The sequence below is a fragment of the Lipophrys pholis genome (assembly GCF_963383615.2).
Source record: "Lipophrys pholis genome assembly, chromosome: 15".
NCBI lineage: Eukaryota > Metazoa > Chordata > Actinopteri > Blenniiformes > Blenniidae > Lipophrys > Lipophrys pholis.
In genome coordinates, this window is record NC_137642.1 from 9,557,054 (window position 1) to 9,842,297 (window position 285,244).

The 285,244-nt window shown below is 42.4% G+C and overlaps 15 protein-coding genes across 21 annotated transcripts; 6 read left to right on the plus strand and 9 right to left on the minus strand.

Moving 5' to 3' along the window:
• Positions 1-699: 699 nt before the first annotated feature.
• Positions 700-29,810, plus strand: LOC308120468 (E3 ubiquitin-protein ligase NEURL1-like). Its single transcript, XM_080481083.1, has 6 exons — positions 700-987; positions 5,620-5,858; positions 7,551-7,872; positions 20,757-21,470; positions 25,871-26,038; positions 28,219-29,810. The coding sequence occupies exons 1-6, from the start codon at positions 954-956 to the stop codon at positions 28,461-28,463; spliced, it is 1,722 nt and encodes a 573-aa protein (XP_080337209.1). The 5' UTR covers positions 700-953; the 3' UTR covers positions 28,464-29,810.
• A 3,973-nt stretch (positions 29,811-33,783) lies between these two features.
• LOC308120719 (SH3 and PX domain-containing protein 2A-like) lies at positions 33,784-90,134 on the minus strand. 2 transcript variants are annotated; one of them, XM_080481498.1, is made up of 14 exons: positions 89,876-90,134; positions 81,203-81,283; positions 75,491-75,566; positions 74,693-74,769; positions 73,451-73,542; positions 64,622-64,653; positions 56,461-56,589; positions 44,709-44,822; positions 41,957-42,040; positions 38,536-38,653; positions 38,117-38,445; positions 37,957-38,006; positions 37,443-37,562; positions 33,784-37,334 (listed from the first exon to the last, which is right to left on the minus strand). In XM_080481498.1, exons 1-14 carry the CDS (start codon positions 89,945-89,947, stop codon positions 35,412-35,414), a joined length of 3,297 nt encoding a protein of 1,098 aa, XP_080337624.1. In that variant the 5' UTR covers positions 89,948-90,134; the 3' UTR covers positions 33,784-35,411. The 2 variants fall into 2 exon arrangements, with proteins under 2 accessions (XP_080337624.1, XP_080337625.1); XM_080481499.1 differs by lacking the exon at positions 41,957-42,040.
• LOC308120512 (N-acetyllactosaminide beta-1,3-N-acetylglucosaminyltransferase 3-like) lies at positions 85,000-88,088 on the plus strand. 2 transcript variants are annotated; one of them, XM_080481150.1, is made up of 2 exons: positions 85,000-85,191; positions 86,389-88,088. In XM_080481150.1, the coding sequence occupies exons 1-2, from the start codon at positions 85,184-85,186 to the stop codon at positions 87,500-87,502; spliced, it is 1,122 nt and encodes a 373-aa protein (XP_080337276.1). In that variant the 5' UTR covers positions 85,000-85,183; the 3' UTR covers positions 87,503-88,088. The 2 variants fall into 2 exon arrangements, with proteins under 2 accessions (XP_080337276.1, XP_080337277.1); XM_080481151.1 differs by having other exon boundaries at positions 85,069-85,191; positions 86,612-87,720.
• Positions 90,135-93,708: 3,574 nt separating the features above from the next.
• On the plus strand, positions 93,709-115,359 carry slka (STE20-like kinase a). 3 transcript variants are annotated; one of them, XM_080481229.1, is made up of 19 exons: positions 93,709-95,525; positions 98,068-98,232; positions 100,372-100,420; positions 100,945-101,094; positions 101,721-101,793; positions 102,103-102,297; positions 102,423-102,504; positions 103,129-103,260; positions 103,672-104,874; positions 104,993-105,123; positions 105,607-105,730; positions 106,064-106,243; positions 107,570-107,662; positions 109,687-109,816; positions 110,548-110,672; positions 110,789-110,983; positions 111,397-111,522; positions 113,020-113,133; positions 113,257-115,359. In XM_080481229.1, exons 1-19 carry the CDS (start codon positions 95,376-95,378, stop codon positions 113,401-113,403), a joined length of 3,564 nt encoding a protein of 1,187 aa, XP_080337355.1. In that variant the 5' UTR covers positions 93,709-95,375; the 3' UTR covers positions 113,404-115,359. The 3 variants fall into 3 exon arrangements, with proteins under 3 accessions (XP_080337355.1, XP_080337356.1, XP_080337357.1); XM_080481230.1 differs by lacking the exon at positions 107,570-107,662 and adding an exon at positions 108,580-108,651; XM_080481231.1 differs by lacking the exon at positions 107,570-107,662.
• A 367-nt stretch (positions 115,360-115,726) lies between these two features.
• col17a1b (collagen, type XVII, alpha 1b) lies at positions 115,727-139,869 on the minus strand. Of its 2 annotated transcripts, XM_080481227.1 has the most exons (53): positions 139,335-139,869; positions 138,023-138,075; positions 135,299-135,349; positions 135,045-135,155; positions 132,628-133,008; positions 132,427-132,483; positions 132,280-132,315; positions 132,088-132,138; positions 129,435-129,566; positions 128,298-128,774; positions 127,559-127,642; positions 127,407-127,469; positions 127,149-127,331; positions 126,600-126,692; positions 126,471-126,518; positions 126,056-126,199; positions 123,918-124,349; positions 123,754-123,804; positions 123,632-123,658; positions 123,488-123,550; positions 123,309-123,404; positions 123,140-123,193; positions 122,448-122,480; positions 122,255-122,299; positions 122,133-122,168; positions 121,999-122,034; positions 121,862-121,915; positions 121,592-121,627; positions 121,365-121,436; positions 121,225-121,251; positions 121,075-121,110; positions 120,390-120,425; positions 120,228-120,308; positions 120,111-120,146; positions 119,930-120,022; positions 119,775-119,855; positions 119,603-119,653; positions 119,349-119,408; positions 119,191-119,259; positions 119,086-119,112; positions 118,939-118,980; positions 118,730-118,849; positions 118,533-118,652; positions 118,334-118,447; positions 118,108-118,251; positions 117,911-118,030; positions 117,620-117,799; positions 117,390-117,533; positions 117,084-117,299; positions 116,773-116,937; positions 116,595-116,675; positions 116,426-116,506; positions 115,727-116,350 (listed from the first exon to the last, which is right to left on the minus strand). In XM_080481227.1, exons 2-53 carry the CDS (start codon positions 138,063-138,065, stop codon positions 116,295-116,297), a joined length of 5,169 nt encoding a protein of 1,722 aa, XP_080337353.1. In that variant the 5' UTR covers positions 138,066-138,075; positions 139,335-139,869; the 3' UTR covers positions 115,727-116,294. The 2 variants fall into 2 exon arrangements, with proteins under 2 accessions (XP_080337353.1, XP_080337354.1); XM_080481228.1 differs by lacking the exon at positions 138,023-138,075 and having other exon boundaries at positions 139,335-139,439.
• A 5,878-nt stretch (positions 139,870-145,747) lies between these two features.
• sfr1 (SWI5-dependent homologous recombination repair protein 1) lies at positions 145,748-148,905 on the plus strand. Its single transcript, XM_080482217.1, has 3 exons — positions 145,748-146,077; positions 148,027-148,368; positions 148,565-148,905. The coding sequence occupies exons 1-3, from the start codon at positions 145,982-145,984 to the stop codon at positions 148,757-148,759; spliced, it is 633 nt and encodes a 210-aa protein (XP_080338343.1). The 5' UTR covers positions 145,748-145,981; the 3' UTR covers positions 148,760-148,905.
• Positions 148,906-148,907: 2 nt separating this feature from the next.
• cfap43 (cilia and flagella associated protein 43) lies at positions 148,908-161,620 on the minus strand (the record flags this gene model as incomplete). Its single annotated transcript, XM_080481016.1, is given in 27 exon segments — positions 148,908-149,083; positions 149,172-149,325; positions 149,405-149,485; positions 149,662-149,726; positions 150,192-150,231; positions 150,370-150,540; positions 150,650-150,809; positions 150,969-151,081; positions 151,264-151,474; positions 151,578-151,666; positions 151,758-151,844; positions 152,029-152,136; positions 152,299-152,418; positions 152,512-152,625; positions 153,459-153,536; positions 153,630-153,836; positions 154,144-154,323; positions 154,761-154,874; positions 154,960-155,064; positions 155,209-155,316; positions 159,435-159,474; positions 159,476-159,584; positions 159,673-159,720; positions 159,723-159,824; positions 160,872-160,995; positions 161,273-161,417; positions 161,529-161,620. Coding segments are annotated over 27 exon segments (3,141 nt in total), but the record flags the coding sequence as incomplete, so codon positions are not given.
• Positions 161,621-164,866: 3,246 nt separating this feature from the next.
• Positions 164,867-167,561, plus strand: LOC308120651 (glutathione S-transferase omega-1-like). The gene is made up of 6 exons (XM_080481397.1): positions 164,867-165,025; positions 166,008-166,116; positions 166,214-166,436; positions 166,520-166,621; positions 166,718-166,824; positions 167,282-167,561. The coding sequence occupies exons 1-6, from the start codon at positions 164,998-165,000 to the stop codon at positions 167,430-167,432; spliced, it is 720 nt and encodes a 239-aa protein (XP_080337523.1). The 5' UTR covers positions 164,867-164,997; the 3' UTR covers positions 167,433-167,561.
• An 81-nt stretch (positions 167,562-167,642) lies between these two features.
• itprip (inositol 1,4,5-trisphosphate receptor interacting protein) lies at positions 167,643-172,447 on the minus strand. Its single transcript, XM_080481396.1, has 2 exons — positions 172,346-172,447; positions 167,643-170,182 (listed from the first exon to the last, which is right to left on the minus strand). The coding sequence occupies exon 2, from the start codon at positions 170,113-170,115 to the stop codon at positions 168,502-168,504; it is 1,614 nt and encodes a 537-aa protein (XP_080337522.1). The 5' UTR covers positions 170,116-170,182; positions 172,346-172,447; the 3' UTR covers positions 167,643-168,501.
• Positions 172,448-174,142: 1,695 nt separating this feature from the next.
• On the minus strand, positions 174,143-178,981 carry LOC308121182 (tumor necrosis factor receptor superfamily member 6-like). Its single transcript, XM_080482289.1, has 9 exons — positions 178,871-178,981; positions 178,331-178,464; positions 177,766-177,900; positions 177,480-177,597; positions 177,299-177,363; positions 176,353-176,451; positions 176,181-176,236; positions 175,889-175,907; positions 174,143-175,760 (listed from the first exon to the last, which is right to left on the minus strand). Exons 1-9 carry the CDS (start codon positions 178,936-178,938, stop codon positions 175,480-175,482), a joined length of 975 nt encoding a protein of 324 aa, XP_080338415.1. The 5' UTR covers positions 178,939-178,981; the 3' UTR covers positions 174,143-175,479.
• A 19,307-nt stretch (positions 178,982-198,288) lies between these two features.
• Positions 198,289-211,227, minus strand: LOC308120720 (phosphatidylinositol 3,4,5-trisphosphate 3-phosphatase and dual-specificity protein phosphatase PTEN). Of its 2 annotated transcripts, XM_080481500.1 has the most exons (10): positions 210,274-211,227; positions 204,863-204,947; positions 204,706-204,750; positions 204,566-204,609; positions 204,144-204,382; positions 203,543-203,684; positions 200,910-200,978; positions 200,218-200,384; positions 199,334-199,675; positions 198,289-198,824 (listed from the first exon to the last, which is right to left on the minus strand). In XM_080481500.1, exons 1-10 carry the CDS (start codon positions 210,350-210,352, stop codon positions 198,639-198,641), a joined length of 1,398 nt encoding a protein of 465 aa, XP_080337626.1. In that variant the 5' UTR covers positions 210,353-211,227; the 3' UTR covers positions 198,289-198,638. The 2 variants fall into 2 exon arrangements, with proteins under 2 accessions (XP_080337626.1, XP_080337627.1); XM_080481501.1 differs by lacking the exon at positions 200,910-200,978 and having other exon boundaries at positions 210,274-211,013.
• A 3,350-nt stretch (positions 211,228-214,577) lies between these two features.
• LOC308121091 (bifunctional 3'-phosphoadenosine 5'-phosphosulfate synthase 2-like) lies at positions 214,578-227,295 on the minus strand. The gene is made up of 12 exons (XM_080482159.1): positions 227,023-227,295; positions 223,729-223,843; positions 223,264-223,499; positions 222,945-223,083; positions 222,653-222,771; positions 220,182-220,295; positions 219,671-219,782; positions 218,534-218,739; positions 218,209-218,344; positions 216,489-216,757; positions 216,168-216,397; positions 214,578-215,885 (listed from the first exon to the last, which is right to left on the minus strand). The coding sequence occupies exons 1-12, from the start codon at positions 227,047-227,049 to the stop codon at positions 215,744-215,746; spliced, it is 1,845 nt and encodes a 614-aa protein (XP_080338285.1). The 5' UTR covers positions 227,050-227,295; the 3' UTR covers positions 214,578-215,743.
• Positions 227,296-232,089: 4,794 nt separating this feature from the next.
• LOC308121142 (multiple inositol polyphosphate phosphatase 1-like) lies at positions 232,090-240,802 on the minus strand. Its single transcript, XM_080482238.1, has 5 exons — positions 240,162-240,802; positions 238,698-238,892; positions 236,310-236,407; positions 234,869-234,999; positions 232,090-233,176 (listed from the first exon to the last, which is right to left on the minus strand). Exons 1-5 carry the CDS (start codon positions 240,739-240,741, stop codon positions 232,792-232,794), a joined length of 1,389 nt encoding a protein of 462 aa, XP_080338364.1. The 5' UTR covers positions 240,742-240,802; the 3' UTR covers positions 232,090-232,791.
• A 1,199-nt stretch (positions 240,803-242,001) lies between these two features.
• Positions 242,002-246,001, minus strand: LOC308121141 (multiple inositol polyphosphate phosphatase 1-like). The gene is made up of 5 exons (XM_080482237.1): positions 245,369-246,001; positions 245,087-245,281; positions 244,619-244,716; positions 243,606-243,736; positions 242,002-242,953 (listed from the first exon to the last, which is right to left on the minus strand). Exons 1-5 carry the CDS (start codon positions 245,991-245,993, stop codon positions 242,569-242,571), a joined length of 1,434 nt encoding a protein of 477 aa, XP_080338363.1. The 5' UTR covers positions 245,994-246,001; the 3' UTR covers positions 242,002-242,568.
• A 2,684-nt stretch (positions 246,002-248,685) lies between these two features.
• LOC308121143 (phosphatidylcholine:ceramide cholinephosphotransferase 1-like) lies at positions 248,686-269,748 on the plus strand. The gene is made up of 6 exons (XM_080482239.1): positions 248,686-248,803; positions 264,375-265,237; positions 265,348-265,465; positions 266,865-267,018; positions 267,807-267,973; positions 268,734-269,748. The coding sequence occupies exons 2-6, from the start codon at positions 264,624-264,626 to the stop codon at positions 268,908-268,910; spliced, it is 1,230 nt and encodes a 409-aa protein (XP_080338365.1). The 5' UTR covers positions 248,686-248,803; positions 264,375-264,623; the 3' UTR covers positions 268,911-269,748.
• The last annotated feature ends 15,496 nt before the right edge of the window (positions 269,749-285,244 follow it).

Below are 285,244 nucleotides of genomic sequence, written 5' to 3' on the forward strand. Positions count from 1 at the left end.
TCGTGGCTCTTGCAGTCTCGGTTTGTGTGTGGGTCTCTCCATTACATACATCTCCTCCACAGTGCACACCCACTACTCCTCGGTCAGGGTGTTAGTTTGTTCCACAGTTTTGTGATTGACTTTTCACTTGCAGATAGAAGTATTTTAATTAGATACTGATCGTCTTTTTGCACTACATCACCGGTCAAATGTCCCAAGTATAACAGTTACAAGTACAAGTCAAAAAAATATTTTTTTTCAAGGTTTGTCATATTTTGTCCCAATATTATGTTTTGGCAAGTCAAAGATATGTGTGTGGTCTACATCCACCAGTCCACGTGATCTCCAGCAGGGCTGCCCGATTGATGCTCTCTCCTGATTTTAGGAGTAAATCTTCATGTAATTTCAAGAGAGATTTTATATAAAAAAAAAAATTTTAAAGTTTGACCTGAGGTTGTAGAGGCAGCAAACAGGTTAGTCAACAGGTTGGATGGAAATACCCAGAATCCCAGGAGCGACTGGAACTGTATCAAGTAGCAGTCTGTTCCAGCAGTGAATGGAGATTATCTAATAAGTGGACAAAAGATCCAAAAATATAGATATTTTATTAAATGTGCAATACGTGCACGTAGGGGTCTTTTATTGCTGCCGAAGTGCTCTCTTTGGTGAGCACAGCGTTAATAGTCCCGGGAAGCCCCACCTCCTCCACCACCACCTTTTATGTTAATTTCAGCGTGATCCGCGCGCGGACCGGAGAGACAGCCGCTGCGCTGTGGATCTGTGGATCTGTGTATCTGCCGTCCTCTGCTTCATGTCGGCCCAGCCTTCCCAGAGAGAAAGACGTCTGAGAATCACTGTCGGGACTCTAGGATCGTGATCGGCGTCGCGTCCGACCCGATGACGACGCGCAGCTGAATGTTGAGTGTCGCGGATCAGGCGCAGAAGAAGAGGCGAAGCCCACCTTGCATCCAACCATGGGAGGTCAGATCACCAGGACTACCTTCTACGGTAAGGGCGGCTGACATCATTGGGGGGGTGCTCAGCATCGATCCTTTATTACCCATGAATACACTGAGATTGTGATAAATACAAAAAAAAAAAAAAAAAAAAAACACCTAACAAGCGAGATAACGGAGTTGTTGGGGCGATTGTGCAGCTGAAGCCAGTGAGCATGAAAGTGTAGGCGTTTAGATGCTTAAAATAAATCACAAGTGAGAGTGCTGGTTGCTTTGTGCAAGTTTCTACAAAACTCTCTTAGAATTAAAAAAAAAAAAAAAAAAATTAAGAAGAAGAAATATTAAAGTGCGGTCATCCTTGAAGACATGTCAGAGAGTTTGATCTTGTTCTGCAGGTTGAAATAAAAAACAAAAACTAAGTCAAGTCATAACTTTTTTTGGTTTCACCATCGGACTCATTGCTTTTACGTCCGCGCCTCAACAACATTTACAGTAAATGTTTTGGTTTGTTTTTTTCCCTTCACTCTGGCAGGATGATAGCCAACAGGTGCATCACGTTCAAACGTGTTATTAGTTGTTATTTACTCTCTGATTTCTTCAAGCAAGACATAAAGTCATTTCGCAAAAAAACACGGTGTTTATTGACACTTTTGAGTTCTGAACAACGTAATAAATCCGTTTTATCACGAAAAAAACTTTATTTATTTTTTAAATGCGATTCATAATTTGGTCCAATCCTAAACAAGTATGCAAAACCTGGATTTATCTTTGCAAGTGTGTTGATCTGCTGTTTCATTTTTGTGGACTCAACTCAAATTGAGAAGTCCTCTTCAGTGGGAAATGTGTACATTTTTGCTCTTTTGTAAGATTTCATAGATAAGTGATGAACTGGTTTGATAGGATTGATGGTGGTTTTGGTCTGCATTGATCTGGTGATGTTGTCTTCCAGCTTCCAAGTTGTTGTTATGACAAAAACAAACAAAGGTAGACAAACATGGATGAATTACAAAATCTTTTTAGCCAATTTTAAACAACAATACAGCTGCTGGAATTTGTTGGCCCTTTGACAGGACTTGGTTGGAGAAATGTGAACATCTATAATCCCTGTCTTGATGCAATCCTCCCCCACCCACCCCCCCACCCACCTCCAGAGCAGGGGCTTGATGAATCATTCAGCTTTGCCCTTTGGCCTAAACCTGCATGATTGTTTCACAGATGCTTAAGTATAATGTGCTGTTAGCAGAGAGGTGAAGCATTGTCCAGTTTGCAAAGTTTATCCCAAAATAGATATTTTGGGGAGGGGCAATTAAACAAGGTTTTGTTTAATTGCAGCATGCATTTAAGTTTTCCTTTGAGTCATTAGAAAAACAACAATAGAATGAGCAGATTTAACCCATTACCAGCAATAATCAGATGACTTATGGTTATTATAAATGTATTTTGTTGATTGAAAGAACATGTTTTCTCTCATTAAGAAAAGTTTTGGATAGCTGATTGGACGACACACGGCAAAATGTCAGTCCTGGCTTTTTTCGCACGTGAGAGCCAACCTACCGACTGCAAAAGTAACATATATTAAACCGAACTTTTAGTGGAAATCCAAACTTTACACACGCTCACATGTCGACATACAGTATCATAACTGTATCTGCAACTTGTAAAGGTTTTATCCACGCCAGGGTTATAGGGGGGTGAAGTTAGTCCCAGCTGACTGTGAGAGAGGCAGGATACACCTTGGACCATCAAGCCCATCAAAGGGCACACACACACACACACATACACACATACACACACACACACACACACACACACACACACACACACACACACACACACACACACACACACACACACACACACACACACACACACACACACACACACACACACACACACTTCAAGGGCAATTTAGAGGCAGCAATTAACTCCCAAGTCCTTGTTTTGGACCACTGTACCAATGCACAGGGCAGACATGAAAGTCAAAAAAAATCTTCAACAGATCCCTCCTTGTCTGCTCAATTTGTACCCTTAAGAACAAATTAAAAGTGTTTTTATTTTGAGGTTTATGTCCACCAATTTTGCAACACTGACTGCGAACATAACAACTGGAGGAGTCACATTTGTTTACCTCTGATCGACACAGCTGATGTATCTGCAAGAGAAAAAAAAACCCCAACAACATAAAAGAGCACTTTGAGCACTCTACCATGCAGTCGTGAGTGTTTCGTGAGAGAGGGCCAGCGAGCCTCATCAGCCTCAGGAGAGAACGCCAGTGTAACCCATGAGGCCAGGTGACAGTGGCCAGGGACACTCCTCGTCTCTGTTTGTCTGTTCCTGATCACGACAGCAAAGGCGGCACTCGCATTGTGTGCGGTGCTGCATCGAGTAACATTATCCTTCCTTAAGTTGCTCATCTGATGTTCCTCACGGACCCCCCCCCCTCCTTCATCACCGTGGAGCTCTGGTCTCTGTTTGCGGCGACGTGTCTGTGAGGTCGCGTGACTTTTTAAAAACACACTGTATCATCAGCACTTTTGGCACTAACCAGCTGTCATTTCTAGTAAATCAAATGCTACATTTTCATTTATTCTTTTATTTACTTATTTGACTTTCACAGAATGTGTAGTCCTCTGAAAGCTGTAAATTTATTCCCCCGTTTCCTGGGATGAGGAAATAAAGCCCCCCCCCCCCCCTAAAAAAATAGAAGTCTGGGGAATTTGATTTCACAGCAGCAGAAACAATATTAATACAGTGAGAATGAAAGAATATATTGGATTCTCCAGTTAGACGGTAAAGCATGCGACAGGCTGCGCCGTCTGCGGCAGGCTGTGAGGTGTTGCTTCTGTTTTCAGATCTCACAGGAAATACTGTATTCAGTGTTTGGCCGGGTCACCCAGCAGAGTACAATGCAGTCCTGTTTTGGGTTGCTGAAGACATCACGTCTGACATGACATCATGGATGCAATATGGTTGAAGGATTTGTTATGACTTCATTTAAAACTGTTGTGCACTGAGCACAATTCAGCATTGTTCTCCAATGACAAGAGCATGCAAAGAGCTTAACAAACACACTGCACTGAGCCCAGAACACTTGGCAGAGATTCTCCAATTGTGATTCGAAGACGGAAGACTGCAACAATATGGGACAAGATGCCCAGTTGTGAAGATGTGAATTAGCATTCCTGTTTGGGTTGACGAGAACAAAATGTGGGTTTTAATAGCGTTCACGCTGCCAATTAAACATCTTCGGCTCGAACTTTCCGTCATGTGAAGTGAAGTCACGTAATTCACATTTCCTAATGGATATGTTTCCAGGTTACACGAAGGACTTTTTGATCCTTCAAGGTCAATCATGGAGACCAAGAATATCTGTCTTTCATCACTGGCTCATATACTCAGACAAACACAAGCAGCTCCCACACATTGTCCTCCACATTTAGGTGTGAAAACACAACCAAGTCTCAGGAAGTGTTAATATGAGCCTCGGTTGCTTAGCTGCCTTCAAGCTTTGGCAGAATGACTTTAGGCTTTGCAGGACGGGAACCTACATTCTATCCGTAATATTCCTGCTTTAGATTTAATGGACCACGGAAGTCTGTGTGAGAAAACACCTCTTCCACTAAACCACAGTGACCTTGGTGTTGTACTTTTAACAGGAATGTGAAAACACGGATGAGGAGTGCTGATCCATTTGAAAGGGAGTCGGCCTGAAACTGGGCACATGATGACTGTCTTTTCGGGCTTTTCACTGATAAAGGATTCACAGACATTTTCACATGGGGGGGAAAAACAAAACTGCAAACTTGGTTTTGTCCTGTGACTCACTTCATACCTTCGTCTATTCCCTCCGATCAGCAGACCACAGTAAATACTTTGCTTTCTTCTGGAGCAATTTGGATGCTGTATATTTGTTTAAGCATTGTGATTAAAAGCAAGTGTGTTCGTGACTTGAATGCGTAAAGATTATGATTGATATGCCCTCATTAAAGCACGAGCAACCCGCAAATAAGATGTTAATCGCTATGCCTCGCTATTATTAGAGGAGTTTCGAATTTAACGTATCAGCCAGCTGAACATACACACATCAGGAACTTCTGCACAATCCTAAAGGTCATTTGCTGCTGGGACGATTGTGGTCTTGTTGTACCACGCATGTTAGCTCATCTTTGCTTTTCTCTTCATTCAAGTTCTTCTACCTAATTTTTTTATTGGACGGATGTGTTTCCATCACAGAGCAAGAAAATAAAAAAACAAACAAAGAGCAAATCATTTTCAAACCTGGCAAGATGTTGAATAACAAAACGGAGACTGTCATGAAAGGAAATCAGCATTTACTATAACGAGATGATTTTGGATGAACTTCTCAGAGCTGTATTGTTCTCATTAACCGAGGGGAGAATTCTGACCTTGTCTTGTTTTGTCCTTCAAGGACATTTTGCATTTTATGTGCCTTATATAGTATGTGAGTGGGATTACAGTGCTACATTGGCATGCAGAAAGTATTTCATCATCGAACTGTATTCATATCAAACGGGATGTTCCAGGAGAAGATAAGAGATAAAAGGAAATGTCAGAGTTCACATTGGGGAGCATTTTATTAAAGTGGAAATCTGCCATGACATGGAAAAAAATGTGATTCTTTTTTTCTTTTTTTTTTTAATAAAACAATTTTCTTTCTACACAGATTCTCTGAACGGGCCGTTTCCTGCGACATCCCACCGATGCCACCACAAGCCCAAGCGCCTACCCATCCAGCCCTGTGGGAGCTTGTCCTCGTTCCCTCTGCTTTTCCACCCCAGCACTAAGGGCTCACAGATTGTCATGGACACGTCCCAGAGGACGGTCAAGAGACAGGCCAGCTTCTGCAATGCCATCACCTTCAGTAACAGGCCCATTGCGGTGTATGAACAAGTCCGACTGAAGGTAAACTGTCTGTGTCTGAGAATGCCGCTGGGAAAATGAATACCAGAAAGACACTCCAATATGATCCACTGGGTTGCGCTTACCAATACAGTGCAATGAGAAATAATTCTACTACAAACAGGATTAAATTGAAAAAGATATTTGTCGGTCCTCTGTTTGTGACTATTTGAAATGTTTGGGGAAGCAGTGATTAATGAGATTCTGCTTCTGTCTGTGGAAGTGGGAAGCTGTGATGAAATATTGAAACCAAACAAAAGTCTTTATTTCTGTTTAAAAGGAAGTAAGATATGACTGAATCTGTGTTTTGATGAGTTGGTGCAAATTTTTTCTGACCTTTACTTTGTCACAATTTAACCATGCCACAAGTATTCATGTTGGGGACATATTAACATATATTTGTATATAGAGTCAAGCGGTGAGAAGATAAATTAGTGACAAGAATAAGAAGTGATGTAAAGTACCCATTCCTCCATCTCTCCCACTCATTCTGTCAGTATGTTTTTATTTTCCTTCCTCCCTGTCTCCCTGCTCTTCACCCTCTTATTTGCTCTCTCTCTCTCTCTCTCTCTCTCTCTCTCTCTCTCCCCCCTGTGTTTCTGCTCCTGTGCGGGCCAAGGCAGCGGCAGCTCAGAACAAGTTTCCACTTCACCTATCAGGCCATCTATGTCTCGAAAGTGAGAGAGCAGGGCAAGTGCTGCCATGTGAGGAATACTGTTATCTTTCACAGCAAATGCAAAGTAAATAGAGGTACGAAATAAGACAAAAATCGTTTGCAGGTGATAAACATACCAGGATAACAAGTCTGCGTGTGCCTGAAGCAGATATGTTGTTTTTAGCCCCGCTTATAGCTTGACATCTGTCTGGAGGTCCAGACCAAAATACCTCAACAACTATTGTATTGCGTGCAATGCAATGAAGTCCAGTCATCACTCGATCGAAATTCTGTTCAGTTCATTGTTTGCATTGTATTTAGGTTTAATGACGGGAAACCTGCAAACCTATCAACAACCTCTGCGGTAGTGAAAATACAAAGGTGACAAATGTGAAAGCGAAAGTTGGTAAGATAAGCTTGTTTTGATTCTGCTGCATCCGTTCCTCTGTAGGTTGTTATCTTACTGGTAAAAACAACGAGGTTTTGACTTTATTTTCACACCAGAGGTCACAGTAAGGAAACGTTTTCCCGGGACAGAACGATTTGTTTTGAACAAAGACAGGACATATTAAAATGCTGCCCGTCATTTCGACAGAATAGAATTATGAGCGCAGCTCCTTTACAGTGACTCTGTCCGTCAAGATGACAGACAACGAAAAAGTGTAGCACAGCCTTTTGTTTCATACAGAAGTCAAATTTCACCTTGGATCCAAGAATTTACCTCTCATTCCGAAGCTTTACGGCACTGTAACCAACAAAGTTGTAACTCCAGACAGGAGTGATGTCAGGAGGAGACGGATGGAACCGGTGGGTAATTGCGGCTGTAATTATTACTGGGGTGGCGGTGAAAAATGACCCACGTACAAGTTCTGGATGAGATGAATTAATCACAGATCAGCACCAGTAATGTTAACAATACCCGTCCTTCACAGAGATAAATGCAGTACAACGTGGGCTCCCTTCTCTTTAGGTTATGTTCCACACCAGGAGGGAAAACGTCAAGACCATCTGTTTTGATTAAAAAAATCTGCTCTCTTTAGATCACTAAAAAGCAGTGCTGCTGGAGCGGAGCTCTACGTCTTGGTTTCACATCCAAAGACCCATCGAGGATCAATCCGGACACCTTACCAAAGTATGCCTGTCCCGACCTGGTCTCCCAGAGCGGCTTCTGGGCAAAAGCCCTGCCGGAGGAACTCTCCAATGAGGGGAACGTGATCTCCTTCTGGGTGGATAAGAAGGGCCGGGTGTTCTACCGGATCAACAACTCCAGCCCCATGCTGTTCTTCAGTGGGGTGCACGTCGCCGAACCTCTGTGGGCTCTCATAGACGTGTACGGCCTCACCAGGGGGGTCCAGCTGCTCGGTGAGTCATGAATCCAGAGAAACATCTTGAGGAATAATAACTTGCATGCATTTTTTATTTTTTTTTTGCGATACCGAGGTCAACAATTTAATCTTGCGACACCTTCAAAAGATGATCACATTCCCAACAGTTTCCATCTCTGCTTTACTCTATGTTTAGAGAACACAATAAAATGTGAGATTGAAACACATTAAAGTAGATAACGTCGGCTGCAATTGACCTCAGCTCACCTCTATGTTTAACACCCTCACAAAGCACACAGTGCGCTTTTGAACTCTCTGACATGTTGCTCCACCAGTGGAAGGCATTCAGCGACTCGTGTTTTTCTTTTTCAGTGTGAGTGATTAAAAAGTGATGTTACATACAGCTGTGCCGGTTTTCCCACACCAAATCGCTCAGTGGAAAAAGATGGTGGAAGATTAGGTGCATTTTGTAGTTACCGTGATTGTTCACGTTCGAAGAAATTCCCCCCTAAAGGGAGGATTTCAAAATGAAAAGTCTGAAAGGTTTTTCAACGTGCTGTTTAAAAAGTCATTAAATCAAAGAAATTAAAAGCAAACAAGCCCTTTCCAATTATTAGCGGCAATTTTGAAACCAACTAAACCATCTGAAGTGTGTTTGGATTGGAGTTTGAGATCATTTAAAAACCCTCATCTTTTAAAAATAAAAGTCCCCATTTTTGAAAACCTTATTAAAACAATGCTAAACAGATAAATAGGAATCCTTGTGCATGCCTCAGCACGTATTTATAACCATTTCCAAGAATTGCACTGCCTCTCTCCAATGAATAGAAGCTGTCAGCACTGCTAATAAAAATAGAAGAGGCTCCCATATTGTGCAGATAGTGCCATTTAACCTCATTTCTTGTGGTGTGGTTGACAGCGAGAAGTGTGCTATCTCATGATGGGCTGTTTGGTATCCAGCGCCAGAGTGCGACTATCTGGGGTTCACTGGCCTTGTGGTGCTGACCAGCACATAGCGCTTGTCGGAGAACGAGAGTGGTGTTTTGGTCATCCCGAGTAGACAGACAGGAGGAGGGATGATGTCAGCCGTTGACATGCTGGGGGTATTGTTCCAAGGCCATGAATGTATTACTCTTTTGGTCAGAATCTTTCTGATTCACACTAATATGTTTCAATGAGAGTCATGCTCAGCAGATTGTGTGGCGTAGTAACAGGTTTGTCACTATGCCATAATTAAAAAAGCTGGATTTTTCTAGATTGGGTAGAATGGTTGTTTTTTCCCCCCAGTCTTCTCCTGTGAAAAAGGCCAGCAGCTATAAATCCCACTGTTTCTTCTAGGGTTTTCCCACATCGATCACTTTTATCCCTACATTGACGACTTAAACTGAAAAGCCTCTGCCCTCAGTCAGCTGAAGGATCACTTAGCTATCAGCTTTCGTCCGCAGCCTGAGAGCGTCACTACTCAAGACCACAGTATATCTCAAAGGCCCCGTATTGTCTCAGGAGTTGGCTGCGGCTCAACAAACACTTGAGTCTCTGAAAAATGGGCGGGCACATCAAAGTCCGGTTTTGCCTCTGGCAGACATTTCTCTATAACAGAGGGCTGCATTTTTATTCTTAATGAGGCTTACATTCAGGTTTAAATTAAAGCTACACCAGCTGATAAACTGAGCCACATTTCACCTGTTATGGGCTTTTCTATCACACTATCTGGCCAGGTGGGAATTGTAGATTTCCAGCAGTTTTCCTTGTTTTTTTTTTTTTTTTTTACGAAGTCAAATGGAGCGCAGATCTGGGAATAGACTCTGTGGAGTGTGGAGAATGGCTTGGTTAGGTGACCTTGATTTGGCTTTCGATATAAATGTGCAGCACAGTAAAAATATAAGACTTGAGTTGCGATAAACATGTTGTGTAACTGAAGCAAATCATTTTAAGGACATCAAATTCATTAAAAGGTGTACTCCACCCCACTTTCAAGATGAGTGTACTAATCAGTAAATCCTTCGTGGCTTTAGAGAGCGCATGTGTTCGCCACTGACTGACAGAGTTAAAAAGGAAACAAAAGCGCCACGGCACTACAAAACAACTTGGCCCCACACAGCTAAGAGATTGGAGTAAATTAGCTTCGGGCTACTACCCTCCAGAAGGTTGGTGTTTGTTTTTTTGTTTTTTTAAATTTAAAGAAGTCCTCAGACTCAACCAACACTAATTTAAGTGAAGTTCCAGGCAGTTTGTCAAATTCCACACAGCTCATGGAGAGCCACTCATGCTTTTCACAGTCACACTTCCAAAGACCTGTGAACAGGCTGATGTGTGAATTGGTGAGGTTACCTGGTTGCAGGGGCCATTCCATACATTCAGCCTTTCTGACCCATCATCTGGATTGAAAGTCAAGATATTGTCGCTTCGTCTGCTGCTTCCATTTTGACCACTTTTTTTTTGTTTTTTTTTGTTTTGTTTTGTTTTTTTCACATCTCCTCCAAATTTCCCTTTGAGCTCATTTTCAGAAAATATACGAGTCATGATAGAAGATTTCCACTTGGCCTCAGCATTTAACTGCTGTTCCTGTAAGCCGAACCATTCTCGTGTTATGACCTCATTTCCCTGCTGACACAGCCGACACTTCAGGTCAAACCAGCCTTTTCTTGTTCTTTTATATTTCGAGGCACATGTTGGGAGCATAACGGTGTCTGATCTCATCCTATTTGTGAAAAGTGTCCTCTTGTTTAATCTTTTATGGAATACCTATTAAAGTGTCCTTTCTCATGTATCGCCACACAACTGTCAGTGTTTGCGGTGGGTCACTTATAATTATTCAGCTTGAGCTGATGGCTTCTGTGACCCGTCCTTGGGTTTCAATTCAATTTGGGCCTCTTAAATTAAATGTGATGAAATTTCACCACTGTCTGAACATTTGATTTTCTTTATATTTGTTTATGCTGAACACATTGGCCTTTTTTTGAAGATACTCTTCATTCAATGGTAGGGACTTACTCTGCAGGGCTACGCTCGAATGTCTGTTGTTTTTAGCCCGTGGATTATCAAACACATTCTCCACAGGATTCTCATGCCGTTATGTGTGTTTGATCTTTTACAACCGTACATGCTGTATTCGGGGATTCATCAAAGCTGCTATCCGTCACCACCTTTTCACTTGTGCCGTCGCTTAGTGAAGCCTACTGCCAAACAGTTTTTGCTGCTATCAGGTCTTATTCTGATGTTTAAGGATCTTTTCAAGTGCGGTGTTGTTCCCTCTCCTAAGCTGTTATCAAGGGAGTGCAGTTCAGTAGCTAGCCACCCATGCAACAAGTCAAAGGTGATCCCGAGATCAGTGCGGCTGCCTGAAAGCTGAGATGGTGTTGCGTAAGAGAGGAAGCTAAATTAATCTGCTGAAATCAAACTGAGCCTTAGGGGTTGTCCAGACCAACAATGCTGCTCATGCAATTTAAGAAAGACCTGTTACATCACCGCACTTGTCCTACTCACGCTGCTATCAATAAAGACCAAAGTGCCGGTCTTGGGTTTTGCACAGAACGGACTGTTCTGTTGAGGATGTACGGAGCTACACCGGGATACATTAGCCCTCAGGACTGACAAAAGGTTTCTTCAAGTGAATAATGTGTCTGAAGCAACATAATTATTTTCAAAGCTTAATTTTTCAAGCGCATTTTTCACAGAAGTCTCTCCTTATAATGTACAACTTGAGTTGGAAAGGTGGATTTTATTTTTAGTTAACTTTTCTGTATTTTTATCAACTTCTTGCTCCAAGTTCTTAATATGTTGTGTTTTCTCTTTCATTTCCCTGAAGCAAAACACATATGGGAATGGTATACCTTTGTGCAGTCAAAACACATAATGGGGACTGGGAATGCTGCCTTGATACATGTATGGCTGCGGTCTCAACAGAATGTGTTTGTTTATGGGATGGATCCCAAGAGACCACACGGCATCCTCCGTTTTGTACAGGTATGATGGATTCCTTCCAAGTTAGATAAGCCGAGCGAGTCAAAGGCATCTTTTGATGGATGCAAGATGCTCCACTGGGGGGTTTGTTTACTAGAGGTAGATGAGTCACTTAATCACTGACAGAATGGTAGTGATCCGTGAGACCGGCATCAGCTAACATCATCTGCAACCTGCCTCTCCAATCATTAGAGAAGAATCCAAAATGGCTGCCAGACTGTCAAGAGGCTGCGTACCTCTCAGGTGATTAAGAGGAGGATGCTGACATCAATCTTCCGTGAACGCGGGATTGCAGGCACCAGGCATGTAGAGCGCCACGGCGGGGAAAACCTCCTGCTGTATGCTTTTCAAGCTTATTAACATCCCGAGAGACATCACAAACACTTTTACATCGAGGGGCAGACGGATGTAGGCGCACTCCCATCAAACCTAACATGTCAGCAAAAGGTATAGTCAGCAACTGCTTTATCAAATGGTATTTTTTATCTAAGCAGCTTGTAAAACTCGTAATAAAAGCAAAATGTGAAGAAAGAGACCAAGATCTGCTGCAAGAATACAGCCCATTGCATCCGTGTTTGCTTCATCTGTGGTGTGTGTTATATTTTAGTAAAACTACTGGACTGCGACCTGCTGCTCAGAAGGTCTGAACCATGTTCATATGTTTGAATTAATCCCCGTAGCAAACAGTCTACTTAAGTCAAATCAAACCCCGTATGGACCATTAAAACACTCTAGACTTGTATTGATTGCCAGTGAGACAGTCAAAGAAAGAAAACAGAGGGACTGACAGACGTGTTTTGTCTTCCTCAGTTTGAAGGAACCAGTTTTCACTCCCTTATCAATGGCCAGTCCAGACAAGTATGCCCTGCAAAACCTGATGGGTTTCGCAGGAACATGAAATCATCTTACATGCACTAAACTCCCATTTCCTCCCACGAGATGTGGTTGGCCTAGTGATTGACAAAGCAAGTTGGAGTATGGTGGTTTGAATCCTACTGCCAGCATCCCCGAGCAACGCCCTTAACCTCCAACTGCTCAGGTGGTTTGAGGAAGTGCATGTAGCATAAAATTTCTTCCGAAACTGATCTGCTATGGTGACCTTGAGAGGGAACAATCAAAATGGAATCTCTCTCTCGTCTCTTCCTCTCACTCACTCTGGCTTCCTCTGACAACCTGTAGACAGGACTTTGAGGTTAATTGGTGCCTGTAAATAAACTAAAGGTGTGAATGTGTGTGTCTGTCTCTTAGTGTCAGTGGATGGATGGACACCTAATGATTGTTTTTATATGTTTGCACTTTGTGGAGAAAAATACCATTGCAATTGCTTAAATGTGATATTGACAAATTCATTGATTTCCCGATTAACTCAGTTTACAATGTAATAGATAATATTAAAGCAGAACTGTACTGTAAAATTGGAACTAATAAACTTAAAAACTAAAGCCTTAGTTTTACTTTCGTTCATTGGTTGGAACATTTAGTGTGAACCCACAGCAAATATTTGAAATGGTGTGACTCCCACATTACTTGAATTGAAAGCAAAACTGTCCGCAAATTAAATTCCCCTTAAATTCCCCTTTGACTCAGGTAGGTGAAAATGAAAAGCGTGCTGCTGCAAAAACATGTTCGGTTACCTCAACCTGATTGTTTACTTCCCGTTCTTTGTGTCTATTTTCATCTGAGTTTACTGACACACACATACTTCTGCTCACGTGCTGCACAGTTCACAAATTGTTTCACACGGTTTGATTTGTGCATTAATTGGCGTTAAAAATAGAGGCAGAGCAGTAAGGTGCAGTGGTCAGATATACATAACCGATAAAAGTGGCCGAGTATAAAAGGACAAACGAAGTGGATGATGTAGACGTAAAAAACCTTCAATTTAATTTCATAGTATATCTTAAATTGTGTTGAAGTTGCTACGCCGTGTAGATGTGTCTCACCTGTTCCTGCAGGGCTCCATAAAGGGAACAGAACCAAACCATTATTTTAATTCTGATTGATGAAGATGTACCACGGGCCTGAGGGGTCTGATTACCGTGATGTACCACAAAATGGATGTTGTACTAATACGTTCAATTTCTGGTCAGCTGCTGAAAGCCAAATCCTCGAAAAACAATAAGCTGGAAATTCAGCATGAATAATAACAAAATGGAAAGTCATCTATCAAAAGTGTGTTGCCAGCCAAAGGCAAACGCCAGGCAATGAGAGAGGAAAGGCAAAGAGATATGCTAAATATCTCCATATTATAAACATCTAGTTATTTCCTTTAGCTGAATTCTTTTGGCGGAATTAAACAAAAATTATGAATCATGCGACAGCCTCTCATTTGTTTTCCTCTGTGTTCTTCAGCCTTTCCCATCTGCATCACGATAATGAATCATATGTAAAGTGATTGTTTTTAAAACAACTGGACTTTCAAACCAGATCACAGCAGGATTGCGATTTCTGAAAGATATCCAAAGTTCTCCTCTTATGGAAATTACTGAGGCATGCAGGTTCTGTTATGGTCTAAATGACTGTGAAGACCCAGAAGGATACCTTTTTTGGGTAAAAAAATTGTAAGAACAGAGATGATTGTAGTGAGGCTGTTGTAATCCTGTTCATCTCTGTGTTGGTAAAGTGTCCTTTTTACCTTCTATGTCATAAGTTTTAATCCAATATTTGGCAAATCATAAGTTCCTAAAACCTCACCTGCTACTTTTGTGTGATAAAAATCAACATTTATCATATGAAGTGCTCAGAAATAGCATATGTGACTTACAATTGTTAGAAGAGTTTTTTTTTTTTACTCTGCAGTTTGGTATAATATACTGTATTGATTATACTAATACAAAATTGTGGAGCATACGTGTTTTTTTTTTTTTTTACATAATAGCTATCACAGCAGGAATAAGTGTAATATTTGCAAAAAAGAAAATGTGTTGAATTACAATATAGATAACCCGGAAAAAACCTCAATTATTATGCAAATGTAACTATCCTAATCATATAGTTTTATCTTTTTGAATCTATTTACAACGTGCAGGCCAGATTCATTCTTGTAGGGGCTTTCTTGAAAATAGAGTCTGAAGTGCATCAGCTGTAATCAACATGAGAGGGGAAAAAAATGATGCAGGCAACCATGGCAACAGTGTTTAAGGCTAATGTGAGTGAGGAGGACACGAAGACGGCAAGAACTGAAACAAAACAGAAAAGTAGATTTACATACATCAAATATGTATATATATATATATATATTTATTTTTTTTGCTTTGCATCCTGGCTAAAAATGCAATCAAGCAAAAGATGTTTGTGCTTGATGTGATTGGATATAGACCAGATGGTCTGAGGATCCACAGTCAAGAGTCACCACAGAGACACAAGTTCACTGTTGTCAAGACACTGAAAAACACTCCCAAATGACCTTACGTGACTTAATCAACTCAACAGAGAATGTGGAAACAAGTTCTGGCATCAGCTCAAGGAAATATTGTGATCCAGGGCATCCGTCAAACTTATCAGGCAAACCACTGGCACTTGGACGTCTTAGGACACACGCGATAATGTGGTGAACCTTTAGAATGCCTTGAAGCTCAACAAGGGAGAGAAAACAACAGCAAGCGCATACACCTAGTTAGTATCAATGTATTTGATAAAATGAAACCTCTTTGCGAGGCAACATCATCAATGCAACTTGCTCCCAGCAAGAAACCACGAGCAGCGTTTAAAAGTAGAAACACACAAGTCTTCATTGCTTTCACTACTTAAAAAAGTTGCTGACAAGTAAAGGAATTGCATTTGTTGTTGCTGTTTTTTTATTGTGCAACATGATTACAATAGTTTGGCAAGTTGAGTTAGTTTATCATCATACCAAAGTCACTGGAATCAGGTTCACATAGAAACCAGCAACATAGAAAACCCAAGGGCCCCACATGAAAACGACATCATTTTCCACTTTTCAGCTGTTTCAGTGTAAACGGATCATCGTTTTCAAAATGTCGTCATCTAAACGCAAAGCCTTCCTGAAACAAAAACAGAAAAACAATGCGTTTTCACTTGCAACGTTGTATAAAGGAGGCCTTAGACTTGCCAGCCTAGTCACTTTGTCTAAGAAATGTGTTTGGATTTTCCATAGGTATCATTTTAATTAGCTGTGTAAGCAAGGGATGTGCAAACAGATGCTAAAATGCATGTACAGACCGATATTTCATGGTACTCATCAAGCTATGTGTGAGTTGAACTGATTCTGTTGGCTGCAATGAAACGAAAGGCCGAGTCAGGAAATAAAATATTGCGCGACTGTGGTTTGACCGGACAGCTGCCCTTATGTATGCATCAGAATTACAGTCACTATATTTATGAGAGCTCTCATTTCTAGTGATCTCAGAGCTTGGAATTTATTTGATTTGTTGAACCAAAATAAATGCTGCTGGACAGGCTATTGTGCCTCAGCTGGGATTTAATCGGTCCAGATGGAATTTAACAGATTTGCAGGAAATCAAAACAGAAATCGTAATGGAGCCTGTCAGGGTTGGATCTTCGGAGCTGGGCTTGTACTGGGGAAAGCCTTCGTCGTGGGGGCTAATCACTTTCAGATGACTGTAGTTTCGTCCCAATAAAGACTCAAAACGTGCACTTTCTCCTTTGTGCACAAGTGGGTCCAACTGCAGGGTTTTCACAGAGGGTTACAGAACAATGAGAGGAACCTATAATTGAAGAATTGTGTTTCAGATGGAGAGTCATCATCAACCAATAGAGGCTTATACACTCTGGAGACAGATGGGGTTGTGTAAAAAGTGCATGGAGAGACACTTTAGTTAAGTCGAGTTCAGATGTGCTTTTTAAACGGCCTTGGAGAAACTGTGCCCTTGAAGTGTCGAGTTTCACTTTCACTGTTGCCATTCATCACCTCAGAGTTCCTTTTCCTTGCCACGATTACAGTGATACAGCTAAAAAACTCCTGCCGGTATAGCAGAAACTCGACTTAATCTCTTAAAAACGCCACATATGCGGCTCCGGTTGCACATGGCATCACAGATATTTTAAACCGTTGACTTCTCCCACGTATTGATATCATAGCATTCTCCTTTAAGGCCTTCTCGTTTCACACTCCTATGCTTTTCCCCAGAGCTCATTCTCCCTTGATTTTTTATTTTTTTTCCCTTCTTCGATAAGCGAAAGCCCATCCCTCTCCTTTAAGGGACAGACATACCCCCCCCACCCCCCCACCCCCTTAACTGCCTCTCTCATGACAGATGACTTCACTCACTCACTGCAGACAGGGCCGTGTATAGCCCCGCTGCACATGCATACTTTAGGCAAATCCCCAAACACAGGCGTATGCACAGGCGCACAAATCTGTACAGCTGACCTTGTACAGAGGTTGTACTGCTATTAAAACCCCTGAAATGCCTCTTAATCCTGTTCCACCGGGCCAAGGAATGAAGGGAAACCTCCCTTGTCTATTTAGTGCCCTGTCATTGTCTGGGAGCTGTTGAAGACTATAAAAGGCACAGGATGGATAAAGAATGATTTAGATCCTAACACAGTTAGTATTGTGATCCACGCATGTCTTTTGAGCATGTATTCCATGGTGATGAAAAGCCAGGCTGTTTGTTTTGGCGTTGTGGTAATAGCAACTCATTTGCTTGGCGAACCGACCAGCGCAATAGCTTTTTGTGGCGTGCGTCCAGAGTAAAGCAGGATTCTTGTTTTCTCTTGGTACCCGGACATCCTCCCCGCAGTACATTTGATTTGAAGAAACTGGTTATTGCAGACATCGTTGGGAGTTTCTGTCTCAGACGGCTGGAACTTGTTTGAATGAATAAACTTGCAACAGGTAGAGGGATGTTTACCCCTCTGAATTGTTTGCAGCAGGTGTATGTTTTGGCAAGTTTGCGCTCCTGGTTCAATGAGGCCAAGAAATTCCTCCATGTGATCAAACAAAAGTTCGAGTCTTGATTACTGATTTGTTTTTTTGTTTTTTTTTCCACAAAGCCGCAATGGTAATATCAAGAGCCAAAGCCAAGGGGTCAGCCATTGACCCTGCACTGTCAGTCTGGCATGTGTTTCTTTGTTTAAATATATTTTTCTCCTGAGACAGAGTAGCTGAAGCCGTCCAACGACCACTTAAATGTTACTGGGGCAATTTCAGCCACGCACCTAATCACATAAGTGTTGTTTCAGTGCTTGAGAAAAGGTGATTCAGACTTACTTTGAGGACGTGAACTCCGACATTTCCAAGTATAACATAATTACCACGTTTAGTACATGCTTTTGGAAAAGGCACTGGAGCTTTTCCAAATGGTAAGACTGTAGAAAGGGTGCAGCACTAATCCACATTGAGTATTCATCGAGGACTATGCTGCATTTTCCTACCGTAATTAGAATACTATATCGGCGAAGGCACGAGTACACCTGTGTGTGTTTAAGTGACATTTTAATGAGAGAAGATTAAAGGGTTGACTCTTTACCAAAAGTAACAACACAATGTTTACAACAGCTATAAAAATGAATAAATAAATAAATATCTTGTGATAACCGTTAAATCAGCTCTTCTACCCTTGTTCTCAGAAGTGTTATGACATTTATTTAGCAGTTCAGAGTATTTATAGTCAAAAGATGTAACCATTTTTCCCTTACTTACTTACTTACTTACTTACTTACTGCTAAATGCTTTAAAATGTACGCAGCAGTTTGACCACCGGTAACTGATATTGTTTCAATATGTATACAGAGCTTTGGTCTGATGATTTTAACTGTGCCTCTAACTTTGCCTGTTTCGTAACCCTCTCATTTTGATTAATGAGCTCTTTATTATATAATATATTCGTAATCTATAACAATTTCAAGCACTTTCATCCTTTAATTTATTTCATTCAACCACTCGTTAATTATTTCTCATACTTATTTGACAAATATAGCAATGGCTAAATTGATATTAGCCTTCAACCGTATTTCTAATACAATTACATTGTTGGATATTTCTTGCCGACTCTCTCGATCTCCAACAACTTGTATATTGCAACAGTGGTAGCCCCACTACTCGGACTACAATCATGGCATGAATGTCAGTGTATACACATCTTAAGGTACAAAAAAATACTAATATATTGAGTGCAGTGCTTCACACTCTATAATCGCGCCGTGTGACTGGAGTATTTTCATTTTTTGTCAGAAGAGTGAAACTCTTCCCCAGACTCCTCCGAGAATAAAACTCAGGAAGAGGTCATACATATTTATTTGGCTCACGTCTGTATCCGTCTTTGTTTGGTCGTCTTTTATCTGTTGTATACCTTTTTCTTCTGCATAGGTTGAAACATCTTTGTAATGTTACTATTCCCCTCACAGCTTGTTCTGACGGCCGCGCCGCTCTCAAAACCAGAAACTGTGAACTGCAGGACGCCATAATGGCAAGAATAGAAATTATCTCTTGTATTCCTGAAGTCGGTTAACTTTGCCTTGAAGATGATAAGGCTGCTAATAATAAGAGCCTCATGCCTGGTTGTGGACTCTCTTGACTGAGGAAGTAATTAAGTTGAAGCGGTTTATCGGCAGCTGGCCGGAGATGTGCTGTGTCTCCGCGTGATAAAGAGGAGCTGGTGAAGTATGTCGCTTTCTCTCAAGTGTCCACCCCGCCCGATTTTTCACCCCATCTTCCCCCTGTTGCAGTCTCCCTCTCTATCCACCTCTCAAAGGGGAAGCCCAAAGCAGGCCGTGGCTGAAAGCCATCACGTCACTCATCCCTCATCCTGCCGCTGCCCGCTCTCCTCAGATGTCCAATCAGGCTAATTTTAGCCTGTTTTAGAGGACTGTGTTAAATTTGGCAGCGTGTCCCGAAGCGTGGCATGATGCAGATCTGTTCATAGCGCATGGCGGGAGCCTCCGCTTGTTTTCCCTTTTTTCAATGACGTTCCCATGCGGTTTCCATCTTTCAGTGACCAGAATTAGCATAGGGAGGGCTATTTGTGAGGAGGTTAAGCAGTGCAGAGCAACACTCAATGCCTTTACCCTTCAATGATTGGAGTGAGCAGATTTTAGCATCCAGAAGGCCGGTCATGTTCAGCCTGTAAAGACACATAGTCAATACTGCTGCTGGGATGTTATGTAAACATCTTGCCATGTCTCACTACAGCTGTGTGTATACTGTACATGTGCAGTAATAATGAATGACAGACTGTTCTTTTTAAATGTTCCCATCTTTGAATTTGATAGCGGGTAGTACTTGTGGCAGGCATAGAAGTTGAAATAAGGATAGGGAGTGAGTTATCACAGGACCCTGCACTGCAGACCTCAGGAGCAGGGCTCAAACACGGGACCTCTTATTCCTTCAATGTTACATAAAGCTCTTATGTCTTTTTACTGTGATGTAGCCAGTGGCCTGCAGCGACAGCATGCCCCCACTTAAACTCCTGATATGTTTCTAAATATGTAAACATTGATGTATTTGCTCACATTGTTGCTGCAAACCCTGAGTACAGAGAGTGCATGATAATTAATATGTTATAAAGCAGACAAGCCGGAAGCTACCATTTGTTTACGGTGGCAGGTATGATGAATGAACAGCGTACAAACTGAGAATATAAAACAAAGCAGTCTTGTTCGTGGGAATATGCAGAATACGAAGTGGATACGTAATTTAGATTTGGTTCTTTGTACATTTTCTTTTCCCCCCCGAAGGCTTGAAAATTAAGATCAGGGAATGTATTAACCACACTGCAAATATAGTTGTTATCCAAATAGATATCATTAGAGCTCCAAAACAGGCTGTGTGTGTTTGTTCAGATTGAAATGTTCACTTTAAACACATCATAAACAAGTGATTACATAACGCTGGTGTGTGTGTGCGTGTGTGTGTGTGTGTGCGTGTGCGTGCGTGTGTGTGTGCGTCTGTGTGTGTGTGTGTGTGTGTGTGTGTGTGTGTGTGTGTGTGTGTGTGTGTGTGTGTGTGTGTTTTGTTTTTTTTCTCCTCCACAGACAGCGAGATGGTCCCCCTGGACTGCCTGCGTCCTCATTCCTTCACTGCCGCCCACCGGGCGTCTATTCAGCGGAACAGCGATGACCCTCGTCTCTCCATCAGCCTGTGCAGCCTGAACCTGCCGCAGCAAGAGATGCATCTGGAAGAGGATGATGAGGATGAAGAAAGACTACATACTTTAAGCTCCAACTCCTGCCACGTGCCCCAAAACTCTCAGAACTCTCAACAGTGCTCCCTCTTGCCCAGCCTGGACACCGATTTGCATTTCCACTCTGTACACGGCGTCCACGTCACGGTGCTGGACAAGCACACGATGGCGCGGCTGGATCACCGCGGCGATGAGAGGACCCTGGTGTTCACCAGCCGGCCGATGCGCTGCTCAGAGACCGTGTTCGTGAAGGTGAAGGCGGGCGTCACACGGCCAGGGTCTCTCTCTTACGGCGTGACATCCTGTGATCCGGCCACCCTGAGGCCCAGTGATCTCCCGTCAAATCCAGAGTCCCTGGTCGATCGCAAGGAGTTCTGGGCCGTGTGTCGGGTGACTGTGCCCCTCCACAGCGGAGATATCTTGGGCTTTGTGGTAAACCCAGAGGGGGAGGTTATGATGAGCCATAATGCTGTCAGTGCCGGGATGCAGCTGTGTGTGGATAACTCCAGGCCTCTCTGGATGTTCTTCGGTCTGCACGGCAACGTCACACAACTCAGGATTTTAGGTACATTCAATTTTCTACTTCTCATCTTTGTACTGTCGTGTTGGATGTTTGAAAAATGCAGATATTCTCCACATTTCAATAATCTGAAAATATTGAGATTAAGATGAAAAAGCTTGTAATGAAAAATAAAATGAGGAAGAAAGAAGTAGTTTTTTTTAACCGAATTTCAAGGTTTTATTTGCTCAGTATTTCCAATTTACCTTCAAAGTATCAAAATGCCCCCAAATCGTCCTATGCTCAATGTGACTGTAATATTCCTCTTTAAGAATTTAAACAAAGTTGAGTGCTATGTCATTGCTCCTCAGATGCAGAAGTGATGCATATGCTCTTGAATAAAACAATTCATGGTTTAACGCCATACTGCCTCCTCCCCTATTCGTTTTAATGAATGTTCTAAAGCCCAGAAATTACATTTGTTCTATTTCATTTAAGTCCAAGTGGGTTGTTTCTCATTAGAAGTGGCGTGAGCACCGGCATGTTTGAATATTTAATGACATTCATCGCTCCTGGAACTCTGTCATGTTCCACAGATTTGTAAAGGATTTGTTGCTTTCCATTCAGGACGTTAATGCCGTCTGTGATCCTTGAAAGACCTTTGGAGGCTCAAGTCCCAAATCAAATAGTTTCCCTTTCCTTTTGCATGTCTCGGCCGCTCCGTTTGACTTTTTATCAACTCATATATCGCTTTAGGAATTTGCATTCCGGCCCCCACGAATTGCATATGAATGCTAACGTTGTACCATCAGATGAACAGAATTTCTAGCAGCTTGCACTTGTTCCAGCAGATTTCACAATGACAACGCAACATTACCCAACATTCAGTGTGCTGGACGTGGAAATTTAGGCCAGATAGTTGTCGAATTTCAGGCACAATTCATATACAAACATGAAGAAAGGATGATGCATATTAGCCACTATTTTCCGATAATTTAGAATATGATAACAAGCAGTCGTTGTAATACAAATGTCTGGTCACAGTTTTAATTCGGAATATTTCATGGGTTATTTTACTGTATTATGATGCTCTTATCAAACATTGGAGTTCTGCTCAAGTCTGTCTTTTTGTTTATCATTGCAGATTAAAAACATCCGTTTAATTTTTGGGGGAAATTATCTTCCTTTGACTCAGATAAAACCTAGAATCAGTTGAAATTTGCAGACGGTCCGCCATCATTTCTTCTCATTTTGCTTCTGCGATTCATTTCTGTGGTTTCTGCTCTCCTCTCTTTCATGTACTCAGTCAGACCAGGAACTGAGGAGGTTATTTCTGTCTTGCGTGGGCTCCCGGCAGCCAGCATTATGTATCAGGAGGCGGCCCGTGATAGCTCCTTATGATGCCCTCAATATGCATTATTAAAATGTAATTGCACGGAGATTTGAGTCGCTGGGTTTTCCACCCACAGCCTGGAACGCCGGTCCTCCAGCCGTCTCCGCACTTCCTCGTCTCCGTGTCCATTTCCCTCCTCTTTCTCAACCCCGTCTCGATTCTTTTGGGGTCTGAGTATTCTCCGAGTCATTACCCACTCCAGCTGTGGGGAGCGCATTTGTGACGTCTCCGCTCAACCCACTCGCTGCTGCCGCACGCCACGAGTTGCCATGGAAACATCTAGCCACCGAAGCAAGTGACAGTTTGTCATGGCTGGGTGTTGTCAAGCCTGTGAGGTGGAACAGATGGGAGTCTGTCGCTCTCACATGGTCATTTTGTCCGCGTTATCTTCGAGACGTAAACTTTTATCGTCGCATGTTGGATCTTTAATATCAATAACGGGCCGCAGTAATCAGTCTCACTGCGGGTCGACACTGTTTGTTTTCATGTGCTGAGCTGTGTGTTTTCTATAATAATGGATCAGATATGCCAGTACTGTCAAAATCTGTGTGCAAATATTGCCACAGGTTGCTCTGAATTCTTTCAACAGTAAGGTAGAGTATCTTGTTTGTAGCCTGAGATATTGGGGGGGGAAAAAAACTTGTCACTTCACCACTTGCTGCTGCTCTTAAAGCTCATTGATCCGGGTTCACAGTAATAACTGAGGTTATCTCTGCGCTCTACTGGGATTATATCATTATTTCAGGCCTTCTGTCAGTTGTTGGCAGGACTCACAAGGATCTCGCTGAGGAATTCAATGTGAAAAATATTTTTAAAATGACAAGGAAGGAGGATCATTTTGCTCTGTAACACAAATATCTGTACTTTCGTCCTCAAATTTTCCACACAAGCTCGCCATTTTATGTAGTATTAAGAAAGTGATCATATTACTAACTTAGCTGCTGAGCTTAGAAATATAGCTGCTATAGCGTTCAAGAAATACGATTGCATCATTGGATGAAACAGTGAATCTGTATATGAACTTTTGAGGCTTGAAGTACCACAATTTCCGTCAACAAAACCTCTGGGTCAGAATATACTTTTCAGTGAGTACACTACAAAGGATAAAGTCTACGTTTTACATTTATTTACAACATTTTGTGTTCTCTCAGCATCACTGCAACTTTCACACTGAATCTTAGCAACATTTTGGTGGACAGTTCAATCAAAAGACAAAGAACTGCAGAAAAGATGCTCACACTGTCGATGGAGCAGATTAGATTGAGAAGGCACCTATTGAGAGGACAGCTGACTGAGCTAGAGCTTGTAGACACATGGCTGAAAGTCGACCAAATCACTCTGAAGACAAAGCCGAGTGTAGAAGCATGACATTCTCCATCTATGGCCTTATTTACGAGATAGGTCTGAAGTATTCGTCTCCTAGCAGAGCAAGAGAAAACTGTTAACTTTTTATATCTTGAGTAGATTTCAGATCCCAGATTTAATTTTTTTTAATGCAAGCACTCATTCACCGGAGTGTTGTTTTCCAAAGATGTGTGTATGCTGGAGAGCAACGAGCAACTCTCGTCTCTCCGGGAGTTGCAGGGGGCAAAACCGGGCTAAAAGTGGAGCGGCTTGCATTTGGCGGATGAAAACTCATATTGCCTCATAAATGCTGGACGTAAACTGCTTGCCATATCAACTTGGGAGGCGATGCATCATCATATTTCATAATTAGGTGTTGAAAGCCACCAAATGCATGCTCAACCCCAAATAAGTCTCCTGCACTGCCAGCACAACTGAGGACAAACACAGGGTGGCATCGAAGGCAGTAAATTCATAATGGAAGAGAAAATGAAAAGTACCCTTGATGAAAGGGTTCACGAATGACTTCAACAAACCACACAGGTCAGTTTAAGTAGGTAATGGAGGGCTGCCTAAATGCATACTAAACGCATGCACTCTAAACTATATAATACAAAGAAATAAACAGATGACTCTAAAAACAGTGCATATCAGCACAAGAGATAGTCGTAGCGCCGAGCTAAATGGTGGACAAATTATGAAGGTTTAAATGTCTGGCTCACAAACAGAACCACTTGTATTCATGCAGACTGCATGACTAAAAATCTACTAGGATTTGTTTATGTAGACTGAAACTGAAACTGCAGTGGTTGAAGTGGTCCAAGAAACAAAAACAGCATCACAATCCCGAACAGTGGATCGGAGCACGTAGCTCCATTTATGCAATACGCTGTATACATTTCTGTTCTGACACGAGACCGCGTTTTGTTTTTTGGAGTTTTACAGTAATTTTGCTTTTTTTTTTTTTTTTTTCTGCAATTTCTCACCATCTGCGGTTCCTTTTGTTTTCTGCTATTTCTCCACTCCACAATGTCAGGGTAGGAAAATGTGGCATAGGATGCAAACCACTAATATTTGATAATTTGATACATGGGGGAGGTGGCAGTGCCAGACGAGCGGCAGGCTCGGCTGTCTAACCGTATTCCTGCCATGGTCAGTTGAAGGACGATGCGTAAACAACAACGATGAGTGCCTGCCAGGCTAACTGGATCAGGGTCTGTCTGTGTGTGGAATTCGGGGTCGGTGTTTTCGTCTGGGAGGAGAGATGAACTGCCAATATGAGAAGCGATGCCAGAGCCGGTGGTTGTGGGACGCGGATGGGGACGGATCATACGGGACAGAGAAAAGATAGTCTGTGGAAAATGTTTTGTACCCTACCCAGAGGGAAGCTGGACTGATGAAGGGGGGGGGGGGGGGGGTCTCCAACTCATAGGCTCTTGACTCACTTACAAACACCCACACACAGACGCTGTAGACTCACAAGTCATCTGCTTGGTGTTAGAACAGATTTAATGTGTGTGCGTGTGTTTGAGAGAGACCGAGAGATAAAACAGGACATCTATTCTCCTGCAGTTGCTAATTATCAGCTTTGATTAACTTCTACTGGGAAGTGAAGGATGGAAACGTTTGATATGCAGACACAGAGACATTTTGAATGTTGTTACTATCACAGACTTGTGTTTTTCCAGTGACTCTGTGGTGTGACCCATGTGTCCTCTGTGTTCCAAAGGCTCATCTCTGCATTCAGACCCCCGAGGCCCGTCCGCGCCCGGCTCCCCATCTTGTACGCCCAACACCCCCACAATGCTTTGCAGCGGCAACTCTGAGTCCAACCTCAACACTCAGCTGAATATCAACCTCAACTCCAACTACCACGCGCTGTTTTCTTCATCCACAGGTTTGTCCGGACTGCTACCCACATTCCCGTGGAGTGTTTCCATTTTTTTTTTCTCCTGAACATATTATTTTACGACGGGTTGTTTTTGACCTGGCAAACAAATCCAAGTTTTTTATTTTTCGGAATGAACTCCGTTTTTATAGCGCTTCACACCATGAATAAATGCATGAAGCTATCATATTGAGCGAGACAGATGTGACCTCACAACAGCAGTGGCAGACCTGTGGACCTGCCACCTAGGATGAGGCAGAAGGTTGTCAAACTGTCCCAGAGACGTCCTAAACTTTTCTGGCAGGGGAAAGCCTCTTTTACTTCCAGCTTGTAAATTGTAATGTACCAAAAATATCTGCTTTCCAGTGATGGAGGTCAAAATCACTATAGCTGAGATGGTATGAATCATTTTTTCTTGTGGTGGAATGAGATACTACAAATACCTTCAAAGAAATAGTTTAAATATCAACAGCAAGAATTTCATGTCTTCATTTTGGTTTATCCAGGTGAATGATGCCATTTACTCATTCATTTTTCTGAGCATCCCTAGTATATTATTTCACTTTGTCATCATGTTTGAAGAAGATAATTGAGGAATGTGAAAATTATGGGATTAAAAACTATTCAAGAAGAGATTTTAAAAAGAAGACATATTGGTAAAAATCTGATCAAATAAAAAAAAAATACATCCATGCAACGAGCACACATTTAATTACAGTACATTGATGAAATTTATTGAAAGCACATTTTTAAACATTCACCCCCCAAAAAAATTCAAGTCCACAAAAGCAATATGCTAAAAATAACATTTCTTCGATACCTTTAAAAAACAAATATTCGAATATAATGTACTGTAGTTGTATAAATTGTGATAGTGAAAATGAGTCAGATCCTCATCAGTAACTAATTTGTGAGTGTTTTAGAGAGCAAGTGTATCTGAAAAGTATACCTGCGTCATCTTTCTCAACAAAAACTGTTAAAATGCTGAAACAATTTCAAGAATATGTTTCATATAGATAAAATCACAAAGACACAAAACAAAGCAAATTGTAAAAATATCTAAGAAAACATAGATTTTTTTAACAGATTTCTTAAGAGTAGTGGACACAACACAACACAACACAACACAACACAACACAACACTGAGATCCACCCAGCAATATAAATATATATATACAGCAGATATTTCACTGCATTTTACATCAGAATGTTTCATGAGGATTTGCTTTATGTTGAGACTGTAGGAATTCTTCATAGTAATTGTTTAGATTTATGTAAATATTGACGTTTTTCATCACATATACTCTGCACCACAACCAAGAAAAACTTAAAAGTTCAAATTTAAAGGGTTATGATGGCGCTATTTTACCAGTCTGGCCCACTCAAGACTGTATGTGGCCCCTGAACCAACATGTGTTTGACACTCCTAATCTATGTAAAATCATGTCCAAATCTGTGATCAATTCATTACGATTGTGCACGTTTCGCTTTGATTTACCATTCGACTTGATTTACCACGTCCCAAAAAAAACCAAATCCATCAATTTTACAAGCGCCAAAGAAAGAGTACTGCAGGGTCTTAAAACACATGTTTCTACGGTAAGATTCTGGCAAACACGGCTGCCAGTTTTCTGCTGAAAATTACACTGATTTAATTTTTTTTTCTTTTTTTTTTTTTTATTCTGTGTTGAAATCAACCATTTCTACATGTGCCAAGTTCTGTGTCCGGTTTTTCCCTCAGTGTTTATACATTTCAGACATGCAGGAGTGCAATAAAACACTGAGAGGTACACAAACACTGACTGGCAATCTGCATGTAAGCGCATGAAGCAAATATTTACCTTGGCGACGTGAAGCAGTGATCCCTGACACCGCTGCAGTCCTCCGTGCCGCCTGACAGAATGACAGGAGCGCTCCTGACAGATGATGGCAGCGGTGGGAGAGATGATTGAAGCGCAAACACAATTATTCTTGCATGAAGTCATCGTGAAGCTTCATTAGCGAAAAAACTTAGGGAAAAACAGTGGGCGGGATATTGACAGCTTCGGTAGAATGTGCATCGGCTATATGTTGCGTCAAGTTTTTTTTCCTGCCTGGACGACGTGGCAGATTTTCTTACTCTTGACAGTTTTTCATTTTGGTTTTCCTCTCGCTCACCCCTCGCCGGGCCTCTTTTCTCCTCCCCCCAGGTACGACCCCGAGCTCGCCGTTCTCCAGCCACCCGGAGTCGCCCACCTTTCCGTCCTGCTCCTCCTCGTGGAGCGACGAGTGCACCATTTGCTACGAGAACGTGGTGGACACCGTGCTCTATGCCTGCGGACACATGTGTCTCTGCTACACCTGCGGCCTCAAGCTCAAGAAGATGGCCAACGCCTGCTGCCCCATCTGCAGGAGGACAATCAAAGACATCATCAAGACCTACCGGAGCACGTAGGCTCCCGACCAGGAACGTCAAGCCATGTAGAGACTTTGTAAATACACAGCACAAGTAAAAGCCCTGCTTGTTTGTGTGTGTAGTCCGGCTCAGGTACTCTACGACGGGACTTCAAACTCCCGACGGTAAAGCATTTTGGAATAGCTTACGTTTAAAGCACAACCATCACGGAGCACTCGGTGGGTTTCCAGTGTGAACAACAGGAAGAAGATGTGTGCTGCTGCATTCACAGCACATCATTGTACCTTGACCCAATTCTGTGAGAGAAGAAGAGAAAAATGATCAGACATCTGCCCCACTTCCTGCAAAGTGTACGCGATAACATCACTGCTGGGGTTTTGTTTTAAAGTACAATTGTCCAGAGCTAAGGAAAATCAAACAACGAGGATAAATCTGTGGTTTTTCGCCAGCTGCTCCCCCACTCGCTTGTAGGGGGGAAAGGCAGATTTAAGTATTGTTTAGAAGAAGACTCAATTCTCTTCTAAATCCAAGAGAAAATTGAGCCAAGACAAGTTTTATTTTAGATTTCCCGAAAGCTGTCAGATGCCGGTGAGGAATTAATAGCAAGATAAGGGAAACAGTCTTTGTGTTGAAATGCTTCTTTAGCAATAATATACACTGAAATGACTTCAAGTAAATGGGTTAAGAAATACTTAAGGGGGTGGGGGCTGTGTTGTGTAATGAATGAAGTGCTTTGCTGAATATTTCACCACCTGCTGTGCTTCTGTGAATCTCAGGCAGGGAGCGACTGTGCAAAAGGGTAAAAAAAAAAAAAAGAAGAAAAAGAAAGGTGTGAATACTGTCACCGTGGAAGGTCATGCTTGTGGTGAGCAAGGATGTAAATCAGTGAAGAGGCAGCGACGGAGGAAGGAGCCGAGAGGATGTTGTATGTTTGGGAGAAGAGACAGGAGGAGGAAGGGACGCCTTTTCGCTGTGTGTCTGTTTTGGTGTAACGAAAGTCTTTGATCCCTCAGACGGACCCGATACATCAAAAGTTTGTATGAAAGCCTGGAAAATGTGGGACTTGCACGGGCCTTTTGGCAGCCCCCCCACCACCACCACCACCACCACCTCCACCATCTCTGGCTGCTCGGTGAAGCCGACTAGATGCTGTAATTGCACAAAGTCGTCCATATAAACACCGGTTGGCAGGGAAATATTCTTTAAATGCGGGAAAATAAATGTGTCTGATGAATCACCTTCTTTATTCCTGCGAGAAGAACCCATGAAAGCCCAGACAAGTTGGAGATGGCTCCGTTCACGTCAGGTTACACACTTTTTCGTATATCAAACTGAAAAACGCGAGTATTTGCTTGTATTGGTGACGTGTTTTGTCTTTCAAGTGGTAAAAAAAAAAAAATGAAAATAAAAAAAAATCATTCACAAGTGGTGCAGTCAGTGACAAGGATGTCGCTTGTTATTGTGGGATATTTAATTTGCATATCAGTTGCTGAGTGCTGCTCGCCGTCGGTAAAAGCTAAAACTCCAAGGACATTTTCACTTGACTAATCTCCTGCATTACGTGCTGCTTTCAATTGTTAGGAAATGCAAGATATTTACACGTGCTATTTCAGCCTCGGTGAAGCGTTACGATTAGTTTTAAAGTAGTAAGTGCTGACTTGTTCTCAAGGCCCGTCATCTCGTCACTCTTTTGGGGGCTATATTAGCGGTCGTGTCGTGTAACGTTTGAACGATGGTGAAGTTTTTTCTAGTGTGCCTTTAAAAAGACAAGTCAGGACAAGTGCTGGCCTTTTACCCGAGAGGAACGCTCGGTTTTCACGTTCGCCGTAAAGACCTCGTTGTGACGCGCACAGGTACGACGATAACAGTTTACCGAGACGACACCCGCCTTGTCCAGCGAGAGAGCGAAACACCTCGGCGTGCTAAATATTATTGTGTGTATTTAATCACTGAGGATAACAGGTTCAAATATCACCTCATCCCCTCCGTCACTTGATTGCATAATACTGGAATTTTGTTGTGAGTGTTGAGAGATTTTCAGCTTTTACATTTCTACCTGATTTTCTTTTTATCTTTTTTTTTTTTTTTTTGTTTCTTCCTTCCTGACCAAATATGACCAAGCAGAAATAAAACAACGTTTCTAATAGAGGAAGATGCTATTGAGGAGTGTAATATTAAATGTACATTATGAGGTTTATTTATTTTTAAATGCTACTCTGAGGAATTATCACTGTTTGTTTCATATGTCTGGCTATATTATCCAAAATGTACATATATATATATATATATATATATATATATATATATATATTTTATGGTTAAATAGTCAAAGATTATTGAAAACCGAATTTCCCTGAAAGGTTTCATGGTCGCGATCAGCTGATCTTTAATGAAGTAAATCATTTGGCATTTTGGGAAATACATCATTTCTTTTGGAGGGTGAGATGAGAGACTGGATATGGCAGTTAAATACATTCTTGACATGACTCTTGTAGTGTTAATTGAGGATTTCTGATTTGTATTTCTTGATATTCTCCTGGCATAATTCACAAGTGTAGTTGCTCCCTATTTTGGGCAGATTTAGATTTTCTAGGAATACATATATATATATATATATTTTTTTTAGATCTAGTAAATTAAATCCTGCCCTCACCCATAGCTTGCTGGGATTGGCTCCAGCGCACCGCAAACCTTGAACAGGATTAAGCTGCATGGATGGATGGATGGACGGATGGATGGATAACAGAAATGATAATAAATCTACATTTTTAGTTATTGAGTGAATAAAACCAGTCCACTTTACCATTAGTGTGTATTTCTATAGATCATCTCAGGGAAAGCATCACCCACGCTTCTTTCAATCAAAAGATAAATATGACATTTAAAAACAGTTTATGTGGTTTTCTAATTTTGCCTTATTAATGTCAACATATTAGAGAAGTTGTTTCTGCCAAACATCATAATATTGTGCTCCGGATGGATGTTTTATTTCACTGCTGACAGGCCAGCTGTGTTTCCTTCATTTAGTCAAGTGAAGTTAAAGAAAGAACATGGTATCTCTCTACGATTTCCCAAAGTGCCAAATATAATTAGCTTCAAAAGCCATTTAGAAAACACCATATTACTACTAGAGAACCAAAGGTGTAATGTTTGGCTGTATCCGGTTGTCCAGCTCGAGAGTGTTGTACAGCATATATATAATTTCTCTTGTTTGCCACATATTTTCAGTCCAAACAACAAAACCAGCAAGTGAGAGAAGGTGGGCATTGTATATCCTGGGAAAGACATTTGTCTCATATTTACGGTTTGTTGGGGATTTCTATTAGTCATTAAAACATTCTTTGTGGTTTATGAATTTGACAATTATGTTCTGTTTGTTAAATAAAACTCAAGTCTGAACCACTGGCTTCACTTTGCGTCTGTTATTGTTTCTTACTTAGAACTTCAAAAAAAAAAGAAAAGAATATTTTCAGCTCTTCTTCACACATAGTAGAAAGTACTTTCGTCCAGGCATTTGACTTAAATTGCAATGAAATGTGAAAAGTGACAATTTCCATTTCACCGCCGCAGCTCTTTTATGTTTTATGCACAGCAGGAAGCCGAAGTCAATCCGGCCCAGATGGAGAATGAGCGAGCATTAGTGCCATTACCTTCTCCCAAAATATACATGACACAAATGGCCGATGATGGATTTGCTTCTTATGCAAGAATATTCAAATTGGGCAACAGTTGGAGAATAAAAAGGCAGTGGTACTCCCAGAGGCCCAACACCAGTAGTATACATGACTAACATCCCACCATCGACCATAAGAAATAACAAAGCCAAGGGCTTTTAGTAAACGTCCATAACTCACGGGGGAAACTGTTTAGAGTGGAGGTATGTAGACCTAGCCAGAATGAACATCGTCGGTTATTTACTACCCTGCAGGCCTGGCTCTAATGCCGCGCTGCTTTATGCACCTATCCGAGAGGCACAAACACAGCCTGTGACGTCCGGACATGAAACAGGCAGCGGTAGGCGGTCGTTCATGGCCAAGTGTTCTCAGAGGTGAGAGGGAAATACGGCACCGGGGTCTGTGAAAGTGACATGAATACCGTACATCTCGCGGTGTCTTTGTACATGCAGACTTTCCACTCAGACCTCTGAGTGAACCTGGATGCTGGTCTGGCAAAAGCTTTGGGTCTTGGCGGATTTGTTTGGGCCGCGTCGTGGTCTCTCCTCGAGACAGCTGTTTAGTCAAACACACACACGCACACGCACACACGCACACACGCACACACACACACACCAACTAATGCTGGTGTCAGATTTGTATTCCACAGAAGCACGGCACCATTGATTTTGAATTTTAACAAGACATCAGACAGTTTGAGTTTGAGTTTGTTCTTCTGTTGTAGCTAAGGCTTTAAGCTTTTGGTGTTCGGTCTGATGTAAAATCTTTCCCTCAGTCAGATTTGCAGCATCAAGGGACCGACTGTGAATGCAGTGAAAGAAAAAGTACAACTTTGTTCATAGTCCAAAATATCAAGTGAGGGGGTTTCACCCTCACACACTCTCTCTAATTACTGAACTGAGGAAGAGACAGGTGAAGGTGACTGGATGCTGTGATCTCATACTTTGATGCTGATTGCTGCTGCCCTCCAGTGGCCAGAAACACAAGTAGCACTTTGAGAGTAGGTCAGAAAACCCTTCCGCCCACATGGCGTGATGTTAATACATTTTTTTTTTTCTTTCATATCCTTACAATGTGGAATCAGCGTTGTAGTTAAATCGCTCGATGTCTCAATTTCTCATATTTTTGCTCATAGTAGAACATGTTGTCTTTTGTGTTTGAAAAATCGGTTAATAGCAACAACTGAAAAAATGTTCAAAAGGCATGCTATAATCTGATATGATGGATTCAAACAAAGGGTCTATGTTTCTATCCATTTAGAGTTGTTGTAACTTGTCCACCGATTGTGTTGGTTGGATTAAAAACAACAACAACAAAAACAAAAGTGAAAGGGCAGAGTAAGAAGTGGCTCATAGACATGGCTCCTTCATGGCAGTAAAATCTAACTTAGTTTATAGAAGAAAATAAAGGAACATTTTATATTTAAGCTTTTGTTTAATACCTTTATTTGATTCTCCATTACTTAAATACATACATTTGATTGAATGCTTTGTTTCCTTGGTTATAAATAATGAATTACTCGAACACTTTCTCACCTCAGTCAGATGTGAAACTGTGAAATTCAAGGTCACCGTTCAAATCTTTGAATAAAATATTGATCTCACAAGAGGATGTTTGACACAGTAAACAACACATTACCCTCTGGGCCATGTTTTTTTGTTTCGTTTTTTGTTTTTGTTGGGTGTCATGATAAGACCAGTAATAGTGGAACCGTTTATAGCGTCACAGTGAGAACATCTCTGGTTCAAATCTGTCTTGGTGCTAATTCTGCATGTATTTTGTTTGCATGTTTATGACTTCTCTGGGTATTAAGAGCTTTTAGCCACATGATATTACCAGTAATTATTGCATCTGGTGAATTTTCAATATATCGTTTATTACACGCCACATTAATTTGCAATTAATTCAGATGATAATCATTCCCCTTTCGCGATGTTTTCATGCACAGTAGACAAAACTGTTTCTTAACACTCTTACATAATTGAAGGAATTAGACAAAATTCATTTTACGGCTTTTAAAATCACGACTCAATTCTAAGTGTGTGTCCGTGAAGAAGTAGAGGCAATTATTTTATCTCCGGCTCTTGCTTTTCTGCCGTGGGCTGACAACTCGCTCCAAAAAGAGACCAAATCTATAAATAAATATAAAAAAAAGTTTCAACGTATCATTTCCACACTTAACACAATCAATATTCTAAATAATCTGAGTTTTGTAGCCTGATATTAAGGAACTTCATGAGCAATCAAAAAAGATAGTGAACTTTGTTCAAAAGTGCATTTATTAAAGTCATTCTTTTGGCTTTTCACTTATCAATGATCACACAGTTAATAGAAAACAACAGTGAGCATCGCATCAGAAAAACAAAGCGTCATGTCAAATTTGCTGCCCAGCAGAAATTCAAAATGTTATTGTTGTTTACAGAGCAGTTCAGCTTAGAAATGTTTAAGCAGTGGTGATTTTATTTTCAATAAAAACAGCAATAATAATAATAAAACCAGTATTAATATAAACTTTAAGTAATGAATAAATATAATTTTCACTGAGGGGAGTTTTCATTTTACACAATTGTAGCTATAAGCAATTGCTTTTAACTTTTGGTGGTCAGAAAAATACTGTGATGGTCTGAGATGCTCACAAATTGTTTCATCGAGACAATATTAAACAGGTAAATGGTTAAAATAATTCACATACAGGTGACATACAGTATAAAGAGATATCAAAAAAAAAAAAAAATCATGCAGCACCGAGATAAGACTAACAGAAAGCAGCTTTGGCAACAACTGAGAATTTCTTCAAGGAAATGAAAAGAAAAAAAAAGGTTTAATTTCAACAACTCAAGGCATCGTCAGTATAATGAATCATTTCAAACATGCAGTAAGCTTTAAAATCTTTTTTTTTTTTTTAAGTGTTTAAAAATTACAATATAAACTTACATAAAAGGGTTGAAGGAGAAGAGACAAAACGACATCTTATTTCAAGTTAAAGGCAACTGCTGGAGGATGTCTTTCAATCATTCTTCCACTCTCTGCTGTTCTCTTTGGCCATGCCACTAAGTCCCGATATATTGCTCCTAATAATAAAGTCTCAGGCACCATATGATGTGGACTCGATTTACCAGATGAGTTGTGTCATTCCAAAGTAAAAATTTGATCTGGCTGCTTTTTTGGGGGGGGGGGGGGGGGGGGGGGGGGGGGGTTTGGCAAGGGTACCAGGTACGATTTCAATTTTTATGGTTTCTCACAACATAAATGTCATTTCTTTAGAGTAGTCTTTACACGCTGTCCAGAGTCCTGCCGGCTCTACACGTGAGTGCTAGTGCTTTTTCTCGAGGTAATTTGAGGGAACCCATCCTTTTCGTGGTCGGCCATTGTCCAGAACTTTGCAGTACCACCAGCCGTTGGGGTTTCGATCGAGAACCTCCAGACTCGTCCCCTCAGGAAAACCCATGGTCTCCTCATCGCCATGGTAATCTGCTATCGAAACGTACACCTCTCTGAGGTTGTTATGGATGATGTGGGGCTTGGGCTTCACTGTGGACACAGGGAGGAAGTTTTTCTGAGAGCCCAGTCCGAGGGACTCCGAGCTGCCTGTACCGGATCTGTTCATTTTGGGGAGTGCTATGTTGTTTGGGGCAAGGCTGCGCGGCACGGTCCCAAAGGAGGCATTGCGTCTCACCGTCGGGCTCGAACGTGGGTGGTCCGTTGAGTTGAGAGACTCGTTCCTCCTGAGAGAGCCAACTGGGCTCGCGCCGTCTCTGATTGGGGCTGAGATAAAGACAGACTGAGGTCTGACCACCTGCTGCTGTTTGGTGCTGTTCTGCTTGAGCGAGCCGAACAGGCTACTGGGTTTGGAGAGGCCGCCTGGTGGCTTGGAAGGGATTGGTGGAGTGACTTTCTTCAGGTTTTGGTTGATGTTGTTCAATGCCCGCACCCTCTGTTCGTTCTTTTCCAGGCTGTTGGACTTGCTAAGGCTTCCAGGTTTGGTCGGGGTGCCGTCAGATTCGGACCCCGCTGTGTCATCTTGTTGCCGGACTGGCTCCAGGAAGTAAGTCGGAGCCCAGCCTTCGACGTCTCCCCAACGTACATACCACCAGCCGCTCTCCTGCTTCTCCAGAACTTCAACCTCCACTCCGGCAGGAAAGGTGAGCTCCGACTCCTGAACCTTCTCATAGGGGTCTGTTGTGCGATACAAGCTGCAGCCTTCCATGTCCGAGTCGCCACGGCTGCCTTTAGAGTAAATGGAGGAAAGATCGGACGTGCTCTGAGAGGAGAAAGAGTCCTCAGAGGAAATTACTGACGCTGTCTCCGAGTCCTCGCCTTTAGTTTTGGTGCCATTCTTCAGTTGCCCCGTTGGCCGCAGCTGTCTCCTCAAAGTGCTGATGTCCATCTTCTCTGCACTGGACGTCTTTGCAAGCTGCGGTTTGGGCCTCACCACTGGCCTGAGCTTTGAGGAGGACTTAGTGGAGGAGGATGCCTTGTTTTCTTCTTCCTCTTTCTTTGGTCTGGACAAATCTGGCGTGGACTCATTGGATGCAGATTTAGGACTAGAAGACTCCTCGGGTTTGGTTAAAAATGAGCTTCCATTCAAGTCGATCTTGAGCTTGTTGCCTGCAGGTTTCCATCCACCCGGTGCTGGGTTTGCAGTCTTGCCCGTTTCGGACAAAACATTTGTCTTGGAGGTATTTGAGTCCCTGCTGCACTGCCTGTCCGGAGTCTCCCTGAAGAGACGGAAGCCGTCGTTCTCGTAAATACATTCTTCTTCTGCCTCCCCTTCTGCCTCGTGGCCATCTTCAAATGACTCGCCCATCTTGAAGGAGGCGCTGTGGAGCGACGACGCTGGGGAAGGCTTGGAGGACAGATGAGATCCCCTCTCAGAAGACGTGTCCTCGTGCTTCACATCCACCAGAGAACCCTCTCCTCTCAGAAACTCAAATTCAGACTCCAAGTCCAGGTCTCCAATGGCAGGGACATCATACTCTGGCTCTTCGTACACTGGTCTCCCAGCAGAGACGGGAGATTCAGGAGCCTCGGATCCAGGGCTACTGGGAGGCGCCGTCTCAACTGAGTCTTGCTTTTTCACAGGGGGAGCCGGAGGTGGAATTTTTGGGCGGCAGAGGGTGCTTGTCCTACGGTTGAGGTTGGGCTTTTTGCGTTTATCAATGTAGGAGCAGGGAGCCCAGCCCTCTTTCTCCCCAATCTGGACGTACCACCAGCCCCCGGAGTTCTTCTCAAGGACCTAAGAAGAAGTCAAGTCATTATCAGAAGGAATTTTTGCACTGTTTGACTCTCAGGAGTCTATTTGTAGGAGGCAACAGCAATGACATAGCCAAACAATTGAACTTACCTCTGCTTTCTGTCCTCCATTAAAACTGATGCCATCAGATATACATGACTGAAATTCTGCAATGGTGTAATACTCTGCCTCAACTGTAGGGGGCTCTGGTGGGGATGGCAACTGAAATCCCTTAACACAAAAGAGAAAAACTTAATATCAAGAATGGAAGTTTTCCAAAAGGCATTTACTGTGGCACTGTGTTTATACCTAGTTACATAGATAAATGGAAAGGAAAAACAAGCACAGAAATATACAGAAACACACTCTATAATCTCTGAATCTGCTGCCCCTTTTGGAAAAATTGCAATAGTTAGAGAAAATACCATAATGCACTAACAACCCTTTTTTTCTCTCTTTTTAACATCAAATATCATCTCACTGTTGGTTCCAATTAGAGGTAAAGTCAATGCACATTTATTTTTTACTCATATTTACCAGATCCACTTTTTGTGTTCACACTAATTATCAACAAATAAAGCAATTCAATGAATGGAGGAATAGATGTAACAACGTTCAGTCTTACCAAGGTGGCATCTCTCCGAGGAGGAGGTTTTTGCCTGAGCACAGGGGAACCTATTAAAATAAAAACACATATATGGTTGTCAGGATACTATTAAAAATACATTAGACGGACTACAAACCTTTTTTAAACAATTAATATAAGTCAAGGAGGCACAACTTACCAATTTCAACTCGATGAGGGGCAATTCGTGCGATAGCTGGCGAAGCAGGCTCTGCTTTGTTTTTTCCATCCTGAGGAGCTTGAACAGGACTGGAGTCGTTGCAGGGAATCGGCGAGCTGATCTCTTTTCTGGCGACCTGGGGACTCTCTGGGACGCCTTCAGTCTGCATGTCCTTCTCACTCGAAGCTTTCTTGTTGAGCAGGTTGCTGATCTCCATGATGTTACCAATGATCTCCACCGGACCCGTGACGTTCTTCTTACGGGGAGAGAGGTCGTCCTTCGCCTTCTTGAGGTAAGAGGCCGGAGCCCAGCCCTCCTTATCCTGGTACCTTTGTGGTGAATTGGAGAAGAAACTCATTAACTATTTCAGACAAAGCAGTGAGAAAACGGCTCGTCGTGCGAGTGAGCGGAGGGGTTACCTGATGAACCACCAGCCTTCCAAGTTCTTCTGAATGACCTCCACAATGACTCCTTTCTCAAAAGCAATTTCATCTTTGCCCTGGCTCGTGTAAGGCTGCACTGTTACGTACTTCTCCTCTGTAAAGGAAGAAAATGACAACAAAGCTAAGCTATGGGGAGCTGTGAGACCTCTGGATATGAACAAATAAGAGAAAAGAAAAGAAAAGAAAAGAAAAGAAAAGAAAAGAAAAGAAAAGAAAAGAAAAGAAAAGAAAAGAAAAGTAAAGAAAAGAAAGTTATGGATGTTGTATAAATCATCTTTCCAGATTGTATATATTGTTATAATTCGCCTGCGGTGATAGGAGATACGCGAGAGCAAATAACCATGGTTACGCTTTGCAGCAATATAAAATGATACATCTTCTCGTTACACAAAATTTAATAATACACACTGCATATGTTTCCTAGAAGTTGTTTGACATGTAAATATCATGTGTGTTCAAATGTCATTTCGATAATCAGAGAGAAATATTGTAAATAACTAGTAAATAAACTATTTGAAGTCAAGTCAAAAGTCAAAACTGATAACTTCCTGCCCCGCGACCCTGAACAGGATAACCGGTGTTAAAAATGGATGGATGGATTCCTTTAGAATTCTACTTTGCAATGGTAACAGAATTAGTTTTACATTCATAGGATGCACTATATACAATTGTTTGTAGTGGATTATAGCCTCCCAAAAAAAACAAAACACATTGTAGCTTAAGTTAACGATGCATGGGCAGTATTGTATGGAAATGTATGATTTGTTTCAAATATAAAACTGGGCTGCATCATGGTGCGGAGAGTTTCATGCAATTTCAAGTTTAAATCCATGTTTTTATTAAAATAATATCAATGCATCAGTATGTAAATCGAACGAAACAAGGTAATACAATTTGGATTTTGTTTTGTTTTATTAGCATCCTAACACCACAACATGGCAAAAAAAATAAAATAAAATAAATCTTTTGAAATAAATGTGACAGGATAACAGCACGTGAGCATTGTTTTCATCATACACTGTCTGGCTGCCCACATTTCCTGGTAGAATCTTGCAGGTCAGATATAATCTTGTACGGTTTCCAAATTTATATGTTGAGTATTAACTTTTTTTTTTCTTTTTAAAAAGCTTGTTTGTTTTTTCTAGCTGGATAGTGAGTGCAATTCAGGGTGACTAAATTAAAGACTTTTTGTTTTGTCACTGCTGGAGACATTTTGATTGGATGACCCGCATTGCCTGGTGGTATGTTGTTTCTTCTCTCACACTGCATTGCTGTAATATTTGTGTTTGCAGATCCCTGGCTGTACTATACTGTAATTTTGTCTCGGAGACAAACATTTTTTCAACTGTTTCCGGCCAGCCAAACCAGTATCAGGAAATATTACCGAAGGTGTGACTCCACAAAGTGTGCAGTGTAGTCTGTCAACTGTGGTGGCAAAAACCTATTCTTCAATCAGTCATACTGAAGTTTGAGTTAGAAAATATTGATTCAGCTTCTTTACTAAAGTGGAATTGAGAAAATGATCAACTCTTAGATGTAAGCAATAATTGCCCTTTGAGGGACTATCATTTCAGATCTTTCTATAAAAAAAAAAAAAAGGCTGTGGGTGAGAAATGTTCACTTCAAATCATATGTCCAACAGGTTGTTTTTTTTCCACCACAGATATCACATTCTCCTGCATGTTCAGTTTCTACATCATTCACAAGATTCCTTTTTCTTGTAAATTGTATTGTCCCAACCAGTTAAGTTGATTTCAGTTTTTGAGTTAATGAAGCAAAAAATGAAACACCTTCTCAAATAAGGCCAAATGTTATGCTTTTATCAATGTAAAGTGAAAAATATTTGTGATAATTACCAGGGGGAAAAAACACATAAGTATCTTAAAAACTGTCTAGCAACACATTGTTTGTGACTTGTCACCTTTGAGTATCAAAATACATCATTCCAAAACTCAAAGGGCAGCAGCCAATGGAAACTGCAGCTCGTGGGTCACACCAATGTCCTCACTATGTCCTTGGCCTTGTGCACAGAGCATCTCCTAACTCAGCACATAATGAAGACCACAGGCACCACACTGATTTATGCATTCCCATGAGGCCAAGGGGCAGAGCAAAGTCATCATTTCCTGTCATTATGGCAATTCCTGTCTAAACACAGGGAGAGCAGTGAGAGGTGTGTTAAAAAAAGGCGACCAGCACATGAAAAGTGCTGCTCTGTGTGCTGCCCTAAAGATTCAACACTGTGGTGGCAAAATTATTCCATTTTCCTTTTCTCCACCCATTTCCATGCTTGTGTAGGCGCTGAATGGTTGCGGAATAGTGAGTTCCTTCATTTTGCACAAACTCCACGGGTGAAAGGATATTTCTGGTGTGCTTTTTTTAACCCCCCCCCCCCTTTTTTTTTTTTTTGCCAACTTCTTCCGGTCTCTTCGCGTTGGAGCCGGTATATCGGTTTCCTTTCACCAACCTTCTTCAAATAACATCCAGCAGCGCAAAGGAGGGAAATTCTGAATTGGACGGTATGTCAAGCCACAACATGCATCGCCTGCATCAGTGTTATAAATTATTTGTGTGGCGTAAGCAGAATCTCTATGTTTCTTTTCTTGCTCTCCCTCCACTCCCGAGAGCAGTGCAGACTGCCAAGTCCAAGGTTTGGGCTGAACTCAAAAGCCGATCTTCACTTCTCTGTCAGTCATCCAAATGTATCCCTCGTGAAAAACCTTTGGCCTTGAAAAGAGGAACATGTGCATGCTTGTGACTGTGAAAGTGATTTTCTTTAAAAAAAAAAAAAAAAAAGATATAAAAAAGTAGAGATTAGGTCTTTGTTTATCTCAATGCTGGTTGCCAACTGCACCACAGCAGAAAACATGTCTATAAACCCGAAATTCATTGGTGATCTGCATATGCGCTTCACTTGCTCATAAAAAGCAAGATAGGTCTCCAAAATGCATCGTAAGATATTCCAGAGTGCATTATGCAACTCATTTGAGATGAGTGGGTATTTTTTTTTTTGTTTGTTTTTTGTTTGTTTTTTTTATGATTCTGAGAAAATTGGATTTGGCACACGGTGTATAATTAGAACCAAAACGCTTGCATGCAACAATTCTCTGACATAATTTGAGCTTAGCATCAATAATTGCTGTATATAAAGCTGCTGATTTCACCTTTGCTTTTTTCCTATTAAACAACGGTTAGTGGTTAGTTGTGGAGGATAATGGCTCATGATAAATTGATTTTCTGGAAGACAACACGAGACGCAAGACTGAACAAATATATGCACATGAAGAGGGATGCGTCAGGTCAAGTGATACAAAGGAGGTTGAGGAGAATCAAAACAAAGGGAGCAAGAGACGGGAGGAGGAGAGGGGAGGTGATGCAGCATCTATCTTGAGTTCACCTCGGCTCTGCTGCCGGCTGATGACACCCCCCAACGTCCATCTCCGGTCCAGTCTCTTCAGATGAGCCTTTTGTCGCTTAGTAACTGACACGAACACGCACACACGCACACACACACGCACGCACACACAAGCATAAGGTGACCGCACGACAACAAATATACACGGGGACATAAAGACCAAGCACGAAATGTTACACAAACACACAGCAGACAAGTGGCATGACTCCAACAGGGCGAGGCCCATCATGAGCTACAGGAAGGAACATATAAACATATAACAAAACCACAAAGCGAAAACACGGTGGATGGTTATGAGTGAATGGAAGGACGTGACAAAGGATTAGTTCGACCGAGACTCCGTGGCTTGTAATTAGCATGTTGTTAGCATGGTTTTCGTATCCTGTTGTGTCGAGAGCATCTGGGACGCACATTGCAGACGCCGTCGGGTTAATAGAGCAGCCGAGAACACCGCTGGCTGGAGATGGGTGCCACACATGGTCTATACTTATTAGTATTTTGTTGGTAAAACAGCAAGACTTTATTGCCACATTTTGTGTGGATTGCTAAAGTGGAACACAAAATCGCTTTCATCACTTTGTATTTTGTAATTTCCAGGGATGGAAACACCAGACAGAATCTGACAGACATTTTAAAAAAAGAACGCACCCAAGGGGACAATAATCCCACCATACGCAACCCTGACAAAGCTCAGGAAATGTAAAAGAATAGTTTGGCATTTGGGAAATAGCTTTTCAGAGAGAGAAGATCTCAAGCCTTCACAATGAATATAAAGCTACGATCAGCAACTTGTTAGTTCAGCGAGATATATAGTGATTTACCATCTTATTAAATAAACACGTTTTACAACATTTGCCTCAATGGTACAAAAACAAAGTGTAAAAACCACTGATAGCTGTTTTGCAGAGGGATATGTGCTGATCTCTCTGCCAGTTGCCTGGCAACCGGTCGGAGACAGGAAGTAGTCTAACCCACAATCCCTCAAGAGGTGACAAATTGTCATTTTACACTTCAGTTTTTGTGCAGATCAAACAAACTGATGCGAGGGGTTTGAGGATGCAGCCTGATCTGTTGGAGGCCGAGGCGAGATGTTTCCACACTCCTTCCAGTCTATGTGCTGAGCTAACAAGCTCATCGCAATGACATCAGATTCATCACGCAGGCATTATGTGTTGCCTCATCCTGATTCCCTGCCAGTCAGCAAACAAACACATTTTCAGGCAACACATGTTTTATAAAATATGACTGGGGCACAAAGGAGGAGAAAGTATGGAGTTTAGAAGCTTTCTAAGCTTTCAATATGACTAACAGATTTCAGCTTTCAGCAAAAATCTGTGCTCACATTGTATGACAATGGGATGGCACTGAAGAGCGAAGCACTGACAAAAAGGATGTTTTATGAGTTTCATGCCATTCCCATGACTGTGGAGACACATAAAGACTAATTACACGGACAGTCTGTCCTTCTCAAAACCCCCTGGCGGCTCTCCAAGAATGTCAGGCTCGTCTGTGTGTGGCCAGTCATTTGCTGAATGATCACATGTGGAATTCTTTTGTTGATAAAAAATGTATTCCGAGCACAAATGAGGAAATAGGGGCATTTTACGTATTGTAAAACAGTAATGGTGTTTATCCTCATCTACTCTCGAGCTCCCTCCATCCTTAACTCAGAAGATATACAACTCCGTCGATTCCATTGTTACAGAATTATACAGCAAAAGATGTTTGGCCGGAGTGCTGGAAAAACTTGATGTTTGTTTGGAAGTGTAATATGCAACTTAATTATTTCCGTGCCTCCAGTTTCTTGGCTTTTCACGGTCACATTGTTGCATACAGCTTTATAAAATGCAGTAGTCATGGCACAACCTGACACTCGAAGTCAGAGTATATGACATGAATTGAACTCTATTGGTTTGATATTAAAACGTTTTCTCCACTGAAGAAGATCGAGCCGACCCCGAGCTTCTCCTAGAAGGCTTGATAACTGCATTTGACAGCTCTGTTCAAATCACTGGACGGCGTTGCAACTTTGCGCATGAGCTTTATATTTTGGCAAACTTCACACAGCATAGGTGTGTTTTCAATCAGGGTTTTGGATCCGGCCCTCACTTTAGCAATCTCACATAATATAACATCAAGTTCAATTAGCAATCTTCATTGATAAGCACTAGTTGGAACACTGTAAGTCATGTCAGAGCTCACTTTCTTTTAACGATAACCGTGATTTGAATGAGCAGGACTCGTGAAGTATTCTGTTTTATTCAGTGCTGCTGCGAACACATGCCTCTTTCATGAGCTCATTCCACGTGGTGGTCATATCACTTAATGCCGCACTGTTTCTGTCCTGTACAGTGCATTACTGTACGGGACGTCACTTGAGAGGTTGTGGTCTGGTTTCTCATAGCGACTCGGCCTGCTATTTGCCCAGGTCTGAATCTACGCTCTGTCAAAGCCTGCTTATGATGGCAGGCAGACACAGAGAGGTGTTCACGGCAAAGTGGTCTCAGCCGTATGCGTAGGCCGGCAGCGGCGAGGCAGGGCCGAGTTTTCCCGTCTGTGTCACAGATCAAACACTGACGACTGAGGGCAGTGGAGGTGTGTGTGTGTGTGTGTGTGTGTGTGTGTGTGTGTGTGTGTGTGTGTGTGTGGGTACACAAAAGAGTGTGTGAGGCTGCATTTGTGTGCGGTTGCGGCGTGTGGGTGGGCAGAGACAGGAACATTTGCAGTGACTTACCTTCTCCAGTTTTCGAGGCGCCCACCTCCGAGTCGTCCCTCGTGCCACTGTTGGAGTTGAGGTAAGTGGCGGGGACCCAGCCCTGTTCTTCTGAGGTGCTGACAAACCACCAACCTATGGAAACATACAGAGGATGGACGTCACATGTGTACAGCAAATGTGTTGCACAATGTACCACATAGCAAAGTGCACCATAAAGTTTGAGTTTGTGAAAAGTCAAACATGCGGGTCATGCATGAAAGATGATTATAGATGTAGGATATTCATTTCTGTAGAGGTGCTTTGGAGGTCTAGAAGTTAGGCCTTCTGTTACCAAAGGTTTCCAGATCCTACTATCTAATATCTTTGCCACCTTCAGCTGCTCAATTTGCATCAAGAAGGAACTTGTACCAAATCAAACAACTGGCAACCCCAGAATATACAATTCACTGTTAAATACCTGGATCATCAAGACATCTATATACACGTCACAAAAGCGAAGCAGTGCGCTTGTTTGCACAAGCGCTGTCACTGCATTATTTTTTACAATTGAATTATTCGAATATGACGACATGATGTCCTCAATATTGACAACACACAAATGTGCCGATTCCTAAAGAGAAGAGATCAATGATTGGACCAAATTGCCTAAAACAACTCTTTGATTGATTTTTACGACGAGCATGAACTCATTGACTCATAAAGTGTTCCTGGGAAACAAATGATTCAGAGTTTTAAAATGTATTCTTTAAAACAGGACCTAATAGGACCTCTGAGATATGTAGTATTTGCTGACATTTTGCAGATGAAAACAGGCCCGTGATAAGAATCCCAGCCCAAAAAGTACATCGAATAAATCTCATCGAAAGACAGAAAAAAAAAAACCTGACTAATAACGTCCACTGATGTGACCTCCCTCCATCAAATCAGTTGATTTTGTTACACTGAGCCGTTGTTTGATGAAACATCTGAAATCACGAAGAACCTCATTGTGTTGCCAAGAGAAATCTATAAGCACGGCCAGAGCCAAACACATCAGAGGAAACACCGCCTGGCTGTGGTTTTGCTTGTGACGAGATCTTCTTTGACCCGCATTTCATCGAGATCAGCCATCATGTCAGTGAGTTGAGCTGCTGCTACTTGCCAAAATATCACTTTGCAGCATTGAAGCTGGCCTCACTCGACTGTTCGGGGAGTGACACCATTAATTCAGCAACAGAGGTATGCCTCAGCAGGAAAGGAGCGTGTGTAAGGTCAGGTTTCATCTGAAAATTGCAATAAGCTGTAAAACTCGGAAAAAGTCTGCTTTTTTTTTTTCTTTATTCTTTTGATACCTTCTCTTAAAACCCTTTTACAAAGGCAGAATGAACAAGTAGCTAAATGAGGTGGCAATTGATATTTTGAGTGTAGTTTGGCTTCATGTCAACTTTGACAGAGAAGTCACATCACTGTGGTTCAGCTTGTTTTCAGCTTTTGTGAGAAATCACTGAAGTAACATTCAGAGTTTCGAACTAAACCTAATATTTACACCACTGCTTAGCATTGCAGCTTTATATTAGGTCAGTGATATAGTATAAATGTTTGATTGTACTTATAAGAAATCAATGTCTCTTTCTCTTAAAACACTGAGAAAGCAAATTGCTTGTGTCCTGACATGAGGGACAAAGCTGGTTGAAAAACTATCCTCCGTGTGGAATGCCACACACACAAACATAGACACAAACACACACGCACGCTATTTGTTGTGGTAACGCTCACACAATATGGCTGACAGCTGTCCGAACAAACCATAAAGAGGATGGGAGCGTTCCATGACACCTTCACAGCTGGCCCAAACCTCCAGAGAACATCTTTCTATAAAAATGGAGTGTCACCCGCTAGTTTAGAAAACAATTAATAAAAAGAAGCGGGGTACTTTGCGATAGGAACAGAAGGAGGTTGTACAGTCAATTACCGATATGGCAGAGGATAAGACATAATTATAAGAGGTGTAATGTGGTATTACACATGAGGATATTTATTGATTGTTCCTTTGACATGTATAGTCATGTATCACAATTAGACGAGAAGCAATTATAGGCCTCTCAAGGCTATCAATTCAAACCCAACATGACAATACATAAGGATATTATTAAATTCTTGAAAGGCATCGATTATTATGTGAGGTCTGAGTAATAATGTATGAAAAATAGACCTGCTGGATCATTGCTGCAACTAATCTCCAATCAAAACAAACCACAGTTACAAGTCTCTGTCAGTGCTGAGTCACTCCTCGGCCAGCTGCTCAAAAACATCACGGCTTTCACAACAGTTTACTTATTTCTGCAGAGCTGACGACAGGAGTTGGAGCGTAGTCGTTTTTGTTCGACAGAATCCTCTTTTGCTTATAAAAACTGATTAATTGCTTTCAAGTCTAAATTCCAGTGACCAACCAAACTGTCGCCAGTGGATTTCCTGGCAATGTGACCATCTGGACATCAAATGGAAGCATAATAATCGGGGAGACCTAAAGATGTCCTGCTGACAGTTTAATGCGTGACTTTTTTAGTGGAAACAACCACAAAAGAAAACTGTTTAAGATCTTCTTCAGTGTCTCACATGCAAAGTCTGTGATTCATGTAAAAGGATGATTTATTCAATTGACCAACTTCCTGAGCGTACAATGAAACACATAATCATTTGCAGTTTAGGGCGGGTTCAGATAAGAGGACGTTGTTTGGCCTCGGCGCTGGCCGGGGCTCGGGGACATATCTAACCATGTAATGTGCTTTCTCTTTGCACCAAAGCTCTGGCTTGAGCCCGACACCAATGAATCAGATAGAGACAGCGAGCCACAAAAAACACTAAACTGTATCAACAACATTCAGGAGGAAAAGGAGACTGATTTTCCTTTTCATTCCTCAGTGGCCATGATTGCTTGTGAGAAATCTCAAGTGTAAAACTTCATTTAATTTGATTTTAATTAAAACGACATCCTCATTTCAAATTCAGTTTGGGCTGATGGTTGCAGGGTGCTGGAGATAATCCCAGCCGACGAAGGGTGAAGGCAGAGCAACGCCTCGACAGGGCGCCGGTGCATCGCGGTGAGACGGTCTCACACACACACCCTCACATTCACACAGTCAAAGCTGTATTAAATTAAATCAGCCATTATACAGAGAATTGAGCTCGAGTCAAGAGTCTGAAGCCTCTCCAGCCCCATCAAAAACTTTTACATTTGCAACTCGCTGTTTTTACGCGGACTTTGTAGCTCAGTAAATATGTCATATTCACCTTAGCAAAGTGACACGTTATAAAAGTGAATGCAACTATAAAAATAAAGTGTGCTTTAATTGTGCGCACTTGGCTGGAGGTCAGAAAACACATGAAGCAAAGCCGCGCTGCACAAATATATGCTGTTAGTGATGGCAGGGCCGGCTTTGCCTGTATTTTTCAAGTATTCTCCCCATATGGCAGGTGCTTAGGCTGAGAGCACTGAACCTCAAAAGAAGCAATAAAAGTGCCAGAAAAATGCACACACATCACGCAAGTGCTGATTTCCTGGCCACTGCAGTTTTATATCAGACAGGTTGCAATTATATGGAACGCGGGGAAAGGAAGCACTGCCTTACATCTTTCACCGCCTGCTTTCATTCATTCTTTCAATCACAGACTGACAGCTCCGTTCCTGATGTCTAAAGACAACAATGAAAAAAGAAAATACAGATTTCAAAAACAAGCATTCCCCTGGAATCACTGCATCTCACGCCTCGCATTATGACAATCCTTCTGGGCTATTTCTCCACGAGGGCTGGGACTGGGAGAGGAACATGAATCTTAACTTTTGGATAAAGTCAACTCTATATGCAACGGGGGTTATCATTAGTGAATTCTTCACAATGATACAAATCTGCAACTGAGGTCATTACAAAAGAAACAGCTGTTTTGTGAGTCTCCTGGTGCCAGGCCAGCAATTTTGTAGAGTTACATAATGCCTAACATTTCGATGAAATCATGGGTCTCTAAAATGTGCAAACCTGCAGTTTACTGCTGTACGACTTAGAGGGCTTCAACGTTGCACTGTTGGGTATTAAAATCTCCGTCACTACAGATTTTTTAATACCTAACATGTGTTTAGTTTGTAGGATTGCATGTAAAATCACAAATATGGAATACATTACCAAAGCTCAAGGTAAAACTCCTGGGAGCTTAGTGGATGAGGTGCTGCTGAAAAGTGATATAGCAGGTAATGGAAATGAGATTAAGAGAGTTCCATGCTCTCTCGTTCTTGCTGTCAATTATCTGTAGAATTAAATTATGTCTGTACGAGTATACTCACAATTGCTTTTGTTGAATCTGATCTGAAGACAAATGTTACAAAGCTAAAGCTCCATCTTTAAATGTGCTTGTGGGTCGTCTCTTGCTTTCGATCACTTCATATTGTGACCTGCGTTTCTTTGTGTCTCACTGCCACGTTACAAAAAAGCCCTAAAAAAAAATCTGCTGCAGCATTTAAACCACAGAGGAAAAAGAAGAACACGGCCAACTGCTGACTGGCAGTACACTTTTCCTAAATGATATTAGCTATTACGATTATAGCTACTTAGTCGACATCCCGAGTAAATCAAAAAAGATTTTAAAGCATTTGAGCAGAGTGTAGTTTTGTAAGCCCCCCCGACATTTTTCGGTCCGTGTTTGCACAAGACAAAAAGCAAAACCCACAACCCTCTAGTGGAGATCTCGCATAACACCATCACACTGAAGGATCAAAACCGCAGACGTCAGCTTTAAATGTGACAGCCTTGGAAAGGAGGAAGCCAAACAGTTTTCTCTTGACAAGAGCGCTGCTGCACAAGGACAACCTTGAAAAAGTGGATGTTTTGGGGGGGTTTCCACCAGCGGAAATCATATCGCAACCCTGATTAACAATTTACACTGATATATGTTTCAGGTGATCACTTGTTTTCTTTTACGAACTATACCTATGAGCCTAATATTGAGCACATCTCTTTTGTTCCCCCATATGCAACAAGCTGTGATTAAATGTGTATTCTGACAGATTCGAACCAGCATTAACCTTTGCAGCAGTTTTGAGTTACAAGTAGCCAGTCTGTTGCATCCAGATTTCACTCTCCATGTTGCGTCAATGAGCCTTGACAGCCCTTGACCCTGTCACCAGTTCACCACTTTTCTCTCCTTGTACCACCATTGAAAGACACTCAGCAATGCGGACCGGGAAAACACCTCAGAAGAGCTGCAGCTCCGGAGATGCTCTGATACAGTCGTCTCGCCGTGATATTTTGGCCTTCGTGAAATCCCTCAAATCCTCATCATGTACAGGACATAATGCTCATTCGATGCCTAATAGATACCACCAATTAACAAGTGTTTGAAAAAGATATATCATACAGATCGTATCACGCAGCAGTTTCTCACAGATGTAAAAAGACAAAAAAAAAAAGAAAAAGACAGACTCAGAATGTAGCAGACAAATGAGGTTTGAGGAAGGATGAAAGGCGCCTACTGAATGTGATGCTCCAGTGATCAGATATTACAATGATCAGATGTGACTGTGATCACATTGAGGAGTTGGACTGAATAATAGAAAAGTTTCACAAGTATCTGCATTTCTACTTCAGTGAAGATTGTGAATGTTATTCCACCTCTTCTGCATAATCAAGTTTATACCCCAGCGGCCGGCTATGAGGTGAGTGATCATATGAAATGGAATTAAGGACTGCAGTGCGTATTAACCTTTTGCTGGCATAGATCTTTACTGAAGAAAGAGATAAATGAGAGCAGCATCAGCTATGTCATTTTAACCTTCAGCCATTTCCACATTAACATACGTTCATAAATAACGCATTTGAAATAACTCTGATCAAATCTTATAATTCAACTGATTGTAGGATAAAAATTTGAAATTCTATCTCCATTGCTCTATTTTCTAAACGGATCCTAATTCAGGACGTTTATGGGGCCGTCCTCATAGTCTCACTTAGTCTACTGTATATTCTAACCGTGCGTGCTGATGCATCCAGCAGACAGACATATAGTCACAGGAGACAGTATTTCTGAGCTCTATTTGCCCCTCATACAGTACATGCCATCTGGAATCGCTATCGCTTTCAAGACCCATGCTTCATTTTTACTGTAATCAACAACAGACTCTCAGCTGCAACAAAGTCACTCAGTTTATGCAACTTTACTCGTTTCCTGTTGCTCGAGGGGAAAATCTATAAAACAAAATTGTAAATCTATGGATGCAATCAATCGAGTCTGACACCTAGGAAAATGGCACACAAGTTAGACTCTATAATCCTCCTTAGGATCCGACTCGTAAAGTCACCACTGACATTTAAGCTTTAGATTGTAATTAAAAAAAAATTATTATTATCAGTTATCTGCTTTGGAGGAACTTCTCACAAAAGATTTCTAGATACAGTACATAGCATGAATATGAGAAACACAGATTCAGCAGCAGGAGGCAGCCTTTTTTTTATTTTTTTTATAACCTGAGATGATGAGGAATGCAGGAGCTCAGCAGTCCTGCAGACATCTGACACCACTGTTGAGCAGAGCAGGAGAGAACCCCATTCATTTCCAGCTTCTGTATTTATTAACAGTAGATCCTGTATCAAAGCACAAGGGGGAAGGTCTCCCGCCCCAATACACACACTTCCAGTTTTCATAAAACACTGGGTTTCAATTACCTGGGTGGTACAAGCAGGAGTGGGGGTCGGTAAATACGGCACAAAACGACTTTCAAGAGCTAATGTTGACCTAAGGAATAACCTTCACTCCCTCCCGGTCTCTGAAAGAAACCCCTCATGGGCTAAACGACACTGTAGCCCACGGCTTGTGTGCTCTCCAGACTCCACTGATTCGGAGACACAGCAGTCCTTGAGCCTCTGAAGGCCCACCCCCTTCAAATCCTGCTTTAACTCAATGGTCAATTCTTGACTGAGAGAAAGAAAGGACCCTTTTTGGCTCCACAGACTGACGTCTGTACACGATTATTACCGCCATTGCTGCTGCTCAAATACTGTTATCACTCATCTATTTCATTTTTCCTCTTCGACGGGATGCAAGTAAGTAAAGCAGTAGAAGATGACACTGAAGTATTGAAAACCTCCCATTTGAGTTTCCATATCAGAAAATAAAGATATACGATTTAATTGCTCGAGATGGTGATTAGTACCTTCTTATGTTAGGTTCAAAGAATGTAAGGGATGGGGATTTCTCTGAGTGGATAATGGCTCTTCCATCTGCTGCTGCAAGTTCTGCTTTAAAAAAAAAAAAAAAGACATTTAACACTTGGCAAGTTTTCCTGCATGGTGTCTTTGGTTGGTTCATTGACAAGAATTATAGGGTTTTTCCTCTATTATACAAGCAAACACAGTCTTGCTGATGCTGCACATACCAAACTGGGAACATGAAGGTTTGAGGATTCTCAGCATTTAAAAGACCTTAAATTGTCCTGCATATCAGAGATTGAAAAAATGTAATGATACTGTGCTTGCAGTTAAAGGAACCCCGGCTGCAAAATAATGCAAAGTATTAGCAGTTCTTTCATTGAATTATTGTGTATTATGACACCTTTTTTTTTTTTTTTATCCTTCAGAAGAAAATCATCTTCAGTCTGCACAGGATGGATAAGACATCATATGAGTACATCCAAGAGGGAAACAATAAACAGTGTAAGAATGCTGGCTTGAAATACATTGATCACGTATGCAAATGTCATGTTCACTTTGTTGTTGTTTTTTGTGTGTATTATATATTTACACCTGAAATTTTTTTTTTCTCTCACAATTTGAGTCCATGAATTTTTGTTCTTCAGGGTCCCCAACACAAACTTCAAGTACTTTTTTTAATCTTATTCTTGCTAAGTCTTTTAGGTTTTATAATAAATCTTCTGAACAAAGTTCATCGTTTTCAAAATATATCTGTAAAGTATTTCACTCTAAATATCCCTTTTTCTATAATTTGTGAAATGATTGCAATTGAAATGTAATCAGCCTGATCATGAGACTTTACGCTGAAATCACTTGACAATGATACATGAGACAATGATTTCAATCGCAACACATATTTTCAAAATAAATGAAAATGGAAAAGCTCACCAAACCAACCAATGCATCTCTACAGCTTCCACAAACAAGCAGAAAAAAAATTGGGTCAAACTGATGGGCTCACCAAGAGACCAGTGTTGCCATATTTTCAGCCACTTTTTTTACCACTTTGGTAATTTGAATAACACAGTATGACTTAAAGTCATTACAGAGTTACTGATAAATCGTTTAAAAGTAACATGAAGCATGTGCTCTTGCTGTGACCTCCAGCAGAAGAAGAAACAGCTTCTCTGAACATCAAGCTCCTGCTGAGCCGAAGGCTGAGCTCATCTTGCTTCCAGCTTGAAAAGAGCGGGCAACAGACATTATTCTATAACTGCATTTTTTTCGTGTGAAAATAAAACAGACATCCTGCTCATCCATCATGCCATGCTGAGGGCCAAACCTGTTTAATCTGCCAGCAGTGAGTCTTCACGGGCTTTCAGCCCAGCAATTGAACATCACCTGCAGGAATACCCCTGCTAAACTTCTCTACAAAGAATTGCACTGAGTCCAAAAAGGATAACTTTTTTGACGACTTTATAAAGACTCACTGTCATAGCAGGCAAGGATGTTAGAAATTTCACTAACTCCAGTCTGTTTTTGTCAGCTGGTTGAGTAAGGGAAGTAAGACATACTGTAGATACATCATGACTTACATAATGACAGAGGGAAATTAGAGGGGGCAGTGTTCCTGAGAGTTTGTGCATCATTTGACAAGCAGTGTGTCGTAGATGTGGTCGCGAAGTGGACATACTGAACTGATTCCATAAAAAGACATTCTCATCTGTGAGCGAAGCACATGATGTCTAACACTGCCCCTGAGGTGGAGGCGAGCTGTCTGCAATAAATGCAATATTTCCACGAAAGTGCCTGCAATTTATAATTTTTTTTCCTTCCATACGTACGACATTGAGGGGCAAAGTTTAAACCGCTGCGTACAAAGCATCTATACTGACCAACAAGGATGCTAGCTTAGCTTCGGTTAACATCTCTCCAATATAGTGTAAACTGAGGCGGCATCCTGGAGGATCCATTAAGCCGTTATAATGAACCAACCTCTCTGAACCACTAACTTTGGCAGGAAATTGCTTTTTCCATTTATTTTTTTTCCCCGAGTTTCTCCATGCACTTCTTTCTCCTCTTGAGCCAGCATCCAACCCCCCACCCCACCCCGGCAATCTCGCATAAAATAGACAAATAAAATAGCTGCAGAAGAAGTGAAGCCAAAGTTAGTAATTAAAAAAAAGTATTTTTGATATTATTCAGCTGTGCTTCCAAGGTTTTCATAATGCTCTGTTAAAAATAAATAAATAAGTAAAAAAATCTTATTTTGGGGGATTGTGGTGAACTTCCGTCTTGTAGGACTGAAAGCTACCACAGAACAAGAAAGCACACATTGCCGATGCACCACATAAAGTGGTATAAACTACTGTACCCGCTGAAACAAAGACCACGACACACAACTGGCCAGTGCAATGGAAAATACTTGCTTGGCTTGGGAGAGCCGGCTGGAAAAGTGGAGAAAGCTGAGCCTGCTTATAGGTCTGACCTAGATTCACTGCCCTGTCAAAGGCATATATTACCTAATCCAAGGTAAGGAAAAGTCGATAACAGCACTGGGCGGCAGCCACAGTCGACATCAATGGTACAGTAGCTTTAACAGCGTGGAAGACTTCTGGAGAATAGCAAGAAGTATATGGTGTTGTGGTTTTCCATTTCGAGATCTGCTACGCTTTTCATGCAAAACTCTCACACAAACTGGTCCCACACACAACAGTGTGATATAAACTTTGATGACAGTATGATAAAATGCTAATACTTTCCACTCTGTGCATCCAGAGACTCTACAGTGGGACACGTGGTGGTTTAAATCTGCACTGCTTGAAAATCCATACTGCCCTTTTATCATAACAAATGCAGCAGACACTTTTAGTAGCTCTAACTCAGCACATTTGCTGCGCAGCTCTGTGATACACAGATCAATCTGTCAGAGGCCATTAAAGAGTTTGTACTTATCCTGCAAGAGAATGGATGCGAAATTAAATGAGGGCTGAAATCGTCTTTGCTCACACCTGGTGTTGTTAGTATTGGCAGAGGGATATTGAGTGATGTCACCCACTCAAATGGAGCAGTTTTAGCTGACTTCCATTGCAGGAGGTGTTGAGATGTCGGCTAAAAGCAGGCCGGGCTGCTGGAAACAGTCTCCATAGCAAAATGCAAGACGGAGAGGGGATATTTACTGTAAAAGTGTCAGTGTATAATAATAAAAGTGTCAAATGGCCCTAGGTTGCATTTTAAATAGTGTGCAGTCCGCTGCCTTGCTTTCTGGACACCTAGGAGGAGCCAATGCAGGACTGAATGAATCAGCTGCAGGATGATTGGTGAAAGCGGTTCAAAAGGAGAATAGATCAAAGCAACAACAACATTCAGAAACATGAATGTCATAAGTCTGCAATGAGGCCGGCGTGAGTTCCTCATACATCTCACACATTAACATCTTGAACTTTGCACAGTGGTCAGCTAAAACACCAGGAGAGGAAGGGGGCCTCTACTTGAAAGCACAGGGACCATGCAGCTAAAATTCATGGAGGAGAAAGCTCATATAAGGCCCCTGATAAAAGGACTTCAAGGTGTCGGAATATCCGCCCCACCGACTCCCCATCAAGCCGAAATCCTACTGGAGCAGGGAGAGAAAACAAATACACGGACCCGAAGGCAGGACACGTGACACTTCAAAGCGATTCCTACCCCACAGACCTTCCTCGAGGCTAGTGTGGCACTCACGCCCATCGTGAAACATAAGTCCCAACTGCCTTCCTGGTCACCGTTTCCTCCTCCATCTCCCTCTGCCCGTCTTCCCTCTAAAGAACACATGAGTCCCATTACTGTTTTACTGTCTCAGCACACCATTAAAGCTGAGCGTCAGGCCTTATTAATGGGCCTTTACCTTCGCGGGCACTCTTGTCCATCATATGATGAATTTCCTAGAAGAAGAGTGAATCAGGCAGATGCTCACACCTGAGTGTCGGTGATATGGGTCTTATTAACCGAGACAGATACTTCTTTTTCTTTTGTTTCATTAGTGTTGCCTATCTGCAAAACCAATTCTTATTTGTGTCTTTTTCTAAACATTATGGAAACGAGACCCTGAAATCGGTTCTATCAGATTCCTTGAATAACCTCAAGCTGTGCTTTACATCACTCATTAAACAGTCACTGTTGTTAAACAGAATCACATACACACTAAACACAATCTTGGCCCTGTCTGCGAGCTCTTTCCAGAGGTTAAACAGCTGACTAAGGACTCTCTGCAGCTGGCATTTGTAAATCCGGCATGTCTTGCTGGCTTTCCATTAAAGTGAGGTGGAATAATTAATACGAGTCTGGAAGACATTCCTCTTGCTAGAGGCAACATTCTGGCCCGAAGCCTAAACCAACAGTGGGAAAAAAACAAATCTGACTGCAGGCCAAAGTGAGCCTCCAGATGGGGCTGAGCAACAACCAGAAAGCTTTGGACAATGGAGGTGAAAGGGTTGAGTTAAGGAAAAGGGCAGAGAGTTTGAGGAGTCTTTTTAGGGACACACACACACACACACACACACACAGACACACACAACATGCAGGCCACTGATTCTCACTTTGCTCGTCTTTGTTCTGGATTTGTTTTGGTTACTCACCGCTTTCACTCTTTTCAATGACGTCCACCACCTCTCCCGCTTGAAGGCTGATTTCGGCCGGCTCTTGCTTCTCGTAATTGGCCACAACCACATACTGCTCCAGGAGCATGGGGTCCGAAGCATCCAGACCTGGAGTTGATGGGAAAAAACATGCAGTCAGCCAGCTGCCGGCCATAGGTCCACGAGGACGACTGGTGGGCACTCGCTGTGCCATCGGTCTGGAGAGCTCAGCCAATCGCAATATTCACAGGGTTCAGTGCATCTTCGCCAGAGTCTAGCCATAGAGCTGCATCCCCCTCCAGCCCAACATCAAGGGCGACGGAGATGCTGACAGTCTAGGAAAAGAACCTCCCTCCAAACAGTGAAGGCTCAAGCAGTCATATGCAGAAAATCCATTCTGTGACACTGGAGGGACCTCATCCTTATTGTCCGACACAGCTGAATCCAGGTCAACACAGGCAAGTAGACACATGAACACAGTTCAAAGGTGGAGCAGCAAATGCAAAAGAAAAGGAAACTGGGGAGTGACAGAAAAGTGAGCTAAAGCCAGCTGAGGACAGGACACTAGAGTGGGAGAAAGAAATGGTTTCCCTTGGAAAATAAACCATCTGCTAAAAAGCCTCCCTCTCCTCAGTTGGGGCTGGAGCTGGAGGAAGAGTAGGGGGTTGTGTACGCCAATCATAAGAGTCGGCACTAGGGGCCTTAAATAGAACCAGATGAAGGGGCTGGAGCAGCGCTCAGAGGGATGGCCCTCTGTCTCCATGAAACACTAGAGCTCTGACTGCAGCATGCAGGGCAGCCAATGGAAATCTTTCTTTCTCTACTTTACTGAGTTTAACCATTTGAGCACCAGCAGTGGCTTAGTTTTCACACTTTATTTGTGCTCGCTTTTTTTTTTTACAGATTCATCTCCCGGTTTTACCAGATTTCAGTTGATTACCTAATTCCATGAATGTGAAAACAGATGTTTTTAATTGTGAAGGTCATTGTTGTCTCACCAACAACCACACACATTTTTCCACTCCGCTAAAGTATCGCCGCGTAAACCGAAGCCGACTGAAGCCGTAATCATGAAAAAACTCTCTAAACAAGCATAGCTGAAGGAAGTAAAGCAGATCTAACAAGTGTCAGCTGGAAACCAGACACATACCAGCCCGCATGTAGTTCACACATTACAAAGAGCTTCTGCTGACCGTCGAGTTCAAAGCAGCAAATAGGATTTCTGTCTGCACACTGCAGATTGTATCAGTTTAAGTATGTGCTTTTATGGAGTGTTTGGACAACAAGGAACGATCTGCAAACGCTGGTTGAGTTTCCAAGTCTCTTTTCATGATAGAAACACATGCTGCTTTATGTTTACTGCGGGCTGAAGTTAAATATGTGAGCTTTTGAATCTCAGTCAGCAAATAGTTGCAGTGCAATACTGACAATACTGAAGTTCTTTTTTTTATTTTTTTTTAATATCTGGCAAAAACAGTTTATGGAAAGAACGACCCTGTTTGGAAAATGAGAATTATCTTGTCCAATAAATTGTAGGGTTGAGGCTTAGATAAGGAATATTTGTGACGCTTCGGATTAAACTGCCATTTCTGAAAAAGCTTAACTGGCAACACGTCGTAAGACTAAAGATTCCTATTAATCCAAAATGGGGGAAAAAAAAAAAAAAAAAAAATGTTTAGAATTCAGGTCGGTAACTCCATTTCAAATGTCAAGGAGCTAATAACTCACAAAGATGAACTCAGCGCCATTAGCATAAACTGCCAAAGAGTCTGACACCAGATTACTGTGGTCAGGCTGCGGTTCATGAAACGTCGCGTTATTCGTGTAAAATGTTTCAACTGACCACAAAGTTAAGTGTTGTAACAATTGAAAGGACATGATTCAGATATTGACCTCTTGTTCGTCAATGTAGAACATGACAGTGAGATTCTTTACAGCAAACCAAATCATTACTCTGGCAATGTGTTGATTTAGTAGCGTATATCATTTGTAAACTAAAATATCAACAATAAATCTGGTATTTGTTTCACTTTTCTACAGCTACTTTATATCAAATACCACGGGTTTTGTAGGCAGCAGAGTCGGTTATAATGTCAGAAAAACACAGAATCCTTTGTTTCCAGCCATAACTGTCCACATTTTACAGATTATTATGTCTTAACTTTATTATGAGTAATTTAAATGTACCTCGCTCAGTATTAACTCATATCCTCAATATTTATTCTACTGCTTTGCCAACAAAAATCACATGTTGAGGACACAGTTTAAATAAATAAAATGTTTTATCGGGATAGAAAAAAGGACACACATACACACCCATGCACACACACGCACATCATTAATATATTATCAAGATTTTGGACATATAACTCAGCAGATCACGATCGTAAAAACCCATAATCCATTTTGAATGATGTAAACGTGCCTTTATAAAACACAAAATTAACTACTGCTGTGAGAGAGCAGTAAATCTGAGCACTGAGGTGAGTAAAGACTTTGTCAGCAGAGTCAATAGGCCTGAAAAACAAAAGCTAATATTTCAGCCGCCTTCAGGAAATGAAATGTTTTGCAACAGCAGGAAGACAGGACCTGAATAAGGAGAACATGTGTGAGAAACATGAGGTGAAACAGCCATGGATGGGTCTAATTTCAAAAAGACTGTGTAATGACAGATGACTTTAGAGTGAGCCATAAATAACTGTGTTCCAATCAAAGTTTGTGTCTCAGTGAAGTTCCAGTCCTTAATTCAGTCAAACAAAATATGTGGTATTTCTATTTAGACATGAGGAGATTAAGCATATTAAAAAAAAAGGATCACTCAAATAATAAATGCATGCATGCAACATCCAGAGTGTGTCATGTTAAATCAACAGGCACTTTATTTTTTTTTAAAGGTATAACGGAAACAAAATAATATCATAAAGGAAGCTTGAATGCGAAAACATTTGCACACATAACAACTTACAGGCTGTATATGAATGCCACCGTGATTTGTAATATAGACGTTGTAACTGGTATGAGACAATGTATACTCTTTATTGCCCGTGGATCCCAGCTGCCATTAAGAGTTGGGTGCTTCCTCTCAAAGTTGGAGAAGTTCTGTTGTAAAAGATTGTTTCCTGAATGCAAACAAGACAATATTGCCTTTTAAAATGGCCACTTTCATATATTTTTCATGGCCACTTTGGTTACACTTTATAAAAGCTCAACAAGGGGCTACAAGATTCCATACGTGATATCATATACATAAAATGAGCTTGCGTGTAATTTTGTTTGTATCTGAAAAGCCATGCCCGAGAGCATTTATCAGCTTCGAAAAGTATTTTCTTCTTGGCTCCCGTCAGACAGTGCTATTAGCCACTTTCTATGTTTACCTCTCCTCAACTCAGATTTATACATGTGCTTCCTGCTCCCACCCTTTGCACTCCCAAACGACCTAACTCATCCATCCCCCGACCCCAGCCCCCCACCCCCACCCCCTCCACCCTACACTCACCCATCATCGGCTCCATCCAAAGATGATGACAGTAGGGGAACTGTGCAATAATTCATGACCAGGAGGAGAAAGTAAAAGCAGGGACTTGAGGTCTACTAGTTTACACCAAATACGTTTTTCAGGATGAAACTTTTCTTTTTTTTAGTTTGTAGATAGCGTTGTTGGCACTGGCCGTTGTGTTTCAATGCCACATTCTGAACCCCGGGGTAACTTTATGAGAGCAGAACTGCATCGCGAGGAGTAGAATTTGGCAAAGTGCAATGCCTTTGTTTGGCTCATCAGCAGCAGATGTGCAGTTGGATTAGAAAGGGACACAGAAGTGCTGTTCAATGTACTACAGATGTACTCATGTCACTGAATCAGTATGTGGCCCTCAGGGAGAAGGGGCAGACCCCAAATAAATAGTACAGAAACATTCCCTCAAATTACCTTACAGCGAGGGAACCTTAACACTGCATTAAAAAAACAACAACAAAAACCAACTGCTGAATATCTTCATCATCTTTTCATGTACTGTGTATCCCAGAGTAATAAAGAACTACAAAAACAAGTTTATGTCCTTTGAAAAAGTTCCAATAAAGTTGCTTCAAACATATAAATGTCTACCATCGACAAATTAAAGTTTTGTCTGGATGATCCTTTTCTTACTGAAATGGGTCTTTTCTTCCTAAAAACATTTGAAGAGCTGACGTCTAAAGGTTTTTTTTTACATTATTTCCATACATACACTGTTGCTTTTCTGCATTTCTTGATCATTAGTCAATCACTGGGAAGCATGAAACTGTGCCTTCTGTAACCTGAACGTGTGTGTGCATGTGGCCAGTGAAGTGTGGCCCACTGAGAGGCTTTGACAGGGGCAGGTCACTCGACACAGCACCTTCAACTTCAGCAGACACCAAAGCAGCTTCTGATATAGTAGGCTTCCAAAAAAAGACTGGAATCAGATTCAAGCCACTAATTTAATGAGCGAGACTTCAAACCAATCCTCCACTTCATCAGGTTTTCCAGCAGAAACTCTGACGCCTTCACTGCGCTATAATTTGTAGAAAAAGGAACATAAGTTGCCTGAATTCACTTTTTACAAAATCCCAAATAAAAAAAAGATCAATGATATTTATCTGTTGTCTCTTTGCTATACTGAACTATTCGGGCTTGAACATTTGTCGTGTTATGGGGGCGAAACCTCGGCTTTGCCTCCAGGCTGGGAGTCCACTGTGACAAATGGTCACTTATGAGAAACAGAGCGGCTTGTATTGGATCTGCTCTGGGCTGGAGGGGGTGGAGCATCAACACAGCCAGCGTTCAGTGGCAACTAAGAGGAAAAAAAAAAAAACCCTCTATACTGATGCGAGTGCCCTGTACATGAAGTCCTGTATAAAAGAAAAGGTAAATGCAATATCTGATTGATGCTTGGGCTCATCTATCATGTAAATCTTTAGGGTGCAGTGAGACTCGTCACTGCGCAGCGCTCTGGAGGGAGAAGGAGTGTGTGAAAAGGCTCAATAGCTGTTCATTGAGAAAGAAGCCGCTCAAACGGCGTACGGTTGTTGGAGTGATTTGGCAGAGCTCATTTGCTCTAATGACTTCCGATGCCAGTTTAAAATCGTATCCATCTGCAAATGCAAACAAACACAAAGACATCTTGACCCACCCACCAGCAGAGCTCGTTAACAGTTTAACCCCTTTCCTTCCAATGAGCGCACGCACACGCTGTATACAAACACCAGCATAGGCCCCGCGCTTGCTTCTCCGCACGCACACAAGCACACACCCTTTCGGCCCCCAGAGACCTGCAGCTCAAGCGAAGACAGCAAGTCTGTGCACATAAACACACACTCCCTGGGCCTGCACACAACACTGACATGGTTTCCACTTGCCACGTAAACCTCTTCTCCTCTCCAGCTGCTTTTCACATGCATTACACCCCCGAGCGCTCCATTACTTCCTCTCTCCTACTCAATTTCTGACTTCATCTAAAGTTTCTTTCTTCTTTTTTTTTTTTTTTTTTTTTGAATGCATACTATTACAGCACTCATGCTTTGAAGGCAATCTGGAGATCCTGAACTTTAGCATTCAAAATCATGAGCAGCAGTCGATCCTGTTTCCTTTAGGGGTTCACTTATGACAGCGTGTCCCTTCGCCAACCACAGCCACCTGACAGAGATTTACACTGACAAATCAAATATCAGCTTGATTAGATATTAGACAGACAACTCTCTTTGAACCATATGTACAGAGCAGCCCGGCTATAATGCAGAGTCAATCATGTAAACTGCTTCAACCTCACAGGGCTCTCAAAGTATTACAAACTAAATGGCATATGGTTCTGTGTCTTACTGAAAACATATTATAGATAAAATCCCCCACTTTATATGAAGCACATTGCTTCTATTTTTCACGAAAAAGCGAAATAACACAAAGACTACAAAAACACGGTAATAATAAAACCAAAAATGAATGTTCATCTGTGAGAGTGTAGACGTAACAATGTTGCCAGGTAAACAGAGCTCCTAATCGAACCTCTAACTGCCTGTAGTTTTGTGGTCAGGAGCCACATTCTCTTATTTGAGGGCCGGGGCTCAGTAAACTCTTATGGGAGACCCACACCATGTAATTATAGAGCCCATAAGCTGCAACTACAGCACAAATTTACCACAGAATCACTGCACTTTTTTTTCTTTCCTTCATTTTAAATAGGAAGATTAATCTTTGACCACTAATGTCCAGCATGAGGGGACGGTGATTCGCTAAGAACCGGCATAAAGCATGCTAGATTGCATTCGTTTTCGTTTTGCAGGGTGATTTAGTAAGAATAACATCACATGCAAACATAAATATTCGTATCGTTAGGCCTTGTTTACATGATCACAATCTGCTGGAAACACTTATATTTGTCTGTTTGAGTTCACTCCGGAGTGATCAGATGGAACAATGGGCCCCCACAAGGACAACATGAAATGTGATAGTATGGACTTTGCCATGTGGGTGGAGGAAGTTATCACACATATCAGAGCGTTACAGCAAATATATTAGAATTTGAGATGAGGAGAAAAAAACTGAAAAAGGTAACGATGGTAAAACATAATAAAGTCTGCAAATAAAAGTTGCGGTGAGCCAGATGAGGAGATTTCTAGGACTGAGCCAGTTTACACAACCTTTTCCAAATAATAATTCAAAAAAAGGAGAAAAAAAACCCAGTCATAATCAATGCAAGAATTGCTCCCATTGGACGTTGTACATTAATCTCTTAGCATAAACCCCCCCCCCCCCCCCAGCGTTTTGTGCAATCTGGAGTGTGTTTGGTTGCGCCCGACAGACGTGATCCTCAAAGCGCCCCGTCAGTAGAATAGCTTTCACGCCATGCGTGATGCGTGCAATATCAAGTTTGCACAAATCTTCAGTAGATCAGGCCCGATGAATCGCCAGATTATAGTGACACTCATGTCACATGAGTGCTGGACGATAAGTGTAATATTATGGTTTTCATTTAAGACTAAGCTTTAGAATTGATAACCTGTTCAATACCAAATGTAATCATGAAGAAAAGCTAAGGAGAGGCTCCATATACAACTGAATCTTAGCAACCAAAATTAATAAAACTGGGAGAAAATCTATTATCGACCGAATAAGGCCACTCAACACACACACACACACACACACACACACACACACACACACACACAGCTGAAATAACAACATTTTTCCATTTCACTATGTCGCAGGAATTCCCTCTTACATAAAGGCTCAATACCGTGGAACATATAATGAAATTAGGTTGGAGTCTTATTTCGTTTGGTGGCAGCTCCAGCACAGCTTTCCCTCCGAGCAGATCGCCCACAGCAAATTTTCACTTTCGGGTCACTTACAGAGACTTCCATAAGCCAGCTAATGTCACACGTCACTGCTTCAGGTCGCAGGAGCGACGACCACCGCAGCGCCGCATCTGATTGCAGGACTCAACGTGTAATTCAGTAATGTGTGTATTCCGAGAGCACACGCACAACAGCACAGCTGTTTGCTAAATCCCTCTCATACTTTTCCCGCTGCCTCCTACGCTTGTATCCCCATGCTCAGCTGAGTCACTCTATCACAGACACTCCAACACTGATCCTCCAGCCAACGCTGGCCCATACGCAAGGCCTAAACAGGTGGTCAGTTCCACCTAACATTGTTTTCTAAACCAAAACATAATACATGGGGTCAGGGTCAGGGTGTGAGTCTGAAAAGCAAGTGCTCTTGGAAAGGTATACGACTTTAGTTTAAAACATCATTCGCAAAAAATAATAATCGAAGGACAAACAAAAAAAGACAAATTCAGTGGAATTCAGTGGAAACGAGGTCTCCAGTGAACATCTTTCTTCATTATTATTTCATTTGCTGAGGATTTCCTCCAATTAATTACAATTTATTTAATAGAGTCGATCAAAATGTTTGGCAATTCTGCTGTGAAAAACTGAAACGTAAGAGCTGTTCAATTATAAAAACAGGTGTAATTTTCAGTTGTGTTCTTAAGAGGCTATAAGCCTCCCCAAGAATTGCAAACAGACTATGATGAGAAAACTGTTTGAAAAAAATGTAATTATTACCAAAGTAAACATGAAAACACAGCACAGATTGAGAGACGTACTACATCAAACAGTAACTGGGGTTGAAAGGTTTCCTTACCTGACTTACGTTTGCCCGAGCCGCCACAGTCTCTGCGAAGGAAACAACACCAGAGCAACATGGTCAGAAATCACAGCATTGATACGACTCTGATACGACTCGATCAGTCCCCCCTAACTGCAGCTGAATCTCTACTTGGGACCATCCAGAAGCAGTTGGCACACGAGTATCAGCCAAGCCCTCGTGGAGAATGTTTCCAGAACTTGACCCACTACCAGAGGGAGGGAGACGGGTGGGACACATATGGGTGAGTCCCACTGTAACTATGTCAAGGACAGTAACACAGCAAAGCATCAGCTCTTTTTCTCACCGATATACCACTATGTGTGTGTATGTAAGTGTATGTAAGTGTGTGTCCCTTCCAGTGGTGGACGTAGTGCGTTTAATGCAGCTGCCTCCATTTAACAGAACTGCATCTATTTACTTGACAACAGTATCATATCTCCCTGCTGAGTCCCATTCATGTTGAGACGTGAAAGAGTTTTTCTGTTCCTCCGTTGAAAAAACTGAAAGGGAGAGAGTAAAAGTGGGAATGAATCCGGTCATGGCGGTCACAGAGCGGCGATTTCGCCGTTCGCTGGCCACGTCGTCGACCTCCATCGGCCGGGAAAAGATATTCAGGTTTGTTTCTCACCAGGAGAAAGAATCTTAGAATATTATTTGATATTTTTGGGGTTAAACCATATTAATGCAGTGGCCTCGGGGGCTCAACACACTCAAACCTGAGAAAACACAAGAGAGTCCAGAAGAATTACTCCGAATACAAAAACATCACATAATACTGAAATGAGATGTTTTAAAGTTTGTCCTACAAACTAATGGGCAGAACAGTGGCTGTGACACAAAGTTACAATCTGTCATTGAAAATCCATGTCTGCTGTTTATTAGGTGTCATTGATATAAAATAGATGTTGTCAGTAATAATACATCTGTTTCTTTTTTCTCTTTTTCCCTTTTTTTTCATAAATACAGCCACTGTTTTGTCAGATTGGTTTGGATGTTTTGTTATCTGCTTGTGATTTATCGTTGGTTTTCTATGTGTTAATAGAAAAGCTGCCATCATTTATACAGGATCATGGGTATGGGTATAGAGGTGGCAATATCGTGCTTAGCAAGATCATCAGTTTGATTGGGCTTTTCCGCGTGAAGTTTACATGCATGGAATTTCTCCAGATGCCAGGGTTTCTTCTCACAGTCTAAAATAAGGCATTTCAAGCTAATTTGTGATTTTAGGTTTGAGCCTGTGTGAGTGAATGTGACTGTTATGCTGTTGTTTGTCATGTTTGACCTCCCTGCACCCAGTCGGCTGAATTATCATTATTTTCTTTTTAACAAATTGTCCTTCATTTAATGAAATGCAGGCTCGTTCATGGTGACGTCTCAATTCTCAATCAAGTTTGACGGTAGCCTGTTTTAAAGTTATTAGCTATTGAAACTCGACTGTTTTAGGAGGTGTGTGCAGACCGCATGTCCTCGTCGACTTAAGCCGAGCCGTGGAGTGAGCGCTGAGAAGAAACTGAAGTTTGACACAGATGCAAACAGACACCTGGCTCTCTAGAGAGGCCGGCAGCAGGACTGGAGCCACGGCTAGTTATGGATATGAGCACATGTTTGGATAAACCTTGTCCAACATTTGCCAGGTTACAGTCTGTTCATGAGCTCTCCGCGTTTCACTGACTCCAACTAACAAGAAGCATTTTATACTCGTGTTGCAATATCCCCGAGTCGAATACGGTCACGTTTGGTTTGGCTTTTTTTTTGAGGACAATATCAAAAAGTTGAAATTCCACTGAAACGACAAAAATGAGGCAAGTCACTCACTGACATTACATCAGTTTCACCCTTCAAATGGATGGTTTAGTATTGTATTAGTTCCTTCCAAGCAACCGATGGTAACTTTATGATGGCCACAAAATACATGAGAAAACCATGCACCGTTCTTGCACATTAAAACCAGCATATATAATGATAACTCAAATGTTTTTGTAACATTCCCCAACTATTTTAGCAATTTAGATTGCAGAACAATGGCACTCAACACTTGATAGATTCATTTTACAACATAGAAATGACTGATTTTGCTTAATTTGACATTTTTCCAAATATTTTACTGTCAGAAAATGGGATACGAATATATTTATAAAGTTCCTCACATGAGTTACCTTGAAAAAACAACTTGATTCTGCGAAATATTTCTTTTTACTGAGAACCATGTCCTTTTGTAACATTTGTGTTTGCACAAGGCTTCACTGTTTCCACATGCATGAGCACATAAGAGACAGATCACTCGTAAGACAATCCTAATTATGCATGTGATTAGCTTCCCACCAAATAGCTCTGTTAATAGTATAAATTAATGAGCTCTCAAACGGGTCTGTGACAAAGCATGGACTGTATTTATGTTGGATCGTCAAGCAACTTTGATATTGTGCACAATCAAAAATCTGGCTGCAGTGGAGTGTCATAACTCTCCATGTAATAGGAAGAGCTAGAAAACACCACTAAAACCTTCACAAAGCCAACCGACATAGTATGGTTGTAAATTTCTATTAGAAAAACATAACAGACAACTTTGAAAGCATAACGTTACGGAGGAAATCCAAATGTATGCGATGGGTTTTTCTTATCAAAACAACACACACGACATAAATGATGGTAATAGATCTGCTCAGGATGGGAATCCCATTCTAAGGTGGCTGGTAATGTAGCAGAAACCTGAAATATATGGACTATGTTAAGGTAATGGTCTCTGAAGCTGCTTGGCGTTGAAAATATGCAGGATTGGATTTAGAAAAAAAAAAAGAAAACAAAAGATGCGTTTTGTGGTTATTTTTTTCCCCAAAAAAAATCTGGTCGGTTGGAGATGAAACTGAGGGAAGCACTAAAGAGGGTTGGGAAGGAAAGACGGGGATAAAGTAGATGCTTGACCTGCCCTGCTTGAGCATGACCCTGAGCACAGAGGTGGAGTAAAATTCCTCCCAGGAGGAGCCTGAGCACACAGCTCTAGCTATGCACACCAACCGATCACGAAAGGGGAAAAATAGTTTTTTTTTCTGGGCGGACTTTCTTTTAATCAACCTTAGAAAGGCAGAGACAGTTGGAAGGCAGCCTTTACATTTCTAACTGTTTAGGTTTCATCGTGTGGACGCCCATGCCAGGACCTGCGCATACTGTACACACGCACAACAACTCAACACATCATTAAAAATGCAAACTCCTGAGAATTCATCCTGAGCTGGAGTTGAGAGTAACCATCTGTTTGCTGATAGCTGCAGCGCTGTCTTTGTAGGCGGGCCTATTTGAGTGAGAATGTGTGAGATATTAGTGCTTTTCTCACATTTTCTTTCAGCCCGGCCAACAGACTGAAGTATCAGCCCTGCTCTTTGTATACATTATACAGACACTCCTGCGTAACCTCAGATTAACCTCTGCAGGAGTAACTTTCAGCTCCGCGGGTCAACAGTTCGACGTCAATAAACAGCAAATCATCGTGATAAGAGTAAAAACCCAATATGCGCAAAGAGAGCCTGCAATAGAAGGTAGCTTTTTTGGCTCATAATGATGCTGCACTTTCATATCTACACAAAAGCGCACACACTAGAACAGTAAACTCAGGCACACCGCCCCAAAGCTCCTGCAAAGCTTGGCTGTGATTACACTCTGATGTCAGGTTAAAAGAATGTTAGTTCGACCACATATCAAGCACTAATAGCTTCCCTTGTGGTGAAGCACTGATGTCAAATTAGGCTTCAGACTGCAAAAAAAAAAGAAAAGAAAAAAAGACTTGCATACAAATGCTGCAGCTCTCACACATATAAGGAAAAACATTATTGAGTAGTAGGTTCATTAATTTGTGTTCTCACAATCACAACATGGGCCCTCACCTTCTAATTGGAAATGAAAAGAAGGTTTCTGAATGAAACTGCAAGGCTTTACACATAAGATAAACTACGTTTTGGTTGGACATTAATCAGAAGAAGGTTTCTTGAGGTACACAAAGGACAAAAAAACTCACAAGATCATGAATGTCCATACTTAAATGACATAAACCCATCTTTTTTTTTTTTTTTTTTTTTTTTTTTTTTCTTCGCCCTTGTCCTGTTCGGCAGCTTGGGCCAACAATATGATGTGATTGAGAGCCTTCGGAGTCAGAACAGTTTTTGGTCTTGCAACAGGGAGAGACCTGGAGTCTCCTCCTGTTGCCTTCTCCGTCAGAAGCTGGCATGGCTGCCGTACACGACCGGGGGGGAACGCACAAAGAGAGAGAGAAGAGAAGAGAGAGAAGAAAGTCGAGGGGGGTGGGGGGAAGGGGATAACATACAATGTCCTTGTTGTGCTACATATATTATTTGCAATAATCACACTCATCCAAATACTTTCCAACTGTTATTAGATTGAACCAGCCTGAGCAGCTCTATCTAGACAGTAAGATGATTTCTTAGATTAACCATCCTGAGCAGCTCTATCTAGACAGTAACGTGAAGCAGGAACATGAAATAACAAAGAGGCAACAACAAAAGAGGAACATGATTTTTAAAGTTTGAGCAAATGATGACAGACAACAAGCAACTTCAGAAGCACCTTTCGTGAGGAGTGAAAGTGTGTGTGTGTGTGTGTGCGTGTATGTGAGTGTGTGTGGCTTGTCCACTGGGTGTGGCCGGAACTGTTGTGGGGGGACCCGTGGTGACACCCCGGGGTCCGAGGCCACCGCGCCCGGACACCGCCACCCCGGCAGACAGAAGCCCCCCAGGCCCGGGGAGACCCCAGCGAACCACCCCAGAGAGCCCCGCCCCCGCCCAAAAAGCACCCGACGGAGAATGCAGAGAGGAATCCCCCCCAGGCAAGAGGGGCCCACAAGAGAAGGACAAAGGGCACAGGGCCCCAGGCCCCGACCCAAGCCGCCAAGCCGAGAAAAGGCCGGAGCAGGGCCCCCGGGCCGAGCGGGCCGAGAGCCCCCCCAACCCCGGCGGCGAGTCCCACCGCACCCCCGGGAACAGGCCCACCCACCGCCCCCCCCAACCCGGTAAGGCAGAGACGGCCCCAGCCGCCGCGCCCCGGACCAGCCCCGCCCCCAGACCCAGGAAAGCGAAGCGAAACCCATCTGATGAAACACATTCAGCATCAAACAAACATGAACAAATGTTTCAAAAGAGGTATGACACCATGGAAATTCAACTTTCAGAGACACAAATATCATCATGTGCTTGTGACAAATTATTCTTTTACAAGATATTGCCTGAGCTCTCATATAACAATGTATATTGTTTTACCTACAAACTGTTTGAGCTTTCTGGTTTCTAGCTGTCAACATCACGACACTGTCTTAAAATGATTGTTTATCAATTCATGCATAGTTTACACTTTAAGAGGAGAAACCACAAATCCTAAAGAATACGTAGCAGGGCGCTGTAGTGGTTAACTCTCACTTCTCATAATGAGGATTTCACCAGTTCAAATCTGGATTTTGTGCCTTTCTTGTGTGAGGTTTGCATGTTCTTTGCAGGTGCTCGCAGGAGTTTCCTCCTCCCACAGTACTAAAAAATACCTGCATTTGAGGCTAAGCGGGATAGCTGTGTTTGTCCTGTGATGGTCTGGCTACCTGTCCAGGGTGTACCCAGCATTCACCCCTGAAATCAGCTCAAGTGTCCTGCGACCCTGAATGGAGAAGAACTGATGAACAAACTTGGTACAGAAATTGATTAAAGACACAGCTCAGAATTCCCTTATTGCCAATTCACTGAAAGGCTTTTTTCATATTTTATCATTTGTATTGGCAGCTTTCAGTATAGAAACTCATAAAGTTTCGGGTTTAGTGGTGTAACATCCTTGCTGCAGGCTATAATCTTGTCCAATGGCCCTGTAACTTTCAGGATATTTAACATCAGTCAAGGATAACTTCACTTTAGAAGGAACATTTATAGTTTCCAGCATAATTTTGAACTTGCTTGTTGACGTCCTCTCTTTCCCAGCAGTTGTTGTTTCCTCTCTGTCCTCTCTCTCCTTCCTGCAGGTATATTTGCAAGTGTTTGATCTTCAGTTAATGGCCCCATCAACCTGCTCAGTGTTTATTATTTGTTGTTTCTCCGTGCTGTACGTTTCTCCCGCCACCATCCTTCCACCCCACATAAAGATAAATGTAAATGACTGCTGACCACAAAAAGAGAAGAGCGTGTAGGCCGGTATATATCTTCTGCTGACTGAAGTCTTAACGAGTGACTTTCTGACTTCATACTTTCTGCCAAGTAACATGGGCTTATTATATCCCCCAATCTAAATACAGTAATGCTCAAGTCTGCAGTTATGCCAGCAAATTACCCAAACAAACTGTTTCAAAGTGAAGAGGAGAAATTCACATACAGACTAATCAGCAAAATGTAAACACAAAAAGGTTTGGATGCTTCAATTTGACATCTGAATGCAATAAAAGCAACAGAAGAAGATACTGTATACATACGAAAGACATTTTTCATGCTATCTGAAGATGCCTGCTGTCAAATATGCAGGCCTCAGTTGTGGAGGTTGTCCGCAAACTGTTTCGAATCATTTGAACGGATCACATGTGGAGGACACATTTCCCCCGTGGGGATTAATAAAGTGTGACTTCCAGTATTGTCACCAGTCTAAAAATACAGCACAAAGCAAAGTCACATTGAAAGATATGGCAGAAAAAGATACTTTACATTAGGCAGGCATAACTGTGCAATGAGAGCACATACTGTATTATCACTGGAAAAACACCCTGAAGCTAAAACTGAGAGGAAAAACACAAACCCTGCATGCGTGCTATACTTACTACGGAAACACTCATTTAATTTTATATCTAGCCTCTGGCATTCATCAGTATAAAGAAAATCTGTATCATAATGTCTGAATGTCAACGTGAAATTATTTGTAAAGTCTGAATTCCGATGTGAAATATTCAGATATGAGACTTCTGAAACTAATCTGATCTGTGATGTTGTCAGTTTATCATGTTTCAGTGAGAAGACCACTCACTGCAGTGATGGCCTTCAAATCATTCAGATCTGTGTAATCAAAGAAATACTAAGATATCATAATTACATTTAAAATGCATGTTATTAAACTTGAGACTTCAAAGGAGAAGATGTTTTTGAGTCTGATGCTCTGAATGCACAATTAAAAATAGCACCAGCTTGATGAACTGATAAAAGGGTTTTAACTATGTCTGATCATGTTGAAACACTATCTTTCATTGAACAGACATGGGCAGCAAGTGGCCCACGGTTCACATCTTACCATATTCTTGTTAGTGGCCCTCACAATGCTCAAAGTTAGCCATCCACTACTGTAGTAGGAACATTTTCCACTTCCAAGACTATTTCATGGCTCCCTCTTCTGACAGAGCAACATCACAGCCATTAGTGTTTTATTTGGTGCAGTGACATCTGTTGGCCTTTAGATGGCAGCATCAGATGAGGACTCGACAACAGGGCAGCAACGCTCCCATGTGGATATTAGTCGCAACTAGACAGTGAAATATGTCTGAGCTGTGTATTATTACAAAGACGAACAGTCTTTGTTTCATTTCTAGGGGGAGCAGTAAACTAAAATATATCTTCAAGACAATTTGGATTTGTCACAAAAGGTGTGGCAGGAAAAAAATGATTATATGTTTACAGGCTGCATATAGGTGTAGTTGTAAGAACTCTTGCCTAACAGCAAGAATATTCTAGTTTAGGGAGCTTCCTGTGCAGAGTTTCAAAGTTCTCCCTGTGGGTAACCTGGCTTCATCCAAAGGTTTAAAAGAAAACTGTATGTAAGGTAATTAGAGACTATAAATTGGCTGTTTGGGTTTGACTGTCTCTGCGTTTCCACATTAATGGACGTGCAACCTGTATATGGCCTTAATCCATAATCAGATGTGATTGACTCCAGAGCCCCTAAGTTGGATAAGGTGGTATAGAATGTGAATGAATGGATAGAGGTCTTCAGATAAAACCCACTTTTTATGTAATCTATGGTTTTATGTGACAGAGATATTAAAAGTTAGACATTTGGGTTCTGATCATTTCCCCCTTTTAAAGTAACATACACAACAATGGCCTGTTTCTCTGTAATAACACATATATTTAGAGCTTGTGGAAATAAAAGAGTGCTTTAAGTCACTTTTGAAATGGTCCAGAGACCCTTATAGTGAAGATAGCACTTGGGTGGTATTGCGTTCAGATCCCACCATCTCAGTTTAAGCTGGTCTGGACTGTCTCTGAGATTTCACTTTGAAGTGGGATTAACATGGATGGGGGGGGGGGGGGGGGGGGGGGGGGGGGCAGTGGGAAGACCAATTACAAGGTTGTTCTTCTAATAAATAACAATAGATGAAAATGCCATGTTGGAGACATACATTAAGGATGGTACAAAGAGAAAGAATAGATTTAAACAGAAAGTCCTCTTACAGCCGCCCTGCTTATATTGTGATGTGAGTATGACGAATGACTCGCCTGAGAGCTTTATCTGCCCTGATACTTGAACTCAGCCGTGCTCTCATGACACCGCTGATCCTCCTCCATTTGTTCTGGCATCAGGTGTCACCTCCCAGAAATCATTATTAATAAAACACAGCGCCTCTTAGCCAGCATCAATCAATCATCTCCAACGCAGCAAAGCCCCGGGATCAAGATGGGTCAGCAGGAATAAAAGGCATGGGTACCCACTGCTGAACCACAAACACGCTCACTGGCAGTCTGCTGCTGTATCAAGTGTTTACAACCCACCAGAGGGCAATGTTTAGTATCGAAGAGTTGTGTAACGGACAGGATGTAAACGCTAAATAACAGCGTATGATTTCCAGTGCATAGTGAAGTTACTCACTCTGTGGGAGGGTTGAGGTCCTCCGCATTTGTCTCAAAGAACTTGAGGACCTCGTCACTCTGAGAAATGTGGGAGGGAAGCTTCATCAGCGCCTGTGAGATGGAAGGCGAGAGAGAGGGTGGTTACTGGTTTCTGAGAAAAGACACATACATAAGTCGCACATATGCTACAAAATGCATCCGTTTGAGTAACGATGAGTAACCACATTACAACACTGAGTTACTGTAGTGGGATGTGAAGACCAGGCGGTGACGTGAAGGGCGTGGAGGGGAAGGAAAAAGGCCTCCAGCCCCATGTGAGGGTTAAAACAAAGGGAAACGCACAGGGGTGATAAAGTGTCAGCTTGATTGACATTTAGCTCCAGCCAGCTGTAGCTGAGTCAGAAAAGGCACGAACACTATCAGACAGGGAGCTTCCTTGACTGCACACAACAACTCATGTGTGCCCCACTCTTTGAAACCTGCTGCCACACTTGGCAGCACACCTGACCCACATTTCTGAGGGTCAGGTGGTGTTCTGTTCCATTCAAGTCTGCTGATTCACTCTCAGTCCCTGTGTTACCCCCTGTGTGCACTCGTTTCCCTCGTTTCCTTCATGTGCTGCCTATTTACATTGGTGACAGGAAATGACCAGTGCAGATTGACCGGCTGCCTTCCTGTTGAAGGGTGGTGGGTGGAGATAAATGCTGAGGCCTGTCGTGAGAATAACGTCAGTATTGGTATGAGCAGTTATTATGAACACGACACAAGTAAATCCCAATAAAGTGTCAGAACACAAGGAGTTGATGAACTTAAATTCTTATAAGAGAATTTAAATATTTGGAGTACTCTCTACACCGTTCCTCAGCCAATTCTCCCTAATAATTGTAGTGTAATTTACTTCTATTTTATTACATGTTATTACACTAGATGTTTGCATGTGTGTACGCATGTGCAGTCATATACATGTGTACAAAGAAAATCCTTTTTTACCGTTGTGTCAACATTTCAGTTTCATATTATTCTCTCAAACATGATAAGTAATTGTTGGAAAATCAAGACTGATTGATCACATTGTTCAAAATGATGACATTTTTCAAGTTCATTAAAGTTGTAATGGTAAGCACCTGAACTTCAGCTTCAATCCCAAATTTGTCTTCTTAACAATCAATCTCTTGATTCTCTCACTACACACAAAAATGAAAACAATCCAGCACATACAGATTTTTAAGTGGCATTGATTTGTTTGAATCCCACATCTTACTTTGCAGTAATTATCCAGATGCTTCAGCCTTTTGACGGCCACGTCTCTTATGTGACTGCGGCGAAACAAGACTTTACCTGAAAGAAAAAGGAGCATTGGCCATTTACATTGAAACCATTATAATCTAAAGCAAATAAAATCCCATTTGATTGCTTTTATTAGAAAATCGGTTCAACATTTATAAAAACCACCAACCACATCCATTTCCTGCTGGGTGGATTCATTACTACTGAGGATGGGGCGTAATCTTCATACTAATGTATGGAAACTTCTCTTCAGTCGGTTGTCATCGGGGACCATAAATGAGAGCCAAATGGACCAGCTTTTCCACTTTCCCCTCATTTTAATCTCCACTTTTAAATTCCTAGGAGACTGACTCCTAATATCAAAGTCTCATAACATGAATCCCACTAAACAAGCTGAGCAAGCTGTTTAATGTGTGTGTGAGAATAAAAATACAGCTCGCAGCGTGTTGGGCTTACTAAAAGATCAAAACAGCCCTGACTGCAGTCGAGCAGCACAGCTTGTCTAACAAAGGATCTCTTCACTGCTCTCCTCTGCTCTGGCCCACAATGAGTTTATCAGATTAGACCAAATCCCTCTCTGGTTGCCTCCTACTGACACGGCTGACCACAAATTGATTTGGCCTGGATGGACTGAGAAGCTTCATCAAATAATGCAAAGTTAAAAGGCCCTGCTATGGAGTGCGTAGGAGCAGCAACAAACAGCTGCTGTGTATGAAAATGTGTTACAGCTTCTGATTGTGCTACCAGATTGTTGTGCCTCGAGTTTCATCACCTGGCAAAAAAGGAATAATCCTCTTTTTCGGGTCCTTCTGCCCTCCATCGATTGGGAATTTGTCAAGGATTCGCATCTGCAAACGTGGGAGAGAGAGTGACACAAAAGACAAGCTGAAGTCAAACACATCCTTGTTTCATCATCACAAAAAGAACCCCACTGAAATAAACAGCAAGCACTCAATACATTGTAGGGGGAAAAAAAATAAAAATAAAAAATGGATGCCAATACCACATCAAGAGTCTTATCTGCCACAGTTTTATCAGTTTGAGTTTAAAGTGGAGTAATCTTCCATGAGAGGAGGAAAAGACATAAGGTCGTGAAAAACTCTCCACTGACTGGCGACCTCGAGTGTATGAGTTCAGCACGGGCGTAATTATATATCTTCTGAAGAGCTACTGTGTCATGCAGCTAAAGACGGTTTGACTTTGATCGTCGGGGCAGCAGACGAGGTTACGTCACCCACACTCGTCTGGGGGGGGGGAGCCTTGAAAAGCAAGCCACTTAAGGAGCCTTAAAAGCCATATGGCTAAGATAATTATCACTTTGATGTTAACACTTGATACATCGGCCCATTTACAGGATCGATCCCTAGAGAGATTAGGTCTAAGGATAAATGGGCGGCAAAAACAGATGCAAAGTGTGTTGTGTCAAACATTTTTACAACGTCAACAAATTTCACTTGGACTGTAGCGTTCTGCAGCCTTTTCAGTGTGTGTCAGCTCAGACATGAGAGCATCCGCCCTGCGTATATGAGAAACACATGCTGCCTGTTTTGCATGATGTATGAGGGATGCTTTGCTGAGTGCCAGAAAATAAAACACGCATTGCAAATGTGATAAGTATGTGTCGGTATCATTGACAAGGATTTCTGGTTTCCTCTTTTCATAAATTACGCCCATACCGCGAATGCACATGAGAGCATCCAGAGCCCCGCCTTTCTTCATTTTGACATGCCTCATTCCAGATGTGCTCCGTTAAGACTGTGAGCGTGGAGCTGGAGCACTCTCAATTGGGAGGAGCAGAGCAGGAGACCAGTCGCACTCTAAACTGAGCCAAAAAGAACCAGGTGGACAAACAGAGTCGGACTGGGATGGTGAAGCTGGATCCAGGATGTCTGCGACTGTAGGAGTTGTTTGGAGAACTTCTCCTGTAAGGGGTGGTTTGGTTTCCCATGTTGTGGTTCTCCATTCTCCACTCTTTGCTGAAGTTGAAAATGTTTCACGGGGCGTAGTGTTCACCCCCACCTTCCTCGCTATGCACAGCCAACAAGAAATGGTTTCCTTTGAAGGAGACAGTCGTCATTATTGTGTGTTCAGGGCGAAGCAAAGGGCTGAGTCTGAGGAACCGTGCTGGTTAACCACACCTGCGCACATGACACAATGACATTCCACATCTCAGTCAGATTACAGTCCTATGTTCCCAAAACTGAGAAGGCAAGACATCAAAAATGTATATAAAACCAGACTGGGGTTTTTTTTTTTCTTTTTCAGAGTACTATAGCAATAACACCATTTCACAGACGACGCTGTAATTTCCAAAAGCCCCAGTTGTTCTAAAAGTGAATTGGCAACTGTAAATGTTTGTCTGACACACAAAGCTGCACCCTCTCCATGTTATCAGCCTCACTGCTGGATGTGGCTGTTCACTGCTTTTATGAAACCGCCACTTCTTACACAACGGCTTCTCCTCCAGGAGCGAGCGTGATCTCATTCCGGTGACCTCCCTGCGTACGCTCGCAACTCCAGCAGGTGCGAAAGCTGCTCCTGCGGCAACAGCTGCACAACTTGGAACAAAACTTTGGAAATTATATTTATATATTCAGAGATAATAGAAATGCCTTTCTTAAATTCTGTCCACAGTTTCAGTTTGTTAACCCGCAGTGCTCCATTCTTCCATTCATCTTCTATACCTGCTGACTGAGTTGCTGGGAGCTGATCCTCGGGCAAATGTAAAGGACACCCTGCGCATTTCGCCACAGCAATTAACCTTGGAAGCATGTCAGGCAACACAGAGAAAACAGACTCATACAGAGAACATGTAAATCCCACCCAGGACAGCTTGAGAGCCCTGAATGGAACTTGTAGATTTTCCACTTGAGTTTCATTGTTCTCACTGGGAAAACCTGCATGCGTACACATCAACAGGAGCTGTGATCTCATCAAATTTCCGTTTGACCATAAATGCCAGAGGAAGGAGTAGCAGTAAACAGTCAGTCATCACACCGCCCTGCAATTCACCACAAATATATTGCGGTCATCAATTATAATGACAGCAGATGCTGAACCGGCCTCTGTAAACTGTCCTTCGAAACATTTGGACTTCACTACTTTTGGGAGAAACTCACAAAATGAAACCGGAATGAAAGCTGCTTTGAGAGGAGTTTCAGACGGTGGGAGTTTGGATGAATGTTGGACATTATTCAATCTCGTAGTTGTGTTTGGGCATCTGGTTAATAGTTGTTTACTGCAGAAATACTGTGGCGCAACCGTCCTCCGGAAAATGCCTCAGATTTACTTGAAGAGACTGAAATTTCATTATACAAGTTACAAAAGCTACACTGTCACCATAAATAAGTGATGCAAATGGCATGTACTGTTTGAGGTCCTTTCAGTTCATCTGTAGTGAGGAGCAAAATGTCTTTGTGCCAATGTTTGGGATAACGTAAACCCGACAATCACCAGAAAACACTATTCAGACAACATTTCACATGCAAAGTTGGATCAACCCTTGTTTAGTTGAGTTTATTTGTTTGTTTGTCAGGGACCACGTACAAAATATATTAATCTCAAAGAAAAGATGAGTTGTTCCATCAGCAGTCCCCGAGCAGGAACGCATTACAAATATAGCCTACAGTAGCATTAGTAACACTCATATTACATTATATTAACATTAGCAATGTATTAATAGTGATACTAATGCTACTTAAGAACCACCCATTGGATTATCCGGCCAATCTCTACACTTGATTTATCCAAGTTATTTAGCCCAAATTATGGGTGGCAGGAGCCTATTTCAGTAAAAAGGAACACAACACAACTTTACATTGTTGGGCTAGTCATGCATAAAGTTGTTATAAATAACCTACGAATAATAATTCAAAGGTTCTGTGAAATTTCCTCCACTTAAGTTAATAGTTTGATTCTTTCTATGTTAAAAACATGTTTCTATCTTGATTAATTCGATTAAAAAGGGAGATGGCCCAGTTTTGCTGGCGAGATCTTTCATCTAAGCTTAAAATTGTCTTCTGCCTGGGGTTGGCAAAACTACACCGGCACTGCAGCGGAACAATAGTTTGCAGACTCCCAAAGAGGCAAAGTGCTGGACTAAATTCATATCTGTCATATACAACTAGAAAAACTGCTTCATTATAGCTTTGCCTTGTGTATTTGTTTCCTAACAGCCTTAGCGGTGCACTTTTGGGGCATGATAACGTTGGTTTTATTGTGTACTGACATCCAATTGAAAGGAGAGCAACATGGTGAGGTCACACGCGCAGGTTTACAGGACGTCACACAGTGTGGTCAGGAAGAAACATATAAGAACGGTAACATTTCACAATGTGGAGGCCTTCTTCTTTCAAGTATCTGTATTTCTACTAATGGAAAGCATCTTTTTGAGGGGAAAAAAATCGAACTCTTTAAGGTCAAGAATGTAGGCCAGCCAAATCATAATGCAGACGGAGTACAACTGACCCCAATCCAACTTCACAATCCAAGAACAATGATGACTAAGGGATTTTTGGAAACGTCTCTTTCTAGAAGAAAACCAGGCCAGGTTGCACACTCCACAATCCCCCTGAGGAATGCTGTGACCCGTGGAGTAACTCTGCTGTGGTCGAAAGGTGTGTGGTGGAGGGGGGGGGACCAAATCTGCTCACGTCAAACATGTGCGGGTCAAAAACATTTCCCTTTGACACCAGAAATGGAGCTTGATGAAAATTCGGGCTCAGCACTATTTTAAAATGAAAACAAATTATTGTAAACCAAGGAATCAATGTGCTAAACTCTGCGCACACATTGCAAAGAGGACGTTTCACTGCAGGTCAGCAGAAAGAGTAGGGGGGTAAAAAAAAAAAAAAAAAGAGAGATATATTCTTGGTAATTTATGGTAATTGCTTCCCCGAGGAGCAGTTATGAATGATGTTTAGTGCACTGAAGAGGCTTTAAACATTAGCAGTGAGTGCATTTTTGGACGTCCGTTTGGTGATAAAAAATACTCCAACTTTGAAAGTCAAACAGCAAGGCCTGTTGATGAGGATTTCTTTTAATTTCTATTTTCAAAGACACTGTTTAAAAAAAATTGCTCTTTGTTCTGTGACCTTACTTAGCCTTTCATGCTGAATTAATGATTATCAGATGAGCTCATGGTCACACTTGTTGGGCCAGTGGCATAGAAATGCATTTTTTTTTTCTCCCCCTCATTATATTTCAATCCGATTCTTGTGAAGATAAAACATGCAATTGTGTTCCAGAGTTTGGAAAAAAAACAACCCGTAGGAGTCCGGAGGCACAAACACACAAAGAAAAGCTCAGTTGTGGTCTGGACTGAAGGCAAACATTTGCATACTGGCAGAGTTGCAGATATTCCTCCACATTCCTAATCTTAAAAGACGTCATGGTACGGTCAATCCAGTATCTGTCTGCTTGAACCTTTCAAGAGGAGAATGTTTTTATCTGGAACTGCAACGGTGCAGAACCGTCTGTATCCCAACCTGTTTTCCCAGATTAATTTCAAGTGCATTGTGTTTGTGATGGAGATGTATTGCGAAATGGTGTCTAAAAACAATAGTTTCCTTTATGACAGAGACTTTTGCAGAAGCGCAACCTATCTAATGCCTTATATTCTTTGGTAAAATGCTTTAATCTAATCACCTATATACCCACGTGTAGGAATAAATAATACACACTATTCCCGGCTGTTTTGTGTGGACAGCTGCAGACTGTTGTTCTTCACGGTTTAGCGTGGCCAGACAAACACACCCAGCAGCAGGGACCTATGGACAAGACTAATGTTTCCAGAGGCGGGAGAGAAGCTCTGTTTCGATCAAGCAGAGCAGGGCAGAATTTCCCTGACTATTAACAGGAGACCGGAGAACAAAGGGTTTCCTATAGCCAGTCCACCAGAGCCACAGCCCTGCAGAGTGCAGGCAGACTGAGAGGTTATCAGAGAGGGGCCACGGACAGCCTTTTACAAGAAAAGAGCACGATAAGGTATTCGCCCATTTAGAATTAAACCCTTTTACTGCACCGTTTAAGCTACTTAGACGGTTGGCCTCTTTCCCCGCTGAACAAACAAGGCTCGGTCGGTCAAACAGTGGCAAAGTAATAAAGTAAACAGAGTAGAGAACTGCAGGTATTTCGCTGGACTCCACTGGATCAAATATCCTGAAGACTTTGCTCCAAGCTCCATTTTGACTGAGGTCATGTTTTTTCCTGCATCTGCTGACTGGATTTCCCCCATTTCCCCATTTCTAAGCAGGCGTCCTAAATGAGACCTTTCACTAAGCACGCCGCAGTGCAACAGCTGAGCAGAAAGACGTGATCTAAAGGTCAAGCTCTCCACAATGAGCGTGAGAAGGCAACACAGTGAAACAACATTAATGCTATTTTGAATAGAGCGTGTAATGCCGCAGAGCTTTCGGGCTTCTTCCACTAACCCTGTTGGATTAAAACTCTAAAAGTACGTCATTATTCTTCGAAAGTGACCTACCTGTAGGTCGAAGAAATTGCTGTATCTCCTGTAGATGACGTGGGAGGTGGAGTCTGAGTAAGTGACGTTGATGAGGTACACCTATCAAGAGAAGCACAAACAAAAGTGGCCCATTAAGAACAAAGTAACTTTGTCCAAGACACAACGGCACCACTTTAACCATACAGACTTAACTTCAAGAGGTTAAAGGTCAAACATACTCATTATGTTCCTCAGGCAGCATCAGTCACACATCAGAGAACCATCAGGGCAACATTGAGAAATGCCAGTCGATTTCAAGTAATATGTCATTGAAGTCATTTAAAAGTATTAGATTGTGCACTCAATTTGAGTGATTAGAGACAAATACATTTCTTTGGCCTTCCTTCGTTGGCTTCTCACAACCTTTTTTATTTTTGCTGCATTTCAACACCTTGCTTTCAACAGGGTCAGATTTTGGTATTTCACTTTCAGTGTTTATCTGTATTCACCATTAAAGGGGGAAAAAAAAAAATGATGCTCCCACTATGTATGTCGACAAGTACGAGCTGCTCTCGAACCACAATAATAACAGAGAACTAGTGCCGCTTAGTTCTACTGGAGCTCGCACGGGACTATCATTTCCTTGGCAGACACTAGTCATTAATGGAACAAACACTGTCAGTGGAAGTTTTCCAAAATAAATCCCCAACTTACCTTGGCGATATAGACCTCATAAAAAAACTGTGTACACCCTCCGGTTGTGGAAACATAGCTGTAGCAACTGTGTGTCGCTCTTAGGCATGGCACGGTTTGCATTCCAAAGCACCAGTCACTAGTTTGAAATGCAGCCTTGCTTGTGCAAACATTTTATCAAAGAAAACATGTGCAGAGAGGCTGAACGAGCCGTGATTAGGCCGAGATGGCCTGTCCAAACACTGAAATGATGGTACCTGAGGTCAAGATACAGGCCAGGAGAACCATACATGGTATTCAAAGTTTGAACATGACAAAATCCCCTCCATTCATCAATATTCTAAGACTTCTTCCATCCGACCTAAGGTCACAGAGGGAGGCACGAGTAAACACCAGCAAACAATGTGCGAGGCAGAGTACACCCTGAACAGGTGTCTAATTCATCACATAAAGACAAACAGCCATGCACATTCACACCTATGACCTAAAGACACCAACCTAAGAGGCCTTTGGATTGTGGAAGGAAGACGGTGTAGTATTGAATATGGAATATGGACCCCACCACCAACACCACCACCACCACCCCTATAGAATATGGACTTAGAAATGGATCATTAGTATATGTCTGATAAAAATGCATTTAGAAACCTTTTATTGGATTCATTTGAAATGAAATGTTCTTGAACCCTATATACCGGCATAAACCCTCTCGTGCACAGGGAGAACCTCACATAAAGAAAAAACACAAAGCAGGGTTTTCTTATTGTGAGGCGAGATTTCTAACCAATACCCCACCATGCGTCCCTCAATAAACCCTAAACAACAAAAACAATATTGTGAAATTAAGAGATTATCACAAATGTTTCAGTGTGTGAGCTTGACATGCGCATAATTAACTGTTTGTAAATTAAAGCAGAGGGCTTCCCTTGAATCTCACTTGTGCAGAAGCGATCCCCCTCAGGCAATGTATGTGAAAGCCTTCCCAAATACTTTCTGACTGCAGAGCTATAAGTTTCTAGAATGAAGTCACACTTGAACGATAGGGACAAAAGACAAAGGGCTGCTTCTTTCCTCTCTCCAACCGGACAAGCATTTCCACTTGCTTAGCTCATAGATAATGAGATTTTCTTTTTTTCCTTCCACGTTCTTCCCTTGTGGGGACTTCCCAGTCAAACCTCACCTCCGGCTCTAGTCCCAAGAGGGATGGTGTATGCCCTACGTCTAGTGGCCCCTAAGCAGGAGATGGATGAGGCAATTGATCCTGGCGCTCTCTTTAATTAATCCAATGGAAGCTGATGGACTAATTGATTTTTGCTCTCCCACTGAGACGTACATGTCTCAAGGCTCATCAGATTTGGTTACTCAAGTCAGTATACTGCAAACTATTAGTATATCAGTGGGTTTTTTTTCAGTAGTTTCTCATCGAAAAATTGGAGGAAACTTTTAATAATAACCTTACAGTTTTAAGTTCAATGTTGATTTGTTTTGGGATTTTTGTGTTACTTTTTCACTTGTTCCTTTACCGGAGTCAAACTTATTACCAGCACTGCAAAGTGAACTACTAACCTTATTTTAAGATAGAAGGTCAAAAGGTCAATACTCCAATACTTGAGCTGCTAGTTCAAACCCATTTTTGGTACATAAAATCCTGAACCAGGAACTAAATTTAGTTCAAGGTTAATATTTTACCCCCATGGAAATCCCAGGTCAGGATGGTGGGTGAGAAACTTTGGGGGTGGGTTCTGCAGTGCTGAACATATCTGATTGGATGACTACTCATTGCATCATATTACAAAATAAAAACTTGCAGCTGTGCGCTGACTGTTTTTCTTCATTTATCACCATTCACATTCATTATGTTGCTTTAATTGTACCCATTTACAAATAAAGTGGGTGGTTTTCACCTACTGTCTTTAACAGACTTGAAAGCTTTCGTCAAGAAACATCTAAACATCCACAACACCAAACACGTTGAATGAAATCACCTGTCCAACAATAATCTATAGGAACAGTTTCAGTTTGCTTTCTGTCCTCATCACAGCGAAGAAACAACCCTTATCAAAATCACCAACAACTTCCTGATTGCAGTTGAATCTGGACTTCTATAGCTCTACATGCAGCCTCCCCTGTCTAATACGGTGTTCCCCAGGGCTCCGTCCTAGGCCCTATTCTCATTATGCATCTCCTAAACTCCGTGATGTCTTGGGTTTTTTTTTCTGGTTTTGTTATGCTATTTTACAGGTTTTTAACTGTCTATTAACATTTATTATGTACATCCCTTGAGTGTCTTGAAGGGCACTTATAAAAATTGTTTTATTATTGTTGTTGTGATTATTGTTATTAAAAGTGGTTTGATAACTTCCTGTTAAAAAATTAAAATTAAAAAAATAATGGCCACAAAAGTGCAGATCAAAGAAGTTTTAATAGTAACAAACCTTTTTTGGCACGTACATAGTACATGATGTGACTACATAATTAAAGGTTTGTATTTCTTATTTGTTACTCCCGCCTCTGTCTGCACAAAAGTCCACGCAATAACAAGACAGATCATGACCCACTCTTTACTCATGCCCAGCTGTGGGAGTTCCCAGGGCAGGAATTAAATGCCGACAAAACGCTGTCGGCAAAGTGCAGCCAGTCCTGCCATGCAACAATCAGAGTCTGTATCACAAATATATAGAAATATGTACTACACTACAGTGTCACAAAATACTTGATAAATTAAACATTTTAGTGTTTGATCTACTTTTTTGTGAAACTATCTCAACTGGACTGCCAATCAGTTCTCCAAGATTACTCACATTACACATTATTTCCTGCTGTGCAATAAAGAGGTCTGCTTGCAGATTCGATGCTTGATAGCAAAGGTATGCGTGTTACTAAATTAAACAACGTCAATGATCACAGTCACCATTAAACGCTCCTCATATCACTATGTTTTCTTTATTTTTACCCTTTGAAACCAAAATGCATATTGTTGTTTTTCTTAAATACCATTCATGGGAGCGATGTAGTCCCAGTTCATATGAAAGTGAAAGAGTTTACTTAACCAGGTGAGGCATGACCAAGTCCATGAGTCATGAACCAGGATATGTTGAATATACCAAGAACCGTGTAAGATGACAAAAATTCACATGCACGCCACCACAAGTTGTGGAACCGGTAGAACGTAGTTTTACATCACAAAGTGAGAGGCTCACCTGAACTCACCCACAACCGAAATGCAATCATAGGAGCGGTGTGTAGCTGTCAGACACATGACTAACATCTCCCAGGCTCTGACCTGTGAACGGGGAACTGACCATACACGCAAGTCAACATATCAAGATGTTCAGGTAAATATTGACAATTTAAGAGTTATTTCTATCGTGAGTCTATATTTCATTCACTTGTTTTGCATTTCAAGTTCAAAGAGTTCAGTGGAACACTTGTTAAATGATGTTTTTTTGGTTTATGTTAATGTGTTTTAAAAATTGGGGGGGTTGAATATAAACAAAAAAACATCAATGGGTTTTGACATGCGATGTACAAAGACAGTCATGCCTGTAAAAATTTCACGGAAATATTTTCCTTCCTGCAAAAAAAAAAAATCCAAAACCTTGCAAATATATGCGAACAACAGAACCATAGCCGCATGCTTTGTCGCATTTTTTAAACAGTTTTGGTCTCATCTAAGCCATGACGTCTGGAAATTAAATAAAGAATTACATTTAAAATAGTTTAAATGTGTTCCATTAAATCTGACCTGATGACAGGAAACATTCACGATTATTTCTATTGCAAAAATGGATGGGATTTTCTAGAAGGCGAACTAATCCACTACAGCGAGTAGTTTAAAAACAAGGTATATGTAATAATAATGCAAAGAAAGTAGGAAAACTAAGACAGCGTACGCCCCCTCCCTCTGTGAAGGATATTACAATGATTCACTCCAGCGCAAAGGAGATAACAGCAAAAACTTGCTGGCACATGTCACCTATTGTTCAGTTGGCCTCTGATAAAAATCTGCATGGAATTTCTCTTTGTTCATGATCTTACTTGCTGAACTGGCATGGTCACTCACCAAAGAAACTGACATATATTCATAGCTCTCATTCACATACAGATCTTACTTTATAGATCTATAACTTATATTTGCCAGTGTTTCAAACCCCTTAAAAATCGCATCTGTACATATTATGTTGTTACGGTTACCGGTTATTAAATTAATAATCGCCTAATTCTAACATAAATCTTTTTTTTAATCTCCTTCTTTAATAGATGTACTTCATTAAAAAGTGAAGCCAAGCCCTGTGAGCACTAATATCCCAGTGTTACAAACTTGTCCCTAAAACCTCGGAAGGAATTCAATCCCGGTTTCCGAATTCAGAACTAAATGATGCAAAGTCTTGTGACATGATTCAAGCCCATCTTTTCCTAATCAGTGTAATGCATTTAAAACACGTCGCTCAATTTGCTTCAAACGTAGTTTATCTAATTTGCTTCATCAACACTCCAGATGTCGGTTAAAAGAAATGTTCTTTTTCCCGCAGAGTTTCAAGGGCAGCAAACTTTGCAGCCAGAACTTTCGTAGTGTTGGGAGGCCTTCTCATGATTGCGTATCTCTACCCAGACTTAAATGAAGAGAAAACCGCCAATCTCACAAGAGTGGTTGAGATGAAAAACAGATCCTCCGTAATCTCATATCCAAGATGTCAACAAAACGTGTCTGCTGCCGAAATTCCAGGCTTCGGCTCTCTTTCTCGTCAAATTCAGGACTTTCTGTACTATCGTCACTGCCGCCACTTCCCCATGATACTGGACCTTCCTGACAAGTGTGGAGGAGATAACCCCGAAGACGTCTTCCTTCTGCTCGTCATTAAAAGCCCGCTGACAAACTATGAACGCAGAGAGGTGCTGCGGAAGACCTGGGCGAAAGAGAGGTTGCACAAGGGCATGTGGATCCGCAGTGTCTTCCTCTCCGGGACGCTGAGTGACGGCCCACACAAAGAGAGAATGAACAAACTCCTGGAAGTGGAGCACCGGGAACACAAGGACATCCTTCAGTGGGACTTCCACGAATCCTTTTTCAACCTCACGTTGAAGCAGATACTCTTCCTCGAATGGATGGAAAATAACTGCAACCACGCTCGCTTCTTGCTGAACGGCGACGACGACGTCCTGGCCAACACGGACAACATGATCGAATATCTCGAAGGCCTCGGCAACTACGACGGAAGGACGCACCTCTTTACAGGCCACCTGATCACCAATGCAAGTCCCATCAGATGGTCATTGAGCAAGTATTACATTCCTGTTCAGGTGTACAAGCCTAACTTTTACCCTCCCTACTGTGGAGGTGGAGGCTACCTCCTATCTGGCCACACAGCCTTAGCCATATACCATGCGTCTGAATTAATCCCTCTTCTTCCCATCGATGACGTGTACATGGCGATGTGCTTAGCCAAAGCAAACCTTAAACCTGCCTCTCATAGCGGTGTTAAAACACTCGGTTTCGGCAGTACGGTTGAAAAAGTACAATATGATCCTTGTATAATGAAAGAGCTCCTCTTGGTACACAATTTCCCTCCAGCTGATATTTATTTAATGTGGTACGAATTGCATGAACCAAGTCTGACATGTGGTCATCACACAGAGATTTCTTAAAACAATCAAACAGGAAGAAAAAAATGTTGCTTTATGCCTTATACTGTAGATCTTTTTGTTGTTGTTGTTGTTGTTGTTGTTGTTGTTGTTGTTGTTGTTGACATAAACGTTTAACTACCCTATGTGCATTTTATGCCAGGATCATTTTTTTTAAAATCTGTATGATATTTTAGTGTTCACCACTCACGTACGCTCCCATTAAAACAAACCCCAGAGGACTTGCAGCCTATTTGTCGAAGTGTAAAATCCATTAGAAAAAGCAGGTCTGCATCCACTCCCAAACTGGTTCAATTTAATTGGATTTCAAATCAAATTTGAAAGCAGACAAAGACGTCTGAATGGACCACACATGGAATATCACCACCTTCAGGCTCCACCTCCCTCCTACAAATCATAAATTATATGAACAACGGAGGCGATACAACACAAAAATGCATGTGAAGCAGAATGCAGCTGTTGTGAGTTACTGAGCGTCTTTAAAGGCTGGCACTATAATAAACTGCTGGATGGAGTTAGTTTTCAATCATAGAGGATTTTCCTTTCAAAAGAGGGTAAAGAGGCAGCTTTCATTAGTATTTAGAAGGAGAAAAAAAGAAAAGACACAGTTAAATCTGAAGTCATCTCAGGCAATAAATAAATAAACAAATAAATAAATAAATAAATAAATAAATAAATAAATAAATAAATAAATAAATAAATAAATAAATAAATAAATAAATAAATAAATAAAAATACAGTTTGTTGAATCAAACTTTAGAAAAAATATATGAATGGCAAAGTCACTTTTTGCACTACTATTTCATCTAATGATGAGAAATGATGAAGGAAGGGTTTTTTTTTATTATTGTTTTTTTTTTTTGTTTGTTTTGTTTTCTTAATAAAAGGGTCAGCTTAACAGACAATGTTGTGATTGAGACACCGAGACCAGGGGTCTGCAACCTTAATGACTGAAAGAGCCATTTTCTTGATTTCGCACTAAATCAAATTTGTCTGGAGCCACAAAACATGCTGACTATCAGAAATGAAGAAGGGAAAAAAACAATTGCTATAAAAAGTACGGTTGCGTAGTAAGGTCAAGTTTCATGGCTACAATTTAGATATATTGTATTGCATTTTTAGTTTTTATCTCATTTTTAGATATATTCTTTTCTTCTTTTACTTTCTGGCTCTTTTAGCCCGTGTTTCCTATAAAGAGCCGTTTTAGGTTAGCAGGCAATTTTGTAGGTTTTTTCCCCCTTTTATTTCCTCGTTTTCTACTTTCTTTTTTTTCTTTTCTTCTTTCTTCTGTTTTTTTTCTCCTTTCTTTCTTTTCCTTTTTCCTTTTTATTTCCATTTTACCCTTGTTTTGGCCTGAAAAGAAAAGCTGTAGAAGCAATTATTTCAGTTTGACTGTTTTTCCTGTACTATTTATTATTTCTATCCTTTTTCAGCCTTTCCAGTGGGCTGTTTTAGCTGTTTTTACATTATTTGTCTGTTTTGAGCCTGGAGATTATGCTATTTTTTTTTTTTAAATCAGTGTGGTTAGCAAATCAAACCAAAATAAAATCAGAATGTTTATCTACAAATAAGCGCTTCAGGGGTCTGCAACCTGGGGCTGAATCGCAACAGGTTGCAGACCCCTGGTGATGAATAAGACTTATTGCTTGATGAATAACACTGAATCCAGTTTTTTTTAAGATGCAAACGTGAAAGTGTATCTTGTCCTGTAGAACTTGGGAGGTGCAATACAAAAATATTTACTCTCAACAACGCCTGTATTGCTGATTTTACAAACTTGTAACAGCATGTTACGACACATATCTCGCAGCCCCTGCAGCTGACATGTTGGTATGAGAGCCCATGCACTTCACTGCTGCATTGCAAACTACAGCCCATCAGTTTGTTTACTTTCTATCTCTGCCAGGACTCATCCTGCAACACAAAGTACATGGCTATTCAGCCTGCTGACATAGGAGGACTACACCATTTGCCAATCTTCTGCACAACCGGATGCTGACATATTGGCATCGCAAACATGATGACAGACAGATGTTTATGTGTGATGTGGCATCCAAACACCTACTTCGGAGCAGTAACAGCAAACACGGACGTCGTCAGTTTGTTGGATTTGTAAGACAGTGATTGACAACAAACGTTTCAAATAGAAACGGACCGGGTGGTGGCGCCATGTGGACCTTTAAGCCATATAAACTGTAAATTAAAGCAACCAGGGTGCACAAATACACAAGTGGCAGTAAAACCAAACGACTCTGCTCTGTGGCTTTAAGTCCGTCTAAACACACAATAATAAAGGAGTCTCGGTGTTTGGAGTTGGCTCTGCACCATTCGGGACAACAGAGGGAGGGGAAAAGTGGGGGAAAGGGGAAAACTTACATAGTGTTTGGAGGGATTTCTTCTCTTCTGCACGTCCACGACATTCACGTCAAGAACTGTGCGAAACTGCATGTTGACAGACGGAAATAAATCTCCCCGAAAAGAAACAACACTACAAACAAAGAGTTGCGCCCATGAAAAAAAGAAGAAGAACAGAAGATGATTTCCTCAAGTTTGTGGGAAAACGACTCAGCCAGCGGGAGCATCCATAAAGGGACGGTAACGGGCGGTCTCGGAGCTTCTGACCTCCTTGTGAAACATGACAAGGCAGCAAAAGTGTGTTTTAATCAGACTTCTCCTCCCTCTGGAGGGGCTGCGCTCTGCAGCTGGACGGAGGGGGCCGAGCCCCAGCCGAGAAGAGCCGAGTGCAGCCGAGGAGAGCCGAGCCGAACCGAACCGAGCCGAGCCGAGTCCAGCCGCACAGACCACTGCACAAACCGTGTTATCGAGAGTTTTGGTGCTAATAAAAGACGCATTTTGGTCTTTCTAAAGTGTAGGAGGAGAGAAAGGCTGTAATGTTGCGTGCAAATGAGCAGGAAAAAAGAAAATCTTGTTTATCATCATGTAAGCACATCATCGTTCCAACTTTTTTTTTTTTCACATTCATTTTTCAATTCAGACAACACTTATCAGTGGTGTGTGTGTGTGTGTGTGTGTGTGTGTGTGTGTGTGTGTGTGTGTGTGTGTGTGTGTGTGTGTGTGTGTGTGTGTGTGTGTGTGTGTGTGTGTGTGTGTGTGTGTGTGTGTGTGTGTGTGTGTGTGTGTGTGTGTGTGTGATAGAACTGGATGAGGGTAAGATAAACCATCTCATGTAGTTTGTGGAGATTGTAAACAGAGCGGTGATATTCACTCCTGCACAGGCCTGGGACATTAATATGTCTTTTCAATATTTCACTGATAACCAGAGGAGATTAAAACAGAGGACAGCAATTGGGAGAAGACGATCTGATGTGGCAACGAAATGAGAGATTCATACTGATAATTTGACGGCTATATTCTTCAACCTTTGAAAATTAGTTTCATTTTATTTAGAACACATTAAGGTTTAACTCAAACAAAGGCACCAAAACAGTTCATATACACTCTCACTTCAATTCAACAGAGAAAAAACACAGTGAGAAGGCATTGGACATCATCATTTATATTATACTGTAATATGTTGAGGACACATATGTAACAAGAGAGTAAGATAAATGCTCACAGAAATGAGCATTTATCTTTTTCTCATCATCTATTTCTCATCCATCATTTGATCAGATTAAACATATTTAACAGCGACAGTAAGGCCTTTTTTTTTATTAGTCTTTGGTTCTTGGAACATCCAGCTGTGGGACTTATAGCATTGTTTTTTTTTTTACAGCATTGTTTTATGCTATTTGGTATCTGGAGGATCAGAATAATGTAGGAGTTGATTGTTGGTTAAATGTGTTGCGTAAAATTTAAAAGTGAATATGAGTAGCAACACATTTGTTACATTCCAGCGAAGACGAGGAGACAGCTGCCTTCAGCTTTGTGGTGCGCTATTGTTCAGTAACAGGCTTTACTTGATTTCTTTATCATAACAATCACATTTCTTCATTAAATGACTCTATGTGCTTGCTCGGTTCACTGTTTTGCCTTCCTTGTGCAGCTAAAAGTTTTTTAACTCCAAATTTAGACAACATTTAAGTTTAAATCTCCTCAGAGAATAAAAGTCTCAAGAGGGCAGAGATCACAGAATTGCAGCGCAATAATAAACTCTGATATTGTGAGCCTTAATATGTTTAATGTGAGAATGAGCGAGCTAGTTCATGATTTCTGTCCGGGTAGTTGTAGTTAGTATTAAATGCATGACACCAATCTGAAGTGTGGCTTTCATATAAGAATGTATTTAGACATTATATATTAAGTTCAAACAGACAGCCTACAAAACTTGCTTTGTACATTTGTGTTTCATGACTTTACAGAAGTGTAAAGACAATGTTTCTGTAAATCTGCTGGTAAATGTGACAAGAAAAATAAACTATGGTTAATATTATCATGTCCTTTTATTCTTGGAGGAATAATAGTCACCATTCAACCTCATTTTGTAAAGTCGGCTCTGCTTTAAATGACGATAGCTCGAGACAAATTAAGCCACCGTCTCTCCCTGAATTTGCCCTGACAATATACGAAACAAACATAAAGTACTTTCCCTCGGTGTTTATGGTATTTGAAATCCCATACAACAATCAGAGACATAACAATGTGTTCATTGACAGATGACATGATTGTAACTATGCTGTATGACTGAATATCAGCACAGCTGTGGTTTGGTTATAAGAACGAAGTCGTGCTGGTAATTAGTACAACTATACAGCCTTCAGTGTGATATTGCTTTCATTGAAGGATGGGCAATACAACATTTGGTGGCTCAAATTAAAGATATGGCTGATTGTGCATCTTTTTTTTTTAATTCTAGCTCTGACCGTGAGCTCCAGTGTGACATATCTGAGTGCCCTATGGCAACAGAAAACAGACTCAATCTGCAAAGGAAGGGTCAGACATCCTCTTCCTGTTGGAATCTTTATTGATTTATTATTGATTTTTTGGCAAGGCCACAGGACCCAAGTGAAAAGAAAGAGATAAAAAATGTATTGCTATTATTGCAGAGAAAACAACAACGAAAAATAAGTAAGTGTACTGTGGAGTGAGTGCGTGTGTGTGTAGGCTTGTCACCCTTTGGCTGGCACGGTGAACACATAACAACAGAGATAAACACCAGTCTGACCCAGAGGAGGAACCAGCAAAGGAAGCAGCCCCCAGAGGAGGGAAAATCTATAAACAGTCAGGAAGACCCCAGGCCAGAACCTCACCTACCGGAGGTTTGCCTAGACCACCTGATATCCCTGCCCCATCCCCCTTCAAGCCCTCGATGAGAAGGTTTCCATCTTGTGCTGCCCACCCCCCTCCAGCCGAGGACAGGAGGACCATCCTCTGGGACATGTCACTCAGTTAACAGCCCTCCATGAGATGATGTGTATGGGGTACTGTCTGCAAATGTAACTCACAACGGATTCAAAACTATGTCTCGTTTTGTCATTTGTATTACTTGTGACTATTTTTGATCGGATTTAAACCACCACGGAGAGTCAATGTTTCGGCCCTCAAAAACACGTTTTCTGATAATGAAAAAGAGTATAAGAGTTAATAATAATAATCTTTACAATTTCAATAAGGTCCTGAGGCACTTTCAGTGCTCGGACCTTAACTATCAGGACTTTGAAGTCAAAGTTAGAGTGCTCGCCTTAGCTCAGATTGTTACAATGGCGCCATCTAAAGGTTAAATAATATACTGACGCTTATTTTACATAAAAGAATATAGCAGCCTAGTACCAATGTATTTAGGTATGACATTAATATTATAGCAGAGTCTGGGGTTGTGTATGGTCAAGATGAATTTTATTTCCTTAATTTGCATTTCCTAATTTGTGTTTCAGTAAGATTTCACACAGTTTCACTCAAGGTATAATATACCAGTAGGTCTTTCCTGTGAATTAAATATGATTTATGTGTCTGTCCTCACAGCAGAGTGACTTTATCAGCTGGTCACTCAGCCTCCATCCCCTCTCTCATTAGTGATGTGAAACAGGCATAAACTACAACTTCTACTATTTTTGGCATCATGCGTGCTGGAGATGAACGGCTAGAGCCCGAAGGGGCCGAGCCGAGCCAAGCCGAGCCGAGCCGAGCCGAGCCGGACCGACCGGAGCCGAGTCGGGCCGCGGTGCACGTCCTGCCGAGGAGATCCAGGAAACAGGCGCCGCTGCACAACTGCGTCAAGTTCCCTGTTTACACCGCGAACGAGTCATGGTGACGCATTTTTATTCAATAATGAGAATAATAAGTAAAAAAAATATCATGAACAACAACAAAAATTAGGGTACACAAAAAGATTGAAGACACTAAAAGCAGTGGGGATAAAATTAGATTCAAAAAAATCTAATTTAGATCAACCACATTTGCATAAAATGTTGTTACTTAAATCTCATAAAGCAATATTGTTTCAACAATCTAACAGTTTAAAAACAAAAAGAACTATACAGAAGCATTCAGAGATGCGCCACATTAAAGGTTCGTCTCAAAATCTTCACTTCAGAAATACACTTCATTATCCAACTTGCACTGTTTCTTTTTCTGAGATCTATTTCTGTTTTATGCATGTTGAGAATTTGAGGATCAATATAGATAACTTTCTTTAATTATTTGTATTGAAGAATTACTCCATAAATGAAAATAATAATACAAGTAATACAATGGTTGCAAAGGGACACAAAACAACTTCATGTCCCAAATAGACAAAATTTACCTCACAGGAATGAGTAAAGACTTGAATAGAAGAGATCGGCCATAAAAATGAACCTTAAACTTAAATCATGTTACGTTACGTTACGTTACGTTACGTTTTGATGCATGTCACTTCATGTTATGTTATGTTATGTTGGCATATCGATTGTCTCTTAATGGTTATGTAGGTATTCACCCAAAAGGTCTCTGTGCATACATTTTCTATATCCCCATGTGAATAAATAAAATATAAAATGATTAAAAAATGTTTTTTCAAAAGGTAAAAATATCAGTTGTATCTACACTCATGGCATCGAGCAAGCACACAGAAAATATATACATTTTAGGTTAAACAAACGAACAAACAAACAAACAAATAAATATATAAAATTGTAAAGACGGAAACAAGGAAAATACTTCAAACACAATCATACCTGTTTATGTGCGGCTACATGAAAATATATTTGATAATTTTACACTTTACTAACTTTTACTCTCAAAGCAATAGATAGATAGATAGATAGATAGATAGATAGATAGATAGATAGATAGATAGATAGATAGATAGATAGATAGATAGATAGATAGATAGATAGATAGATAGATAGATAGATAGATAGATAGATAGATAGATAGATAGATAGATGCCAACGTGGATTATTGAGGGTGAGGAGTGTTGTGTTTTAAGTTGAAGGGTTTCACCGGAAGTGTACACCGCTGTGTGGCAGCGAGCTTGACGCGAGTCCGTTAACTTCTGTGCGGTCAGCCGACCGAGGCATGAGAACCGCTGGCTGGCCGATTATCCTCGTTATATCGTCTCGAGTGTGATGATCTGGAGGATATACGCGGTTTGCTTCTACCTCGGCAGCGTGGAACGATAAAACCCCGGGCTTTGGGCTTTTAAAGTCCCACCTCCCTCCTGCTGCCCGTGAAGGCAGCTAGCTGCGATGTGATTGTGGCTCATCGCCGTCGAGGGAAGTTGTAACTGACATTAATCGCAGCCGAATGGCCACAGCACCGCCGGCCCGTCCGCCTCCGTATACCGCCCGCATGCCCTCGCTCGTCCGGTAGCCCGCCGGAGCTCCGCGTCGGGGAGGAACCGCTACGTTTTGTCGAAGGCGGAAATAAGCGAAGAGAAGCCCGCATCCACTCCCGACACCGCCGCTCCTCATCGGAGGTGGAGAAGAAGAGATCGATGTCTTTCTTCAATTTTCGGAAGATCTTCAAGTTGGGGCCTGATAGGAAGAAGAAGCAGTACGAGCATGTGCACCGAGATGTCAACCCGGAGGAGATCTGGGAGGTCATAGGCGAGCTGGGGGATGGAGCTTTCGGGAAAGTGTACAAGGTAAGTTAATGTGACATGTTAAGACTTTATCCTTCAAACAACCCCACCTCTCCTCTAAAGGTGGCTGAAGATGTGACAGCCTTCGATCGAATCCCCACTGCCCCTTCTCATTTTGGAAGGTTTGCTACAGGAAATCTCACTTTGTCGTGTCATTGCCTCGGTTAAAAAAAAAAAAGAACAACTATTGAAGGTGTGGTTCTCTCTCAAGGAGTAAACATGGCCTCACACATGTCAAACTGTAGAGATCAGCTCAGTTAAGATCAGCCTTTAGTGAGAATATGACTGATCGGGTCTGTCAGTCTGACGTTGTGGTTTTGTCTTTTTGTACCACCAGCAACACACGCACACAGTAAATAACCCTGAGATCCAATATAGTAAGAATACCTCCTGATGAAATGCCTTTCCTCTTTATATTGATTAATAGATTTCTTAACAGGGTGCCATAAAGTCAGCAGCCTTGTTTACATGTGCAGACATCACTCCCATCAAACAATAACAAATGAGAGATCGCAGACAAAAGCTGACAGACCGACGATCATATATGGCCCTTTACAATCTGTAAGAAACTGAAAGAAGTTAAGTTAAGTGTCTAACGCTGTAGTTTCTATCGTTAGGTTGCACTACAGCTTAACTGTGTCTGTTTATTTTGGGTTTTAAAAGGCATAGCAGGTTTGTTTATATACACTACAGACCCAAACGAAGACGGAAAAACTTCAAGTCTATTTGTGATACAACCTGTTTAAAGCAGTTTTTCACAGGAAAAAAAGGGGGACTGAAGAATGTCCCACAATGTGAAAACAACTCTGAGAACTTGAAGTGAGCCTCCATGGAGGGTCATACAAAGCACTATTTTCTGTAATCCCCGTTAAACAGCTTTCTCTGTACGTGCCACTTCCTTCCTGGAACTGTTGTGATCAAATAATGCAGCTAATGGCCCATAAATCTTGCTTTGCCTTCAACTTGTTTCCTCGTCGTGTTAGCAGTGGGTTATCCTGTGACGGAGGCCAGGAACACACGAGAAGCCTTTCTTTTCCAGACCGAAGTCTTAAAGTCAGGCGTAAATACACCCGGCAGTGCTGCGAGTCCCTGTTCCCACACACAGAGGGGTGGGGTGGGGTGTGTGTGTGTGTGTGTGTTAGTTACCATCCATCTGGTCACGTTAAAATCAACGCGAACTATGACAATCAGTGGTTATTTGAAGACGGGGCGGGGTGGAAAAGCTGATTCATTAGTTTGCGAGTCCATGTGTTCTGCAATGAGGAATCCTCCTCCTCGGGTGTGCAGGTTGTATTGTAAGTTTTTTTTGTTTTTTTTTAATTAGCGAAGGGGTGTGTCGTGGACACTGGAGCTAATAGGAATGGCTTACATAATTGTGCTTGTGCACAGTGAGTCATCTCACATGACTGTGCTCAAGTGAAAGTCCTCTCCTAGCGTACACAAGTATTTTATTCACCCTGAGTGAGGCCACTATTGCCTCAGATTGTTGTCATCGCCGGAGTACGTAATCCCTCAGCGCTGAGGGCCACGCGATCGAGAAGACAGATTACCTGGAGGAAACTGGGGGAAACATGCAAACTACATTCATCCTGGACGAGAGCACGGGGACTTGTGAGGCCAAAGTGTGAACCGCCGCACCAAAGCTCCATATCTGGAGTCTAAAAGGAATTAAATGTCATGCCCGAAGGCCACAAGCTTCCCCTTGACATCCTCGGTGACAGACAGCTCTCCAGTGTGAAGTTAATATTGAATCTACATACATTTATATATATATATATACATATATATATGTGTGTGTGTGTTAGCGATGGCCTCTGCCGAGGCAGATGTCGGCCCACACAAAAGGGAAAAGAGACGAGGAACGTGTCGGGTCAGAAGGGTGTAAATATAGGAACTGACACACTCTCCAGCCGTTAACACTCCCTCCCTTCTCCTTTTCCCTAACTCCCTGAGATTGTGTCTGTATCCATAAACATTAAGACTTAAAATAACTTCCCGGCTACTTCGTCTCACATTCTCTCGGGTTTAAATTTCTTATTAGTCTCTCCAGCACAGACTAATCAATGAAACAGGAAAGATTGAGCCCAGTTACAAATATAGAAACCAATTTCAGAAACGGATGAATTTGCAGATTAATTTGGCCTAATCTCTCTTCACGTTCAGCCCATCAGTAGGCGTCGAAAAATGAAAGGAAGGAAAGTAGATAGGCGAGAGGAGGAAGAGGAAGAGGTGTGCGCAAGCTGCGTGATCAGCTTTTGTAAAATTAGGTTCAAAGAAGAAGGGCGGAAAGTGAAACTCTTTCCGGAGAGACCTCGGGGTGTCGCGTTGAAGCTGAACCTCAGTGCAATCCGAATGCATCCGAGCAGCTTTTGTCCTAAAAGCAGATGCTACGAGTGATGGATGTCTTCTAAGAAGAGTAAACCACAAACTATTACTCATCACGCTCGTCTGATATGATCCTCAAATTCTTTTTTTTTTTTTTTTTTTGTTTTTCCAAATGTTGTTAGAAGATTGTCCATAATTGACCTTCAAACATGTCTTTCAGGCCCAGAATAAACAGAATGGGACCCTCGCTGCCGCAAAGGTCATCGACACAAAGACGGAGGACGAGCTGGAGGACTACATGGTGGAGATCGACATCCTGGCCTCCTGCAACCACCATCACATCGTCAAGCTGCTGGACGCCTTCTATTTCGAGGGCAAACTTTGGGTAAGTGAGCTCACGTGTTGCTTTTGATCCGGAGACGAGGAGGCAGAAAACCAGCCGCACTCCTAAACTATTCATCCAGTATAGAAAGGGGAACGGTTCCATCGTCCATGCGTCAGATATTATGAGATCAAATGCTAAAAACTATCTTTGACCTCCGCGTATTCCTTTTATAAGTCAGTAGACTCTTTTATAATAACAAAATCTTTCTGAATGTGGTCCTATGTCTGCTTTTCTTTTTTTGTGAGCAGAGAGTGATCCACGGTCAGTAGATCCCATTCTGTGCGCAGTAAGAGGCCCCAAAGCAATTAGGTCCGGGCAGGTGGTGTCATGTGACCGTCCCTTGTTGACCGGCCACAACCATGGGAAGATAATGGAGTGGTTTTGGTGGCTGGAGAAAGTGCCTGTGAATAATTCAGAGCTGCGTGCAGGTCGTCCCTCCGGCCCCCGTCTTTACGCCGCGCGATGAAAGTACAACGCTCGCTACTTTGCATGTTCTGGGTGTTTAGTTAATGTGTAATTTGTTTTTTGTTTTTTTGGGGGGGGGGGTTACAGCTGCACGTCAGTGTAAATCCAAAAGTGAGACTCCCATGGCGTGACAAATTTGTATGCAGAACAGGAAGATCCACTTTGTTTCTTCCCTTTGTTTGAGGCCTTGAATAGTGGGTGGTGCTCGATCGTAGCTCCGATTGATTTTTTATTTTTTTTTTTGTGCATCATCTGAAACCCCGAAGCTGCCAAATAAGGATGCGAACGCAGTCAATACGGACACCCTGGCTGGGTACATTACATCTGCTCTTACAAGACAGGTCGGAGTTCACCCAGCTTTTCATCTCAATAACTGCGATAGAGAACAGTCCATGTAACGCACCCCGACCTCAGATCTTCTAGTGAAGCCATAGTCCCTTTTATTATTGCTCAGTTCAAACATAAATCGGTGCTGTGCTGCTGCATCGGGGATCAGACCCTCAAATCTCCAGCTTTAGCTTTAAGGAGATTATTCAGGGGATTTTCAGTCTGTCGTTTGTAAATATGTGACTAGCCCTGCACAATATCGATATCGGATAAACCGGCGATCGGAGATCACACGAGTGTTTTAGGAGTGACGCAGTTTTTCAATTGGTAGTTTTTTGTCATTTTCCTTCAGATCGATGTTCCAGCAATGTTGAAATACTGAAGTGAAATATGATCAGTTGCTATTACAGTAAAGTTCTCTCTGATATGTTGACATGTAGAGCATTTCTTTGCATAGTGCATGAAAATCTATAATTAATTGGCATGATTGAGGAAGGTAAAATAATGATTACATAAGAGCATCTCCTCCTATAATGTGTTCTTATATTCAGGATAGCGTCAAAATGTTGCGCATCAAACCTGTACTGCTGTGCCTTTATACTTGTACTGGCGTGTTAACGGGCCTCTAGCAGTCTCTAATGATATGTTGCACGTTTATGAGAAAAATCTGTTACCTATATTACATTTAATAGAGAGGCTGGCCGACGAACACGCGTGTGTCCAGTTGACAAACGTGGTATTTTTCTTAAAGAAACCTCAACAAATAAAAGTCAAAGTTGCACTAATAACGAGAAGGAAAACACCAGAGTTTGCATAATTGGTAAACAGTTCCTAATCCACTTGTGTCATACCAGGCGCCGATTCAGAACTTAAAAACTGCAAAGAAGAGTTGAGCAAATGGTATTTCAGCAGAATACGTGATGAAACATCCTGGATGAGTCATATGTAGACGTGGAGTCACGCGACGCGACGGGTCGAGAAAACGAGGTTATCGCTATTAGAGTAGAAATTGCAGTGGCTGGTCCCAACAATCCAATCACAGCCTGCCGTTTCCCTCCAACATGGACTCAGTCTTGGTGGTTTTCCGTGAGATGGGAAACACCAGCCGTGTGCGGGAGATGCTCGGGGCTGCCGTTCAGTTTTCTCGATTGATCGCTTTCTTGGAACGTGGCCGCAGCGTAATCAATTAGACCGAATGTGGATTCTCGTGTCTTTCCGATAAAAGGTTGTTTTTCCTTCGCTCAGGAGAAACACGGGTCCTTTGTCAAAGTGAGCGATGTGCATGTTAGAGCAGTTAGAGCGGGGCTTTATTGCATTATTTTTCCACATGTTGTTTTACCATTGCAGATCCTCATCGAGTTCTGCGCGGGTGGTGCAGTCGATGCCATCATGCTGGGTAAGTCCCTCATTCAAGTGAAGGAAACAGGGGGAAAAAAGAAACACTATAAAGTTCTGGAGCTCTTTCTTTGCTCCATCCTCGAGTGCCAGCTCTTTTTTTTTTTTATTCCATTCAGGATCCTCCACTGAGGGATTTTTTTTTTTTTTTTCCCCCTCTCCCCAGTTAAAGAGGCCATTTTCAACTGTATAATTATTGAAGCTCAGGTTTCAAGGACTGGATAGTCCACTTTGAGCACACGCACTTCTTTTCTGGTGTGTTCTGAAGCGGACACCTCTCCACTCTTTTGTTTTGCATTTGAAGTACGAAAGCAAAGAAAAAAGAAATGAGTTGCGTCGACTGTTAAGCGTTGATGCATCTTTTGCGTTGTGACTCACCTCGATCTGTCCAGTTCTACATGTTTACCGATGCATGGGTGGAGTTTTATGTTCGTGTTGCTTTGAGATACCATCAAAGTATCACATAGGGCCCAATTTGTCCCTGTTATTGTAGGAAAACAAACATGCTTGTATGTTTCGTCACAGAACTGGAACGACCCCTGACGGAGCCGCAGATCCGAGTGGTTTGTAAGCAGACTTTGGAGGCATTGATTTACCTTCACGAGAACAAGGTCATCCACAGAGACTTGAAAGCCGGAAATATTCTCCTGTCACTGGATGGAGACGTGAAACTTGGTAAATATCATCGTGCTCTTTTACTCATCTTTTCTCGTGACTCTTTACTGTGGAGTAAATAATCCCTCACTCGTGGCATCGATCAAGTGATAGGATACCAGAGCACTGGGTTGGAGTTCAGTAGATCCTCGTCTTTTCTTCATACATCCAATTATACAACCTTTAGCTCATCTAGATCACATTTAGATTGATGTCAATGGACGCATACGGCAAATATCACCACTGTGTGTGTGTTAATGTGAAATCCATTTACCTTTTTTCTAAATAAACTACCTGCCTTTGTCAAAGAAGACCTCAAATTAAGCCTCAAAAGCATGTTTTTGTAGTTGAAAGGCACCCGAACTAAGGTCCTTCTCACAATGAGGCGAGAATGCTCGATACGCTCTATTTTTCTTCACAAAAACACCACTTGTGTGCCTGACTTGGTGCTGCATTGAAATGGTTACGTAATGTTAGAGAAGTAAAAGTCTGAAATGCTGCCGCCTGGCATCCACCGCTGCTGGCTCCCCGATGATTCACGTTCCGTAGGCTGTCGAGGGTCATGACAGAGGCTGGCAAACAGTAATCATCCAGCCAGTCGCTGTGTTTGTTAATACAAAACAATCCTGTTTCATTTCTAATTCCAGCCGACTTTGGTGTGTCTGCTAAAAATACCAAGACGTTACAGAGAAGAGACTCTTTCATCGGCACTCCGTACTGGTGAGTCATCCTGCCTCAGCACAACGGGGGATTCACCCCTTTTCTTCTGACAGCTGTCCGAGCGTGTCCCGCAGCAAGATTGATAATTTACCACAAAAACGGCATTGAATGTGCTAGAACGGAAATGAAATCATTTATCAGTTTGAATGCTCCCTGACCTCAGCGTTAAATCCTCACGGGGGTTTTTATCTTTTAAGTTCCAAACTAAAATACGATTTGTTTGCCTCTTCTTCTTTTTTTTTGTGTGTAAAACGCAAACCCTCTCAGCCAGAATGTCAGCTTGAATGTGCACGTTCGCTTGTTTTTCAGGATGGCACCGGAGGTGGTGATGTGCGAAACGTCCAAAGACCGTCCGTACGACTACAAGGCAGACATCTGGTCCCTCGGCGTGACCCTCATCGAGCTGGCACAGGTCGAACCGCCCAACCACGAGATGAATCCCATGAGGGTGCTCCTGAAAATTGCCAAGTCCGAGCCGCCCACACTCATGCATCCCTCTCGCTGGTGAGATGGTGTGGCAGCATAATGAATCCTTAATGCTACTGGCGCTGCAAGGGGTTAATTTCATTTCACAAAGACAGGGCCCGGGAATGCTCGCTCACAAACCCGACTGTTTTCATTCTCAAAAGGTCGCCAGAATTCAGTGACTTCCTGCGGAAAGCTCTCGATAAGAACGTGGACAATAGATGGAACTCTTTACAACTCCTGCAGGTGAGCGCGCCACTTTCACAATATAATACAGTAACTGAAAGGAATCTGAATTTTTGAATTGGAATTTTTAGTTCGGTAATCTTCAGGAAAACAAAAACAGAACAAACAACTCTCAATTGTTCAACTAATCAGCCCAAAGGGTGTAGCTTGAAGCAAAGGCTTATACACACCTACCCCATCGCAAACAAAAACAAAGCAAGGCTCTTTAGATTACTAATATTACTACTACATTCAATATATACTATACACAAGTTTTATATATACAGTTTGTACATGCACATCAAACACGTATACATACTTACACATATATAAATACATATACATGAATGTACATGACATGTACATAATAATAATATTGAACAAGAACATTTACAAATACAAAATATAGTGTGGCAGTATATAAATTAATATTCTCTATCACAATATATACCTTATATTAAATGCCTGGCATAATTTAAAAGTGATGAAGCTTCCTGAGAACATAAACCATACTTTAGCATGTAATCTGTGTCATTTCTTTTCATAACAAAGCAAACTAAAATACTGCCGAAAATTATCTACTTGGAAATTAAGTACAATTTTCGGTGAACTATTCTAACTGTTGATCTCCTTGCTTCTATGCAGCACCCTTTTCTTACCAGCGTAACTGACAGTCGACCGCTCAGAGAGCTCATCGCTGAGGCCAAAGCTGAAGTCACAGAGGAGCTGGAGGACAGCAAAGAAGAGGAAGAGGAAGAAGACACGGACACATCTCACGTGCGTCTTGTTTGGTTGGGTTTACGTGCAAGTACAAGTACACATGTTTTATTGCTTCCCCGCTGTGAGAGCTGTGAGCACTGGTGTGTTTGGATGAAGAAAATTGTTTGAAAGTTGTGTGTATGGTGGGTTCCCCTTACGCCAGAATAAGCTGTGATAGTCGGAAGTCCCCTCCTGTTTGTTTAGTTTTAGTTTTGAACGTATTTGCTCACACTTCTGTCATATAAGCCTGCACAATGACTGTGAATTGGAACATTTCTTGCTCGAGGAGGCAGACAACCCAAAGGTGTCGGTCCTTGTTTACTTCCATAAGAAAGCAGTGGTTAATATCCTCACGCATAGTGTCGCTGTATTTAGTTGTTGCTCACTGATGACATTTTTTGATTATTTTTCTCCTCTCTGTTGGATCAGGCGGCTCCTGGGCACAAGCGAGCGCCATCCGACACCAGCGTGGCCAGCTCGGAGGATGATAAAGTCCCACCGACGCCCTCCACCCTGGAGTCTGTTACAGAAAAGACGGAGGTTGAGCCGGCTGAGGACCGCACCAGCGATAAGCTTTCTGATGAAGGACTCGGAACAAGTGAAGTAGACAAGATGGAGGAGGAGAAACTCAACGAGGTGTCCGATGCCAGTAATGAAGACCTGGCCTCCGGACTGACGGAATCCCGCAAGGGTTCCAAACCAGAAGTGGAACAAGCCGACCATATTCCCATTGAGCCGGAAGAACCTGCAGGTACAACACAACCCCAAGAACCTGTCACAAAGGATCAGGAAAGAGAAGAGGAAGTAAAAGTTACAGAAGAAAAGACATCAGAAGATGAACCTGTCCCAGTAGCAGAAGTGGAAGTGGAGCCACAGGAAGAGAAACGAGAGGAGGAGAAAGGGGCATTAGAATCCATAGAATCACAGGAAGTTGAACCAGACAAACCAGAATCCACATCAGAAGAAGTGGCACCAGTAGAAGAGGAAAACAAAGAACCTGATGTGGACACCCCACAACACGAAGCGTCAGAGGACAGAGCAGGAGACATGGCTAATGGCACAGAGGTCAATGTCGACACTGAACACCTTCAACCAAATACAGTGGACGCAAAGACTGATGAAGGCACGGACACAAGGTCAAGCGTGGAGGAGTCCTCTGCTGAGATTCTGCCAGAAGACAAGGCCCCAGAAATTCAGCCAGTAGAGAAACCAAAGGAGGAAACTCCTGAAGAGTCGGCGCAGCCGGAGCAGCAGAATCAGGCCAGAGAGGAGGCTGCACTGGACGAACAAGCACCAATTGAACATGTGAACGGAGTCTCCGGCGAAGCCAAAGATGCCGTCGAGGAGTCAGATCGAGTGGTCCCGCCTAAAGATGTCCCCGCCAAGGAAGATGAAGGAAAAGCACCCAGTGCAGATGAGATTACCTCCCAAGATGCCGTGTCTGTTCCAGAGAGTGAAACAGATTCTGAAACAAAAACGGATCAAGGCAGCCCCGCGGTGATCAAACCTGATGTGGAGAAGGACTCCGACTCTGGAAGCAGTTCTGCTGCAGATAGCAACAGCCTCGACCTCAATCTGTCCATCTCCAGCTTCCTCTCCAAGAGCAAAGAAGGGGGCTCGGTATCGTTGCAGGTAAAACGACGAGTCCGTCAGGTATTAAATCAACATTCTTTTGATAGATAATTCAAAAACCACAAACTGTTCCTGGTTTTTCTTTTCTTTTTTCTTTTGTCTTCTTTTTCTATATCAGGATTTAAAACGTCAGAAGAAAACTCTGAAGAAGACTCGGAAGTTCATGGTGGACGGTGTGGAAGTCAGCGTGACGACGTCGAAGATCGTGACGGATAACGACACCAAGAACGAAGAGATGAGGTTCCTGAGGTACGCCCGGACCCAATTTGCTTGACGTGTTGTCAGCTTAAATATGGGACGCGGCCTATTTTGCGCGGCTGCCTCAAATAGTTCCCCTTCTTTTCACAACTCCCACGGCTTTTTACAAACGCCAGATGGGTTATCTCCCGTGATGAATGCTGCGTTGTGTTACTGTCATCTCCCGCGTTGCCTTTTAAAGACACGAGACACACGGCTGGGACTGTTTATGCACGTGCTGTCGGGTTCATAACCTCACCTCACGTCAGTCACATAGACGCCAAACATGTATGAGATTAATGGAACGCAGGAAAACTATAGATATGTTAGACATGAATAAACCATTAATTAACCATTAATTATTAAAAATTAAAAAGAAAAAAAAACAACATGAAGTTTCATAGTTTTGTGAAAAGACATCTCAACAGAAGATGGAAGTTGTTTGTGAATCAGTACTGTTGCATCCTGACGACGCCATTGATGTGGTTTCCACAGACGGCAGGAGCTGCGAGAGCTCCGCCTCCTTCAGAAAGAGGAGCAGAGGGCTCAGCAGCAGCTGAGCAACAAGCTGCAGCAGCAGAGGGAGCAGATCTACCGGCGCTTTGAACAGGAAACTGCTGTGAGTCAGTTTGTTCATATCACAACAGCAGCGTTGGTGTTTTTCTTTTTTTTTCTTTCTTTCTTTCTTTTTATTGGCCAACTCCAAGAGAAACTGATGTAAATCTAATGCAGTCATTAAATGAAGCGTGTATCCAGACACCAGGCCTCACACATTCACTTAACATTTAGCAATTCTGCCGGGAGAAGCACTTCTCACAAACCACAGACTTTAATTTGAGTCTGGAAAACTGAATAGAGACGGGAGGTTATATGCAGTCGGACGACACCGTGTCACCCAGAAAACCCAAACGCTCTCTGTCACCTTGACCCAGCGTCCTCCTCCATTCCGCAGGCCAAGAAGCGTCAATATGACCAGGAAGTGGAAAACCTCGAGAAGAAGCAGAAGCAGACCATCGAGCGACTGGAACAGGATCACACCAGCAGACTCCGGGACGAGGCCAAACGCATCAAGGGCGATCAAGACAAGGAACTCTCCAAGTTCCAGAACATGCTGAAGAACCGGAAGAAAGAGGTATACTGCTTCAGGGGGGGTCGGGGTGCTGGATAGCTCACAACTTTGGTAGCTGCATATGATAATTAGGAATCCTTTAGAGGTGCATGCGATTGGCCGGTCAGCTGGTGGCTCTTTTGGCTGCGTCACACTCCTCCCATGGGGAAAAGCTCTGCTTCGCTGTTTTCTGCCTCAAAAGGAATGTGTGCAAAATGATGGCAACAGACGGGCTGCGTCTGTCTCTTTGATGCTGCCTGCTCCATGTTGTTGTATCCATTATTCATTCGCCTCAAGGCTTCTAGTTGCCTCCTATTTTGCTGCTTTGGGTCTTATTTGTTTTGTTTAGGAAACTGTTTAACGGTTCACGCCCAGGCTAAGCCGAATATCTTATGATTCCGTCCGGGGCTTGTTAGATATTCTTGCTCGGTGCTTACTAGTCATTTCTCGCAGTCTTCAGATGCTTTCTCGGGGAGCTTTGGGTGGACTTGTACCCTGAGTTTTGCTATATGCACTTTTTTTTTTTTTTAAATTGCAGTAGAGCTTGTTTGCATTCATTGTGCAGTATGATGTCTTGGTTGGTTTCTGGGCTGCTTATTCACACGATATTCGCGAGACACCGAGCTTGAAAAGCTTCGCTCCGATGCACAATTCCAACATGTGATGATAAAATGTGCTGTGTGTTGTATTGTTGACTTAAAATGTACTGAAACTGTTCTACCTAACCATGTCTCTTGTACGAGTGTGTGAGGTGGGTTTTGGTCCTGAGCTGGCCGACTTGGAAAAAATGATTTTTCTCCCAAGTGGTGCTTGGTTGTTTTGGGTGGAATAATAAACATTAAAAGCTTTCGCGTCAGAGTAACTGAGTTGATGATTGAACATTTGTTAAATTCAAAGCTAAAAAAAAAATAAATAAATAGTGACACAAAAACTTGGATTTGAAAGGATAAATATGAGCATGACGGCTCAAACAAGTACGGAATCTAATCATTCCAACTCGGTTACTCTGCTTTCTTCTATTCAAACAGTCCGAATAATCATCCTGGTGGCTTTGGGATTCAACAGAATGCAAAATAATTTAAGGTGGCCTGTTCTACAAACTAACATCCTCTTTTGCGACATGAACCTGACTTGTGGCGGTCCTCGCGGTGCTCTTGACAATCTGCTCAGATATTTTTTTTTTTCAAAAGAAAGGTGACAAGCAGGCGGCGGGAACTCGGGGATGCTGACGTATCGTTTCTCTCAAATCAAGCCGTGCATGTCTTCCGCTGTTGTCGGCCAGCTTTGTCATATTTTCAGAACACGCGACTTCAACGCTTTTGTTTTTTTTTTGAAACGCGCACATTTTAGGCCAAACAGGAAATCAGACAGTCGCCCAAATACTTGAGAAAAGAGCTCTTGAAACGTTTAAAGGAGGACCTAACGCACCACAAGACTGTAGAGGTAAAGCATCACTTTCCACCTCCTACTCTGTGAAAGACTTAGATTTCCTTTTCTATCCATACCTCCTTTTTTTTTCTCTCTCTCTCTCTCTCCCTCTGCCTATTGTGTCATTCATTCTCATGTATTCATATTTACTCAATGAGTAGCCCGGACTTCCCTCCATTGTTAGCTTAGTATTTCAATATATTTACTTTGTCTAAGGATTTGGTTTACTTCATGTGTTTATATTAGAATACACCTTATTAGACTACATTTTCTCATGGCTTTAGGTCAGTGAGGCATAAAGGCTTCATCAGTAACAATTCAATTGTTTTAGTGGAAAATAGGATCGACACACCAGACCATCCACCTTGTTTTTTTTTTTTTTATTGTGTGACTCAAACCTGTGATCTTACCTGCTTTGTGAGTTTGTTTTTAATGGCGAACCACACCCCTCATCAGGTTTCATTTCGTCTCACAATCCTTCCTCCTGAGTGAGTTCTGTGGGACGTAGTTCTAACGTGTGGTGATGATCAAGCCTCACAGTGTATAAGTTCTCCCAGAACGCGACGCGAAGGGGGAAAAACAGGCCTTCTGTCCTTTTTGCATCGTTTCCTTTCTCTCGGACTTTTAACGCTCCAGAGCCGGAGGCATGAAAAGTAACAAACGCCGCTCTTTGAACAGGCTGGATTCGAGCAAAATGCCGGAATGATGAGGCACTTATGAGCATGACAAGGCAATGAGAAGTGTCTTAATAACTCATTAATTGACTTCTTCCTAACCGAGCTGTGCACCTCAAACCGAGCAACATCCACCCAAAGTGGAAAAACCCATCTCTTCTGTTGAGGGGGAATGGGTGTGAGTGCGGGTGTTTTGTGTGAGAGATGCTGCTGTCTGTCGCTGATCAGGGCGAGTGCGTGGTGTGCTCTCCTCCGCAGGCAGTGGCCCAGGTTATGATACAGTCTTTTCAGTTGTCCTCATGTGCGCTCTTCAACGCTCAGATGCAGGATGTAAGTTGCCCCACCCCGTTCCTCTCCGCCTCTGGCCCATACTTAGGTGTGTGTGTGTGTGTGTGTGTGCGTGCGTGTGTGTGTGTGTGTAGAACACATGTAAGCATGGGCAGTGAAGGGCTCGTTGTTGATTTTTGAGTGTTGTCATCGCCGTGTTTGTGCAGTGTTTATTTTCCTCTTTTAGTGTCCTCTACATGGAGTCTGTGTACTTTCTATGGCGTTTCTGCTGCTCTACACTGTTTGCATTAGACTAGACTGAGCCCAGGATGTACGGCAGCGACGCCACGGCTCCTCCCCTTCTAATCCCTGCGAGCTCAGGTCCAAATGGAGGCAGTCTGGATAAAAAACAGTCACATGTGTTTGGATATTACATTTCAGCCTTTTCTTTCTTATTTTTTTTAAGTTTAATTATATAAAACTAATTTTTTTTGGTTTTGTTTGATTTATCATGATTTTGTGAAGCCTGCAATAAGATGTGATCAGCTTTACTTGATCATAGTTAAGTAGCGGCGAGGAAACCTGTGATTTGCCACCACCTAGCTATTACACATTTACAGTAAATGAAAGATAATCGCAACGTTTAAATGAGGCGAAACGAGATCACTGAACAGATAACTGAGACCTTTTTATATAAGAAGGTATTCACAGAGTAGACTGGGCTCAGGATGATGTAAATGTCCTTTGTAGATGTCGTCTTACGTAAAAACGTGAATCTCTACTGAACCGTTAAACTTCTTTCCTTTTCTCCTTCACTTCCATTGTGGATCGTTGCCATCCATGATCTCTGAGTGTCTCCTCTGCCGAGTCCGGTTCATGATGTGACAGTTTAGTTGCTCTGTATTGTACTGAATTTGCAGTGATGACTAGATTATATAAGAAAGTTTTTATGCTGCTGGTTGGTTTGTGACGTGATGTTCTAGTTAGTATGTTGTCGTCCCCCCCCCCCCCCCCCCCCCCCCCCCGCTGTCCCTCTTTGATCTCCTGGGTTTTTGCTCTTGCTGCTCCTCACTGCTCTCGTCCTCTGTGGCTCCTCAGGAGCAGGAGTTCTTGCAGAAGCAGCAGCAGGAGCTGGACGGAGCTCTGAAGAAGATCATCCAGCAGCACAAACTGGAGATCACCACAATTGAGAGAGACTGCCTCAATCACAAGCAGCAGCTGATGAGAGGTGGGAGACGCTTTGCGTCACTGTTTTATTATGAATCATCTGTTTTCAGTCTAGACCGTTTGTGTCAAACACACAGCTCACCCGAGGGTCGATTCTCGACTATGTGACTTTACAAAAACGCAAAAAATTCCACTTAACTTAAATCTTTTAATAAAACAAATCACTTTTTCTCATTTATTGGTTTTTAGTGAGGATGGTGGACACGGCACAGGACTGAGAGCTGAGTGCAGTCCTGTTCAGCAGAGGGAATACCACTGTTTTTTGTTTGTGTTTTCTCGTGTGTTGGGAATCTGTCAAAAAAAAAATAGAAATCTGAGAAATATTAACATTTTATAGACCGCTTAAGGTGCTACGTCTTTTATGAATCTGTCTTTTACTTTGCGTCAAAAAGTGAACCTGAATCCAAACCACTCAGCTCAAGCATTGTTTTTCAAGGTTGAGTTTTCTTCTAGCCGACAGACGTGAAACAAACAAACAGCCTGACAGATCTCGGCTCCTCAATTCACTGTCAACGTGTGAAGGGAGTGTTTTTGCAGCGGTGCCGAAACCCGACTGCGACGTGCGTCCGCTCTGTTTTGGGGCGGACGTGTCGCAGCCTGCTCAGCCTCTCCGCTGTGTTTACATGGTGACACTCCTCGCCAGCGAAAACATGCGCGCACATGTTTGCAAAGTCACAATTACACAGCCAGTGTTTTTTTTTTTTGTGTGTGTGTGTGTGTGTGTGTGTGCAGCTCGAGAGGCGGCCATGTGGGAGCTGGAGGAGCGCCACCTGCAGGAGAAGCACCAGCAGCTCAAACAGCAGCTGAAAGACCAATACTTCATGCAGAGGCATCAGCTGCTGAAGAGGCACGAGAAAGTAGGAGCTTCAGAATGGAAATGTCCCCAGAGAAAGCGTGGAGATTTAAAATGCTCCCTGCTGGACTGTAAAATGTGTGTGTGTGTGTGTGTGTGTGTGTGGTGTTTTTTCTCTAGGAAATGGAACAGATGCACCGCTACAACCAGCGTTTGATAGAAGAGCTGAAGAACAAACAGACTCAAGAGAGGGTTCGTCTGCCCAAGATCCAGCGCAGCGACGCAAAGACTCGCATGGCCATGTACAAGAAGAGTCTCCGCATCACCTCCATGGCGGCCATCACCCCGGATCAGGAGCGAGAGCGCATCAAGCAGGTGCGGGCGCCGCGGCGTCGAGCTCGGCGAGGAGTGACTCAACGAGGCTGTTTTAGCAGCACTTTGTACAGTCACACCTAAACTCTGCCCAAAACAAACACCACTTTTAATTATTCCACTCTGTGGAGACCTCGCCGGCAGTTTTACAAGCCACACGGAGCCCCGATGACCTCAGCATGTTTCACTTTGGTTTTATTCGGATGGGGACAGTAACGTCTCCACCAAACGCTCCCGCAGTTCTTCAGTATGAAGATTTAATCTGTAGAACACTTTTCCAAAATGAAAGAAAAAAAAAAAAAATATATATATATATATATATATATATGTTTGTTTGTTTTTCATCCTTGTTTTGGCGTCGTGTTTTGAGTTGGACAGGACATGCCATTAAATCTTGTTGTGTTGGTGCGTTTCAGTTTGGTCTGCAGGAAGACAAGAGGCAGAAGAACGAGAGACTCCATCAGCACCAGAAGCACGAGAACCAGATGAGAGATCTGCAGCTGCAGTGCGACTCCAACATCAGGGAGCTGCAGCAGCTGCAGGTAACACACCCACACACCCACACACCCACACACCCACACACCCACACACACACACACACACACACACACACACACACACGCACACACAGTATTTAAGATTGATGATTCAACAAATGTGTCACATCATCAATAATTTCCACAATAACATTAGTAAATATTATTTTTTTTAATTGAGTAAGATTATTTTGGTATGGCATCGCAGTAGCAGGAACTCCTGGGCTTTCATATTTACACAATGAGGTTTTTCTTACAAAAACATTGCTAATAGCGGAAGAAGTCAAGATAACAAAACGGCCCGGAAACTGACATCATTTTGAGGTAAAGCAGCTTAAAGATAAAGAAATCATGATGTAATATACTATATATGTACAATATAATAATATATGTATGTTACTGTAGTATATATATTGTTATATAGTGGAGGAAAACTGAAACGTACAACTTGTTTAGTACACTGTGAGCTGCATCGTGTCTCATTCATACTGGCGATGTAACTGTGTATGACAGCCTCTTATAGTCTCGGTCTATTCTTGTCTTATTGATCCAGTTGTGTCCTGCTGGGGCTCATGTTAACGTGCCACTATCGATAAGAATTTCCTACAACCCAACGCAGTGACGAAACGAACGTTTTCACATTTCTAAGCGCAGATTCTAATAGAAAAGCACCCCAGCTGGCTGCGCTGGACTGGTGACCTCGATACACCACAGCTTAAATTAGCAGTGTGAAACTTGTGTCTGTGCTAAAAGCGTAATAGTACACAGATGGGGCTCGGTTTGAGTATCAACGGATCATGTACAGCTATGAATTGATTTGTATTTTTACATCTGCTATAAGCTCTTTTTATCGAAAACAACCTCACCACTTGCTTCAAGTAAGCCCTTGTGTGTGTTTTCTTTTATTTCCTATTGAATGTTTGTTGAGTGAGTAATATTTAATTGTTTTCCACCTCACAATACTTCTGAATCTCGCACTGCACCTTTAAGAGACGAGCATTATATGTGCTTGCGGTTTCAGGAAGCGATGAATTGGAGTGAGTGGCAGCTTTCATGAAATAAAACGGAATGCGTTCATGTGATTGGAAGAAATGATGAACAAGATAACACGTTCTCCGATTACATCTATTAATTGTTTCACACATTTTTTTTAAATATATATATTCATGCAATATAAATCATTTTCTATTTCTGTCCACTTTAAAACTAATTTCATGATGTGTGTGGAGGTTTTTGAAATTGGATCATAAAGAGAGGATTTAAAATTTAAATGGTATCTAAGAAAAGTTTTACTATTAAAACAATTGTCACTGGAAAACAAAGCTCTTATTTTGTTTAGGTCTCTACCCAGAGAAACATTAGTGCAGCCAACATGAAGGTGCCCTTATAGATCCTACGTCTGACGTTAAATGTTAGTGAAAATAAAAACAGAGAAGCCTCTCTGTGTGTAGGAGCTGACCGATTAATCCTCACTGCTCTGTGTTTTATGTTATTTCTCCTCAGAATGAGAAATGCCACCTCCTGATCGAACACGAGACCCAGAAGCTGAAGGAGCTGGACGAGGAGAACAGCCAAGAGATAAAGGAGTGGAGAGAGAAGCTGAGGCCCAGGAAGAAGGTAGTATATTCAAGCCATCTCTTTCTCCTCCAGTGTCAAGACTCTCCTGCAGATTATCTGATGTCATTTGATACAAACCAGCACTGCGTGACCTCAGCTCTTTGCCTGTGCTGCCCCCTGCAGGCACTAGAGGAGGAGTTCACGAGGAAGCTGCAGGAGCAGGAGGTCTTCTTCAAGATGAGCGGCGAGTCAGAATGCCTTAACCCCACCACGCAGAGTCGGGTGTCCAAGTTCTACCCCATCCCGAACCTGCACAACTCGGGCTTATAGCCTGCGTCCGTGCTGCGGGACGGTCTGCCGCCAGAACGCGGCTGCGCCCGCACGCCCTCGCCCCGGTGCAGCGGCGTCACGCCTCCGATCGCTATCCAGTTTTTTTTTTTTTAAATAAGACGTTCCAACTGCTTTGACTCCACCGTTAATGAGCATGACGTGCCTACACACCGCTCCCTCACTTAATGAAACGTTCCCGGCTCGCCGGGACGCCGATGGATGATAATGCACTTTTCTCTGAGCACGCTCAGATGCTTTGAAAGTCTGCAGTCGGTAGCTAAGGTCAGCCATGCTTATCAAGCAGCCTGCTACACTCCGAATGATCTCCAGTGCCTCGTTTGTTCCTTCTTTTTTCCGCATTTGGGCCCTCTGTGGTGTTTTTCCTTAAATACAGTGCCCCCACCCCCCACCCCCCCCCTGCAGCGTTTTGCACTTCGATAACTGCTCGTCGTTTCTGCTCATAATCACCAGATGTTGACTGATTATTTCGGTCATTTCACACAAGCTGGTGACTCATTTCAGCTCTCGAGGTTTTAGTCCGCTGCTCGTAGAGGCGATCTCATTAAGAGTGAGATTTACAGGCGGGTCAAAGGTGATCCGTCTTGAGAGACTTTGTTGTCATGGGAGTCGAACACGGCGTGTTGAGTGTGCTCGCCGTGAACAAAGCAATGTGTTGTAAATTTACAATTTTTAATTTTTTTTTTTGCTGGTTCGGTGATGCGCCCCAAGGTGATCTGTTACTGGGGTATTTTTTTTATATTACGTGAGATAAATCACTTCACCTGCGGGTGTTTTCGTCACAAACAAATTATTCGCTGTAAACTACGAATGCTGAAGGAATGTAAGGCTGTTAATTTGCACTGTTTTTGCCACATGAGCTAAAAAAAGGAAAGAAATATGCAGTTTTCAAACTTTTCACACCCGTTCAAACTCCAAGCTGATGTTTCATTTCATTTCAACGGTTTATCGTTTTGCCCTTTTAAACACACCGATGCTCGCGTCTGGTTCGCTCTGCTGGCCCGTTGCTTTCGTTCACACGTCTGTCGTAAATGTATGAATGAAACCTGCCAACATGGAGTCAAGTGGACACGTTAAATAAACAAAATACAAAGAGGAATTTTTTTTTGTTTTTTTTTTTTAAATCAAAATGTCAAGAATAAAGATGTCGGGGATTAAAGTCAAATGTTCAGATTAAAAAGTGCTCATGTATGTCCAGTAGTTGTTCCTTATTGTAGACTTTTCAAGTATAATCTCTCTTTATTGTTCAGACAAGCAGGTTTAATCTTGTTGGGAGAAAAAAACAAACAAAAAAACCCCACTTGAACTTGAAAATGAACTTACTAATCATCGACAACTAGACTGGAATAAATCTTAGTTTTTCAATCAATCAAAATGTTGAGTGTTGCGAGTTTAATCACATTAAAAATATTTTGTCCTTGCAGAGTTCTTGAAAATTCGGAATTACAAAATAACAGCTTTCACAGTCTTCCCACTATTAGTCCCCCAAATCTTGCTTTTGAATCTCAACACTTCCACATTGAATTAAACAATCTGTCTTGTATTTTTGTTCTTTGAAGTGTCCGTGATCTGCTGCTGTATCTTAAGAGGAAAAGTATTGATGATTCACGACGAGCTTTATTTCGCCGCTTCGTGCCGTCGTCGCATCGTGCGAGCTGTGTCCATGTTTCTGTCGTGAATGCTGGATTTGTTTTGGGGTAATGGGAGAGGGAGTGTGTCGTGTGAAGTACACCAATCGACCCAGAGATTTCAGATATATTTTTTTTTATTTTAAGTTACAGCATTTTGATGTGTCATCCTACCACAATGAATATTCTTCATATATGCATTTTTTTTTTTGATGTCAAGATCAAATGTATTTAATGTGTCTTTATAAATGTACTTTTTTTTTTCTTTCCCCCTTTTCTTTCTTGTAAATAAAAAATCCTGACACCTGGAGTGAAGCTCAGTCATCAAGACGCACAAATCGAAAAATAGATTTATTTATTTTTTCTTGTGTCTTTCAGATATAGATTGATGAAATGTCAATGGGTTCAATCATGTCAAACAACTTGGGAACACGTTATAATTTATTCTTCCAACACGTAAAGGTATAAAGAAAATATATCAAATTCAGTGCGCTTTAACACAAACATATACAATCCAATCAATAGTGAGCGTTCGAGTCGCTGCGGTTCAGTCGTACAAATCTGATCCGTGTCTCTTCTTTTACCAACAAACCTTTCAAGTAAACCATGAACGTTCTAGCGTAACACCCCCCACCCCACCCTCTCCCACGTCCTAAAATGATCTGACTGAGACTGAGTCGACAGGATGCAGTGATTTATGTATTTATGGAGCAAATGATTTCAGTAATTTCTTGATTGTGGGAGCAGATCATAGTAACGCCTACATAATCCTCAATACAAAATATAATCCTCAAAAGGCAACAATTACAAAAAGAAACTACACCAGACACTCGGTGGAAGACACAAGATGCAAAGTGCAATTTAAAATATCAGCAACTGCTCGTTATTGCTTAAAAATATATATTCTTAGACGAGGATGCCCCCTGAGGGGGGTGGGGGGGTGGGACTGCAAGCGTCTGGCGAAGCAAAGTAAACATTATACACCCACATGTGGAAAAAGAAAGATGTCGTGTGTCACAAAAACACCGACCAGCCGCTGAATCCTAACCTCTACTGAAGCTTTAAAGACACTGATGCATTGCATGGCTGCTTTTATTTACTCAAACTGACTTAATCTACAAATGAAAATGACAAGAAACGGCTTCTTTTGCGATTTGCATTGGTACAGTTAATGACCTACAAAAAAAAAAGAAAAAGTTGAGCTGAAATGAAAAGCGACCTGCTCCAGTAGTTTTGTCCGACCCTTTAGGCGCTGCCGACGTGGCGGCGATGACGACGACGGCTGACCACCTTATCGCCAGCTGCAGAGGGGAAAACGACAGTGTGACTCGGTTGGAATGATGAATTTCTCAGTGCCGGGATCTGACGTTTGTCACCTGTATCCCTCCTCTGCCTGTGTGGAATCTGGACCGTGTACGATCCCGGCAGTCCGGGTAAACCTGGGGGTCCGGCATCGCCTGTAATCGCACAGAAACACTTCAGCTTTGTTTTCTTCCATTAAAACTCTGGGAGACATACAGCACACTTGGAATAAGTTCAGAGTACCCTTCTCTCCTCTGGGTCCTGGGTACCCTCTTTCTCCCTGTGGTCCGGAGGTCCCGGGACGACCGGGAATGGTGCCGTGGACTGAGCAGCAGAGAGACGGAACCAACAGTTAATCGAGAGGAAGAAACTCTTTCCAGTCAGAATAGTTTTGCAAAAGCTGAAGCATTAAATCTCTCACCTCTGAAGAAGTCCACGAGGTCGGCGGTGATGTTGCCGTATGACGCGAAGACGCGGCTGTGACCGGGCACTCCGGGTGGGCCGGGTGGACCGGGGGGGCCCTGAATGGCTCGTACGTTGGACCTCGAAGAGCTGTCACCCACGTAGTCGTGCAGCAGACCTTGTCCTGCACGAGGACGTTCAGAAAACAGTATCATGTCAAAGGAATGAGAGAATCGGTAGTCATTGGACAGTGTTGGTAATTTGACGCCAGCCTCATTGCCCACGAACAGCAGAAATTGTCAATAACGTCATCATTTCTTTCCTACTCACTCTTGATGTAGTCTGTGACTTGCAAGGCGACGTTGGAGTAGTCCAGCGAGTTGGCGTCGATTCCACTGCGCGAGGAGCCGTAGCGAGAGTCACCCTGAGCGTAGCTCTGGCTCTGGGTGTAGCTCTGGATCGCACCTGGTTCCCCTTGGTCTCCCTTCGGGCCCCTCGGACCGGGAGGACCCGGAGGTCCGATGATGGTTCGACGAACGCTGTCGCCTGAAACACAGAGGCGATCGATCGATCAGGAGTCCTGCCGTTGTGGAGATTCTGCGGTTTGGTCGGTGGTCGGGTGTCGGGGGAGCTTACTGGTCAGATATTGCTCCAGCTCAGCGCGGAAACTCTCACGAGGGAAGTTTCCACTGTAGGAAACTGTTCCAGAGTAACTGCCTGGTGGACCCTGCGGGCCTTGAGGACCAGGAGGACCAGGGAGACCTCGGGAGAACCCAGAACCTGAGAGCGAGCGGAGCACATTTGAGCAACTTCATTCATTCCTGTGTGGAACGACTAAAACCTATTAGCGTTTTATTGTGACTCACTCTGCAGGTAACGCTGGATGTCCTCCATACTGTAACCACGACCCCCTGACCCGTACACGGTGGAGGTGGAAAGTCCCGGTGGCCCCTGAGGACCAGGAGGACCCGGCTGGCCCGGGGTACCCGGAGGACCGGGAGGACCTTGTTGCACAGCCGCATTTATCCATGAGCGGAAGTCTGAATCTGAGTGGATGAAGATACGTGGAAGATGATGACGACAGAGGAAGACATTTTTTTATTTTTATTTTTTTTTACTGGCGACACAGGGTGAGTTTAGCATGCTTCTCATCTTACTTCTCATCAGAGCAGAGTAATCGATGGTAGCAGTAGCAAAGCCAGACCCGCCTGAGCCACCAGGTCCTGGAGGACCAGGAGGACCCCGTGGTCCCTGAGGCCCTCTGGCGATTCCTCTCTCTGAAGGGAGAAGAAGTGACGTGAGTCTAGGACCAGCCTCCAAGGCGGCTTGCTCTCCGAGCCGGCGCTACGCTCACCGTTCATGATGTTGAAGACGTAAGTGGAGATCTCCTCCACCGTGTAACTGCCCGAGTAGCCCGAAAGTCCTCCTGATGCCCCCGGTGTTCCCGGTGGTCCTTGTGGCCCGGGTGGTCCAGCCAAATACCTCCTCACATCGTCTCCTGCACAGATGGCGGCAAAGCAACAGTCAGTCTCTGAAGGACCCTCCTGAGAATGACGGTAAACGACACGTCTTGTACTCACTCTGAAGCATCGCGATGAGGCTGCCCACTGAGAAGGATCCTCCAGAAGTCGGTCCAGGAGGACCAGGTGGTCCTGGAGGTCCCTGTACACCTAAACTGAGACTTGAGCCAGAACCTGAAGAGAGAAATCACAGTTCTATTAGATCCAGTCTACTACAAAAAGCACATTGATACAAATGTCCGTAATCCTAAATCCTCACGCTGAATGTAAGCAATGATCCGAGTCGAGATGTCGTCGATGGAGCCTGTGAAGCCTCCGGGAATCCCTGGAGGCCCAGGTGGACCCGGGAGTCCTCGAAGACCACCGCTCGTGGCTCGTCCTGCAGACAAACCAAGGTAGAACATTAATACTCTGACAGCGGCAGACGAGTGACTGAACTTTAGCCAGAGCTCCTACCAATGTATTCAGTGATGTACTGCCGCATTTCAGAGGAGGAGGACAAGGAGCCCGGCTGGCCTGGAGGCCCAGGAGGACCCGGGGGACCCTGAGGTCCTGGTCCACCAGAGTAACTCGAGACTGAGACAACAAATAGCGTCGATCAGCATCAAAGCTGCTTCTTATACATTATTCATCTCTTCGATATGAGATGTAAACCGAGGCCTCACCTCTTTCAGAGCTTCCTGGTCGTCCCGGAGTTCCTGGTTCACCTGAGGCACCAAAGACAGGTTATAATGTCAGGGGTTGCTCAAAAAGACGCTCGTTATCATGCGTGGCATCGTTTCGTCAAACACAGGCATAAGTGAGACTCTTACCTTGGTATCCTCTCGGTCCAGGAGAGCCTGAATTAATATAGAAACAGTTAGTGGGGAGCTGACAAACCTAAACCAAAGAGTAGTAAAGCAGGTAGAGCTGATCACCTGCTGATCCTGCAGGCCCAGCAGGCCCAACAGGCCCGGGTGGTCCTGGTGGTCCAGGATAATGGGATCCTACAAGAAGAACAATAGGAGCATCAGAGAGTTTGATTACATGTGAAAACCAAAGCAGGACGACTCAGTAGTTCAGGTTTAGATCGTACCAGAGCCGGATGAAAAGCCCGCGTCTCCCCTGTCTCCTTTGGGTCCCGGTCTGCCGTAACCTGAAACGCCAGCGAGACGATTAAATGATCCTCGACATCATCGTGAGTCAAAAACACAGCAGCAACGTAATAATGTATGAAGATGAAGATCAGAGCGGGTGAAACCCCACGAAGAACTTTAAAAACTCCTCATGATTTGCAAAAAAGACCCGCAACCACATGGTGTCGTCTGATGGTCCCAAACCCCAAATCACCTGTTGGTCCTGGAGGTCCAGGTGGTCCTGGAGGTCCTTGTCTTGAATCCCCTAAAAGAGAACAGATTTACCAGAGTGAGTGACGCCAGCAGAAAGAAAAAGTCTCAAACAAAACCGACAAACTCATCAAATAAGGAGGCGATGAAACGTAAAGGTGTGCTGGTTTGTGTACCTGGGCGTCCCGGTGCTCCCGGTGGGCCGGGCGGACCAGGCAGCAACGTGACTCCAGATCCCCCGGAGGTCCCAAACTGACCTGAGGTAGAAATGACCATGAAGCATTAAGCTCGTCTCCCTTTGACTTCACATGTGTAAATGGAATCTACTGACTCTGTGTCCTGGTGGAGGAAACGGTCTCGCTGGTCCTCACTGACACTCCCGCTTCTCCCTGCTCTCCCCTGTAGCCTCGGTCACCCTTAGAACCTTTTGAACACACAACAACCACTATCAGGTGACCGTCTCTCGAGGTGAACATGAAAGCACATTTAAAAGTGAGAGAACGACGACATACCAGGTTGGCCAGGCAGACCAGCAGGGCCAATCGGACCTGACGGGGGGGGGAGTCATTGAGGTCAGATTCAGATCATTACATCTGTTTTATGTTAAATACCAAAGACTTTTTCCAGACCTGATAATCCTGGAGGTCCTGCGGGTCCAGGGGGTCCGGCCGGTCCGGGTGGTCCGGGGATCCCCACAGCGGTGGAGCCAGCTGGAAAACAAAGGTGAAGGTTCAGAGGTCCAACTCATCCGCATGGCGATCGTTAAAAGACGTTATGTGATGGTTTCATACCTGCATTGATGATTCTTCCGGCCTGACCAGGTTCACCTGAAACCAGTGGAGGTTTGACTTTTATTAAGTGCTACTTCAAAAGGGTTATAAAATGATTTAGGATTATCAGGAAGAAATGAAGTATTTCATTCTGATTGTCACAAACCATACAGAGTAATGGCTTCTCAAAATATTATCTTAATGCAGTTTTTCCTTCTAATAATCCCGTTCAAACTGTGAAACCCTATTATAGTTTAGATTTATAGATTCACACCCAAACTGTAAATGCAATTTAATTGTGCAGTTTCTTAATAACAAATATTCTAAAAGAATTTAAAATAATGATGTTATTTTATCGATGTCTATACATATATTCAGTATATGATACTGAAGTTAGCCAATTAATCAGCTAATCCCAGCATGTCAGGTCATCTAATCAATACTCAAACCTATTAGGAAAATAGCAAAAAAAAACAAAATAAGACTTTTAAAATGACCGACTGACTCCATTAAACTGATAAATTCCAGAGTTGGACAGAAGACGCCATACTGAGTCACTACTGCCATCTAACGCACAAATGTGGAATTGCATAATTTTAACTGACACGGCTTGTTTCTTAGTAAAATGATCAGATTTGGACTTTATTTCTATTTCAGTTTTTCACAACACTGAAATGTCATAGTCTGGAAGAAGAAAGCATCGTACCTTTGGCACCAGGCCTCCCTGGATTTCCTGCAATCCCTAAAAGTAAGAAGTCAATACACCATCAGAACGTGACACAATAAAAGATATTATGATTGAAAGTTACTCATTTTAACATGTATTCTTTTTTTTATATCATGGTTTGAATCATACCTGGTGGTCCTTGAAGCCCAGGAGTTCCTACACATGAAAACATATTATGAATACATAATATGCATATAATGATAATATGCATATACATAATCAAATGACAACTTGAAGGTAAAAATCAGGCTTCGTAGGAGAAACATTACCTGGAATCCCAGCGTCTCCAGGAGGCCCAATTGGACCTCGGAGTCCAGGAGGTCCAGCAGCACCGGAGTCACCTGAGAGGCCACAAATTAAATCATCATCTGATGTGTCCAGAAATGTCCATTTCCAGCTCGAGTTTGTGATTCAGCTTGACCAAAAACGTATGAATTCTCTTATTATACTCAATCGATTAAATATCATCTGCTAGTGTTTGGAATTATTTAATCACCTCTTGATCCCTTAAGTCCATCATTTCCAGAAAGTCCTGATGGCAAAAGAGGGAAAATACATTATGTTCATTAAAAACATTTCCTAAAATCCTATAATGCAAAATTTATGTTATCAAAAATATATATCAATAACTTCATTGTTAGATTAACTGAATAACTGCAAAGTATTTTTCACAGTCATACTTATCATCAGTCATACGAGAGCTAGGAAAGTTGTTATTACTCCATCAGTATTCATATAATCTATTCTTTTAAGGCCGGTGACTCACCCATTGATCCTTTCTGTCCGGCTGAACCCGGCACACCAGGTAACCCGGCTTCACCTGACAGGAGGCACAACTGGATTAATAACCTGCATTAAAAGCTCATGTGACTTTTACAAATGCAGTCGAAAAGCCGTGCTGACCTTGCAGACCTCTGAGACCTCGGTCACCAGTGTCACCTAAGATGCACAAATGAATTTGAAAAAAAACAACATACAGTTAAAACGGTTCACTGACTCCAGGTGTTGGTAGAAACCTCAAAAGAGTCCGAACAAACCTTTACGTCCAGGTATTCCGTCACGTCCATGATCACCTGCAGGGCGACAGGAGTGTTGGTGAGACGACCCGATATTGAAATGAAATAAATGAACACATAAATAATGGGTGAACGTAGCCCACCTTTAAGTCCAGGCGGCCCGGCCTCGCCACGGAAACCTTGAGCACCTAAGAAGCGGTCACAAAAGATCTAAATGAAAACACAGCTCACAGTTTGTGCTTGAAAAAAAAATTAATAAATAAAAAAAATATATATATATATATATTCATGTGTATTATTCAACATGAAGAATTTGCTTGAATGAGACAAACTAACCTGGTGGTCCAGAGGCACCAACTCCCGATTCACCTGCAGCAAAAAAACACACACAATAATAAAAATAATTAGCCATCACAATAGAACTGGAAAAATATCATATTAAGATTAACTAATAAATTAGACAGAAACCAGCTTAACATGTCGAATAAACACTGCGTCTTTACACTTTAAAATGTTCGTTAAGGCATCAAATTATTTTGTTGTGCAGAAGATAAATGTGTTTGATTATCTTTACTGTCTTTGGGTGTTGTGTATAAGACGTGTTTACAAACTAATGACCGAAGTGAATCTCTGCAGCAGTTAAATACGAGCTTTATTTCGTGTATTGAAGATGGTAAATTAGAGTAATTTGTTGGTTTTTTTTGTCTGTTTTTCACTAAGACCTGTGGGATATCAATCAACTCTGTGCTGCCACCTGGTGGTCTTTTTTTAGTTATGCACCACGAGGATGTGAATATTCCCAAGTTTATTTCCATGATAAAGAAGTAGGGGTGTGTATTTTTCTTTTATCATTTTGTCAAACAAACTTGAAATAGTGTGAGGCAGTTCACAACAAGAAGGAAAAAAAAAACTGAGTGAAAACACAACAGAAAAGATATATATAGTCTGCGTGACGAGTTCACAATAAAAAATAAGCGATGGGTTTTGGGTTGAAGGGTTTGGCTACTCATCAAGATTTATGTTCTCACCTTTAGGTCCGGGGCTGCCGACAGATCCAGGAAGACCAGTATCTCCGGGAGCACCTGAACATGACAAACACAAGACATCAAGCAAACTGTTTCCGAGGGGTCGTTTTCGCATTTTGATTTGTTTCAAACGCTGCGTTGATGCTGCGAGTCTGAGCCGAAAATCTGTCACCCTTCGTTCCAAATCCTGGAAGTCCTGGCTCGCCTCTGGGACCGGTGGGACCCTCGCGACCCCTCAGACCTTGTTGCCCCTCCAATCCGTGATCGCCTGTTTTAGATGTTTTACATACTCAAGTTACTCGAAAACCCATCTGAGCAGGTGAATGTTTTGAGGTGAGACACTGGCCATACCTGTGTTTCCTTTCTGTCCTTTGGGCCCCTCGGGACCACTGTGTCCAATCGCACCAGGAGGACCTGCGAAAAAAAGCTTCACAGTTAGAGGAACCAGGCCACACAGCTGAGACATGAAGAGAAGTCTGTGGTCTTAATCCTCACCTGGAGGTCCTGGGTAACCAGCATCACCTTGAAAACATGAAGGGGATGTTTTGATTATGAAGAAGATGATAATAGATGATACTAATGTTTACCACAATAAGGTCAATGATTCTGAACTTCACCTTTAGCTCCAAATTGTGCTCTCTCAGACTGCACGGTCGATGTCACCAGAGCTAGAGATTGAAAACAACAGTTTAGTGTGTGTGTGTGTGTGTGTGTGTGTGTGTGTGTGTGTGTGTGTGTGTGTGTGTGTGTGTGTGTGTGTGTGTGTGTGTGTACACACTACCTCTGAATGTCTGTGACTGCATTTCAGACCTCAACATGTTCTGCATGGCCATTTGGAGATAAGCTGCATCTATATATCCTCCTCCGCTCGAGCCCGTCCCGACGAAGGTGCCGCTGCTTCCGGCCCTGCTTCCGCCGCTGCTCCCTACGCTGCTTCCGGCCCTGCTTCCGCCGCTGCTCCCTACGCTGCTTCCGCTGCCGCCAGAACCAGCAGTGACACCGATTCGTGTGCTGGTCCCTCCGCTGTCGCTTGCGTCTCCACCACCCACATGCAGTGTGTTCTCAACGCCACCCGTTTCACCGGCGCCGGTAGAGCCGCCGTTCAGGTAGATGCCATTCTTCGTACCGGAGAATCGACTGGTTCTGGCAGATGCAACGGAGGACTCGGCTTCCAGAGCCGCCACACGATTCTTCAGCTTCCTCACGTCCTCAGCTGGGAAACACCGAAACACAAGTTAGGATTTAGATGCTGAAACTGACAAGATTATTTTAGCTGCAACTATTAATCCGAAAAACTGTCTGTGAACCTCGGTGCTTCATCAAAGTGTGTTAGTTTAATCCTCAAGTCAGTGTCAGTTATTATATTTTACATAAAGCAGTAATGTGATACATTTGCTCACTAAAGAAGGATTAAATTACCCAGATTACACTGGAACAAACAAAAGTATAAACCGTGTGTGTACATGTTTGAACGAGGAGTTCATGGAAATTACTGCACGATAGTATGAAGTGAAAAATCCAACAATTTATCTTAAAATTACAGAAGATTTTAAGGGGAAAAAAAAGAAATATTGTTAACAGTAAACCCAGAAAATCATGAGACTCTAGAACATGTATTTAAATGTAACCTCAATATTAATAAAATGATCCCCAATGCCTGCTTGCTTTTCTCAAAGTAAAAAAAAACACTAAAAGATTATAGATGAGGTGTTAAACTTGTTTGTTGTCCATGTGTGTTGAAAGTAAAATCAACTCTTTCCAACTCCTCCAGTGTGACAATCACTATTTTAAAAAAAAAATTTATAAATAAAAGGAGGATAGGTTTTATTGATAGTAAAACCTGCATTCTGTCAGTTGAACGACGCACTGCCTGTTGTCTGTCTGTTGTCTCGCTGATTGTTACAAGAGCAGAGCGTTCCTAACATCTGGGCATTGAACTGGAAACCCCGCCTTCACTGCTGCAGACCTTTTTTAGTCTTGTTTTGAAGCGTGGGGCCGCTCTGCAGGTCATTTCAACTCGCCTTTTACCACAACTAAAGGAGCACGACCGATTGAAATGATTCGAAAAGTATAAAAGCGGCCGCTTTGTGTCTCTTTGTGTTTCAGCTTCCACGTGGTTCAACAGACATTTATTACTTTTATTGAACGAAAAGTTTAATATCAACGCAAGCTGATATTAATAGATATATGTTGTTGGTAACGCAGCTATCAGCTGAAAAAACACGTGAATGTTTAGTCAGTAAATATCCCCCACATCCTCGCAGCTTCCCTGTGGTTCACCGTCTGAAAACATCAGGACCCACACACTCACAAACCTGCTCATAAAACATAGGTACTTTTTTTTCTGTGCTTATTTATGGCTTTATAAAGTGATATGTGTATTGCTTTTACAGCACAAATAAATTCTGATCCTGTCTTAAATGTCACACAAAGACGTTTAATACAAACCACAGCCAGCTGAACTGTGTGAACTTTCTCTCCTTACTGATAAAGCAAAATGATATACTCATTATGTCCTCCAGGCTCATATTCGGCTATAAATAGACTTTGTACAGACTGCTTGAAGTTTTTGTTTTTCCTCCACCCTCTTATCATCACACCTTGACTAAGATAAATCCACATCGCCGGCTTTTCCTGCTTGCGGGCAAAACCAGCCGAGTCTGATCTCACCCAGTAACAATTTCCAAAGCTTGCTCTGTGGACAATGAATGCCAGATTTTATGAGAGCGGGGGAGTAACCCAGAGATCAGATTTCCAGGGAGAAGAGTGCGTTCACTGTCTCACACTGCTGTGAAATAACACTCACTTGCTTTTTAATGGGTTCGAAAACAAGCTCGGGCTGAGCAGATGTACTTGTCTCACAGCTCTTTTTAAGATTTGCCCATATCAGTGTGGCGCTTCAGGTGCAGTCGGTCTCACCCAGCGCGATGAGGCCGAACAGGAGTCCGAGCAGGAGCAGGGAGAGGAGCAGCAGCCCCAGCAGCCACTTCCACCAGGAGCAACAGGAGTCCGAGCAGCAACACAGTCCTCCGCCTCCGAACGGGCCGCTGTCTTTGTGAATCTCTGAAAACATCCAGATGCAATCAGATCCTCCTCTTTTTAACAGGAAATCATTAAAAAAAACAAAAACATTCTGTTATTATCAGCATCTGTGAATCTTACAGTTTTTCTCAATTTTTCCTAGAAAAAGTACCAGAAAATTAAACCTCAAGCAGAGAAATTTAAAAGAAAAAGAAAGTTTTGGGAGGGATTCTTATAGAGAAAGTAAAATCAAGACTGTGCAGTTTTTAATAAAAAGTACAAAAACAAAACACACAAATAAGAAATGAACTACCTGCATAGGTGGCTTTGTCTTTCATTATAACACCCGGTCCAGACCCGTCTGTAAAAAGAAAGACGTGGACGTCACTGATGTACTCGTATATTCACAGTCATCATGAGGACGCCTCTGAGGGATGCTCACATTGATAGTTGCCCATCTCTGACTTCAGCGGAACCGTCTCGGTGTAGCTCGAAATCAGCTTCTCCTTCTTGATCGAGTCTCCCGAAAGCGACCCTGGAGGAGCAATATTAAACACAAATAGTACTTTAAACTGGTGGTTCTCAAGCTTCTGCACGACTCTGGACCCCCTCAACGGATCTCTGATTTGAAATAGAGTCAAGATAATGCCGGTTGATGCAGATTATTTAGTGTTTTTTAATAGTTTTCATTGACATCTCGGACCCTCCCTTTTGAGCCCACAGACCTCAGGGTGGAAATCCCTGCTTTTAAATAGTTACAGTTACACAGCTTCAATAGAAAATAAAGGAAAGTATTTTGAAGTCACGCTGACGTCAATGAATAAAAAAGAAAAGAAAAAGAAAGCAGGTTCCAAGAAGAAATATTGAAACAGTTGTATTGAGAGTTGTGGGTGGTGATCAATTTTCATCTGTTGGTGACAATGCTGAAAACAATCAATACACGTCTTTATAATAAGTGTATGAAAAACCACCAGAAGCCTCATTGCCTCACCTCCTCCGCCTCCGCCTCCGCCTCCAAACTGGGCGCCGCTGCTGCTGGTGAACTGCTTCCCGCTGTCTTTGGCCAGAATGAGCATTTCCGTTTCTTGGCCCTTCTTGGCTGAAACGTTCTCCTTATCACACGGGGAGAACTTGTAGTCTCTCTTGAAGGAATCTACAGACTGAGTCCTCGTGGCTGAAATCAAACGTCAAGTCAGTGGTGATTCAGGTCGACTCTTCAAGAAAGAACGTTTGGATTTGAAAGATTCACCTGTGGAGACACCGGTGTGGACGACCCCGCCACCGTTTGACATGTTCTTCTGGACGCCATATCCTGCATTGAGAAACAAAACAAAGCTCTTGAATGGAGTTCTTATGTGAAAGCATTTGATGGTGTGACGGCGACGACGCGACTCGCCGTACCCGAGAGGTTGGCGCTGACGTTGGCTCCGCTGGTGGTGAGCACGCTGCCAGTTGTGGGCGCCAGATTATTCTGGAAGCCATAAACTGGAAACAGACACCAGCAAACAACACATGATGGAATTGAGGATGTGCACAATGAAAACTCAAAAAAAAAAAAAAAAACAGGATGAAAAGAAAAAGAGGGAACTAAAAAGGTGAATGAAACATGAACATATAAAATGAGGAATAAAACAAAGAGTTAGTGCAAAGTTGGCCTTATCTTGCTGATCGTGAGGTTCAAATACACAAGAATAATAAGGGCAATTAAAACAAGGAAATAATCCCAGAATGGAGAAATTTTGTATTTTGTTTGCTTTTTTGTTTGGTGTCCATTGTACCGAGTATTTCAAGAGTCAATAAAACTGTTGATAAAGATATATTTTCATTGGTTCACGTGATAATGACAAGACAATAAGTTGTACAGATTCAATAGCATTAAATAACTCTGAATTCACTGACGTGTATGTAAGACTATATTTGGCTTTTAATTTCAGAGAAGCCCTCATATGACAGGTGTTTTTGGGTCTTTTTGTGTGTTGTTTACAATTTCTACATGTGTTTTCTTTAAGTAATATGTTTTATTAAAGGTACATGTGTTGGGTTAATGAAGGATTCTTGTTGTAAACTGCCAGTACATTCATGTGTGTGTGTGTTCCACCGTCTGAACTCAGTGATATATTCCATGTATGTTTGGTCTCACCTGACAGAGAGGACGGTGAGGTGGGGGTGAGCGGCAGGGTGCCCCCGGACATGTTGTTGGTGCCCACTTGGGTGGCTTGGTACGTGTAGGTGTTGGTGTTGCCGTTGCCGGCCAGCGCGGTGGTGGAGCCGGCGGGCAGCGTGGTGGTGGACCAGGAGAAGGTTGGAAGCGTGGAGTCCAGCATGTCGTACCCGCCCGATCGCACGGTGGTCGTCTCATAGTGGGTCGATTTCACACCCGTGTCATACTGCCCCGATTTAACGCCAAGATCGTACTGTCCTGACTTCAGGCCCGTGTCATACTGGCTGGATTTGACACCAGAATCATAATGGCCTGATTTCACCGTGACATCATACTGGCCAGATTTCACGCCAGTATCCAGCTGCCTGCTGGTCAGAGCCGTGTCATACAGGCCTGATAGATCAATGGTGTTGAAGCCCCCCGATCTCACACCAGAACCATACGCAGATGAAGCTTCTGTAAAAGAAAAACAAAAAAAACAAAAAAAAGCATTATGTGTGTTTCTTGAATGTTATTTAGATTGACATTTCTGAGGGATTAATTATTGTGGAAGATTAACTAAAAGTAAGCATCTGTTTATGTGAATATCAACGTGAATATATATGAATACTACTACAGTATTCTGCTGTTTTCTTTGTCTCGGAGGCTGTAAAAACATGCCTGATTGTTCATTTTGTAACAAGATTCTGATATTTAGTGTCATTTTAGATCTTTTTCTACTTTCTGAAATAATTGCTAAGTTTAAAAAAAAAAAAAAAAAAAAGATTCACACCTTGCTATCATTTATTCTGTGGAGGATACCAGATGTCTGTTATTCATAACAATGAATGCCTTAATACTTTAAGAACCAACACACAGGTTCCATCTGCGTTTTCTTGATAATGAGCTGAGGTCATTTTGCGCTGCAGATTGTGGGAATATTGTGTCTGACATTCTCAGAATAGCGTTGCCCTCTCCTCAAGTTCCTGAAAGTTCCTCTATTATTAACCCGCCTCTGTTTAAAGAACTTCAGACACCCAGATGCTCAGCGGCAGCAGCTATACATGAAGAGGTCGCCTCAAATCATCGGGGGGCCAGACAGACTATCCGTAGTATGTAGTCCTGGTAATGGTATACCTGACTGAGAGGCCACCGAGACCGTCCTGGTCTCGGCTTTTTTAGGGACGGGCAGAGTGGTGGAGGAGCGAGTGGGGCTGACACTGTTGGAGCGTCCCTTCAGCAGCTTCTTCACATCGTCCAGCTCCGTCCCTGCAGTCACCACAACAATACCCAGTCAATATTAAGACAGCAGTGAAAGTGAAACACAGACTTTACACAATCCATTTTCAGAGGAATCAATGAAAATTACTTTTGAAAAAAAAAATAGTGTCCACGGAAAGCCAGATTTAACACATGTACTGCTTAAAAATGCCTTTTTAGGCATTTTAATTCATAATTACTAACTTAATTTAATGTTCAAGAAAACAAACAAGAAGAGACAGTCAATGCGTCCATTACTAGTCAGTCAGATGAATGTATCTATGCTTAGTCTATTGTTTAGTCAGTTGATATCACGAACAAAATTGATACAATTCATAACGACGCCTATTTAATACATCAACATGGCAATTTAAATGTTATTAGCTTGACTGTATGACAAAAGATCCGAAAGGTAATATGGGAATAACTGAAATCTGCTGAGTTAATTAGCTTTAGAAAAGTTTTTGGGGGTTTTGTTCTGTTTGTTACTGATGAGTTTTACCTCAGTCAATAAATAAATAAACAAATACATACATACACACACACACACACACACACACACAAACACACACATACACACATACACACATACACACATACATACATACATACATACATACATACATACATACATACATACATACATACATACATACATACATACATACATACATACATACATACATACATACATACATACACACACACACACATAAACATTTCAATATTCATGAGAAAGGAATTAAATCACACAATGTCACAATCTGCTAATTTAACAGCCTAAACTATAATAAAGTCAGATTCTGGCTCATTATATCTGTCAAACAGGTCTTTCTCTGTCTCTCTTTCAGATGTGTTTTTGTCCTGCGTTCTCCTCTATGGTGCCCCCACAGGGTCCATCCTGTTCCTGATATTATTCACTATAATCATGCTACCCCTATTGCATATTCTGTGCAACTATAGCATGGATTTCCATGGCTATGCAGATGACATGAGGCTGTATGTCCCACTGAAGCCTGATAAAACAGACAATCGTTGATGCTGAGGTTGTACAGTCCTGTTTTATTCAACTGAGGCTTCAAAGGATCATTTCACAGTCTTGCTGAGTTTGAAAAGGTAGTTCGTGCTTTCATATCCTCCGGATTAGACCACTGCAATTCCCTTTACTCCGGTATCCGTAAACATACAAAGATCTTTTAACTCCTTATGAGCTTGTTCGAGATCCTCTGGTTGTTTCGTTTTAGTGATCAAGCTTTTTGTTCTGTTGTGGGACTCACTAACCGAGAATCTCAGTCTGGCAAAGTCGGTTTCCTCTTTTAAATCTTTTCTTAAAAGTTATCATATGGCTTTTATTTATCAATAGACTTTGGTATTCATGGCATTTTAATCCGTGTTTTATAGGTTTCCTCGGATTATTTTTTTTGTTGTTGTTTTAAAGTCTTTTTGTTCTTTGCTGTTGTTTTTATTGTAATGAACTTTATAACCATCGTTTATCTTAATCTCTACGATTTATGTTATTGAATGTGAACATCTTAAATTGAATTATGTGTAGATTTACTTTGATAGTGTTTCTTCTATGGTTCTCTCAGCCATATATCTTTTTATTTGTCTTTTTTTTAATCACACTAGGGGAAGGATGGGCGGTTGGTGTAGGACAGTAGGACAGGACATTGCAGGACAGAATGTCTGTGGGAAAAGGGCATCTGTTTTTGACACGTGAAGCATCATGTGGTACATTATATTGTATGACAAGTGCTCTTCAATAAAGGTTGATTGATTGCTAAACTGCACAGTGTTTAACTTTTGCATAAGTACAAAACTATATAGATATAGATATAAATGTATCTGATAAATAGTTGAAAAGTTGTTAAAAAAGTAGAATAAAGAGGAAAGTAATGACAAAGATCTAACTTTTCTTTTCTTTTCTTCGGCCCTGATAAACAATACAGCATGGTAATCGGACACCCGGCTGAGGGCATTTAAGGTTTCTCTTTGAAAAAAAAAAAGTAAAAAATGTGCATTGTATAACAGCAGTGAAAGACTTTAATCAGTAGGGGGAGTTTTGAGCATCTGCCCTCCTCTGGATTTCCTCTGTTTTGCTCCAAAGCTGCAAAACAGTGACTCATGTGTGCCACTGCTGCCGCCACAGAATTCTGCTCCCTAACTTCTTCCCCACATGGCTGCAATGCCAACAAACGCATTGTTTAATCCTCACGCGCAGCCCCCGCCGCCCCCACCCACCCACCCGTCTTCTTTTTGCTGATGTGAATCTTCTGTTAGGGGAACTGACTGCACATGTGTTCATAATCGAAATTTCGCGGACATAAATAAACCTGGATGTGAGAAGTGGAATGTGAATTCGTGAGGAACACAGAGAGCCAAGTCATCTGACAGCAAGAACTGACACCAGGCAGTTAAAAAAACCTTCCACTACCCACGTGTGGCTCTTCCAGTGAACACAATTCAAAAGTGGGAAAAAGTAATAAAAATTCGGTGAATTTATGAGCGATTGCATAACTAGTGGTCTTACATCTGCAGGCAGTCGGGGAGGCACTTTGTAATCTGGCTCTGATCTCGCTCTCTGGAAAAAAAAAATCACAAGACACAAGAGACACAGGAATCCTGATTTAATAAAAAGAAAAAGGCCAAACATGAGGAGAATTCACAGTCAGATGATGCAGGAATTGTGAAGCAAGTCGGGGGAGAAAGTATTAATGAATACCTCTGCTTTCGCTCCTCCCTCTTGTGGCACCGGAGCCTGAGAGGAAAGCAGAGAAAAAGGGGAAAAGGAAGACATAAATACACAAGGACATGAAGCCGCCGTGCAAAGAGGAAAGTGTCACCCTGCTCAGCTGTCACTCTCACTTACAATAGTTTCCGTAATCTTTGCGTGTGAATTCGGGAGAAGAGTTTGGGCTGGAGCTTCCTGCAGGACAACATTGGAGCAAAGCACATGTATAAACAGCGCCGCGAGTTGTGCCAGTTCCCTTCACATTTTTTATTTTTATTTTTTTTTAAATGTCTGGCACGGCTCAAACCAACTGTGCTTATCATATTAATAGGGCCGCACCGTCATAGCCTCCCGAGCGACTGGATACGAAGATCTTCCTCTCCCGGAAACCTGGCGACAGGCCCCCCGATGAGCTGGCAGTCGGCACTCTCCTGGCGCCACCAGACGAGCTGCTCCTGACCTTTGACACCGAGCTCACCATGTAACTCCCACCACCTCCTCCTCCTCCTCCTCCTCCTCCCCCTCCTCCTGCTATTCCTCCCGCGCGTCCTCCTCCTCCTCCTCCTCCTCCTCCTCCTCCTCCTCCACGCACTCCACCTCCACTGCCATACCCTTCTCCATCCAGGAAGCTCCCCCCTCCCTCGCCTCCACCTGAGGAGTCTCCTCCAAGGTAGATCCCCGACGAGGAGCTGTAGCTTCCAGGGTTCAGCCCCACTGAGGCTGCAGGGAAGAGACCAGCAAGTTATTTTAGAACCTCTGAAACCAAATCGTCTCCGGGATTATGTCACATGAAAGTGATCTCAAAAACAGTAAACGAAAAACTTTTACTCAGTGCATCCATGTTTCCTGCTTTATACGTTGACTGGGAAATCATTTCAGATGGCAATAACAGTGAATAGCAGTGTGACGCATATTGTCAATCCCATATTGTGGATGTAATATTCACTTGTATACATGACATCTGATATCAAATACTATCTTCATTAGGTATCTTACAATGGGTTATATATGATTTTATGTTACAGATTAGTATCCCTATATTGTACTGTTTTATATTGTTTACATATATGATCATGATTTGGTACTGGTTTGCTTGCTCTCTCCCCTTCACTGCCTCAAGAGCTGGAACTTCACTAATGTGGAACTAATGAGGAAACCGTGCAATTTAATCGAATCTAAATATGTTTGATTTGCACAACATACTTATATGTTGTAGTCACTTACTGACCCACAGTTTGAACAGTTCTTGGTGGAAATGGTCACACTTTGAGACCACTGTGTTTATTTAATATGTTTTATTATCAAAAATGTAATTATTTGGAGATGAAAAGTAACAATAAACACAAATGTGAGCACAGATATGTTTTCATTGGCGTATAACCACCTGAAACTCATATGGATGTTTTGGATCTTATAAATCTATGTTGTACATCTACAAGGGGAGTACGTAAGTCCTCCTAACATATTTTATAGCGTTAATCATTTTAAACAGACCCTTGGAAATTATATATTCTCATCATTTCTCTTGGACTTTTCATATTTTGTCTCATTTTGCATGTGTGTTGCATTTTGAGCTGCAAATATGGCTTACAGTACATACATCCATGTAGCCAAAGTTCTCCTGTTTAATTTGACATGATTACACTATTAGTGCTACGTTTTATATTTGTTGCTTCCGCCTCCCAGTCAGGAGTTATCATTTTTTTTAAGGATCTCAAGGCTGTAGAGGCAACTAAACGCCAGAAAAGGCATTAGTCCTTCAAGAGAATTTGTTTTTTGGTTACTGAAATCAGGCTGTGTAATGATTTCTTTTATTTCTAAACTTCACACACAAGGCAAAAGATCGAAATTGAATCCAAACAGATGAAACTTTTTAACTTTAACTTATTCCACATACTTACTTGTTATATAATCTGTAGGAATAAAGAAGAAGGAAGTACAAAAAGTCCCCTTTTCTCTTAGCTTTCAGAATATGTCTTCATGAAAGTCTGGACCATGTGAGTCATTCTCTTTAAGGACGACTGGTCAGATTACAAAAAGTCAACGACCTTGGTTACTCCTAATTCTTACAAAACAGATTGTTTATGTGTTTCTTAATGCTACTTGTGTCTGTTGTTCTCTGTCAAGTCTACTTGGAATTGCTTTTGCAGGCACGTTTTGCGAAAAACTGTTAAAAGCTGCTAACATTTGCTTTTCCCATCTGTTTCAGTTATTTCCTGATTTTATTTGTAGTTATTGAAAAAAAAAGAAAAACATGTGGGTGATGGTAAATTAAGTATAGTTTTGTAGTCAATTTTACTGCAACCAATATAAAGAATAAAAAAAAAAATGTTATGGGGGAAGTGTGGGAGGAAAAACTGCACCTCATTGAAATAAAAGTACTTCATGTTTGTATTAAAGATCAGGTCCTTTATCACCTGAGGAGTGAAAAGCCTAAAAGACGCGACTCTCTCAAGGTGATGATTAGAGAGTGTGATAACTCAAAGTTCTCTGTGTGTCTTTGGGCTCTTCTTCTTATAAAAGTTCCTTACTAATGCAGGGATTCAACATGTTTTGGAGTATTTGCATTGTACTTCTGCGTTCGAGTTGCAGCCCCCCCCCCCCCCCCCCCCCAAAAAAAAAACATGTACCGATGCACAAAAACTGATTTCTGACTTCCAAATAACAGCTAAGAATATCACATTTCAAAACTCTGTCCTCAGACAGACGCACAACTTCCTAAAATTCTGGCGGAGGAGCGGAAAAGCTGCGCTCACATGAAGAGAAGTAGGTAGTTCCACTGCTGTTCTGGGTTAAGACATTCTTCTCCAAGCCCAGCCCTCCAGCACTGCTGGACATATTCCTGTGATTTGATCCGCCGGTTCCCTCTAGCAACGAGAAGACACACGGCAAAACACAGAGAAGCTGTTACTCATCGGGTACCACCATTGGTCGGCTATAATTACTGCGTTATCCTCCCGGTTTACAGACAATGATTGAGGCGAGCATGACTGGCAAGGAGGAGACTCACTCGGTGGGAGAGAAGCCAGTCTGGTGGTGGAGCTGAAAGTTTCAGTCACGACTGATGAGGAGAAAGATGATTAGTATTTCTGGGTACGCTGCACTCAAGTTCATTCACGCATCAACCTGTGTTATTACAACAAGCTTCCACTTATCTAATCCGCCCCCATCCAGACTAGACTGATATTCAACATGTCCAGATTTGAGTTTACTTCATGGAGTCAGCGTCTCCTTTGTGGAAGGGATTATCTGCTTTCACGTCTTGTTTGACTATAGCAAAATGAATAAATGACTAATGTTTTGTGTCTCGGTTAAATATAAACATCAGGAACTGTGTGTGGGTTGCCCAATGTGTATAAAGTATGTGTCTCAATCTGATCACTTTGGATTATAGTCAAAAGGAATTTGTACCTTCAAATAAACAAATACAATTTGTATTTGTCTTCCACTTTATATATGACACATTGGTAAACTATCACTAAATACACCATTTATGACTCAACACACCTAATAAAGGCAATAAGAATGAGTGTATAAAATAAACGATCTGCTTCCAAACAGGTATATCTAACGAGTCTGTCTTTTCTGGGGGATATCACACTTAATTCTAAATTGCATAAACTTCCTGTACTAGATTTTCCAGAGGTTTTAGAAGAATCCAGAGAATCCAGAGAAATACTTCAAGAGGCTGTCATCACAAGTGAATGATTTCTAAATAAAAATGCACATATTCACATATTTATCACGCGCTCACTCTTTATGTTCAATTTACTCTTTCTTCTAGTTAGTTTCTTCCCTTTCTGCTCACGTGGAGTTTGTGTACATGACAGGTTTATATCATTATTACTAATGACATGCTTCTACCACTCGAAGGCCCTTTGCTTTCCAGCTGCAGCCTTTCATGTTTTACTGGCTTCAGCTTCAGCTTCTTCTTTTTTTTTTCTCATATTCATGCTGCCTGTTCTCTTGTGTCCTCTTCTTCTTCTTCCTCCTCCTCCTCAAGCCAAAATACTTAACCTATCACACTTTCACCGCAGTTAGTTCACTGACTTAAAAAGAAAACAACATCCTTCAGAGTGTCAGTTTTTTAAGACTTTCTTTACTCGTCTGCTTGAAAAGTGCAACATAAATAAAGTCCACTTCTTTTGTAGGGGACAAATAAAACACGAGGACAGAGCGGTGGATTACATGTTTCTCTTAGTCAGCGTCAAACATATAATCAGCCGCTGCACTGTTCTCCGTCCTGTGTCGTGAGCCGTTAAAGCAAAGATGAGCTGTGCTTTTGCGTTCAGCTGTGCCTATATGAGGAAAACCCCCGAGGATGACTTACACCATGAGAAAGGGAAAGTGAGACAGTGAAGGCATGCCATTAGTGATAATAAACCCCCAGAAAAGACAGACAAAACCATCACCGAGGTAAAGTCTCCAGAGGAACCTATTTAAAGCTGTGCTGGCAAAGTGAGTCTTTAAATACTCAACACCAATCTGTCATTAAAGCTCGCCAGTGAAGAAAATCAGAATTTGGCTGCTGTCGCCACGTTCAAGTCCGTGGCAAAGAGACATCAAGTGTGTCTGCTGAGATCTTTTGAGTGGCTCTGTGTGGATAAAGGTCAATTCACCGGAGATAAAACCTCAAACTGTCTGCAAATGTAAACAAGTGGGAAAAACTAAGTTGGTGTTTTCAACACGTCTTTACTGAATAGTTGCGTGCAATCGAAGAAGAGCTCGTCCTCATACTGGAAACAGCAGCAGCGGTCGATTGTTGACGGGTTTCAAAATGATGGACATTTACCTTTACTGTGACCTCTGGTGGCCGTACAGGTTATGAAAAGTAAAGCTAAGACATGTTTTTTAACGGAGCAGAGAGAAGTGGGATCGCCAGTGCAGGAAGGTTGGACAAGATTCAAACCAAAAACCAAGAGACGGCTGATGCAGGTGAAACAATATAGTTAACAACTGAATTTATGATGTGCAAGAAACCCAGTCTTTTCCTTAACATGACATATTTAACTTCCAACACTTACGCAATTATGCATCTTAGAAAATGAGCATTTCATAAGCCTAAATAAGTTGTTTCTTAGGTTTTAGTAGTCACCATATGAATATATTTTCCTTAAGGCACAATATGTTGTAAATCCTATTATAATCATTTAAAATATGCCCTGTCTATTTGTCTAATCAACAGGATTTCAAGAAACAAAGATCATAAGATTTCTAAGACCTCAATGTGAGGCAATACAACTAATTATCCTCGAGTTGCCCCTCCTTGTGATTCCACTTTGTACCAATAGATGGTGTGGCGAGCCGCCAGTTTCATCCAAAATTCCACCCTGTCGCGTATCGGTCAGACAAAATAGAGCAAAAGTCTTTGAGCAGGACTGAGGACCGTTTGGAAAGAGTGACTCAGTGCTGCACAAAAGAGGAATCACGTAAAGCTTACAAACTGTAACTTTAACTTTAAGTAAACCTTTTCAAAAACCGAAGCCAGAAGTTCTCGGTGCTGAAACCTGACCAACCGTTTCTGCACTAACCATGTGTTTGTGATTGTAACACGACGACAAAGGATCCCGCACGGCTGTCGCTGGTACGCACAAACAGTCACATGGTGGATTTTGTCATTTAGAGGACACGGTTTTACAGATAAGTTGTTTTTGGAAGCGATAATCAACCTCTTGTGTCTCTGCGGTATGAGGACGGCTTGCCAAAACGTTAGGAACAAAGTCAGAAATCTCACCCTTTTCCTCTGAGAAGTCCATGAGCCTTGTTAACTCGTCCATCCCATCTTATCTGGTGACACAATGATAAAATATTGACCACAGTCATTCATAGTCAGGGATGTTTATCTCTCAATTATGGTCAAATGGGGATTTTAGCAAACATTTTATGGGAGATGGGTAATAAGATATGGAAAGAATTATTTGGGTTAAAGTTCAGACCCCTTGTTTACTTCATTACTTAAAATTGAATCCCTCTGAAGACAGGAAAAAAAATGTCCTCACGTCAGTCTCGTGGTCATTTCTTTTTATATAAAACCACGACTGAATGCTTTAATGGGAAACAGTTTTCTGTTTGGACAGCCTGCATCTGACGGTCCGACTCGGCAACAGACCCCAGGCCAATCACGCAAACACAACACACACACATTCAAGGAGCTTTCCAGACACGGTTGGTTCTCATGTGAAGGGTGGATGCCTCAGAGAAAAAAAGAAAAAGAAAACCTCCAGATTGGTCTATAGTCTTCAGCAGACTTTGTATTTACTTTTTATGCCTTTCAAGGCCAAACTAACAAAAGAACAAAAGATGGGCAGTGGATCATTGCACGGTTCTGAAAGACCATCCTCTCGCCACACCCTGCCACCAGAGGACATTTACATTAACCTGTGCATGTGCTTCTCCTGCAGCATGCTCACATTAAACCTCACATTAAGAGACAAAGCAAGTCGGCCATATCACAATTTCTATAAGGTCAAGTGTGCCAAGCTCAAATTATTTCACTTCTTTACTTTAGGATGCTTTGGAAAACAATACTTCCCAGTACATTCCTTCCTTCTTAACATCTCATTAGAGGTATAAAACTTTTATTTGCACGTTAAAGCCTGTAACTGATCTGAACACCAAACATTGAAGGCTGATGTCAGAAAGAAAAAAAAAAAAAAACAACCCTTGAAGCTCGTGCAAGGCCACTGTAGTATATTTAGACGGGTGTAAATAGCGCAGCAAAAGTGGATGTAAAACTATCCTGAGATGACTATACCAGAAAAATGATCTCAAATCCTCCCCCACGCACTTTACAAGCCCACCGATGAGACTTGTAGGAATATAAGTGGACTTAAAGAAATTCCAAAATAAAGGAGAAGCTTGACAGCCCATCACCAAAATCCAAGAGCGCAGCAGTTAGTGCAGAGATGCAGCAGCCAGATGGGAATAAACTTCCAGCACATCCAGCATAAACAACTTTTTTTTTTTTTTAAAGGAAAGAAAAAATGAAGTCTCCAGGTGATCCCAGTATAGTGTGTGTTGTTAAAAAAAAAAAAAAAAATCCATACCTTCAGCCAACAGTGAGACAGAGAGTCCTCTCAGGATGATCCAAGTTATAAAAAGTGAGGCTGACGCTCCGTGCGGGGATGTTCTTAAAGTCCCTGCGTCCTTTTGTGCGTATTCACCCAACTTCAGCAGACAAGTCCAAACAGAGAGGTCCGGGCACCGCTCCCGGCCGCGCCCATCAGCGCCTTCGCAAAGCTTGGCAGGCAGGTGTAGCAGACGGCACGAAACGCTGGATTTGAAGAAAGAAAACAGCGCCCGAGGGATCCAATTAAGTCGTCGGCCTGCGGACGCAGATAGTCGAGAGCGCAAAAGGAAAAGTGATGCGCTCCTGCTGCCCGCCGCCTCCACTCGCTGCTCTCAGCCACCACTTCTTCCAAAAAAGAAAAAAGAAAAAAGAAAAAAAAAAACAGTTGCAGGGAGGAGGTGGTAAAAGGAGTGTTTAAGGAGGTGGGATTTCTTCCTCTTTTCTCTGCTCCTTTCTTTCTTTCTTTCCTACAGGGGGTTGCAACCATTTCAGGCTCTGTTGATCTATTGTGCGCAGCAGTCCATTCTCCCGCAGCTGGAATACATCTGGAGCGCACATTGACATTAAAAAAAAACTGTAAACTATGAGTCCAGTTCCCAACCAACTGTTTTTTTTTTGTGTTTTTTTTATCTCAACATGATTTGTATTTAAAGGTGAAAGTTATAGGAAAGTCTCAATTTTCTTGTTTAAGTAACTTTGACTCTAATCTGACAATTCAGTCCAGAAATGTTGGTTTCGCAGCTCTCTGAGGATTCTGTAAGTTTATTTTAAAGGTAAAAGGAAAGGCTGAAAAACACTTGTGAAAAAATATTCGAAGATGTAAACTTATAAATGTGAGTTTCACAGCGGAAAAAAACGCAAGAAAAGCAACAAGGAAGTCCCAATCTTCTTTTCTGATTCTATTCTGAAGTTTTAAACCTTCAATTTGGGCTTCAAAGCCACTAACCAACAGCATTTTCCGACAAGTACAGTCTGAATACACTGTAATCTGGTAATTTATTCTATAAACGTTGGCTTTACTCACAACTAACTGTGTATATTTAAAAACCAAAAACTCTTCTTTTAATGTGACTTTTGAATCAAATAATGAATTACTCAACTGACTTCTACGACAGCCACTACGGAAGAGTTGCTTCTAATATCCTTCATCTATAATCCATCCACCCATCCATCCATCCATCAATCCATCTATCAAGTTGATCTACAAACATTGGCTTTAGCCATAAACAAACTATATTTGCAATATACCCTGTGTATATTTGAAGACAAAACAGTATTTCCCAAAATGCAACGTTTACTTTAAAGAAAAAAAAAGTCAGAAAGTCTCAATAAACTTGTGAAAATATACTTTAATCTGAAGCTTTCCTCTGAAATTTAAGCTTAATGGCCATTAGTCAACAGTAGTTTTAACATATAAGATGCATTTAAAGTCCCAATCATCTTGTGATTGGAACTTGGACCGTAATCTCAAATTTGATTGAGTATTGTCCAATACGCATAGTTAATTTTAAACATAAACAACAATGGGAAACTCTCAGAATAGTTGTGAAAGTATGCTCATTCACATTATCATTCTCAATCTTAGAAGTAGATTTAAAAAGATTTAATTCATAAACTTTATCCAAACATCACAGCCACTAATAGTATTTCCCAACAAACAAAATTGATGTTGAAGGAAATCCAGGTCTATTTATAGTATTAGGTTTGACTGTAATCTGCATGAATAAAAGCTTCACAGACATTAGCAACAGAATTTTCCGACAGGCACAGTTTATTTTAAAAGAACAGGGAAAAAAAAACAAAAAACAGGAAGGTTTCAACACAGCTGCACTGTATGAAGTGGAGAGCACATTTGGCTCATACTGTTTAGTTTTCATGTTCTCCCTGTGCGTGTGGGTTTTCTCCAGAAAGTAATTTTTTTTTCCCCACACAGTCCAAAAATATGCATTTGAGGCCAACTGGTTTCTCTAAATTGTCCGTATGTAGAAATGTGGTTGTGTGTTTGCCTGTGTTTGCCCTGGCGACCTGTCCAGCCTGCACCCTGCCTTCACTCACAGTCATTTAAGCTGTGCACATGATGGGGAGAAATCCGCAGTATACGTGTAAAAAAAAAAAATATATATTTATATATATATATATATATATATATATATATATATACTGTAATCATAAAAGGATATCCAAAACTTTGACTTCACAGCTGTTGACAAACTGTATTTCCAGCATGTGCTGTGTATGTAAACGGGAAAAATTCAAGAAAGTCTCTAAATCCTTGTGACTGTAATCCGTGAACTCAATCCATAAACTAAAGTCACACATGAGAAACTGTTTTCAGGTTTGTGGTGGTGATACTCAGCAACGTCTATAAATCCTTGTGTAAAACTGATTCGTCCACTTTACAACATGCATTGTGTATTTTTACAGGGGGAAAAAAAACAAAAAAAAACTGCAGGAACGTGTCAAAACTCCTGCCAAAGTAACTTTAACTAGCTGCAATCTGTGCATTAAAGACTCCATCAGCATGTTTGTGCAGCTGCTGCAGGATCAGTTTATGTTTTTCCCGTTTCCGATTCGGATTAGGAATCGTGATGGCTTATCGTGTGACACTGCCGACATGCCTTCATGCACAAATGAGAGGACATGAGAGCTGTTTTTAGCTGCATGATAGTCCTTTTTTTTTTTTTTTTTAAACTTCCATTTTATGCCGTTTGGAGTGAAATTAGATGCTGAGTTTCTCCTCTGTCGGGCCGCAAGCGCCAGTGGGCTCTCTCACCCACCACGCCCTGCAAAGACATCCACCCACTCTGCATGACTCACACTCAGTGTGACTCTAATCTGCTCAAAAGATGGAAAACAAATGGCCCCAAGGAGAGTGTAACGCAGGAGGAGCTGCTCGGCTCTCATCTCTGTGCGGACTTGAATAACGCCAGATCTAAACGGAAAGCAACGGATTCCAGGGTGGCAGAGGGATTATTTTTTTTTGGTTTTAAAAAGAAGACGAGGGAGGAACCGAGTGAATTGTGCAGCCTCAGATGACGCACACTCAGAAAAGGCCTCATTATATCTAGAGGGGTGCAGGAAGCGTCAAAGGTATTTACTGTTGAGTTCAGGAGTGCATAACATGGAAGTAAAAGTGTTCATCACTCAGGGCCCGTCCACATAATGTGGCATGTAAAGATGAGTGATTCATAACCAGGCGTCGTGAAGAAAACTCTCACTGCGCAACACTGACAGTGCAGACTGCGAAGGTGATTCCTCATATCACTCTCCCCTGTTTACCATTAATCATACGCTTTAATTAATTGGAAAAAGCAACCGACTGGCTGAACTTGCATACGTCGGACATGTTGATCTACTGAGGACGATGAACCTGGTGTTCATTTCATGGGAACGTCTCCCTCTGTTCTGAGTTATAAGCTACTAAAGCTCAAATAAATCCCAGAAGAAAGAACGGCTGTGGATACTAAACTCAGAGAAGGCAAAATTTGAAGGGTGCAGCAAACCGTTTATTCTTAGGCTTCTCGTTTTGTTCTCACTTAGAAAAAGTTGTGCTGAAAAAGTCCAATAAACTGCAATGATGTCACTTTATTCTGCGATTCAAATCAAATTAATCCTATTCCGGCTTCTAAATGTTGGATTTTTGTGTTTTTGTTTGTCTTTGAAGACACGAACATATTTTGTTCTTGAAGGCCATTTTCACACCAAACAAAAAACTCAACTTGAGGCTTGTTGACAACTGTGATAAGTTGTTCTGACGTCTAAAAAAAAAAAAAAAAGAACAAGCCCATAAATTGTATGTTGAATGTGAAGACTCATTAAATGTGATCTTGTAGTGACACAATCGTCAATGCAACACGAACACGTCAAGCTTCGGCACACAGAGAAGAGATTGTCCCGTGTGCCATCATGTGAAACTTGCTTTCCAAAATAATTTTTTTTTTTTAAAAAAGATCATTATTTCTGGGGAGCAATGCAAGCTTTGATGTTTGTGGTTACCGTAATTCGTTTCACACTCTTGGAATGTGAAAGCAGACACATCTCTCATCGTCTCCAGAAAGATCTGCAATAATCACCCCGCTGACACGACGACCATCAGACTGGAGGATCAAATTGCTGCTTCGGAGGCACTTTAATTTGGGCTCTGTGTTACAGACCTGATTCACAGCAGTTTACAGGTGTGCATTTTCTTCTGCGAAAAACGTGAATCACATCAGACCCCAAGTGGCATGAAAAGCCGCAGATTACTCCGCTCGCCACTTGATTTTCGCACCATATCAATCTGAAGCAGATGCTCTTACATGTTGGCCTTGTCTTATATATATATATATATATATATATATATATATATGCCCTGAAGGCATTTGGCAGTTAACCTGCTGTAACCCGGTAGGAGGAGCAAAGTTTGCAGATGAAACATGCAGAAAGAGAAATTTCCCAGAAGGTGAGAGCAGGTGAGGGCGACCCGCCAACCCCAAAATAACACAACACAGTTTCAGTACCAACACAACAAAGCAAAATCACCATAGTCTGTGCACATCACACTTCCAAAGTACGGAATGCCAAAAAAAGCTCATGCTATTCATTGCAGCCACATAATAAAAGCAAAATCTGCCACGAATTTAAGAATCGAAATCCTTTATTGGATCCAATTACAAATGAATGTTTTACTCTACGCTGTCTGCACCTTTTCTACATGTGGCACAGACGTGCTTCGTTTTCCTCTTTTGTATAATAAAACATAATGCACGTGTCAATAGTTTTGGCAGACATTTCCTGTCAAGTTCCATTACTGAATATTCTGCTTTCTCTCATGTTGACTGGTCTGACAATACTGAATCATGCAACATTGGTTTCTCCAATAACAAATCAACCCATGATTGTGGCCTCAGGTCCAAGTTTGACCCTTTAGTCATTTGAACAGTCTGAATTTTTGAGAATTTCTTTAATTTTTTTAAGTAAATCTGACTTTTGAAAGACATTACAATAGTATGCAGGGATATAAAGGGGGCAATAATTCTTATACTGCTGGACAGGAATTACCATCCTGTACAAACATGACATGAGACTTATGAGTGCAGGGCTTACACGTGCGATCAAAGACCTGCTCTGATTGTCTCATATAGCCTCGAGATTCTGTAAACCCATAACAGAGCAGCGTTGCGTGTACGCCACAGAGGAGCAAAGCAATATTTTATGTCAACCATTCAGAGTAGAAAGAGAAATATAAGGCAAAAGGGAGGAATCTTGACTCACACATGGTAATTACCTTTAACCCTCAACCTCGCAAGATTCATCCACATAAAATGTTAAAAAATCCCCAGCTCCCCGGGGTGGGTAATCTAAAACTTCTAAGTATTGGTGTGCAAGTCCAGGCAGCAACAGCTTTTAATTCACACCTTTCACCTTAGGGCTACAGAAATTAGAAGAAAATACGGCCTCAGCATAATTTGGAAAACAAATTCTGAACAATGAGTCTAAAAACATGCCGTGAAGGAGATGAATCAACTTGTGAGAAGAAGTGACTCACAACATGAGTCGACCCATGGCAACAAGGGCAACAACACGAGACTTCGCTACCCAACGTGAAAGCATCACTTGGACTGTCTGCTTCCTCTCAGCACAATGGTGTCACCATGAATTCCCCCGCCAGGACACGACAATGGGAGGCGGCCACCCTCCTACAAGGAGTCCAGACAGTTTCACAGGATCCTCCAGTAAAAACTAAGACATAGGACAGAGAGAGATAAGACAGAGAGATTACACACATACTCCCAAATATGTAACTTAGTTAAGCAAACAGATTTTTTTACTTTTTTCTTTCATTGCCAAAGTAAAAACTCGTAAGTTTTTAAGCAGTTAAGACTCATTCTTTTCTATTTTCTGCAGTCTTGAAGTCTCAAAGTTATGTAAACGGCAATATATGGCTTTGTAGGCTCATTTGTTGGATTAGGTAACGTAATTATGATACCACGGGCTTCCAATAATTGAGCAAAGCCAAGCAAGTAAAACAAAGATGGAATCACATTTTCGAGAACATTCTGTAGGTATAATACAACACTGTTCTCTTCAGGAAATGCATTGCTTTTTGAAAATATATATATTCATTTAATTTTTGGGGGGATTAAGTTCTATCATGAGTTCTTTTGTCTGAGTTTCTTTTAGCTTCACAAAGTATTTTTTCCGTTTAATCCAAAGCTTTTTCAATCGCTGTAACTTTAATAAAACTACAAACTAAAAAGTGAAATAGACTTTTTGAGTCGTATTTGTTTGAGAAGTAACTGGGTGTTTTGCGGATATTTTCCCCCAAAACTACTTTTCCCAAGATGCAGTTCGGCCTACGTCATCATATTTGAGCCAATCATAGTTCGTCTTTTTCAACCCCGCAAAAATACGGAAAAACAGAAACTTCTCACAGCGATTCGAGTTATATTCCCAGTTCAGAGTCAGACAGGAGACTGTTTTGTTTGCCAGCTTTTGCAGCAATGCTTATTTGTAGTTTTTAAAGCGGGAGTGGCGGGTCTGATCTCATACGCGCGGTTTCCCGCATTTGTGGTGTAAGAGGCTAACACGTCAGGCTGAAGGTTGGATGTCGAAGTCAACAACGAAGCAAAGTAAATCTCACCGATGGAAATCACTCCTAAATCTGCCAAATCTCAGCCCACACACCTGTCTCCTTGTAGTTCAGCCGAGTCAAGCCCCTATGGAAGTAACGAGGAAAAGGTGAGTGCTTCCTAATATTCAGTTTACACGTATTCAGATCAACATGCCTCAAAGAGACGATCAAATAAGACTGAAAGCTGCAATAACAAAAACATCGAGTAAAATATATTAGTTCAGATTAAACATCCACATTTTCTTATGTTGCAGCCTTATTCCACAATGGAATTGATTGAACTTTCCTTTAATTTCTACAACCCATAATAACAACATGAATAAACTTAGAACTTTTTCCAAATATATTAGAAATAAACTAACACATCACGTGTTTAAGTTTTCCCAGCCTTTGCAATGACATTTAAAATGGAGCTCAGGTGAATCCTGTTCCGCTGATCATCCCTGAGATGTTTCTACATCTTAACTGGAGTCCTAAATTCAGTTGATTGGACCTGAAAGATACACACCTGTCTTCATAAAACAAATAAATACAGATTCTCTGGTCTGATAAGACAAAGATGGATCTCTTTGGCGTGAATGCCAAGCATCATGTTTGTTAGGAAACCAGACACTGCTCATCACCAGGCCAATACCATCCCAACAGTCAAGCATGGTGGTGGCAGCATCATGATTTGGGAATGCTTTTCAGTGGCGAGAACTGGGAGACTATTCAGATCAATGCAGCAATGTACAGAGATATCCTGGATGAAAACGTGCTTCAGAAGCTGCTTCTTGATCAGAGACTGAGGTGACGGTGAATGTCCTTTAGTTGCCCAGCCAGAGCAGACATTAGTCTCACTGCTTCCTAACCAACCTGATGGAGCTTTAGATGTTCTGCAAACAGGAACGGACAAACTGCCTAAGGATAGGTGTGTCAAGCTTGTTGCGTCATATAAAAAAAAAACAACCACTTAATGCTGTAATTGCTGCTAAAGCTCCATCAACGAAGTATTGAGCAAACTTAGTATTGCTTATTATGTACATGTGATTTCTTTTCTTTTGAAATTTTTTATAAATTTGTAAACATTTTAAACAAACTTTTTCCACATTGCATCTGGAATATGTCATGGGGTATATTGTGTAGAATTTTGAGGAAACAATACATTTAATCTATTGTGGAACAAAGCTGTAATTATAACAACAAGCTATGTGCTCTGAACAGTTTCTAGATGCGCTGTACACAAACAGCTTCTTCACTTCTGGTGAATAAAACCTGTGAATGTAAGTCTTCTCAAGCAGATCTAGCCTCATTGTCACGATTGAAAACTTTTCCCCACTGATTCTGAAAGTGTGGGGTGAGCCTCTCCAGGGCGGCGTCGGAGAGCTTCAGGTGGGTGTAGTGAAGCACAAAACTCTTAATGATCTTGTTAGAACACACTTTATGACTCAATTTTGGGTTATATGTAATGGAGACAAATGTACCTTTTATATAACAAGATTTCGTACAAAACCATGTGTCACTGCTGTGGCAGTTATACAGACGATATTGAGAAAAAGTTTCTCACAATTTGAAACATGCTGAGCTGCCCTCCACGACATGGCAAAGATCTACAATTTAGCTAAATAGTTTATTTACACGTGAAATGGGACCATATTTGTTTCAAGATGTTTATTTGGCTCCTTGCTTGTCTCGATGTGGCGTTAATGAATGGTTATGTCAGTGTGTTGTTTAGACAATCAAGAAAAACTGGCATATTTAAGTGGCATGTTGAAGTCTTGTACCCCAACAGAGCCACATCTAACACACACACACACACACACACACACACACACACACACACACACACACACACACACACACACACACACACACACACACACACACACACACACACACACACACACAGAGAGAACACAATCTGCTAAATTTGGGAGTATTTCTATCATTGCATGACTTTAAATGGAATCAGTCCACTCGGGGTTTAGTTCATCGGCCTGGTCCTCCTCCCACATGTCATCTTAAGACAGGAACACTCAGTTCTCCCTCTGATTCACGTTTCACCGTCATCCCACAGCATCACCCGAAGCTGAGCGCCTCCCTGAGGGAGAGGCTAAAGAGAGCAAGGCGCTCGTTCATCTCTCCCCTTTCTGTGGCCAAACGCCTTTGTGTCGACGACTCGGAGGAGGATGGCCGACAAGTTTCGGCAGATTCCCGCCGGCAGACTGTTCACAGTCCTCCAACCGCCGTGCCTCGTGTTGATGTAAACAGTAATGAGGGGAGTGAAAGCTTCGCTGGACACATGCCCGAAACGTCACATCTTCCCCCAGAGGAGTTTGCACAACAGCTGAGGAAGGAGGTTAAAGACAAACTGGAGACTCTGCGCAGACTCAAGATGGTTAGAATGTACAGAAGCAAGGTACCGGCCACCTTTCACATTTAAAATGAGACCCGTTCTTGGTGACCTATACAAGCGATTTTGAACGTTTGCGTCAAATAAACCGTCACTGAGAACCATTAAGTTCTGTGTGTTGAAAGAGTGGGGGATCTCAAACATGCAGTGGGTCCACCAGGAAGTGAATTTTTCATCGCCCTCTCTCTCTCTCTCTCCTCAGAATGATTTAACACAACTCCAAAGCTTGATTGAGAAGTGGCGGCGTTGTGCCCAGGCGGCGCTGTACGAGCTCCAGTCTCAGGTGCCGATCGACGGGAGGAAGGCCGACCTGTCCGAGCTCATCGACCTCTTCAATCTGGACGACGGCATTCTGCACTTCGACCGCAAGGAGGAGGACTTCACTTCCCGAAAATAGACTTCGGAGTGTCTCCAGTTCATCTTATTACCACAAAGAAACAGATTAAAAAGCATTGAGTTTGAGAATCGTTATATTTGTTGCTGCTGTAGCTGTGGTTGACTGTGACGCTTGTACAGTGTAAATAAAAGGTTGTGTTGACGTTTGCTCAGTGGTGTTTCAGCTGATCGAGTGCAGGAAAGTTCCTCATGGTCAGACGTTCAACTTCGGCTCTGAGGGCAGCCAGCGTCTGCCCCTGCGCTCTGGCGACCTCCTTCAAGCTGCTCGTCTTCGCAATCTGAGAGAACCGCTCTTCGGCTCGAGCCTCCTCGTGCTCCTCGAAAGCTGAACACAAAACAAGCCACGTTAGCCAGATGGGGAGGGGACTCTCCCTCTGCGTTGGGTTTCCAGCTGAAACGACTATTTTCATCACCTGTCGGCTCGCAGATGTGTCTCAGTTCTGCCACTCTCAGCTGCGCGTCGGGAAGCCGCCGCTCCAGAAGAGCGGTTCCCTCGGCTTTCCTCGCCGCGCGCCTGTTGATCTGCTCGATCGCTCTGATGCGTTGCTGCACGCTCTTTAAATGAGTCTGAAATATAGGATGAAACCGTTACCCGGGTCGTAACGTAGAGCTCAGAAATGAGAGCAAATGATCAGCGTTCCGTCACCTCTTCCATAAAAGCTAAATTCTTCTCCAGTGTGCAGATTTGCTTGAACATTCGACTGTTCTGATCCTTTTTGCTCAGGTGCTGCAAAGTGTGAGAGAAGAACTGGAGTTTAGAAAGTCACAAAGTTATGACTGCTCGCAATGTTTCCATGATGGGTGTGGAAAACAACCCTTCATAATAAATTGTTCAGGATCCCTCAGGGTGGATTTGTTTCTATCCAGAGTTTTAAAACAATGAGAGGAAGCTGAAAAATCTACCTTGAACCTTTTGCCAGGAGAGGAAACTGGCATTCGCACACGGAGACTCATGCCCCGCTCATCGGCTTGCAGGATGAGGAAGCTGAATCTGTGTTTTCAACTATCCCCAATTCATATTTCTTCTTAATATAACTTTCCATATGTGTGTGAGTCGGGACGCTACTTAAGAATTTGAAGATTGTCGCTGAAAGCCAAATATTGTCAACGTTTGTGGTCTGCGTTTGATGGAGGTGTCGGTGCACGCCTCGGATCGGCATGCACGACGGAACGGACAAATTCTCTCCTCGAAACCTGAACACCAACCTGTGCTGTTGATAAAAGCTGTTAATATGACAAAAGTGGGAAGAGAGCAAACCTTTAACCAGTCTCCACCTGTTGGATGAGTGGTAATAAGTGAAAAAATAAAAAAAGTCGAGGGTGTGGAGCGGGCGTGAATAGGCTGTGTGTCTTCAATAAAAGATCATCTGTGCTGGAGGATGGTAACAATTTTCTGCATGCAAAAACATCAGCTGCTGCCAAAAGCCAAATACCTGCAGTGATATCAGTTAGACTGAGGTTTGGCTGGAAGAGCTGATCGGAATGACGTTCCACCAAAAACACATTTCAAGCAGAACTTTTTTTTTTTTTTCACAACCCTTTGGTCTCATGATCAACGTGTCAGAAACATAAGATGCAGCAAACATCCAGGAGAAAGAAAAACATTATTACGATCATGTCCCGCTGCTCCTCCGAGAGCCGCAACATCTTGACGCTCCTGGCCTTGTCGTAGAGATCCTCCATCTTCTCCCTCAGCACCTTGTTCTCCCACTCCTGCTGGATTATGCCCTTACGGACATCTTTGCGCTTCTCCATGGCTGCTATTTTCTCATCTCCGAGCATCTGTCGTTATAAATCGTCATTTTGACAGACACACGTGTTGTGATCACAGAACGCGGCACAGACTATTTCAAAGCACGACCAAAGTTGTTCCTGTGCGTCTGCTGCTGACCCTGATGTGCTCCCTGAGACGATCCGCCACGGTCCTGTGGTAAAGGACGACCTCGGAGTAGTGGACGGTCAGGTCTGTGGCTGGCAGCTCCACCCGGCCCTGCTTGATTATCACCTGGACCACGGTGTCTATCAGGAGGTCATTCTTCTCCCTATGGACACTGCAGCAGAACAGACGACACGCGTTTCTTTGACGAGAGGCAACTTTTACTCGTTTCAGGCGTTGCAGTCGTTTTAAGATTATCGAAAATTTCATCTCGTGTCACATCCAGTCAGGTTTCGGTCTCTGCCCGTACGGACGGCGGGGACCGCGGCCGTACCTTTCAAGCGCCTCGTTGATGTTTTGGATTTGCCGCTGAGCGGCCTGTTCCTCGTCTCGCCTCCTCTGCAGAAACGCCTGCATCTCGGCAAGAGTCAGAGCTCTCAGTTTGACCTGTGGAGAACATGGGAGACTAATAGTTTAATAGCTGGTTTGGACACATAATTACAGTTATTGTGTACATTAAGTCAACAGGTGGAATGAAAGGATTTATGTTGGCGGAGTGAACGACGCTGGTTGCATATTAGTATGTCTAACGATGTATTCCGAGTCTTTTAACACCTCCATCACGTTACCTGATGCTCACTCTCCACTTTGGCTCTACGAGTCACACAGAATCTCTCCCAGACTGAAGGATTCACGCCCCTGGGCATATTCTCCGGGGCATCCAGGTCCTCCATGGCTTTCAGCATTTTGCCGTGCGCGTCAGTAGACGGAGAACCACACAGACGACGCTCCTGTAACAGGCTGGGATTGTTGTCGATCTGGGCCCTCATCTTTTGTACCCTGAGGAATGAAAGACCGTCTTGGAACAGGTGAACTCCCACGTATCGTGATTCTACTCACGGAAACTCTGAAGTAGCAGATGTGGGCGGGTGGTGTCACAAACCAGGGCCGACGTTTGAAGAGCTTATAGAGGACATCGACCACGGGGTTTGGCACGTCGAAAAAGTCCTTCCTGAAGTCTTTGTCAAGGATCTTTGGGAGATATGGAGGACAAGACCTTTTTGAATGTCCTTCATCATCACTTGGAGTCAGAATGACGTGAGCGTTTTCTTGGCAGACTTACTTTGTCTTCAGCCACAATGCTGTCATAGGCCTCGTGAAAGACTCTTACTTCTTCCTCAAGTCGCTTCACTTCCTCTACAATTTCACCCTGACGAGAGAAACGCGAGTCATGAAATTGTATGTTTTTGAATCCGTACACATGCGCGCGGTTCTACGGGTTGGCACTTGGGAATATTCACCAGGAGCCGGATTACCGCGGCTGCCATTCCATTCAGATTCTGAAGCTGTCACTCAGAATCTTCTCAAGAATCACTGCGTCGGAAGTGACCCACCTTGTGTGCCTCCATTTGTTCAAGTTTGCGCTGCAGCTCCAGCTGGAGATCTCTCATCTCCTCGTCCATGAGGAGTGACTCAACAAGACACGTAATCTTCAGTTCCTCCTGTAAAATACATCAAATCCAACATTGAAGAATTTTTTTTAGACGTCATGAACTTGAGGAGGAAAACCCTGATGAGATCTTTTTCTTTTTTTTAATTGATGCTTCTTTGCTTTCTGTATGAAAAACTGCATTGCCGCGCGTCGTATCTGTGTGTTTGCTCACCTGGTTAATAGCCACTATGCATTTCTCTTTCTTCTCCAACAACTTTGTCAAACTTTCATCAATTGCTTTGGTTGCCTCCTGGGTGGAATTTTGCAGTTTTTTAATTTCAGCTTCTAAGGACTGTAACAAAAAAGCATTCACAGATCACTTATAGCAAACGCCGACCGTCGATTAATGTTGATCTATGGACGTAAATGTGTTTTCTGTCCTCGCCCTTTTGTGAGTCTCTTTCGCTTCATTGAGTGCTTTGACTTTGTTTTCATACTCCTCGTAGGCTTTTTTCTCCTCCTCAGTCGTGGGCACCAGGCACTTAGGCGGAGGTATTTCCTGTGGAGTAAATTCAATAGAACCATGTGCCCTTCATGCAGATTTGTCTAATTCAACAGGAACAGCCCAGGAAATAATTCAAGCTTCAAAAAAAAAAAAAAAATCCAACACATCATGAATTTATTTTGAGGTTCACAGAAATCCACCCGCCTTGATCATAAAATAAATGTTACATCTCACCGAGGGTGAAATGACTTGTTTTTATCCAATTTTCAGTCTAAATCTGAGAGATACTTTGTTTTCCTACTATAATATACAAAATCATCTGTTTAAAATATTGTATTTGGGCAAAAAAAACAACTATTCCCCAATACATTTGGGCTATCACACATGTATTTAGTCAGTCAGATAATTGCTTACTCGAGCCCAACAAGCAATCACTACTAAAGTCAAATTTAACAACAACTCACATTTCTAGTTTTTCTAAAAATTGTGCCTTTCAAATCGGCTCAAATTAATTAAGACAAGGGGGACTTAATATAAATTGTTATTTCATAAGAAATAATCTGGAATTAGTTTCAAAATAATCTTTTTTTTTTACTATATGTATGTATGTATGTATGTATGTATGTATGTATGCAGCTATACCCTTTTCAAGATGTCCTCTTTCTGTACTTCAATAACTCCATCCATCATGGCATCAAGAGCCTTTCCTCTACTCGCGTCTTCCTGCCAACATGACAGACAAGAAGAAAACATTAATATGGCAAAACAGTTTACTGTTCTGTGGGATAAATGATGATTTACATCTTGTATTGATAATTAAGGATGCATAAAAGAATGTTCCAGAGTCATGAGTGGAAAAAGTTTAAAAAACACTAATGTCAGCCTACTTGAGCAGCCAGTTCCTCCCGCTTCCTCGTCTCCTCCTCTTTTGTCTGTTCAGGGGTGAGATACTTCTCTGCTTGTATCTAGAGTGGAACAAAGGCCAAGTCTCATACGAGTTAAAACCCCAATTCACACGTGGGAGGACGTGCACACGCTCCGTTCGGTGAACTCCGAACCTCGGAGTCGTCCACGGTGAGCAGCCTCTCCGGACACTCGCTGTCGGCCACGCTGGGCTCCCACAGCGCCGCATCCGTGTCCAGCTCCCGCATGAGCTCCCTGAGCTGTTGGTTCCTGTCGCTCACGCGTTTCAGCTCCTGCACCTTCTGCCTGTGCAGGGCCTCGAACTCGGCGTTGAAAGCCGTCTTGATGCGATGAATCACATCCTGCATTTAGACAAAAAAAGGATCAAGACGACGACGTGACTCCGAATGACTCAGTGAGGTTCTGTCAGGCGCTTTGCCACTTTTTCTTTGACTTTTCTACGAATCGTGAAACATTTCACAAACTTTTTCACAGTTTCTGGGACTCTCTCTCTCTCTCTCTCTCTCTCTCTCTCTCTCTCTCTCTCTCTCTCTCTCTCTCTCTCTCTCTCTCTCTCTCTCTCTCTCTCTCTCTCTCTCTCTCTCTCTCTCTCTCTCTCTCTCTCTCTCTCTCTCTCTCTCTCTCTCTCTCTCTCTCTCTCTCTCTCACCTGCAGAAGAATGATCTGGTTGATCCTCTGGTCTGTCGTTATCACGCTGAACTGATCATAGACGTAAGGATTTGAAAGTCCTAACTGAGCAGAGAAGCTCCCCGTCAGAGAAACGCTCTCTGGGTTGTGCTGCTCATCCCTCTGCCCTTCGAGCGCGACGGCACGCTTCGTGTCGTTCAGCTGCGGGAGGAAAGTGGGGAGAAGAAGCGTGCCCACACATCATTGTATGGATCCCGTATTATCAATATGAGCACAAGCACACTAACAACTCGGTGTCGGCCGCACGGCTCTGAATCTCAACGCATTTCAAAAGTGGCAGGTTTGGCGCCTGTTCAAGTATTTCAAAACGTTACGACAGCGACAAAGGTTAAACGAAGGCCTGTGATTCAAAGCATCACGTTATTTTCCAGCCGTCAACTTGTATTGACTTGACTGGTTTCGCAACAAAACAAAATTTAAAAAAAATCACGTGTAGGAATCAACACGGTGAAGAGGATGCGCCGTCACAGCTTTCAGAAAGCACAAGACGTTCGATGTCAGTTAATTGCCTCTGACTCGACTGCTTTTCTTCGCTGTGGAATCGAAACCACGCTTTGCCCGAGATCCGTCTTGCTTACAGCGGCGGCCATTTCAAGCTTCCTCATACTCTCGACCCTGCGGAGATCCTCCAACTGTTTCTGAGTCCGCTCTTTCAGACGGTAGTTTGGGACCTCGACGTCGAGGTGAAAGGCCTGTGTTGGACGAGGAGAGGCAGGGTGATAAAAATAAACACCCGCTCGTCTTCTTTATCGGGGTCTGTTTCAGAGCAGCTTTTACCTTAATGACTCGGCCTTTGGTCTTCACAGAGTCCCAGCATTCTCTCTTCAGGACATCGTAGAGGTAATATTTCTCCAAAATGTCCCATTGGATTTCAGCTCTCACCTGCAAATGTGGGGACGCAAGCATGGCAAAGTTTTACATACGTCACAAAAACATATTATAATGCAGGATAGAACCAGCCAGATCGAAAACATTAGACATGGAAGACTTTGTTTAATCGTATTAATCTAGTTATAGTTACTATACCCGTGTGACCTCCCGCTCCACAATGGCCTCACATTTACTCTGTTCCTCAACATTCAGGTTAAAGGTCTGCTCTGGGAGGTCTTCATTCTCACAAACCATTTGCTGAATCTGCACATCCAGGAGACAAACATTTCCCACATCTCATTGTGTTTCATAAATAACAACAATATACACTTTCTTTGTTCATATATTTTATGTGCTGTTATCAACTACTACACCCTCATAGATATTTTAATAAAAAAAAAAAAAGACGTGTCACATGCTACTGAGTATCATTGCACTACTATGTACTGAAATAAAACCCCACTCTATTATGACTTTGTAAAAGCATTGGACATACATTTGAACATTTGCACTACTTCCATGTGTACAATGCTCTCTTCAGGCAAAGCTTTAGCATTAGCACAAACACATAGTATTCTTCGTATACATTCTTATAACTTATATCATCATCAACTACATATCTACAGGGAACTGAGATACAAAATGCTTTTATTCGTTGTGTTCAGTTTCCCATGATAATTCTTTTTTTTGTTCTTTATGATTTTTTTTTTAATGATGAAAAAACCGTAATAAAACTCACTTACAGCGTCACGTAGCTCTTTGATGGTTTGTCTCAGGTTTCTTTTAACCTCACAATATTCGTCATTGTCTTCTTTCATGGCCTGTTTACAACATACATTATAATTGTGAGATAGAGTGAAAAAGAATTCAAACAGAAATCAAATCATGTATTTATAGAGAATTAGAGAATTTAAAAAAAAGAAAGGAATGTGACCCAACACTGCCAGTGAAGAATGAAAACCGAACTGTTTTGGTTCCCATGCATTATTGTCAGTGTGGTGTGAAACCCTCCCCTGACCCGACACGCCGCCACCGCCGGCCTGCTGTTATCGGCAATCTGTGCTGGGTTATAAAATACTCAACAACTTCTTCACAAATGTCCGTCTGCTTGATAGCGGCATAGCGCCGACTAACTGGCTGGCGTTCTTACTCTGTGCGGTGACGATAAATTGAGCTGTCGAACAGAGCGAGTGACGGCCCCCAAAAAAAAACCCACAGCTGTTCTCGCCGCTCGGGCCTCGCGTGCAGGTGCGACCGGCACGGCGCCATGACGCTTCTGTCTTACAGGAACCCCAAACGTTACTAAACACACTTAACATTCATCACATCTCATGCCACCGCTAAAAATATCACAGAGGGTCAGTGACTGCTTCTGGCCGGCCCTCCGACCAGGTGGGGTGAGAATGTGGAGCACACAGAAGGCCGTGGCTCTCACCTATTGTGTGCTAACACGGGACACACCGACAATCAAAACACATGTTAATCATGCTTGGGAATAAGAAATGAGCAATAAACAAAACGATAAGTCAGCAATAGAGTGTATATTTTTTGTTATACTGAGTTGTTTGTAGTTTGAAATACTGTTAAATTAGTATACATTAATTTTCTTTTTTTTTGTTTCATCAAAATATTAGGGAGGAGAGCATCTGAACAAAAGCACAACTAGAAACACTGGGGGGAAAAAAATCCAAAAGAAACAAAACTGACTTTATTAGCCTTTATTATGGTGTGATAATAAATTCATTTTCACTTGTTGTGCAGTACTCATGTAATCACATAAATACAAGCTTTTTGTTTTTCTCTTACCTTACTCTCCTTTTGTTTTTAATCCCTGCAGGAAACCCCTACACAGGAAAGCCAGCAGGCATGGAGTGTTTCAGTATTAAACACATCCTTTAAGAAATCAGCCGTATACTGGATATACTGAGTGGCTTCACTGACCTTGTCCGCTTTGACGCCTTTCGCTCCGCCAGCAGCCCCAGGAAACAAATGTACACTGTAAACACGTGAAGGTACTTTATTCTGGTGAATAGTATCACTATACAGTAGACAGCACATGATAGCACTGAACCCTAAACTCATCTGTTTCTATTAAAAAAAAGTACCAGAGACACAGAGTTCATTTGAAGCATAATGTCTTTAGCCAACAAATGATCAAACATTGTGTGTGGAAGAGATTATTTTTCAGGAATGTGGATTCTGAGTGGGTTAATATTCAGCGGGAGACATTGTGCTGTGAATTCTGTCACACTTCAAGCTTCCTGTGGATCGTGATTCTCCGGCGCTCACAGCAGATCATCCGTTTATTTACTTTCGGCCCTCATTGCAAGGGGAACAGACCAAACTGCTTCTCAAAGTGAACATTTGAGTACGCAACAGTTCCCTCTGCTGTTCACAGCCCGCACACTATGTCGGCGTGACAAAGCTGCTCGCTTTACCTGAGGTCAGTGCAGACAAGGAAGCGTGAGGCCTTCCGGCGAGGAAGGAAACACTCCTAACTCCACCGAGGCGACGTGAGCGCCATTGCAGCTCAACATTTCTGCAGGCGCAGAAATATCCAGGCAAACTGGAACATTTCAGAGGACGTTTTGTGTGCCTGCCTCTCGCTGCATCTCGATGTCATATCAACATCAAACCTCCAACTCCGAGTTTCTCCTCCATGGGGTGCCTCTCCCATCCGCTTTGAAAGGGGGATTTTCCCACAGTTTTTTGTGATTTCTTCAGAAATGTAGCCGAGACCGTTAACAAAAGTCATAGTAACATATCCCCGAGCATTTTGATGTGCCTTTTTTGTGCACACGCTCCCAACTTTGCGGGACCAAGGTACGCGGCTAAAAAGCGGCGAAAGAAAAAAAGAGGATTAAAACAAGAAATAGTCTTGTTATTCCTGAGAAATCACCTCATGAAAGAATCAGCAGTGAAAATGACCAAATGTGAATATCTAAAGATGTCACATTTCCCTGTTTGCACACTTCATTTACATGCATCACATTCCCCTACTTCCCTGCACATCAGAAATGCTTCCTCTGAACAAACAGCCAATTGTGTTAATTAAGATTTATCCAAAGTGCGTGATATTAGGAGGAAACACCGAAAACACACATGGCCACTGACCTGAGAGTGGATGAGAAGAAGTCGTGACTTCTCAATATGATCGCCTTTCTTTGCTCTAACGTTAATCCACGGCCTGCTAACGATAAAACTATTTAATCCACTTCATTTCCAGACTTTGACAGGTTTCGTGAACTCGGTGAGGCGCTATTCAAAACAACACGTTTTTTGTAGGTGACGTGCAGACTCCTGACACTTCGACTCCTCAACTTTCTCCCTCGCGTTTCCTCTCAGTTTGAAACTCACCTGTAAAAGAGTGTCGTTCCTCCCTCGTCGTCTGGATTTGAAGATAATTCAGATAAAACGAAGACGATAGCGTGTCTGTGTGTCTGTGTGAGACTTGTCGCTATGGAAACGTCTCAGCTCCCAGGTGACGGACAAGCCGCAAATGTTTCTGGGAGATGTAGTCCTGTCCTGTTTATCGTCCTGTCTAAACGTCATATATAAACATCCAAACAAGATCTCTGGAGGACCTGACGCAATCAAAAAAAAAAAAAAAAATATATATATATATATATGACTCCACCTGAGATTGAACCCAAACCTCTTTCATGCAGGGTTGACTGTAAGCATGTGACTTATATATGACGGACTCAAAAAAGTATTGTGACTAAACGTGTGACCTAGTTAACATCGATTCATAATACTTTTTTTGAGCTTGTCATATGTGGTGACATGCTTACAAATTTATTGTCAGGAGTGTCTGAAGCACCGGTGCACTGTTGGTAGTGGTTAGGAGTTGTACCTGTCATAAAAGAGGTTTAAGTTCAACCCCAGTTGGTGTCATCTATAGATAGATAGATAGATTTTTTTTTTCTTCCCTTGCGTTACGTCACCCAGAGGTCTTGTTTGGACGTTTATATGACGTCCAGACAGGAGGTCCATGTAATGTCAAGGAAAGACGTACAAAAAAACTTTCATTCTGGCCTCAATGAAGACGTCTTAAAGACGTCATCTGGACCACTCCTTGCTCAAATTTTCCATTAAAAACTTCTCATTCAACTCCAGTTGAATGAGAAATTCGGTTGGCCAAATCCTTAACAAAAGTTATAGCACACTATTCCCGAATTTTCCCCCAATTTTGATGTGCTTCTTGTGTACGTGCTCCTAACGGCGCGGGACTCGGAACACCGAAAATTCGTGAACAAAATGTTTAAAAAATTTAAACAGGGTCCTAGTCTTTGCGCCTCACCTCTTACAGAATCAAGCACAGGAGAAATAAACAGGATTTCAACTTTTGTAGGAATAGAAATATTGAAATGAGCCCTGACCAAGGAAGCGGCCTCTCTGATTGGCAGTAAGCCATCTCGGCGCAGCCAGCCAGAAACTGTGGGGGGAGAGCAGGAGAGAGGGAGGCCCCAGCGGGTGAGCCCTCTCTTCCTGTTGTGGATCTAGCTGGGACACCTGATGGCTGCAGGCCTCTGTTAGTGGATCAAACAGAGAGCAGTGGTGAGATTCAAGTGTCTGTAATAACCAAAACTCACATCTTGACACACCTCAAACAAACACGAGCAAGCTGGGACCTCTGTAGGGGTTTGTTCTTCTGACAGCAAAAGCCTCACCAACTCCCAGAACACAGGATTTCAGTGGATAGGGCATTTCATATCTAGCTGCCTTGAGAACTTCAGAGGAGAGACCATGGCCATGGCGGTCTACAGATTCTATAGATGCCATGAGATGTAAAGTATAAAACAGAAACTGTTGAGCAAGTTGTAAATGTGACAACTAACCGAGATCTCATTCTAAATTTAAACATTTACTAATGATCTCCTTAAATAGACTTGGCACTGTTGTCTAAACGCCCTAAAATGTTGTATCATATGAACAACACATCAGTGTCCAATTTTATTTATGTCTGCCCTTTCCACGAAAGACTTCTGTATCTAATGGATTGTTCAGCTCATCTTTCCACGCTTCTGTGTAAACACAATATGAGTTCCTACAAACGGCTTGGCTATGGTGCTGTGTGCAACAACATTCGTGACAATACATCTAAACATTTCAACAACAAACACTTCATCTATCATGGGAATGTCTTTGAAAGTGGTTTAAGCAAAACTCCTCTCTCCTGTATTATTTGGAAGAAGTGTCTGATACACAGTTAAGGGCGACTGTAACATTTGCGGCTCACATATTTATAAAATCTCCTTATATAGAGAATACATCTTAACACGAAGGACACAAAAACGTTCCTATTATTCTTACGTTTGGTTTACTCCCATTAATTACTTTCAAAAAACTCTTCTCGCCCACGTGAGATGATTCATTGGAAGCTGATTGCAAAATTGTGAAAGGTTCTATTTGCTTTTGGAGAATTGCTTTAGGTCAGCACCACATGATTTTATGACTCATGTGTCAAACATCCGATCGTTCTCCTCCCTCTCTGTATTAGTCGTTGATCACCTTGGACATAGATCAAATATTTTCTTATCGTGGCTTGGAGTGATTCACCTTTCAGGTTCATGGCAGGTAGAGAAAGAAATATGAGCAGTTTGTCAGCCTGATTTATGTTCTCATGTTCAGTGCACAACAACAAGACAAAACAAAAACGAAAGTACTACATTAATATTCCTCTTTAGGTCATTTCCTTTAAGGGTTTGCCTCAGCAGATAGTCTTATCGGCAGTAAAAACACAACAAAGGAACAATAGGAATAGTCACTATCATAGTTTTAAAATTAAACAGGTCTCAGTGTGCATGTTTGTTTACTTGTGGGGTTGAAGAGGACGGAGACAGAGAGTCGGTGTGGACCAGCGAGGGACAGAAAGTCCCCGCATGAAGCTTTGATGGGGTTGTCCAGCAGATGGCAGAGGGAGTCAGTCGGGCTCTGGTGCTGAGGTTAGTCAGAGTAAACACGTGGAGGTTTGGCTTTTTTTTTTTTTTTTTTTTTTTTTCAACAGGTTGCACAAGCTGTTTCATTGACTAGTGTAACATGTCTGATGGCCAACAAACATTTTACTCTTCACTTTATACCCCGCTTGGTGAGAGTAATAGTGTGAAACTGATCAACTGACTCACCCGATATGCCTGTCAAAACACGTCAGTCGATTACAGCTGCATAACTTTGCAGCCAGCTGTGCTTTTAATTCTTTTTTTTTTTTTCCCAGGACGTGAAAACTGGCACTCTTCTCGATATTCCCGACAGTGATGGATGAAGCACCCAACGCACAAAGCTGGAGCCAATTCAGAGGGTTGAACACCAAAGGAGCGACGTCCTGTCCCACTTGTGGGTGCGTCCCAAATGTTGGCTCAGCACTTTCTTGCATCGAACAGTCGGGTTAACAAAAGTCCGATCTGGATCCACATCACTGCAAATACAACGTGTGGCATGTAATGTAAGGCGCAGCGCTGCCTTCAGTGGCTTACCGCACGGTAATGCCGTGGTCAGGAAGAGAGGAGCAACATCCCAAATAAAGACCATCACTTAATGTCAGAGACGTATAGTCCAGTTGTGCTGTTCCCAAGAGAAGAAATTAAAGCAATGAAAACTACTAAACATATTCTGTCAGATGATAAAAGCCAGATAGATTGATAAGGACTGACGGCAACAAATCTCAACTTCACAGATTGCAGTAAAATGAATGCATCATTATTTCATCTCAGCACTGATTCAAATGTTTGATACCAGGGTCCAGCTGCAGGGTTTCTAAATAATAGTTCTAATAGTGTCATGACTTCGGATTTAAAAACTGCCTGAGGAGCCTGAGAAAATAGCTACCATGGAAGGAGAGAACTGGGTGTGTGTGACTATACGTCTGCTTTTTCCTAAAGTAATCTAGTTTTGGCTTCAGCATCCTGCGACTCTGTATTGGCAAACGCAGGAGAGAACATGGATTGATGGAAAACCAAGAAGACATTGAGGGTGTGACCACAATGTATGGGGAAATCCCCAACCCAGAGACCAGTGGCGAGAATGAAAAGATGTATTTTCCCTGTTAGGACGCAAATAAACACGGGATCACTTTGAAAATGTTGCACGCTGAGAGCATTTTCCAGGGAGAAATGTTTTTAGAAATCCACTGTGTAGACTAACAGACAAAATGCATGACAAATTGACCGTTTCCACCTGAAAGCATTGTTGTGTAAGCAACATACAGTATGTACGCCTATAATCAGTGTTGTAGGGTGAATGCACTTTGACAATACAGTTCTTTATTCTAACACATAAAAGCCCAGGCTCCATCATGTCTGTTAGTCAGAGCTGTTTATTATATAACGTCCCTTCAGAATACTGTGTTCTCAGAGTGCCGGGTGGTGGAGGCTGCAAGCATTTCCACACGTCCAATGGGAGGCAGAGCTTTCAGTTGTCAGGCACCTCTCATATAGAACCAAGTCCCTACTTCAGTTAGACAGGCGATACCGCGCTCTACTTCAAAGACAGACTCTAAACCTCCCCATTTGATAAACGGTTAGGGGCAGGTTCAGATTACCCTGGGCCTTTTTCTAGTTAATCTGCTTTAAGTTAAGACTGATGAGACTTTCCTTTCATGAGTCTCTTTCCTTCTTCTCACACTCACGTCACCATTACATGGCACTAACATCTTGTTTCTCTCCTGTAGTCTGTGACTTCTACGGTCTTTTCCAAAATAATGTCTTTCTTTTTTTTCAGCTCCACATTAAGAAGAAGTGTTTTGGTGCCAAAGGATCTCTGACAGTGGAGCTGGAGGTTTAATCGTTGCCCCCCAATCATGACTCATCCATACTACAATTGGCGTCGTCATTGTTTTGCTCCTTGAAGGAGTAATGACAGTAGCCAAGTTTTTGCATCGTCATCATGACTCTGCATTATCTAATCACATGATCCCGATCAATGTTTCGCAAACCGGTGAAGACGTTTAACGTTTTTTAAAACTTCACTGTCAAGTTCTGATTATGTTTTGTGCTGGTGTCTAATAGGAGATGCGTTTTGTCCTCAGTTTATTTAAATGTAAAAGTTTAGAATGTAAAACATGAACTTTGTCATTGAATGTCACAATAAATAAAACTGAAAGATCAGAGTCAAGTTTTTCTTTAATGTAGACAATGTAATCTCCTGTGCAAATCTGGTCCACGATTATAATAATACTTCAGAGTAAAAATATGTGCTTTCTAAAACATGAACACATCTGAGTCAGAGATTGGAACGATGTGATAAATGCCCATAAAAGAATGCAATGACTTGCACATCTCATTTGAAGATGTTGAAAGTTGAAATTTGACATCATGACACTAACTTTTCTTGAATTGGATGTTAACGGTACACATTTGAAAACTTGGGACAGAGAGAATTAAGCAGAACTTAATGAATTATGCTGAAGGACTATTTACTTTTTTTTTTGAGAGAGAGGATTGTAATGTTTTCAGGGGGTCTGAGATTCAAACAACTCAGAAAAGAGGGGTGCAGCAACCAATAATGTAATACTGTCCAATAATGTTCTACCTGCCAATAACATAATAATTTGGGCAATTTCAAAGGCAACATCGGAATTTACGGCATGAGGTTCTGTCCTTTTGCACAGAAGGCAAGATTAGTGCTGAATGCCAAAAGTAAAAGTAAATAATATTTCTTTCTGATACACTTTAAACACATTATTAACTTGCTTTGATCGTTTGCTGCAGTGTTTTGCAAGATCCCCACCACCCCCAACCCCTATTTCAATACAGAGTATGTGTTCTGCTGTGATTGAGGGACTGAAGACAGAAGCAAAATTGAGCAAAATTTTTTGCATTGTCATCGTGACTCTGCATTAAGTAGTCACCAATGTATTGCAAAACAGTGAAAAAATTTAACACCACCTATAACTTGCCTGTTATCTTCATGTAACGTGCCGATAGCTGTTACGAGCTCGCTGAGGGAGCGATTATGGCTCTCTCATAACTCACTCAAACAAAACTAAGGCCCATCTCATTGGTACTAAATATAATCCATCAAAAACGTAAGAGTATAACCATCGAAATGTAAAACTTCCATCATTCATCCCGCCCCCGAGGTTAAGAGTTTGCGTGTCATCTGCAACAGCTCCTTAACATTTCAGTCTCACTTCAATAATATCAGCCACTCAAAATTCAGCTGCCTAGATCATCACTCAAACCCCCTCCACCCACCACATCACCCCAGTGCTCCAGCAGCATTATTGTTATTTATAATAATTATTTTGAAATGCTTGTTTTATGACTCCTCGTTTTATTTTAGTGTAAAAATCACTGCAGATAAGGTGGTGTCATCAATACTATATATATATATATATATATATAAAAACAAAAATGTCAGAGTGCAGTTTGTTTTATCGTAGACAATGAAAGCCCTGGAGCAAATCTAGTCATGCGCAATTTTATTCAATCAGAAGAAAATATTTACTTTTGAAAACTTGAACACCTCTAATTCAAAAGAACAAAAACAATGTGTAAAATGTCAATAAAAACACAATCTCATTTGAAGATTTCGAAAGTTGAAATTTGACTGTTTCATCATGAGAAGCCCTGAGTCCACCAGCAGACTATAAAACGGGGGGGAAATAAGCTGGTAGTGTAATTTTAGTACATACATACCTGAATTCTAAGGTTCTAAATGTCAATTTTAAGGCAAATTTCAAACGACATGTAACTTTTACTTTATCAATAATTTAATTCAGTTTAATTAGCGCGCAAACTGAGAAACTGTAACCACGGTAACCAGGCAACTTCAATCTCTCACGCCATTGGCTGATACTTGAGCGGTCCCGCCCACTCCGGAAACTGGAGTACACATTAAATAATAAGGAAGTGTGATTGCTCTGCGAGCATTGTGGTTTCTCTCCTCGATAATCTACACCTGTTTTCACTTTCATCCTTCACTGACCGTCATTACAGAGTGACCATGTCGACTGAGAAGTGCCTCGCTCAGGGTAAGATACTCCGCGGAGTTCGGCAGACAGAAATTGTGGCGCGCTTTGTTATTTTCGTGGTTTACAAACTCTTTATTACCGTTTTCTATTGTCCAGACGGTCGTTTGTGTCGCTTCATTTCGTGCTCGGAGGACTGCATTACGGTGATATTTTAGATGTGTCTTGTGTCTTGCAAGATGTTCATACCTCCTATTTCAATACATAGATCGTCTCGAGCTCGAGGGAGTGACGACAGCAGCGACAGTTTTTTTTTTTACATTTTTTTTTTGCATTGTCATCGTGACATCTGCATTAAGAAGTTAATGTATCAATGCAAACGGTGAAGATATTTTACCCCGTTAAAACTTGACTGTCACGTTATCTAATGTGTTGGTGGATGTTATGAACGATTTGTTGTATAACTCTTCCGTATATTTTAGTGTAAAAGTCTCTGCAGATAACGTGGTGTCATGAAAACTATTAAAAATAAAAACCTGAAAGATCAGAGTCCAGTTTGTTTCATTGTAGACAATACAAGCTCCTGAGCAAATGAAGTCTTGTATATTAATAATTCAGGGTGAAAATACTTGCATGAGCACCTCTGTTTCAAAATGGATTGAAACAGTGTGTAGAATAAATCAGAATAAGAAGTGCTGCCTTAATCCCTGAAAAAAAAAAAAAAAAAATCTGTTTCCGCCCGGTCTCGAACCGGGGACCTTTCGCGTGTTAGGCGAACGTGATAACCACTACACTACGGAAACCCTGTGAAATTACTGTTAATTGTCAGGATATTTATTCAGATTGTCCGTTTACCTACCTACTCCAAGGCACTTGCAAAAGAGGGGCGGAGCAACAGTGACGTAATACTATCCGTTAACGTTACACCTGCCAATAATTTAATTTGAGCCATTTTAGATGTCATGAAATCAATAACTTTGCAATTTGCCAATAATGCAGTAAAATTGTTGATAAAGATGAAAAACATGTTATCTTCTCTTATCAGGTAGTGCTGCACCCGGTCCAGTGCCCAAAGGCACGATCAGGATTTACAGCATGAGGTTCTGCCCTTTTGCACAGAGGGCAAGGTTGGTGCTGAATTCCAAAGGAATCAAGTAAATAATGTTTCTTCTTGTTGCGCTTTAAGCACAATATTTACTTGCTTAATATATTGCCTAAAATCATTTGCTGCACTCACTCTTTTGTCTCAAGGCATGAGATTGTCAACATCCACCTGAGAGACAAGCCTGACTGGTTCCTGGAGAAGAATCCCCTGGGCCTTGTTCCAACCCTGGAGACAGCTGCTGGGGAGGTGATCTACGAGTCCCCCATCACCTGCGAGTACCTGGATGAAGAGTACCCTGGGAAGAAGTTGTTTCCCCCGACTCCTTTTGAGAGAGCGCAGCAGAAGATGCTGCTGGAGCAATTTTCGAAGGTCTGTTACTCTACAAATGTCCAGATCCTGTTTGCATGTCTACCTTCATCCAACACTCATATTCTTAGCGCTGTTTTCTTCAGGTACCAGCGTACTTCTTCAAGATTCCACTGGGGAAATCGAAGGGTGAGGATGTCACAGGGCTGGAAGCTGAACTGAAAGAGAACTTAACCAAACTGGATGCGGTATGTCCGTCACGTCACTCCACATCTGTCTGTGCATGTTCACCTCATTGGTCTTAATGTTCCAACGAAACACAAATTTAATATTTCCATCCTCAGGTCCTCGTCAAGAAGAAGACAAAGTTCTTTGGCGGCAACGCCATCACAATGATCGACTATCTCATGTGGCCTTGGTTTGAGAGGCAGGAGGCGTTTGGCCTGAAACAGTGAGTTAAAAACAAACTTTGAAAGTCGTTTAGCAATAAATAGGTTTTATTATGAAGTCACTTAACAGGGATCTCAGTTAAGCAAGAAGCACAAAAGTCAAGATATGTACAATAAATAGCAGGGAATTCCATAAATGATGACCAGGATAATGAAATCTGAGTCGTCATTATTATTTTGAAGCATCTGTTATTATAAAAGCTTCTAAAGATGACTTGCATTCTTAACAAAGACCAGGCCATAACATGTAACCTGCCCACACTGAAACTTTTACAAAGAGTTATTAGAATTGTTTCATGTTCCCTTTACCCGTTATGTCATCTAATTTATATCTCTTGTATTTGCTAAAAATATAACCAATCTGTGCTTCACCGACATTTGTTTGGAAGCATCGGTGTGTTCATTCGTTGTGATGTCATCTTTTGTTAATGCTGTGATTGACTCCCTTTGTCTTTGCAGATTTCTGGACCACACACCCGAGTTGAAGAAATGGACCGAGCGCATGTTTGAGGACCCGGCGGTCAAAGCCTCCGGGTACAGCGTGGACACCTACAAGGCTTTCATCCAGACCTACGCCTCTGGCACACCCAACTTCGACCTCGGCCTGTAGAAAGTTACTGTCCTTCCCACAATGGGCAACAGTGCAACCGAAAACACTCCAAAAAAAAAAAGAAGATAAAAAACACGCACACCTATGAAGTCAGCTTTACATTGTTCAGCTGCCCTCTTTCAGCTTTAATGATGACCGTCAAGTCAAAAATTGGTATTTGGTGAAATAATCCAGGCTCAATTTATGTAGCATTTTTCATTTTCATTGAACTTTGTATTCCGTGAAAGATTCGGGTCGAAAAAAAACAACAACAACCTGCTAATTTATATTTATGCTAAATGTTTGACCGTTTGTATACCATGGATACAATCGATGTTAACTTTTTTTAGAGTGAAAGTTGATTTTATTGGTCATGGAAGTGGTTTGTTATAGAGAGAAATATACATTTCTATCATTTGAACCAGGTGCATTAATTTTCTGACTCAGGGTGACTTCAATGATCCATTGCAGGAGTGTGACATGTGAAATAAAAAACTACATGTAAGTCTGAATCTGTATTGTCTCTTTGTGTTACAATTGACATAAAGTTGTATTATCGTCACTGATGATTTTAACAAACTGGGGCGTTTCTGACGATATTACATGAATACAGTCAAAATATAAAAGGCAAAATGTAGAAAATATATCCAATACTAGGAATGGCAAACCTATCATCTCTTTGATTAATAGAAATATTCTTTATTTAGTAAAAAAATGCCCATCTGGGCTTGACTTTAAAAGATCTTTCAGACTGGCTGCTTGTTGCTGCTTGTTTTCACCAGCAGAGGGCGTCTGTCTTTCTAGGTAATGTGGCTTCTAAAGCAACAGACAGTCCCACTGACTGTATTTCATAACTGTCAAAACACCATTCAGGCACTCGGGTGTAAATAAAATGACGGCTTAAATATAGACTTCAAGTTGTATTCTGAATATAGTGGGAGTAGAAAATAAATCTACAGCAAAACCGCATTTTCATGTCAGCCACAACTTATTTTTGGTATGTGCAGCTTTTTTTTTTAGTAACTTCATAACTCTGAGTGATAAATAAATAAAAATAAAAAAAGAGAGAGAGAGAGAGAATGGCTGGCTCTCAAAACTGTTCTTCTATGTCTTGGCGTGATCCACCATGTGATAAGTGAGGCGTGTACTCTTGGACGAGTACCGATGCGTTTCTCAACATCTCCTGAAAATGCCCGACCGTCGCAGTGTGAAGATCCCTCCGCAACACCAGAGGCCTGAACAGATTGACGGGCTCCGCTTTGCGAATCGTCTCGGGAACGTCGATTTCCTGGGGCACTCTACCGTTTCCAACCAGGACGTGGTTGAGTCTTTTCTCCAGCAGACTCCTCTGCGTGAAGCTCAGCACGTCCCGCAGCCTGTGCTCCAAGCTCTCGGGGCCCCACGTGGACGGCCGGCTGCCCAGCAACAAGTGCAACAAAGCCGTCTTTAGGTGGTAGCTGGTCAGGGCGGTTTTCCCCGTGAGCCGGGACTGCTTCCTGTGCAGGAACGTAACAATCTGGAGGCAGTGTAAATGACAGGAATGCCGCGGCAGGCGTTTAGCAAAATACTTGAGCAAATCCCTCTCGGACACGGCAAACGAGAGAGGCCAGTGTGGGTCTGGGCAGGCGTCGCTCTGCGAGGGAAAGTGCGAGACAAAATAAGCATCGGTGCCCTCCAGCTGAACCACGGGGATGATGTTCATCACGATGACTTTCCCAGAACGGAATCGGACCTTCAGAGCACCTGCGGCATCCAGGTTGCGAAAGTTGACGTCAAAGTCATACTTGTGTGAAATCCGTCCCCACGCTTTGGTTACGGAGATCTGAAACCACTTCATCACCTGGTCTTTGGATAAGAAATGGGTGTTCTTTGAGCACAGCAGCTCGTCGGGGGCGTGGTTCACTTTGACCGAGTCGCTCTTGCCGTGCAACAGACAAAGCATGTCCTCGCCCAGGTTGGCGGATCCACATAGACAGGCCTCCTCGCCCTCCCCGGACCGGGTCACCTTTATCCTGCCGCAGCCCTCCATGTCTGGAGGGACGTCGCTGGTGGGGCTGCACCACAGCTGGTACCGAAAGGAGTGCGGGTCAGGAGGGGAAAAGGGAACTATGAGGTCACACATGAGAGGCTTGCACACCGTCCAAGACTCGAACATGCTTCCAATCCCGACAAAGTCCCCGACTTCCATGTCCGTCTCGCGGTCGCAGACGCTCCTGAGGGACTCCAGCAGATCGTCTGCAAAACCCTCAACAAACTCCCTCACTCTCCAGTTTTCATGGGCCGAGGTGTAGGTGCATTTGTCACAGAAGTTCCTCAGGATGTCCTTGTCCAGCACCATCTTCCTGGGGCTGATGGATCCGCTTTCGGAGAATAGGTCCTCGTCCTCCACTGGCCGGATTTCTGCGTCAGCAAAATCCACCCTGCACATCTCAATAGTGAAAAAAATGAGAAAAGACAGCGTGCTCCAGAAGTACCAGCTGTAACCTTCGTCCCAGCTGGTTTCCTCCTGCTTGGAGTCCAGCTCAGAAAGCTCCTTCTCCAGCTTGGCCTGCTCCAATTGCAGCCTCTCCTCATGCTCCCGCATCCGGGCCACCAGCTCCTCGTCCTGCTCCGGGATGGTGACGTTCTCTTGAGGAAAGAGCGAGGGGTGGTTCAATATGGCGGCGGCCACCACCATGCACACTCGTGCAATAGCCCCCTGCATCTTCAGCTAGTTTACACCAGAGACACTGAAGGACTGGGCGAACGTCCCAGCAGCTGCAGCTCCGACCCTAAAAGGATAAGGACAAATTTAAGTAGTTTTATGTATATGAAAATCAATATGAGGAAAAACAAATGAGCATGTGTGTACCATAGCATCTATAACCATTTCAGTTGTTCTTATGAAGCACTCCACCCAACAGGGGGAAACAAAAAAAAAAAAACAGTTTGTACCTCTAAATATAGAGGCAGTGACGCACTAGTCCAGTATCGGACTTTGCAACATAAGAGGAAGGAAGATTGAGCCCTTTGGAAGAACATCGCCCTTCTGATAACTATATTTAGTTACCACATACTGTGCCTCCTAACCTGCACATCCTGCTGACATTTATCCAAAATACAGTGGAAAAAAAACAGCAGCGTCTTTAAACTTCAAATATGATTTAATTACATTCTGCAATGCGGAAAAGACTGGCAGTGCATTCTAATGTTTCCTGTACGTCATAGACAACGAATAGGCCTTGCAATCGTAGAGGAGGAAATTACATAAGCCTGTTGCCTATGTTCCAAGAGTGACATAGAATTTAACCATGTGTGGTGTTTAACATCACAATTTATAAACTCTTGATTTGTTTCTAACTTACAGTACTGATGTTATTAGTTAAACACTATAGGAATGTTTAGAAATGATGGACTGAATTACAGTAATGAAAATGAAACGCTCAGCGAGACTTCCTCTGACATGCAAAGTGCAAGAAATAAAAGGAAGCATAGTTGTGTTATTATCTCGCTCTAACATCATGAGACGACTGCGGCTCTTCAACGACAGCAGTAATGGTGGGGTACGCGAGGCCAGAAAGCCAGGGAAACTTCCCATGACTTACGCACTGGGACGCTTTCCAACACTTACACAGATTTGTCCATCAAAACAAACACGCTGCCAGACTCCAGGCCAGAAATGTGGCTCGTGTAAAATTGCTGAGGACGGGTACAGACCACAAAGACATGAACTTCTTTTTTGTTTGTTTTAATCTCCCAGTAATCTCACTGTCTTTCTAGTTTTAAAATGTATACATAGCTGCAGCAGACTTTATGTTTTACTTACGCTGCAAAAAGTAGAAAGAAAATATGCCTTTGAATTATAATTCTCATTATTAGATATGTTTTCAAAGACATCCGTAATTACATTTTGGCATTCCCTGTGAAGCAAATTGACATTTTGCACGACCTGCAAACTCGACACATATGGAAAGAGTGGTGTAAATTGTGTTAGAAGGAAATAAAACGTGTAATACAGTATGTATCTTTTATGAAGTTTAGGCAACAGAGCGACTGTTGAGCCACATATTCAGTTGAAGCACATGCATCAAAAGTAGTTTGTCCATAATTAAAATGATATGATGTTTATCTATTTACATTGATTGTGCTTAAATCAGGGGAAGCATTGTGTGGTCGTGGTTCGACTCCAGGCTTGAGGCCTTCCCATGCACATGTGTTTGTGTTTTTACTGGTTTTCTCCCGTGGTCCAAAACTATGCATTTGTGGTTAGTTGTCTGCAGGTGTGAATGTGTGCGACCGTTTGACTGTGATAGATTAAAGGTGAGCAATAAATAATTTAAAATAAACCAAAAGTTTGTTCACTTCGCACACTCAAGATCATCGTTGAATTATGCACATGTAAAGAAAATAGATCTTCTATTGAAAATGCCAGCAGTAAAATTGATATTGTAATGAAATTTAACATTTGACAGAAGCTCGTGCCCACTGAAAGTAGCTGACTGCCTTTCCCATGGTCACGTGACCAAAGTCACAACAGCGAATCTGACAACAAAAAATGGACAATTAATCAGGTAAATGCACCAAATATATGGTGCAATATACATGATATATCGAGAGTTGGATCAGTAAGTGCGAAATATGAACGCATTCAAGACTAGAGTAACGTCAATACACGAGCAGTGACGTAGCGTCACCTCTCCTGTTGTCGTGGCAACACAATAAAAAAAAAAAAAAGAACCCGTTAATTACGGAAAGATGGCGACGGATAAACATTATTCCAGACACATGAGTCACAACAGGAGTTGCACCGCCGCTGCTCTGTCAAGATGTTCACTGGCTTTTTCTTTTTTTTTGTGGTTTTTACACGCTGTCGCGTGAATCTACGAGTTTACAGCAAGAAAAAGTCTCCAAAAACAAAGTAGCTTCCGTTCAGAAGAAGGAGCTGAAAAACGTACCTCTCGTCCATGGTGACAGAGTTGGTGTGTTGCTTCTTCTTCTTCTGGCCATCCGGCGGTGGAAGCAGCGTCATGAGAACAGCAGAGGCATTTCTCAGCCTCCTGCTTTCACATTTCCTGACATGTGCGCTCCACCCATGAAGAAAGAGCCCGCCCAGCCTCCTCCGCACACCCGAAACTACACTACCGCGAGGAGAAAAGTTTAATCATCACACATTATGTGCAAAATGTCTTTTTCTTTCGAATTTCCATCGTTTTTTTTTTCACCCACGCAACCGCAAAAGGTGTCTTTGGTACATATGTCTTAGTTGTAATTATGTTATTGGACAGTAACTCTTAAACTAATGGAAAGTCAGAAAGTTTATATTTTTTAAATGGGGTCATGCATTTGTGGGATGAGCAGTAGAGCTGAATGTAAGGTGGCCCAGAAGGGAACAACAACACAACACACCAACAAAAGCCACAACACAACAACAAAGAATCACAACACAACAAAAGCCACAACACAACAACAAAAGCCGCAACACAACTAGAAAGAGCCGCAACACAACAACAAAAGCCGCAACACAACAACAAAGAGCCGCGACACAACAACAAAGAGCCATGATACAACAACAAAACACCACATCGGAAGGATGCAGCAGTCAGAGAACTTTTAAGAACTTTTGTTGGTGTGTTGTGGCTTATTTTGTTGTGTTGTGGCTTATGTTGTTGTGTTTCGGCTTATGTTGTTGTGTTGTGACTTTTGTTGTTGTGTTGTGGCTTTCGTTGGTGTGTTGTGGCTTATGTTGTTGTGTTGCGACTCTTTGTTGTGTTGCGGCTTTTGTTGTTGTGTTGCGACTCTTTATTGTTGTGTTGCGGCTTTTGTTGTTGTGTTGTGGCTTTTGTTGGTGTGTTGTGGCTTTTGTTGGTGTGTTGTGTTGTTGGCCCTTCTGGGCCACCGTATGAATGGCTTACACCAGGGGTGGCCAACTAATTTTCCTAAAGGACCACATGAAAAATTAGCACTACTATTGAGGGCAAAGATAAGAAGTTGACGAGTTTTGGTAAATAACAATTTCTTATTTTCATTTTTGTTGCTCTGCAACACATTTTTCTCAATCATGACTTCCAGGCAAAGACTACGTTTTTTCAGAATTTCGAATTCAGCAAATAAGTAAATTATAACTATATTATTTCATTACACACTGTGAAACACTAAGTTTTGCGAGGTAAAAATTGCTAGAAACAACCAATAATGTAGTAATGGCCAATAAAGTGAAAAATGAAATGTGACAATTCTAGATGTAATATAGCCTATAAGAATATTATTGGTACGGGCCTTTCTCTATGAGGTTTACATGCTCTCCTAAAACATAATTGTTCTCTCTCAATGCTGTGAAGTTGAGTCTTTATGAGGGACTGGCAACTCAGCCAGGGTTTACCCAAATCAGCTCTTGCTCCACACAAAGTTACTGTACGTCGGATATAGAAGATGGAGACACAAAATACAGTAGAAAACGTCCTTTGAGAAGCAGTAATAAAATCTTTTGTGACAGTATTCTATGCATGAACAATGATCATCAGCAACTATCAAAAGTAAATGTCCAAGACAGCGTTATTACACTTTTGCTGAAGCAAGTCGGTTGAGCTAATTGAACGAGATTAAGTTAAACGAGGAAATTATGAAATAATTATAGTTGATATGACCATGCTGATGCTAATGAAAATGAAAATACTCTTGTGAAGTTCACAATGAACAGATGGACTCAAACGTGTGCATTAGCATTACATGATTTGAGGTCAACCACAAGATATAAGGAGAAGAAATCCCATTTGACACTTCCACGAGTTCTTTATTAAGATTTTTTTGCTCAATATACCAGCTCTTTAACAAAAAGCATTCCTTGGCAAAGGAAAACACACGGATTTTCTCCCAAATTGACATGATGATGTTAACACACAGGTACAATTCAGTGCATGCAAAGTGAGTCAACGACCACTGGAGAGTTGATCAACCAATGATAAACTCACTCGTCTGTAAGTCACAGTCATCATTTAACATATCTTAACACGCAATTTTACAATTTTTCCAAAATTCTTTAAATTACTCAAACTAAAAACAAAATCTTACAATCACATTTACAAACCAATCATTTCATGTAAACATCTTGCGAGGCAAAAATAAGAAACGCCACCCCCACTCACCCCACGGCACTGAACATAAAGCGATATAGAAAATCGTATCTCACTATACCAGGAGATGTAAAACTGTAAAATTGTACAGTTACGTCTTCATATCAAGTTATTTTTTTTAAACTTTTTGTCAGAAGTCATTTCAGTTCTAGTTCTAATTGACCAGTAACATTATTTCAATAGATTCATAGAGCATCTCTAGCATTGTTTCTAACAAACTTAATGAAAATCTTTTTTTTTTTTGAAACTGTCAGTTTTTAAGTTCCGTCACGTTTGTCTCCAAGTTGAACTGTATTTTTATTTATAATCTATTATTACTTTTGTATTTTGTGTAAAAACATGTTGCGGTTATGAGCAATGCAATTTGTTGCAACTGTTACATTAAAGGAAAAAAACCTATTGATTTATTTTACTGGGAGCTCATAAGCTACTCGGTCAGAAATAATATCCAACATTATAACAAATCAATCTACAGCTATTCACACACTCAGTTATTTTGTGTGTTTGTTTCAACAATCCGAATGAATACTCTCTGACTATAAGGCGCCATTTACGTGAACACTGAATCTAGTGACCAGATTGATGTGCTGGTTTTTATAGACCAATTTAAATCCCCAGCATGCTCTGCTGCTTGTAGGCAGTTTGTAAGCAGGATTCCACGTGCAGCTTTACCCTTCAAGCCCACAGCTATTGAAGACGGATTCGTGTTTCTCAGAGCAACTGAGCAGTTGCGCTTTCCCGCACCGCCTATTTTCTCAGAACGGTGCGTGACACATCCGCAAGAAGCTCAGTGGCGAGCAATTCGATGCGTCGTTTACATGATGTCTAACTGCAACTACTGACTGAATATTAAGCCGACCTCTTGTTGGCTCAACGCTTGTTTTGTAAAGTTTTGTGAATAAAAAAACAAAAAATGGTTGCATCATGCATCATATCTCAAGTGTTCTAAACATAATAGTTCATGCAGTGGGATTCTTGTTATACAAGATCTCCTCGACCTTCTCTGCTTTGGCGATTTGACGGCTCTCACGGAGGTTTTGGACCAGGTTGTCCGCGGCCCTCTTGCCTTGACACTCCACCCACCTCCTCAGCAGTTGGAGCGTCTGCTCCTGACTGTCGCCCGGGTGGTCCAGCTTACAAGACTGAATAGCAGGACCCGGAATCCCGCTTCGCGTCGCCAAATGCTCCACGTCCTTCCACGCGAGCTGCTCAGCAATTTGCGGCAGTAAAGGCTGGATGTCTGCAAAAAGAGTTCCGCTCAAACGTTAGTAGCGACGCGAGACTCTACGTCAAGCTTGAAAAAGAACACGATGCACTTTCAGAATTTAGAGAATAATTGTTGTTGGATTCATGTTGGGTGTTTCATACCAATGAGACGCTGCATCTCCTGTGAAGCAGAAACAGAATAACACGTTCACCGTCAACTTCACATTGATTTAAAAAACAAGTGTTTTCACACACTTTTATAGCAACACTGACACAGGGACGCACACACGCGCAAGACAACTTTCAGACTAACCTGTGCCTCCTCCATAGAGGGGCAGCTTTACCAACATTAGAGAAGACACAGAGAAGCATTTTATCATTCATGTTAGTGTGAGTCAAAAGCTGAACGTCTTTCAAGGGATCGGGTCAGAGCAAGTTGAAGAGATTAACTTACCACGTCAGCTGGATTTCCATTAGCTGTCGTTTCACTTGGTGCCTGCGGTTGTTGCGCTTATGACAAAACAGAAGATAAAGAAACATAATAAATAAATGAAGAAATACACATGTTGACCTTGTAGTGCAGAGTAGGTTTTAACGAGGAGCCCTACGGTAGCAGAAATACTCACCCGCTTTTTTTCTTCTCCAGAGTAAAACTGCTACTGCTGCTGCTACTACTACTATCAGTCCAACAATTACAGAGACCACGATGGCTGTTGTTTTGTTTCCTGTGACAAAAACACCAAAACACCAACGTGTCTTAATTACTACCACATTACGACAATTTCTTTCAGGAATCACGTGGCTTCATAATAATAACTGCAAGAAACAATTTAAATGAGTCTCAGTTGAACTGTATGTATCTTGCAGATGTGTCTTCAGGTGTTGGGCAGTCAACAGGAGAAGTGGATCTGGTCACCGCCAACTAACTATGTAAGTAGGGCTGTGCCATCCTGAAGACCTGACTGGCCGAATCCACCAAGTACACGGTACTTAAGGAGGTAAGGATGACATCACCAGGGGGCAGAGTGGTTCAGAGGGACATTGGCGTCCTTCAGTGTGTGTCAACCGGCAGAGAGCAGTGTGTGTGTTTCTTTGAAGCAAATCTATGAATTTAAGTTAAACGCATTTTCTCAGTCAAGACTTCGTGTCTATTTCACTCTTCTGGTTTGCAAGGTGGGTCGGAACTCCTGACAGATTAGTGTGGCTCTGGTTGTTGTTTTTGAAGTCGAGCTCACTCCTGATTTGAGTTATTAATTACTCCTGACTTGTTAAACTCTAGTTGCTTTTTTTTCCAAGTTGTGAATGACTAATCACTTATTCACTGAGAAACCGTGTTTGTGTGGCTGCTTGGAGCGTTGGAGGATGGCATTTTATGTTGCGTTCCAGTAACGTCTAGTCTGGGCGTTAACGCCGATCAAAGAGGAACCATCATCCTTTTATAGAGCTAGTCTGGGTGGGCTCAGATGAGAAAAGTTTAGTTTGAATCAAGCAACTCAATGTCTCTATGGTGTGCCCCAAAATAAGACCATTATGATTTATCCCACAACCGAATGAGACTGAACAATTCCAAACCTTCAGGTTCATTGCAGACTGTGTTATTAGTGGCAGTGCAGGGTTCCTTGATGCTGGTTGAACACCTGGGGGGGGGGGGATAAAAATATATATATATATATACATATATACATAGAGAGAGAGAGAGAGACAGTTACTGAGGACTCGCCGGCGAGTCTTCATGTGGAGGAGCAGAACTTACACTGTACAGGGATGGCAGATTTGGCAGCTCCCTGTGTTGCTGGTGCAGTAATGACCCTCCTTGCATCGACACTTTGTGTCTCTGGCAATGGTACACGGTTCAGCAACTACCAAATTAGCTGAAAGGACAACAGGCGTACTGTCATTATGAAAAGAACTTTTTGCAAAATAAAGTTTTTTGCAAAAGCTATGTAATTCAGTCACGTGTCTGTACTACTTTCGCAGGACCCATAATGACTGAGTAGAACTACTTAGGAAAAAGATAAAGATTCTAGTTTTGTTTTTACCATTGGGGTGGGAGCATGAAGTGCACGGCCGGCAGGACTTAAAGCTGTTGGGATAACTGTTGTACGTGCCGCTCTCGCACTGGTCGCATATTCGATCATCTTGACTTGAGCTGCAGTCCTTCTTGAGGTATTGACCTTGATGTATGCAGACAAAAAAAGGGAAGAACTTTTGAAGGGGACATTTGAAGTCTTTGTACTTCGGGATTTGTACTTTTGCTTGGACTCAACAAGACTCATCTTAACAGTATTTGAATGTTTGTTTTAGGTTTTTTTTTTAAATCACATATACTTCCCAAAATCAGCATTTCGGAAGCAGACCTGTTGACTTCAGTGTTTTCAGTCACTTTCCCTTGATTTTCTGCATTTAAGTTCTTGTTTGTTGCAATGTGGTATGACTTAATGTTGAAATAATGAAGTGGTGTATGATTTATTTTACCTTCCTTGGCAGCTCACAGTTGAATGAACCCAAGGAGCTGGTTGGATATGCAAATCTGCACATGCAAAAATGTTTAAGCGCGCAGATGTACACACGCATGCGCAGAGACGCAGTTTGTGTCCCACTCACCGGCAGCACAGAGACAGCAGGTCCTGCCTTCGTGGTCGTAGGTGCCGTCCACACACACCTGCCTCCTGTTGCGGATTATTTCTCTCACTGGACTCGCACTGACTTTAACATCAGACTGAGAAGAACAGGGCTGACTGAGACACGGGTAGGAAAACGAAAGTGAAAGTTAGGAAATAATACACGAGTATTTACAGTAAACGCCAATGTACTTTCGGCTACATAGAAATAGAGATCACCGTCAAACTCGGGTGTTAAGGCGAGTTTTGTTATCTCACTAGTTTGTTTCCCCCACCGAAACCAAAAACTCATTCGCCGTAAAAGGGAAAAAAAGAAACCCAAAATCATCGTCTCTCCCAAAAAGCTTAACGTTCGACTCATTTTCAGTGACAGCTCTTAGTCATTTGTTATTATAAATTACTTTAAATCACGTAAACAACACCGGGGAGGAGAGACGTCCAGACATGTCAGCAACGTCAAAAACAAACACACACCAGTGAGCCCACCGGATTATAACCACGTCCCCTACTTAACAGTACTTACAGTAACACATAGAAGAATAAAATAAAAACGATGAATCGAACCGGGACTTTGGTGTAGCCCGCAGCCATCCTCCACCTTCTCTCGTTCAAAAATGAAGGACTGGGGAAATCTTGCACTGCGCGTGCGCAGATGTGCGATTCGTTGGGTTTTTTTTTATTTATTTTTTTATGAGGGAGGTGATCTACTGAGATTTTGAATATGATAAAAACAAATGTGTCCACCGTGCAGTTTATCTATCTATCTATCTATCTATCTATCTATCTATCTATCTATCTATCTATCTATCCAGAGTACCCCCCCCAACAAAAAGCCCATGCACAGGTAGAACATGAAAACTCTAAACAGAAACGCTCCCTATTAGTCTTGGATTGTCTCCTCGTGCTACATCTGTTTGTAGTTTACATTGTTTTAAATTGTTTACCAACAGCAACTTTCAAAACTATTGACATAGATGCAAATTAAGTCTGTCTATGTGATGCAAGACAATTAAAGGAACATGTTAGGACTAACTTTTATGTCTTTTGCTTCTTTGTCTTTTCATTGTCTCTTCTTCCATGACATTTTGAAAACGGAAACACCCCGTTGATCAAAACCATTCATTTACTCGGTGTAATGTAATGAATATTCAAGTAACGTTTCACCATCCTTCCTGCAGACTAAACTCGGTTCTTGCCACTAGGAGGCGTCGTTGCACTTTCCTCCTCTGCCCTGTGTCTTGTGGAGGCTTTCGCTCCTCGGTGTCCAAAGTCGATATGATGTAATCCTAAAGTATAATGTCAACTTCTGCTGTCATTTTCCACTACGTTAATTCTGTCAGAATAGGATAAGACTGTATAATCCATGTTCTGCTCTGGTTTTTTGTTTTGTTTTTATTTGGGTTTTTTTGGAGGGGGGGGGGGGGGGGGGGGGGGGATTTGAGCAAATAAGGTCACGTTTTGTTAACCTTCCTAAATAATGTAAATAACTCAGCAGCTCACAATCCTTGTTCATATACACATAGAAGACATAAAATGAAAAGCTTAAAACGTGGGACATTGTATGTTTTAATTCCCGCTACAACTTTTTTTTCATATGTATCTCTTATATGTTTAGTTTTTTTTTCTAAGAGAAACCAAAAAAAAACATCAATTGTGCATTTTTGTATAATAACAATAAAGATTGATTGATCGGTTCAAGGTAGCATAAACCCTCAACCAGTTGCCAGTAAAATACATGGCAATTGTTCATTCAAAATTTGCACCCAAGGGCAATATTCAAGTAACCAGTTCACCTTGAATCCACGTCTTCTGACCGTGGGAGGAAACTCTGCAGCACGAACTCAAACGGGTGATATTCTCACTGGGAAGTGAAAGTGCAAACCACTCTTACGCCGCACCTGACTCATAAAGTAGCCGTATATTTTGGGACATGAAAATCCCACAAAACGAATACAAAAGTATTATATTGCATGCAGATTGTAAACCGTGTAAGAATCTTAGGATTCCCTAACCCGAGACCAATTAGCTTCAAAGATTATTGCCTCACGGTGTTGCTGTTGCTTAGAAATGTGATTACGGTGAACAATAAAGCCGCTGAACGCAGGTGTATCGCCTATTTGTGCAATAAATTCTGAATAAAAACATTCACCACAACTAATCATAATGTAGTTCCCATCTATTTATTTAAAAAAAAAAACCTAAAGTTCACTTAAATTAGGAGAGAAACTCTGAACAACAGGTTTAAGATATATGCACATTTGTGCTAGAAAGTTTATATTAATCTTTCCAAGCCGCTCAGTGGATGAGCTTGTTGCACTACTCTTGCTTTTCACGAATGCATGTATCGTACTCTGTCTTGTGTGGGCTAATGCCTAATGTAATAACGGCATATGGAATAGGCCACAACGAGAGCATTGCTCTACTTCCATTCTGCTGTACTACAACAAAACCAAATAGCTATTAAAAAAAACAAAACAACCAAAAAATAAAATAACCACCACAGCCACCAGAGAGCTGCAGCTCGTAGATCTCTGCACCGCAGAGCAGCATTATCATCGGCGGCCAATGTGTTCCGCCTCCCATCGCCCCCGGGTCATATGCAGAGTAAGACAGAGTAATAGCTCCACTGAGATGGAGTGTAGGGGGGGGGGGGGGGGGGAATAGAATAAGACAATGTTTTTGTTGTTCGGAGGGAGTTGCTGGAAGGGGCTGCGATGCAAAGCGTCCCCGGGGACAGAGAAGACGAGAGGAGAGATGATTCAGGAGAGGCGGCATGTAACGGCTCTTCTCTTAAAGAAGGAGAGGAGACTTCAAACTGTGGGCTTCGTAGATTTCGTGAACTGCTTGTTGTTCATTCTGGAATACACTGCAAACGACACCCTGTTGTGTTTCAAATTTCTTGCATGTTGAGGAAGACTTCTTCCCATTTGGTTTTTCCACTCGCTTGAGGTTAAACTTTGAATTGAGGTCAATGTAAAAACGGACACTGTCCGGTGAAGCTTTGGTCTTTGTCGCCGAAATGATTTAATATTAGATGTAACGTGAACATAGTGTCTGTTGCATGTTTGTCCAGTAAAGGAGAAACTGGATCTGTGTGGGGTACAAACCTTCTTCTTAACACACAGACACACACACACACACACACACACACACACACACACACACACACACACACACACACACACAGAACAGGAAAGGAGTCATGCTGCTCTTCAACTACAGGAAATAACCTCGGTGTTGATGACGCAGGTCTCCGGGGAAACTTTCAGCAAGTTGTACAGATCTGAAACACACTGTACACTCTGCAGGAGCACCAGGGCCGTGCAAGGCTGTGCAACATGTTGTAGCACGAACACACGCACGCACACACGCTCGGCTGCACACATGCATATTTTCCTTTTTGCTTCATGAAAGTGGGGGAATTAGTTCATCACTAAATCGTCAAACGCGACGACGATATCTTCTGGCTCCCTCGGCGCCGGCTTACACACAGGCACACAAACTAGATGAAAAGACTTAAATCTGCAAAGCTGCCACTAGATGATAAGTCTGCGCAGAGAGATTTCCCCCAGCAACGCGTCCAGCGGTCTGCCTAATTAGAGCTGAGTGTGTCTGTGGGCAATGGTCCGCCTATGGAAGACGGGGATTTGGCCCGGAGCGTTCATACACTGGGCTGTCTGGTGGGGAGACAATGGTGAGGAGTGCAGATTGGACGTCTCCTTTCCAGAGGAAAGACAAGAATAATGCCAGTGGAACGTCCCACGGAGATGGATTTATTGGGACTGTATGTATGGGGGCAGAAAAAAATAAAAATCCGGTTAGGGACTTCATCGGAACCGAGCAGCAAGACGGCGAGAGACTGAGCTGAGCCTGCAGGCCGGCCAACAAAGTGATGCCAGTGTGCTGCGTGTCCCGTCCTTTACCTGTCCTCACTGTCCTCCGAGCGGGTCCACTCCACTCATTTATCCTTTGTCGAAGCCATTATACGAAAAGGGCATCCTCCTATTCCTATCCTCAAGGACAACCCCCCCCCCCCCCCCCCTTGTTACTGGGTCTGCCCTCACACGCAGCAGGATTTGAGAACATTTTTTATGTCTGTTGTCCTCAAAGTCTCTCAACCTTTTATAGTCCAGCTGTGATCTACATTACATATTTGCAACTATTTTGGATGAAGGACACGATGCATGCTCAGGAAAATGTTAATGTCTTTTATTACTTACTAAAAAAAAACAACAACAGGCGTCCAATTTTCTGGTCAATATTGACACACAAAAAATGACGGGGAAATATTCTGTAAACGCAACTTTTGGTTCTTGCTTCCCTGCCCATACGTCCCGGTTACCGTGGATACAAGTTATTGTTGCACACAGTCGGGCAACCTTTCACCTTGCAGGTTGGATTTACTTTAGGATTATTGAGGAACTCCTCCAACAAATAAACTAAATGATTCTAGAATAGTCATCATACAGACGACCGGTTTAGCTCGTGCTAAGCCAACTTATTTTTTCCTACTGTCTTTTCAAAATGTTATGAAAATGATTAGATCACATCCTGATAGGGAGTCTAGTCAAGCTTGCGAGGCTTTTTTTATTTTGTTTTTTTGGCCAACAAAAAGTCTGACTGGCAGGAGGGGAAATGAAAGTCAAGCACTACAGGTGAAACGATTTGTCAGCCAACGTTCAGTTTTTACATATTTCACATTTTGAAGTGTTTTGATTTGCAGTTTGAAAGCGAGTTAAAAAAAAAAAAAAAAGAAGAAGGTTCTCTTCGACGGACCTGCGGCTTGTCACAGTCAGCTGGGATTGACTCTCACGTAATAGCTTGATAAAGGGTGTTTAGAAGATGGAGGGATATATGGACGGTTTCAAGTGGCCAAAATCGTCTTTTTTTTTTTTTTTAGGTTCCCCATGCAGTTCTACCACCAACAGGCAGTTTTGTGCCTGCGTCTTCAGAGAATATTGATTTCATTGACCTTTTTCCTTCAGACCGTTTCTGAATTGGGCCATACCAAGGCCAACTGCAAAAATGAGTTTTTCTCTTTCAGTGGTGCTCAAGCTCTACGACTTAGTATCCTGAATGAAAAGTGAAACGTGCAGTCCGATGTACCACCACAGTTTGAAAACCGTCTTTGGTTACAAAAATCGATATCTATGTGCAGTCACACTTTTTTTTTTGGCCAGCAAATAGGTTGTTATCCTGCACCGCAGCTTCTGGCTAAAATCGGTTGTCTGGTTCTCATTTTTAACGTCCATCCATCCGTCTTCTATACAGTGTTTGTTCAGTGCAGGGTTGTAGGGTTCTGGAGCCAATCCCACACCACTTACATTCAAAACAGACGGGCAAATTGGAGCCATAAATTATCCATAAAATGCATGTTTCTGGATAAATAAATGGAGGCCCGCGCAGGGGAGAACATGCAAACCTCTCACTTTCTCACTGCGGGGCGAGGCAGCTCACCACTACACCCCCGACGTAGGCCTTCATGTCAAGTCTGCTAATCTCACTCAAACGTTCCCACCCACGCTTGTATAGAAACGGTGCGGTTAATGTTTGGAATATTTCCACTTTGCGATGCCATTCAGCTCGTTTCTCGAGTCTTTATGGACTGAATGGTTTGACGCTTTCGCAGAATTTAAACCGGCTGTAAAATCAACCAGAAATACGACATGTGTTAGAAGGCGACATTGATGGAATCACAGCTTAGGTGTAACATGTTAACTGTGACTCTGAGAGTGCTTCGCTTCAGTATTCTCAGTCAGGAGGAGAGTTTGTCTTTTCAGAGCCATTTGATGAATTAATTTTGCCTCACTCGATTTTCACAAATGCACAGACAAACAATCGAAGATCGCCTGAATTGAATTGGTGGATTTTTCACAGCATAGATACTGTACCGCCATGACAACCTAGATAAATAATTGACCATCTGTTGTGCCTTCGTGGCACCTCAAAATTGGATTTGGTTATTACATCTAAGACGTATGGAATCTGCCATCCTTTTAATAGCAACGTGTTTCAAAAATGTGCCTCTGAATAGGAGGTGAAAATGCCTCCGAAATGTGTTTGAAACGCTTGATAAGCAACGACCCAAACCGTTGCACTTTGTTCCACTTAGTGATAAGAAATCCCGTTTTGAGTGGATGTGCAACCAAAGCAATTCATTTTGACCTTCACCCATCATCTTATGTTCTACTAAATGTGCAAATCTTCCTGACAGTTTTTTTTTTTAAGATATTCTGACAAACCCAATCAAATCAATATGGCTTCTGCAAGCACATTCACTCCACTTAGGAAAAAAATTAAAAATAAATAATCAATCCATGTTCTGGGAACAGAGCAGTGTTTTACACAAAACTTTTCTGCTTCACCCACACAGAAAACACGTACAAATGTGCAATAAAAGTCTCACGCGCACGCACACACACACACACACACACACACACACACACACACACACACACACACACACACACACACACACACACACACACACACACACACACACACACACTAGTCACACCGCACGAACACACAAAGATATCACCTCCCACCCACCAGCCTGGAAAATATTAACCTTTTCATCTCATGTCACCTTTTCGTTCTAACTTCACGCGCCACGCTCGCACGCCTAGAGACACATGCCACGCTGCACACACGCACATTACGAAAGTGGCGCGAGCGCACACCGGCTCGTGCACACCGGCGCAGAGAGAGAGAGAGAGAGAGAGAGAGAGAGAGAGACGTGCGCACGCCAGGCAGCTGCAGATGTCTCCGAGGAAACTTCAGAGAATTCAGGGAGTGGAGAGTCATTTTGTTTAAAGAGGACCAAACTGCAGGAAATGAGAATCGCTGACCCTCCCCTGCGACCGAATTTACAATCTGAGGCTGAAATCAGGCCGGAGAGAGAGAGCGAGAGAGAGAGAGAGAGAGAGAAAACAGAGAAAGTTAGCAGGAGAAGGAAATGTTTGAGCGTCTATAAATAGAGAGCCCACGATTGAAATGATTCAGAAAGGAATGCAGTCATTTATTATTCAGCTCATATTGCTTCATGTTTATCAGATGGATTGAGTAAGAGAAACTTGACAGGCCCGTTTTCAAAATCTGGATTTATTATCTGGCAATATCGGATTTTAAAGACAACTGAATGTTTTATTTGTGAAAAGAGCAGGCTGCGGTGCAGGTAAAACAAAGTGACGGCTGACTGTAAAGAAAGCTTGACATGTCCCAGTATTTCAGCTCCTCCGATGCAATTGTCTCAGATCAGCACCTCTAATCCATCTGCTTTGTCCACAGTTTGACTGCACCCAGACAAAGGGGATTTAAAACGGCCGCTCAGATACACTCTGCGAGCCTTTACTTAAGATTTTTATCACAACCAACAGTGAGGACGGGTAGCCGTGTTTCAAGCGTTGGGTATTAACAAAACCAAACAGTATATTGTGAGCACGAGGAGAGGAGGAAGCCTTTCTGCATTGAAGATGTGCATGGGGCCTCATTCATAATTCAGAGGCGTCGCGGCAATATGAGAGAGGAGGACGCATCTGTCTGCATTACGCCAGCGTTGCCTCTGCGTTGCATCACCCTCCCGGGAGGTTCGTTTTTCGAGAGTTTAATACGCTCCCTATCAGTTGCGTTCTGGCTGTGGTCTAATTTCAGCGTCAGATAAGGGCCTTGATTTGTCACCCGGCTCCTTCGCCCTGTCACAGAGCCTCCTCAGTCTAAACATCTTGAAAGGCGCGCTGGCGTGATGAAGCCGCCATGTGTCTATACATTACTTGTGACTGTTAAGTGTGCCGTATTACAAGTAAGAATATTATGGACCCTCTGAGTGCTAACTCAAAGCCCCCCCCCCCCCCCCACACACTCACACACATACATATAGCTGTCTCCCCACACAAAGAGAGGCGCATGTGCCTTATTGCACGCACACACACACACACACACACAGCTGGCTGCTGGTCTGTCTGACCTAGTTTATTTCTGTAGGCTGCTCTAATGGAAGGAGCGAGCATGGTGTATTATCTGACTGTATCTGATTTGCATTTCTGCCCTGTCACTGGCAGATGGCACCAGAGGTCGAGAGCGGAGCCCTTTCAGAGGCACACACACACACACGCACGCACACGCACGCACACGCACACGCACAACCACACACACTTGTCTTATACATTTTTAAATTGTGAGGAAAGCTGGATTATTACAGCTTCTGTAGCCGACCTCATGTATAAGTGAAAAAACAAGTATGTTGTGTGTAATAGAGTCCTGCATGTCTGCTTTAAGACACACACACACACACACACACACACACACACACACACACACACACACACACACACACACACACACACACACACACACACACACACACACACACACACACACACACACACACCAAGTCATGTCACCGTGGAGCACAATGCTCACTTGCATGCATGCATGTACGCAGAGGGGTGGAGGGCCCGGCACTCTGAATTGTGGCGTTTGCTTCACACCCTCCGCTCCTGCACTATTCATGCTTAATAGGAAGGAAGTGATGAATCACACTCACTTATTTGTGGCAGTGGTGAATGTTCAAGTACAGAAGATAGGGTCTCTCTCTCTCTCTCTCTCTCTCTCTCTCTCTTTCTCTTTCTCTTTCTCTCTCTCTCTCTCACACACACACACACACACACACACTTTCTCTCAAGAAGTGAACAGACATGACACCTCAGCGATTTGTCATCGTCTCTCGGATGGCAGTCTCCCGTCATTGTTGAAATCATTAGGAAGAATGTGACGGCTGCTTTCTGGTAACACAGGAATATCAAGTTTACATTCCCACTGTTGCATCTGGAACGTGTGCTCCATCAAGTCTGGAAGAATTGAACACACAGCGTGTGTTAGGTGTGCGACACAGCCTGCGCCATAGCATCATTTGTAGGGCATTTATATGCATATATATGTGTGTGTGTGTGTGTGTGTGTGTGTGTGTGTGTGTGTGTGTGTGTGTAGGACTGCACTGGTGGCTCTTAAGAAATTAAGACTTTGCAACAGAATATGAGGACCTGTGGATAAGATTTTGCAGATTCTAATAACTTTTATTTTGCGTCAGACACTCTGCTTTTGGTCTAGATTTGTCACTCCAGGATAAACTGGCAGTTGTTTGAGAGGAAACTTTCTGCTCAGCGGAACAGTTTACTTCAAATCAGAAAGAGTGCTTTAGATTTAGGTCTGGGACCACATGGGGAAGGCGCTGGAGACCAGGTGGCCCGAGGCTTTGCCTGCGCCGAGCTTTGATCTTTGAGCTTTAATATCTAATCTATGAAAGAAACGACTTTTTTTGTGTTTATGTATGATGTAAATAACAGTTTCAAAAGTTCGATTTTTGTCCAGCTCGAATGTATCTTGAGTGTGCGTTTGCATGCATGTGCCCACGTGAGTTATCAGGCCTTTATTTGGCAACAGGAAACTTCAGGGTGTGCTCTATCATACACGTAACCGTTATTTAAGGGTGTGGGGACATTTTCCATGTGGTTTGAGTGGTTCAGCTTTAGAATTGCAAAATGAAAAAGAAATTGGGCAGCTCTGCAAAGACACGACATGAATGTAAAGGGTGGTGAGCCCCAATTAGTTTAAGCCCAGTTAAAGTGTGAGGCGAAAACTGGCAAAAAAAAATTTTCTCACACCGGAGAATAACTTTTCCTTGAGCTCGGAGTTAAAGAGGCGGCCTGAGATACGATTGCATTGTTAATAATTTTATGCCCCAAGTTCAAAATCAAGGGCTCGGTTCAAACAGAATGCTACTCGTGCTTTAGAATTCCCCCTTCGTTCCTCCCTGTATCTTCTTACTTTCATAATTTTCTTTGACATGGCCGTCTCCTCTCTGACTCATCCTCCAGGTCTCCGGTGGATTGTGGCGAACCGCCGCCGAGTTTACTCCACTTTTATATTCCTTTCCTCTCCTGCGTCTCACTTTCGCCCTCTCTCCATTTCCGTTTGTGCTGCATCTGTCTCTCTTTAGCAAAGGTTAAGTTCCAGTTCGGCGTGGATACAGCTTCAATAATGCATAGTTCGCATTAAACATGAATGAGTGAGCTTTTTAAAAAGAAAAATATAGTAAATTATACAGTGAATATCAATTTTGTGAGTTGAAATAGTTCAATATTTGGACAGATATCCACTGAATGCAAAACCAGTTTTGAATTTCCGTCTGCTTACATGCACAGTGGCCTTCAAAGGATTTTTTTTTTTTAAATTTTAATAAATGAGAGAAAGGATTTTTAATTATCTCACATTGAGCTAATTGTGTCAGTTTAGTTTCGATTGAGAGAAAAAAAACAAAAAAAAACAATCTGTGTGTTACCTCAGGATGCCTTTGCTCTTTTTAGAGAGAAATTTGTTTTAGTGGAACCTGATGTGTTTCCCATGTGTAGAATGCAGGTTTCCATTGTGGAAACTCCAACACAGAATTTGGTTGATAATAGTCACCTGGAACACAGCTAATGACATTAAAACTTTCAATCAAGTTGGTCAGTTAGTGGCTCACAGAGTTGGTAGTCTGATTCCCCACCTCACCCGGTCCATGTGTCAGAGGACCCCAATGAGAAACTCGCTTCGCAGCCATCCGGATGAGCACAGTGACTGGCTGAAGTAATACAATGCACTGTAAAAGTAAAGTCCAAATATTGGGGTTTTTTTCTGTTTATTTTTGGTTTGTTGACTTGTGAGAGTGACTTTCACTGAAATCTTAATGTAGTTGGAAAACAGAAAAACACAATGGTGGATGAATCTTTTGCCCCCGTGACAGACTGGCGACCTGTCCAGGTCGTAGCCCGCCCTCGCCGACAGTATGCTAGGATCGGGATGGATGGATGGATGGATGGATGGATGGATGGATGGATGGATGGATGGATGGATGGATGGATGGATTTGTGGACTGGAATGAGGACACCATGTCATTCAGAGACACATGAAAGATTGTATAATCTGTAGACTGTCTCTGCAAAAGACCTTTGATAAAGTGTGATCACCTGAGATTTTATTTCAACCCTGGACTGAGATTAGCACATATCTGCATACCTTGGATCAAACACAGACCAGCATTAAATTTAAAGGAAAGCTATCTTTAGAAAGCTACAGAAAGCCGGCAGTTTGAGAAGGCTCTGGATGACAAAGGTGGGTGCGCTAACGTTAGCGCCACAGGTCGCGTGACATGGACATGAGCGAGAGCAACAAAGGACGACGACGTCATCCATCCGTTTAAATTAGGAACTCTTTAGATAATTCACACGCGACCTTTATTTCACCCCTCTTCTCCAGGATCCATGCAGTGTCACTCTTCCTTCGCCTGGTGACAGCATAAAGGATGACAACATCGCGCGCTGTCTCTTCACACAGGCAGCGGTGTCATTTATACCTCAAAAACCTGTTAGCTACGCAACAGTTTGGACTTTTTTTGTGTCTTATTTGATAGTCTGAAATGGAGTTAAGTGGAACTGGCATGTAGTGTGTGTGTGTGTGTGTGTGTGTGTGTGTGTGTGTGTGTGTGTGTGTGTGTGTGTGTGTGTGTGTGTGTGTGTGTGTGTGTTTGTTTGTGTGTGTGTGGATGCGGTGGGTGGGTAAATCCAATGTGCATGAATGTGGATGCTGTGTGTGTGTGTGTGTGTGTGTGTGTGCTTTGCCGTGTGTGTTCTCATTTGATGGCTGCCTGCTATCGGTGTTTGTTTGGGGTTAAAAGCCCCTGTCTCCGAGGGTGTTAGCGGGGGTCATCTAAACCGGATCTGCAGCAGAATCGCTTGAGAGGCAGAAGCATAATCTGTAGCTGGCTTTGTGCTCCCAGATTAAAGTGATGATGTTTTAAACCTTTCTCACGGCCACAATATGCCTTTGCTCCCCCTCGCTTCGCTACTCAGTATGTGTGTGACAGCGGATCCACACGGCCGGGTTCAAGAAGAGGACACCTTCCTCGCTATTTATGAAAACGTGGGGCTTTAGCACATTATCTGAGACGACGCACGCGTGGTCTATTCATCTATTAATTTGCCATCAGCGCGGTGTAGCTATAGCATATCTTCTCCAGTGTTTGAGGGGAAGCAGCTGCTAATCCTAATCCCTGCGTCGCTGTCCCCATCCCCATCCCCATCCCCCCCCCCCCCCTCCACGGGATCCTGTCAAATCACTGGCCCTTTAAAAAGCTCTGGTTGGCTGGTTTCAGGCCTGGTTGAGTAGCTGGCTGACTGGCAGGCTCTAAATGAGAGGATGGACCACGCTTACCCGCTCCCGTGACTGACTGACATCCATCAGGCCGCCAGAAAGTGTGTCACTTGTTTGTACACTTGTTTGTTCCCACCAGAACTTTCCATTTCCCCGCCCCGCCGCTTCCCCGGCGGGATCGTCCACTTCGGCGAAAATAGCTGTAAACATTTGCAAGGCGAGTCGTTTACAGGTACGTCAGAAGGTTTGAATGGATGCATACCATCAACGGTTGGGTTTACACAAGATGTTTGTTGCTGCACGGTTCGTGAAAACAACCACTGATATTCTCATCTGAAAGGACGTTGACACACAAACAGCGGTGACAGGAGCTCGGGCTCAAGATACACATTTTGGGAAAGGTTCAAGAGAAAGCAAGCAAATGGAGCAAGCCAAAGACTCCTTCCTTTTATACTTAGTTTTTTTTTTTTTCCCCTGATCCAATGAACCACATATAACTCCACATATTTTACTTGTGATAATAATACCATATTGTTGAATGTTACCAGGATGAGATTTAGTGGATGAGTTGTATCTGATTCCTCCTTTATTCTTTGTCATTTTTTTCACAAGTAATCATAAAAAATGGGAACGAGAGGAGATTAAAGTGGTATTTCTTCCATCAAAAGACATATCCAATAACCAAATGTTATGTAAATGCAATGAAGACCAATGATTCTGGTACTGAGAAGCTTCTCTCAGTCCTTTGTATCCTCAACCGCCTGCATCAGACAAAGTCTTCTATTCAGTCCAAAGTAACTTTGATTGCTATAAAGCCACTCCCTGAAATATATATTTAATCAAATGTCAACGTCGACTGTCAAGTGTCTCCATCCAAGCTTCAAACTGCTGCTGACACACACTTTAAAACGGCTTTGTATGGTCCAAGGTCAGCTCGTTGTAACAAATTCATTGGGTATAGGCAAAGTCCATTCACAGCAGGGCAATGAAGCTGCAGTTCAGTTATCACACAGTGTTTACAACTTTATTTCAACCCGCCAGAAAAGCAAACCCTGAACACTAAAGACTCTCAGGCTGGTTTTAGCAGGCTTGTCGGTAACTTGTATATACAAACCCTTTGAAGAAAAACAACACACACCATCACACGAGTGTGCGAGGATTTTGACGTCATCCTCCAGTAGCAAAGTTTGGCTTTTCTCTTATTCCTAATGCATCTCACAAAGTGCGAGACGCCCCGAAGCCACGTGTCTCCTCCTGAACTCTGAAAGTCTGACTATCGAACTCTCACTCTCGGCACAAACACTAATGGCGGCCTTGTCCGTCAGCCGTTCCCACATCAGTCATTCCAGATAATGACTCTCGGCTGGCGGAGACACGGAGCGGAGAGACGCCGCGTCTCGGCTCCCTTGTTCTGGCTTTTATACCGGAGGATGAGATGGGGATGAGGAGTGGTGCGCGGGTAACTATCAGTTATCTGCGAGGATTAGAGACTGTCATCAGCAGCCATATGCCTCATATTACCCTCCTGATGACACCTAGATGGAGGGAGAGAAGAGCGGAGAAGGAGGAGAGGAGGAGGAGGCGGAGGCTCAGGGGAAGGATTACGCTCGCTCCAAGATTCCAGGGGTAGAAGTCAGGTGGAGAACAGAGGCTGCCACGGCAGAGTGTGATGAGTGTATAGATGCTGCCGCGTGTGAGCCCACAGCTTTACATGCAGTTTTACATATAAAGTGTGTGTGTTGTTCTGGCTGCACGTAATAGCAGAGTGAAGCTCATCTGCTTCTTTTCCTTTTTTTTTCTTTCTTGCCTCAGGCGGTGCAAGTTGACTATTATTCAAGAGAATGGGCACATATGTTCTCTTCATTGATTACACTGTGAGTGTGTGTGTGTGTGTGTGTGTGTGTGTGTGTGTGTGTGTGTGTGTGTGTGTGTGTGTGTGTGTGTGTGTGTGCGTGTGTGTACGTGTGTGGGGGGTGTAATAGGAGGGGGAGGGGTCAGTCAGTGGCGACAAACATACAGTAAATGTTTCCATGTGCTTCTCCTATTCATGAAAACACACACACGCACACACACACACACACACACACACACACACACACACACACACACACACGCACACACACACACACAGAGCTAGTGTGACTCATTAGGTGACTCAGGTCTTGACAGTAAAAGAAACAAACATCTGAAGACGTTTTACCGTAGCTTCATTAACCGCCGGTCCAACTCGTGACGAGAAACACTTTAATGGATTTCCATCACATGCGCCGTACGCACCCAGAGCATTTGTTTCTAAACATCTCTTCTTCTTCTTCTTCTCTTTTTCTTTCTTTCTATTTCTCCTTCCCAATTCCACTTCCTCTTTCACCAGTTCCGGTGTGCCGCTGCTGGGTTTATTCTGACGCATTCACACACGCGAAAGAAAAAAAAGAAACCCTGCAGATGATTTGCTGAAAAGGGAATAACCGGCCGACGTATGAGTCGTGAATTATTGCTGACTGACCGTGAAAACATCTCGGGTTTAACTCTGTGCGGAGTTTGCATGTTCTTGCATTCGTTCTCCCTTCCACAGTCCAAAGAGATGCGCAGCAGACGACGTGGCGTCTCCGAATATGAAAAAAGGTGTTTGTGTTCTGGTGGTTTTCTGTGTCCACTTCCTGTTTTCTATTTAACGCCGAGTCGGTAAACGTAGTACAGTAGGCGGCAGACTTGCGGTGACAGCGGGTCAGATGGTGGCATTTGCTTTTTAAAAGATGAGCAACTCACAATATTCCTTCCAGAGCGTTACGATCCTTCTTCTTAATTAATGAGCACCTTTTCAACGGAACGCCACCGAGAAGTTGTGTGGCGCAGTTAAGTGATATCATTTGAGATGTCGTCCCGTTTTCTTTTATCCACCAGAAAATTGGATATTTGCTTCATCTGGGACAGTAACTCTTTTTTTGTTTGTTGTCGTTGTAATCCCTACGCCCTAAATCTGAGTAAATAAAAAGTAATTTCCCAGGAAAACAATTTAGTGCAGTTGATAGAAAATGTGCTCTTTTCACTTCCCAAAGCATTCATTAAAGATGGAAGAGGCCTTCACTGCAGTCCGTAATGACTCACGACACGCTCTTCCACAGTCCCGAATGACAGTTGGATCTGAAGTGAATCGTGATCAATCAGTAGTGAGGACCGAGTCTGTGAAGAAGAGCAGCTTTTAGATTTTTACATCTTTCATTTTTTTGGGTCTTTTCAGTTTTCTAATGGAGGCATGAAAAGCACGATATACACACTTTTTATAATTCCGAGCAGGAAACCACCCCAGAAAATTTCGAGGGACAATAACAGACGGTGAATGAGAATAAAACAATACATTTAGGAATTACAATGAGAGCTTAACAACATGCTGATGAAAGCCGTAATTGTTTAATATTGTATTTGTCTTAATCTCCTTTGAATTAAAAAAAAAGAAAAAAGAAAAAAAAAAAACTGGGCAGGATTCCAGCTTTATTGTGGTAAGATTAATTCCAAAATATGCGGCGAGGATCGAGCACATGCTCCTCAGCGGATGCAATCGGACTTAACCTTGGGCACGTTTGTCTCATCGATGGTGATAACTATTGAGGATGAGCTGAGGCTATGACGGGACTGAGTGAGGAAGACCACCATGAAGAGGAGCGGACATGAGGAAAGACCATATGTGTGAGTGTGGACACACAGAACTGACACCCCCGTGGTTCTGCCTGGGCTCAAACCGGAGGACACGTACATCGCGCGCGTGCGTGTGTGTGCGCGTGTGTGTGCGTGCGTGTGTGTGTGTTTCAGCTTTTGTTTAATTTCTACTTCCTGTTTTATTCTTGGCCTAATCCAAACGCAACACAGCTGTGCAGTGAGCCAGAGAAACAAGGCTTGTGGGGGGTGGAGGGTGGGGGTTGCCAGGTCCTGAGTGCAGCCATACTCCACAACCGCTACCAACAGATGGAGGAGAAATGGGGTTACCAGCTTGGGCTTATCTTCTCTTTGTAGGCCAGTCTGACCCAACTCCCCACCTCCATCATCGCACGCACGCACACACAAATGCACACACACGTGTGTGTGTTTGTGTGTGCGCACACACACAAACTCCCCCACCACCCTCATTTAGTCATAATACCATGTGCCGTGTTGCATTGTGTCAATTAACCTGACCCGGCGGTCAGCGGGTTATCTGCTAACCAACACCAATCAATCAACAACCGCTCGTGTTGATTCACTCCATCTTCACTGTTTACTCCCCAAAGGCTTTTCTTTTTTCTTTTTTCTTTCCCATCTCGCTGGTTGAAAGTGAAGACGGGAGACCGGAGTTCAATGATCTCATGGTGCATTCATGAGGAACTGGGAAAAACACCTAAAAGCTGTCAAATTTGAAAACGTTCCCTCTGGGAAAGTGGGAAGTTTTGAAGCGGTCCAAGGAATATAGAGTTACTCAACACAACGGTATTTGTGCAGCGACACGAGGAGTAGTATTTCTGAAGGAAAAGAAATCCCAGTGCATCTAAAGTGGAAAAGGCTTATCCTCGCCCAAATGAAGGCATACGTAACGTCGAACTTTACGCGCATCATTTAAATCCATCGTTTTAGCCAAGCGTCGATAATAATACTGTCATACGTGTGAATAAACTAAACTCGTCGGCTGCTTGTCATCACGAGTACGTCATGGCAGTTTAAAAAAAAAAAGAAAGAAAGTTTTTTCAGCCATCATCAGACAGGAACGGGGTAAACGGAAGTCTTCAAAAACAAACCGGAGGTGCATTCATGAGTAACCGGGAGGTGGTAGAGAGGGGAAACTTGAGCTGGGCGCTTTTCCAGGCGGACATGTTGCTTATTATTGTGAGCTCTGTAAAGTGGGAAATGGGACCGTTCCAACTGGTAATTATCCCACTTCCCAGCTGCATGAACGCTACACGATGGTTCCAGATTTTTTTGGGAGGTGTATTTGCGCCATCACTTTTTAAACCACCTACGATGACGTTTCAACTTCTTCATTTCGACTTTTATCTTAAAATAAAAAAATCGCACTTTTCTCCCCTGTAATACACCCTCATAAATAAGTGACTCGTGCCAATATTGACTTTCTACAGCATGTTCCAATATTAACTCGGGCTCAGTATCTCACAACTTTAAAACTTTATCCCATCTCGGTGGGGTTTCATAATAAAACACCGCGAGGTTGTGTGGGGAGACATGAAATGATAAATGCAATAAACATTATCAATCCTTTGCCTATCGCTCCCTCGCACAGTTTGTTGTGTTTCCATCTTTATTTGGCTGAAACGTACGAGACATGCCCCACATTCTGGGTGAAGTTTTATATTCAGACGCGACTCCAGATCATCGGCTTTCACCATCCTCCCTCTCGTCTCCAGAGAGGCCGGCGATGCCGATAAATCAGGCAAGAGGAGCCCGCAGCCCAGAAACACGGGAGACGAGGCAATAGATTGATTTAGATTAATATTTCAGGTGGCGTTTCTGCTGCTGCCGTGGTGTTTTGGGGTGTGTGTGTGTGTGTGTGATGAGGAGGGCAATCAAAAGCCGGGATGCGGACCGTGGAGCCCCGGCCCCGACCGACGTCCATCCCCTTCCTTCTCCCTCCACCCTCCCCCGCCTTCCTAGGGCCGAGGCATCTCTCTGCTCCGTCTCAGCACATTCATTATTCATCCGCCGGAGTCTCTCCCTCCTCCTCAGCTCGGCCAATTACAGCCGGGCCCCAGCGACCGCCGCCTGTCTCATTCGACGCTGTACTGGCTGGCTTTGATGTCTCTATCAACACGGAGGAGCCGGGGACCGAGCCCTAATAGAGCAGGAGGGGGATTAGAAGACTGCCTGCCTCTGGGGGTGGAACTTTAAAAAAAATATATATATATATATATATGTGTTTAATTCATACTTTATTTTATTATCGGAAGACTTTAGGCCATGCTTTCGCCAAGGCCTTGCCACGCTCCGCTCTCCCATCACCGCGACACGGTTGTTAATCCCGTTACTCTTTCATTTGGGGAGTCGCGGCGCAGGCCTGCCAGTGGAGCGGCTCGTCTACCCCGACGGCCTCAACGAGTTCCTCCCTCCTGGGCTGGACGCTTCCCCTTCCTCCGCTCATTTGGTGAGGAGAACGCCTCGATTAGCCAGCGGCCGCGAGGGGTTGCTACGAGGTCAGCCGGGCTGCTCAGTCGCGTTCACACGTTAACCAGCGTTCAGGAGGGAGATCGCTCCGGAATCGTTTCAGGAATTGGACGATACACGTTGATCAAGTGACATCAACGGTGGGAAAAGTCCTTTTTTACAAACGATAGTATTGAAGATTTGGATTTTGGCCGAGCGGTTGGCGCTCTCAGCTCTACAGGGAGAGTCTGTATTTCACTATGGAGTTTGCATGTTCTTGTATGGTGAAGTTTGCTCTTCACATTCATGCACAAATATGGACACACAACCCGCTCCTGCACTCGGAATCGGTTGGATAAATAAAACTTTCCTGCGTTTTCCGAAATCTGCATCCTTGCACGTGACTTCGGATTGGCCAACTGAAAAACTGTAATCAATTCTAAACCGTGCTCCCTTCACTCCGAACTGTTTCTATTGGCAATAACTGCAGTTTGTCACTTTTGACTTCTCCTGGCAGGAATATCGAACCTCCATCTCTAATCAAGTCTGAATAAAAGCCAGTGATTGCGGCGCCTCCAGTGAGAATCTGTGCTTCTTCTCGGCGGCCCGACGCCCTGAGCTGAACTCTTTAGAACAATCCTTCAACGCTTCCTACCTCTGGTCCCACCCGCTATTTGCAGCGCTGACCTTTAAAGCAGGAAGTTACTGTTAACGCGGCTCCAACAGCTGCAGAGACGACCTGCTTTACAACATTTTTCTCACCAAAGCAAAGTGCTACTGCACTTTTTTTTTTTTTTTTTTAACCCCCTCCCCCTGCACATGCATTACAGGTTCTTAGTGCCGTCGAGTTATCGACCCGATGCGATTATGTATTGCAAAAAAAAAAAGAAAGAGAAAATATCCATTTTCAGCCTCCGTGATGTCATTTTCGGGGGAACAACCACCCCCCCACGCAGAAGACACATCTCAAAGCGGGCTTCTTTAAGAAAAGACAACATTGCATACATTTATTAGGGATGGACGCCAATTCCAATACATGCAAATCACCACTGTCCTTTAAATGTAGTGTCGACATTATTGCAAACACTTCCGTCTCCCTGCTGTTTTGTGTATTATATTTTTATTATCTTAGGATAAAAAAAACATTAACAATTACATGGGATGCCTTGTTCTGCATAATTTAACGTATACACAGTGGGAACAGGAATGGCAATGCTTTAGACATCATCACAGCCTCTTCATAACCCCGCCCACCCCCAACCCACTGCCCGCATGCAGTTTGCACTGCACAAAGGCCAAAAGTCACGTGAGACAGCCTGCAAAGAGCACAAGAAGCATTCACAGTAAAGGAATATAGGAAGGAGGAGAAGAGAGAATGGAGGGAGAGGAAGAAGGGGGGGGGGGGGGTAAAAGATGAGGAGGAAGAGGAGGAGGAGAGAGGGAGTGAAACAAAGTGACTGCAGCACTGGCCTTGGTTTAGACAGGAGAAGGAGCAGCATAGTCCTAGTACATCATTCTAACTTCTCCCACACTTCAACTCCCGTCTCCTGATTGTGGTACTCTTTCCATTGTCTTTGACACAAAAAAGTTTGTTTATATATGCATGTATATATGTATATACATATATGTATGTATATATATATATAAACACTTTTTTTTTTTTTTTTTTTATAGCTACAGCACCTTTTCCCATGGGGCAACAGTGTCAATACCTTGCACATGGTACATGGCCGTGCCAAAGAAAAAAGAAAAATAAAATAAACTTAAAAAACAATATATTGGTCAGGATATTTATCTTTTTTCCCTAAAATTGGCATTTGACATGGTGATATTCTATTGCCGTCTGGGGGAGGGAAGGGACAAAGGTTCTTCTTTTGAGTTCATATTCAAGTTTTCTCCTTTTTTTCTGGTGTATAATTTCTTCTTTTCCTGTTTTTTTTGTTTGTTTTGTTTTGTTGTTGTTTTTTTTTTTTAAAAAGAGTTCACACTTTCGTGATTTGCGTGTGCTGCTCTTCATCAAAAGGTTCATTTTCCGGGTCAGAGTCAGTGGTGTCAGAGTATCGATAATGGTCTGGCTCATTGTCGCTAACGTCCGGGGTGACGGATGTCGAAGTGCTAGCCTCAGAATTCGAAGGCTCCTCCACGGTTTTCGTAAAATACAACTTCACCTGGAAAGATCGAGACAACCAAACTTCAGTGTGTGCAGAGAGATCGCGATCGTCAACATGTACAGGAAAATCATTTTGGAGGCTTTCTTGGTGATTCGAGTCGTGCGTGTGATCATTACACCTGGTTTGTCAAACCCATTTTAATTGACGACCTCATTTGTTCCATGGCAGTAAAATTATAGCACAATAATCTATAAATAACACATTAAACTGTTGATGTTTCTCATGAGAACAAAGTGCCGTCTGAAAGTTCTTTTGTCACAGTTAACTCTTTTCAGACTGGAGTCTGTCACTTCATGATGTGTTAATAAGCTCCCGCTCAGCAGCTCATCATAATGCTATGTCACTAGCAACAAGGCAGCTAGGTAGGTAGGACTACGCGAGCTACTCTGAATAAAACAGAGGGACAAATGATCAAAATGGTTACAGGATTGATGCAACCCTGATCACTTCCACCAGCAGAGGCTTCGGTGTTGACGAGTAAACGAACGTCTAAATCAGCCGCTTACCTTGAAGTTTGGCGAGAAGTATCGGTTAGCTTTGTCTTTGTTGGCCTTGTCCAAGTCGTTCTTCGTGAGCGTCAGGATGAGGTAGTCCCTGTCGCAGTCTCCGTCCTTGATCCTGTCCCTGTCGCCGTCCCTGACGCCGTCGTCGGTGCTCCGCGGCTGGCACTGGCCGGCCCCTGGTCCTGGTCCTGGCCCTGGTCCTGGTCCTGATCCCGATCCCAGCCCTGATCCTGATCCCCTCTGCTGGCTCTCTGCGTTGTTCGGCGCCCCGTTCTCCATCTTGTCTGCACTCTCCTCTGGTCCGGGGATGAAGAAGGTGTTCACCCAGAAGTGAAACATTTTATCCTGGGAGGTGCAGAGACAAACAGAAAAAAATTACCAAAACAGAATTAAGTTTGAATAATCAAATGCTCCTGGAGGCCAAAAATGGCAAAAGCTCAGTTCGTTGTAAAATATTTAACTTTGTGCCTTTAAAAACTCTAAACAAATATTCTTTTTTTAAGAGGCGCACAGCTATTTTTAGACATTACCGAGCCTTAGCGACTGTAGTTATGAACAAACATTACTGCAATAGCACCAAAACCTGCATACAGCGCTATTTTCAGCCGTGCATAAACACACATTTAAGTATTGATGGCAGCAGGGTGGAGCCTTAGCTCATGGTACTGCAGGTCAAGTCACTGCTGTGGGAATCAGATACTTTCAGGCTTTGATGGCTTCATTTTTGGTTCATTCATGGGAAGTTGTGGCACTAAGCTAAGTTAAGAAAAAAGACTGGACTCAGATGTCAGTGAATTGTTCTTTGACCTGGCAAACGTTGTAACATGCAACAGCTGAAATAAGCTCCCGATTACACAAATCTGAGAGTCGACATAAACACGACCAACCTTCTTCATCATCTTATTCTGTTTATGGAAGAACTCCACTTTGATGTCTCCGCACACGGGCAGCGGCTGGGGGAATTCGAAAAACATGTGCTTGTCCTCGCGCCGCGTGTGAGCGGGGTTCGACGTGTGGATCTTGACTTTCAGCTGGTACACCACGAACTGGGGGTCTGCGGAGAAAACGAAAAAGTGTCGACGTCGCACGAGGGATGAGGGGGCAAGATCGTGAGATGTGCGAGGAGGTGGAGGGAGGTGACAGAAAGCACGGGGGGAAGGAATGAGTGAAGACGGGAGAGCGAGAGAGGACACCAGTGTTATTACACACGAGATCGACTAAAGAAACAGCCCAGCAGCTCCTCCCCCTTAGTGAATAAGTGCAACAAAAGCATTGTATTAAAAACATTTGATTAAAAATTAAGGCGGAAAATGGAAAGTAAGACAGCAAAATGCATCACCCAAAGAAACCCAGAACCCTATTCTGATACAGTCGCGGCCCGGTGTTGGACGAGCGCTGCATGTAGAATATTAACTGGGTGGGGGTGGGGGGTGTTGGCGATGACTTCATAAGCTTTTCCTATGCTGTTTGGTAACATGTCTACCTTAGCCTGCTCCTGCCCGGTGGATCTCGGGGGCCAAATGAAAGCAAATGAGTGAAATAATATATAACAATAATAATGGATGAAAAGCTCATTTACCCCAATGCCAATTCCCTTTCTTGAAGCCCTGAGGGGTCGGCTCGCTCCTGTTTTTAACGGTACTGTCCCCTTAGAGAGAAAGAAGGTGATTAGCACAAAGAGGGGTCTGGCTGGCCTGCCAGGGGCTCCACAGCACAAACACAAATATTTACATGGACACAGCTTTCTTTTTTGTTTTTCTTCCTTTTTTTTTTTGCTTTTACAACACAACATACAGTACTTGGCTTTTAATAGGGAGGTGCGAAGATGGAGACATGTGAAACCACGTGTGCTGTTTGATACACAAAAAGGAGAAGAGACAAAGCGGGGGACTGGAAATTGGTGAAAAAACTAAATCAAATAACCACAAAGCATCACAGTTTTCGTTTAACAAACACACGCATGTGATGCCGACCTATATAACTTGCATCTTCTCTTTTCAATGATGTGTCTGTGTGTGTGTGTGTGTGTGTGTGTGTGTGTGGGGACATGCAAGAAGACATCAAACTCTGAAAAGGGCCTATTAAAAAGGGAGCGTTAGCGGGAAAAGAGAAGCATGAATACGCCGAGAGCTGTGCAGCACAGTCAGGTGTTGAAAGGTGGAAAAGCCACAGACACGAAGGAAGAAAAGGTGCTTTTTCTGACCGACTGCTAAAAATGGGACAGATTCAGATCGGGAGCGCAACACTGCGTGACTCACGCACACATTTCAGCTGAATTATTCCACTTTCTTTCCACTCCTCAGGCCATAACAGAGTGTTAATATTATTAGACTAGTAAAAACTGTTTGCAGCAACAACAAGATACCTGAAAACGCAGACAAATTTCTACTAAACGAATAAGGGCGACCCCATTAATACCCATCTTTGAAAGTGTGGTTTGGATGAAGGCCAGTAGAAAACCCAGCGACAATGTCAAACCTCAGTGGGAATTTAAATTTAGAAAACTATATTAACACAAAGTCCTTTTTATCTTTTGCTTGCTGCAACGATAGAAAACTGACGCCATATAAAGCACAATTAGCTCATGGAACATAGCAGCAGCCTCCCGGTAACTGTTCTTTGTGTTTACACAGGATGTGTTCAAGAGCAGTGTGACCACAGCTTACTGTAAAACACACAGATCTGACTGCAGTTAATGTGCGCAAAATCATTTCTAATGGCACAAAATAAACAAAACAAACAAAAAAAAAAATCACACAAAAAACCTGGACTTGTTCACATCAAATACTTGCCGTTTTAAAATGTGTTTACTTGTTGTATACCACACTCCATGCAACTGTACAACACAGATACAGCACTGAAAGCTGTCTTAGAGAAGTATCACAAACAAGTGTGGAAGAAATGCGAACACAGAAGCCTGCAAGGTGTCGTAATAGAAGGACAGCTCACTGTACTTTGCACCGCTGTTCAAATTGAGCATTTTTCTAAATGTACGCCTAATTTTTTGCACTAAAACAAAAGGAAATGTCGGGGAGTCCAAAAAGTTGTATTAAGGAGTTATTAGGCAAATATTCTAATAGTTGGGCTGTATGTGGCCCCTGAACTAAAATACGTTTGTAATGTTAAGTATGAAAGAGAGAATTGAAACTGAACGTATGGACCAGATCCTAAATTGGTCAATATGTGAAACAACTTCATAATGAGCATTTTCAGACTTGTGATTTTTATCATCTAAAATTAGGACCCGCTGACACATATTTTTTTGTTTTCGTTGTAATTGATTTCACTGCACGTTTTGATGTAAAAACCAGCTATTTTCCAGACTGTGGGTGACACTTTTTGGGGGTTTGCATGATAGCACACGTGTGAATGTAATCAGGATAGAGCTGGATAAAGCCACACTTTAACGACGGGTGTAAATGGGGTCAGAATCTGCTCAGAGACTTAATTATTTGCTTAAAATCACTGATGACCTGCTGCAGGAGTCAGACAGTGTCGTCTCTGCCAACCAAACAAATGCAAAATGTTTGCATACACACCGTTTCATAACCGAACTCACTACCCACTCCAGCTCCGAGAGATATTATAAATACCCACGAATGAGGAGTTGAAACCAACAGGAGACACACTGTAACACTTCTCTGCTCTCTGCTTTAGCATGCAAAAATAAATCACTGACCAACACGTTTAATTCCTCTATTGACTTTAGGTTACTTCCTTCTAGTGAAGCTCATGAAAACGACTGCTGGTACAAGCACATTTCCTCTGATGCAACGTCACTCAGTTTAAACAGCGCAAACAAACTCTCACAGATTCGTAGGAAAGTGAAGCCTGGAGAGGCTTAACGACTCAACTGCCTCCTATCTCAACTGTTACTCGACATTCTGAGCCATTGTAAGAAAGAAAGGCATCTTATGACCATCAAAACATTTTAAGTTTCTACTACAACTCAGGATCTGACTGAACTTGCTTTTATGGGAACAGACAATTAGTTGACTTCATGGGAAACTGCCCTAAACCCTGCAAGATTCAGCTTCACAAGCCTGACACAGGACGGCCCGACTCGACCACAGGTGACCCCCGCTCGGCTCTCTGGTGCTGGACCGGAGCGTGGGTGCGCCCCACCATACGCCGCACATCCACGGCTCTCGCTCCATTTGAGCAGCCTTGCCTACGCCCTAGTTTGAAAAGCTGAAGTTGAAGATGACTCACTGCAGGTGCCCCCGCTGAACATGGGGAGAGTCTCGAACACCATTTTGTGGAAGAGGAGCGCCACCGGCTTGTACTCTAGCTGGTTCTTCAGTAGGTAGCTGTAGTAGTAGACGTAGCGGCGCTGGCTGGGGATTGTTACTCCCTGCAACAAGAAAACATGCAACAATGCTTAAAGATCGTGAAGCGTGTTAACGACGGTTCTCGCTCAACCTTCACTCAGCAGAATAAGAGAGTGGGCTCATGTGGGATCGGCGTGCTACTTTCAGATCGCAAAATACAAAAGTCATTAAAGTATTTTGATGGGTGTCAATTACTTTCTCAAATTAAGTATTTAATGCATTATAACCTGCAGCCGATTCTCCAAAGGAAAATCCAGACCACAAATCTAACATCTTGAATTGCTTAAGATCTGAAAAGTAACATTACGACACCCCATGACTTAGATTCAACGATAAATCTGTATGAGAAACTATTGTGCAGTCACTGCAAGTCCTGAAGGGTTATATGAAGACACATCACCCTCTACATGGGGAATCAGAAGTTGCCGCTTTGTTTGCATCGCCTGATCCGAGTTCACAACGGTTTCTTGTGCTGCTCTTACCTTCTTGTCTCTTGTTCTGACTTCCCCGTAAAAGTCAAGTGCTTCGTGGGCCTCTTGGAATTTGCCGCGATGGAGGAGATAAGCGCAGATCATGACTCCAGTGCGGCCCTTCCCCGCTTTACAGTGGATGGCCGCCACGTGATTGTCGTCCTCGCTGAGCCACTGGTCCAGGTCTTCACAAAACGGCTTAATTAGCTCCAGCTGAGGAGGGTTGTGGTCTTCGAAGGGGTACTGTGCAACTGATGTGTGACGGCATGCAAACGTGAGGGGAGGAGGGGGGGGGGGGGGGGACAAGACCACCGCAGACAGGTCAGCAAAGACGAGATAGGGATGAGGACAATAGTGGACATTTTTAATGAATTTGTGTGTCGTTGGGTTCTCAGATCAACGGACAGCTTAGAGAAAGATGTTGAGCAGCCTACCTCTGCAGTTAAATTTGGCAGCATCGTAGTGTCTTTCTGCGCAGCTGAAATGGGAAGGAGGAGAGTCCAGTTAGACATCACAGAGGAAGTGGGTAAGTAAACAGATCGACTTGGATACAAACAGTGTGTGGGACACTTACAGGTTGTAGATTTTGTAATGGTTTTTATGCTTTGAATCCAAAAACCTGTTTGCAGGAGAGAACATATTCAGGTGGCATGTTTAGTGGGGAGGGAAATGCATCAACATATGAAATACATGCATTGCTTTTAACTTAGACCGACAGAAGTGTCACTCACCGCACTACATCGTCTATATTGTTTCTGTACACGCCTTCAAGTCTCTCTGCAGGAAAGCCCATAGCAATGATGTTTGGGTAGATATCTGTTCAAGCAGGAGTTAAGGAAACATGTGTCTTGCATGTGCACTGAAATCAAGGTTAAAAAAAAAAAAAGTCATTACCATCAAGACCTCCAGCAGCAGTAAGACAACTAAACAGTTGCATAACAAAACCTGAGTGCTTCCATAAAAGAGTTGTACGATCAGTTTCTGGATCACCAAAATAAAAAAAAAAAGGGTAGAACTTCAATTAAATGTGGTTTAAGTCCTTTCAGTTAGTTAAAACTTGTGATGCGAAATGCATCAAAAACGAGAAGGGTGATGCATATTTTTTTCAGACTGACACATGAAGTCGTTGGCTGACGGACGTTTGATCTTTTGCTCTCGGCAGCAATGACTGTCACTGTCAGCCACTTTTAAACAAGCGCGCTGCTACTTTCTCCAGATCTTTTAGCTGCAAACCTGCATTAAGATCTTTTTTTGCTTTTAAAAATAACAGGTTCAAGCATCAACTCTGATTCTAACCTATTTCTACTACTTTTGTATTGAAAATATATTGCACAGTGTATCACTTTTACATGGAGCTGGATGCATAATTGTACATGTGAAAGGACGTTTCCTGCTTATAAATGGAGTCAGTTATTTTATGCTTCATTTCTGTTGTTGCACTCTTTTTTTTTTTTTTTTTTTTTTTAATTCAGCTTCAATACACCACTGTTTTTATATTTTAACAATGTCTGAATTGGGAGTTTTCATTTTCTCCCTGTGCATGCAAGAATCTTGGTCAATTCGCAACTCGAATTGCTGGTACTCTGAGTTTTCCCCGTGATGAACTGCTGATGGTTCCAGGTTGCACCCGGCCTTAACCCACAGTCAGCTGGGATCAGCTCCAGTGCCCCACAATCCTAAGCAGGATAAAGCAGTATGGAAGATGGATGCATGTATTTCACATTTGAAAGAAGCTAAACTAATAATCTGCCACTAACACACATGCAAAACAACCTGCTGTGATATATATATATATATATATATAAATCAGGGATCAACAATCATCCATTACGCCGCAAAGAGTTTAGTGGTTTGGGATTTTATCAAAAGCAAATAATCATAAAAGAGCAGGAGAAACCAAAGTTTTGCTCGGTGAGATTGTGAGGGTGTTGGTGTGGCTATGGATGGGCAGCATCGTAAAGGAAGGGCCCCCGATTGGTGCGTGCGAGTGTGTTTGCATGTTGTGACAGATGGCCTTGACAGTGAGAAGCAGGCATAGAGGACGGGAGTAACAGCGCTCCCGCTTCAGCCAGGCCCACATGTGGCTGCACGAGGAGTCTCCGCTCCCTGACCTGCATGTATTTTTAGAGACCCAAAGTTATATTGGGACGATGGCAAATGTTAGACTTATCTCTCGTTTGAGCTCAGCCGGACTAATTTGAACATCAGTGAGGTTGAATGCAGGCCACATCAAGTCACAAGAGTATGACGGAGGAGAAAGACAGAAAGAAAAAAAAGCTTTGCGTGATGACCTGCGAGCTGTTGCAGAAGTTAAATGTTGCATGTCTGTAACGTACACATACAGAGACTGAACTTGGGTGGCAGCACTTTGCTCGGGCCACACAAACACCTGCCTGCACAGTTGCCTGGCATCGCGGGATGGGGCTCCGTATTTCAGCACAGGACTGTGATGGAAAAGTCACGGCCGATTACATGGTGGCACACAAACGATCTTAAAGGCGCACATCAGCATCACGTCGCAGTAAAAAGAATAATTCAGTTGGCATGCGTGTCTTTGAGGCTCGGCTCCAACGCCTACCTGTAACTGAAGTCTGCTTGTCACCATAAGCTGTGGGATTTCACACTAACCACCGACTAAAGGGCAACCTTCTCTTGCATTTCCTGTGCTATGGTGTCAAAAAATAGAAAAGCTGAATTTTTATAATTGGACGCGTCTCGTTTCTTTTTCAGCGGGTTTTATATTTTTTGAGACAAATCACTTTAACTGGTCAGAAAAATTTGACACGCATGTCTAACAACTTTGGCGAGAAAGCTGCGGCTGGCAAGCCTTCACAAAAAAGCTACAACTCTGCTTCGGATACCTGCACAGGAGGGGGGTGGGGGGCGGGACGTGCAAGGACGACCCTTTTTATCATGTACTTGGTGCAACTGCACGAAACAAGACAGAATAAAGAATCATGTAATTTCACACACATTTACTGCAAAAAAATAAAATCTTTCAAGGGGAGTGACCTGGGGCAAATTTACATGGCCGAGTTTTCAAACAAGACTACCAACAAATCTGCATCATTTGCAAAATACCAAACTACATCAATGAAGCGCAACACTGCAACCTGTACTGTGCCATAATGCTGCTCAGTAATGTCTCCAAGAGTTAATTAAGAGCCAGATATATATGTTCTTTGCGCTTTAATGGGCCATTCTAACCCTTAGACCCACAAGCCAAGCGATCCTAGTCAGACTATTCTAAGTGTTTTTGAAAAGCTTCAAACTCCCAGGAGAGCCTGAGCCCAGGGCATGAGGAGGGGGCTTGGTCTCTGCAGCTGGGAGGAAGTGCATATGCGGGACCCCTGACGGAAGCTCCAAGTAGGAGGGAAAATGGGAGAGAAAAAAAAAAAAAAGGAAAATCTGCTGCTTTAGGCACGCCTTTTCTTTAAAGCCAGCCCTGCCTCGGTTCTATGCATACACCAAATCCACAACCGAGTGCAAGAAGGGGGGGGGGAATGGGAACCAGTGAGCACTAAGTGAGGAGGAGGAGGAGGGGAGGACAGGAAAGGAGGAGAGCAGAGGAAAAAAAAGGGGGGGGCAAGCAGAGGGAGGGCGAATTAGAGTGGGAGTAGTAAAGGAAAAGAGCAGAGGAGAGATGGTGGGTTGAGAGGGTAAGAGAGGGAGAGAGCACTCAGACGGCAACACTGATACAAGATCACTGGCAACTCTATTTTAAGGGCAATTCCCAGAACTGTGATACTGCATTACATAACTGCACTGAGCCCATATTGTTTTTAGACTCCATGCCAAAAATGATAAAAGGGAGAGTTCGAAAGGGCCCACATCTGAACAAGAGAGGACTCCGAGAAGATGAAAGATGCCACCTTTGAGCGACGTGCCCTCCCTTCACACTTGTACAAAGATGTGGAGGCACCGCAGCCAGACATGACACTAGATTTACCACATGATAAAACCAGGTGACAAACATCTGATCAAATGACTGAGACGCACCCGTTTCAGCATCTGCAATCACACATACATCACAGCTGTCGGCTCTGCCTGAAATCAGTTCATACTGTTGCTATCTATAGTGGCAGTGCTGAATTGAGCTATACATTTACTTCAAGCCTGTGAAGAAAAGTCACTGACGTGTTCTCACGTTAATACAATACGGACGATAATAAATGCAAATTATGCTTATAAGCACCATACATGGTCTTTACATGCCGTAAGAAACCAGACAGGCCTTAAAATTAATCTGTGCAATTAATAGTGTTGATAAATTGTGATTACTACATCCAAAGGTCTAAAATGACCTCTCCATATGTCTTTTGTCCAACCATAAGTCCACTATTAAAAATCTATTTGACATTTGCTCTCACTGCAGTCTGAGCAAACCAACAAAGTTTCTAATTTGTGAAGCTGGACCAGGTGAAACATGTAAAACCAGGCAAATGATCCAATTTGTAGCAGACTAATATTGTGCCAACTCATTCATCATTTATGCAGCCCCTTGCTTCACCTCCAAAACCCTAAGCACAACTCTCAGGACTCAAAAAGAGCCAACAAGGCAGCTTGACATCCAGACACAAGGTCAAGCGCACAAAACCTCCACCCTACCTTTAACCGTGACTCACCCTCGACACCATCATACATCACACTTTTGCATTCAGCTGGTCAACCACTAATCTACTCTACTGCCAACCAAACATGTAGGCGCACTAACTTTAGTGTCAGGTGATACCTCAGCAGTGAACCAGGTCAGCTATTAACATTGGAAACACATGACAGAGGAATCATACGTTTCGTTTTTAAATGTGGAAATGATAGGCAACATTAATTCGGGTCAATTCCTCAATTTTCTATGAAACACCACCAACATTCAAAGAGGACATAATGTGTGGGCTCAGCCCAAAGGTGAGATTACACAAGAGATATTATACTGTCAGCTGATTGCAGAAGTCTACTGATAAAGCAGATGTATGGAGGATCGCTGCTCTACCATTCTTCCACTTGGTGAAGCTTGGTATGTTAAAAAAGGGATTCTAATTGCATTCAGCATCAGCCTGAGCTAGCCACAGTCCTCCAGATGCACGAGCAGCTATTTTTCATAACTAGTGACTAAATATGGCGGCACAGATTTTTTTTTTCTCTCTTTCTGAATTTGTCATATTTAATTTTCACACAAGTGTTGAGAGAAAAAAAACTTGACTTAACATCCCTGTGAAATTACACTTCTGCTTCTAGTGGTCAAATCTGTCTATAACGTTTCCAAAGCAAACCCAATCTTTCCTATTAATATCTCTACCAGGTACTGGTCATGCAAGCACTTTCATTTTAAACTGACCTTTTATTATTTGTACTTTTTAGGATATGACAGTATTTCTTGAATGGATTTTTTTTTAACAAAGCACTTAGGTGGCTATATGACAGTAATAAATATAGCATAAGCAAAGGGTAAATCCTTGAATTGAGGCAAATACAGAACCAATTATAGCAAAAATGAATTTAGTGTTAAATCTAGATTTGGGTAGATCATTTCTGGACATTTCATCAGCGCTGTCACGTTACTCTGATCATGTTGGTCACGACAATGGTGCTATTAAAGGTTTATAGCGTTGCATCCACATATTGATTAGTTTTCCATCAATGCCTGCAGAAATAATCAAACATCGTAGTTCCTTTTAGAAAAGCCATAACCATTCAAATGAAAGCAAAAAAAATAAATCACCATCTCAAGACAGCCCATAGCTGGCAGACTGGTGTGCAACCCATCAGGCCCATTGGTTTTAAACACAGCCGTGCACACACACACACACACACAAGCGTCCAGCTGAACGGGGCTTCCCAGCTATAACATGACTGTGACATTTATGCGTGCCGCTTTGACAGATCCACCATCTTTCAAACATGCTGGCTGACAAGCAGAACGAGCCAGCGAGCTAACTCGAGTAGCCGCGGAGGCTAACTAACCTCACGTTACTCCGCTGGCTGCGGCTCCACATCCACTCAGCAATGCAACCGCTTCACCGTACTGATCAATGCAAGCTGTGTGTGGGGGGGAGGGGGGGGGATAAGCAAAAAGAAAAAAAAAAAAAGAAAAAAGAAAAAGAATAAAAAGAAAAAGAAAAAGAAAAACACATTGGAAGGATACACGTTAAGTCCAAGTCGAAACCATCTTCTTGGTATCTCCTTTTGTTCCGGCTGACCATTTCTTTTAGGATCCCAGCCATTGTGGCAGGTGACAGGAGTCTATACGGGGTAAATGGTACTGGTCGTGGGTATGTCGCAGTCAGTGTGGCCCCGCTCTCGGTGGCTGGATTTCCGCAGGTCCTCGTAGAGAGCCAGCGGGGCTGGCAGTAGCTGTCGGTGGGATTAGAAAGGCTTCCTCTGGATCATAAAGACGGGCCTTGCTGTGCTCCTCCGCGCAGGCCCGACTTTCCCCGAATCCTGCAATTCGTCTTGCAAACGCCCCCCGAATAAAATACATGCAGTTGTCCTCGGAAACACCCGTCGATGCCAAACGCGGTCCAAGCTTGTCGGCTCAGCGGCGGCTGCCGGGACCGACAGCGGGAGAGCGGAGAACTCACCGGTTCTCGAAAACCCGTAAAGACGTAGCTAGCCCCGCTAGCCCACCAGCTAGCTAGCGCAGCTAACGCTACCTCCTCTCTCGATCCAAAAGCGTCCTAACGATTCAACATTGTCATCGACCGACCGCCGAGAACACATCCGAACGAGAGTGACAGGCTCCACCTTGAACGTATACGGACTACACAAGGACTAGAAGCGTGCAGAGGCGGGTTTGACAGCTCGGTCCCGGGGAATCATCTTCTTTTCTCTGCGCTGCCGCTCCAGCTGAACTCTCAGGCTCCCATCATGGCCTCCACCGAAGGAAAAAAAGAAGGTAGCGCAGGCTGGGATTTTACAACACGTATCCCGCCGCCCTCAAGCACATAGTCCCGCAGCTCCAAATAAAGCACGCGCACGCAGAATTATATCGCATCGCCTCGGCAATTAACACCAAGCGCCGATAAACATACGATCATCCCCGGTGCGCGTTTTTAGCCATTGAGCGCGCTAAAAGGGAGTTATTTCGTGCATCTGGCGGAAGGATAAAGCGTGTCCGTGTGCGACGCTCCCTTCTGTCAAAGTGATCACGTGTGGCTGTAATTAGGGAAGTTTCCAACATAATGTCACTTTTCGCGGTTTAATCTGTCATTGTAGCTCCACGGACCAAATGCACCTATCGATTATTCCACGTGTAATTTCTAATGACACTAGAGTTCGACTTTTTGATATCCTCAGTTAATCTCCATAATGCATATCTCCCCAAATCAAACCCAAATCATTGCAGCATTATTCATTTAGAAACCTATTATTACAAAGTCATTATTTATGGTTATTAAACATGATCACAGCATGCACACGATAGAAACAATCTGATAAAAATTTAGCTGCATGTTAGATGATTTTGAATATTGCTGAAATACCTCATAAGATTTGAAATGTGTTGATTTTGAACAATACAGGAGAAAACAGTTACAAAAAAACCCAACAACTAAAAAACACATATATTCCAGGTTATGATATATGAGCAACTGTTTGAATGATTGCAAAATTAGAACAACAATGACAACAGCCAGCATTGCCCTTTAAATAAAAACTCTTGTAGAGATTTTTGCAGAGTTGGACAGCTAGTAATGGACACATTAGAGTCATTTCTTGCATTTTTACTTGACAATTAAATGTAAAGCAAAAACATGCATTGCAAACTGAAGACATGATTTTTTATACATGTCACTCTATTTTCCTCTATGAAGCATCACTATCTATAGGAGCATGTTTACATTGTATTAAATTTTCTTTGTATAATTTAACTTTTTGTTTATTATTGTAAAAACATTGAATACCATTTTCATTCTCATACAACTTTGCACCGAAACAAAGAGGAATCATTAGTAAGTGGTTGTTTATATATTATTACTGCATCATTTTGCTTGTTAAGATTAAATTGAGATGAATATGGCCTACAAAATAAAGTGAGCTTGATTCCCAGGACCGATGTAGACGCTTCTCTCACTTATCAGCTGGTAGTTTCTGCAATGCTTGCAAGTGTGTGGCCTTCCTCGTTTCCAACATACTTTTTTATTTTCTTGATTTCAAGTTTTTATCTAATTTTTTTTTTTTTTTAAATGAAATTTTCTCATTTTTATAGGATCTGTAAATCGTATCCCCGGATCACTTGCATTGGAGTCTTTAACTTGTTGAAATATTTTTATTTATTCTATCTCAAACATCTTACTGACAGTTACACTTCCCTGATATTTGGTTTGCGTCACATGTTTATGACACGAGAGCTTGTAAGTTAAGAGTCTTTCTTTTGCAGCCACAGATTTCAGTCCTAGAAAACGTTTAGAGAAGAGACAACTCTCAATGCTGGCAGATTTAAAACACACATTTTTACTCAACATTTCGTTTAGGCTGCTCTTGAGGTTGTTGCACTGATAAAAGACCTAAAATTCCTCTGTTCCATTCAATGCGTTTAGTATCAAAGGCAGTAAAGTAACTCCACACTGTGTTTCCTTCCTAAAGCAGTAGGGGAAGCTGTGGGGTTTCTTCATTTATGAATTAAGGTTAGACCCACCGAATGAAAACGCCACGCCACCTTGTTATAAGTCTGCATGAAGCCCCAAAAGTGCCCTTAATGTTGTTTTAACATTCTTTGTTACAAGTTTCTTTTTATGTGAAGCATCTGAACAGTTTGATTAACACGATTCTTTAAAATCACAATCAATTAAAACGGGGATTTTCCAGGGTCGTGTCGACGTTCTTGGCTTTCTTTTATATTTAGATATTTGTGATATTTTCAAGCAGCTCGTTTCTTAGATAAATCATTTTGAAACCCTCCACATAAACATCTTTATTCACTGATTACACTGTTGTTGTAACCAACAGATACAGATGAGTACTGGTTCAAGAATAGTTTTGAGCTCATTTAGATTTAGATGGGCAAAAAACATCCACATTTCTTGCATCACTGTTCATGTATTTTATATTCTTGCTGCTGTTCACTAACTTAGTATATATTTTTTTGTATAATATTCTGTCAGTATGAATCAATTTTATTAGTTTTTATTTAAGATCCATCTGTATTTAGTTTTTTTATTTCCCCCAAAAATATTTTCAGATGATAAAAGGTTTTTGCTGAAACTGTAATACTTTTCAAGTATCGGTTTTTCCATTATTTTTTTAAGTAAATTGTTAAAAATTCTGCCCCTTTGCTTTGAATTTCCATCTTGACAGCACATTGTGTTGGCTTTGGACTCGTCAGCCATTTTTCTTTCTACTTTTTCTGATCGAAGATAATTAGAATGTGTGGTACCAGTGGCTGCATAGGGCTGCAGCTGGAGTTTAGATGAGTTTCCCCTCACAACGTATAGAAAGCTCACTGCATGTTGTATTACTGTTAACACCTAAATAGCTCCAACCACAGATTGAAAACTTGTCTAACGTTAATATTGATCATTCGAAATCATCCTGAATTGTACAAGTTCGAGTGTACACGTCCATCCGGCGTCGTTGAGGCCCAAAGAACCTTTTATATCTGAATTGAACTGAGCACCTGAGAGGAAATGTGGTGTTTGAACGTTACATTGTCCGATGCTAAAACAGATTTTGTCTGTTTTTTTTAGAAATATGTAGGCCTGTAGGACGGGAGAGATTTACACCAGCAGCCGCCTGGTCGTGTTGTTGGATGTACTGTAGTTGGAGATTTTATAAAGCACCGAGGGTGCAGTTCAGCAGATTTAAATGGGGTTACCTGGAACATCGCAGATTAAATGATCTGATCCTACGTAAGGCTAATTGGGAATCTGCTTCTTAAAGTGGGGACTGGTTCTCCTCGTAGAAGACTGCTCATCTCACAGCTTACAGCTTAATGACTGGCAAAATTAATCAGACCTCCGAGTTCACTCGACCTTCTCTTAAGTGTGATTTGAGAGCGTCTCAGGGTCTCGCTAATCTGATCGGAAAGATCAAGCAGTTAAGGCCAACCCCTGAGAGGAACCCATTGTTTTGCACTGCAGGCGTGCACAACATATTGCTGCATTTTCGCGAACATGTTCACCGACAAACTGCTGATGTGTCGATTCGTTTAACACAATGTGCAGTGGGAGGATGACAGCTTCCCTGGATCGGATGATGCACTCGAGAGTTCAACTCTCAGAGCAACCTTAAGTGACGGTGCGCTTTAAAATGCTTTGCCAGTGGGCTCTCATTTTTTGTTTGTATGCCGGTCGTTGCAGGCAGGTGGCGCCACTGCACTACAAGTCCTAACAGCCATGGCTTGCCACACGCAGCCGCCTGAACTTTAACCTCGCCATGGTAAGCGCGCACCTTGCACGGAGATGAAGAACGCATTTTATTCGGGTTTAAAGAACACGCCAGTCGAGCATGGGTCAAAGTAACAAATTTATTATATTACTGCATCTTCCCCGCCTTCCTACAATTGCATTCATTAAATGAACATGCGCGACCACTTCTTAATGTCGCACAAATCTCATGGTTTGCTTTTTTTTTTTTTTTTTTTTGCACAAATATCAGCAAGAAACAACAATCACTTCCATATTGATGGCAACAGAGATGAAGGCCACTTTCACATGATATAAAAATCTGCATAGTATTTCACAAACACATTAAAAAGATTACTTATTCAGCAACCAAACTCTACAATTGGCAGGAGTTGTGTGTAGTGACAAAGCTACAGTGTAACTTTCATTCAAGGTCATATAAGACATGGCAGGCAGTAATAATCCTTGTTAAAATGACATAAAAAGGTGAAAAATACACTTTTTAGAAAACGAAAAATCTGGATCCTTCGGGTATGGCATAAAATGATTTTCCTGTTTGTGCTCCTAAACTTATAAAATAGATATATAAAAAAAGAATTTCAAGTTATTAATTTATTAAAATACATATCTTAAGTTAATATGCTTATAAACATTTATAAATCACATAGTTTCATAGGAATGTAAAAATGCAACGCTTCCGACAAGAAACCCAAACCATGACAACTTGCAAACCTTACCAGATTAAGACGAGAGCTCCTCGTTGAGGTCCTTTTTGCCATCCAACTGAACAAACCTATTAGGATAGAAGTGAGGACTTTATGAGACTGTATTGGTGTTTTTTTTCTTCTATACCTTTTCTCCTCTTTATACCACACACGAGTGTGGCATTGTAGCCTCCTTCTATAAAGTAAAATGTTTCTGCGCTTTCAAGCTTCCACATCATCTGCACAGAAAAGTTATTGCAATGCCCACAGGTCAAAAATATATATTACATTAAAATCGAATGGAAAACTTTCATATTGGTGTTCCTATGCAAATTAACAGAGGGGATTGTTTATAGCATATTAAAGCCCACAAGTCTTCATATAGCTGGGGTTTCTTCAGAGACAATTCATTTTGATTTGGTGAAGACAAAGCACCCGCCCCAGCCAGAAAAACACATGGTTTGCAGCCGTCGAAAAACAAACCAAAAAAGGAAAAAACCCCATACTCTTTTCCCGACTCCAACAAACAACTTCTTCATTTCATGTTATTGGCCCGCGAGCTCAGTGCTGATTACTCCTTCTTCTTAATGGATGAGTAGTACTCCACCAACACCTTCCAGGCCTTCGGTGCCATGAAGCCATCGGGAGGGTTCTCCCCGCTCCGAGCCATGTTCCTCATCTTGGTTCCTGATATGAACTCAAACTCGGCTTGACTACGGGATGAAAGGGAAGAGAGCACGAAGATAACGAGAGTCAATATTCACACGTTTTATATCGGTGGAATAATGAGACGGAGGTTAAAATCACAATAACTGGCCTGTGATTGATTATTCATCACATTTCTATTTCTGTTCTATTTTCTTCTGTTTCTACAGTAAACCTTTAATAGATTCACGTGACATCTTTGCAGCAAACACACGAGACAGACGAACAGAAGAAAATATTATCTCATAACCCGATTGTGCTGAAAAACCTGCAGCCCTATATTTACTCACCGCTCCGGGCTGTAAAAGTCCATGGCTTTCTTTGTCTTGTTGTAGGCTGCAACCCTGAAGGGGATGATCTCCACAGAGGTGAGGCCGGGGGCCATGGTGAGGACCTTCCCTCCATGAGTGGGCTCATACAAGTCTTTCTTTGTCTCTGGGTGCGGCATGCCTGCAGGGTCCCGGCCAACAATGTAAAAGTTTGCTCCGGCGATCATTCGGGCTCTACAGTGCCACTGAACCTGGGGGATGTACGGTTTGACATTCAAGTCAGAAAGCTGCTCTAACCAAAGCTCAACCTCTGAAGCATCGTCTGTGGAGGTTCCCCCTCACCTCTGTGGGTCCGGCATACATCATTGGTGACGGGAAGATTGCAACGATGGTGTTGGCCGGGTCCAGGACCCCCTCCTCCAAGACGGCGGCGTGCTGCTTCATCCTCCAGTCCAGGGGCACGTCGTCATCTTTGGTCCAGCCGCCGAGCGGGTGAAGCAGGAGAACTGGGTTTTTGTACCCCCGCTCCAGCAGACGCCGCTTGGTGTCTTGCATGAGCAGGGCGTGGCCATTGTGGACCGGGTTGCGCAGCTGGAAAGCGAAAATCGCGTCTGGGGTGGGCGAAACCGAAGAGAGGGGAAGAAAAAAAATAAAATTTCATTAAAACAAGGAAAATGTAAAAGCATACTGTGTGCGAGCACTTCAATGAGTTGCGTTAGGATTTTGGACAACACAAAACGGAAATCATATTGTGCACTTCAGCCACAAACATGCGCACATGCTTTTTCATGAACTCAAATAGACAAACAATAAACGTGGCATCCAAAATGGTTTGTAGTTTTTGCACGTTGATATTCTCTAGTTTTCCTACCCCATGTGAAAACATTGAGACCAATAATCATTTCAAGCTGCTGGTAGTTATCATGTATTCAGCAACATCAAATAGGTTTAACTGCCAATATCTGGAATGAGAACTCACTCGACTCCCGTTTAAGCGTCCCCTCAATGGCTGCCTGTGGTTTTTTTTTTAAGGATCAATTCTTGTATTGGTTTTTAAAATGATACTGCTCAATGATATGTATGACGGAGCGGCCTTTTGTCTTTAATGCTCCTGTGACTTTGAACAAACCGCCGTCTCCTTTAGACAGAATTAGGAGACAGTTCAAACATGTTTGCGTTTAATCAGCCGAGAATTTTTAATCTTAACTTCTACTTTTCCTTTTTATCATTCAATCCTCTGTTTACTGTCTCAGTCCCTGTTAATAAATCTCATTCGCTTTATTACTTCACGTGACGCACTTTGTTTATGGAGGCTGCTACATAAATACAGATAATCCTCATTCTTATTACGTATAAAAGGAGCTAATGAGCCATACCTGCACAAGACAAACATGATCGTTTTTGTTTGTTCTATGTAAAGCTCTCATACGCTGTGGCATACAAAGTCAAACACTTATTGAGGGATCATCCGTCCAACCGACTTACTTCGTTTGGACGGATGATCCCTAAAACACTGGTGACTGTTGTCAAACACTTTTCTCTAACTGTTCTAGCATTTAATTTTTTTTTTTAGCTTTTAAAGAAACAAACATATCCAACAGATCTAAAAGGCTGTTACATTTGGAATATGTCCAAACTGTGAGTTTATGCCGTTCAAAGCCCTTCTTGATGCCAGCATGCTCACGCCAGGAAGATAAACTGCAGCACAGAAAATGCTCAAATATTAACAATGCTTTGCCTTTGTGTTGTGGCGTTGACCGTCATTTACAAGTGAGGGAGGTGACAACCTTTCAGTTTTTGCTGCTCATAAAGCGAAACTGTAGTTTCTCCACGGGCGACAGAACACATCACAAAACCCATGCAGCTATGAATTTACCATTTTTACTTTTTCATCTGCTCCTTTGTCAAGTTCTTCTGAAAGACAAAGGGGTGTATTGCTTTCATGTTGGAAGTGGAGCTCTCGCCAGCTGAAAAGATTCTATCGTCGACTTTTATTTTTGGGCTGGAAGTGTTACTTTGTGATCTCCATCTTCACGGCGGTGGAAGGCTTCACTCTTCTCACCTGCTTTCATGTCTTTGAACTTCTGCTTGAGCTCGATCGGAGTGAGGCGGTATTGGTCGAGGCCGTCGTTCCATCTGATCCGCTCCAGCACCTCCAGGTCGCCACCTACCAGCCAGTCACCTCCTTCCATCACCATCTGAGGTTAAACGCAAGACACGTGTGTTTCACTAAATGAAATCCTAACATGTTTGTCTCCCCGAAGCAACATTCTTGGGTTTCATATTTGGCTTTCTGGAACAACCAAAGGGCCTCAGTGTTCGTAGTAGTAACTGGAATGAATTCAAATTTAATTCAAAACGAGTGTTTGTGCTCAATGTCTAACCACCTTAATGTAGGGGTGCTGTGGGCAGGTGGTGCCCCACTGTCTGGCACATCGTTCCTCCTTGCGGTGCCCGTAGAACTCAGGGTTCCGGAGAATAGCCACGCGGGAACCTTGGTACTCCAGAGCGATCGCCGTGCTGCCATCCAGCGACTCTTTGACCTCAGTGCTGACCGGCAGGACGATGGGGACAGACAAGTTGATGGCTCCGCCTGCGACAGGAGAGGATGGAGTGAAACGAACCGCAGCAGTTCTGCACTCCCCCCCCCCCTCTACGAGCTACTTAACAGAGAGAAACTGTTCTGCTCTGTGGCTCTCAGAGGGCTTTACACTGTGGAGACGTACAGCCAGTTAAAAAAAAACAACCTGACTCAGTAATGGATAACAAACTCAGGTACAGCGCTAATAAAATATTAACCTATGCGCAAACCTGAGACAATTCAATTGATGGGATTGTTGGCAGCCATGAGGAAAATTCAATTTTCCACTTTCGTAAGTTAAAAAGAATAACAGTAACAACGACCATGAACTGTGTCCTATACAACAGAAACCTACAACCAAAGATTAAACCCTCACTCAGACGTTGTTGCTCAATAGAAATGATGTCTTTGAACCCGACACACCAGATGTGACTAAATGATTCCTACAAAGTTAAAGTGCAGAAGCAATTATTGCCCGCTTTAAAATCGGTGACTTATTGAGGTTGTGTGGCACGACGGTCTGGGAGTCATTGGGGCTGTTCACACTTTTTTTTTTTTTTTAGTGAGTTCAATGTTCAAATAGCCAAAACAAATAATATAAACGTTTGCACTTGAGCCCAGTTTGCTTAGTGGTTTCACCGGCACTCTTAACACCAGGCAGACATGATGGAAAGATACACATGTAAACTTTGCTCATTTGCACAGCGGCGCTTTAAGCTTTGCCGAATGTGATCCAATGCATGTGATCGTTGCGCTTGAGTGAGCTGAAAACTAACCAGGAGCTGACACGTTCATAAAGAGTAGGTCGCCGGGTGAATCAGTGAACATAGATATGGTAAGGTCATATGAGTTGACCCAGCCTTTGTTTTCTTTGCCCCCTCGCGTGGCAGTGTTTTGGTGTTGTTCCATCAGGCTATGAGAGGACAGAGTGGCTGTCTCTTACCGTCCAGCAGGTTTCCAAAGTGGAGGACTTGGAGGAACTCCCTCTCCCTCATGAAGCCCTTCAGAGGACTCGCCCAGCCTTCTGACAAAACCTGAACCCACTGCATGTCCAGCTGTGAAATGAGCACTTCAGTTATTCTTCCACTTCAGGACTTTGATGGTGTTCAGTGTGACTCAAACGTGTACATTTTAAATCTTTATCTCGAGCAAGAAGAATGTAATTGCAGTGCGGAGGAAGAGGTGCTTTCCCGTCAACACAAAAAATAAACTGTGCCACTGCTTTTACAGTTTTACGATGACGCTGCTGCTAACATACTTGCCAACACACCACACACGTTTTCAAAACTAACAAATGTCAAATACAGAGCGGAAAAAAAAAACACCCACCTCGACGGAAAAAATGTAACTAATAAGTAATGTGGAAGACATGAGTGACCTGGCGAGCGGCTGTACGACCTCTGGCTCTGAGGCTGTGTGATAAGGCAAGCTTGCGCAATGGGCCGATCGGTTACCGTGGTGATGCTGATGGTGGGCAGCGTCTTTGCATCGGTCACAGCGAGAGTCAGCCTGTTCTCCGGAACAAAGAGCTCGTTCACCTCCCCGATGATCTCGCCCGGGACAATATTCTGTGTTTGAACGCGGGGAGAGAAGAGATGTTACGACGGGAGACGATCACACTTTGAACCGAACTTTGTGGCGGCAGAACAGAATGCCTTTATTATCGGTGCATGTGGAACAAAAAGAAGGCAGATCTGGTTTGCTTGAGGTTAAAAACTGTGAACGCCCTGCCTGTGCTTTTTGGCTGAGACAGGCTACAGTCTCCCAGTCGTACACCAGATGAGAACGGGTGAAAGCATTATGATTTGCTGCAGTAAAAATCCACACAATTCCACGTCATGCAGTGAGATATACAGTATATACTCCATGAAATCTTTCTATAGCACTTCTACTTCTTTTTTAAAGTCAAACACAAACAATATTTAACAGCCAAGTAATATTATACCTTCTTTTTCTAGTTTCTCTTTCTGCACAAGTGTTACATTTCCAATGCTATTTGTCCATTTCTTACTGCTTTTATCGGTCACTCACACATTCAGCACGAGACGCACAAAACACAGTGATTTTCTGACTAACTTTAGTGAAGCACATTAAAAGATGTTTTGACCACAAATCCCAAAGGGAAAAAAAATTCCATTTGGATTTTGATTTTAAGAGTATTATCCGTATTGCTCTAGAGACACACTCATAGACTTTCTGTGTCGCTTTAAATTCAGTTTTACACAAAACAATACAGAAATAAATATCCGTTCTACAGTACATCCCGGGAAATAATCATCCCTCTCTCTACAATGCCATTTCTCCTTTCTGTCTATCGTGAAGTAATTCTCACACACCGTCAATGAAAGGTTTATTCTCTTTTGCTGAAGGACAAAGTATCACTTCAGAGTCTGTAATAGGGACGGTAATTATTACATTGCAGGTGTGCCTGTGTTCATTCCCTAAAAGAAACCCCACTGAATATCTCCCAGCTGCAGGCAAACATTGGCAGCCTGGCTGTCATTGCTGCATTGGACATTAACAGTATATCCAGATACATTTGGAGCCTGGCTTGCTGCTCCTAGTTCGTACAAGAAAGACTGTGTGTCGACAGAAAAAAAAAAACGACACTCCTGACATTGGTTTGACTGTCAATCTGGGTAAACCACCTGTCATCTCAGTGCTCGAGCTATAAAAACATTATGCTCTTACTTATTTACTTTATCAGTGGCTTTAGCAAACGTCATATCTTGCCAGCGGACCGTGTGCACCAGTGATTGCTGATATTTTATTATCGGAAAAGGCAATATAAGTTCAATCATTCTCAAAGTCACACCACCTGTTCTTCTAGTTTGACTTTTGTGATTTGGGTAAGTGAGAAACATGAGACACCCTAACGTGTACTTTCTCTCTCTGAGGGGATTTATAATGGTTGAACATATTTACAGTATCAATAACCCCATTCGTTGAACCTTTGCACAAGCTACGAATGTGTGCCGAGTGTGTTTTCCGTGAATGTTTTCCACGGTGGTGTAGTGGTTCGCACTCTCGCGTCGCGGTGAGATGGTCGTAGTTTGATCCTCGGTGGGGGGTTTGCGTGTTTCTCCGGGCACTGTGACTTTTTTGTGTCTCAGAACAAAATGATTGGTGAACGTAAACTGGTCACTTTATGTGGCGGTGTGTTTCATGTGATTACTATGAAGGTAGAGTTGAAATGGCCTTCAAAGTATCGTGAGTTCTTCTCAGCTCAGACGGTTCAGCTCCTTCATCTCTTCGTGGAACCGCACAGACTCGATGTTAGTTTTTTTTAAAAATAAAAACCCGGCTGTATATTTGGGGGTTATATTCCTCTTCAGCTGAATACATTTCGAGCCAATCAGGGGCCTTCCCGATAGCGTTAACTGACGGATAAGAAGTATTACATTAGATCGACCTAAAACCTTTGCACAGTACTTAACTAACATGTAATACTGCACGCAAATGCTGTAGTTTTTTTTTCTTCTGAAGAAAGCAATCCACACATGAATGTTTAGACATTTAATCCTCTGGGATTACCTTCACAGGTTTTTGAAGAGGCGCCCTTTATGTTCTATACATTGAATCATTGAGGTTTACAGGTCCTCCTTGATTCTTCAGAACTCGTTCAGCTTCTGAAGCTGTTTATTCAAAAATGTTCTTATTAATCTTTGGACTAACCAACCTATTGGTATTAGCATTTCATATTTACATGGCTTACACTGAGACTCTTTGCTGAGGCCACACAGCTGAGCAGGAACTGTGTGCTTCTAAAACCAACATTTAGAGCTTTGTGTGCAGGAGGAATAAAAACAAACAAACAAAGAAGAACCCACACACACACACACACACACACACACACACACACAACTTGAACAGTGGTGCACGAGAGCCTGATGACAACGTTCTGATTCTTGTTCGTTGTGCGTACCTGGTCTATGAGCAGATCCATCACTTGGTTGAGACATTCATTCACGGAGAGCTCACCGGTTTTCAGAACGAGGTCTGGTGCCTCAGGACGCTCGTAATCTGAATCGATCCCGGTGAAACCTGACAGAGGAAAAAAAAACAAAAAAATAAAAAAACTAAACGTCAGAATGACAAGCATGTTTTAGACGAATGAGATACAGCATAAATCAAAGTACAGGGACGGTTGGGAAAACATAAAACACAAGGGGGGGGGGGGGGGGGGGGTTGGTTTTGGTGACCATTGTCACACAAACCTTTGATCTCTCCAGCACGGGCTTTCTTGTAAAGTCCTTTTACGTCCCTGCTCTCGCACACTTCAAGAGGAGCGTGCACAAAGACTTCAAAAAACGGGAGGCCAGCGTTTACATGGATCTTCCTCGCCTCGTCACGATCCTATGGTCGAAAAACAAATCAGAACCAGAAAGTTATTATACTTCTACCTTACGTCTTGTCGTATTCACTAGATCAATAGACACAGATCACAATAACGACTGACTGGCTCTTAAAAAAAATGACTGACTTGCAACTTAAATCAGCCGAAATAATAAACAGCGCCCGACAATGTCGTCTCACCTTGGTAAAAGGAGAGATGAAACTGGTGACGCAAACCAGGCCGGCGTCTGCAAACAGTCGGGCCACCTCAGCAACACGCCGGATGTTCTCCTCACGGTCAGCAGACGAAAAGCCCAGATTCTTGTTCAGGCCGTGGCGAATGTTGTCCCCGTCCAGCGAGTAGCAGGGAATACTGTGGGACACCAGGCACTCTTCCAGGGCGAAGCCGATGGTCGTCTTCCCGGCGCCGGACAATCCTGGTCGGAAAAGCTTAGTCAACAGCAGGGTTTGCACTGGGTTCACCGTGTGTGCACACTTGAGGCGCGGCTATGGGATTTGGATTTAGACGGGACCGTCTGCTTGTTTTGGTGAGCAGACGTTCAGATGGTAGCCCGATCACACTCTGAATGTCATTCTAGGCTTTTCTATGTTGCAGAAGTGGAGGAGACGTCGTGTCTGAGAGGTGGGAAATGCAAAGGGACTTACCAGTGAGCCAGATGGTACAGCCCCTGAAGCCCCCCCTGGTGCCCACGACCTGCCCTCTCTTAGACCGACTGACATGATGATCCTGGTACACCACGTTGGTCGACCTGTTCACATCCTAAAAAATAAAAGGAAAGAACAAAATTCAAAAACCATTTTGAAATTTGCAGAGAGTTGCAAAATGCAATACTATGATTAAAGCACTTCAAAACATGTAAAGCATGTTATGATACTGATATAATTACAAAAATAACTAAGCACAACAGGGCTGTTCATGGACTTCATTTGGAATGTTAAACCTGTTCATCGAGATGTTAATGATCCTTTTCACCACGTCAGTACTTCACCAATACACGCACAGCTATCTTAACTTTATGTGTGGAAGATGCAAATGCGAGGTTAATGAACTCATGAATGGAAACTTGCTCCACCATATCTCAGCAATATGACAAGATGACAAAGGATTTAGAGACGAGCGACATGAATGACAGGAGGCACGTGAGGTGAGCTAAATGGGGGGGGACAAAGTGTGATAACAAGACTTCATCTTGACGCTTTGGTTGATACGCGGCTACACGCGTACAGAAAAGCCCCCTGGCAGTCTCCTGCGCCTGCTGAAGCTTTGTGGAACCACCAAGCATTTAAATAATGAATGCTACATCACTGGTTTTACAGCCAGATGTTCCGTGTCGATTCATCTCTGCTGCCTCCCATTGGAAATATGCGCACATATTTATTTTCTTTTTGAAGCTTTGGTGCTTTTGTTAACGTGACTTCAAACAAAAGCTGCAAAAAGCGTATCGAAATATCAATTAAAATGAGCGGATATCATATAAAGCACCGTGTTGTGTCCAACGGAGTCCCATTTGCAGGATTAGATTCACTTTGGTGGAGCCCCGCGTGTAAATATCACGTTTTAAATGACTCTGAGCAGCCGGGCCGAGGATAAATGGGACTGTATTGACTTGTGGAAGGGGAGGGGTGGTGAAGGCAGTGATGGAGGGAGGGAGAGGACTGACTGGACAATGTGGCCAGTGTGCTGCCTGCAGCCCAGCGATGATGTGGCAGTGCTCGTGCCCACACGTTCGCCCTCTGCACCCAATCTCCCCTCTTCCCCACATCCTTATGCCTCTAACCTGTTCACCCATCGGGAAAGTCGCTCCGCAACACCAGAGCCTTCAAACCTTCCCTCCCCGGGACGGCAGTCGATGCGTGAAAAAAAACAAAAAAAAACCACATCCTCTTCGCTGACACAGCGTGAACAATGTGTAACACAAGCATAATGTAAGGCGTGGACCTATTCTTGTTAAGATGCCTCTCGTTCCATCAGAGCCTCTCGCTGGCAACAGACTCCTGTCAGTTAACTTCTCCTCCAGCTCAGCGTGTATTTCAAGTTCGTCGATGAGATCCCGCCACGTTAATATCGGCACTGAGCGTTTATATCTACATTTATTTTCACATGACGAATCGTGTTTTATCGATTCCCTCTTTGATTTCGACATTCGCTTCAACAGTTTGCCCCTTTATCTGAAACATGTTCGGGATTGTTTTTGTCTCAAAGAACATTCTGAAAACTCTTATCAGCATAGACTTGAAAGACATTACATAACACCTTTCCGCTTGCTTGGAGTTGAGCGTGTGATATTTAAAAAAACAACAACCCCACAACAGATACAATGCTGATAAGAGGCCTGGAGTAACGTCTCAAGGGAAGTCACATGTACACCACATAGCAACAGAAAAAACCAACCGCGCGAGAAGCATCATACCATGTCCAAACAACCAGTACATGAACTGGTTTGGTGAAACAATTCCATGGTGCATGCCTTCACTAAATACCGGTTCATCTAATCAATAGTCGAAAATACCAAAACCCGCCGCAAATATTTCTCAATTGACCAAATACATCAAACAGGTTTTCCATTCTATGTGAATACAAGTACCTTTGGGGAAATAAAAAAAACTCAAAAAACGGATTCAAACAAGTGACTAATTATGATTTCTTATGGTGAAACCGGTGGGACAACATGTTAATGATTATGCACTCCTACACTCTCAGTCGACATTTAAAGGTGACATCTACCATTTCACAAATTCCAATAGCACATGAACCCGACATGTCAGAACTTTTGATGTACAAAGCTCCTCATAGTCGTTGAAACCAGTTCTACAATGTGTGTCTATACTATGATGCACAACGTTGTTTTGTCGTGTCGTGTTAGTCAAGTAAGTCAAAAAATGGCCGCCGGTATTTGATGGTGACAATGGGTCGCCTATGCTGCACACCTCCATTAATTCAATTTTATTTCTATGGAGTCAAATACACCACAGTCATTTCAAAGCAGGAAAGAAAAAAAAAATCCACATGAGCAAGGATAGAAAGGAGAAATTCCCTTTTTAACTGGAAGAAACCTTTGCAGAATCGGACTCGGAGGCGGCGGCAGCGGCGGCGGCTTTCTGCTGTCCCGGTTGGGGTGAGGGGTTAGTAACAGAGATAGAGGCAGAAAGCAACAAGCAAACAGAAACAACAACAACAACAAAAGAAAACCTTAGTAAATGTTCCATCATCGTTTGTTCTGTCAAGTCAACAAACTACAACTGGAGGAAATATTTCACAACTCTCCATCAAACATGCCCAAACAGTTGCTGACAAAGCTGTGTGTGATTTAAAAAAAACAAAAAAACAACTGTGTCACCAGTGAGCCACACCAGATTTCCTGCTGAACAGATGACACAGGGGATGTCAGGGTTTATTTTGGTGGGACGCTGTGTTTTCTTCGCTCCCTCCTCATATGCTTCCAGAGTGGAGCTGCATTCCTCTGCAGCATCAGTGTGCCTCTTTGCCACAGTGGCTCCTTTCTCAGCCCCTCTGAAGACCAGCCTGGCTCATGAATGGGCCAAATTGACCGAGGATATCATGCCTGCAACAACTGGTCCATTCAAGAGCCAAGGTCCCCCCCCCCCCCCCCGTGGACCACCACCACACCTGGCAGTGCAGGACAATCCAGGACAGATCGAGATTTCTTTCCCATGTTTGGGAGACTTTTTTGTTGTTGTTGTTTTTCTAAACTGAATACAAAGCTGTATGTTCTCCTGTTTTCCTACATTCACGGTCACGCTTGAGGAGTTGATCATCTCACACACTTGGCTTGACTTTTCAGTAAAACCTTCAGGGGCTAATCTGATGACATCTTGAATTTCACTTGCCCCCCCCTCCTCTCTCCTTCTCTCTCTCTCTCCCACCAACACCCGTTATCCCCGTGTCCCCCCCTCACCACCACCACCACCCCCCCTCACCGTACGAAGCTTCTTCACCCCGGACATTTCGCTCTCGTCACGCCGCGGAACAGCACTCGAACACCGGCTTCGGGAAGGCTTGACGCTCGCTGAGGGGCCTGGAGGTCTCCGGGAGTCCGCTGCTCGCTCGGACCGTAACTCCCTAACTTCGGGCTATGGTAATCGGGGGAAGGACGGACGGCTGGGAGTTTTAAAAGGAGACTCAAGACACGTAGCATTCCGCTGGCCCTGCCTCCTCCTCCCTCCTCCCTCCTTTCTCCTCCTCCGACGTCCAAATGATCTGCATAATTTACCAGTATGAAGTGAAGGGAGGAGCTCGGGAAACTGGCAGGACGAGGTTGCCCGCACACTTCTCTTCTCGAACTGGTTACAGCAGATCAAAATCGACTTTTTTTTCACATTTTCCATGTATATTTATACTGCACGTTGTTTTGCAGCTGTTTCCAGCTCTGCCAGTGAACGCACCTCCAGCTGACCCCCCCCCAACTGCACCCAGTGCAGTTTGCATTATTCGGCACCGTGTAGACAAGTTCTCTCACGCGAACTGAAACTGGTTTCATGAAATCATTTACCTGGAAGAGGATGGATTAAAAGATTTAAAACGACACCCTTACTCAATCTTTAAAAGCTCTTTTGCCACTTCCCACCAAATCCAACTTTACCTCGAGCTGCAAAACGTAGAAAACCTTTAAAATTGCTTTAGTGACATTTTGTAACTACAGTTTTCTTTTTAAACATTTTTCATTTGTATATATTTGACTATTTTGCTTGTTTTGTCTTAATTATATATATATATTTTGCAATTTTACCCTTTTTTATCAGCTTTTTTAAAAAAACTAAAACTTTTAATGACTTTTCAGTCAAATACAAACATAACAAATCATGCCGGAAAGTGGCACGCAGAATAAAATGTGTAGATTTATATAAAGAAAAATCTAAATAAAACACACATTATTTATGCATTCTCGCAGGGATTTAGAGACGAGGAAGAATGACTTTAAGAAGTCACACCTCAGTCAATACTAATCTTTTGACACACCCAACAAAGGATGTTCATATCTTATGGTATCTTCTTTGAGGCAACATTTTCAAATGAAAACCGAAAACCTCCTTTGCGTTTCGCGTTCACATGACAACGGTGCTCAGAGCCACCGAAAACATAACTTTTTGAAAACAGCTCCCTCGGTGGAACTTTTGGAAAACGCTCCGACTCCGTCTCCGTCTTTATATGCAACTTAATGCAAAAACGCAAACAAAATATAGAAAATAATAAACGCTGATTTACGTACGTGCAATTTTCTGAATTTGACTGCATGGAGCTGCAGTTGGAGACACTACCCCAACTCAAAAACCATGATATGACCCTGTCATTATCCCAGAGAATGACCACTTAATTAAATACTGACTTTATTCTTTAACCCATTCCAAAGCGTTTATCAAAATGTGTTTTCTCAGAATATTTGAATATTTCAGTCATTTTAAAGCACAATCTTGCACCTATACACATGAACAAATATTTAAATACCACGAGATGCTTTTTCATTGATATTTGTTGCATTCAAACATGTGTTAATCAACTGTGCTTTTTTTTTTTTTTTTTTTTTTTTAGCAAAAGAGATAAAACTTCTGAAATCTTCTCAGCTACAGTGTTTTTCTTCAAGTTCCTATTTTGTAAAACCGTGCCTGTTCTCACGTTCTGCAGCACTCACGCATGCGTGTGCTCACAAAGTCACACTCACTCAGAGTTTCGCTTAGGTAGGTGTTTCCCTGCTGCGTCCTGGTTCTGTCGGCTCGGGTCTCAGTGTTGTTATATTCCTCTTAACAACAGTGACAAAATAACCGTGTGATCTCCAGTGAAAGGAATCAGAATCTTCTGCTACTTTTAGTGTAAAAGTGAGCCATGCCTTACATTTGAAACCTTCATAAAGTCAGCTGTACATTTGTAACGATGTAGTATTTCTCTGACACAATAGCTGAGCTCTGACAATATTTCTAAGTTACAATGATTCAGTTCTACTGAAGTTACATCAGTTCATTTGAAGTCAAATGACCCATCCCTGAACCTTGAGAAAAAATATTATATCTCCCTCTCGTCTTTTCGTCCTGAACACGTGGCTGACTTTAGCTTGCTTCTGCTGTCGGACCAAGCTTATGGACCACTTTCCAACATCTTTTGGAACTGCAAGGACGGCTTCATACCTGATGGGGTTCATCCAAATATGCGTATATCCAGACTGCTCGGGGTTGGATTTGCTGAATTCCCTCATTGCACTGTACCGCCAGAAAATGAGATGAAAGAAGTGGCACCAACGGCTTCTGTTCCGCCCCGACGACATGGCGGCTGTTGTGACTGCCTGGTTGTTGTACAGGAGGGATTGCAATGACAATTAGAAGACAAGACAATAAGTGATGAAGTTTCACACATTCAAGTCACACATTGCAAAAAGTCGGTGTAAAAGTGGAGCAAGCGTGGAGAATGGCTGCCACAACCTTTTCTTTAGCTTTTCTTTTTTTTCGAAAAAAAGATGTTTGCAATATTCGTGTTTCGTCATTTCAATAAGAAAAACCTCGGTGTTTTGTTTTTGTATCCTCACAGCACGCCGTTGCCCTCGGGCTACAAACGTGATCATTACTTTGTTTCACTCAAACTCTCCATCTCAGCTGATTGCAGCGGAATGAACCAGAGATGATAAGACAATGTCACAATCGTGAAAACACATGTACATTCTTTACCCAGACACAAATTCATAGAGCCAGTTCTGCCTTCAACTCCTGTCAGCTCTGAAGGTCTAAACATCATTAATGCGATTGTCCCATTCAGGGCCAAAGCCATCTGTGGAAGGAGGAAAACCCCATCGAGGAATTATATACTGATGAGAGCTTAAAAAAAAAAAAAAAAAAAAAAGAACAGTGCAGAATGCTTTACGTTCATTATGATATATGTTTAAAAAGAAACTTTTCAATATAAAACATGAACCATGAAGGGCCAGTCTTTTTTCTGTGAGATTTTCACCAAAAACAGCAATAATGCACATACTTTGTTTCATGCTGTGGACCGAATGACCAATCCCTCTGCATCTGTCCCTGTGGCAGCATGCAATGGTTTGCTCTGGCACATTTCCATTTCTTAGACTATGCAGCTCTGTTTGACACTATTCGGCACCTTAAAGCCCACAACTTGCAGCCTTGACACAACTTTTCAAAACATTTATTTCTTAACTGTATAGGTCTAGTTATACTGTATGTTCCGAAAGCTCTAAAGACACCAGTCATCAAAATGCTTTGAAAAATAAAAAAAATCTGGATGCATTCGTATTTAACAATTACAGGCCCATATCAAACCTGCCTTTCTTAAGTAAGATTATTGAAAAGGTCATTTTAATACAACTTAATCCTTTTAGGTCAAAATACAGCACCGAAAGTGCCCTTATTAATGCACTGAATGACATCTTCATGAGCAGCGACACATTTAAAGTTCCAGTTATAGTGTTACTGGATCAGTGCTGCGCTCAACGCAGTTGACCACAGCATATTGCTTGACAGACGTGAATAATAGTTGGGAATCTCTGGCACTGCATTAAATTGGTTTATGGCTTACTTTCAAAATATGATCTAATCTGTGTCAATAGGTAAATATAAATCTGAGCATATGAAAATCACACGCGGAGTTCCTCAAGGTCCCATCTTAGGACCTCTTTCATTTAAAATCTACTCGCTTCCTCTGGCTCCGATTATGAAACACTGCAACGTGGGAAAGAGAGACGTGGCCTGGATTGGTGTCCCTTAATGATTTTTGAACAAATATTGTTCTGGTATGTTTGACTTAACCAGTATTGAATAACGTGTGGTTCATTTCTATCACTCTGCTGTATGCACTCCAACAAGGAGGATACATTATTGGCAGTCATACAGAACCCAGCAGCTAGACAGAATCTAATGATGACGAGAAACTGTAACACCACGGCCACATGAGACACAGGCTTACGATAGGTGGACATCTTTCATATTGCTGTCAGAACATTGCCCTAGTTGAGGATGAATGAGACATTCTTCCAAATGAACAGAAGTTTAGTGGAGTAGTAATAGTGACACAATTTTGTTAATGCTCATGCTTGCCGTTGGTCCCAGAAGCAGGAGAGCGATCAGTAGTGGCACCAAACATGTACGACATAACCAGCTCACTGAAACCTTATTTATAATTATGCAAATGTTGTAAGAGCTGCTAGTTCATTGCTGCTAGAAGTAGTAGCGTTCGTCACTCTGAAGGGTTCTACTTAACAATGGCTAGATTCATTTGTGGAGTTTGATTCCATCTTGCCCTAACCATGTGCCAAAATGTTTGGGACACTGCACCTACGGTAAGTGTCACTGCATTTGATTGCATGTGTGAATATGAGTAGGGTAACCATTGAATGGGTTTTGAGACTAAGCACCATAAATGTGAAGTTGGTTTACTACCAATATAGTTAGATTTTTGAGAGCATAGTTTCTTAGGCATATTTTGCAAAAAGGAAAAAAACAACAACCAAAAGCTAATTTAACAATGATCAGTCACTATTTTTTGCACTTGCAGTGAACAAATATAATTATAAATCAATTGTTTCCTTTAATCGGTGATTCCATCCATCTTCTATGCTGCTTAGCCTGGTCAGAGAGAGACAATTACTCATATTCACACCTACAAGCAAGTCAAGGACCTGGAGAAAAAAACAAACTCCACATAGAAGAACCCCTAAACCCAACCTGGACTTGTATTGAGGGCATCGTCGCCTGCTTCGCTGTAGTTTCACCAGTGGTTTGCAGCTCCAACAACACATCTGCATTATATTTTTTAATCAACTAAGTCAATCCAACGCGATTTTGGTTGTTTTGGTTTCTTGCACTTGGAGAGTAAGTTTGTCAGTACCACCAGTCAGTTTGATCTTAACAGCGTTTGCTCTTCTGCCAATAAATAATCCACGGTGATGGTTAGTTTATCAGTGGTTACCAGCTTGTCCCTCAGTCCTCTTATCGAGTGAAACATGGCGCCAAACAGCAAATGAACAAAATCCAGTGAGAAACCAACTTAGGACACGAGTTACAGCAGTACACTTCTTTAAGAAGAGTTGAGGAAGTGTGTAAAATGGAAATAAAAACCACAAATGCCACAATCTGGCCATAATCAAACATGGTAATTCAACAAAGCGTACATTAGTAGCTCCATCACAAAATCTGACAGCAAACTTGTCTCTCTCTTCTAATAGAAAATTGCCAAGATTAAAAAAAAACCCCAACTTAAATAGTTTCTCTTTCAATCCATTTAATTGATCTTTATACGTAAGCTCTTTTTATGATATTGTGGTAGAAAATGTAAACGACGGCCTTGAGCGCCTTCCTGACAGTGCCACCGATGTACACACATAAAAGTCACCAGACTGCTGCTGAAAAAAGCAAGGAACATCAGATGCGTGCACTGCAAAAATAGATTCTTTATTCAATGCTTTGAAAAGTGTTCAACGCAGTTCAACGTTGTCCTGACAAATCTGGGCAATATAGCTGTAATAGTCATAAAACCTGAAAAGGACTTTCACCCCAGCTTGGATCCCTTTTCATTTTAAAGCATCACATAAAATTAGTAGGAAAGCTCTCTTGTTTGGTCTTTTCAAGCAGAAATTCAAACAGTGACGTGCGCAGAGTTCACACGGGTGAGGCGTACAAAAATGCGGATGAGACAAAACCCTGCTCACACCAGTAAAGCTTGGGAAAGACGATCAAATGCGGACATTTCCATCAGAGCTCAACAGGATGCTTAAACAGCTGGCATTCAGCCTCAAAGTCGCAGCCCTGGAGCAGATCCCTGTAGTGCTCCCTGACGTCTTGGTAGCGTGGCATGGAGGCCTGCGCATCGGTCAGGCCGGGGAATGTCACGGGCTTCTCATTGAGCAGCGGCTGCAGCCGGAGGTCTCCCGCCCCGCAGTCGTACAGCACGAACAGCAAGTTAGCGGCGTAGGGCAACATGCGGCTGGTCCGGAAGGAGCGCTGTGCTTGCGTGGCGTAGTTGCTGGACATTAGCGTGTCGGTGTCCTTGAAGAAGCCGAGCAGGGTAATCAGCGGCAGGAGCGTCTCGGCGTGGCCGATCTGGACCGTCGCAGCTTCGGCCACCTGCTGGCCTGACCTGGTGCGGAAAAAGCAGGACACGGCAATGAAGACATGTACGACAAACATTGACAGAACGGAAATGAAGCTTCACAAGAAAGCTTAGATAAAACATTAATAATATAATAATAATAATCCATTGTGTCCATGTTGGTTCTATGAAGCGACAAAAAGCTCATGCACTGCGCTCGGTCTGTGTAAACTTTCGGGGTTTAATCCAACCACTTCCTGGTGGATTGAGAAGTGAACTGAGACCTGCAATCTCCTTCCACTTTATCTCACAGCAGCATTTATGCCAACAAAGCAATCTTGCTATCGTACATTGAAATTCGGCCGGAGAGAGGGAATATGATCGAAATCAGCAGTGTCCAGTGGATCGACGAGAGCGCTACCATAAAATAACTGCCGCCGTTGGTGCTGTAAATTATTACGCAATTACTGCAATAGCACAAAAGACATGCGAAAAGTCACTTCTTATTATGCTGTACGATCATCGTTGTGAAGGAACACAGTATTATTATTCTAACCCAACAATTGAAGTTAAGGTAATTATTATCAAACTACCAGTTAGTTTGAGGCGATGTGCTTCACCCGCAGAATGTGAGGCAAAGTTAAAGAAGCAGTTGAGAGTTGCACTTTGTGCTTTTAAGACTGAGTTACATCAAAAAAGCTGAATTCCAACAGCGGATACGTGCCCTTCCAAAATGGAATTCTTAATGTTTTGCACAAAGTCAAATAAGGTAATTGCATGAGATTAAATTAGATTTAGAGAATTAGAATTATTAGATTCTTATTCAAAATTATAATACAAAGTGAATCATGATCTGTTTTTATTGCCAATGAATAAGCTGCGTTATCCATTCTGGCAATCAATGGTGATATTGTGTGTACACACTCAAGTCTCAGAAAACCATAGTGTCTCAGTGAAGATAAAGCATGTTTTCTTTTTAACTTTTGTACTGGAATACTTTACAGATACAATACTTTCTTACTATTACTTAAGTAAAGAAGTTGAATCAGTGTTTTTCTTTAACCCATTTATCATTACTTCAGCAGAGTGAGCCATTTACGGATACATTAAAAATAATAGCGGAACTAAACTTGTAGAAACATTTGAAACCTTCAGTGTTGACGCCAGACAACACATCTATACAATTCCTGTTCATGACGTTCATCAGTCAAATCTGCGGAACACAACAATGCTCAGCTGCCTTTCCCGGGGGTGTTTCCATGACAGTCTTTTGCATACATATCATCTCTCCTAAGCACTGTGATTACCTTCATGCTGTCCTGCTGCTGCTAATGTAAATACTGTCAGTGGGGGGGAAAAAAAAGGGGAGCGACGAGTCGTAACTGTCAATGGTTGCCGCCACTGATCTGAGATAATTACGCATACTGATTACTCAGCGTTTTCATTGTTCACATACAACAGGTCCCACATACCGCTCTACGCTGAGCAGCACATCATGAACTGACAGTGACTGAAAAACTCTTGGCCCTTGGTGAGAGTAGTGTGTGTGTGTGTGTGTGTGTGTGTGTGTGTGTGTGTGTGTGTGTGTGTGTGTGTGTGTGTGTGTGTGTGTGTGTGTGTGTGTGTGTGTGTGTGTGTGTGTGTGTGTGTGTGTGTGTGTGTGCGTGTGTGTATGCGTCACACTTAATTTTTTTCCTGCGCTGGTTCAATGACTAAAGCATCGACCTCGGTGTGACTCACTTGTTCTCGTTGGCCGCTTTCTCCAGGCGGCTGAAGACATCGTGGAAAAGAACGCAGCTCGACTTGCTGTTGATGTCATAACCGTACCCTCGCTTCCAAAACTGCTTCAGATCATTTGCATACTCCATAACCTGTCGGACCAGACAGCACAGATCACATGAAAGGATCATGACGTGACGTATAGAATAGTTAGGATGTGTAAGATGGAAACATAGATGGAAGCCATAAGCAAGAATAAGAAATGTTCCAAAAAAAAAAAATAAAAAAGGGAACATTTTAATATATTTCATGCTAAACAAAAGATCTGGTGGAATCTCACAGTAAATGAGAGTCGACGGCAACATTATGTACATAATTGTATATGAAAACATCATCCTAAGGTTTGATGATTCTGTGATACATTGTTTTGGTGTAAATATGCCCAGTTGTGGCAGGATAACATTTTATTGCGACGCAGGTGATCATTCAATCATCTATAATTATTAAACTCAACAAGAATACGAATGAAGAATATAAATCTCCGACATCTGCAATGGCCAAAGATCCAGATTTACAGGCGAGTCCAAGTCGTCCCTGGGTGTGAATCTGTGTGTGCCACTGTTTGCTCTGTGATGGTCCAGAGTGTCACCGGCCCACACAAACGTGCATGTTGATGCTGGTGCGTGTGTGTGTGTGTATGTCGCCTCAGGTTAGTGTTTTTATTTTTCCTCCCGGAGGTTTGGTACAAATGCTGGCCGGGTCAGTATCAGGTTTGATCTGATCACTATTGTTCAGATTCAGAGTGCACGGTAAGAGTTCAGGTTACGAAAGTGCTAGGTCAGCGTCTCACAAAAGACACATACAAGCCTTTTGTTGTACGAGAGGAGAGCAGTTTGTCACAGGATAACTACGAGAAACGCATCTGTATCTCAAACAGCCCCGGGGGGGCGGCTCTTCCATTTTTGACGTGATTTTCAAGACACAAATTGTTGAATGTTGAATGACTTGAAAGGTGACACGCGGAAAACGAATCTTTAACTTCCACAAACCTATAACACACTTTCAGTTCAAAGTGTCCTTAATGTTTTTGTTTTTTTTTCAATTATTGAAACCGTTTCAGTTGACTGGATACGCGCTGTAGACGAGTCCAGTGGGTGAGGTAACACCATATGAACTCCACGATAACAGAGATCCGCAGTGTCATCATGAGTAGTGAGTCTCCTCGGGTAAACAGGGCAATATTACATAACTCTTTATGAGAGTATCACTTGGATATAGATTACTGTTAATCACTGAATCACGACAATGACGTTGCTGATATCTTTAATCCCAACATTCACACACGAAGGGGAATAAGTCAAATGTTGAAAAATGTCGAGAATGACTCTCTGCTGCTGGATTTGTATATAATCCAGCAGAATAATGGGGGGGGGGGGGGGTCAAACATAAGAGAGTGCGGTACCTGAGCGTCGACCTCATCAAAGAGCCGACACCACGGGGAATTCACCGACTTGATGGCAAACTCGTACGCGCACAGGTAAAATGCAGCTTCTGCCATATCTGCAGGAGAAAAGTTCAGGTTAACAAACAGGCAGCTCGTCCACAAGAGAACAGAAAGTTTGCTTTTGATCTAAAAGTACTCGTATATTCAAATGAAAGTACACAAATGTTACAGGGGCCAAGTTGAACTAATTTGAAGAATGTTTCGGAATTTTAATCAAACAGTCAAAGCAGTCATGTGTTTTAATGCTATCACACATGAACTAAAACATTTCAAGCTTTTATTGTTTCATTTTCAAACGTTTTATCAGAGAATAAAATCTAAAATACGCCAGAATTTCGCGAGAGCCGTTGATATTCCTACATTTTAACTGGAGTCCTGCAATGACCACAATTCAAACGTAAAAATGCCTGGAAACCTTTTTTGTTGTTGTTTATATGTCACAAGTGCAACGATCATTTACGAAACCTTTTCAATGACAGAGACATTTTTGAGATCCAAGTGCGCAGAATCATCACCAGCAAAATGTAATTAAAGTAACAATGGGGATTATAATATCTTAGACTTGAAACTGTAGAATTGAGGACACCATATGTTTGTTATACAATCATTTAAAAAAAAAAAAAATTGGGATCATTTTCTACCGAGTGGATCCTTTCACTCTTTCGACTTTGCTGTTGCTGCTTTTGTGCCACTTGGACGTTGAACAAGAATGTAACAATTACTACAACAACACAGTTACGGGTTATCAATCATGAACGAAAGTTAAACACTCGTTGGACACAAGCCCAGAATAACTGTCAGCAGACGGTTTGACCTTAGACACACGCTGGTTTTAGCGGATTTGAATTCATATGTAATGTGAAGAGCAACTTCAGCCGTGACATAAATGTAGTGGAACGTAAAACGCTTGAAATCACGAGCGAATGACTCGCAGTATCAGTACATATTGTTTTACTTTGGAGTGAAGCTTGAGTCCTGAGACACAAACTCAAAGCAACAGGAAGTCGATGGACTTGAGAAGGCAGCAGCCTCTTTTCTTTTAGAAAACAGCTCCACCTACTGAGGATTTCATACAAAGTCTTGCCTCGACATACTGCGCACATGTACAGGCAAAGCCCTTGTCATTTACAGGCAATGATGATGTCATGCCAGGATAATTATTGGTTGAATATCGATAATTTGTGCAATTTTCAGTGAATAATTTGCAAGTGCAAGTGTGATGATTTTTCTTTTATGAGTTAGTGCCCAACAGGTTAGATTAGATTATGATGTAGTATATCACAATTGACAGAGAATTAAGTTTTCAATTAAATAATATATACCTTAAAAGATTCAAGCACATCTGTGGCTATTCGAGACCAGTGAACTTTTAGAAAAGGGATAAAAATCCATCGGATTTAATTTATTCCTGCTCTCCTGACATGAGCCTCTCTTTATACTCCTATCCGAACCGAAAAGGAACCATGGAATTGATCAGCTGGTCTCTCAATGCAATCGACCACATTCTCGACCAATCGACTACGGACTGTGCAGGACTTTGAACGCTCAGACTCATGTGATAAACAAACTCAAAGTATGCAAGACACGACTCTTGAACGTTTACGCGGAATGGAAACCAACTTGGAGAAATCCACAGCTCTGGAACGCTAAAATATGGCCACTGATTAGGAGCAGCATGAAGACCAGAGACACTCAAGGACGAGAGAAAGCTGAAGTCGTCCCGACTGAAAGCAAATCTTATCTAGATTCGGATTCCCTCAGACATCCAGACGTGAGGGCCGGATTGTTTTTCTACTTCTCCTGGATGTGATTGTTGAAACGGAAGCTCTATCCCCTCCCTGATATCTCCTCACACCCGCCCCACTGGGAACTTGTCTCTGTTCAGAACTATCCAAGGTCGTCTCACGACATCAGATGCCGGACTGACGCTGCAGAGGGAAGCAAACAGTACGGCTTCACCGCCTCTGTTGGTGCCATACCCCCCCTCCCACGCAGACACAGATGGGGGAGGCGAGCTGTGCTTTGACCTCCCCCTCCCTCCGGCGGCGAGCTGAAAAAAATCCCCCTTCTCCGATTTCTCTCATAGAACAGTGATTGTCTATATTATTTAGACATTATATATCTATAAACACTAGTATCATATGTTATAACACAGCAAGATCTATGCCTACATTCACATCAAACAGTTGTAGTTACAAGTGTCAAGTTACAAGTGTCCTTTCTCCTATTTTTTTTTGTGGGCCGTCATCCATGACTTTTCTATTTATTAAACTTAACCTGACCATATGTGTCATGCTTAATCTTGTTTTCTGAAATGCTTCGAATAACTGTCCACATCTTTCTCACCATCTGTGATGAGGCTGTACTGGACTCCAAGGCGATCGGCGATCTTCTGCTGGACCCTCGTCATCTCCGGCCCCTCCTTGAACTTGTCCAGCTCGCTCATTGCTGCCGGGTTGTTGTCAACTTCATCCAAGAACCTGGTGCACTGGTCGAAAAACCTCATGAGAGCGTCGTTGACTGCATGGCCAAACTCCTTATCTGCGCCAAAAAAAAAAGAAGAAAAAAAAAAGAAGTTAATATCAGGTAAAACTAAATGTGAAAATAATAAACCCAAAGCAGGACTGGATTTACACTAAATGGTGTCATGGGAGTGACCTCACGCACTATAAATAGAAGCAAATATTAAACAAAAATAGCTTTAATAGCGTAGGTTTAATATGGCTTATCATCATAATATGCTGTGAACAGTTCCATGATCTATAAATACCTTGTGTGAGATCTGCATGGAAAATACATTGCATACATATACAAAATATAACAAACACTGACTATGGCAATAAAAGCACATAATCAACATACACATATAAGTTTTTCCTCTGTAAAACACATGAAAAGAGTTAGATGTTTGATGTGTTTGTCATTTTTCGTTAATTTTACTTGACTGGAGGAGATTTTAACCCATTCGTACTGTCAACAATAAAAACAAAACATTCTAAGTTGTAATTATTCACTGTGAGCTATTGACAAAAACACACCCACGTACATATTGTAAAATGAGATAGATGGAAGTAAGTTCACTCGAATTTAAGTTTCTTTACCTATTCATTTCTCTCAGATTGTTCAGTTCATTTTCAAATTGGAACTTGTGTCTTTGGCAGCTGCATTTCAAAACCAGTGCGATGGCCACGAGCAACTTCACCTCAACACATTGAATGGATCGATGGGATGAAGAAGCCAAAACAAGAAGAGCAGTCTGACGGGAAGGAAATTAAACGAAGAGATACTTTCTCAAGTGCCATCCTTTGTTTACTTTCAGTGACTAAATAAGTACGTTTCAGTTTTTCTCTGCTTTTCTATTACTTCTGTTAGGTTTTTTTGTTTTATTAGTTTTTTCTCTCTTGCATTACTGATGTCCCGGGTAACTTTATGGATTTTTAAGTGATGGGCTAAAATAAGCCTGGGCTTCAGCTTATACTCATTTCGGCTGCAGACACAGTAAGTAAAAAAATCTAAGTTTTGCACTGTAACTAACCAAAAAAAACTATCCATTCATTCAAGATGGTTTTAAAGCAGGTAACTAGTTATTACTATCTGGTTTCAACGACTGGGACAACACACTAATTTGAGGTGTGCTCATACACATTGTTGTTCATTCTTATTCAAATATTTGAGTTTATGTGACTATATGACCCTGCCGGACTTTGAAACATTTGTATTTCCAGATTGAGCAGACTCAGATCCCTCCTCATATATGTTGTGTTAATAGTGATGCCCCCTGGAGGTGCTTATTGCCCCTGCAGATCTCACCTTTAATGCCCCACAGCTCGGTCAGTCCTGCTTTGAAGGACAGCGTGCTGTTGACACATCTGTGCTTCGAGCTGGTTATGAACCTGACGAGTCCCCCTCGGAGCTTCTGCTCGGAGAGCAGCCCGGGGAAGAGCTTTGCCAGGCGGACAGCCAGATGTCTGTGGTCGTCCACTCCCTTCTGAACCAGCCGGCCGTCCATGTCCTCCGTGTACCACATCCTCCACCGGGTCTGGATCTCCCGCAGCCAGCTCTCCCCAGCCGAGGCGTTCAGTCGCACGACGTCGTGGAGCCTCCGCATCTTCTTCACGTTTTTGGTGGTCGGGTACCGCGTGCCGTGTCTGATGATGGCGGTCAGATGGATCTGGCGACATTGTGCGGACGGAGGCTGGAGGACAGATGTGTTCACCGCCAGTATGTCCTCCCGGAGATACGGGTTCACTTCCTCATACCTCCCCTTCGTGCTGAAATATCCGGCGATCGCCGGTATATCCTCATGCGGGTCATACTTGTTAATACAGCCGAACAAGCAGGTGAAGGCAGTAGGAGCAATGAATACGAATTTCCATAAAGTGATCCGCATGATCTCTGTGTGTACAGCCGTCCGAGTGCAGCAGAGCCGGAACGTGTGACGCCATCCTACGTCAGACGGTTTAACCAATCACGAGCACGCGACAGCGCATTACCCGGAAGTGCACTTTATGTCGATGCCTCGCATCCATTTGTGAGGAACCGTTCCATCAGAACAGACCAGCTGACCACACCAGAGGCCTCTTTATTTACCCCTTGCTTCTGCATGTTTTCACCAACTCACGCTCATACTAGGTATTTCAAACTACTGTTTGATTAGCAATGATGCAGCAGGATTTAAAATGCACAATCCTTCTGCAATTGTCAGATCAGTTCTGTGTCTGTGTTGTTTTCTGTCTACTATCTCACTAACCAGCATGGATGATCTAACTGAGACGACTGATTTATTCCTAAGACAGGATGGTGAGGACGGCAGGCAGAGAAAACTCGAATGCTTCAGCGAAGGATCTAAGTAAAATTTTAAAATATTTTTATAGTGTAACCTTTCATGTATTAAAATAAAAATCTGCTACAACCTGAATCCTACATAATTGAAAAATCTTTGTTGTTGGAGCCTTTTTATATAGATGCTTGTTTTCCAGTGACACACATTTGTGTAATACACATTGTAATAGTGACTTAAGTGCCACCCTAAGAGAATCACATGTTTCATCTTGGCCACCCCATGAAACGTTTCTGGCTCCGGGCCTGGATAAAGACTGACACAACCATGGGAAACTGTAGAAAAACTGATATGGAGCAGAAAAAGATTCAAGGTGGAAAACTGATACTAAATGTGACGGAGTGGATTTCAAGCAACTGCAGAGTTTACCACAAGAGCAAAGTGTTGCGTACAAAAAGAAGCCTCTGAAGGGCCCCGTCTTTCATTATATGATCTATAGGCAGTTTTTGTGATTGTTAGTGTCAAAGTGCATGTGGAGAGAGTCTTTGTACTTGGAGTGCATTCAAAGTTCAATGGAAGTCTTCTTTTTATCTGCATAAAAAAAGGCCTAGTTTTGTTTCACATTGCAAACGTACTTTACCGATATAGCACATTTTTGTCTTGCCTAAGGACACTTTGCCTCATTAACTGGGTGAAATGAGGAATTGAGCACCCACCATGGGGATTTAAAGACTACTCACTGTAACAACTGAACCACTACCACCCAGACTGTATCAATAACACAGGCATTATCAGCAAAATATAACTGTTGAACTTAAAAGTACCCTATTCATCCAGGTGCATCAGAATATAAGACACATTTCGCTTTTTCAGTTTGTTTAAAGTGGAGTAGTTTCTTGCAGCGTTTATCTTTCACGTGCTATCAGACCACCTCAACAGCTGCTGTGAGTCAATATCCACTCCACAAATATGGTGTCGTTAAGTTCAACTGCAGGAGCCAGAAGATTTACTGTGTTGACTTAAAGCATTGGAACGAGAGCGAGACTTTTAGCCACGAGGCCAGTTATTAGTGTCCAGCGTGGGACAGATGACTCTGCGGGGTGTGAGGTAAAGCACTTCAGAGGGGACCACTCTCTTCAGAACAAGTGTACACTTGAAGATATCACAAGTGGGCCAAGTGGGAGATGCATGCCAACGATGGCTTCTTTTTCCAAAAGCATTCCACAGGCAGAGTTTCGGTGGTAAAATTTCACGTGCAACTTAGCTTTAAAGAGTCAAGTAAAAGATACAGTGGGATCTATGAGTGATCACCAATGACTTGTAGTTTAGTAAATAACCGACAGGGTTGTTTTTCATGAAATGCAGTTTTCCTTGTTATCGACAAGTTTATTCAGTTTTTTTATCAGCACTGTGTTTAGTTAGAAGTGATTGTTAAGACTAAACATCAGTGGGATGCTTCAGCTGACACTCACTTCTAAAGTCACAGTCTTGGAGCAACGCCTTGTAGTGGTCTTTGGCGTCCTGGTAGGATGGCATGGAGACCTGCTGATGTGTCAGGCCTGGAAACCTCACAGGCTTCTCATTGAGCAGAAGCTGCAGTTTGAGGTCATCCGCTCCACAATCGTACAGCACAAAGAGTAAGTTGGCAGCGTAGGGCATCATGTGGCTGGTGCGGAAGGAGCGGTGGGAATGTGAGGCGTAGTTGGCCGATGTCAACGGATGTCCGTCTTTGAAGAAGCCCAGCAGGGTCAGCAGTGGCAGCAGTGTGTCTGCATGGCCGACCTGGAACGTAGCAGCTGGACGAGTGGACGCCTGGGCCTGTCTGGAGCATGAATATTGAAGAAAGCTCACAACCTGATTGACCCGATGGTGTCAAAAATAACGCTCATTTTATCATGCGCAAGGACGTGAATGAGCAGATTGATATGTTCGAAGGTAATTTCTTCAAGGATCCACCTATGATATCATCAGAAAGACAATTATCTGTTTCTTCACGTAGAGGAAAGTTGAAAGCCTCCTGCTTCCACTCATTGCTGTAACATTGAAAACAATGTGCATTACACAGAATACGCAAAATATAATATTATCTGCTTAACTGAATATGCAAATTTAAACAACCAAGGCACATTTTTGATTGACAATCTTGACATTACCTTTATTTTTCAATCCTCATTATAGGCAGAAATAATATGGGAACAAAATGAGTTTGACACCCTTTTCTTGGTTCAAAAAATATGTGTGTTCTTGAATTTATTGTTTGTGGGCGCCCAAACGTTACCCTTGATAGATTGTGTTTATTGCCTTGGTTTCAACACAACATTTATTCGGTGAAGTTCGGTGAAGATCAAGATCGATTTAAATCAAGTTAATAAAAAATGCAAAACCTTTTTTTAATTTCCCTTGTTTGACTTCAGGTATCCCTAAATGATTTTAGCATCTATTATTTGCATGCACATTATCAAGTGATTGCTCACCTGTTCCTCATGGCTGCCTGATCCAGTTGGCTGAATACATCATGAAAGAGGCCACAGCTCGCTTTACTGTTAATATCGTGGCCGTAGCCTCTTTTCCAGAATTCCCTGAGGTCGCTGGCATACTCCATTACCTGTTGAACCAGATAATTCAGAGAGACCCTGTACGATTAAAGCATGCACGTCCAAAGATAGCAATCTTTTAGTTTTCTATTATGTGAGGAAACTTTCCAGGCTATACCAGAGTTTAAGGTCAGCTTGTACTGCAAAAAAACAAAAAAAAAAAAACCTCCTTTCTTATGTGAATAATGCCATAGGGGTTTTTCCAGTTATGAATTCTGTGAAAAAGCAGAGTAGTTAGAGGGGAGAATGTACGTGCTGAAACTCTCTTCCTTCCTCAGAAAAATGCAATTTGATCCCCCTTGAGCTAGATTACGGCGAATTGCTTACTTTGTTCTGTTTGTGTATTGAATTCAATAGTTGGCACTGTTTCTGTACTTTCCTATGCCCTTGGTTGAACTGACCATGCCATCGGCTGACCGAAAGAGCTTGTCAGATCAGTTAAAAAGTACTTTTGCAGTGTGCTTAGGTGCCTCGCTGTTGTGATCCTGGAGGAAAATTGAAATTCAATTTGAGCGCAAAACTTTTGCTCCATCCACTTTGCCACTGATATACAGCATTTCTTACATCCTTAGTATTTTTCTTCTTTGAAATTTTTTTTGCTCGTGGTCTATAGTTGTCAAATTCACCAAATGCAAAACAACATTCTCTTCCACACGATAAGAGTAGCATGGTCATGATACAAACTATTACAAATGCAAGGTCATTGCCAGACTTTCATGCTTTCATGCTTGGGCACTTAAATGTTTACTCCACAAAAAGTCATCTAATACATCCCACATTGCATTCTGTATGAATGAGCTCAAAACAGGGACTTTCATTTTTCTACATCAAAATGTCATCATGATACAGTAACGACCAGCAATGTGCATGCATCTTGTGAGTGACACACTCACCTTTGCGTCTTCCTCATCAAAGAGCTGACACCAGGGGGAGTTCACCGCCTTGATTGCGAATTCGTATGCACAGAAGTAAAATGCAGCCTCAGCCATGTCTGCAAGAGAAAGCATGTTAATAGTGCACACCTTTTGCAGTGAGCACATTATTTCTTATATATATTAACAAAAGAGTAGTTTATAAAATCATACATTTGAAGATCTGTGAAACAATTTCAAGTTTCTTTGTGCTGATTTGAAGCAATAAAGGATGATGCACAAGCCCTAATATTTAAAAGTGAAAAAATAAATATTACTTTCCCCCAGCGCCACAAAGCCTGTAAAATATGTATTATAAACATGAGATAACAATATAATATTTCAAGTCAGAGTATGAGGTGTGAGGATCCTCATGTATTTTTTTGTAAAACAGTGAAAGCACAACACACATTGTGGGGTGTTTTTTTTTCTCCCTAGAATATGACTGACTATATGTGATGAGGTTATTCAAGACACCAAGACGGCCTGCAATCCTCTGCTGGACCTCCTTCATCTCTGGCCCTTCCTTGAACCTCTTCACTTCTTGCACAGCTGACGGGCTGTTGTCAACTTCCTGCGTCAGCCTGGGGCACTCAGCGAAAAACCTCATGAGAGTGTCATTCACTTCATGGTCAAACTCCATATCTGGATGGATAAAAAAAACAATAAAAAGTTTTGCTGAAAATGTTTCTAAAAAGAATAAAACTTCAGTTGTCTTTATCATGGTCTCACCTTTAATGTCCCACAGCTCCGTCAGTCCTGCTTTGAAGGACAGCGTGCTATTGACACACCGGTGCTTTGAGCTGGTTATAAATTTGATATGACCATCCCGAAGCTTCTCCTCTGAAACCAGCCCGGGGAACAGCTTTGACAGGCGGACAGCCAGACGCCTCAGCTCATCCACGCCTTTCTGAACCAGCCGGCCATCCATGTCCTCCGTGTACCACATCCTCCACTGGGTCTGGATCTCTCGCAGCCAGCTCTCCTCACCTGTGGCGTTTTGCAGGACGACGTCGTAAAGCTTCCTCATCTCCTGGATGTCTTTGGTCGTCGGGTACCTGGTGCCATGTCTTATGATGGCAGTCAGATAGCGTGCTTCACACTGAGCAGATGGAAGCTGCACAACAGATGTGTTTACTGCAAATATCTCCTCTCTCAGATAAGGGTTCACTTCCTCATATCTCCCTTTTGTGTTGAAGTAGTTGGCAATTGCTGGTAGATTCAAATCTTTCTCAAGTGACACGTGATTAAGTAAACAGGATAGAGTAGAGTAGATAAACAAATTAAATATGGGAAAACTAGGCATGATGCACCCCTGAAAAATCTTGAAAACAGCGAGTGAGAGTATCAAAAACATCTGCGTGAATGAGCAGAGTCCAGTTCAGTTTATCTGTTTTAAAGCAAACATGCTTTGTGCAATCAGAGAGAGAGAGAGAGAGAGAGAGAGAGAGAGAGAGAGCGAGAGCGAGAGCGAGAGCGAGAGAGAGAGAGAGAGAGAGAGAGAGAGAGAGAGAGAGAGAGCGAGAGAGAGAGAGAGAGAGAGAGAGAGAGAGAGAGAGAGATTTTAGCAGTAGAGTTTCTGGGGAGATAGGGAGCCCACAGATAGATACACGCAGGCCCAACAATATGCGTGGGCAAGGCTCTTTTGATGTTTTGGCTCCTCTCCGAAGTTAGTCTGTTGTGGGATGCTGTTGCCAGGCGACCGTTTTAATTGCTCTGACCACAACGTTGTGGTCTGATGAAACTCTCGTATGTATTCAAACACATCCGAAGCAGCTCCAACAGCACTTCAGCATGGCTCAGTGAAACATGAACAAGAGCTCTACAGCATGGCCTCGATGTATCAGCTTCAGCAGGGAGCACGTATGCAAAACAGCATGCTTTGGTACCATAACTGCACGCAAATCAATGTTGTGCAACTCCACAGACCTTGTAATGTAATTTACTTCTCCCTTGACATTACTGGTAAGTCACTGTGGTATTCACTCTTGCCCTTACTTGATTATTAGTGGCATTTTCCATGACTCATAAGTTGAAACGTAAAATATGCTGTATCTATATGATAGAGAACTGCCGAAGATTTTAGTTTGACTCTTTTCTTATTCAATTTTGCAGAAATGAATTATTCTCTACTTAAAATGAGTAAAATTGTATGCAAATATATTTGCAAAAGTATAAGATCTGGTGAAGGGAGCCTCCAATCAGACCGTTGAGTTTATTTTCATATAGAAAGGTCATAATTATGAACAACATGGACATTCTCACAAAAAAGTCCCACCAAAGGCTTCGGTGTAAACATTTCCGAACAACAAATTCTCTTTTCCTCATTATTTGCAGAAAATGTGTGATGATACAGTCATGCTCCACACAAGCAGCGATGCTCACACAAATCAAGCATATTACGTCTTGAAAGATGAACAAAATAGATCCATTGTTGATGCATGAAAGAGGTGTATGAAAGACTGAATGCTCTCGCCGAATGAATGGATGGGCCTCATCAGACAAAATGGTCGCAGAAGAAGCACGATTAAAAGAATGAGCCAGATTATAAATCAGAATGTCAAGCGTGGGTTTCTTTGACTTGTGGTCCGAAAGGTTAATCTGTAATTTCAGTATAAGTGTTTTATTGCATTGAGTGGAGGACCCAATATAGGTTTTTTACTAATACAGGAATTGAGAGTCAAGATTTGATCATGTGCAGTCATGTGCAAAGATAAGTGAGGGCCAAGGAGAACATGCACAAAAAAACCCCCCAACTCATCTAATCCAAAAAGCAAAATTTTAAATTCTCTATTGTTCTCTCATAGTACCATATTTGTCCTGTTGTGCTGAGATTTGGAGAAATGTGTACAAAACTAATATGGATTCAATAATCAAACTACAGAAAATAGCTATTACATTAAAATTTTCATTGTGTATTTAAAAACATTGCAAATGTTTCGATGTCTCGTTTTCAGTAACAAAAAGGCCTTCCTGTTTGTCTTCAACAGTTTGTATAAGTTGAAAGAAGGCAAATGTGATTTAAGAGGACTGATTTTGAAGTGAGAACTCATAAACAATATAGATGTGTTTCTGTTCTTGGAGTTAAACTGTGGAGCGTTCTCAGTGATGAACTTAAATGCAACAGCTCACTATTAACTTTCAAATAAGCTGTAAAATACAGAATGATTAAGAGTTACAGACTGATGATGAGAGAAATGGAATATAAATGAATGTATTATGTTTGTAAATTTGGTATATTTTAGGTTATACCATTGAATCTAAAGAGTAAATAATAGGATTTACCTAGTCATTTAAAGTGAGCAGTATTTGTTGGTGTTTGTATTTTCTATGTGTCGAACTAATATCACAAATAGATGATTAATTGATTAATCCATTCATTTAACAACCGTGAAAGCAATTTGTAACGGATAATTAAAGACTTTGCATTTATGAGAGGATTCATTGAAATATCATTTATCCACTATCTTGAAGTCTTTTTTTGACACCTCACAGCAGAATGTAGACCAACAAGCTCGTGTTGTCCTAAAAAGCAACATTCGTGTGCGTGTGTGTGTGTGTGTGTGTGTGTGTGTGTGTGTGTGTGTGTGTGTGTGTGTGTGTGTGTGTGTGTGTGTGTGTGTGTGTGTGACTCCTGTTGGAAGCTCTATTTCCGGAGCATGCCTTGTGTCTTGTGGTCAGTCCTTCACCAATAGATGGCCTCAGATGAGAGAGTGAGTGGGCCTGCTCTGCTCGGATTTCTTCCAACACTGCATTTTCACAGGAGTTGTCATTGGCGCTGCATTCAAAGACTCCTTCTTGACTCAGACGTCAGGGAACGTCATCTCAACGGATCGCTTACAAAATAAATAAACTCGTCTAAATATCAGTGCTTTGTGAGGAAGTGTGTGTTCAGAGAATGTAACGATTCTATTTGATCTTCCTGCCTTGTTTTGTTTTGACGTTATAGTCTACCGTGATGGAACTGACGAGCTAACCCATATTTCGTTTCTTTTAACGGTACATGAACGCAGCACGGTGACGGAGTGGAGGGAACTCCCCGGTTCTCCAGTCACAAACCGCCTACTCCATGAAAACACCGGACATAACCGAGGAGGCTTTCACATCACATTGCGGCGATTACCAGCACAATTTAAAGACAAGTCGCTCTACATTTTTCACAGCAAGGTGAGTACCCCTTCAAATATATGTATATGTGTACCACCGGTTATTTATTTAGTTTTATTTGCGAGCGGCGGACGCAGCTATCGACCGATTCCCCCTCCGAGCTCAGTGACTGTGGCTGGTTAGTAACTAACAGTCGCTGTTAGTTACTGCGTTAACTACAAACTTCCAGAGATAAACACCCAGGTGTTGGATCACACGCTGATCTGCTTTCTCCCTCACAGCCCCGCCACCTCTTCTCCACGTTATTCGTCTCCAGCAGCGTTTTTATCCACAACGCTGGCCTTGTGTTGAAACCCTATTATTTTATATATATATATATATATATATATATATATATATATATATATATATATACACACATATATATCAGCTTGTCGACGGAACGTCTCCCGTTATCTTGAATCCCGGGGATGGACGGGGACGCTGCTATCACTCCTCCGTGTGCCCACGTTAAACCCAGCACGTTGAGAAAAAAAAAAAAAGATAATAAGGGAAAACAATAAACCCGTCGAGGTGTAGCTGTTCGCTCCAGTTCCCGCTCTGAATCCAAGAGGCTTGGGGACTATTTTCTTTTAGCTTAGCACGTTAGCTTAGCTAAGCTGAAGACGCCAGCTTGCTTATCTATTTTTAGGTGGTCAGTCTATAAGCTCTTAAGCCACGCAGTATACGGCGGCTGTCGGGGCCTCCGTGGGAATGTAAGCCGTGTTTATTTATTTTTTTTAATAGCACGCTGAAGCCACTCGTGTCATACGTGTTTTTTTTTATTTATTTTTTTTTGGGAGGAGGGGGGAGGGGGGGCGGGGGGGGATAAAAATCACAGGTGTCGCCCCGACAACGTGAATCCGGGTGAAGACATGCCCCGCCGCTCGGCCTCCTCTGTAAACATGAAGCACTTGAGTCGTAAAAACACACGTAAACGTTTGTTTTATTCGTTTTTAATTTTTTTATTAGTTCGTTTTGGCTGCGGTTAGTGTCTCTTTAGCCCATCAGGGGCGGGACACATGACCTGATGGAGCCCACAAAATTAATCTCTCCCCTGCCATACACAGACTTCATTACAGATGTGATTTAAACACGTGTCCCTGTCTTATTAACAGGCCCCCACAACCAACTGGGTGGACAAATAAAAAAAAGAAGTGCCACCCTCATATATACATAAAAGAAATCATATGACTAAAATGTGGGAAAGTATAGTACATGTTACCCATTTATTTTGGAGTGCGAGAATGAGGGAACAGGTCAGCCACACAAAGCTTTAATGCTACTACAGCTATCAAGGCTTGTATCTTTTAAGAAAACAGGACATATTTAGGGTTATGCATCTCTTTGGATTATTTATTACCTTTTATACATGCATGCATGTGAAAGTGAGACAAACAAAAGCTATCAATTTTTGCTTGTATATTTGGTTTGGCGTGTGATTGTAATCAGCTCTACAGACAAGGACGTCCATTCATCATGCTAAAACCTCAGAGGTTCCTTATTTGGCACGAAGAACCTCTTGATGAGAAAAACAATGTTGCTGCCATCGGTGACAACATAGCAGTGTGAATCAGATAAATGACCTCAGTATGAGACGGACTTAAGCAGTCATTTTATTATGTGATATGCATTTGAATAGCTCATGTGATGGCCTGTAATGTTTCTCAGTCCTTCTTCCAGAGGATTGGCCAATGATATTTTGCAGTAGGAACATCACATGTAAAAACAGAATCAGAGCGTCTCGTTCTTCCCAATCATTCCCATTAATTGATTTGTTGTTTGGCCTTTAAAATGTCAGGAATGGTGACATTTGAAAAAAAAAGTGTCACCTGATGAGTCAGATGCGGCCTACAAGGCCCTGTTTTGTCCCTCTCATCAGATAAAAAAATAAAATCTCAGTCAGATCAATATCATAAAAATCGAATTGAACTAGACTTTTACATTGAACTATAAGACCCTAATTTAATGATCAGTTATTGAAACAGCCTGTGGTATTATTGCTGATGGGGAAAAATGATTGCTGCACTTTTGCCAATGTATGCAATATTTTATTTGTCATCTTCTACTCACACCACAAAGAAGCTTCCCAAAATACTGTTCAGCCAAAGAAGACGTTGATGGAAACCAACAGTGAGATGTCTGTGTGAAAGCGGCTCTTCATGGGCATAAACAGTATGACTGCAGCCAGTGTCAAGAGGGCAAAATGTTAAATGGGGTTCATTGTTGTCACTGTATCCAGGCCCGCTGTAGAGAAAGCCTTATTGCCAAAGTAAAGCATGTCAGACTCTCAACGAGCAAACGGGTGCATTTGACAAGCAAGCGAGCAAGGCACAGCAGCCTGTTGTGTCCTTTTAGCGGAAACAATGAGCTGTTCTGTCGGCGCGGCTACGATTCGGCCATGGAAAAGTGTCTCAGCTGACAACCAGCACATTCACCAGCCATACCTGAGATCATCAACTTACTCTGGCCTGGACAAAAAAAAAAAAGGTGTTGTCATTCAGGAAATAGAGCTACTCTACTAATCTGTCTCAGTTTGCAGCAAAAGCCAAAGACTGCCAATTACTTGACATGGTGACATTTTGTATGAATTATGACTAGTCAGTTAAATTTCATATGTAACACACAAAATCCATCAGGTATTTGCACCCTTCATAGTGGTACAACCGTTTTTAACTGTCCACATTTTTGTTCTTGGTGTCAAGGAGGATGAGGAAAGACTTAACAAGATGGTGCAGATTGTTAGTCTCGTCTTTGCTTGTAAAGGGTTTGTTGATTGTGTTTCTTTCCAGCGTGAAAACCTCAGGTTGCGTCTATAAACCCCAAATGTCTGACTAATCACTTCTGAGTCTGGGAAAACTTGAGTAAAATTCCTAGAGCCTAAAAAATGTATTCTGGTTGTCTCTTCTTTCAATAGTACTATACTCAACATTTAATTTTTTTTTAAGATTTATGCATGCTCTTCCATGCATTTGAAAAGACATGCAGAATTAAATCCTCATATATAGTATTGGGCAATAAAATAATGGTTCGAGCTGGAATTAGTGTTGATTATTGATTGCTCACACAACCTAAGTTGACTAGTATTTTATTTTGAGTATGGCTGGCAAATGTTTTAAAAGTATCTCCCTAAAAGCAGACAACAACAGAAGGTCTTTAAAATGAAGATACGAGTCTTGCAGGGCCCTGTTATTGGGTGTAAAACATGTGTGACTGTATCAGTGGGGAAGTCCAATATTGTGCTTTCCTAATGCAGTCCAGTACAAACAGCAGTGCAATAGCATCTGTCTTTCCAATACTCCACCGCAGCTTTGATCTGGTATCAATAGCTCTTGATGCTTGCATTGTTTCCTCTCGACAAACAATAAGCAGTGACTTCAGTGCAGATTCTGCCATAATTAGAAACACATGAAGTTTTGCCGCCACTCACATGATGCCCCAGTTTCCTGTGGCCTACAACCGCTTGTGGGGATCTAGGGGAGTAACGCTTTGATGTAGCCCGTTTTGTGTATTTCATAGGCATTACTTAAAAAAAAAAAAAGAGATATTAAAACCACTACTCTGCTGATTTCAATCAAAAAGGACCAAATTGTTAGACCAGGTCATGTAGGTACATGGCATTTGCATCATGGAGGAGGCTGAGTGCAGAGAGTGTGTGTGTGAGGAATTTTAAGTAGTACAAGCTGGCCCTGTGAAGACCAGCTCCTTGTCTGTTTTGTGCAATTGTCTGCTCCCACCTGAGCTTGGCATCTCCTTGTTCTGGCTTGTTTTGGTAACTGTCTGACTTCTCTCTGCATTCCACGCCGGCTGCCTCGGTGGGGGTGGTTCATGCAACTAAAACTAAACAAGCATGAAGATATAGTAGCTGTAAACTGAACACCCATGCAGCCTAATTGCTGCAGAGCCAATTTTGGTTCTAATTTGTCCTATTTTCAAAGCAAAGCTCAACTCTTTTAAGGTCAGAGGGTGTGTCTTTAGCCAGTGGTGAGCCAGAATGTCATTTTGTGATGGAAGAAAACCCATCTTGTTAAATGTATATGTAAGAGGAACACTAACACTTTCAGGCTTTTACTGCAAATTTAAATTTCAACCATTTTAATGTGTTTTAATGGTACAGAGTTTCCACTCTGAATCCAGTTTATTCTTTGTCCCATTTCTGTTGATTTTTGTCACAGCTGAACTGAAGCCACTACCTAGTAAATTTAGATTTTAAGTCTTACTTTCTACCTTTAAAGCTTCAGATACTGTCCTTTTAAAAAAACAAACAAAACTGAATTTGTACTTGTATAAAGATCTTGTTTTGTTTTTGTTTGGAGAGACACTTTGTGCCTGTACATTATTCCGGACCTACTTGAAAAGGGCTTTACAACTGCACATGTCTGTACTTGAAAATAACAACATTGAAAACCTTCTCGGTCTTCCTGATTGTTGGCCCGGCTTCACTTGCAAAGCTTCCTCTGAGCTTGGTTTGTGCTCCGTGGATTACGAATGAACGGGTGTACACAGTCCAGATAACGCAATGGAGGCAAAAACAACCGGAAACTTTGTGGATGCCTGGAAGTCACATTTGCAAGTTTCTGTAGTCTGGGAAGCTTAAAAAAAAAAAGTATTGCTGAGGATGTTAATGAGGATGAACCGCCAGCTAATTGTCAAGCAATTATTTGTTCTTTCCACTCCTTGTTGGCAAATGAGAAATTTTTTTATGTGTGTGTAATCAAAAAGATACACTAATTGAAACCCAGACAGTAACAGCAACTCTGTATGAGAGTTAATGTTTCTAAAAAAAAAAAACTCCCCGCCAAACATAGCAGCCTCCATACCAGTAGAGAAACATCAAGCTTCCTTGGTTTTAAACGGGAGGTGATTCACACTCATTTCTAGTTTGCATCGAAGAAAAACATTTCTTCGTTTGCCACTATTGGTTCCTTTATTAGTAGCAACTCATTCGTAAGTTCGTAACTATATTTTCCGTTGTAACCAACATTATTATCTTGACAAAAGCGCTGTCAGAAGGTTGTTTATGTTCTCCTGAAATGTGCAATGTCCTTGAAGTGTTGAGTTGCTTTCCCTTAATCCACAACTCCTTGTTTTTCACGTCGTTGTTGTCTGAGGTGGACTAAATGCTATGCTGCTCGCCAATTACTCCCCGTTGGTAACAAGTCCCCTGTGCTCTATCGCAGATATAATTTCTGATGTGTCTACAACGCATCAGCCGAACAGAGAGGTGAGGCAATTTTTCGCCTCGGTCCTCTGGGACTGTACGGGCCTGACGTGCTCATCAGTGACTCATAAAGCCACAGGTGGTTTTCTCATTAGCAGATGGCACCTACCAGTGCAGTGGCTGATGTGTCATTCTGTTCCCCAGAGGTTTGTGCAAGAGCAATCCACGTTTTATAGTCTGTCTCCTCCTCACCCTTGGCCAAGTTGGACTTTGGACATAATATTACTCCTTGATAGCAGGATTCACTGCCTAGGCCTATGTACACTTTGTTGTCGGGCCACGTGTCATTATAGACTTCACTCCTAAGTTCATGGCAATGCAATGACAGCAGTAGTGGCTTAGTAAGAGGAAAGTAGCTTGTCTTGCAACAGCTTCAACTTAATTCCTTGTCGTATGAATAATTAGAATTATCAGACATTCGCTCTTCTATTTAAAATTTAGAAGTGACATTACGAGCGAACGTGGCTGGTTTTCCACACATTTCTCCAGGAAAAGTTGAGCATAAAGATGGTCATTTGACTTCAGTTCATTGTGGATTCCTGATCAGAGTTCATGTATACCTTTTGGGGTCCAGCCTATAAAATGACAGCAGGGTAAGCATTTATTTTCAATTCTGTTCAGAGCAGGAATGTTTTCTCCATCTATAGTTGTAGCCTAATAAAATGAAAAATTTAGAGGGAAAATACATACAATATTGGCGGTCACGGATGTGTTTTTCAAGGTATTTGGTTAAGAAATTCACTGCGAGCAGCTTATTAAAAGTGGTTTCCTGATAGTAGAGGAACAGAACCTCTAGTGTGTCAGTGTGGTTTCAAAATGCAAAAAAAAAAGGTCGGCCATAACTGGAAATTAATAGCCAGTTTGTTTGGTATGAAGCAACTGCACTGCTAAAGGCATGGGGCCTGAGTCACACCCTAAAAATGACTGAAAACGGAATCATTAGATTCGGTTGCTCTTTTCAGTAACCACCACATTGCTCATGGAAACATGTTGCTTAAACGGTGAAAATAGAACTCCAGCTTCCTTCATTTTGTCACGAGGTGATATGCACTTCCTCAGTGATGAGAGCTGTGAATGATCAAGGTCTCATGAGATAATGTAGTTAAGATGTTAGTTAATGTTGGTTCAGACTTCTAAAACCTTAAACCATGTAGGTTTAGGAACCCAAACCACTTCTCTGTCTGTGAAATACTATGATTACTATGATTTGTCATCGTCTTCTTACTCATCAGCCAGTGTTGCTTGTTAAAACTCGCCCAAGCGGCCGTCTCCAAGGAAATGTTGTCTACATAAATATTACTGTGACTACAGAGAGCTACTTTTGGGCACTAGGGATATTCTTGGGGTCTCATTTCACCAAAACCTCTAAACTTTAAAATATCAATCTTTATAAAGCCATTTGACTTCAACCCAGTTTAAGCATATCTTGCTGGATCATTCTTGTGATGAGCTGCATGGATTTCACAGACTCTGGGATTAAAAAGTCTCTGGGTAAGTGATGTCAAATTGGCATATCAGCAGCTCGGCTCGCAGTAGCAGCTGTTGTTGGGTGCAGGTAGATGTCCAAATGCTTGACTTGAATGCGGTTGCTCACTGGTCCAGTGTAGGGATTTTATGACCCTTTCTTTTTTTTTTTTTCGGACCCAGCCTACATGCTCGTTTTCATTTTCTTGTTAAAGGTACAGCCAAGAAGTGCTGGATACACAAGGGGATATATAGTTTTAGGTTTTTTTTTTTCTTGTAGCCTGTGATGATTTTTTTATGTTTCAAAATACAAATGTCTTTACTTTTTTTTACTTTTCTGACATTTTTATTTGTAAACAACTGGTGAATGAATGACTTTGATAATGAAAATAATTTGTTGCAACCTTAATGGCATTGCTGCTGTTTTTGGAAACGAAAGCATGATACACATATTCTACGCATACTTCTTAGGTTTTGTTTGCTGTCAGAAGTCTCGCCCTTTATTGTAATGTTTGTTTAGTATTTTCTGGGCTGCACATTCCAAGTCGATTACTCATCAGACAGCTCAGGTAAAGGCACCTGGTCAGTGACCATCTTAAAAGTTTACAGAATCTTGTGCGATTCACTTTTACGGAGACTTGTCATTATAAATCAGTTCAATTGAGTAATTTCTATGTTGTGAAAGTCTTTTAAGTCACACTCTACACTTCTAAATGTATGTTGAAGGCACAATACTGCACAGTCGTACTACCATACAGTCCATAGGAACACACCGAGTTAATTTGTAACCATACTATCTTTCATTTCACCTCAACCTTGCATGCACAGTTATGTAAATATTGGCCTTTCTTTGTCTGCCTAAGGGAGGCGTTTGTATACCACTTGTAAAAGGATACAGGTAGGAGCATATTGCTCAACTATTGTGTTTTTATCACGAGATGGGGGTGAAAAAAAACCTTGTAAACTGAGACGGCTCTTTCAAAAACGGTGAACAAAGAGAAGGACAACACCCTCACTACACAGGCCAAGAGGAAGGCAAACAATGCATCTTTTTAAAAACTGTTTATTATGGGGATAGATTTTTGTTTGGCTTTTATGATCCGGACATTGATTGTATGTTGTGCAATGCTGTGAGCATTTTGAGCGAATGCATGCAGGCTTGAAGGCGGATCGCAAACAACTGGTGAACGCAGCATTCGCTGTCGGATATGAGCAGGGTTGGAGAAATGCGGTACAGGGTGGGTCTAAAAGGTGATCGCAGACTTCATGACCAACCCATGAGTCAGCTCAGGTTCTAAACTTGGATTCATTGGCTTGATTAAACTTAAGGATGGGCAAACAATTCATCTAATTTTAGGCTTCATCTAATAATTTTAGCAACCGGTTTATCTACTATCATGAGTAACTAGTTTTGTCCACGACTTGTCAAAAAATATTCTCCCCGCTTCCGTTGAACTGATTATTTTAGATGTTATATGTATTTTAACTATTGAGGAATTGTTTTTATAAATAAATAAAAAAAAAAAACAAAGCTGCATAACGAGACTTAAGAAACGCCAACTGGAGAATGTTGGAGCTGTTCAACCTGAAAGCTGATGGAGTAGGTAAATCAGTTCTTAGGACTCTGGTCCACACTGGTGATTGATTTATCGACTCATTGTTGGAGCTGTACTTCATTTGCTCTCATGCCGTTTTAAGCTGAGGAAAAATCTGTGATCGCTTAATGACAGCTCTTATCAGGCCAAACATGCCTGCAAAAGGCAAACACTGGGTGACAGTGTCGGCATATTTGTTTTTCTATGGAGCACGAGAAGTGATCATTGTACTGAAGACGCTATTGTATTTATTTTTTTTTTTTGCGGTATTGCTTGTTGATTTACAGCAACACGACACCGTTTCAATTTTCTACTGAATTATCATTTCCCTTGTGAGCCTGCCTTGTGGGGACTTGCTTATTAAGTTGTGAGATTTCAGCTGCAGATTATTTTTCACACTGTTGGTCATTCTGTAATTTCTCTCTGATCGAAAATTGTATGATAGTATGGCACGGGTGTCTCTTGGCGTCTATAAAGTTAATGCACAATATGTCCAGTGTAAAATGTGCGTGTCTTTCACTGCTGAAAGCCTCTGCATGAATTCAGTATCGTTGGAATTACCCTGCCCTGGTTGTGAATTCACTGGTGGGTAGACTGGAACAATTTAGGATTGAGTTTAGCGCTAAATTCAAGTAGAGGCATGATGTTAAGCTGAAGCTTTCCATATGTCGTCTTCTATACCCGCGTGTTTAGTGAGTCCTACTGTTATTGTGCAAGGGTTTCTTCTTTTCCTGGAAATGGGTATATATTTATGCTGACATGAAAAGATTAGTAAGGCCCTTTTGGGTTTGTCTAGGTTACGTGTCTGTCTTGTGATCACATCTCTACCTACATATCAAATCTGGACTAGTGTCAAATGAACAAAAATCTATTCATCTCGGTTGCCACAGAAGCCAACTGTTTATTTTCAAGAACCGAAACACAACAAAACAATTCTAAGAGCATAGTGAGGAAAACAAATGGAAGGAAAAGGAAATAAATGTGCAGTGAAAAAGTGAGATAAAGCACAATCAATAGGGCTTGGTTCCTGATCATGCACACATGGGGAAGAATGAAGGAAGAGGTGGAAACTGAAAGACAGCTAGTGGCAACAGGTCAGGGAAACAATTTTCCTCCACTCAGATGCCAGAGAGGCTGATCTGACGAAACAAGAGGAGGGAATTTAGGCGCACGCAGCAGCGAGTGATAAACTGCATAAGGCAGATGCCACTTGAAGCTCAAACTCAGGTCAGGCACTTAAAGTTTAGAGGCTGTAGCTCAAAGGGAAACAAAACAGCTGAGTGTATTGATATCATGAGTGCACCCAGACTGTTATTTACACTAGTAAATGTTTAATTAATGACACTTGTTGCACGGCCCCTTTTAGACGTTTCAGACATTTGCTTGTTTTTACGTCCCGATCTGAATTGACTCACCATTTTCAGGAAAAGGTTTTTCTGAGCTATTGTTTGCTACGTACGGAGCCACAGCTGCCCTGGGGCAGACTGACAGAGGCGAGGCTGCCAAAATGCTCCATTGGCCACTCCGACGACCACCACCAAACACTCACTCTCACACTGATTTCACTCAGGCTTCCCGGAGTTCCCTCATCGTCTCCCATCCAGGTACTGACCAGGCCCTACCCCGCTTAGCTTGCGAGATCTGACGGGATCGGGCATTCACAAGGTGGTATGGCCCCTAACCATGGCAGGTGTGTTCACCAACGAAAGGTTGGGGCAGACGGTTATGTTTTTGTCTGTGTGTATTTTAGGGATGCACTGATCCACATTTTTTCACTTCCGATCCTGATAACTGAATTTGCATATCTGCCGATACCAGAGCTCTGTTTGCTTTAATATTATTATTAGACAATTAGAAATGTATGCAAGTATGTGCCCAAAAGGAAGCAGTACAAACTATTTTTGTTCCATTTGGACAATGTGGGGTCTGCGTGACGTCATCATCTCATAATAAACTTGTTATATATTTAAAACCTCACAATCACTTTATTAATCCCTGGGGAAATTCTTTAGCAACGCAGCACAAACGGCAGTGTTTCCAGCTCTAACGCAGCACAAATGATTGGGACTATTTTTGAGTTTTGCGTGGAGTAGGGGGCAGCTTCACGGAGGTCTGAATCGCCTGCTACAGCATGGAGGAGCGAGCTTTTCATTGTTTTGATGCCGCTGGCAGTGCTGCTCTCCTTGGCGAGCTGGCGTTTTAAAACAGTGACGCCTGGCTGTACGACGGCTTTGTAAACATCCACGTTGATATGTTTTGAGCTTAAAATAGGTCCAAACTGGGGACATGTTGTCATAAAAAGTTGGAGAGCCACAGGTCTTCAACTCTTCACGTTAACCATTTCTCGAGCAAAGTTATACTGGACAATCTAATAAAGAACTATGACAATTCAGGGGATGGTTGTGACTCTGTTTAAAAACCTAGATTGCTTTCAGATGGGATCTTTTCTAAAGATGGTTTCGGTCAAATAGACTGCATGTATGCCCTGACTTCCGTTATTACTTACAAAAATGAAATGCTCCTTTATGTTAAACGCACGATTTAATTTCCAACCCAAAGAATTGGTTTAGGCTTATGTTATTCCTACACATAGTTGCAGAATTTGAATTGTTTATCCAATGAAATCAATAAACAATATTTTTGTAGTAATATTGTAAAACTTACAATACTTTCTGATTGTCTACAATGTGATATATATATATATATACACACATACATACATACCGCTGGTGTTTTTCTTTGTTGTGTTTATTAATTTCAGACATTGTGATTGTACAGACAGATTTGACATCAGATAAGCTGTTGGCATGAGGATTTCTTAAAGGGCTTTAACCACACAACAAGTGACACCAAAGGCTCCGCTGAACAAGCAATGGGTAAATAATAACTTTAAATAAGGAAATGTGATTAGAAAGCATGTTCGGGGGCTATATTGTGAACAATACGGATATCACAGTCTTGTGTTTGCAGTCTCTTTGATGACAGTTAAAAAGGCATGGATAAATAAAGAAGAGACAGTAGCAGAGAGGTAACGCAAACCTTGTTAAATGACGTTCTGTTGAGTGATCTGTGCATCAGTGCAGTGCTCCTTCATTGATCGGCACCACCTGTACTTTTATTACTTCCACCCGTGTGAACTCTGCTGGTTTATTGGCAGCATTGTGATCCAGGGTTCAGCCAGTTAAGCTTATGTAATACGAAAAACTTTCAAAGACCCAACGTGATTATAGTTTCCTCTGTATTGCCCCTTCTCCACCAAGCTGGTTCCACTGCTGGTTCGGAGCCAGAGCCTGACTTAAGCACCAGTTCTTTGTGTTTCCACCACCGGAGCATCGGCTTCAGGCTCTCAAAGCTGGCCCGGAGCGAGCACCAACGCTTTGCTGGCCCAGAGTGAAGCACTGACTACATCAGGGCCTGTGGAGGCAGGTTTCTTGTGACCAACAACACCTGTGGAAACGCAGAACCGCCATTTTTAAAACAACAGATGAGTGTATACAAGAAGTTTAGACGATGGGACGCTAAAATAAAGCAGCAGTGGACTGATGATGAGACCCAGTTCTTTCTGGCATTGTGGTGTGCAACCGAGGAGCAAATTAAGTTGGAGTGAGCCTCTTGGACCAAGCCTGTGTTGGAAGAAATATAGCGAGAGGTGGCTGCAGGAGGACACAGAGGAGACTCGACCAGCTCGACTATTGGCTATTTAGCATTGTTGGGTAAGCGGCTACGTACATAGGCACCGATCCCATGGTTGCTTGAATACGCACTAAAAAGGTTGAGCACCCACTGGGGGATGGCCGATCAAAAAAATTAAAAAACAATAAACTAAAGTACAATGACGTGGCTCTTACTTGGCTCCTTGTCAATGGAAAAGGAACTGGTTCTTGGGAGGCGTGACATTTGAACTGAGCAATGGCACTGTCACTCGCATCAGCACCAAACTAGTGTGTGCATGTGCGTCAGTACTTTGTGTCTTTTGTTAGCGGGTAAATAAAGGTCATACCTTTTTACGCCCTCAACATTTGCTGCTCATTGAATGACGATAATGATGCGAGGATCATTTGGCTGCTGTTGGGTAAATGTTTAACAATGGACTTCTCCTTGTTAGAGTCACACCTTTTGCTCTGGAAATAAAAAAAAGCGCTTTGTGCTTCAATGGAGCTGTGCTCGATAGTCCTGCTATCTTCCGCTGGTGGTATCATGTTTGCTGAAGAAAAAAAGAGGAAGTGAAACGCTTCAAAGGTTCTAATAGTTTGTTTTGGAAGGGGCTGCAGCAGTTTCTTTAATCCTGCTTCAGATTTCACAGCATCAGAAGGTGGAAGAATTTCAAGACTCTCCTGTTTCTGTAGGGTTGAGACCAAACACAACATTTGTCGTTGCACCCCCCGCTGAAGTCTTGATTTCTGTTCTGATTCTGTTAGAAAGAGATATCAAAGCCTGCCGCCTGGCCATCAGTCTCAACATACAAGTATTTACAAGGGAGAAGTATACATTTTCCACCCGGAGATTTGTGTCTTCCGGCTGGATATTATTACAGGCAGCAGCGATATGTTTATATACTTCAGGCAAAGTTTTTCTTATTTTCAGTTCCCCGCTACGATAATATGCCTATCGTCATTCACTTCAGCATGTCATACAAACCTTAAAAACAAATGAGCCTGTCTCATCTGAATGTCTGTACCTATGCAAATACAGGTTAGTTTATTAGTTTTGTTGCCGTCGCATTGTTGTGTTGAGCGAGATTATTTCTGTAAAAGCTTTAAGCTGATTCATAGACCAAAGGTCCCTAGCACACAGCTGACTCAGTCGCAGCTAATCTCTGATCTCTCTCAGTTGTAAACTGTTAACAGATTGATGTAAGCACTGTTTCTCACTGTTTGTCCTTTATCTCCACTAAATAATCTCCTTTGCCCCCTCCTGGCTGTGTGGACGCACAGAGCCAGGTTGTCACGTAGCGAGTACAATAAGGAGTCTCAGGATCCACTGTATGCGTGCTTTTCATGTCATTGTTTACACACTTTGTCTTCAGTGTTGTGAAGTCACACTGGATTTATGTGGTTGAGTCAAATTATTCGCGTCCGTGAAAGAACTGAAATAATCCAACGCCGCCAGTCCAGTTTACAGCCCGTCTATGTGGCCTTGTTTTGCTGGCCTTGATGAAAAGGCCTTTGTGCAGCGCTGAGGTGAGATGAGGTACTGATGTGCAGTTTGTTGTGCTGCCAACCAGCCAGTCGGCCAGTGTTTTCAGTCTCTGCTGGCCTGAGCTGGCTGGCCGGCTCTGCCGGGTCATGACTTGCTGGATGACTGCCCTCCTGACAGGGGTGGGGCTGATGTAGTGCTCAGCGCTGACCTTCAGTCTGATTTACGAGTTCCTCCTTGCAGTCCGTTTCCCCTCCCATCAACCCTTTTTCCTCCTCTCCAGCTGTACACTGCACTCCCCCAAACCCAACCAGGGCCACGCTGTGTCCACCACTGACACCGCGCTCTGTAAACAAACCAGTGATATGGAGCAGATGTGCGGGTTCATCTCTGTGTTAATGCTTGCATGTTGTCTTAAGTTTAAAAAAAAAAAAAAAAAAAAAAGAGAGAAAAAAGATCTAAAGGACTGGTAAAAGAGCTCCATCATGTGTAAAAGAGCTCCATCATGTACAAAAGAGCTCCATCATGTACAAAAGTTCTCAGCATGGAAACATTAGCTCTTTCATCTCTTTTTGCCGATTAATAAAGATGCCACTTTCAAAGAAATGACATACAAATAAAATTCCCCGTTCACAGGATTGGAAAACACAGAATGGTTACTTGGAAACTAAGTACATCTCAGCCTTTTATGCATCAGGTTCAATTGACTAGGACTAGATCAGAAAGCAATATCCTACGGATCCTGTCTTATTTAGACCCTGCAAAGTGTCACTATGCCACAATACAAAAGAGTTTTGCTGAAAAAGGCCGGTAATAAAAAAGACTTTACAAATTATTAAAAAATGTATTATTCCATTCAAGGGATCATGTTCTGCGTGAAACATAAATTTCCAAACAACGGCTGATTCTTTCCACTGACCACCTCAGTCAGTTCAGCTTTAAGAGTAGGGCAGATTTAGTTTAAAAAGAGATATCTCAAAGCACCTCAAAGGTTCAATAAATGGTCTCCCGGTTGCTTTTCCATTCAGTTTTATTTAGGAAGTACTAGTTGCATCTCGTGATACATTCAGATGCCTGGCTCAGCATTGAACATAAAAAAACTCCCTTTTATAAGGAGCAAAGTTCTAGTGGATTCAGATGTAAAGGCGGTGACCTTCTGCTTACACCAGTAGATTTTAGGGGAACGGCAGAAATGGAGAACAACAAACAAACAAACAAACATGTTGACATCAGACAGCAATCTCATCTGGATTTGATTGCTGTCTGATCTGGATTTGATCACACAATTCCACACAATTCCATCTCCACAGACAGAGAAACATTCAATAAGTTATATGGTGGACTGAACCAGTAAAAGATGTTGCTAACACACTGAGCCTTTGGTGTAGTCCAAACTATTGGAATTACACAATCTGATTATAAAACATAAGGTGCCTGGACACAGATTTTTTGGTGTAATCATTCTAATACATTTTGCTGGGTAAAGAGATAAAGTAGACTCAACTCCTTTGGCGGTTGAGTTTCTGGTTTCCTTTACCTATAACTGTAAAAATTAAAATGAATCTGTTCTGCAGCTAAGCAGTTTTCTCTTCCCTTCCAATCTGTTGACGTCTTTGTTTCACCTCAAATGTGAATGAACTCTTATCTAATAAAACCAGAAAATGTTTATATGTGAGGTTCAGAAGTGTCGCACGTGTGTACTTTTGACACTTTGGAGGTCGTGTTAAAATGAGCTCATCCACTTATGATGTTGCTGCTGATGCCTGAGAGGTCTTCCCTGCAGCGATGATCAAACAGGACAAAGCTTCTGATCGATTGAATCCTCGGATTGTTGCCATTATCATTTTAAAAGCGTTACGATCACTTGAATTATTCATACAATGTTTCGCATTTCAAGCTGCACTCAAAGGGTTTCCTCTGTCATTTTTAGTAGTTTGGAGTTTTTCATACAACTTGTTCCTGTTCCTCGTTCTACTCTATTATTCAGTCATGCATTACCAGCTTTCAGGTTCGACCGGGCGTGCGATTTGAAACTGTGGAGTTTAACTCTGTAGCCTTCATGAGTAATATGTATCATACCTTTAATTTGCTTTCAAGTACAAAAGGAGGATGTGGAAATGATTGTCATCCCGGCCTTCTGAAGCCTTCTCACAGCATTGTACGTTTCCTTTCACAGAGATGCAGAGTGGAAGAAGCCAATGAACTGAAGAAAGCCACTGTTTCTTGGCCCTGCGTCTGTTCAACATCGCCGTCTTCTTTCTCGTCATTTCCTCAAGAGGAGGCTGGGCTCCCTCTGTGTGCAATACTCACTATGTGCCAAAACCGGAGAGTTCCTACCTCTGACACATAGACAGCCAAAGTTCTATTGAACCCTGCCCTCTAGTTGAGGACACGTCCGAACCCTCCATACTGCCCTGTGGACAAGATGAAGAAGGTGGTGGCATGGTCAGCAGAAGATGTCTCTACGTGGCTTAGCAAAGAGGGGATGCCAGAATACATTGATGCCCTCAGTCAGACAGACGGCCCCAGTCTCCTCGGCCTCAGCGAGGTGGATTTCCACAAGCCTCCTCTGTCGCTGGTGTCCTCCGATGGCGGGCAGCAGCTGCTGGAACGACTGGAGACGCTACGAATAGAGACCCACATCGAGGCACACAAAAATGGCCACGCGAACGGGCACATTGGCGGCCAACCCAACGGAACTAGCAAGCCCCAGAGGAACGGCACATTGGGGATGAAGGACTTCAGGATGGAGATGGTCCACATCCCCATTCCTACCATGGGAGCCACGCGCTCCTCTTTCCCCGCTGAGTGGGGGAAGACGGGCATAGCGTTTGTCTACGCGGTGGTGTGCTTCGTCACCACCACCATCGTCATTTCAGTGGTTCACGAAAGAGTACCGTCAAAGGAGCACACTCCACCGCTGCCCGATAAGTTCTTCGACCTGTTCAACAGGGTGGAGTGGGCCTTCTCCATTTGCGAGATTAACGGCATGCTGCTAGTTGGACTCTGGCTCATCCAGTGGATGCTGCTCAAATACAGGTACTGCCATTGTCAAGCAGTGTAGTATATTACTCTTCCAAAAATGCCTCTCCAAATGACTATGGATTATTCTATTTATTCATTTTGCTTATTTTTCCCCTTCTCTTCAGGTCAATCGTGGGCAGGCGGTTCTTTTTCATTGTGGGCACACTCTATCTGTACCGGTGTATCACAATGTACATCACTACTCTTCCTGTTCCCGGGATGCACTTTAAATGCTCTCCAAAGGTACAATATACACACACTTTTACTCTCATTGCTATTGTAGGCTGGTTAAATATGAAGCATGTATTTCAACAACAGAAGTACTGAATGGACTTGGTGCTCTCATTGACCACTGATTACAAGATTCAGATTCCATTTTTTTTTTTTTTACGTGACTGAGAGGAGCTTGAGAGTGGTTGCTTCACTCTTTGCAGTCTGTTGTTTAATGTTGCTCATGTTCTGCAAGGGAAGCAGTTTTATGTCCTTTGGTCCAAAAACAATTTTCAGAATTTCTATTCAGTCAATGGCATCTTTCAGATTTCTTTCAGATATTTGCTTTAGTTTGCGGAGAGAAGAAGGCAGCTGTGCATTTGACTGTGTGTGTGTGTGTGGTACTAGAACACTAAACACCAGTTAGAGTGATTCCTATGAAGCAGATGTGACATGTTCAACTTCATTTCGCCACACTTAACTTCCATTTTTTTCTCTCTGTTTGCCGCACAAGGCTGTTTGTACCACTTCCTTTTTTGTAACTGCAAATTGTAACAGTTCTCAATTATTACAACAATTATCCTTTTTAAAGCTCGGTACTCTCAACTGTTTGCAAGATAGTTGATTTAGCTACAAGTTTGTGTGCAGAAATTGAACCTGGCCTTTAAAACTATTAAATGGTAAATACATTTTATGTATTTGATGCTTTTTCTCCATTTCAGTTTTCTCAACATGCTTTGAAATGTTAATCACATTCAACCATTCACGTACATTCACACACTAATGACGACGGCTGTTATACAAAGCGGCAAAACCCACATGCGTGTCTTTCATTCATGCATCTTTTGTCCTGCTCTATGTAGCTGACAATTAACAAAGGTAGGCTACACCAAGTCACAAACAACCACACACACACACACACACACACACACACACACACACACACACACACACACACACACACACACACACACACACACACACACACACACACACACACACACACACACACCTATGAATGGCTGTTGTCAATTAGCCTGGCGGTGGCAGGTGAACGGGAAACTCTTTGAGAAAGCCTTGCATACGAGACGCCAACTTATATGAACTCACCGTGCAGCTTCTCTTTTTTTTTAAAGTGAGAGAAAGAGGTTGCTCTTACGATCAGAAACAGAGAGCTGCACTTTCATCTCAAAGGAAAAGTAATTTTGAGGCGCGATGCACCTGAATCCAGACTTGATGGAAGATTTGATAGTCGCTGCCGTTGCCATAAAGAATTACCTGACAGGGCGACTTTATGCTTGGCTGCCGTCTTTGCTCAAGAGAATATGAAGAGTGGGCGATAAAAGAGAGATCAGTCGCCGGGAATATTTCGCTTTTGACTTTTCTGTTTGTCCTCCAAATGTGGTGTAATGCCCGACTGTGCTCCTTTCAGCTTCTCGGGAACTGGGAGGCACAAATGCGGAGAATCATGAAGATGATTGCCGGCGGGGGCCTCTCCATCACAGGTTCCCACACCATGTGTGGAGATTACCTTTACAGCGGCCACACGGTCATGCTGACACTAACGTACCTCTTCATCAAAGAGTGTAAGTTCCACTTTCTCCATTTCTTTGCTTGAAGTGTGCCATATATAAAACTGAGTTCTCCCTCTCAAAGGTGCTCCGTATAGTTTTCTGATTGCCTCTGACTGTTCATTCCACTCATGAGAAAGTCGAGGAGGATTTAAAGATCAAGGGAGCAGTGGTAGTTGGGCATCATGTTGTGTATTTTGATTGTAATGACGGTGTTAAATACAGAGTTGATCTTGTCCTCACTGTCTGTATCGGGGTGATATTATGTGGCCTTTTGCAACACTTTTTTGAAAATGTAAAAAACAAAACAAAAAAAACGATAGTAATAGTGGAAGTGTTGCACGAGTCACACGTCTGTTAACATGTTCGATTCAACGTGTTAAAACATCGCTCGGTTACGCAACCGCGTTTTCTGTTCCTCGGCAGAGGTGTCCGTTATCTAACACTTATTATTTGTCCTCCCACTCGGTTCATCACCAAGGCAGAACGTGGGAGGGAAGTACTAGAGTTTTTCAACACTTTGATAAGATACAGTGACCATTACAGTTAACCCATCCTTCATCACTTCACATTCAAGGCTTCGTTTGTGGCGACGAGCCTATTTGGTACTGTAGTGACATCTAGTGGTGGAAAAAAAGAAGTGCTTAAAGGTTGCAGTTCTTTTTGCTTTCTTTTCCACAGTCCTGTCCCGATAACGACAAATGATAGAGATTTTACATCTTGTCTCAATTTTGAATTGTTTGAAAACGAGTTTAGCCTCTTCTCACCCGATGAAACGTGGGCTCTGATCTTTGTCTGTACAGATTCTCCCAGGCGGTTCTGGTGGTACCACTGGTTTTGCTGGACCTTAAGTGCAGTAGGAATATTCTGCATCCTTCTGGCCCATGACCACTACACTGTGGATGTGGTCGTGGCTTATTTTATCACTACACGTCTCTTCTGGTGGTACCATACCATGGCCAACCAGCAGGTGAGTGTTCATGATGTTCCAATGTCCTCAATAAGTGATTCGTTTTACTTTTCCAAGCTTCCACCTGGAGTGTGCGACCAACCTTTCAGTACTGTTTGATAACTGACACAGTTGCAGGTGTAATCTGCGTTTTGGTGGCCGTGCTGACTGAGCTGTTCCTAAATGAATGTGTTCATGAGGTTTTGTTACTTATGAGGACACAATCGCAGTTTCTGTGCAATTTTACTGGAGTACAGAAACTACCCTGTGGTGGTTCTGTTGTAACTGCACTACTATTAGACTGAAGGGACTTTCTCTTTTTTAGGTTTTAGCATTTGCAGTCTCGAGAAGTGGTATATTAATACAGTCATGAAGTAGATTCACAATTATTGGCCTGAAGGCAAGGCAAATTTTATTTAGAGAGTACCATTCAGACACGAGGGAGTTCACACTGCTTTACTGAGAAATAAAAGAAATGCATAAAAGCAAGCAATTGAGAATCTTAATCTCAAGCGATTAGGAGTATGAAATACTCCAAAACCTCTCACACACTCATCTTCTCCATTGGGTTGACTTTACTTCGCGCTTTTGGCATTTGGTGTCCTAAATCGCCGACAAATATTAGGTCCTCTCATCAGAGAACCCCACGCGTCACACCAACAACAGACTCGCTCTCCTCTTCCAACATAGGTGGTAATCATCTGCCAGTTATCCAGTCCCCCCCCCCCGCAAACTAAGAAGCGCAAATTCTGATCCGTTCCCGTGTATCTTGTTGTTTCAGTCCCTGAAGGAGACATCCCAGAGCAACCCTTTCTCGCGGGTGTGGTGGTATAGACTGTTCCAGTACTTGGAGGAGAACGTGAACGGCACCGTGCCCCGGAACTATCAGGTGCCCTTCTCGTGGAGATCGTTACAGTGGAGCCGCAGCGTGAAGTACAGCAGGCTGGACATCCAGTGACCCCGGTTCTTTCACGGCAGGCGAGGACTGTGACCCTCCTAAGTGCTGGACGACGGCACTGTTCAATGTAGCGCTGTCCTTTCACACTCTAGCAACAGACACATCCCTGTCCAAATGGGTAGCACTGTGACCCACCGAGTACTTTTTCTTTTTTCCTTCCTTCTTTCCTTTTTTTTTTTTTTTTTTTTTTAGTTCTGGTAGTTTTTTTTGTCGGTATAGAGCTCTAATTTATTTCCTTTGTTTCGTCTTCTGAAGCCACATAAGTTTCTGCTTTTGCAGTCGATCTACGAAGCTTTTCAAGAACTTGTATAACTCAACAGTTTTTTGTTCGAAAGGACTCAAAAAAAAACCTTTGCCCTCGCAGCACAAAAACCACGGTGAATATCATGTTCTTAGATTTTTAGTGCACATACGGTTAATCAGAGGCTTATTTCAGAACCAAAATGCCATAAGCATTTCTTCTTTTTTTTTTTTTTAAATAGCAACTTACTTTTTGTAAACTGTCCTTGCTATGAGTCAAAGGTGCAAAAAATAGTTTTTCTAAATATGTCAAACTTTATTTTTCAAAAGCTAATGATGTCCAACAAAAATATTTTTTAGATTTTTATCTTTTTCAAGATGGATAAATGAGAAAATAAGAATCTTTAATGTGGTACATTATTCCAGTGCCTTTCTTAGCTTGATTGTAAAGCGATTCCAAGTACTATACGTCTTGTGTCGTTTCCGCCGCGGTACCCGGCTTGTACTGTGGCTCGCTCACAGTCTCGTTCCCACGAATGTATAAAAAAAAAAAAAACGACTTTGCCAGCCTTACCAAGAAGATTGGTCTTCCCAAAAATGAAGTGCAAGTGAGTGAAGTGTCCGGTTTGTTTCTCGAGGCTCTATGATGTCACTTTATGCATAGTTGCTTAGCGCCGTTCAAAACAAGAAGAAGAAGAAGAAAAGACTGTTAATTGTATTTTGTATGCCTGTAACATTTCGTTCGTACCAGTCTCAAACCAACACCAGCCGCATTCAAAGCCTCGTCACTCGACGCTCGGTTAAACGCTCCAACACTTCCCTGTCTGATCGGACTTTGGACAAGAAAATGTCTGCGTCGTTCACCCGTCCGGCATTTCTTGTTCGGCGGCAAAATGAACGACCGTCTCTGTTCGCCGCATCAAGATTTGAAGTCTGTCGGCTTCGTTTCCTCTTCCAATGAGAAATGATGGATGCAACCAATCATGTGAGGAAGAGATGGACCAGAAGCTGTTCAGGTTTCTGAACATGTGATAAACCTCCTGTCTTTCTTGTACTAAATCGAGCCTCTCAATCTTGAGTGAAGACGAAGCATCTCCTGCGTCGTCTTAAGTGGATAGCCAAAACAGTCACGTCGAAGCGTACAGATATTGAACTTGTTTGTGAGGAAGAAGCCTGAACCACAATGCACAGGCGGGGCTGTGATACATTTGGCCAGAAGTGTCCAAACATTGATTTCCATGAATGTGAAAATGCGTCCGTGTCGATCCTATACAAATATGTAATAATTTTTATTTTTATTTTTGTTTTTTGTATATGTAGCCGTGACTGAACTGTAAAGCTCAAGTATTAAACAAGTCCAGGTAGAGAGGGAAAGGTTGAACTCAAACTGTAACCAAGAATTCAAAATTGTACTAAACTCCACATATTTCAAAGGAAGGAGGCAACGTGAATGTTTTCTCATAATAATCCAGCGAATAACTCTCTAGAGTCTTAACATGGGGGGCGGATTACAGTATTGAGTCGCCCATCCTTCCTGTGGCGTCGTCCATTCATTTCACCTTCACAGAGAACAATTTCTCTGTTTGTCAAGAGCACAGCAGGATCATCACGCATGGCCATATTTATGATCCTATTGTCGGACGCTTTGGTAAGGATGAAGTTGGATTCATTGTATTTCAGTTTGCCAATCATGTTTTTGTGTGTGTGTGTGTGTGTGTGTGTGTGTGTGTGTGTGTGTGTGTGTGTGTGTGTGTGTGTGTGAGAGTGAGTGTACCTGTCTATTCAGACATGCACATTTGTTTTGTACGTCTCTGTAAACGTCTCCCCCCCTTTTTTTTGTTTTTGGTCCCCTATTTGGTGTGTATACCACATGTTTGTAAGATATGATAAAGGATTCTACTTGGGATGTTTTTGAATAAAACCTTTTATTATAACACAGTTGACTCACCGTTGATCTCTCTCGAGACGATCGTTGCATTTTTTTTATTTAATTCTTTTTATTGAAGCTGACGTCATCGCAGACCCACCAGCCGCCAGTAGATGGACACATCGAGTTGATTTAGCAGGACAATGAACTCAAGGACTCACGTGTGGTGGTCGTATTTATAATTACTGCACTCCTCTGTCTAAGGTGTCATTTTCCCATTCTAGGCTTTGTTTTTATATTTTATATTTTTATTTTTTAAGTAGTCTTACTCATGATTCAAGCTTCTGTCATCCTCATCTGTCCAGCTGGTTAGTGTCAGACTGTTGAGTAAACTAAACCTCCTACACACACACACACACACCCAGACTTAACTTTTAGCCACTCATACCAGTCTCCAACATTTTCCCAAACATGCTTAGAGAGATTTTAACTAACATTTTTTCAAACACTCGTGTGTAGTTCTGTTTCCTCACACATTGTTCCAGCGGGATCTTAAAAATCAAAGTATTTAATTTACAAATCTGCATTTAATACCTTTTTTAAAAAAACTAAAAAAAACAAAAGGTATGAAATTGAACTTGTAGAAACCCTGTCATACTTGATGAGTGAGAGTCCAACAGCGTTCATTCTCTGGAGCTCCGTTTTTGGCGTCCTTAGGAAAGAAATAGTTTGCTGATAAATGCTTCATCGTGTTGGCCAACTTGACTTCATTGTGGTGTGTTTGTGCGAAAGGATTGAACAGCACACAGGCACAGAGTTTAAAACTCAATTTAATTCATCACCTGAAACAGCTGCCCAATGCAGACGACAGACGAGTTGCAGAAGTGGGAAGCAATCGGGTAATACAAGACAGAAATGTTCCAACTCAGAATTCAGGGTTTGCCGTGCTCGGTGTTTGTACTCTCTACTTTAGAAATGTGGAAATATGACTGAATTTCAACTTTTGTATGAGGGATGTAATGCATGTTGTAATTGTTATAAAAACCTTCTGGCACAACTTTAATGAATGGGATGAACCTTTCTGTGAATGTTTGTGTGCAGCATGTCTCCTGCTTTTCATCATGATGTCACTCCACATCCATCTTCACTGCTTTATCAAATTCTGGGGCACTGCAGCCGATCCAAGCTGACTATGGGCGAAGTCAGAATACCCCCTGGTCAGGTCGCTGCTCCATCACATGACTGCAACTTATGAAGAGGTGAGTATCAAAGATGGAGGGATAGGGTCAGACAAAGGAAGTGGAATCGGTAACTTGTTACCAGTTACTTGAAAAAGTAAGTTGTTTTACTTCAGTCATAGCAGAAAGCTCAGGTAATCAACCAGCTCTGGACCCACACTGTATTACAAAAGGACAAAAAAACATCTATTAGTGAATCGCACTATGAACACATGTCTCATGAACGAACACCAACAGGTTAGTCCACATTAACATGACAGAGTAGTGGTATTTTTTTTTTTTCAGACTGAATCTATAGTTGCAAATAGATTCAGAGTGAAATATTCTGACGTCCTGAGCAGCCAGATATACATAATAAATTTATTCTCTGGTATCAACAGCTGATAAATATGCAATTTGCATAGATTGTTTCCTTTCCTGCCGGCCATGTTTCTTCCCACTGTCTGATCCTCGTGGGCCTTTTGTAAAGTCCTGATTGGTGCGCCTTGTGTGAGTGATTGCATCTTTTTTTTTTTGCCACTGATTCCCAGCTCGTGTGCGGAAAAAGCATCAAGAAATTTCTTAAAGACAAAATCAGTTTAACCTCATGCTGGATCCCCCATTTTCTTATAGTGGCGAGCTTGACTGAGAAAGTTGGATTTCTGAACCTAAAGAGAGCCAAATGTTTAAGTTTATTCCTGACTTTGGCTCTATTTTGCTGAAGGACCTAAATTTTCATCCCTCCCTTTGAACTCTGAATAAACACAGCCGAAGATATTTTTAACTTACAGATTATCAAAGGGCTGAATCGGGGCGATCACCGTGGATTCTGGCCACAGGAGCCTCTAGGGACCCGAAATGTCCAAGTAAAACTAATTAGAGCACGACCTCGGCTGCTGATAAACTGTCGCTGGAAGCTTCGTCTGGACCGCTCTGCAGATGCCTGCTGAAAGAGCAAAAGGTCCTCATAATTCCTCGGCTGAAAAGGGGCACATGTTTATTTTGAGCCAGCTCCTCAGCCCATTGGAGACTTTGCTGGCACCCTGGAGAGCCGTGGCCTAAACCCAGCCAAGTCAAACTCTCACACACTACTACTATACAGTCAAATAAGGAAGAGGGAGGAGTGAGTCTGAGCATGTTAATGTTACAGCTGACTGTAATGAAAAGATGCCTTTTGAGAGGGTCCACTGATTAAATGTATTCTAAAATGCAGAACGCATTGCACTGCCGCCAAGCATTCGATTGGAGGTGGGGTTGGGACTGATTGAATTCTAAGAGTGGCATCGTTCAGATCACACCCTGTAAACAGTTTTCCAACACAGATGATGTGTGAGCATGTGAGAATGCAGCCTCTGTATTGGCATCCACAGTGCAGCAGCCTGTTTTCCAATCTGGCTATTCACTCCGCTCCATCAGTCACCGAGGGAGAAAATTCCCACAGGCTGTCCCTCGATATGCAGAGATTTTTTTATTTATTTATTTATTTATTTTATAATTTCTTCACTGCATCCCAGTATACTGACCGGTCATTCATTCATTCATTTTCTTCCGCTTATCCGTTTCCGGGTCGCGGGGGTGACAGTCTGAGCACTGTCACCCAGATCACAATGCACCGATTAAGAACCTTCCTGCAGGTGGTGAGCCCACGGGAAATACTGACCGGTGCATTACAATAATCCACTATCTCTCTGGAACAGGTTTCTTCGAAAAACAATTGTGTGATTCATGGCTTCACAAACATGTTCTCTCCTATTCCCAGCAGTGACATAATCTTTCGCCACAATACCATACTTAGTCCTGCAAAGATCACGTCGGCGGAGTCCCAATTGGGTTTTCGTCTATTAATAGATAACCCAGAGAGTGGATGGTAGGAGAAACAAAGATTTGGGCAATAAAACTGTCAGGGAGTATACAATAACATGCTGGACCGGAGTTCTTGTTCTCTTGCTACTTGCACTGGTGAAAGTGAACCAAAAGGGAAAGATTCAGGCACATTCACATTTGTGAGCACGTGATGAAAAAGCTTTATTATACACAGTCTTGACAGCAGAGGTTTAATTAGATTTCCCCTGCAGCGATGTTTTGCAGTGGTGGTGAGCTGGTGTGGTCTGTTCCTGAATCAGCGGGGTTTAAAATGATTCAAATGTCGATGCAGGATCAAGAATCCTGAGTCGGATGTCTCTGTTCTGGGTGGCGTCTTGCTCAGTACACCAGATGAATGTTGTCACGTGATGGCACCAGTTTTTCATTGAATTTGCTGAAGCTTTACTTTTTAATTGGTAAGCGTGTAGCCAACATGCTGCACTCGCATCATTTGCACATAGATTATATGTAGTTTTTGCACATTTCTTGACACTTTATTTTGTTACATTTATATCTATTCCATTTCTACATATGGAGCTTTTGCACATTTGACTTTTTTTGTTTTGTTTGTTTTAACATGATAATATGTGAATCTATACCATGGGTGAAACTAGAGTGACGATGTGCAACACAGATTTAATCCCCACCACCACACATGACCCCCACTCATCCCCAGAATTTGTGGCATTGTGGTTTCAAAGGCTTGGCCTTGTTATGAACTTCTGGTAGAGCGTAATGTGCGCAGGGAGAACATGTAAGTTCCACACTGAAAATCTAGGACTGGTATCAAACCCATGACATTCTCACTGTGCCGTGAGTGCTAACCACTACATCACTGTACCCTGAATTCTATACAAAAGGTGCCAACATTATATTTTAGTGAATTTTATTTAAAACTTTATAGACAAGCTGGAAGAACATATAAGTTGTGCACATAGGAAGGCTCTCCTCGGACCCCGAACCTCCTCACTTTGAGGTGAGAGTAACCTCAGAATAAAATGAGTTTACCACCGACAGTAGTGCCTTATTTTTGTTTGGTTGACTGGAGAAGCATGGCGTTGTACATCAGTGAGCTACATCACAAGTCGTTGTCTTTCTTTTGGACTTTATTTGTCACAATACTGCTGAATATTGACTTTCAGTCACACTCTTTGTATTGTCGTTGTGCAAAGTGAATACAGAGCACATGTTCTTAGCCACAGATAGTCAAGAATTAAAACAGGACTACAGTCAATGCCTGAAAAATAACCTGAATGCAATTGTGAAAATTGATAACATAACAAAAAGCTGCCAACATGGCACACAGGTTTACTTGTAGCAATAAATATCTATTTATTAAACTATTTTTGTGGAGTCAATGTGACTTATCAACACATTGATGACAGGTGAAGGTTCAACTACAAGCTGCTATTTTCATTTGTTTCCTATGATGACTGTGAACATATTTTATTGTTGAAACTGCTGAATGTATGTGTTAAGACAAACTCAAATAGTATTTTTTAAATCTACCTTTGGGGAATGTGTTGAATTTGTGTTTTTTTCTGTGTACATTTGTACATTTAATAAGTATGTTCACATGTTCTCTACACTTGTATGGATTGTTTTTTTTCTATTTGTCAGGACTTCATACATTTCCAGTGATTTTCTAGAGAAGACAGCAGAAAAACTACAAAATGTTTACTTCAGATTGCTTTATTTCACTCCATACATTAAAGTGGTTGATTGTGAGATCACTTGTAAACAACATTGAGCTCAAACAGGAATTCCTCCACTCGTCACTTTGTTTGTAATCCTCCCCTCTCACGTTCATGGAGCATGTGAACATCGGTGCTCATGCGCTGCACAGTTTGGAGGCCTTTCACCCCGTAGGATTTTCATTTCAAGTTTCCTCTCAGGAGGTTAGAGATCGTCGAAACACTTCAGGTCCAAAATAAATGCTGCTGCTGCCGCTGCTGAGGCCGGTCATGCAACGTCCCTCTCTCCAGCATCGGGCTCTTGCACGCATCTGGAGAGCCTATGAAGTGACCCCGAGCTCAAAGAGGCAACTGTATCGCCGCCCCCTTTCCCCGCTAACCACTGCAGTTTATCCTCGCTCCAGAGCTCCCTCGTCTCGCCACACTCTGCCACTTGTGCCAACACTTCCCGAGGCTGCTGTCCACTTGAAAGTGCATCACAGTTCCAGTCAGTGCACCACTGTGGAGTCGATTCACTAACCCACGGTCATTACAGACTACATGACAAGGTGGCGGTTTTCAATGGTTGGAGGTTGCCGGACCGACCCTGGATGGAGGCGATGGAAGTGCAGCTCTGGCTCGGGAAGCTGCACTATGATCTGCAACGTTGACTGGGCTCCCACAGCCAAGCCGACTCCGGCTCTGAAAGACAGACGTACTGTGTGATGTAACAAGTCAGAAGTCGGCTCACGCCGACTGAGGGGAACGTCTCATGACTGACGGTAATGCTTTCTGGGCCATCTGTCGACAGTCCTCGACACCAGGCCGAACAAACACAGGCGCCCTCGGTCGGCACGCCACTCCACCTGGAAGGACGATTTTGATGTGCCATCCTTGAACAGCTACTCTGATCTCTGGCTAATGAATAGTTTATTTCAATTGGGAGAGTTTGGAGGAAGGCCGTGTGACTGAGACATTTGGGTGAGCAGATGGCAGACTGATTCATGTCAGGTTGTACTTGTCTGTCATTCAGACAGGAAGTGTACCACCAATAAACTATGACTTGGCTGAACACTTAAATATTTGACACAATACTCATCTATGCTTCCTTTTAAACCTCCCTGATACTACTATTTTGCAAGTAACTTGGGTCATATACTTGATTTAAATATTCTTATGTCTATATTCCCACAGTTTATCACGAATATGTACCTATATTCCTTGCAATCATTTTAGATAATCATTGTAATTTTAGACCACATAAGAAATGATATCAAATCCAGATATTTATTGAAACAAATCCCATCACATTGTGTATGTGGAACAGCTTTCATACAGCTTGGAAGACAGTCCCAGCCTCTTGTAAGGGGCGACACAGAAGTGTGAGACAGAAAAAAGGTGCTGAATATCACAGGGAGAAGTATTAACCACGTTTGCTGAAGGTGAAAAATATTAAACAAAAAAAACTTCGGAGCAAATAACACATTACTCGTCCAGAACTTTGTTGAGAAAAAAAAAAACACGTGAAGTTCTTTGCTTTGTCAGTAAGGTTTTTCTTTTTTGTGCATATTTCACCTAAATTTTCATTTGCTTAAGTCAAGAAATGTAATCATTTTTAATAAAAACATTTTTTAACCCAAGTCTTGATACTCAAAAGTTAACTGACCCGGCAGCCCATGCTGGGTTAGTGTGAACATGTTTGATCAGCACGAGGAGCAGAGCGGACTGACCCTTCCACCCTCCAGAGTTTTTACTCTGATCTGCACTTTTATCACAGTAAATGACTCATGTCCTCAAACTCTTATTTCACTGCTGCAGTGAGTCACCATTCCTTAGTGTTACTGCTGTTATTATTAATTTTTTTTCCATGAGCTTTAACACTCACAAGCAATTCTTTTTCTTGGAGAGTGACTCACTGTACCATCTTGAGGTACAATGTGGTATTACAAAGCTGATTTTTATATGGCGAGCTGGTTGACTTAGTAACTCCATTAGATTTTTTAATAATATATAACACACTATACCTTCAAATTGAGTAGCGTGTGTACTTTTACCTTCTTCTGCATGAATAATACTGATGTATACAATAGACTCATGTTTATGTTCTCCTGAAACTCTCTGCACCAGTTCCTGAAAGAAACCACTTTTGGTTTTTTTTTTCTCCCTCACTTCCCTGTGTTTACCAGCTACAGTTGTGCAGTTGCTTAGTGGACCCTAGGCAGTGTACAGTTGTTTGAGCTTTGTAGCTGAAAACAACTTCCTGCTGTGAACAACATAATGATTGTTCGTGCGACCCAAAACAGCTTCAAGTTGCTAAAACGCTCGTACAGCTGAGGAGAACTACGTAGTGATAATTATCCATTTGATCATTTGTCGGCCTGCAGAACACTCGGGGAACATCCGGCCAATTTTTTTCAAAGTTAAAGAAACTGACTTTCAGTCACCTCTAAAGCTCACTAATTAAAGGTCTTTGTTTAAACTCTGTTATCTTTTAATACTTCCACTGGCCTGTAGGACAGGGCTCTCTCATCAGGAGACGCTGAGATTTGTTCTCTTTCTGCAGCGAATGTCTGTCTCTGCATGAAGGGAATCCAGCAGTATTTCTACAGCAGGGGTGGTCATTGTGGTGAGTATTTGGCAGGGCGTATTCTGAAAACAGTTGTGCAAACAACATTTTATTAAAGCGATAGTCCCCCCCAAAAATGTGCGATCTTGAAAAAGAAATTTGATAAATGTTCATTCATTCAAAATGTCGATGTGTTCACTGACTTTCAAATGTTGAAACAAAACCGGAATTAATCGAAATAATGTTCCACGTTTGAATAAATGTTCCCCACCGCAGTAAATCATTACAAAGACTGTTGGAGCGAATGTTGTAACTCTATTAGGGAAGTTTTTTTTTTTTCAACAAGCAGTCCTTTTTTTTTTTTTAACTCGGCACCCTTAAAAGGGACTCTGTTTAAAAAAAAAAAAAAAAAAAAAAGGTGCATGACCTCTGCTCTGAAGTAAAATTCAATGCTTTTAAGTTGAGGAACTGTTTTATTTCCATTCCGTATGTGATTTACAATCTAAGTGTTCGGAGGCTCTGAAGGGTCCATCAGCGGGGGAAACGATCAATACAGAAGTATTTTGAAAAAGGGCAGACAACTGCAAGCGTCAAGCGAAAAAACAAGCCTTTCTCGTCCCGGCCGCCCAGGTTTTGATGGTCCTCAGAGGGCCGAGGGAGAAGCACTCGTGATCATTCTTGGCAAATGTTGTGTTGTGATGCATCGTATCAAAGCCCAGCTGTCTGACTGACTGCCTACTACACATGAATGAATTTCAAATATGAGAAAGAAAAAAGAAAATCCTTTAAAAAGAAGTAGAAATAGAGGGCCGCCTTTGAACTGAGGAGACGTTTTGACTTTTAATGTTGACGTGGCCTTTAGAAAGCGCTGAAGAAGAACAAAGCTTTGGCCATCAGAAACGTGAAAATGTCAGTGATAAGTCGAGACCTCGCTGAGTCTTATGTAACGCTGCGTGTGACCGTCATGTCATTTCAGTGAGTTATAGCATCTGAGTAGTAATGTGTGATCTGAATAGTACATGTAGAGACCTTTAGAAAAACATTGGAGCACGTTCAGCTTGACAACGTGTCGTTCGGGAGAGCATCAAAACACAAAGCTGATACGACCTCTCTCTGCTGCCATATCTTAATCATCTGAACTGAAAAAAAAACCGACTCAAAAACCCAAAAGAGTAGCCATTAAAAGCAGGTCCAGTCCCCGTTTTGTCTTGATTGTAAGTTCTCCTGTGATATATAGAGGAGCTTTTTGTGGGGGGGCTTTTTCTATCTATTATTCAGTTATAAAAAGAAAAAAATCAAGAGCTTTTAATGGTGATCAGATGAGGAGGAGGAGGAGGAAGATATAGCTTGAGCACACAGGATGAGGGAGTCATGTCTGAAATCAGAGAAAGACTTGCGATGACGAGTGGCTCCACTGAGCGATGTTGTTTGTCTTGATGAGCAAGTCTTGGGGAGGGGTCAAAGGGTTGCTGTAATGCTTGACCCGCATTGGTTGATTTACTGCCGGCAAACGAGGAGCGATCACGCCTGGAACATGAGGACTTGGAGTGTTTCCCGGCAGCCAACCCCCGACTTTCAACCAGAGAGCTCCGAGCACTCCTTGAGAGTGAGTCATCCACCAGTTAACTGTTTCTCACCAGAGAATGGCAATATACGTTCTGACCCTGAAAACAGGGTCAACTTTTTTTTTTTTAACCGTGTTGCAAAGTCACGAGGGCGCCTCTTGAATGAACGCAGAGCGCGGGTGGTGTATACACTGTTATGTAATGTACAGCTGGTACAGATTCCTCCAGAACATTTATATGAAGAAAAGGAATGCCGCCCTGTTTCTGTTAAATGTCTCTCACGCTAACGTGCGCCCAAGACGGAGATGGCCACTCGGCTCCCAACACGCAGGATTTGCCTCTGGAAGCCTGTCGAGTTATTCTGGGTGAACCGCTCCGCCGCCATGTGATGTCAACTGGAAATGAAGAAGGCATCGCTGGCTACTAGGCAACTGCGAATCACCAAACCGACCCAAGTGGCATCGAGATAAGATCTAACAGCCATGTCTTTGTCATGTAGATGAGGAAATCGCATTTGCGCGCGATCAACGGATCCTTCTTGCTCAAGGATGTTGTCTTAAATCAGACATCAAAGCAGATTGGTCCATTCAGCCTCCAAAGAAAATTAATGATGCTTCAGTCACTCAAATCTTTTCAGCCCACGAACTCCAGGAAAACACTTGAGCTCTTTCTGGCCACGCACCAGGCGGAAGCAGGCAAGAATAGCAAAGAGACAAAGCCATTGAACAAAAGATGTTCCTGTGTGGTGGGGTTTTTTTTTATGTTTTTTTTTTTCTTGAAGATGGCGGCACGATTTCGACAAAGTGGATGTGACTGAGAGGCGGTGTGGGCAGTTTTCTCACATTTTTCCCACCACAGGCTCAGAAATGACAGCTGAGACAAGACACAAGCGCTCTCCTTCTCCCCACCGTTAGCACGCGCCACACCGGGCAAATGTCAGTCAGACACATCTGCCTGCTGTTGAGCTTCATCTTGTAATCTCCGTCCTCCACATTCATGAATCTTACATTATCTCTTCTCAGCAGTGCTTACAATATCGTCCCCTTTGTTCTCCTTGCTTACATGTTCAGCACCCCCCCTCATGTCCTCTATGCTTTCTATTTTCTCAATTATTTCCCGAAAGAACTTTCACATGCTATTTTTTACAGCACTTTCCAGTTAGGGGGGTGACGGTTAACGGTTTCACGTGGGGGTGTGTGGGGTGGGGTGTTAAACCTGGTGTTCTCTGCTGACATGCTGCAGGTGGGGGCCTGTTGAACATCCAGCTGAGCCAGGAATGCAGAATGCAACCTCGAAGGGAGGCCCTTCGGGCGCGGAGCAGCAGGGAACTCAAGGAGAGGGTTCTCCTAAAGAGCTGCAAGCATCACCGTGACAAATCATCGTGTCGATGAGCAAAGCTCAGGGGGTAACGACCGCAAAGCAAAACACTCCGCTGCCAGATTGTCGTAGATCTCATGAGAGAGGGTTTTAGCTCGGTGTCAGGCTGAGGATCAACGTAATGGCGGCGTGGGAAGCTTCACCATCTGAGGACCCTTTGCCGCCGGGGCCCCCGGGGGTTTCCCCACTGATTTAGTACTGACCGTCCAACCGAGTGCGTCTATCTTTAGCTTTTGTTGACATTTATGCGCATGTCGACGTGGAGGCGAGCGCCCGCACCGCTGTCGGCTTCGGAAGCTTCTGGAAGCTTCCGCTGGCCTCCAGCGTGACTCCACATGATGTCCCCCCCCTCACGCAGGCTGTGGAAAGCCTGCCCAGGCTGCCGAGGACCCCGCCGAGAAAGGCATGTGTCCGAGGAATTCAGGGGTCCACTTTCACACGCCTGAGGGTCACAACGGCTACTGTGCTACCCAGTAGTGGAAGGTAACCAAGTGTATTAGATTCAACTTATAATAGGAACAAATCAAAACAATATATTTTCTAATTCATGAACTTGGAATAAATGAATTGCAGGACTTCATAAGTCATACTCGAGTAGTGTGGTACAGCTGATTCGACGAACTTCACCCCTCATCGAAGCTACTTGCTCACGTCGCATTCTCCGCCTCTAAACACAATTAACATGATGATGAAATGCTCCTGTAATCATAAGAGATGCCTGCTGTCAAACTCCGGTCAGGTCACAGTTGGATTAGTTAATACTCTGAGTATTCACTCGCACCGTTCCCAGAGCTATGAAGCAACGTAGAGGCCTTTTCAGAGCAAGGCGGAGCTCCAGAAGCTCCTCATCTCAGCATAGAAACCATGATACTGGCCAGATTCTCGGCACACCACCTGTTCATTCATAATGCAGGCAGAGTGATCTCCTGTGCACGTTGTATCTTTAGAACAAGAAACTGTAATTTTCTAAACTGTTCTGAAGACTAGCAATACCAATATTAATATGCTGCTATTCTTACAGGCTTACAGACCCAGTGTTTCTTAAAAACAACACCAATCTACATTGAAACATAGAGCAGTTTCAATGGATTTGTATCATTGTCACTGTTTACAGTCGCAAATGTTACTGGGAAACGCTTCAGAAAGCTTGGTGCATTCTCGTGACAATGATCCTTTAGCAGAAGGTTCGTCATCAGGTAATTAGCTGAAAAAGACTCCAAACCTTCTCTATTATGTTTGCTTCACTAAAGATAATGAAGGACTCTTGAAAGTGTAATATCTCTGAAGAACATTTGACATGAATAGAAAATAAACATGAAGGCATAAAATGGGAATAGTAACGACAAATAAATATTCCAGTCATATGATGTTTTGAAGGATTGGAATTTCCTCAGGCCATGTTTACTAGACAGTGAATTTCTTATCATTTATTTATGTGGGTTTTTACAACAGTCCAAAGGTGACTGATTCGCATTACAATAGGACAAGAAAATATTTGACAACATCAAAATATGCGCAAAAAAAAAAAAAAAAAGATGTTGCAGGACTACTCTGTATTACAAGGCCAGTCTGAATAGATGATTCTTGAGCTTGGATTTAAAAAGGCCGGGTCATAGATGGTTCCTATGTCAGGGGGAAGTTTATTCCAGTCTGTGTGCAGCAACAGAAAAGCGTCTCTCACCCCTACGCTCCCTCCTCTTCCTCTGGAAGAAAGCTGTTTTTTTTCCCCCTCAATTCTCAGGGTTTTTTATTTTCATTAATTGCAAACATTTCTGAATCCTATGATCAGATGAGACATAAGAGTTTTAAAAACAAAGATTAAAATGTTAAAATGAGTTCTAAAATCTATTGGGAGCCACTGCAGTGTCAGAAGAACTGGTGCATTTGTCAAAAAGTACCGAGCCCAGACTGGGAAACATTAATATTAAGAGTTCGTGAACTAATGGAGCCATGGATGGCTCTTTTTTTTAATAATTGAAATGTCTAAGGAAGCGTTTTAACCTTGACAAGAGACGTCAAAAACTTGTCCCAGTCACTGTTTTTCGAAACTAAAACAATGATCAAAAAGAAATATGTAAACAGTGACTGCAGCATGCCAGTAGATTGGTTGATTTCAAAGCAGAATCGAATCTGATCTAATAATAACATGTTAGCTTCTGTGTTGAACTGAAAGTTCTTAAGACTCAAAGTGAATTAGATCAACATATCTTATTGCCATTTTCAACTGGAGTTGGACTCCTTTTAACTTTCCTCTCCTGTTAATTTATGACTTTACACTATTTACACTCCCACTTGTGCATTCAAATCACCATCTATAGGTTCACATGTTCCCAGAACGAGTATTTGCAATGACTGTGAAAGATATATAGAGAATATACATGCAGACAAAAATTGAGTCAGGATGGACTGACACTAAAGTGAGTAAAAATATTTTTCTGTGGATATTAGAACTTAATGTGGAGCGTTTGTGGCTCAGGCTTGGGGAGCAGGTTGTTCTTCGCTTCCAGGGTCCTTCGCTCCTCTGCATCTGGCAGTGTCCTCGGCCAGGAGACAATAAACCCTGAGCAAAGCTCCTGATTGCAGGTGAACACGATGCTCGGCAGTTTGGCAACCGTTGACGCGTGAATCGGAATTACGAGGCGGAGAAATGTAGTTTATAACAGGTGCAGACAGCTCTCAAAACTAAACTGGGGATTTAGTTAGTTCTGAATTACTTCTGTACAGCGACTCTGAACGAGATTTCCTCAGGAATTCCAGGAACAAAACTGTCGGAATGATCTTCAACAAATGGCTGAGAGGACTCCTGAAAAATCATAGATCCAACCATTTCTCCGCTTATCTGAGGGTGACATGTTTTCTGTGCACACCCTTGGCTTTCTGAACTGACCCTTCCCACGAAGAGACAGAAAAAGTTTTGGCCCGAAACCTGGCGTACATCCTCCATATGGTATGGTTTACACCCGGGGGAAGAACGTGCTTTCTCTCCAACTCGTTTCCATTAAACGCATTCCTCGCAAACAACCTGATAACGGTGAACGTTTACGTTCCCGGCTCTCCAGTGGAGTGACTCATCACTCAGGTGTGTTCAAAGCTCATAAAACTGGAAAAAGGGGCTTTTTTTTTTTCTTTTCTTTCCCTGACACACTTTTTGATCTCAAAGAAAAAGCTGAAGCGAGCCGCTCCTCTCGTGTGGTTTTTCACTTCCCAATGTGTTGCAGGTGACGACCTTTTTCAAACACACATGCAGACTCACACAAACACCCGGGGAGACGTGTGGCGGCCGAGAGAGTAAGGTGTTGTCCATGAATGTGAGTCGGGTTCGGTTTTGTCAGCCGGGGTCATTTCATTTCACACCGAACCATCCATTACATCCCAGCCCGACCATTATATCAGTTTGTTGCTTTAGTGCAGCGGCGGCACGGCCAGCTGTGGGGGATAGAGGAATATTTGTTGTCTTACAGTCTGAGATATTGGGAAGGATTCTCCACTGCTTACATAACACGTCTCCTTTCACTCGGCACAGACCAGGCTTTGTTCATTACCCTTGGTGGGTATCAGTGATGTGATGAGTGCCCAGAGTAAGTCTTTTCTTAATGAAGATAAAAAAAAAACAATGAATAAATGAAGTTACACTTGATAAAAATTGAGAGCATGGACACAACCTGTACACCTGCTCTATAAACCCAATTGCGCATCGATGCAGTTAAAAGCAATACATCGCAGGAAGCTCAAATGGAACCAGTCCGTTTTTTCGGTAATGACAACACCGCAAGTGTGTCGCCGCCGCTCCTTGATGGCACTAGTGTCAGACAGCTCGGGACAGGCGCGAAGAGACACCTCCGCTATACTTGAGAATTATTGCAGGAGCAGAAAATAATCCAGTTTCAACTGAGTAAGCACTGGAGCTCAGGCTGCGTTTCCTCCGGAGAAAGGAGCTGACAAAAGGGGCGATCTCCAGTGGATTCG

Excerpts from the sequence above, each read along its gene's own strand:
- LOC308120468 (XM_080481083.1), top strand. The coding sequence starts at position 954 with ATGGGAGGTCAGATCACCAGGACTACCTTCTACG. Across the intron at positions 988-5,619 it reads CACCAGGACTACCTTCTACG|ATTCTCTGAACGGGCCGTTT; the intron begins GTAAGGGCGGCT and ends CTTTCTACACAG. Across the intron at positions 7,873-20,756 it reads CAGGGGGGTCCAGCTGCTCG|ACAGCGAGATGGTCCCCCTG; the intron begins GTGAGTCATGAA and ends TCTCCTCCACAG.
- LOC308120719 (XM_080481498.1), bottom strand. The coding sequence starts at position 89,947 with ATGCAGTTTCGCACAGTTCTTGACGTGAATGTCGTGGACGTGCAGAAG. Across the intron at positions 73,543-74,692 it reads ATCTGGATAATTACTGCAAA|GCGCTGATGAAGCTTCCCTC; the intron begins GTAAGATGTGGG and ends TCCATCTCACAG. Across the intron at positions 44,823-56,460 it reads CATTGAAAAGAGTGAAAGCG|GTTGGTGGTTTGTCAGCACC; the intron begins GTGAGTAACCAA and ends ATGTTTCCATAG.
- slka (XM_080481229.1), top strand. The coding sequence starts at position 95,376 with ATGTCTTTCTTCAATTTTCGGAAGATCTTCAAGTTGGGGCCTGATAGG. Across the intron at positions 105,124-105,606 it reads GAAGAGATGAGGTTCCTGAG|ACGGCAGGAGCTGCGAGAGC; the intron begins GTACGCCCGGAC and ends TGGTTTCCACAG. Across the intron at positions 113,134-113,256 it reads AGCTGAGGCCCAGGAAGAAG|GCACTAGAGGAGGAGTTCAC; the intron begins GTAGTATATTCA and ends TGCCCCCTGCAG.
- col17a1b (XM_080481227.1), bottom strand. The coding sequence starts at position 138,065 with ATGGACGAGTTAACAAGGCTCATGGACTTCTCAGAGGAAAAGG. Across the intron at positions 121,252-121,364 it reads TGGAGACGCTGGGATTCCAG|GAACTCCTGGGCTTCAAGGA; the intron begins GTAATGTTTCTC and ends TTTCATGTGTAG. Across the intron at positions 117,534-117,619 it reads CATCCAGCGTTACCTGCAGA|GTTCTGGGTTCTCCCGAGGT; the intron begins GTGAGTCACAAT and ends GCTCGCTCTCAG.
- sfr1 (XM_080482217.1), top strand. The coding sequence starts at position 145,982 with ATGGAAATCACTCCTAAATCTGCCAAATCTCAGCCCACACACCTGTCT. Across the intron at positions 146,078-148,026 it reads ATGGAAGTAACGAGGAAAAG|CATCACCCGAAGCTGAGCGC; the intron begins GTGAGTGCTTCC and ends GTCATCCCACAG. Across the intron at positions 148,369-148,564 it reads TTAGAATGTACAGAAGCAAG|AATGATTTAACACAACTCCA; the intron begins GTACCGGCCACC and ends CTCTCTCCTCAG.
- LOC308120651 (XM_080481397.1), top strand. The coding sequence starts at position 164,998 with ATGTCGACTGAGAAGTGCCTCGCTCAGG. Across the intron at positions 165,026-166,007 it reads TGAGAAGTGCCTCGCTCAGG|GTAGTGCTGCACCCGGTCCA; the intron begins GTAAGATACTCC and ends TTCTCTTATCAG. Across the intron at positions 166,437-166,519 it reads TGCTGGAGCAATTTTCGAAG|GTACCAGCGTACTTCTTCAA; the intron begins GTCTGTTACTCT and ends TGTTTTCTTCAG.
- itprip (XM_080481396.1), bottom strand. The coding sequence starts at position 170,115 with ATGCAGGGGGCTATTGCACGAGTGTGCATGGTGGTGGCCGCCGCCATA.
- LOC308121182 (XM_080482289.1), bottom strand. The coding sequence starts at position 178,938 with ATGGCTGCGGGCTACACCAAAGTCCCGGTTCGATTCATCGTTTTTATT. Across the intron at positions 177,901-178,330 it reads CTGCTGTCTCTGTGCTGCCG|GTCAATACCTCAAGAAGGAC; the intron begins GTGAGTGGGACA and ends GCATACATCAAG. Across the intron at positions 176,452-177,298 it reads AGTCTGCAATGAACCTGAAG|GAAACAAAACAACAGCCATC; the intron begins GTTTGGAATTGT and ends TTTTTGTCACAG.
- LOC308120720 (XM_080481500.1), bottom strand. The coding sequence starts at position 210,352 with ATGGCTGGGATCCTAAAAGAAATGGTCAGCCGGAACAAAAGGAGATAC. Across the intron at positions 199,676-200,217 it reads AGAATAAGATGATGAAGAAG|GATAAAATGTTTCACTTCTG; the intron begins GTTGGTCGTGTT and ends TGCACCTCCCAG. Across the intron at positions 198,825-199,333 it reads ACTTCTCGCCAAACTTCAAG|GTGAAGTTGTATTTTACGAA; the intron begins GTAAGCGGCTGA and ends CGATCTTTCCAG.
- LOC308121091 (XM_080482159.1), bottom strand. The coding sequence starts at position 227,049 with ATGTCCGGGGTGAAGAAGCTTCGTACG. Across the intron at positions 219,783-220,181 it reads CCACCATCAGCATCACCACG|CTGGACATGCAGTGGGTTCA; the intron begins GTAACCGATCGG and ends CTCATTTCACAG. Across the intron at positions 216,398-216,488 it reads TGTATGCCGGACCCACAGAG|GTTCAGTGGCACTGTAGAGC; the intron begins GTGAGGGGGAAC and ends TACATCCCCCAG.
- LOC308121142 (XM_080482238.1), bottom strand. The coding sequence starts at position 240,741 with ATGCGGATCACTTTATGGAAATTCGTATTCATTGCTCCTACTGCCTTC. Across the intron at positions 238,893-240,161 it reads CGAGCTGTGGGGCATTAAAG|ATAAGGAGTTTGGCCATGCA; the intron begins GTGAGATCTGCA and ends TTTTTGGCGCAG. Across the intron at positions 235,000-236,309 it reads TTGATGAGGTCGACGCTCAG|GTTATGGAGTATGCAAATGA; the intron begins GTACCGCACTCT and ends CTGGTCCGACAG.
- LOC308121141 (XM_080482237.1), bottom strand. The coding sequence starts at position 245,993 with ATGTTTTTGATACTCTCACTCGCTGTTTTCAAGATTTTTCAGGGGTGC. Across the intron at positions 244,717-245,086 it reads GAATAACCTCATCACATATA|ACATGGCTGAGGCTGCATTT; the intron begins GTCAGTCATATT and ends TTTCTCTTGCAG. Across the intron at positions 242,954-243,605 it reads CAGGCAGCCATGAGGAACAG|ACAGGCCCAGGCGTCCACTC; the intron begins GTGAGCAATCAC and ends TTCATGCTCCAG.
- LOC308121143 (XM_080482239.1), top strand. The coding sequence starts at position 264,624 with ATGAAGAAGGTGGTGGCATGGTCAGCAGAAGATGTCTCTACGTGGCTT. Across the intron at positions 267,019-267,806 it reads GTACCTCTTCATCAAAGAGT|ATTCTCCCAGGCGGTTCTGG; the intron begins GTAAGTTCCACT and ends TTGTCTGTACAG. Across the intron at positions 267,974-268,733 it reads ATACCATGGCCAACCAGCAG|TCCCTGAAGGAGACATCCCA; the intron begins GTGAGTGTTCAT and ends TTGTTGTTTCAG.